The sequence below is a fragment of the Fistularia commersonii genome, chromosome 18 (assembly GCF_037954325.1).
Source record: "Fistularia commersonii isolate RoL2024-O1a breed Wild chromosome 18, RoL_Fcom_v1.0, whole genome shotgun sequence".
NCBI classification, from domain to species: Eukaryota; Metazoa; Chordata; class Actinopteri; order Syngnathiformes; family Fistulariidae; genus Fistularia; species Fistularia commersonii.
Window position 1 is genome coordinate 2,312,795 of NC_141301.1, and position 288,358 is coordinate 2,601,152.

The window sequence follows — 288,358 nt, forward strand, 5'->3', positions numbered from 1 at the left end:
TGTCTTAACTGTTAACTACAAAGATTTGAACATTCCCAGCAAGAGGTAAAGGCGGAGTTCAAAATTTGAGGTTTTTGGCGTCTCTTTCATCCTTCCGATGCGGGCTTTTGAAAATAATAAGCGAGTATTTTGTTAAAATGTATTTTATTTGAGTTTGTTCATTTTTAAAATGTCAATTTAAATTTTTGTATTTTTGTTGTTTTCTGCACACGCCAGTAAAAGAATGACGGCGCACAGAGAGAAGGCGGCATCGTGGTTTGCTGCCAATGCTTAATTTAAGTTTGTCTTTTCATAAATACAAATAGATATTGAGTATTTCGCTTAAAAGTAACCTTCAATCGAACATCTTTTTTCCGGACTTCAAAATGTTTTGTTACATGCATAAATGTAATTTTGTTGTCTCTGCTATTGTTCATTGATTCAAAAAAAAAAAACGTTATATGCCGTGTTAATTCATTTTAAATCTCAAAAGGGTCGAAAGCTACCCATACATCTGAAGACTTGGGAAAGACTTGTGGAAAAATATCACATCTACAAGCAATTTTTTAAGTTTTTAGCCTCAGCCTTGTCTCACAGTGATTTTACATCAGCTGAGATCTTGCAGGATCACTGTTTACGAGACGACAACTCAGTTCTTTCACCGATGTTCTGCCCACAGCTCGTCTTTCCGACCGATCGGGACGTCCTTCGCCGTTCCCGATCATCCACGCCGCCGACAAACACCGTCTCCGCCGCCGATGGCGCTCCGGGGATTGTTTGTCTACTGGGTTCAGTTCGAGCTCATCTATTGGTCGTTGATTGTGTTCTGTCACCGTAAAAGACTTGGGATTGTCCTAAGACTGATTTAAAACAGCTCGGATTACCGGTTTTATACCTAACATGACATGACGGGATGCGCCGCCGCGCCAGTAAGACACTTCCTCCTGGACTTGCAGTTTAAAGTCTGCAACCATGAAAATCTTCTGGTTTACGCCCAGCGTTGATGTTGCCGATGGGAATCTGGTCGGTGCGGCGGCGCGGTGGTTTGCTCTTCCGCCTCACAGCAAGAAGGTTTGATTCTCTTGGTTTCCTCCAACAATCCAAACACATGGAGGAAACACAAACCGGTGTTTTCTATGGATCGCCGAGGATCAACCCTGCAGCTTAGCTGGAATCACGGTCACACAATGAACCACACAAACCCGATCACCCTCCTTGACGGCGAGGACAAACACGCCTCACATCCACGTGAGAGGAACCGGGGACCGGGGACGCTTCCCGTCCCGGTTTTTCGAGAAAACAACCTTGCTTGACTTTCGATCGACTGAAAGCGCCGTGTGTCACGACGGTCACGGAGAATAATTCGACCAGTGATTCACTGAGGGACACAAAAGGCCGTTGTGCAGTGTTTTCTGTGCCGGCGTGTCTTCCTGTAACGTCTAAAAACAAGCATACGGCCCTCAGCCGACACAGACGTCTTTATTTCTTTTCACTATTGTTGGACATTTCGTGCCCCGTCGGCTATTTTTGAATGAACACAACCTTCAGTTTAACTTATCAGCTAATTCCTAATTCTCCTAGATTAATATCTTTTCCCGGACATGGCACTTGAACTGCTAAATTGTGCATTCCTACCCGTCTTTTCAAATAATATTTAAAGAAAAAGCACCTGGTCATTACACATCAAGTCATTGCTAAGAGTACTACTTGGTAAGTCTTGTAAATGAACAACATGCAATGCGATCTCGTGTCTTTTTACAGGTGACCCACTTAGATCTTGCATTTTAAAATGATCTGAGGCGGGTTATTATTCTGCATAAATGTCGGAGTTACCTGCACTTTGACATTTTCTCCGACTCCTGCACCCGAAGCTGCTTCGGACACCCTCAGCTTCCGGGGGCTCTTCTGACAATAACATCGCACACATGACGGCGCCGCAGCAGAAAGCGTTTTAGTCGCAGCGTGAAGCATCTTAAATACAAACCGACGCTTCCGGCGACTTTACAGCGAAAAGAACATCTAGCGACGACCGGCGTGAATGTAAATTCACACACTTATAGTTGTTTTCTATCTGGTTTAGCTTTGACTTGACTTTCACGTTGTGTCATTTTCTGTTGTTGTCACTTCCTGGTTAGGGCTTACGCCCATACGTCCGATTTGGTCACGCGGGAGAGCCGACGACCAATCAGATTACGATTCCTCGCAGAAGGTGCTTTGGTGCTCACGGGAAATGTAGTTTTCAAGTGACCGTCTTGAATATCGCACGGATTTAAACGATATTTTTTTGGTTTGATGGAAGAAACTGAAAAAGGTATCTTAAAATAAAATACTGGGGTTATTCAGCATGAAAACTGTACAAAAAATGTGCAAACTGGAAGCGAAATACAATGTAATCATTGGATGTACATTATCAACCACTGAATATATTTGTAGTACAAATAAAGACACCCTCTTCATTTGCGTATTAAGACATACCGACGTGATTTTTTGACTATTATAGTAGTTGTTTGACATGGTTTTAGTGGTAAAAATGCAGTATCTGCGCACAGTTGTGAATGCCAACTTGTATCTTTACATTTAATTGATGTTAGCGAGTTGTTTCCAGCTTTAGAGTAAAGTTCGTCCTCCTTGTTTCTGACCCAGATGCTTTGAGTTTTGCGAGATGAGATAACACTGAAGGGGCCGCTCTTTGACTGGGACTGCCAGCGACATCACAGAGAAAACCACTTTCATCCGTAAACATGGAAAACCTCCGTGTCTAAACAGGAAATGCATTTTCAACTGCTGGCGCAAGAAGTGGAATATAAATCCCCACGTCGCCCTTCTCCTGATCACCGAGGTTGCGGATTGTAATGGGTTTGTAAATCATGTCTTCACACTTGGAAATTCAAGTTCACTCCCATATGGGAGGGATACGTAATGGTGGAGAGCGGCGCGTATTAGCTGATACATGGCGTAATGAGGCGAGCACAGCAGTAATCACAACAACACGGTGATTCTCTTCAATCCCGCGTGATGTATCTGCTGTCAGTGTGAGGTCCATTTGTGCGTAAACCTCGTTAATTCAATACCCTCAATGACACCGGGTCTATTCCCACTGTTTGCCCGCCGGAGTAAATCAGATCATGCCAGCAATGTAATAAGATGCCACGGACAATTATTCACCTGGCCTCGGCTGTCAGCCGTGGAGCCCCCGGTCTGGGCCTGCCTGCAGTTGCAGAGCCTGATGTCTCCACCTCTGGCTGCTTGTGACACATTAACATTAAACCCCTGATATGATGCTTTTCTTTTTTTTTTTTTGAAAATGTCCGACGGGAATTATCCCCGGCCGCGACGGGTCGGCCGCGCTCCTCCCGCGGTGGCGTCCTAATGGAGACGGGCCGTTTTATTTGTGATTTATGGAGAGCAAATACAAAGCGTGGCGGTGGTGTTCGGGGTAGGCTTTTTTTTTTTCCCTTCCAGTTTTTCCTCTGTAAAGGGAAAATAATTTCAAAATTGTCCGAATGGAAAACGAAGGTCTGTAAATATAAGTGTTTTCTTTTGGAAAATTTATTAAAATGGAGGACGTTGACGAGTGTTTTTTTTTTTTGTTTTTTTTTTGGCTTTCTCTCTCGGTGCAGTACCCCCTCCCTCCATTGGGTAGTGCTGTAGCTCCACGAGATGACACCCAGAGGAACTCACCAACTGTAGATTTATTCATTTACCCCTGAGTTGTCTTCAATATATTATTCATTTATTGCTCCAAGGTCCACTGAAATGGAAACAAGCCGGTATTGTTGTGTTCTCTGTGCCGTTCTATCAAGAATAATACAGGGGAGCCCACTGGCTTCTGCCGACGGCTGACGGAAAGGTTCCGGTTTCATCCGGGAACTGTTTTTCCCAGCATCAACGGAGGTGCATCGAGAACCCCCGCGCGCCCCCGTTTGTGTTTACGACTTTTATTTTTTGCCGTCGTGATTCTGGGACGCACGCCCTCGGACGATAAAACGCAGGAGTCGAGCTTGAAAACGGAAGGAGACGTCCGAAATCCTCTTCCGATGGACTTAGAAAGGTGGCTAAAGGCCCCTTCGGTCTTCACAGCTGCTTTTAAATCGATGCGCGATGGCTCAGCAAAACAAATAATTTTGCAGAAAAAGAAGCCTTTGGCGTCCTCCGCTCTCGCGGGGAGGGGGCGCTTCACCTGAAACCCCGAAATATTCTGCATTCAGGGACGGAAGGGGGCATTGATTTTATGTAACATGGCTCGTTTAGTGCTGATTAGACCATTATCGTGATGTGATTTCGGGGAATGGGGTTCCGTGACTGGCGACCAAACACAAATCAAACAGAACTAACCGCCCTCGTCGGAGGAGGCTTGAAGCGACGCGTTCCTTCGGGTCCGGACGCTCAAGGTCAGGACGAACGTCGCCGAGATCTTAGCTAATCTCGGGCAGCCGAGCTATTTCTGAGGGGATCCGCTCATTTATTATTTTCTGTACTCTAAGGGTCGCAGGGGTCATTGGGCGGGAGTTGGGTTTCAATCTGGACCAATCGCAGGGCCACATACAGAGACCTACAACCATTCGCCCTTTCACTCACGTCACATTGAGACACGCGACATTCAGCCTTTCATTCACAAATGATATCAAGAGAAGCTACCATTCACTCTCTCATTCATTCCTATGCCATTTAGAGACATTCAGCCATTCATCCCCTCATTCACGTGTCACATAGTGACATGCTAGAGTTAAGAAAAAATACGCAGACCAAAAATATGCTCCAAAACAAGATACAAAACAGATGCTGTATTTTCACAACTATAAGGCGCACATAAAAGTCTAAGATTTTCTTCAAAATGTATGGCGCGCCCTATAGTGCAGTGCGCCCTATAGTGCAGTGCGCCCTGTGTGTGTGTTGTTGTAAGGTGGATGTAGTAGAGAACACCATGAGAACGTTAAAGGGGGAAGTGTGGGCGTTGATTGTATATAAAAGAACAGGTATGTGCGTTATACAGAACATCGTTGTTTTATCGACCCTGAAAACATCGCCAACAAACACATCCAGCCACATCGCTAACATGGACGAGGTGCTGCTCACTTTCGACATCCCGGTGAGTCACACTGTGCAGAAGAAGGGGACCAGCACGGTAGCGATGCGCACAACGGGGTACGAAAAGTCTTCTTTGAGACCATGGTTTCACTAAGAGTGGAAGGCAGCGCCGGGCGAGTTACGCCACAATTTGCGAATGGATCGTAGATGCTCGGGCTAACGTGTCCGCCGGCACTGTTGTTCGAGCTTTCGCAAAATCCGACATCATTTCCGAGGAGCTGCGTGGCGCAGAAAGCGACTCTGACAGTGAAGAAAGTGAACCCGGCATGTTTGATGGAGATTTAGCGCAGCTGTTCAAATCAGAAACAGAAGATGAGGACTTCGACGGGTTCGATTGATGACAATTAACGGTAAAAAATGTGAATACCAAACTCAGTTTAGCTCCCGCTCTATATTTAAATACGCACACTTGTATGCTTGTGTGTGTTGTTGTTGCAAGGCGGACGTTAGCGGACACCATGAGAACATTAAAGGGGGAAGTGTCGGCGTGGATTGTATATAAAACCCGCGCCTTATAATCAGGCGCGCCTTATGTGTGAGTTAAATACAATAATGGCACACATAACTGAGACTGCGCCTTTAAGTGCGGTGCGCCTTATGGTCGTGAAAATACTCTCTCTTGCAAGATTTTTTTCCAAACTCTCCCAAGTCGGGGCAGCAGATGTGTGTGTGTTTTTCTTGTCTAACTGACAAAGTGACGTTCAACATCCACCCGCTAAATCACTCCATCTGGAAACAAAGTCGCATTTACTCTCTCATTCACACATAATACTAGAATTGTACCATTAAGCAGTATACAACGTTCACCCTTTCATTCACACATGATATAAAGAGAGGGGAACCATTCGCCCTCTCGTTCACGTGTCTGGCCAATTGAAAGCCTCCAATGAACAACGGAAGCGCTAACCGCTGCGCCGCCGCCGCCGCCCGCTTCTTAGAAACAAAACAAACCAATTAAGTCTCGCGTTATAAACGATACGACTACACTTCGTCAGGCGCAGGCCGGTTTATACACAACGTAGATCTGAAACCGCCGGATGAACCGATGATGTAAATCGGCCTCCGTTGGTAACGACCCCCGGCTTGTCGAGCATTTGTCAAACGCCACGCGAGCGGAGCGGCGCCATTAGATATAGGCTGTTTGACTTTGTCTCCACCGGACAGACCAGAATGTACGACGCACGTCTGAGAAAAGTCAATTACGGCAAACCCTCGGGTCACAGGCGTAATTATCCCCAGATGGCACCGGACATCAGAAGATAGATGCTGCACTTGAAGGAAGGCATATGTTCAATTTTTTTATTTATATTTTACATGAAAATGAAGTTAATGTTTACATCCATCTCTGCTCTGACGATCCATCCCGGCATTAGTTCAGCAAGGATCAACGGAATACAGGCTTCTTTCATCCATTGTGTGTGTGTGTGTGTGTGTGTGTGTGTGTGTGGAGGATGAGGTTTGGTAATGCCAGCTGACACCCGGGCGGGGTGTGAGGTCAGCTGTCAATCAAATGGGCCACATACAGAGACGTCCGACCACACACTCTCATCCACACCGTCCGACAATTTGGAGCCTTCGGTGAACACACACACACACACACACACTCGAGGAGGGGGTGGAACACCTGGAGAACCTGGGAAGAAGAACACGCAGAGAACCCAGGCAGGAACACCTGCAGAGAACTCAGGTAGGGGAACGAGTCAAACCGTGGCGGGAGAACGTGGAGAACCCAAGTAGGAGAACCTATAGGGAACCCTGATAGGAGAACATGGCGAGAACTCAGGTTAGAGAACATGTAGAGAAATGAGGTAGGAGAACATGGAGAACCGAAGTAGGAGAACATGGTGTGAACCCAAACAAAGAGACCGTGGAGAATCCAGTCAGAAGACCATGTCCAACCTAGGGAGGAGAACATGTCAGACTGTGGCAGGAGAACATGGAGTGAACCGAGGCAGGGGAACAAGGAGAACCCAAGTAAGGAGAACCTATAGAGAACTCAAGTTGGAGAACATGTAAATAAATGAGGCAGGAGAACATGGAGAACCCAAGTCGGAGAACATGGAGAGAACCCAAACAAAGAGACTATGGAGAACCTGGGTAGGTAAACCTGCAGAGAACTCAAGTAGGAGAACATGGAGAGAACCGAGGCAGGGGAACAAGGAGAACCCGAGTAGGAGAACCCATAGAGAACCCAGATAGGAGAACATGTCAGACCACGGCAGGAGAACATGGAGGACCCAAGGAGGAGAACATGGAGTGAACCGAGGCAGGGGAACAAGGAAAACCCAAGTAAGGAGAACCTTTAGGTAACCCAGATTGGAGAACATGGAAAGAACTCAGGTAGGAGAACTTGTCAAACCATGGCAGGAGAACATGGAGAGAACCCAAACGAGGAGACCATGGAGAACCTGCGTAGGTAAACCTGCAGAGAACCCAAGTAGGAGAACATGGAGAGAACCAAGGCAGGGGAACAAGGAGAACCCAAGTAAGGAGAACTTATAGAGAACTCAGATTGGAGAACATGTAAATAAGTGAGGTAGAAGAACAAGGAGAACCCAAGTAGGAGAACATGGAGAGAACCCAAACAAATAGACCATGGAGAACCCAGGAAGGAGAACCTGTCCAACCCAGGGAGGAGAACATGGAAACAACCGAGGTAGGAGAACCTATAGAGAACTCAGGTAGGAGAAGATGGAGCAGCTTGAGGTTCTGATCGTCTCCCAAGGACGCTGTTGGCACGTGAACGGGAATCGAACCGCCGAGCTTCTGATCGGAGGGAAGCCCGTTCCGCCAACCGAGCCCCAGCCGCCGCCGCCGCTCCTCAGCGCCTGCCAGTTAGCTGCTAATAACAACCTAATCAGGATCCATCTATCATTCTGATAGATTAGCGCAGCGGTTAGCGCTTCCGACTCCCGGCAAGAACGTTGGATTTCCACCGAGGGCCCTCTTTGTCTGGAGTCTCCCTCAACGTAAGGTTCCTCCGGTTCCTCCTGTCCATTGGAGACCCTGAACCGACACGAATAGTTGTATGCCTCAATATGATTGGACGCTGCCTCCCGCTGGGATAGGCTACGTGCTACCTCTTGTTGCCGTCAGGAGAAAAACCTTCTCACTTGGGGGTTTCGGATCAAGAACGCAGGGCATCGCGGTGGGACTTCACTCTACGATGACCTCTCGGTGCCATATTTGTCGGAGCAGGTCGCGATTCTTTTCTTAGTACCTCCGTCTCGAGCCTTCACAGGGCTCGAACGGGAATTTTATCTGCAGGAAAAAACCTCTGCTAACTGCGAGGTTGGCCTTATCTGCAGCGGCATGCAGATAACCGGTTATTTACTCCCGGCGGGGGGAAAAAGGTCGAGGGTTTGCATCCATCCGTCGTTGGCTTCGCCTGTTTCTTATTTCCTTATCTGCGGAAAAATGAATCGTGGCTGATATCACCGACCGGACCGGAGAGTTGAACATCTGGGACTCGCGTCGGCGGCACATTTTCCCCCCTGCGATAAATATTTCCTAATCTCAACCTTCCCCCCGAGGTTTCGGACGATCTCGGCTCCTCCCCTCGAGCCGGCGGACGCGGGAGGGGATGTTTTTGTTTCCCCGATTGCCAAAACGTCACCGTAGCCAAACTGGATCTTCTCAGCCTTCAACAAACCCTGCCATGCGAGTTCCCGGGTTTTATTCTGCTTGTTTGTGCAGTCCGGCCGGAGCCTCCCGGAGTGAGTATTTTTCCGAGACATGTATATTTAATCATGGAAGTCTGGCTGCCGGAGTGACTTGTTTAACACCCCTCGAGGCGGCTCGGTGTCGCAGCCAAGGACGCACAGGGAAGGTAAACGTTCTACTCGTGTGATGCGATGCTCCTGACGGCGCCATCCTGCTTTTGAAAAGACGATTTCTTCTTGGGCTGAGCTCACATCTCGCCGTTTTCAGGGTCACAGACCAAAGACTGAAAGGAAATTTTAGGAGTCTTACTGGCTGGCTTCTGTCCACCGCTTGTTAAGTATAAGATGCTAATCTTAGCATCGGTCTCGGGTTTAGGACACGCGTCCGATTTCGTCGTCTTTCAGTGTTTACGGCGACGGAACGCAATCGACAACCGATAGGTGAGCTCGAAGTTAACCAGAAAAAGGAAACATGGTAGACAAAGGATCGCAGTATTTGTCGGCGGTACGGATGAAAGGGAACGTCGAAGGACGAAGAGGAGAAGGAAATAGCAGAGATTCTCTCCGTCTTTACCGAGAAGGAAAACAATCAACAACCAAATCGATGACGTGATGACGTGACACGCGGCGCTTTCGGTCGGTCGAAAGTCAAGCTAGTGACGGGAAGTTCCCCGGTTACACAGATATTCATTGAGGTGTGTGTGTTTGCCCTCGTCATGAAGGAGGGGATCCGGTTTGTGTGGCCGTGATTCCAGATAAGCTGCGAGGTTGAACCTCGGTAATCCTTAGAAAAGACCGGTTTGACCATCCTGTCACCTCCATGTTTTTGGACTGTCGGTAAAAACCAAAGGAGTCAAACCTCGGACCTTCTTGCCGTGAGGCGGAAGCGCAAACCACCTCGTCGCCGCGCCGACCGGATTCTCATTGACAACGTTAACGCCGGCCGTAAACCGAGATATTTCCATGGTTCAGATTAGAAACCGAAAGGCAAAAGGAAATTCTTACTGGAGTCTCATCTCGGTTGTTCGGTACGAGGTGATAATCTGATCGGTCTTTTCCGAGTCTTAGGTTTACATGTTCGATATCATCCCAAGTCTTTGGGACCCAATCAACCGCCGATAGATGAGCTGGAATTAAACAGAAACCGTAAACCTGGTAGACAAACAATCCTGAGACTAAAAACTAGTCTATTAAGTGCGATGATAGTTTCCCGCAAGCTTTTTCCAAATCTTTTCAAAGTCTTCTACTAAATGTGTAGCTTCGGACAACTCTAGAATGTGTTTTGCCGTCTGATAAAACCATCAATGCGTGGAGGCGGGGTCAGCGACCGCTCCATAGATTCAGGAATAATCATTGCAATTTCATCAGATTTATCTCTAACTCAGAGAGGCACGGCCGCGAGTCGATCGCAGATCTTCATAAAAATACAACCATTCGCTACTGGACGATTTAGTCTCCATGAACCTCCAACACGCAGATACAGGGAATCCAACCAGGGATCTTCTTGCTGTGAGGCAGCAGCTCAAACCGCCAAACAATGGATGGTTTTTTAAAATCGTGGGCTGTAAAGAGGGTGGGTGGGGTAGCATTAGCTTTTAGCGGCAAAGTTGAGATGTCATCATGCTAATTGTGCCATGATTAAAAAGCGATATGACAATTTCCTTGATTATTTGGAGTTAGTGCATCAAGGTGTTGACCGTTTGAATGTAAAAAGAAGGACATACATATTTATGGGACATTATTTTAAACACCAAGACATTGTCTACGCGTTAGTTATTCATACACTCCGCTCCCACCCGGACGCGAGAGATGAACAAGAACAGTGTTTTTTTTTTTTTTCTCAATACAAGAAAATGCTATTTATGCTAATGCTGTTCGAAATATATATTACCAAGTCGGCTCTGGGACTTCACTGCACCTGGAACATCATGACAAACAGAATTGGTTTGGCGTACGGCCCGAGCTTGTAAACATAGTTCAAAGAAGGAAAGGGCGAACAGATACTTGGACGGTTAGTATTTTATCTATGATACAGACAACCAGCACATGTCCTTTTGAGACAAACAAGTCACCGGACAAATTCGTGACTCTAGCGAGCCTCCTGCATGGTTTTCAGGGACAAAGGAAATCCATGCAGACACAGGGAGAACATGGAGCCTCCACACAGAAAGACCCCTTGTTAGAATACAACCAGGCTGGAGTGCAAACAGCCGCGCCACCCAAATGGTATTCATGGAGGATTTACTTGTAAACAAACCGCATTATGGCCCATTTGTCATCATGTACAATGAAATCTTCTTTTCATGCACTTTACTCATTAATAAGCCTCTCTTTCAAGTATTTGTGCTCATAAATTTTAGTCAGATGTCTCTTTTGTGAGCGTTCGTGTGATTTTTGTCAGTGTATCAGTAAAAAAAGGACAAATGAACTGTATCGTATCCAAGGGAAAAATGTTGGTATGGTCTGTCCCTACGCACAAGTGTTGGTTTGGTTCATCGGTATCCACCTGCAGCGTGTGGAGAGTCGAGTCAGAATTTATTTCGATGGCGCCAGATCACACTTTCCATGTAGAGTCACGCTTGAAAAAGATCTCGAGAAAATCTGACAAGTTTCCAGAGCAACAGTGGCGAAGGAAACGCTGCCTGTTACCAGGAAGAAACCTTGGACGAATCCCAGCTCAGCGGGGGCCGCCTTCTGTTTCGGCTGGTCGGGGTGGAAAGAGCGAGAGCAAAAGATCCGAGCGGGATCTATCGAGAGTGACGAGGCGAAAGCGAAAATGCAAAGAAACGACTAATCGACCTTTAACGAAGTGAAAAGGAGAATCTCTCAAGGGGGAGAGGTGGGGAAGGTCACTATACTTGGAAATGTAAACTGAGGTTCAGGCAAAAGCGATAGTTAAAGAACTTCCACATACAAAAGAAAGTTCTTCACGAGAAGGATCGGTCGACAAAATCGACTCAGGAACGAGAAGAACTAGCGCAGAAGAAAGGGAAACTCAGAGCCATGCATACATGTATGCTTGATAGGGGGCAGGCGGACACAACCGAGACCCAACCGGAATATTCACAGCTTCCAGGCTTTGGCGGGATCGCCAACCTCTCTTGTCGGACTGTTTGGAAATTAAAAGATGTAGTCCGTCGTAACGACGGCAACGCTTATAGTTTTCGCTCCCCAAAAAGCAAATATGGCGTGTGAGTCGATGTGAACGTCGGTGGGTTACCCATTTGCAGAAAGTGATTCCCTGAAGGCGATGGACACAGCAGATCAGAAAATCAGATCCTCTTTGGGCTTCGGACCCAGGACAACTGAGGGTCTCCACTTCTAGAGAGCCCTCACATCTTTAACTGGTTTACACGACAACGATGGCGCCCATGCAAGGCGCTAAGAAGGGCGATCGAACAGTCCTTAAATACCGCGAGAGACTCCTGAACCCGAGAGGTACCCATTATATTCCCCGGCTTTCTGAGTCGCCCCAAATCCAGAAATACGTCCAGAGAAGTCTGCTGCTGTATTTGTCACGTATTGATTAATGTGTCGCGCTGGCGGTTGCGCTGAAGGTCACGCGCTAAAGTGCCACTCGTGGTTACGGGACAAATGTTACACAACTGTTAAAACACATACGGCCGTGACTCGACTTCCCTCGCCGTCCCGAGTGTAGTTCCAGATCCAGGAACTGCACCTTCCCGGAGGCAAAGCCTCGGCCAGGCGGCTCGGACTGCGGTGCCACGCCGGCTAAAGAAAAGCTGCTAATTAGCATAAATTAAGAAAAAAAAAAACCCGACGGGCTTAAACTGCCGGTGGAGACGCATCAGGCCAATTCAACGGAGCATCGCCCAAAATCCATTAGGAGATGCCGAGAAGAGACAAGACGGCGCGGGGATTAGGCGTCATGCATTCATTTAACCTTCTGACACAGGGAAAGCGGGCTAATTTAAAGAATACACAACCCTTTTTACCGCGTTATATATTTTTAATGGGGCCTGCTGCTAAATACTTAGCCAAAGCGCGAGCCCATTAAAAATACATGCGCTTTGTGTCAAGTCCGACAGCGGCGCTCCCTCCGCCGAGGACCGACCGCACCTCCGCCGATTCGGTTTAAAGTTCCCGCCTCCCTCCTCCTTCTCGGACGACTTGGCGCCGTCGTGCACGGGGTGGGGGGGGGGCGCCGATTCTTTTTTTTTCTTTACGCGTCCTTCCATAACTTTGACGTCCGCTTGCTGTGCGGGCGCCAACGCTGACCGATTACGACAGGTCCTCATTACAAGGGTAAAAATAAGCGACACCTTTTTTTTTTTTTAATTTTATTTTCACTCCCACGGACTCAATGCGCGACATGACGAGCCGTCTCAAGACACCGGACGTCAGCTCGCCAGCTCGGGTCGGCCCGGAGGCTTCTGGGTAGCTTGAACCGATGCTTATCTCTACACGGGCGGATTTGACCTCGAGCATAATGAGTCTAATAAAAGCATCAGATACGCTGTCAATATGATTTGCATAATATACAAAGGCAGGTTCATTGCTGGTTTCAAGCTGCGTCAGAGACGCTTAAAAAATGCAGGAGTGACATTTCTCTGGGTTCTTTGTTCGCACCTGTCAAGAGGGATGTGATTGGGGGGACGGCGGCTGCAGCTGCGCCTTCTGTCTCCCGTGGGTCCAACCAGAGACCGGCGAGACCCTGCTGGAGTTCAGCCAACATCAACGGCGCACACTCACAGCGTGAGGCAAGAAAATATACCCTTATTTATTTATTTTCAACTCCTTTTTTTTTTTTTTTTTGATCGCCGCGTTCCTTTCTTGGAATGTGAATTCCAAGAGGTGCCAACACGGGAAAAAAAAAACAACAAGGCTAAAATTCTTTGACAGCCTTCGGGTAGAAATGTTAACTTTTTGCACAAAGGATTTTAGGTGGTGAAACCAGCGATGCAGTTTGGTGTTGAGGTTCTCAACACCTTCTCAACACCAAGATGTTGAAGTTCTATTTTGGAGTGACGAGGATGGATGGGATCAGGAGGGACTCCATCAGACGGACGGCATGTTTTGGAGATACCGAGGTGGTTTGGATACGAGTGGAGGAGGATGATCGGGTGTAGAAGAACGCTGAGGTCTGGATTGCCAGACGAGAGGAAGACCGAAGAGGAGATTTATGGATGTTGTGGAAAAAGGACGTGAAGTTAGTTAGTCGATTTGCGGTGGCGACCCCCTGAGAGGAGGAGCAAGATTAACCCTCGTGCGATCTTAACATTGTGTTTACTCCCCTTGTCCTACGGGTCAAAAATGACCCATAAGACAACCTTTGTACCCTAGTGGTGTACAGCCCACATGGAAACATAAACAAAGAAGAAGTATCACTTTTTCTAATTATGGGGTCTCTTTAGGAAAAGTCATAAAATTTCAAGTTGGAAAAAAATAGGTTAAGGTGTTTTTTCTACAGCTAAACATGGCAGTGGGTCACTTTTGACCCGCAAGACAACACAAAGGTTAAACTGTTTTTTATCCAAGTATAAGGTTTCACTCTCTGATATTCAAACTGGGTTAGTCTACAATGCTAACAGAAGGTAGCTGTGATTCCAGCAAATGCTATCATGACAAACACATGCTAACAGATCTTTGAAAAACACCACCGGGGCTGTAAATTAAGCTCACAGGCCACGAGGTGGTCTAGACGTTCAGTCCCTCAGGAATCTTATTCTTCAGTGCCGTTTTCCCTCAACTGATTCAACTGAATTTGAGTCGTTAAAATCCAAGAACCATGTTTTCTCACCGCCTGCGCAGCTAAGTTGTACAGGAGCTTACCCGTATGCTCGCATGTAAACCCCAAGTTCGCAACAGGTTGGGCGGGCGCCTGGTTCTACCGCTGCCCTCTGCATTCTGAACACCGCCTGGGGGCAGGAAGGTCCCCTGGCATTTTCGTGTCAGCACAAGAAGAAGCCAGAGGTACGTTGGGGCTTATGCCTCCCTTTTCCCTGCAACAGGAGGATCAGGAGCTGCACATGGAAGAGGAGCTGAGCGGCACGACCGAAAAAAAATCTGCAAATGGAAATTAAGCTCACGTTGACAATGTTAAGCGTCCCTGACTTTAATTACGGCATAGCTTGGACTCGGTCGGCCCGCGGGGTGAAGCTGGAGTCTCCGGCGAGATGATCCGAGCCAGCCGGCGTCAGCTGACAGCCCGGGCGACTCATAATTGGCTCGGCCGACTCCACTCCATTGGCCATGTCATTAAGGAAGCCTTATTAGGCCGCTTTAGTCCACCTCTATCTCCTCCATCGGCTGCAGAACGCCTCTCGAAGCCGTCTCCGTCCGCACTCATCCTTCACATCCAATCATGGAAAGAAAAGATAGCGGCTGCACCCCTCCGCCCCCCAATCAATGACAACTGAAGTGACAGTTCAGAGGGTTACGTGACGGACTGAGTGATTTATCACAGTAGGCACAACAAATACTGGGACTTTAGGGACGGGTTCCCGATTCGCCGAGTAAAAAAACATCCAGATCGTTTCATTTTTCACACCAACATGCAGGGTTTCTCCCGAACGGCAACGAGTCTGTTCTTCAGACAGCTTGAGAACTTTGAAAGCGTCTTTTGCTCTCCGCGCTCCTCGGTTGGATACAGAAGTGGTCGTAGGCTACCTTCTCCGGTGTCGCGAACACATTCGCAGCTTCACTCCTTAAAAGTCGGGATTTTTTCCAGCGATCCCAGATGAATGTAGATAATCGGGAGGACGCCCAAAACAAACCGTTGTATGGATACGATACGACAAGGACAACGGCTTCGCACACTCACCACGGGGGAGAAGCTGTTTTAGAGCAAAGTCCAAGTCTTGAAGTCCGGGATGGTGCGACTTCTGCCGGATGAAATACGAAAAAGTTGTCAAAAACAGTCGCTGATACAGGTGTCTGTGCGGAACGGTGACCTCGACTCGACGTACCGTCGGACGACGTGCAGCTTCTGCACCTTCAACCATTGTTTACCAACTTCGGCGTGGCTGTTGAAACCCTCACGAAGCCGATGTTCCTACCGTCCGACCGACCGAGACCTTCTCGAAAGGAGAAAGAGAAGAAAACAACACGGCATCGGTAGAACCGGGAAGAAGAATTCTCCGGCGGTCTTTTTCTGAGCTCCTCCACGAGCTCCTTCACCGTCGCCATGTTTGTTATTGTCTGAAACCAAAGCAGGAAGTGAACTCTGCGCTCTACACCGCCCTCTAGTGGACGTAAGGCGTAACAGCCATTCGTACAGAACCGGAATCAAAACACTTAATTTGGGAAATTGATTTTCATTGAAAGCAGCTCCCGCTACAGAGCCAAGTGAGGAAGAATCAAAATAAATACAAATAAAGAATAAAGAAAATAATAAAAATAAAATCAAACGAACAGTAAAGATCGAAAGAAATTAATTAAAAAAAATTAAAGGTATGTAAAAATATATGTAACATATATAGATGTGTATTTTACTAGTACATATATATGATTGTATCCATTGATTTTATGTACAAGTAGAAGTTGTTGCACAGTAAAGCATTTATTGCACAGATGGAGAATCAAATACACACATTTCCACAGATGTACAGAATATTTACAGTGTCATTTTATTTTCTCTATTATTTTTATCTTATTTTGATCTCATTTTTATTTTTATTGTACCTGCATCTTATATATTTATTTTATTTCTATCCTATATGTTGATGGATCTCGGAGGAAGATCTCGCCCGAGGATGCTATGCTACCGCGCGTGCCCTCCGATTGCTCCTCGGGGACAAATAAAGTTCCTCTGATTCTGATTCCGATAACAACCATGGTGGAAGGGGACCACCCAAGGGGGGAGGATGTGGGAGGTGACGTTTGACAGCGCTTTAAACGGACGCATATATTTATGTAGGTAATGTTGGCATAAATTAGCCCTTAGAAATAGGCGGTGACAGAACACGTCCTCTGGGAATGAGCCGAGCCAACTGGAAAAGACCGCCGTCACAGGAATGTTGCGTTTATCCTTCCGCGTTTTGCTTTTTCCATATTAGCATGGAGCGCACCGAAGGCGACGGAGTGACCTTGATTATCCGAACACCGAGGCGGGGTCAAAAATGTCGGCGTATGTTTCTCGATCACGGCGAGCCAGAAGGTACCTCTCGCTGAGGTGAAGACTCCAGAGGCTCGTTTAAACAAATATATAACCCTCCCTGTATTACCAGCATCCTTTACGATGCTGCTGGTATCGCGCGCTTTTCATCCCCTCCGCCCGACCGCCGGTCGCAGCGAGGAAACCATGACCTTCGGGCGACCCGGAGAAAAATGGCGTTCGTTTCCCGAAAGCCCCGCGCCCCCTCTGAGTTATTTCGTCGCCGCCTCGTTCCGTCATCCCGGCGGCCGTCCAAACGAGACCGGGACCTCTGGGACACTCTGCATCATTCTTTACAGCCAATTGGTTGACCGACCCTCGCGCCATTAGCTTTTATTACCGGGGCCATCATTTGCATAACCGGTAGACGGTGGAATGTGGCCCGGCATGATTAAACCTGAATTTGTCCCGCTCTGTTCAGGAGCGAGGTTTACCAGGGCGCAGCAGATGTGCACCATCCTACCCATCGGTTATCTTCGGGCTACTGGGAAAAGTTGTGCAAGTGTTTCCACCTTCGCTGACGGTGGTTTTAATAACCGAGCGGTTCGTTTTCGCCGCTCCACGAGGAAACGAGATCTTCCAACAAGTGCGGAGTTATAGTGGCTGAGACTGACAGACGGCGAGATAAAAAGCACCAGGTGCGTCATTTTAGCAATTATTTCTTGGATTACATACAAGATTCATACTACTAATGGGTGGTCGGAGCAAAGCAAGAAACAACCCTCTTACAGATCTTACCTGCAGACGTCTTCGCCAGTGTTTATCTAGATCTCGGAGCCGTTGTTTAAATTACCAGCGAAAGGAAACAGATGGAGTGTGAAAGCTTCGTGCAGATTGTATCAGACTCAGCACAGGTAATAGGAAATAGTACTTGCCACCCTTGGCCGGCCGTGGCGGCAAAAACGAGCGAGATTCCTTTTTCGGAAAAGGGAAAATCTGAATGTATCCGCGCAAGAGATGAGATCATCCAGCGTACATACCTGCGGCCTGAGGTCCCGGACGTCCGGGATCCAGTATTCGTTCTGTTTAACGATACACGCGGCCTTAATTTCCATTGATTTCAGTAAATACACGCTGGGATTTGTTGCGGTGCGATAAATTGCGTTGATGATCTATTGCTCTAATAACCTCGAATTGGCGATCGATAACAATTCCGTCCCCTCATCGGCCAATAAAGTTGATCGGTGTTGTTTATTCGGACACGAGAGAGAGATTTGCTTTTAAGACTTTCTGGCGGGGATTGAGCGGGTTTATGTGCTAACGCGCGCCAATCTGGTGTGGATATCAGGGGTAGATGAGAGGTTGCATGTTTCTATGACAACAGGATGAACGAGTGAATGGTTGCATGTCTCTCGTCTCTCGGCCAATGACGTCTGGAAAGTGGTACATATCTGAATAAATGAGCCGTGGTTGTTTCCATAACTCCACAAAACATCTCTTACTGTCACAAAAGTGACCGATCGGTGGGAGTCCTTTGACTACCGGTAAAACAAACTCAACATTTGGGTTGTCAGGGGTCGTCACAGCAAATCAACCTTCTTCATCTAACCCTATTCTCTGTATCCTCCTCTCTCACATCAACTAACTTCATATCCTCTCTCACTATGTCCATAAATCTTCTCTTTGGTCTTCCTCTAGACCTCCTGCCTGGCAGCTCCACCTTCTACGCAGATCTTCACCAGGGTTTGGACATGAACAAAGGAGTGTTCATGTCCAAGCCATCTCAGTCATCACTTTGTCTCGGCCATACATGTCCTGCACCCCTGTGACATAGTTCTCCTTTTCCTTTGGTGGTCTTTTCCCTTCAGGGGTCGCCACAGCGAATCAACCCTCTCCATCTAACCCTATTCTCCTTATCCTCCTCTCTCACATCAACTAACTTCATATCTTCTCTCACTATGTCCCTAAATCTTCTCTTTGGTCTTCCTCGAGACCTCCTGCCTGGCAGCTCCACCTTCAGGAACCTTCTACCCTGATCTTCACCAGGGTTTGGACATGAGCAAAGGAGTGTTCATGTCCAAACCATCTCAGTCATCACTTTGTCTCGGCCATACATGTCTTGCACCCCTGTGACAAATTCTCCTTTTCCTTTGGTGCGCTTTACCCTTCAGGGGTCGCCACAGCGAATCAACCTTCTCCATCTAACCCCATTCTCTGTATCCTCCTCTCTCATACCAACTAACTTCATATCCTCTCTCACTATGTCCATAAATCTTCTCTTTTGTCTTCCTCTAGACCTCCAAGTCCAGCATCCGTTTACCTATATATTCACTATCCCTCCTTGGTGCATGACCGGACCATCTCTCCAAAACATCTAACATGTGCCGTCCCTCCGATGGACTCATTCCTGATCCTATCTATCCTCGTCACTCCCGAAGAGAACCTCAACATTTTCTCAACATCTGCAACCTCCAGCTCTGTCTTTTCGTCATTGTCACTGTTTCTAGGCCATACAGCATGGCTGCTTTCACCCCTGTCTTGTCCACCTTTCCCTCATTCTGGCTGATTTACTTCTATCGCATCGTACCCCTGACACAACCTGAAGGTTTGGGCTGTCACTGTTCCTGCAAAATACCTCATGATAAAGACTCCTGCGCATGCATTAATATCACAGATGCAAATATCTAACTTGGCGATCTCCCGAGGCGCCGGCATTGCCGACAAGTTGTTTATGAATAATTGCGGTTGTTCTGCGGAAAAGGAAAAAAAAAAACACAAAAAAACAAAGTCCGCCGCGATTTAATCGTCGTGCTCCGAGCGCAGGCACTTGAGGGGAGGTGACAGTCGTCGTAACCACGGCGGCCCCTTAACTCCAATCAGATGGGCTATTCATCATCAAGTGAGCCACGGCTGGCTGCTCGTTCTCCCCCGGCTATTTGCGCTGCTCGTAGCCGGAGGCGATGGCCTTGTGTCCCTCCGATGATTCAGCCCTTCTGGCTTTTGCCAGCACCGCCAGACGGTCAGTCTCAGCCTGACCTCTATTGTCACCAATTAAACTCAGAAAATACACCAAACTCCCGCGCTGAATCCCTAATTCTACAGAACACTTTGGTAAGATGTATAAGAAATAGATTTTCTTTTTCTGGCGTTGACAGAGCCGCAGCGTAGCGGCCTCCTCCGTTAGCGGGAGCTAAGATGGCGTCGTCTTGGTTCTTGCAGAGCACCGCAGGACCTCACAACGAGCACTTCCTCACGCAACAAATGTCCTTCCTCAAAAGAGCGCTTGGTCGAAATCACAACCGCAAATGTCGGAACTCACCCGTCTTCGAGTCCGCTCCGTTGCGATCGGGTCTGAAATTCTCCCACGGCCTGCGGCGAGCGGGTGTTTCACCTCCCCCGCCGCCTCCGCCGTCGCCCCGCGCCGGCGGCTAACTCCCCAGGCTGCTAACAGGATTAGCCCCCTCGGCTCCCGCTTTTTTTCAGCGCAGCTTTCAAGTTAAAAAAAGGATCGTCGCTACGTCTGAAGATGTAGGCTCTGACAGCTTCATTAACAGCTCCTGTCTGCACGGCACCCTCCAGGCTCGCTTGTCTTATGGCCGCTACATACAGTTAATGTATTTAATGTATGCTCTTGCTACATGCTTAGCATCTAATTCCCTCTAGGTCGCTAACAGGTGGTAGCACATGTTTGGCCAAATAAAGGCACTTGGTGCTACAACACATTAGCATCAAATTAGCATCACGGTCTTCAATGAGTCACCGGCGAGGAGTGGGATTCTAGTAGGAGGTTCTTCTGCTTGGAGTCTGCATGTTTTCTGTCCAAAAACGCGCAGGAGACCCTTATTGGAGACCCTAAATTGCCCAGATAGGTGAATGAATGTGAATTATTGTGTCTCCAGCAGACTGTTAAAGCTCCACCGTCGAACGGAAAGACTTTCCAACCTCGTGCCGTAATGCTAACACCATAATGCTAATGAGGTAGCGCGCTACTTCACATTGCCGCTTTGCTCTTTATTTATTCCTGTGTGCTGGTAAATGTGGAGAGAAATTTTCTAATGGATCATATTTACACTTCAGATTTAATTTTATTTAATTTATTATTACATTTTTTTTTCCACTTGTAATTTTAGCTAGCTTGTCTTTGCATATCTCGCTGCGGCTGCTAAACAATTTCCCAAGCATGGGCTCATCTCATCTGATTATCTACATGATTTCAAATGGGAGTGAATGGTTGCACGGTCTCAATATATATTTTATCCAAATTATGCTTATTATTGCTACGTTAACGGACCTTTTTCAAAAACTGTGTACATTGTACATTTGGTGAATGACGTGTGAATGACTTGTACATCTCTAAATGAAATGCGAATTATCGTGTGAATGAATCCGGCGTCATCACGACGCCGAGCGTAGCAGAAGATGGATGGATAATGAATGAATGAACCCACAGTGACGGTCGATGGCGGATTTGAGATAAATAGATATAAGCCGAAAATAATAAACACAAAATATTCCCTTTATTATTATTTTTTTTTCTACCTTAAGACTACACAGGGTCACCGATGTAGCTCTAAGAGGTATCTACATTTGCATTTTTATTTACAGCTTTACTCCACATCTTCGTATTTACACGGTCAAAGAGAAGCACTTTTAAACACAGTGTTGAGAACAAAACAAAAAGAAAAAAAATATCAAAATGAGCCAGAAACCTTAGAAAAAAAAGAAAGATGCAGTCTTTTATGACGCAACAGTTCCCAGTGCAAGATTCCACAATGCAAATATGCTTCATTCATATTATGTTGGACATACATTTACTTTTTTTTTTTCTTCTTTCTTTTTTGTTTTTTTTTTGGAACAGAATCACCCGACAGGGGATGACAGTGTGTTTTTCCAGACTGTCCCTGCACAGACATAAAAAAAAAAAAAAAAAAAAAAAAAGAAGAAAAATAAAAAAAATAAAACCAAGCGGAGTTAAAGGAGAGCGGAGGAGTTGCGCGGCAGCCTGGCACAGTTCATAAAGTATCATAAATCAACTCCGTGACACCATTTCCAAAATAGTCCCGACTCCTCTTGAGTTTTCACATAATGACATTTTTCTAAGCGGCGGAGTCAAATTATCCTTCGCCGGACGCTCGGAGGTGGGAGGAGGGAGCTGGAACGCGTCTGCGCGGGTTATTTTCCCCCCCAAGGTCGGCGCGTGGGGACGACCTTTAGTCTGTAAACGGAAAAAAGTGGCACACCTGTGGGTCAGGTGAACTTTGACCCCGGTCGGGGGGGGGGACTGGGGCGAAAGGGTTCGGCAGGGGGTGAAAGCACTTTCTACATTGACCTGCTGAAGGCGAAGGCATCTCCGATCTCTCATCCCCGCCGAAAAGCACGATTCCCCGCCGATCCTATTACGTCTTTAAGAAAAATAAGATAAAATAAAAACCTTCCACCTCATTGGACGACACGGCGAGGGACACGGATTGGGATACAAACACTGTCTTCGCGGCCGACGGGGAAGCCGGTCCAATGAAAAGACACCGATTTTAAAAAAATGAACCACCTCTTTGTAGTTTATTCCATGTTTTGAAACACCCTTAAGTATTGTTCAAGTACAACAATTAACAATAAAAGGGACAACAGTTCACATTTTCTTTTTTTTTTTCTTTGTTTTTTTTTTTTTTTTAATTTCAAGTTTGTTATACTGGTAGTTCATCATATAGCTATTTATAAAAACAAAACCGAAATGGGATTAAAAAAGAAAAAAAAAAAAAAAAAATCCTGTAAAATACCCTTTTCGTTGTTTAATACGGACCTCGATCCCCCCGGTCTTTGCCGCCCTTGTGGTTTCACCCAAGAGCAGTTTGACCAGCAATGTTTTCATTTTCCCGTTAAAAGAAAACAAATAGAACAAGTTTCGGAAATGAGGCTAACGCAAGAGATGAAGCGGCCTCGTATCCCCTTCGCCGGCTAAAGCCTCGATGGAGCGCTCGCGATGATCGTACGCGAGGAGGCGCGACTCCACGGATGAGTATCGGGGCCCCCTTCCTCTTAAAAAAAAAAAAAAAAAATTAAAATTACAAGACATCACACGGATGAAGGTGCTTTGACGAGTTCAGCCGGGGATTTTTCGATGAAGGGGGGGGGGGAGGGGGCCTCCGCCGCCGCCGACGGCAAAAAAAAAAAAAAAAAAAAAATCTCTCTCATCACTTCTGGATGACCGGGGCTACGAGGGTTTCGAGTATAAAAAAAAAAAAAAAAAGGAAAAAAAAGAAGTGATTAAAAGAGAGAAGGAATCTCCTTGGCTGAGGTGCAGAAAAAGGCAGAATGGAGAGCGAAAGTTGCGGTTTTAACAATCTTGCTTGTCTGGCGGCGAGGCGAAGCGAGGCGAGGCGAGGCGGCGCCGCGGACGCCCCCCCTCCCGCACGAAACAGAATCGCCAACATGGGGAGGGGAAACGGGAAGCCGCCGAAAAAAAAAAAACGGACGTCGTGAAGGTTCATCCCGTCGCAGTTTGAGACTCTTGAAAGAAGGAGGGCACTCTTCTATTAATACGGCGCAACCAATTGCAACCATGTTTTTTTTTTTTTTTTTTTTTTACAGTATATCAAAAACCATGTCGAGTACAGTCAAAGGAAAAAAAAAAAAAAAAAGGGAAAGAAAAGCGGGTTGTACCTAACTGTCTTTGGCAAGAAGTCCAGCGTCCGTCGTCTGAGTCTGTCGCTCGGGCCCATGTTCATGTCACCTCTTGCCCATTTCGCTCTGTCTCATGAAATGGATGTTGTTGACACTGTCCGCCAGCTCGGGGTACTGGTCGACGGAAACGACGTAGAACCCGTCGTAGCCCTGCACCTTCCCCGACCCCAGCAGCTGCTGCTTCTCTCCCTCGGTCCAGGTCCGCGAGCCCTCCTCGCCGTCCCTCAATCTCTGGCGCTCGCGGGCCCAGGCCTGGGTGACGGCCCTCTGGCGAGCCAGCTCCAACACCCGCGCCTTCTCCTCGTCCACGCTGCCGCCGTAGCGCGTGTTCAGGCACAGCGCGCCGTGCTGCAGCTGGATGTCGGTGATGCGCCTAGTCCTGCCGTTGAGGACGGTGTTGATCTGGGTAACGGTGACGTTGACGCCGGTCTCCAACGTGCGGCGGCCGACCGTCATGCCGATGAGCGCCAGGTCCCCCTCCACCGAGCCCAGCTTGACGAAATAGTGGGTGTCCTCTCCGCCGATGGTGAAGTGAAGGTCTCCCAGGTAGACGGCGTCGTTCAGAACCGCCGCCATCCGTCGCCCGTCCTCGTTGGCCAGGCTGATGATGTCGGTGTGGATGCGTCCGTCGCGGATGGCGAATTTCACCCCCTTTCCGAAGACGGAGCCCACGGAGGCGAAGACGTTCTTGTCCCGGTTCTGCGGGCAGCCGGCGCTCCTGGCGCGGTAGATCTGCCCGAAACGCTCCAGCTTCACGAAGGCCTTCAGCTGCCTCTGGACTTCACACTGGACGCCGAGTAAAGACTGCAAAACAAAAACACGCGTTTCCCGGTTAGTCAGGAAGTCAGTCCTTCCAGAGCGACGCATCCTCACTCCCAAGGCGGCAACCGCCTGACGAAACGTCGCCGTAGCGTCACATGCTAAGCGTCCACTTTCTGTTGTAAAATCAACACAAGATTTCTCACAGTGATCCGCAATCGAAGCTCGACATCTCCGTAAAAATAAACCCTCGGCCGTACGTTTTCTTCAGTAGCGCAACGCGTACACTATCGATGTCGGACGATGTCGGGGGCATCGCGTGCATTCAAGGTAGAGGCAGAGGTGTTTGGCAGCAAACGCGCGTCCCTTCTGATCCTCCGCGACAGCCATGATATTTCAAAAAAAAGGGTGAAATTACCGCCTTCTGACAGCCGCGCCGGGGCAAATACGAAACGGGGAATCTGCTGATAACCCGCGCATGCATCTCGCTCCCGGAGGGGATCGGGGCCCACAGATACCGAGTTCCCCCTTCGGCCAAAATTAATACCCTGTCCTAATTTCTCTTGACAAGAAGGGACTGCGAGGGAAGAGGGAGACACGTGAAAACGGCGGAGCGCTAATAAATGCTGTCTGGCCGGCGTGCGGGGAGAGACCGTCGCCCGAGCTGGTTTGAGCGGCGACACGAAAGGCTCGCCAACATTCTGGCTTCTCGCCGCGGCTCCGGTTGAGGCCGCGAGCGAACCGCCGTCGCCGATGGCCGCCCGCGGGGTCGGGACGTTCGTTCCGAAGCCTTCCTGACAGCTTCTATTTCCGTCGCCGAACCCCGGGCTGGGGAAGCGACCGGCGGAGGACGCTGCACGCGGAAAGGGAAGACGTGGCGGCGAGCTGAAAGCGAGTGCGATGACGCCATAAGACTCCCTCCGACGGGGGCGAAACGGGGGCTCGGTTGAAAGAAGACGTCGAAACGATATAAAAAGAAATACCTTCCCGCCTCCGTTAAAATGGGACGGCAGGTACGGCGGCGTGTACAACATACAGTTTTACGGCCGCGTTTATGCTTCAAAGAATCCTCCGTTTTAATTAGGCCGGTCTGGCCATCTGCAGCGGCGCAGACCAGCCCAGTGCACCATTTTCAAAGCAGAAAATTCTAGGAGAAAAAATAAATATTTAAAGAAAAAAAAAAAAAAAAAAAAATCCTCATACAAGGAGTTAAGGCTAATTATCTCAACCTTTCTCTGCATATCGTTTACATTAATTATTCCAGAGGTGTTCTCTTAAAGGGGGAGGATAGGAGCCCGGGTTCTGGGGCGCTCGGGCTTTTTAAACCCTTACAGTTGCATTATTTCTTGGAAATGTTAAAACTTTGTTTAAGCTGGTTTAAAGAAAAAAAAAAACAAAAAAAAAAAGAGTGGTTAGTCCTTCTGCCTCACAGCTAAAAGGTCCCTACTCTGTTTCTTTTTTTTTTCTTTTTTCTTTTCTTGCAGGTCATGTTCCTCTCGTCTCCGCGTGGGGTTCCTTCGGGTTTTCTGATTTCCACAAGCAATCCAAAAACATGCAGGAGGTTCGAACGCCGAACTGTGAATGAACGTGTGAACGAATGGTTGTATGTTCGCTAATAACATCATGAGATCTCATCTCACTGGCCAACTGGCTGTTTTCACAGGTAACTATGGCAACCACCATATTTTATTATCTTTATTTATCTATTTCTGTTCATCTTATTGTGTTTAATTTGTGTTCGGATCCTCGAGAGTGCTGATAATACTCTTGCTGGTCGATAAAGGTTCGATAACCAGTAGCTTTACGCCGTGGGAGTCGAAGTGAGCCACGAGGGATTGTATCTGAAAAGAAATAAAAACAAATCAATAAAGAAATGGAGAAAACTTGCATGGTCCCTGGATCCCCTGTTGTCTGAATACACCGAGAAAAGCTCTTCTTCCTGAAGTGGAGTGTTAAAGCACAGATTGAGCTGAAATGTGTCGGTAGGTTCTGTCCAGTAAGCCAAACATGCAAGCTGTTAGCATGTAACTGCTAGCAAAGGGAAGCCCAGTACATCGATCTAGCGCTTGATCGCAAAGGTAGCATTTGTCAATCGCATGGTATTAAAAAAATAGACCAGCTGATCACTAAATTTGTCACAGCCAGTCTGACATCTGACCTTTTCTGACACATGGGTGACCGCGCATGCGCTTACAACGGTGCTAAGTGCTATAAAACTCTAGCAAGCTACTCTAGTAGCTACTGTCTATACCTCCTTGGCTGAGTCACGGCAAAAAATGTAGTATTGTGCGATATGGGTTCATGGGTACATATAAAGAATTCTCAAAATAATTAAACATAAATATAGGTTTTGCTTTGTGTTTTTAGCTCGCACGGTGAAAAGGTGTGTGCACCCCTGTGCTAGCGCTACTGCTATGATTAGCGACAACCGACCGTTGTTCAAATGACGGCGGCGCAAAAAGGGGTAGTGGCCCCGCAGGCGTTCAGCATGGTCCCAGCAGTATTATTGTAACATGCTAGCTATTAGCATGTAACTGCTAGCGCTACTGTTATTATTAGCACGAGATCATTTGTAGCCGTCTCTCCCAGACATTGATATCACTCTCTTGCCATCTAGGATAATATAAGATAACACTTTATTGATCCCCATAGGGGAAATTCGCTTGTCACAGCAGCGCAACAACAATAAATATGAATATACATATAAATAGAAGAGAAAATTAAAAGGACGAAGACAATAACAAGGATAAAAATAAGCAGGATGAGAAGGAAATTATTAAAAAAGTAGATAACAGAATGACAACAACATGTTTCTTGGTTGAAACAGAAGGCCTTCCACACTGAGCCCTGATCCCTTCCAAAGCTTCCAGGTGATAAATTCCCTGCGCTTGTGGGAATGTACGGGTTCTGCGGATCATTTGAAAAAGCCTGGTCCGGACCTGCTCTCCGTGGAAAACGCCATCAGACAGACACGTTGTGATTCGGCGGCGTATAAATAAAGCATGACTTGACACTTTGTTCAGGGATTCGGCGCGCGGTAGAAAACGTAAGTCGGACGCGGGAGTCGGTCCCGCGAGGCGGAGCTGACGGTACAAAAGGACACGGCTGGGAATTCCACTCCTATTTGTTTTGCACTTCGGACGACGGCGAACCGACAACGTATTTTTACGCTTCCCGGCTCTTGTTTCCGGCGCGATATCCACGGCGAAATATCTTTGAAAAAACCTCGCTTGGGAGCGCAGCGGGAGAGGGCAACCACGGGCCGGGGACTCCTTCGTAAGCATACCGATCGCGCGTTTAGAAATAAATGAGGTAACACGGCGAAATAAGCCGAGGATGTGCGTGCTATCAGCTTAAATTTTGCATATTCGAGCAGGAAAGCATCATCTGCTTTTGACTGAACGGCCGGCTTAACGTGCAAGCTTCAATAACGGCCGCGGATCAGATCATAGCTTCCAATTTTAGTCGACCCCCATATGGGATCGTCACCCTTGCTTTCAGGCTACGAAGAGCAGACGCATCTTTTGACAGCGGCAAACAGCGAGGGCGGGTTCAGGTGGCGGCCGGGGTGTCACTTAACACCAACCCGAAGCCTCTCGATGGGTGGCATTCACTTGTCCGGCTGTAACCGAAGCCCCCCGAAAACAACGGTGGCCTCTTCAATAATTCAGGTGAGTTCAGGCGAGGTTGAAAGGGGTTGATAAATGCGGGAATCAGAGCATGTCTGCTAATTCTCAGACCTTGGCCGAGGGTGTAAGGCTGAGATGAAATCAATGTGCCGGCGGTGGAGGGAAGGGAGAGTGAATTTCCCTAATGGCAGGACAATTACAAGGGCTGTTTAGTCTGACCCCGTTCCCCGAGATGAGAACCAGGGGGTTGGGACCTTCCTCGCCCCGCCGTGTTTTGGCCTGATAGAAGCAGCTCCTGCGGGATCGTGGCTACGCAGAGCATGTCTTTTTGCTACCCACGTAAGCGGCAGGGTCGGGAGAGCGCCGTCCCGACGGGCGAGGGCGTCGGCTTTACCGTACCTTGGTGCTGTCCCACTCCTGCGTCTTGATCTGGGTGCGGACCAGCTCGTAGGAGGGCTCCATGGTGTCGGTGTTGGGCTTGCGGTAGCCGGGGATGACGTTGTACAGCTGGAATCCAAAGGTCACCAACCAGCTATTCACATCTGCGGAGAGCGAACCCACAGACAACGGTGAGGCGAACGCGCGACAACGGGCGCGAACACTCCCGGCAGCCGTTTGAAATTAATATTAATAGTTTGACATTCAGTCGTCGAGTGGCTGTCTCCTTGAAATACTCTTCACTTGGCCCCGAAGACCCGATTCGCGCGTGAAAGAGGACGAGTCGCAATAAACACTCGAGATGCCGGCGATGACTCATGTCTGCAGGTGCCGTATAATGTCACCCAGCTGGGGTCCCGAGGAACGGCGGGCGACATCTGAGGTGGTCTGCGGCGCCTTGGATAATTACGCGCCATCGCGAAGAAGCCGAGACTCAGGCTCAAGGTATTTTGAACACTCAGCAGGTTTTCTTTTTTTTTTTTCTCTGTGGCAATATTTCCTTTTCTAATGAGATGCTGGGAAAAAAAAAAAAAAAAAAAACGGAGGAAGGCGATGCGTCTGCAACGGCATGATAATGCGGCTCATTGTACGACGGCGAGGCGCCGCTATAGCTGCTAACGCCGTCCCTTGTGATACGTTGTCATTAATTCGGAATATCACAGAGCAGGCTGAGGACTTCAAGCAAAGCCGGCATTGCTTGAGTCATTTGTTTATTGGTTCATCGATGTGTGTGTGTGTGTGTGTGTGCTGAATCACTGCTCCCAACACATGGGGGGCAAGTTTGTCACGGATTGGCGGTGGCACATTCCGGCGCCTGACAATGCTCTTCTTAAATAAGAATTTTGTTAAAGGACAATGAAAGGACCTCGGTAATTTAGTGAAAGGAATGGAAATGTCAGCGCTATCAATCACCGCGGAGGCAGTATATCTAAAAGTCTACTTAGCATTCAAATGCCAGTTGGCTCCAAAACGGCGGCCTGTGAAGCTGAACAGCTCCTTTGTTTGGCAGTTTAATGGCTTTGTTGAACAGAAAGAAAATACAAGCTTTGATTTCACCCGAACACAAATATGAATTAAACAATTTGTGAATGAAACGCGCCTGATGCCGATTGTTTCTTTTTTTTTTTTTATTTATGAAGAGAAAGACGTCGTCGGCGCCGAGTTTTTGCTAGCCGCTACATGCGTCTCCTCGGCTCAACTCCCCTCGCCGGGGATGTTTTTTTTTTTTCCCCGCCATTTACCTGCCACACATTTCTGGAAAGGGATGTGAGAGAACGCCCCAAAGCTCAAAGCCTCCGCTGAAATTATACCCCTTTGTGGCGGTAATGGCTATTTGTTGATTATTATTATCGGGCATGCTTTAGCTCAGGGTGTGCTTTCTATGCTAGACGGAGGCAAATTTAGAAAAGGGGGGGTTGCGAGGGAAGGGGGGGGGCAAAACAGTCATGGGCAGATAATTTGCGGCTCGCGGGGAATTCTCAAAAGCGTCTCGGGACCCGGCCGCGTCTTTCCCCGATTATTTCCGAGGCGACCTCGGTCTGAACGGTCACATCTGAATTCAGGTGGGGTTTTCATCACTCACGCTGACATTTCTGTGCCGGCGAGACTCGCTCCTCGGTGAATACAAATGGTGGATGGATGGATTCGGCGGGCGGGGAGGGGGAAGGCGAATGCGGCGTCGGAAGCGGGACTCGTAAATCTGACCTCTGTGACTTCCGCTGCTTTGCTAAGGCTAAAGGGCGAGCAGACGAAAGACACCCGGCAGCTCCGTTTCGCCTTTCCAACTTCACGACACCAAACCGACGCCGATAATCTTTTTCAGGTGATCCCGCGCGAAGCCGACGGGCCGGGATTGCGATTTGGCTCGCCATTCCCGCGCGAGTTGTTTAGATCTCATAAGTTTTCCGAGGGGCGAACAAACGTCCGACCGCCGATGCGGTTTAACGTGGGCGCGGGGGCGTCGAGGAAAAGTGAAAGGTTCTTTAAAAAAAAAAAAAAAACCCGGAAAGTCAGAGACGTCGGAGACTCAAAGCTAACAGAACGGTAATTGTCGGATGATCTGCCAGATCTTCCATGGATCCCGGCCGTGTCCTGCTGGATAAACCCCGCTGTCAGCTGTTAGCGCTACCTCACGGCTCTGCCAACGCCGGCTCTATTTCTGCTCCTCCTTATCATCGTCTGCTCACCGTTTCAGCGGCGCCTATTGCACACTGACGCGCCGAGCACCGAACGCTATCACCTCTTATTGTTCTCCGGCAGATTTACGGCAATTCGAGGACAGTGAGTAGCTCAAGCTGAAACGTATATGTCAACCGCGGCGGCGGCGTGAATACGAATATATTAACGTGTTTGATGTGCTACAGCTAAGCGGCTAATAGCTCCCAAGAAGTGCGCGGTACCCTTTTTTTTTTTTAACGGCTGACAAAAAAAAAAAAAAATCCGAAAACAGCGAGATTTGCTGCACTGCGAGCAGCGGCGCTTTTCGCACGGGAGTACGAACCCTCTCCTCCCGCTTGACGTGTAATTTCAGCACCATAAAAAGAAACATTTATTATTGATGCCTCTGGTGGGACCGGGTTGAACATCTGTCCACAGGCCCATACTGAAAACATATAAGTTTCGATTATTTTGAAGGTTCTTGTGATGCATATTTATATACGCGCGGCGGATAAATATTTCACGCGGAATGATTCATTTCATTTTCTATTTAAGACTCCCCGCTCCAAAAGCTTGAAGCTTAAATAACCTGGATTTGCCATCAGAGAGACATGAGGAAGTATGTCTTCGGAACAAACGCGGGCGTGTAGAACATTTAGAAAAACGGAGGTCGCTTCCGTTAGCTTACCTGTCATGTAGCATCTTATCTCCTCGTTGTTGCTCAGGGGGTTGTTGCTCTTGAACATGTACAAGTTGAACGGCACGATGTGGTTGCTGTTGAGGCGTTTCCAGATGTCGTGGTCCGGAGTTGTCCAGCGGCCCGCCAGGACGTCGTAGTCCCTTCGGCCCATGTGGACCAGTCGGCTCAGGGGCTCGTAGAGGCCTCCTTGGTAGCCAATGACGAGCTGGAAAGAGGGGTTGGTGTCCAGATAAACCTCCCCGAACGCGGTGTGGAGCACCTGCTTGATCATGTGGCCCGACCCGCTGAACACCGCCAGAGGGGTGCCGATGTTATCGCAGGCCACGTAAAACTCGTCCCCGCTGCTCAGCTCCATGGCGAACAGGTGCCCCTGCAGGTCGTAGTACAGCGAGGTGATCTCCGAGCTGGAGTGGTTGTACATGTGGGTGACCCGAGTGGGGCTGGACAAGTCGGCGTAGAAGAACTGCAGATGGTGGCCGGCGCTGTTCCTGCTGGAGACCCTCCTGCCGAGGCCGTCGTAGCGATACCGAATGGTCCAGCCGCTCACTTTGTTGTACACTTTGACCAGCAGGCCCGCCGAGTTGTACTCGAAGTGGTCGTTTCCGCGCTGCTTGAGAAACCCGTCCTCGTCCATCCGGTACTGGACGTCGCCCAGGCGGGTGATGCGGTCCCTGATGTCGTAACGCAACGGCGTCAAGCGCGCGCTGTTGCCGGGGCTGAGCAGGTGGAGGTTGCCGTTCAGGTCGTAGCTGTATCTCCACAGAGCTTTGTCGTTGATGGAGACCACCTGGAGCTGCCCGTCGGAGTCGTACTCGTAGCTGTAGCGCGTGGTGTTGGCGTAAGGGCCCACTTTCAGCTCCTTGGCCACCACGCGCCCCATGTTGTCGTACTGCACCATCATCCAGTACATGAGCGAGCGAAAGATCTCGTACTGGACCTCCTTTACCCGGCCGTAAGCGTCGAAGTGCTTGGTGTGGGTCATGACCGCCGTGGTGATGATCTGATTGATGTCGTAGTAGATGACGCCGAATTTGCCGAACTGCTCCGTCTTGCCGGACACGTCGTCGTAGCGGTACAGGTCGATCGGCAGCGGCGTCTCGTTGATGACGGCCTGCATGCTGGTGACGCGGAAACTGTTGTCGTAGACGTAATCGAACCTGGCGTTCACCATGCCCTCCTCGCTGAATCTGAAAATCTGCCTGTCGATCAGGGGGCCGATCTGGCGGTAGCGGATGGTGCAGGTGAAGCCCTCGCTCTGCAGGTTCACCGTCTTGAGCATACCGGCCACCTCGTCGTAGGAGAAGCCGATGCGCGTGGTGTCGTAGAGGATCTCCAGCAGCTTGGACAGCTTGCCGTATTTGTAGATGACCCTGCGGCCCGTGCCCAGGTAGGTGGTCTGCAGGAGTTGGCCTTCCTCGCTGTAGTCCTGGAGTACCGACGCGTTGCCCTCAGGAGGCCGATAGGTGTTTCTGTAGTAGCCGACGGAAAGGGACGTCTCAAGGGTCTGCCGTGCCACGTTGGGCATGGTGACCGAGTGGAGTCGATCGTTTTTGTCGAATTCAAATATATACTGCCTCTGGCTGTAGAGCAGCAGCACCATGGACTGCAAAGAAAGAGAGGAGGGATACCATTGGAGGGATTTTTCCAGACGTTAATTATTTAGGCATAAATCAACCGCGACTGTTAGAGTTCTGCTCTGCGCATGAACGTTCATAGAGTCCTAAAAATAATATTAAATAACACAAGGATTATTAAAAATCTGACTCCTTTCATGTCTAAAAAAGGCCATTAAAACAGAATTACAGCTCACACATACGAGTGTTTGGTCATATTCCATTTCATGCCCGTGAATTTCAAGCGAAGTAAAACCTCTGACAAAAACAAATGAAATTTTACTTCCCGCTGTTGACGCTACTCATATTCTTCTCCCGATATCGGGATTCGCAAGCCTTTCAACCCACGGGGAAGCGACTTCGGCTGAGATCTCCGGAACTTATCGGTGAACCGTCGACGTCGGAGCGGCGCGCTGACTGTCTGGCATTATCTCATCACGCGTCGCGCTGGAGAATCGCCGCGCCTCAACTTCACCCCATCAAGTCTGCCCCGCAATTAGCGCTGGGGAACGTGACATTTCACTGTTGCTCTCCTCGGAGCCATGTCGAGGCTGAACTTTGCCAGCTGACTTTTGGTAGCACCGCCGCGCCGCAGCGACAGCTTTTAATTACATTTCTGATGGTATCGAAGCCGGAGACCGATAAGGCGGCGCGGGAAAAAATGCCGGTGGAAAGCAAGATAAATCCAGCCTTAAGGGTTCTCGCGCCGGTGCGTTCACGTCCCGGCAGCTTTTTGGCGCTAGCTAACTTTGAGGTGAGGCGGTTAGCGCCGCTGCCTCACCTCAAGAGGGTTCCTGGTTCGGTTTTGACAGGAGTCTCCACGTTCTCCCCGTCTGAGCGAGTTCCTCGGGTTCCTCCCGAAATACAAAAATACGCGAGAGCTTCGCTGGAGACCCTACGTGTGAATGAATGACTCAACTGTGTGTCGCTATATGACGTCTGAATGAGAGGGTGAATGGTTGTACCGTAATTTCTGGACTATAAGACGCTACTTTTTTTCAAACGCTTTGAACACGTAATCATTAGAAAATGGATGGATGGATGGACATTTCCTTGTGTTATTTATTATTCATCTTTTTCATCGGCCATGTTACAGGCACTGTTTGGAAAAAAGAGCATTTCCAGTTTGTATTTGTGGATGCTACCGGTATGTATCTAATTAATAGTAAAAAAGAAAATGTTTCTGTTTAAATATCTCATGTAACAAGAGTGCGGGCTATTTATGTACACATATATTTATCTAGTTATTTTTAGGTGGTGTGGCTTATATTGAGGTTTGCTCAAAAGATGGGTGAACCCCATCTTTCAACCAATGACAACTGGGATAGGCCCCATAATGAATGAATGAATGACCTTAAATTAGAACAATAAATACACTGCTCAAAAAAATAAAGGGAACACTTAAAAAACACATCCTAGATCTAAATGAATGAAATATTCTTATGAAATACTTTGCTCTTTACACAGTTGAATGTGCTGACAACGAAATCACACAAAAATGATCAATGGAAATCAATTGTATCAACCCATGGAGGTCTGGATTAGGAATCACACTCAAAATTAAAGTGTAAAAACAAACTCCAGGCTGATCCAACTTTGATGTAATGTCCTTAAAACAAGTCAAAATGAATCTGTGTTGCTTCCTGAGTGGACACTATGATTTCACACAAGTGTGATTGACTTGGAGTTACAGTGTGTTGTTCAAGTGTTCCCTTTATTTTTTTGAGCAGTATATTTATTATTATTATTATTGTTATTCTAATTATTATTATTATTATTATTACTATTTAAATTATTTAAATTATTTCAACGATTATTATTATTATTATTATTTTTTTTTAATTATTGATCTAATTATTACTATCATTTCAATTACTTATCATTATAATTATTATTATTATTATTATTATTATTATTTAGTCACAATCTGTTATGCATACAGCACAACATCTTGAACTTTGACCTCTGTATTTCCATCAAGGAGGGGTTCAGGGTCTTGCTCAACAACACCCGGAGGAGCTTGTGAATCGAACCAGGAGTGTCGGGTCCTGATCTGAGTAGCGCTGCTTGGTTTGTCGGAGCTTTTAATGTTATCTATTATTGTACTTTCATCCCGTGATGAAACGCTCACATCCGTACCTTCTCCAGGTAGGTGTAGCTCCAGGATTTACCATCGGCGAATATTTGGGACGAGAGCCTGCCGTTCTGGTCGTACTCCATGCGCACGGACATGGTGCCTCTTTGGATGCCCGCCACGTGCCCCCCGGGCGAGTAGGTCACGTTGACCCCGTTCAGACGGCTGCTCGGCGCCCAAAGCGTGGGCCGCCCGGCGTGGTCGTAGTGGATCCGCAGCGTGAACTTCCTGTGGTCGTCGTAGACCTTCTCCGTCCTGGTGATCCGGTCGAAGTCCAGCGAGAGCAGGTTCCTGTTGTGAACCTGCCGGACAGAGAGATGAATCAGTCGGGAAGAAACGCGAGGCCAAATATGGGCATAAACAGACTTGTATGTTTTAATAACCAAGAAGAATCGCTCCACTGTTGTTCTGAAGTGGGACCTTCAGGGAAAGAGAAACTATAATCACAGGGTGATTAGATCATATTCTCTCTTTTAATTACAATAAATTAGCTGTATCTCAGGGCCACCGACGGAAGAATTCATTCATAACCGCATGTATTTATGTGGAATTCAACAAGGCATTAATGTAAAATCTGGCCCGCTCACGCAAAGAGCATTGGATACTTTAAAAACATTTGATTTCCGCAAAATCCACCGCCAACCGTTGTTCAAATGAGCAGAAAGACACCGAGGACTGTTCTACCTCTGGCCTATTTATATATTAATGCATAATATTGGCTCATACTAGCTATTAGCATGTAGCTGCTAGTGCTACTGTTATCACGAGCATGAAATCTTGTTCCCGTCTTTCCCAAACACTCATAACTCACTCCGTCTCCGTGGCAACCTTGCCTTCCGTCTCCCCGTCCTTCTCTTGGTCTCTCGGTCGAGGCGGAAGGACGACATTCGGCGCAAACGTAAAAGTTCGACTTGACTCGTCTGATGTTAGCAAAGACCAAAACGTAGCCAGGTTTTGTCCAACAACCGCGATGACAACTGCTCTTTGAAATGTGCGTCAAAGCTAAAACTGTTGGAGCTTTTTAACAGTATCTGAATGATTTGTCTTTTCCCCGTTACTTTATGTTGCCGTAAATTCCGGCATATAAGCCGCTACTTTTTTCACACTCTTTGAGACTTTTACAACGACGCGGCTAATTTACCGTAATTTCCGGACGATAAGCCGCGACTTTTTTCACGTAAACAACGCTGCGGCTAATATATGGACTTTTTTTTTGGGGTGGCTGACGAGCTTCACGCCGCTAAAACATTTCTCCTCGTCACATCGGACCGATGAAATGACCGGGAAATTCTGAGACCGTTCAACTCCGACACCGAAGACGACGACTTTGACGGTTTTAGTGCGCAGGAGGAAGCCCGAGATAGCGATCGGCTAGCCGGTGCGGCTTATATTGAGGTGCGCTCAATAGTCCGGTAATTACGGTATGTATTTTTCTAGGGTAATTACGGTAGCTTCCAACACCGTCAAAGTGGACAAATGAAACTGTTTCTTCGATAATTCTTCAGATCCGCCCATTTTGCGCTAATTGGACCTGAAAAAGACACGCAGAAATGAATTTTGATGCGGCATCTGTTCTGACAAAAAAAAATCTTCCCGGTAACACCCTGGTGTGTTAATATCTCATGTTTCAACGGGGACACCTGCGGCTTATAGACAACTTATTTCTTTATACGCTCTATAGTTTACGATACATAAAGCCGCTTCTGTTTTGGCAGCATTGGGGGGTTCAGCAAGGAGCGTCGCCTTTTTCAATCTCACGGTGAGAGAACCACTCTTGGGTCCTCGGGACAATTACATCGTGGGCAATTAACGTCACCGATACCCGACTGCAGGGGTTACTTTACGCTAAAAGCAACAGATTCGCGAAAAAGGCTTCGGAGGCAATCTGACCCCGATGCCAGAGGCAGTAACAATAAGAAAAGGTGAGCGATCTTATCCGCTATTTATACTTCCTGCGTGGAGCCGCGGTGACACGAGTGAAATTACTGGCGAATGTGAAATTACTATTATAGCTCTTAGGCGGCCATCTGTTAAAGTAAATAGCTTCGGCGCTGTGATATTCTTCTTGGGTGAAAGAGCATTGGACATCGGATTCGGTGTTTTTCGTGCTCTTTCACAGGAAGTCTGAATGGAGATTTGCTCTCAAAAAAGGAATCTGCCCACATTGATGGGAATTAAAAGCCGGCCAATTAAAAAAAATCCAATATTCGTGATAGAAACTGTCCGGCGCAACGGCGACATCCGATCTAATGAGATTCTCCTGCCACGTTTCGGGATTTCGTCTTCGTCGGTTTCCCGCGTAACAAGGCGATAAAACTTCATTTCTAATTTCGAGGATCCACCACGGCAGGCAAACCGGTCGATCCGAGAGGCGGGACGTGTTTCCATGGAGAGACGGTCGCGCCTTCCCCCTTCCCCTCCCCCCCCGCGGCCATAAATCACGAACATACCCCTGCGGAGGCGGGGCGAGGTGGAACGCCACGCGCTTCCCGAAGACAAGGTAAACCGTCGGCCTCATGAACCCGACGGCGATCCGAGCGCCGGGCGACAAAGTCGGACTGTGACGGATGATCTTTACTCGGCGAAGATCCATGAATATAGAGCCTCCTCCGCCGCCTGTCCGCCTTGTCCCTTCCCTCATGCATCAGCGGCCTCTTGTTCAAGATTCCTCCCCCGCGTTGCCACACACTCACCCAGCCACCCACATAATATCACTTGACATGCCACTCAAGGTCGCTCAATGATTCCAGCCCTGTTCATCCCCCCCTGTTCTTGCCATTAGGCTGCTCCCATTTCCCATCTCGCCCTCGGGGCCGTTGTCTGTAACATACATTAGAAGCTTTCACTCCCGAAGGGACAGCGGGGGCCATTAAATGAACATCCAATGACAGACAAAGTGGCACCTCCCCATTAGCTTTGCCGGAGAACGCGGACAACTTAACAAAAGCTGTTGTTTGCCTTTTCCGAGCCAAGGCAAACAAAACCGGACGATCTCAACGGATGTCTTTTAATTGGCGCCCCATTGAATACCTGTTAGGGTCGGGTCGTTTATCCCGGACCAATGATCCGTGCGGGTTTAGTTAGCGGGTAACCGCTCACATCTGGGTTCTCCACCCCCTCCGTGATGTGATTTTTAGACCCGGGTCACACGTGAACACGTGCGACCATTCATTGCCTCGCTAACGTTTCATATCGCGACATAAAACTTGTTCACAAATCCAGACAATTTTGCCTCCTGTGTGTTAGTTTTTTTTGTTTTTTGGACCCCCAAATCTGAGAGCTTCTCGCTGTGAGGCAGCGCAAGTCAAATTCAACCTCATGCAAAAAATAAAAAAAATCATCAATAATCTCCATTGTAATTGCAATTTCCATTGTTTTCTCATCGACATTGTCATTCCAGATAGGTTTCTATTCAGACCCAATGCGTGTTTAAGAAAAAGCACGAGGTCTCCATAATTGAGATACAGCTGCCAGAGGGCCTGATAAAAAAATAGGAAGTATAATAGTCCATTTTTGACCAGGAGGAAAAAAAAAACAAAAAAAAAAAACAGCTTTTAACAGAACGGAGGGAAATTCTGATTTCGCTTGAAATTTAGGCGTTTCTTTTTCTCACGTTATCTCGCAAAGGCCGCGGCGCAAGAAAGAGACTGGACGGAAGAGCGCGGAAGAGGTTGAACGTCCGGCTATCTGAAACCCTCGTGGGTTTGGGATTCGGTAAAAAAAAAAAAAAAAAAAAAAAAAAAAAAAAAAAGAGCTGCGTTTAAATGCATTTTTTTTTTTTTTTTTTAAAGAGATCGCAAGTTTCCCTGGATCAGCAGTCACCTTGCCTTTTTTTTTTTTTTTTTTTTTCATTTATTTAAAAAACCCAAGGACACTTATTTCCACGGCTTACCCTGAGCCGGCGTCCGTACACGGTGACCTGGCCGCGAGCTTGCTCCTTCCTCTGCCTCCACTCCACCAGGTTGAGGCCGTTGTCCAAGGCCAGGGTGATGTTCCTCTTGCTGACGGTGGGGTTGACGGTGCCGGCCAGCAGGTGGGGCTCCGTCTGCAGGGACACCTCCATGCCGTTGGCCAGCACGAGACGCAGGGAACCATCCAGCCCGATGAAATAGCTGTTCCGCACTTGATCTGAGCGAGGTAGAGGGGAAACAGAAGGCGAGAGACAATTAAAAAAAAAAAAAAAAAAAAGGTGTAATTCGCGGACTCGGGCTAATATTCTCACTGGAATCGCAAACGTGACCCAAAAAAAAAAATGCGCGCCCTGGAAAAGAAAAGCCTCTCGCAGCAGTATTTACCTGATGGTGTGCAATAACTTTGGGTGTGTGACAACAAAGATAAATAGTGAGGGGGGTTTCAATGCGCCAGTAAAGTTCTTACAGTCGCTGCTGCGGCAGCCTGGCGGATACCGGGGGTGTGTTGGGGATGAGCGGTAGCGGTGGTGGAGGGGTGAAACTATCAAAGCAACTTGCCTGGGGTCACTGAGGAGGCAGCCCAAAACACACACACACACACACACATACACACAAATACTGCCAAGACGTTCCCATCAAAGAGTCATGCGATGATGGTTGAAGCGGGGAAGATAACGCTAGCTGCCTCTGAAGCTTTTTTTTTTTTTTGCACGATTTTTTTTAGATGTATATATTCTGCCCGGAAAAATAAAGGGAAGACTTTAACAAAACACTGTAACTCCGAGTCAATCACACTTCTGTCCACTTAAGAAGCAACGCGGATTCATTTTGACTCGTTTTGACTTAAATGTGTTTTCCCACTTTCATTTTGAGCGTGACTCCAAATCCACACCTCCATTGGTTCATACATTCATTTCCCGTTGATCATTTTTGTGTCATTTTGTTTTCAACGCATTCAACTATCCACAGAAAAAAGTATTTAATAAGAATATTTCATTCATTCAGATCTAGGATGTGTTATTTTAGCGTTCTTTTTATTTATACACTCTTACTCTTACTTCAGCATTGTTGTTGAAATGAATATTTGCATCGTCTCTTTTTGCAGAGCGCAGGTATCAATTCTGGCTTCAAGAGGTTTTTCTCCCGCTTTTCACGCGTTTGTCTGAAAATGCGGCGCCGTCGGGAATTTCCGCGCTCGCCGCGCTTCGGCTCCGACTCGGAAAGAAATTCAAAAAAAATCGGAACGGGTGAAATCTACGGGCGGAGAAGCAGAAACTGTGTAACCGTGACCATTAAGCTGCCTTTTTTTTTTTTTAACTTGGCAACTGTGAATTGACTTTTCTGACGTTTCCATGGCAACAAAAGACTTCTGGGACAATAGCTATATACACGAGTTAGCGCGTAGGTACGGATCAGAACAGGTTACGGGTTTTCCGGCTTCGTGAACGGTTGTTTGTCTCCGTACGCGGCTCCGCGATGGACTGGCGAGGGCGAACCCGGCCTCTCGCACCAGAGCTGTCGGAAAACTACATCATCATCATCACACACACACACACACACACACACACACACACACAGAATAAATCTGTAATTTTCTCGGTGACAGCTTGCTTTCCAGATCCAGACCAGTGACTAATGTTTGCGCCGAGATTCTCATCGCGGATGAAAACGATTTTTCGCCGAGACCGGTGAAAATTAAAGGCTTGTAAAAACTGATCCGTCTACGCCGATAAACTACGAGGAAGAAAATAATACCAGTACAGTGACATTTATTTTCACTGACAGGGTTCAGTTTAAGTGAGCTTTATTTGAGAAGTAAAACCCTATAATAGAGCTGATTTGACACACACACACACTCTGTGAATACGTTCCGTTGAATGAAAACCAACGGTCCCGGCGTGTGTTTGCGCTAAACGCCGACACGCCGACGTCGACGTCGGGGGCTCAAAAACCCCAATCTTGACGTCTTTTGTTTCGTAAGAGGCCGCAGGAGGAGTGGATGGAGGAGGAGGAAGGACGCTCTCAGGTGGAGCGGCGCAGGTGCTACAGCGGCGGCTCGGTAATTGGAACGTAACCCGTTCCTCGGCTTCTCCCCGACGCCATAAAAGTGTCCTTGAACGGGAGAGAGGACCCTTTTTAATTGCCGCCGCTTGAAATGTGTTCGTGAAGACTTCACGCCACGTGGAGCGGCACCAGGCCGGCGCTGCGTGAACATGTGAGAGGGGGTGAACGGGATACGGCGGCGACGCGGATTTTGATTGGTCGTCAGGCCGGAAAACCCGAGGAATTGCCAGCCGTTTGACGCTTTTAATCGATGGTGAGAGTTGCCAAGGCAACGACTAAGGAGGTCATGGGCTGGGTGTAATATTTGTATTTATGCAGACGATGCACTGATGTATGTGTGCATCAATTAAAACACACACATACACACACACATAAATTATTAAAGGATAAAGTCAAAACTTATGAATTAAGGTTCCACTTGACACTTGGCGTTGTTCTAAGTTGCCAAGGCAACAAAGGAGGAGCTAATTCAAACCTAAAGCGCTAGCTGTTATATTTGTGTTTAAGCAGAATATGCACCGGTGTAGGCATTCATCAATTAAAGCTCTTCCATTGCACACACACACACACACACACACACACACACACACGAAAAGACATAATTAAAAGATACAATTAAAAATAAGGTTCCATTTGACACTTATTGTCGTTGCTTTTCCATCAGACACACACACAGCACGGAAACACACACACACACATACACACACACACACACACACACACACACACACACACACGTGCACGCGCAGAAATAAATAAATAATAAGCTAGTTGCCAAGCTAACAAACGAGGTGCTAATTCAAACCTTAAGTGTCAGGTGTAATATTTGCATTTATGCAGACGATGCACTGATGTATGTATGCATCAATTAAAACACGCACACACACACACACACACACACACAACCACACACACACAAACACACATAAAGTCTGAACATATAAATTAAGGATCCACTTGACACCTGTTGTCGTTGTTCGCAGTTGCCAAGGCAACAAAGGAGGAGCTAATTCAAACATAAAGCGCTGGCTGTTATATTTGTGTTTAAGCAGGATATGCACCGCTGTAGGCATGCATCAATTAAAGCTCTTCCATTGCACACACACACACACACACACACACACACACACACACACACACACACACACGAAAAGACATAATTAAAAGATACAATTAAAAATAAGGTTCCATTTGACACTTATTGTTGTTGCTTTTTCATCAGACACACATACACCACGGAAACACACACACACACACACACACACACACACACACACGCAGGCTCAGAAATAAATAAATAATGAAAAGATAAAATCAAAATTAAGGTTCCATTTACACTTGATGCTATTGTTTCAAGTTGCCAAGCTAACAAACGAGGTGCTAATTCAAACCTGAACTGTCAGGTGAAATATTAGCATTTATGCAGACGATACACTGCTGTAGGTACACATCAATTCGAGCTGTTCCATCACACACACACACACACACACACACATATAATCAAAGGATAAAGTAAAAAAAATAAGCTTCCATTTGACACTTGTTGTTGGAAGATACCAAGGAAACAGAACAGGAAGGAAACTCAAACCAGAAGTGACGAGTGTAATATTTGCTTTTATGCAGATGATGCACTGCTGCAGGAAAACAAAATTAAATTCTTCCATCACACACACACACACACAAACAGAAAACAGCCATTAATTGTCAGATTTGCAACAGTGATCATATTTCCAACGAATTAAACATTAGCAATCATCGTCTTAGCAAAGCGACCGATTTCGACTGGAAGAGTGAAGGAGCCATCGTGACGCCCCGTGACATCATTATAGGTTCATAAAACTCAAGGATCAGGAGCGCCGATTTATCATGCAGTCAATCGTTACAGAGTAGATGAATCATCACCGCGTTTTCCGGCCAGAAACAGACGAAGCATACCGCTACCTCTCGGGATGATCTCGAGTAAATCCATTAAATGTTCTCCCCCTCAACAGAAACGCTGTAAATTAAATGTCCAACATGGCAAAACCCCGAATTGTCTTTGACACGGAGGTATAATCTCACTTACTTCCTGTGTCTTCAAGAATGGAAAATTAATTACCATTTGAAGATTGGTACCAGTGCGATATAGGGAGCGGACGATAACTTGGATATCGCCTATTAAAATCCCGTCGCTTTTACGAGAAGAAATTAAAAAAGAAGACGAGCCCAGAGCGGCCGGATCAAAAATGATGGAAAATGACTTCGGCGCGTTCCGTTTCTCAGATCTTTGTTAAATTCTGCCTTCCTGACCCGTGTCAGCAGGAGCACCTTCGCGGTTCAAAAGCAATGCTCGGCTGCAGGTCGGCCCTCAGAGCAGGTATTACCGAAGCCGATATGTGCAAAATGGGAGTCCCGATACACGCTGCATGCTAAACGCCCGGGATAATTATCACCAATCCACCCGGGTCTACCCTCGGAGGATTTCAACATTTCAGGCGTCTCCACCCCACCGCCTCAGAGGTCTGGCAACAAAATCCGGGCGCTGATTGCCGTGACCGCGGCTGAGAAAAATCGAATCGTTCCTTGGGAAAACAAAAACCCAAAACAAACAAACATTTAATGACGGGCGGCGGTTCAACATCTTGGTTTTATAAACATCCACGGAAGGAATTCCAGTAACGGAGCCCCGGGGCCTTTTCATTATCTCATTAGACCCGTCACTTAACTCCAGCAGCTCCACTTGACGCACTGCATTTGAAATGGAGAAGGTAAAGAAAGCGCGTCCGAGAGGGACCCCGCCATCGACAGGCAACGAAAGCAGACCCGAACAAATTTAAGACGGGTATCTTTGACCCAGTTCTTGTGTCCGGGCCGCTGCCACTTTCTTTCATGAAACAATGAATTAGCAAACTAGATAACAAAGGCAAATTTGGGACGCTGGAACTTTTTATTGTTCTGAAAAGCCGACTTTTTCTCCACGGACCTCAGGAACCATCTTAGCTTCTACTCTGCGGCAGGATCTTTTTACAGTTCCATAGGAACTCATGCGACTTACGTGATTGGTGGAACTCACAAGCCAGGCCCATGATCAGATACTTCTTGCGGACTGCGAAGCGTCACCTTTAAAAACTATCTTGCAACAAAATGTGCAGAAGCAGCAAGAACTGAAGCGACGGAGGTTGCTTCCAGCTCTTCTGGCTAGCTATGCTATGTAGGAGTTTCCGAGGATCGTAAAGGAACATTTTTGTCCAAAATAAGTCCGAAGTTAGCTAAGGGCTGGTGCTGGGAGAGAACACTTCTGTAGTTATTATTCCCACAATGTGCTCGGCTCTCCATGTTGTCCTCTTCTTCTTCCTTGTTTTGCGCCGCTTAGAGTCACCCATACATCCAAAGAATAGAAAGATTTGGATATAAACTGACTAAAGATGAGTTTATAGAGTTCCAGTCCAGTCTGAGACACCATGCAGTGTTTTTCAGAGTATCTGCAGAGCCTCCGCTACTTCACTGCATCGCTTCGACGCAGTCCAAGCCTGGCCGTTCTGCCCACGGCTCCTCTTTCTGGACGCTACGCACCGATCGGGACATCATTCGGCGTTCCCGTTCATGAACACCGTCTCTGCCGCCGACGCCGCGGTCTGTGGCGTAAAGGGGGCGGCGTGGCGCCGGAGGTAGACCAATTGTCTTTGGGACTGAACGTTCCTGGTTTGACTCCCGGCTCCTCCTAGTGTGTCCAAGTGTTGTCCGGCAAGACACTGAACCCCAAACTGTTCCCCTGGCGCTGACGGAACGGATGGTTCATCCATGATGGGTGAATTGCAGAGAATAATTTCCCAAAGCGGGATTCATTATTGGTTGTTGATTGTGTTTTTTTGTCGTAAAGACCGAAAGACACGTTTGATATCGTCGTAAACCCAAGACTAGGGAAAGACTGATGTAATGCTAATGCTAACAGCTAAGATTACCACCTTACACTTACTGACCAGATGACGAGGGCGCGCCACGACTCTAGTAAAACACCCACATGCAGATGCTTGGGTCACACCGGTCCCTTGCGTGGTCCCTCAACTCCTTCAAGAATGCAAAACTACAAGGTTCGCCTGGAGGAGGTTAGCTGGACCGTTCTCAGGACGGGGTTCTGAGAGCTTTTCTCTGCTAAAGCGGCTAAATACCACGTGCCTCAGTGCACCCCAAACAGATAGCGCAGCTTCTATTTACTTAGATTAGGAGATATCTGCCTCTGGAGCGGTGAAGCTGGTGGGGGGGGGGGGGGGGGGGGGGGGGAAGAAAAGGAAGTGCTTTCGCGCACTCCGGCGGACAAACAATTCACCGGGACGCTCTGAATAATCCACAGATGTCACAGCTCAGGTTGTCACCGGAGCTGAACCGCTTTTGATTTGAGACCGCTGGTTAGCCGGTACAGTCAGGAGTCTGGTGGAGGTGGAGGTGGAGGTGGAGGTGGAGGTGGGGGTTGCAGTCTTGTCTATTGTCCCTGTCAGTGTCGTGACCAAAGAAAAGTAAAAGGTTTTCGGCTCTACACACACACACACACACACACACACACACACATTTGCGCGGAAAAAAAAAAAAACTTTAAAAAACCACCCGCTCGTCTGTGATCCACTCACCCTGCATGAGCGTGTAGAAGGTGCCAGAGGCTGACAGGTTGGTGGTGACGGTGATGTCCTCTTTGTTGGAGCCTTCTGTCCGGACGCGAACCGAGCTGTCAGTGTCGGCGCGGTAGCTGCTCACCCGGCCCGTGGGGTAAGTGACGTTAGTCAGACGTCCGTAACTGTCATACCTGCAAAGGAAACAAGCTGATGTGAACCAAAGGAGAGCCACCGTGTGTGTGTGTGCGTGTGTGCGTGTGTGTGAAGGGTTGCGACAAAAACTCCCGCTGAGCGCTCGGATCGTAAACACGGGTGAGTTACGGCCGGGGATGGTATTCGCCTCCCGCACATAAACACGACTGACGCCGCCATCTTTGATTCACATGCCAGCCGGAGCGCCCGTCCAGGATTAACGGTTCCGCTCGGTAATTGGAGTTGAGATTTTATTTTATTTTTTCTGGATATTTCCCTGTTGGTGTAATAAACCGAGGGAGAGTGTCAACGCGGGCAGGAAATTCATCTTGGATGGCGGCTGGATGTAATGAACCCCCTCCCCCACCATCACCAACACCTCCAGCACCAACACCGCCGCCCGCCGCCGTTTTAATTACATCCGACAACGCCGGATGTGATGTGATTTGATATTTATAAATACGACCTGCGCGCACGGGCGGGTTAAAGCGGCGACGGGATTACGGCGCCCTGCAAATTATAGACACAACTATTCAATTACGATAACGTTCATGATCAAACCGCCACCGTTTAGCACCGCGAGCCCGAGAGACGGCACCTTAGCACGGCCAGAACCCGCGTGTGATGATTAGCGTTAGCGTGATAGCGTCGCTTTAAGTCGTTGTGATGCTAGGGCCCGCGAGCGAACGGCAACATAGCGACGGCTTTTATCTGCACGCCGAGCGCAGATTGAAAAGGCCTCCTCGCTCCCGCCGCCTGCCACAATAAACCCTCTAATAAATGAGACGGCGGGAGACGGTTTACGGATATTTCCTGCGCGCCGCCTTCTCAGATATCCAATATGGAAAAGAGAGTGGGAGAGGAATCATCTCCCGGAGATAAACGTTATCTGATCTCGATCGTGCCGGAGAGCAGAATGCATTTCGACTTCCACGACAGGAAATGCCAAAATAGTACAGTAATTCCGGGCCTCACGGCGAGAAGGTCCGTCCTTTGGTTCGATTCTGAACCGATACCTTTATCTTTGGAGTCTCCCTGTTTCTCCATGGAGACTCCATGGGTTCCTCAACCATGACCAAAACATGCAGGTTCATTGGAGAGCCTGAACTGCCCCCGTGTTGATGAACAAGTGAAGGTCAACACAGTATGTTTCTACACGACGTATGACTGAGAGGGTGAACGGCTGTATGTCTTCTCGTGGAAATATTTTACGTAACTTCACTGTTCTGTGAGAGACTATACTTATTATCTAAACTCATGTTTCCATAAGGAAGGAGACCATCAACAATTGAAGGAGGTGTCTGTCCTCCAGACAAGGTGCCCTTCTGTGTCTCATACGTAAGACCAAAAAGACACATCTCCTCACTGAAGGGATGTGGATGGGATGGCACCTCCTCTCCTACGTGGAACCAGACGCATCTCCTGACGGCGCCCTGCAAGATGGTGCCTCCTCTCTCCGTGCAGAAAAACCCAGCCCCGTTCTTTGTACTCTGTGGTCTGCATGACTTGTATGCTTTTTGCGGCCTCAAAAAGACCATTCCGACCGTTCTGTGTTAATCACCGACTTTTTTAAAGACGCCTCCAAAACTTCCCACGACAGTCTCTACATGTGGCCCGATGATCACCTAGCAGGGCGAACGGCTCCATTAGCGGCACAGATAATGTGGCTATCATTCGGCAATGTTTAGCTTCCTTTTCCTGTTTCGGCATACAACTCTAGCTCTTCCATTTGCACTGTTGTCATTGGTTTGACAAGGACGGGGGCCATCTTTACTTGAAATGTACACGAGATGGAGCCTGACGTCCCCCTTCCCTCCCTACTCCGTCCGAATCAGTGGCTCCGGCCGAAGCCGTCCCTCCGGCCCTAATGGCGCTGGCCTGATTTGACTCCGCCGCCCATTAGCCTGCGTTCTCTGGACATAAGGGGACATTCGGGGACGAGGCCCGGGGAAGGCGGGCAGGCGGGGGGGGATGGTGTTTTCCCCTCGGATAGCCACAAGTCCAGTCGGATTGCATCACATCTGTGTCACACGCTAGCTCCGTGACCTTTCACGCTGGGGCCGCATAATAGGCCGGACAATACTTATCCTCCTCCCTCCGGCGCGCCTTGACCCCCCCTGCCCTCCCCCTCGCCCTCCCAACCCGGAGTCTCGCACGTGAAAACGTCAGGGCGGATAACGCCGGCGGTAACGGTAACCCCGGCGTCCGGCGAACATGTGACCGCCTCAGCTTCGCTAAGCGCGTCGTTTAATGACAATTCAGGGACGACGGCTCCGGCCCACTGGCTCAGGCACATCGGTGGGCAAATTGGAGCGTTTGTTAATTGGATGCTTAGAGAACAATTAGGGCGCTACATCATCTAATAGATTTTACAGTAACCCTTAAGCATAGGCGCTTATGATCACAATGAAAACATTAGTGCATCGGCGAGGGATTTTAAACACACACACACATTAAAAAAAAATTATTAGAGGAGAAGAATACGGCGCTGTTTCCAACGCTTTGTCCTCCCAAGTTCTTCCAAAAATAATTAGCATCCCACGCGCCAAAGGATGTGAGTTGGAAATACTAGCATGGGTCAAGGACGCAAAGAGAGCAAAACCAAAAAAAGAGATTTTTAATTATACATCGCGGAGGCCCGGGGTGGTGACGTGTCCATCAGAGGAAATTATTCAAGGCAAAACAAACAGGCTTTAGTTGGTTTCGATTTGAATAATGAGTTCAGTTGTTGGAAAATGTTACGACTTTTTGCAAAGAACATTTAGAGCTGTACGGTAAAAACACCCATTATGCCTAAAATGTATGATTATTAATATCAATGACACACAGTCAAACAACAAAATCATTGATTTGGATGATAATAATAACAACAACAACAACAACAACAATAATAATAATGATAATAATGATTATCATTATTATTATTACTGTTGTTATTATTATTAGTATTGATGACAGTTATACTATTAATGGGTGGAAATTAGTAGTGTAATTACAAGAAACATAAAATAAAATATAAATGGCAAAAATTTATATAAACACAACATAAATTTTAATGCAATAGCCCGATTTTAGATAACTGCACAGATATCTTATTATAAATATTATTTTTATTATTATCATTATTATATAAATTGAATAATTTATTTTTGGATGATATTATTGATGGAAAAGGATTAGCAGAATGATGATAATGAAGATAAAATTAAAAATAAAATTAAATTATGATTTAAATGTTGAAACAGCATTTGCTGTTATTATTATTATCATTATGATTATTATCATTTCAATTTGGTCTTGAACCATCAGCGTATGTCAAAGTCACTGTATGAGTAAAGATACATACAAGTGGCTTCGCTGAAACAACCGATCAACACAAGGTTTAGCGTACCAAAATCTTGATAACAGTTATTACCAAGTGTTTCCTTGGCTTTTCCAAACACTGTTGTTTCTTCTATGATTCCCTTTTCTTGTTTGTCTAATACTGAAAATCAACATGTGTGCAGAAGCCGTGTGATGTTCCTCAATAGAGATGAAATGGGGTGAAAAAAAAAAACGCAGGATCATCTCGAACGCGCCACAGTTTCACCTGCCGCCACGAAGATACCGAGAAAAATCAAACACACGCGGACGCTAATTTGCCACCGTTTGCTCACCGAGCGGTTTATTTTTTTTCCCGTTTAATGAAACGGGCACCTCAAACCTGTTCGTAACAGCTGCCATTTATCGGAGAGTAATAATTCTAAATTCCAACCGCCCACTAAATTTGCAGAAGCCCCGGGCAATTAACCCTACCTTGAGAAAATCCCCGCGCATGGCTGCGTGCCATTTTCCTGGCAATCCCCCCACATTTTTCAATGTAACGGTCTCAGTCGTAACCAAATCAGACGCAGGTGATGAATGTCGGCCCGCTTTATACAGACACGCCTGATTATGTATCCGAGTTTCACAAACCTCCGGCGAGGCGGAACAGGTGTCCGGTCAGCCAATCGTCTTGATCGTGCTCTACCGGTTAGCGTAGCATCCCCCGGCGCGTCAGAAATCAAACGCTACCGCGCCGATTTGCTGCAGCCAGCGGTCTGTGTTTTGAAAGGTTTGGACTTGAACTATCGTTTTCTCCAGCTCCCCGATTCATGCCCATATTATGACCACCGATTGACATCGAATTCATGCAACGGAAGTAAACAAAAGGCGAGGGTCTAAAGGTTGTCACTGCAGGCACGGGCGCAGATGACTTACACATCATCCGCTAATCCTATTTATACGATAACGGCGAAATAGGATTACGGCGGTTTTCTCCCAGGTCTTGTGTCGTGACCGTCGTGGACAGTCTGGGCATTAGGAGGTGGATCATGCGACAGGAAGTCAAATGAGCAATTCAAAAATCTGCCGGGAGTTGAAAAACGTTCCCGCGCAGGGTTGCCTTGTTGAGCCGCATTTTGTAATAACGGTGCATTTTGTAATGAACGTCCAAAATGTAATAACTCTTTCATTTCATTTTGAAATAAAGTCGCATTTTGTAATAAACTGCCGCATTTTGTAATAAACATGTTAAATGTAATAACATGGAATTTATAGAACATTCTCTGTTAATGCAACCTTTGAATAGTGTACTGATAGTAATTGCTAAGTACTGCTACTAGGCTAATACAGTGATACTGATAATAGGCCTAGCTTTTACAAATACTTTAAAGTAAAAATAAAATACAATTAACAAACTTATGCTTTAGAATTGTTATTACATAATGCACCATGCTATTACATTTCCTAGAAAATAAAAAAGTTGCAAGTGCATTTTGTAATAATCTTCTCAAAATGTCATAACTTATTACAAAATGCGGCAGTTTATTACAAAATGCGGCTTTATTACAAAATGAAATGAAAAAGTTATTACATTTTGGACGTTTATTACAAAATGCACTGTTATTACAAAATGCAGCTCAACATGCCTTCGCACGCGGCGCCTTCCCAAATACATCGCTTCATGTTCCCCTAACGCCCCGAAAAAGATGCGTGTAATCTGCGTGATTTAACACGTTGCCTTATTTGCGCTTCGAGCGAAGCCGTAATCTGTAATCTACTTAACTGGGGCGGAAGGTAAAAAGGAATCACGGGAGTTTCTGCGAGTCCACGTGAGCGGGCATACCGATCGGCCGCAAAGATTCGGTCGCTGAGGAACAAACAAATTGTCTTCAGAAACTCTAGAAAGTGAAAACCAGAGGAGGGATAGTGAAGATTTAGGTAGAAGGACGCTGAAGTTGGAGTTGCCCGGAGGTCTAGAGGAAGACCAGAGAGGAGGTTATAGATGGAGCGAGAGTAGACAGGAAGGAGGAAGAGAATAGGCTCAGATGGTAGCGGGTGATTGGCTGTGGTGACCCCTGGAGGGAGCGGCTGAAAGTCGAAGAGGAAGAAGGTGAAAGACCTTCAAGTGCGTTGTATCTTAATGGCGCAGGAGGAACGGAGTGCGATAAGGTGCTACTTATCTCTGCTTCTGACTCCCGACACGAGGGTGCATTAGCAGCCGCTATCCATTAGCGGGGCTGTTGACGGCCAAATGGCGATGCGGGCAGCGCGAGCGCCTGGTTTCGACAGATATAAAAAACCTGACGGGTTCAAAGCGCGCGAGGCTTTATCGGCGAACTGCGGTATGACTTACTCGAAAAACGTGGTCCATCCGTTTTCGTTGGTCTTGGTTGCGAGGAGACCCGAGCTCCCGTGGTAGGTCATGACCGCCAGCTCCTGACCCTGCGCGGCGACGCTCTTGAGGGCGTTGTTGGTGCCGACGGTGAACCAAAACGTCTGTCCGTCGGGAACCGTCAGCCACAGAGGCATACCGGTGGTGTCCCGTCGGATGGTCACCCTGTTCCTGTTCTTATCGATAATGCTGCTCAGGTCTCCCGTTCCCGTGTAGGTCAGATTGTAGAGGTGATCTCCCGTCGTCAGGCTTTGGGTGTAAATGTGGCTGCCGTTGGCGTCGAAGAGGTAGAGCTCGTCGTTAATCGGCGAGGACACTTCGTACATGTTGAGGGGATTCAGGTAGGGCTTGTTCTTGCGCACGTAGCGGATGCGGATGTTGCCCAGATCGGCGATGTAGAGATCCCCGTCCGGGCACACGGCCAAAGAGGAGGGCGTGCTCAGCTTAGCATCCTTAGCGTAGCCTTCGTCTCCAGAGTAGCAATCGCAGTTTGCGTCGTTCTTGCAGTCGCAGCCGCTCGGCGCCCCGGCCACCAGGGAGATCTCCCCGCTGGTGGACACCTGCCGCACCCGGTTGATTTTCTTCTCGTCCGACTCGGCGATGTACAGGACGCCGTTGTGCGACACGGCCAGGCTGTTGGCGGACTCCAGCGTGGCGTGGACGGCCACCTTGCTCATGAGGAAGTGGTCGATCCCGGGAACCTGGCAGTGCATCGGCCTGCCGGCCACGATGCGCACCTGGTGGTTTTCCGAGATCTGCAGGACCACGTTGTTGTCCAGGACAAAAAGGGAGTTATCCATCGGGCTCACCGCCAGGTCCGTAGGCCACTCGAGACGGACCTGGGGGCGGAAAGAGGGTGGGGGTCGGGGGAAAGAGACAAGGCTTTTATTGATCCGTACAGTTTTCCTTTCTCCGAAGGATAACAAGGGACGAATCTTTGAAATCGGCCTCGACAAAGGGACAACACCCAAAAAAAAACACCTTCTGAAGCGGCTCATCATCTGATAAGGAGGGGAAGGAGCAGCTGGCGTATTGTTAAGAGGGGAAACAAACAAACAAAAAAAAAAAGACGCGCGTTTTTAAAGATTAAAGATAATATCGATAGCGGCGGCGGGGGGGGAGGAGGACGGAGCAGCGGGGAGATAATTCAAATTATCAGATAAGAGGGGAAAAAGGCGCGGTGCCATTGATCAGCGCCGGACACCTAAGGGCCGCCTCGCCCGCCTCCCGCGAATTACTGTTTTCCTCGCTTCGGGTTATTAATTTTCTAATGACAAGAGACGGCGTGAGTCCTTGAGAAGAAAGCGGCGCGCACTTACCAGAATGAAAGCCCGGCCTGCCTCCGGCCTCCTCAATCATGACTTATTGTTCTGCTAACAATGAATCGGGCTTTTTACAAATTGAAACGATTGGATTCATCCGATTCACCAGTCTCGACCCCCCCCCCCCCGACTAATGATCCCGGGGGTGAGCGTCTCAGAAACATAATATTAAGTGCCGCGTTTTCGGCGGGAGCCTCTGAGTGCCGACGTGAGCGGAAAGGGAAGAGGCTCTTTGGCCTTGAAGGGGGCCTTGCTTCTCAAAAGTATCGGATTGGCAAAATCTAAATGTTGAATTCCATCGTGTTTTGGGGTGTTTTCCGTTTGGAGCAGCACAGCGGTGCAGTGGTTAGCGCTTCCGGCTCACAGCAAGGTCACAAGTTGAATTTTCGACAGAGGGCCTTTCCGTGCAGTCCCTGTGTTCTCCCCTTGTCTGTGCAGGTTTGCGCCGGGTTCTTTGGGTTCCTCCCAGTCTCCAAATGAGAGGGGTGAATACCTGTATGTCTCGATATGATGTTTGAATGAGAGGGTGGATACTTGTATGTCAGTCTCTACATGATATTTAAATGAAAGGGGGAAGACTTGTATGCATCTATAGTGTTTGAATGAGAGGGTGAATACTTGTATGTCTCTAGTCTAGATGATGCTAGAATGAGAGGGTGGATACCAGTATGTCTCGATATGATGTTTGAATGAGAGTGTTAATACTTGTATGTCTTTATATGATGTTTAAATGAAAGAGGGAAGACTTGTATGCCTGTATATAGTGTTGAATTAGAGGGGGAATACTTATATGTCTCTAGATGATGCTTGAATGAGAGGGTGAATACCTGCAGGTCTCTGTATGATGTTAAAATGAAAGGGGGAAGACTTGTATGCCTGTATATAGTGTTGAATGAGCGAGTGAATACTTGTATGTCTCTATATGACGTTTAAATGAAAGAGGGGAGACTTGTATGCCTGTATATAGTGTTGAATGAGAGGGTGAATACTTGTATGTCTCTAGTCTAGATGATGCTAGAATGAGAGGGTGGATACCTGTATGTCTCGATATGATGGTTGAATGAGAGGGTGAATACTTGTATGTCTCTATATGATGTTTAAATGAAAGGGGGAAGACTTGTATGCCTATATATATTGTTGAATGAGAGGGTGAATACTTGTATGTTTCTATTTGATGTTTAAATGAAAGGGGGGAGGCTTGTATGTTTCTATACAGTGTTTGAATGAGAGTGTAACTACTTGTATGTCTCTGCACGTGGGCCTGGAATCGAGGGCCACCTGGTCCAGGGTGAACCCCGCCTCTCACCTGATGACAGCTGCGGTAGGCTCCCCCCACGACCCTTGGTTCAGGATGAGTGGTTTAGACAGTAATGAATGAATGTTTCCATTTGTAGTTGTGAGGATTTTTCTATTTCTTACATCCTGTCGTCCCCAAATGAATGACAATCAGTCAGACCTCCATTCAAGACACCGCACACAAGGGATGCATGTCCCAAACAAGGGGCATCACCAACAGATCCTAATGCGATCCCCACTGGGGACCCTTCGCCCCTGCTAGCCTGTCGATGGCGGTTCTGCTGAACCGCTAGGGTTCGGCTGCTTCTTCCCCATCATCACACTGCTGCTTCTCTAAATGAAACACACTGCGGATACTAGATTATCAACATCACGACCCAACAGCACTCTTACATACCGTTTCAATTACTTTCCATTTATACAACCACCTCTTTCACTTCTGCTAACCTCAAAGGCCACTTACGCTATTGTACTTGATAAAACTCCACTGCTACACAGAAATATTGTTTGAAAAGTTCGATATACTGTATATTTAACTTTATGTCGAGCCACCCTCGCCGATATTTCGCTCTGTGTACACCGGCTGTATACAAATACACTCAATGACAACAGAGTCTGTCTGAGTCGAGGTCCAAGGCTAAAAATACAGCATGAGACACGGCTCCAGTATCTGCAGTCGGTACACGCCGTACGTAAACGTAGCTCTTGGGAGATGATTAGCTTGAATGTTGCCCGCCTTTTAGCAATAGCCCCATTTTGCACGAATCCCATTTTTTTGTCTTTTCTTTTTTTCCAGTCGCAGGTGGACGAGTGCTCTACTTAAAATAAAAAAAAAAAATCCAAAAAAAAATCTGAGTATCACATCACACACCGGTGTCTCTTAACCCCCCCCGAAAACCAGAGGTTCATATAACGGGGCGTATCTTCGGTCGCATACAACAATCAGGGGAGCGGCGGTGGATACATGTCATCTTTAGAAGCAGAAAATGCATTTACTTTTTGAAATGACGATGGGGGTACTGGGAGCGGTGGGGGCTTTCAATTTCTTAAAACCTATTTCTTGTCAACACTGGCGGTTAAATATTTCATGAGCCGGAGTGTGCGGCGGCACGAGGGAGCGGCCTGTAAGGAGGTTTTCACGCCACTTTGACTGATTACGGGGTATTTCTCAATCTGCCGTCCCATATGCTGTAACCCGATCGCCCCGACCCAACCCCCTCCTACCCAATTCGGCGGGACAGCTGTCAGCCTGACGCGTCCGCCACCCACGAGAATCCTCCCCCCCGCCGCCGCCAAAAAAAAAAAAAAAAAAATCGTCGACGTTTTGGAAAGCGCCATCGAAACGGCGCGTTGTGTATTCGTTAGCGGGCACACAAATGCTCACGGCGGCGTGACGCCCGTCTGAAGTCGGAGTCCTGATGAGGCGTTCGGGGACACGCTTAGAATACGGCTTTGTGATGGATATGTTTTTTTTTGTTTTTTTTTTTTTTGGGTTTCACACGATTCCCGTGTGGTTGGCGCTTCTGGCTCACAGCAGGGAGGTCCCTGTTACGATTTCGAAAATTGCCCAGACATGTGGATGAGAGGGTGAATACGTCTCTATCACGTGCAAACGGTTGAATATCTTTACGTGACCAATGAATGAGAGAGTGTTTGGCCGGTATCGCTCTACATGACCAGGTTTTAAGTCTCTATAAAACGTCCGAATGGTTTTACGCCTCTATATTTGGTCACATGATCAGCCGACCAGTCCAGATTCAAACCCCGCCTCTTAGGTGATGACAGCAGCGATAGGCTCCGCCCCCTCCCTCGACCCGCAGGGATAAGAGCTGTAGAAAATAAATGAATTAACAACACACCACACAAAACTCTAATTTTTTTTTCTCCATTCTGTTGTCTATTCTCGTTCATGGTCTTTTGATACCTTTTAATTGTCTCTATTTATATTTATACCCATATTAATTGATAGTGTAACTGTTACACTGCTCTGACAAAACAATTTCCCCTATGGGGATCAATAAAGTATAACTTATCTTATTCACACGGCATGTCTTCATTCCTATTTTTTTTGTTCCTGTTGTCCTTGTTACACTCCATTCTCATCCTGCTTATCCAATTTCCCTTTTTTTTTTCACTCTGTTATCTATTCTTATCCCTGCTGTTGTTGTTGTCACCAATTTTTTCTATGCATATCTGTCTTCTATTCTATGTTTATATTCATATTTATTGATACGGTTATTATTGCGCTGCTGCGACAACAAATTTCCACAATGGGGATCAATAAAGTACTATCTTATCTCATCTTATTTTATCTTATCTTATCTTATAATAACTTATCTTATCTTATAATAGCTTATCTTAATTCCTCCTCTCTTTTACGTCCGATGCTTGCAACCGAGCATGTAGCGAAAAACGCTAAAAGTCAAAGTGCTGGCGCGATTATCAAAAATAAGTAAATAAATAAAAAAGGCAAATAGAAAGAAAGGTTGCCGGACGTCCGAGCGAGAGAATCTCCCCGCCGCGCTCTCCGTGCACAGATGGCACGGGGAGATATCGGTGACCTCATCAGAAGACAGGGAGAAAATTGCCTTTCTATTTTTTTTTTTTTTTTTTTGTCTTCCGTGGGCCGAAGCAGGTGAGATACACCGAACGTAATGACGACCGTGATAAGCTTCCTCCAGAGGAGCTCCGGCGCTAAGTGAGGGGCCGGGGAGTGTTTGAAGTAGGAAGCTATGGGCCCCCGATGAATTTTTAATGGATGCTTTTTACCGTCTGAGCGTCTCTGGCAGCGCTAGCGCGATTTGTCATCGTTGTGGAGCTGCAATCCGTCTGCCTGCAGGATGTCGAGCATCTATAGGTACTGCTGTTTATGCGCGTGCGTGCCTGCCTGTGTGTGTGTGTGTGTGTGTGTGTGTGAGTGCTGGCGGAGGCAGTAAGTAGGGGTCATAAGGGTGATGGAGTCGCCCCGCAGGAATGGGAACGGGCAGCTGGAAACTATGTTCTCTGCTGAAAACATCATCATCACACGCACACACACACACACACACACACACACATGCATGCACACACACCCCTTCAGGACCTGTTTGTTAGTCATTTTCTTATCAGTCATGTTTTATCATAAAAACCCAGAAATATCCTTTTGTTGTCGGATGAGAAACTTAACAGAAACACACATATACACACACACCAACACACACACACACAAATATTTTCACATCCTAGATAAAAGAAGCTATTTAATTACTTTTATTTGCCTTACTCCCTGTGATAAATATTAGCGAGCGGCAGTTAGGAAAACACACGCTTGGTCAACGCAGAGAAAATAAAAATAAAAAACCAGGGCGCGGACGTGACCCTCGAGGGCCGCGTCCTTGCCAGCGGGTGTGTGTGTGTGTGTGTGTGTGTGTGTGTGTGATGTGGCGAGCTTGTACATATGTGTGCGAGCACCCGTGAACGTGTGTGAGAGAATTGAGAGCTGGAGGGGGGGGGGGGTTGTAGGTCGTCCTCTTCCTCCCCCCCTGCAGCTATAGGTCGGCGGCCCGGCGCTCCCGCCCGGACAGGGAGGGTCGCCGGACGCCGTCGTGTTCGCCGGAGCTATTTTAGGTCGGGTTCCCCGAAACTTCCGCCGAGGAAAAGCCGTTCGCGTTCGTTTCTGTGAAAAACAAGTTCAGACGGCAGATCGTCGCCCTTGTCATGGGAACGGCAACCCGGAATCCAGTTGCGTTTCGTTACTTTTTTTTTTTTTCCTCGCTTTCCATCTTTACTGTTTTTTTTTTTAAATCTATTTTTATGATTCACTGTTTTATTCTTTATTTTTATAGAGAGTTCTATTTTGATTCTTCCTCACTTTATATTGTAAAGCAGGAGCTGCTTTTAACAAAAAGCAACTTTCCCCCGGGGGATTGATAAAATATTCTGATTCTGACTCTGATCAGTAAATCCTCATTAATGTACAAATATATAACGACGTGCAAACATTCACTCATTCATTCACACACACGATATAGACATATAACGTCGTTCAATCATGTTTGTTTGGTTTACGTTCTGCCGTTCATTGACGTCATTCACACATTCATTTGGAGACGTAACCATTTATTCATTCACATTATACAGACACATACAACCATTCATTCATTCATTCACATTATATAGACCTACAAACATTCATTTATTCATTCACATTATGTAGACATACAACCATTCACTCATTCATCCACATTATACATACATACAACTATTCATTCATTCATTCATATTATGTAGACCTATAAACATTCATTTATTCATTCACATTATACATACTTTCATGCAACCATTCATTCGTTCATGCATTCATTCATTCACACTAAATAGAGACATACAACCATTTATTCATTCATTCATTTATTCATTCATTCACATTATTGAGCCCTACAAACATTTATTCATTCACATTATGTAGGCATACAACCATTCATTCATTCATTCATTCACTCACATTATATAGACCTACAAACATACAACCATTCATTCACATTATGTAGACATACAACCATTCACTCATTCATTCACATTATACAGACATACAACCATTCATTCATTCATGCATTCATTCATCCAAACTATATAGAGACAGTCAACCATTCATTCATTCACATTATATAGACAAACAACCATTCATTCATTCATTCATTCACATTATATAAACAGACAACAATTCATACATCCATTCACATTATATAGACCTACAAACATTCATTCACATTATGTAGAAATACATCCATTCATTCACCCATACACATTATATAGACGTATGAGCATTCATTCATTCACTCACATATAGATACATAAAACCATCCATTCATTCATTCATATTATATTGACATACAAACATTTATTCGTTCATCGTTCATTCACATTACATAGAGACAAAAAACAATTCACTCATTCATTCACACACGTGAATAAGACTTACAAAGTTGTTCACTCATTCATTTGCACGCCATTTGGAGACATACAACCATTTATTCACATCATATAGAGACACACAACTATTCACCCTCTCATTTACACACACACACGTAATATAGTTATCGTTCGCTTACGTCATATAAAGACATGAAACCATTCACTCATTCATTCACGCTCCCTGTAGAGACAAGCATCATTCATCCTCTCATCCACGTCATACGGGGACAGAAACTTTCCATCCTCTCGTTCGCAGGTGCGCGCACGTCTCCGGTGGACCTCGTGCACGGAGGAACCAAACCCAAACCAAGTACGGTGCTGCCGTGCTGTTTGCAGATTTGGAATCGCTGTTTGACTTTCCTTTGTTTCTCATGATTTAAATCCAGTTTTCTACCACTTTCATCATTTCTGACTTTTTGGGTCGACATCAAACGCTATTGGTTTTTTTCTTAATTCTTATAGTTTTGTTAAAAGTTGGTTTATTCGCACGTAGGCGTTTATGTATTTTAAATCCCGCTTCTCGACTCCCGTTTGTTTTCTTTTCGACCCAACAAGTAATTCGTCGATGGGCTTCAGGCATTCGTCGCGCATCTCGGGCTGGAACGCCGAACGCTCGGATCCCGACAGGGCGCGCGACGCCCTTGGGTTCAAATCATATTTTCTCCCTCCGTATCTGCATAAATAGCTGGTCAGGCCAACGAAAAGCCGCCGCCGCCGATGACGCTAACGCCCGAGCGGCGGTATCTCCGATGGAGGTCCCACCTGAGAGATGTCCATCACGGCGTCACAGCTGAGAGGCCGGGCGGAGGTCAGGTCGTTGAAGCCCAGGACGGTGGAGATGATGCCGTTCTGATCAATCCTGCGAATCATGGTGCCGTCCACAAAGAAGATTATGCCGCGCTTATCCACGGTAATGCCTGGAGATAAAAAAAGCAAACCCCCCACCAGCAGACAGAAGAACGAAACATCCATTAGTTATTGCCCTGAGAGGATTTAATGAGATTGGAGGGCATCTCTGAAGGACAATTTGAAGGGAAAGAAATGAAAGAGGGGGACTTAGCGCGACAAAGGGAATCCCCGCGCGAGGGGGATACTAGCGTACGGCTCGTCGCCTCTTCTTTACGCTTGTGGCTTTTCGGGCCGGCGCAGCGCGTCCCCCCGCGCAGGAGTACCAAGCAGATTCTTTTGGAACTGGACTTCGCCGCGTCACCAACATCACGATGAACATCCGCGCGATCGGTGACTCACGCGTGGTCCAAATATAGCGGGGAACGCGAGAAGGTACACTTGGTAAATAACGGCGCGCTTTAGCGATGACGTTAATGCTAACGGTAGTCGGGTAGCTTTGTCACATCCATCCGGTCCACTAGTAACATCTGATTCTGAAGGAGGCGCACAAGGGGGTTGATACAGTTCACGGTACGGTCGGCGCCTTCGTCACCTCTGGGGTTGGTGAGCGTGGCCTCCACCGCCTTCCCGCCGTCGCCGCAACGGGCGTCGTCGTACGGCAGGCACTGGTCGCCGGTGCCCGCCACCACCTCCAGGTTCTTGGCCATGTCCTTCACCACGTTCAGGGACTTCACCCTGAAGACCTTCCTGCTGCCGGTGTCCGAGAGGTACACGGCGCCGTTTACCGGGCTGGTGGCCAGGTAGTACTTGTGCGCGGGGCTGTTGCTGTGGAGAGGAGGCGGAGATAGAGAAGAAGCTCGAGTCAATGAAGCTGGAAGGGCGGCGGCGGTTTTGAAAAGGAACAATATGTAATACGATTAAAATTGATTGAAAAGCCACTTAGACAGACAATTCCAGTTTAAACCGAGGACGAGGAAACAACAAGAAAAAAAAAAGCAGAGATTAAACACGGCAAAGCAGAATGAGATTAAAAAAAACGACACAACGGCGGAGCTCAGAAGTCGCACCACAATGCAGTCAAGCTGAGGGAGAAACCCTGCGATGTCAGGAGTCGGCAGAAGCTGCGGCGGTGGCGAGACGGGCGAAGGGATACGGATCTCCGAGGCGCCCAAAGGTCCCAGACTTCTTTAAAAGTAGACTAACTAAGGCGCCTCCTGCAGCTCACACTGCAAACATTTGGGGTTCTGCTGAACCTCTGGTGGTTCTCTCGCAGGGGAACCCAAACCCAGTCTTCTTCTACCTTCTCCTTCGGTCGGGAATCACCCGCCTCCTACAAACTTCCTGCCCTCCGTCCGTCCAACCGTGAACCCCTTCTTTGCTCTTTCCTCCAGACCTCCTGCTTGACGGCTTCAACCTTCTACCCGGACCTTCAAAACCCCTTCTCTGTCCTTGTCCAAAACCATGTGCTGTCCCTCTGATGGCTTCACATCCAAAGAGAACCTTCACGTCTTCAGCTCTGCCTCCTGTCTTTACCAAGGTGTCTCAACACCTTTCTCCACCAACCTTCTCGGACTTGTACCTCTCCGTTGCTCTGGACCAGGAGTCGGCAACCTTTAACACCCAACGGGCCATTTGGACCCGGTTTCCACGGAAAAGAAACACTGGGAGCCGCAATTACTTTATGACGTCTAAAATAAAGGTACCGCTGTATATATTGCTTTTTGTTACCTTTACACTTTGCACAAACAAGTGTGTAGCTTATGAAATTCACGAAGTGCTATAGAGGAAATTAAATTTTATTTATGTAATGAACACATTTTGAACATTTTGAGCTTTGGGCTTTCAGAGCGTGAAGCGGAGCCTTGAACTGAATTTTAAAAATAAATCGGGTGAAAAGAAATCGCTGTGTCATTTAAGAATAAAAAATAAATATTTGCAAAATATCTTCATAAATATCTATTTTACCTGGTTTATGGGACTTCTGCTCCTGAACTTCTGCGCACAGCATCTGCAAATCGGGATTTTACCGGCTGGCGGGTGACGTTTATTTTGAGCGTCGAAAAATAACAAATATAATTTTATTTTAATATTTCAGGATCACCGTAATTTTCCAATTTAGAACTAGCATTAAAAAAAAGGAACTAACACATATAAAATACACTTCAATCAAATACGACGTTTATTTTGAGTGTCGAAAAATAATAAATATAATTTTATTCTAATATTTCAGGATCACCGTAATTTTCCAATTTAGAACTAGCATTAAAAAAAAGGAACTAACACATATAAAATACACTTCAATCAAATACGACGTTTATTTTGAGTGTCGAAAAATAATAAATATAATTTTATTCTAATATTTCAGGATCACCGTAATTTTCCAATTTAGAACTAGCATTAAAAAAAAGGAACTAACACAAATAAAATACACTTCAATTAAATACTTATAATTTATTTTCCCAAGCCATTCGGAGCCGCGGGTTGCCGACCCCTGGTCTAGACCATCCACCCAAAGAACTTAAAATCCTCCACCTTCTTCATCTCCCTGTAGCTTTTAACGCTCCATGAGGTCCACGTCCTGTTTGCATTGCACCTCCGATCAAACTAACCTTCCCTCACTGCCCGACGGTGTTTTTACTACGCCGTCGGGACGATATTGGAATCCATCCCACGATAATCGGGGCGGGCGTGATTTGAAATGGCGGTTGCTCAGCGAAGTGTGCGGAGCGCCAATCGAAAAAAACAATTTCAGCTGATATTAAACGGGGCCGAGCTCTCGGAGGATATCGCGGTATGTACGTGAAATACGTTATAATACTACATTACATTAACCCCATACTCTCTGTATCGTCCAGAAGACATAAAAACAAATAGCGGAGGAATTTTTTAAATCAGAAGTCGGGATGCAGAAAAGCACGTCCGTCCTCTGCCTTTGCTGATCCTGCGTCGCTCCTCCTCCCTCCCGAAGTCTTCACATCTCAACAGCTTCTCAGTTCCTGGCTCCTTATCGCTCCTCATCCTCGCTTCTTATTTTTTCGCGGGGATGCGGCGGCCGGCGAGACGACCGGCGGGACAAAATTCTGCCGCGTGACCCGACGGGGGGGGGGGGGGGGGGAGGCTTATGTCGGCGTGACGGCGGCGGAGCGAATATTTTTGGAAAAGGGAGAAGGGAGCGGGTATGCGGCGTCGTCAGCGCCCCGCGCGTGATTTCAAATGACATTCGACCTTCGCTCAATCACCGATGACAAGGGTTAGCGCGTCGTAGCGGCCGCAAACCCGATCAACGTGTTTCCAGGTGCGAGTTGGACCGATGGCGTCGGGTTCGGCTTTGGATTTGCTAACAAGTGATATCTTATCAGCTTCCGGTTGCATGTAGAACAGCGCCGTTCCCCGCTTCCCCTTCGCCGCGCCCGGGAACTACGACGCGCCTGACCTTGAGCTGCGGCCACATGCGCCATCTATATTCACTGACAACATCTAGTTTGTAGAAGATAATTGGATTTTTGCTGCATGCTGGTGCAGAAATGGGCGAGGGGAGGGGGGTCAGAGTGGACGGGGGGGGGATCCTTAGCGGGGGGTCAATGAACAATGCGGCGTGATCAACCCCCCTCCCCGTCCTATCAGTAGCTCGCGCACGAACAGGAGGCGGCCACCCATTCCGACACACAGACACATGCTGTGTTTTCCAGGGCAAATCTCCTTTTTTATATGTAAATGCCTTTTGAGCGTCGTCCAAAGGGACGGAGCTTTGACATTCCTGCTTTTTTTTTTTTTTTTTCTTACGTGTGTGTGTGTGTGAAAGGATATGCGCTCCGGTGTAACGCTGCGGGGTTTTTGTGACGTGGAAGCCGGGTGGCGGCGCGCCGAAAAAAGCAACAGCTATCTCTTGTTGTTGATGCTATTTAAACACGGGCCAGTGAGCAGCCGGGCCCGGCTTTTCATCCTCGGCTTGACTGCGTGTTCTCCGACCCGGGCCGCGACCCCGCCGTGCAAAAATCAATCTGCAACCCCCCCCCCCCCCCCCCCGTCACGTCGCCCCGGGACACGGCATCGAAAGACGGCACGCGAAGATCCTCCGCCTCCCATTTCCCCGCCGCCGCCTGAAAACAAAGGGATCTTCGCTAGCATCTCGGACGGATCAGGATTTTTTTCGGCGTCCGTTTACTGACTTACGACGAAGGCGTGTGTTTTTCAACGCGCGGCAGCGAATTAAAAGCACAGACTCCTACGAGATGCGGGATAAACAGTAATAAAAGCGGAACGCTAACTCTGGGATTGATGGATATACATGTAGCTGAATGCTACTTCACACGCATTCGGGTCTGACCCGGATCAATTTTTCAATAGCCGACTAAAGTACTTCGATCGATCGTATTGACTCCTGCGGCATCTATATCTTTCTTTCATTTGCAGTGCGGGTCGGAAAAAAAGGGTGATGCAGAAGAGGGTGGGATTCATGCTCAGGCGTTTTTTTCTCCAAAAAGAAAAACATCCAAACAAAGCGCACGGACCGAACCGTTGTGTTGAGCCTCACCCGTGCAAAACACAGAGTCTTACCTATGCCTGAAGTCTTTATTTCTGTCAGTGGAGAGCCAGAGACAACACAGGAGAGGAGAGGTTAGTCATTGAAGAAATAAAAAATATTTAAATAATAATAAAATCATTTGTTAGTGGGCAGAATTAATCTGGGAATGAACTACGACAGAAAGAAAATTTTTTTTTTTTTTTTTTTTGGATCCGTTAAAAGGAAAATTAATCTTTTTCTCCGGTGTCTCCGGTGATGGAGCGATTACTTGCGCTCCGGCCACTAATAAGGCCGACGTCCAGCTGATACAGGTGAGCGAGAGAGGCTGGCCATCAATCCTGGGTCTTTAGGGCATTTCCTAGCTGTCTACCTCCACCTCTGCGGTTCACGACCCTCGGGCCGGGCCATCTGGACTCGCGGACGCCTCACCTGAGCTCCAGGACACTGGTTACGTTCCCCGTGATGAAGATCCTCCTCACGTAGTTGAAGTCGCCCACGTAGAGGCTGCCGTCCGAGCCGCAGGCCAGCGCCACGGGGGCCAGCAGCTTGTTCCCGTCGGCCAGGCCGTTGCAGCTCGGGCAGGAGATGCTGCGCCGCCGTCCGTTCCCCATCACGCTGACGATGACGGGAGGCTGCTGCGAGATGAAGACGTTCTCTCCGTCGCCCATGTGAAGGATACCTGGTCGGTGCGCACAGGAAAGACGGGAGTCGCGACCAAAATCCAAGATGCGAGACCATCTGCCTTCAGGATAAACTTGGAATGATAGCGGTTCAACCTTTTCTTTCGGGCGTGGCCGATCCTCTTTCTCCTTCTAACCCTCTCCAGAATCTAACATGTGCCGTCCCTCCGATGGACCCATTCCCGATGCTATCCATCTTCAGCTCTACCTGCCGTCACTTCCTCGGCGTCTCGAAACGTGGCGTCTTCTACACCTTCTAGCACATCTAGAGGCTCATTTACGCTTCACCTTATGAATGGATATCCGACCTCTGCCTTCATTTCCTGCGTACTCCTACATGTTACGGAGAGCTAGGAGCTAGCATACCGCTGGAGGCGGTGTGGGGAGGGTGTTGTGCGGTATGCTCAAGAACCAGAACAACACAACATGGCATGGGCGTAACCAGTGAGAAGAATTCTACGTCCACCTACCGCTTTTCACCGCCGGTACATTATGACCCCCTGCTCGTCCGCCGTCACCGTGTTTTGTTATTGTCTAAAACCAAACTCAAAACTTGCATGCACTCTTAACTCTGCAGTGCGGTGCAACCTCTATGCGGGGGGTCGATGAAGTCGAACTATCTGTATTTTCTTCTAAATGCAGAGTCTCTGGCCGGCGCTCTGAGACTTTTCCCGCATCTCGTTGTTGACACTGTCTCCCTTTTACACATAAACTCTCCATTGACATTTATTTGCGGGCCACTTACGCGAAGGTCGGATCGCCAACTTACTCGCCGAAAAACCCTTTGACCGAAGTGCAGGAGTGAGGCGCAGGCAGAAGTGGCAATTTTTTAAAATGAAATACCCGGGAGACAGATTTCTTTCTTGGCGGTACAAAATGGTTGAGGGCCCAGTACGGGTCCGCAACCCAGCGGTTGGAGACCTCAGCTCCGGCGGGAGGGATTGCTGAACAACCATGACGATACAAAACGATGGTGGTGGTGATGTTTGAAATGGATTTACCTGAGAGAAATAATCCGATCCAACTCAAGCCTACTTTTGACTTAATGCAAAAGATTGATTGGATGCTAACAGCTGTATCTGTGCTGCTTATTCTTGACCAAATCTTCTTGTCTCGGCAACCGGACTTGAGTTTCTTCACTTGAAGACGTTTCAACCTTCGTCCTAATGAGATGAGGGGAGTTTCCTAATATAACTATCAAGTTTTTGGGCGGATCAAGATTATGGTGGCTTGTTACGCAAGTGGAAGAGTCCATCTGCGGAAAGTAGGTCCTAAGTACCTTGTAAGTACCTTACAAGGAAAGTAGGTCCTAAGTACCATCTTGGTACTGATCCCGGTATTGTGTTGTACGTTTGTGAAAGGTCGTGTCTGAGGCCCCTCCTCTGGTCAGAGAAGTTTTTTCCGTTTTGACAAAGACGGCTTCTTTGACTCTCTCGAACCATCTGTCTTCTCTGGCCAGAATACGGTATGTCTTCAAAACGAATGTCCCTTGTCCATCAGAGGGAGGTGGACCAAGAAATCCTGTCCTGAAGTGGTGGCTCTCAATCCGTTTGTGCAGCGTACGACTGATCTTGTCCTCGGGGTGCACCGGTTTTGGTCTCAGGGTGTTGTGGGGTTTGAAATGTACCGGTAGAAGGTGTTTGTTTAACACCTTTCGGAGTTTACGACGATGTTCTTTCTTTCTTTCCTCTTCTTCCTGATCTACGTTCCTGCACCCGGTGGATCCCGCACTCGAGCGTATCGGAACTGTGATTGGACGAAAGGCGGGGTTCGCCCCGGGCCGCTCGCCAATCAAACACCGTATCATCCAACTGAGGGTCTCCGACGGACGTCTTGTACAGGAATCCAACCAGGGACTTTTTTTTGTTGAGATGCAGAAGCGCTAGGCACTGCGCCGCCCACATCGTCATCAAACCACCCAAAAATGAATACGTCTAGTTTTCTCCTTCGTTAGAGCGCGGCGAACCTGAATACCCTCGGTTTTCAAACCGTCGGCAAGCTTCTCATCGTCAAACTGTCCACGAAAACTGTGAATGTGACTCCGGTGTGCAAATAGAAAGCGAAGGAGGGAAGGGAGGGGGGTCTTTATCCTCTGCGAGGAGATGTAAAAGCGCATTTGCACGTGGCGAGAAAACTGATTGGAGCTGGATCGGCGGGTCGCCGCGCTCCTCGTTGAAGTAAATGATGCAAAAGTCAACATGCAGATAAGAGGCTGATGTGACGCGAACCTCCGCCAGCTGAGTAAATGACAAACGCCCTCTGAGCCTGTTCTGTCGCAGCCAGAGGGCGGGTGGAAATGCGCGCCCAATTTCATGCAAATGGCGGCCAAATTAAAAAAAAAAAAAAAAAAAAGAAAAACAAGTGGAATCTCATTGGATAAAATCACCGAGATCAAAAACTCAACTCTGACGTTCACTTTAGCTAACTTTTTCTGAGCAACAGTTGGCCGGCATTCAATCCTCAAATCCACCCCCCCCCCCCCCCCCCCCACACACACACACACACACACACACTCAAGTACATCTCCATACGTCCTGCCAATGGACTCCTGGATGATTTCCAAATATGTAAATGCAAAGATGTTCTCTCAGCCCTAATCAGAGTAATGATATTTGAAATCCCGGCATCGGCAGGCCTGCCGCGGCGCCCCTGCGCCCGCAGCCGCCGCCGCCGCCGTGCGCGCTGACCCGCGCGCTCGCCGTGCCACGACGCTCGGCCCATCGGAAAGGATCAGCCCTTTCTCGGGACGTGATTTAATCTTGGGGAGTGCTGCAGCTGGGGCTAACAGACTGACGGCAATTAAATTAAGGATGAGTCCGGAAAGAAAAAAAACAAAAACGCGGTGCTTGGGGAAAGTGTTGGGGGGGGGATCCGAACCCGGCGGAGGAGGCGGAGCGGTAGGCGTACACCTCTTCTGGATGGCGGCGGCGGCGGCGGCGGCGGGGGTTCGCCGTGACAGATCAAAGTGCCACTTTCCCGAGCACTTTTCGCGTAAGTACGCCTCGTCTCTCCTGATAAACCCTTCCCGACACAAACGGACCGTCTTGCCTGGCGTCTGACAGGTGCTGCCAAGTTTTGCCCCTTCATCCCCTTCCTGCCTTTCAGGAGTAATTTGCAGGCAATAAGAAAATTGACTCCCCTCATCTGAAAACAGACAATGGTAATAAAGAATGTCAAAATCGGCCGCGACCGTGACAATGCGTTATTGAAAAAGCCTCAAAAAAGCTACCCGGCATTGGACTGAAAAGCTAATCTAAAGCGCCGGGCGGAGACGGCGCTACTCGTCCGGCGCCCGCGAGGCGCAATCAGCATCGTATTGACTCTTAGCGCCCCGAAAAAAATGAATAAACAATGATATCTCTTCATCGGAAAAGTGGAAAAACGCCATCGAGCTGCTTCTTCTGGATGGAAACGAAGACGGGAGGCCGCGCCGAGCCGCCGCCGCCGCCGCCGCCGCACTCTGCCCCCTGAACGTGGAGCGCGCCCATTCTGGACAATTACCCGAGGCCGTATTTTGGAGTCTGAGCGCGGGCGCTTTCACCGGCGGCGCCGGCGGCTCCGGCGTGCAGCTGCTCCGGCCAGCTGTGCGTTTCCAGCAGTATTCAGAAGAGATCCAAAGTAATTTACTTCCTCCTGCTCTTTACCTCTTGGAAAGATTTTTCACGGGTATTACAGGCTGTTCCGCGCGGCCATTCGGGGTTTTCGCGGCGGCGTCACGGAAACGAGATCCGCGGCGTAAAAAAAAAAAAAACAGTATTGCCTCTCACACACGCTATCATTTTCGCCTCCGGGAGGCCAAGAACAATGGTTTACGTCGTGTCGTAACCGTAGGAGAACACATAAGATGTGCTCATAAGCGCTAACTCGGCGGGGAGCTCGCTACTGAACAGACGTGATTGTAAAATGCCCGGAAATAGTGCTAGGTACTCGTACCTGACCCTCAGCTTCATGTGTCAGCGTGATACAGTAATTGAAAGGACGCCGTGAGTGGGTACGGGTCTGCAAGAGGCTCGGAATAGAACATCTCCAGAGGGATTACGCGCTGACTCACCGCTCTGTATGTTCAAGGCGTGGTGTTTGTCCACGGTCCACCCCCCCAGCTTGGAGGCGGTGGTTTCGTAGCCCTGCAGGACGGCGGTCCTCTTCTCCCACAGAATCAGGTCCGGACAGGACTCGTACTCGAAGCCCACCGACACTGGAACCAGAAGCGATTTGGGAGGTAGCCTTAGTGATACTTGCGTTTCCGAGACACCCCGAAAAATAATGTTTTCATGGCTTACCGAAGGCTTCGGACAAGCCATAGACCTTCTGGCTGTAGACGTCGGTCTTGTCCCAGACAAAGTCGTACAAAAGGTTGGCGGCGGCGGGGAACCATTTTCTGAAGAGCCTGCCCTCGACGGCCACCATGAGGTGAACCTTCATCAGGTTGAAGGGGATGGTGGAGTGGGTGAGCGTCACTCTCAGGATCGACTTGTAACCCGGAGTCCTGCTGCTTAAATATCCCAGTTTGATGTCCGTCCCCGGTATCGGCACTTCCTCCTGCAGGGACTACGAAGGGAAAAAAAAAAAAAGTGTGACATAACAACCAAAGTACAGTCCGGACAAAGTGAAACTCGGAAGACCCTTCATGATGGAAAACTACGATGGACCTCGCACAGACGTGGTTCATGGGGACCCACCTCTGGAGGTAGGCCTAATGTTGGGGCTTGCTGACCAGTACCTTACGGCTGGGTCCTGAAGCTGCGAGGCTCGGCAAGAGAGGACAACGGGAAGGGGGGCAACAGGGGCCCCCCCTTGGTCAGGTGCAGTGGGCCCCGGGGTACAAGCCGAAGTTGGGGACCTCATGGGTTCGATCTACAGAAGCCGCTAGAGGAGGCTGACGGGCTGGTCGGTACAGCGTCAGCACGGGTGAGGAGCTTGCAATGGAGGGATCTCGAGGTCCCGAGGTTGATCTGCGTTCCCAACCTTTACGTCTGGGCTCGAGCTGAGGGCGGCGATCAAGAGGACCAGATCGTGGGGGAGCAGCTCGGCCGTCCAGGAGGAGCTCAGAGTAGAGCAGCTGCCAGAAGAGCCAGATGAGGCTCCATCTGGTCAGGATGGACACCTCCTGGAAAAGCTCCTTGGCCAGACGCTCTTGCCCGAGGGAGATCCAGGACACGCTGGAGGGACGATGCCTCTCGGACGGATGGACAAACACTTGAATCCCAAAATTTCTCTCATGACGGACGTGAACATAAAATCCAATCAAATCATTTTCTTGTTCGGGTCGTGGTGAAATATTGTCCAAACCTTCTCGTTTTGGCAACTGGACGTTTCACCCCTCATCCAAGGAACTGAAGAAGCCTCTCGGAAAGAAACTCAAGTCCAGTTGCCGAGACAAGAGGATTTCGGCAAGAATTTCTTTGTTTGCTCGTTTCTCCATATTTAGTTGCAAATGGCGACGCGCGACCAATCAGCTCGTGATTACAAACGAATCGGCGTTTCGGTCCCGGGTACAATTCCGGCTAAACAGCGAGAACCGAGACGCATCGATACAATGACGATTACGGTTCAGCGCTCCGATGAGGGATTTCTTCATTATGTAACGCGATGAATGTTTTTTTTTTTTTTTTTTTTTTAGAATCGATTTAGCAACAGCAGGTTCATTAAGACGGCGGTCTTCGCCGCCATCCACGCGACTGTTCCATCATCGGAGCCCCCCTGGGCCGAGGGCTTACATAGCACAATAATACACCGAGTGATAAAAGCTGGTTTCCTATTAGGAAACGCCGCGGCTTTAGGAAATGCCGGCGGAGGTCAGGGCGGCACAGATGTTGCACGGAGCACAGATTTAGAATCCGGGCTCGGCGGCACGGACTTAGCGCGCCGACTTCACTTTGGTGTAATTGTGTCACCTCTCGTGCCCTTTTTTTCATCAGCGCGGGACAAGATTTGGCGCAACCGTTTAAAAAGCATCCGCGCTTTCGTTTTAAATCCTCGCCGTGGCTGCGCGCGCGTCGGAGAGGTTGCGACTCCTCTTGTGAAGACTTGGAATAGAAAAAAAATTGGACGATCTCCACGTTGAGGTGCTCCCGCAGCTCGAGGAACACCAAAGGCCGGACTCTTATAAATAGACTTGGCTTCAGACTAAATGCGCCGATATGCCATAAATCTTGCGGGTTGCAGCGGGAGGCGAAGTAATTAGACACGAGAGCGGAGGGAAGCCCGCTCGCGCCGACACGACCGGCTGTACGCCTGTTTGACGGAAGCCAAGGCGCACCAGAAAAAAAGTGAATCTTAATCTTTGGCTCTTCGGAGTTCCGATCCAGGAGACGACGGCGCGGGAGGAACCGGCGCGACCGGAGGTGTTTTGCGCGCGTGAGGCGATCATCATCACTCTGCGGCGGCGATGCGCGCCGTAAATCACCCGGCGCGCCGCGGAGCAATTACACCGGAGAGATAAAATCACGGCTCTGCCACGAGCCGGAGTTACTATTACACTTGTTCTTGATAAACGGCGCCCCCCGAGCCGCGGCGTGAGGGATGAACCAATTTCGGGGGCGGCGGGTCACCTGGATCTCAGGTACGACGGTGCCCCGTTCCGAGCAGGAACCCGCGAAGGCGGTCAGCGGCGCCGGCGACACCACGGGGCTGGGTCTGGTGAAGCTGCTCAGGTCGCAGCTGGGGATGTCGTTCTCCTCGTGGCGCATGACGACGGTATCCATGACGAAGAAGCGTCCCCATGGTAACCACAGAGTGTGCTCCTGGGTGATGAACGGGGCGCGCTCGAAGTGCAGGGCGATGGCGATGCCGCCGTTGGTCACCAGGTCGAAACTGGAACGGAGACGTTAGTGGACCGTCAGTCATCCGGACGAACGGCGCGCTTCCTTAACCGAATCGTCTGCAAATGGCCATTAATAAAACATTTAATCTGGTCCGCGTTAATGATTGGACGATTAGGTAATTAAAAATGTATACGGCGATGAAAACGCCTCGACTTAGTCATTTCATTACCGATCAATCGGGAATAAAATGAACGGCAAGGCTTTATTTGGCACATTTAAGCCCATCGGAGCCGAACGCAAACCAGACGATTAAGCCGTTCGTTCGCAGAATCCATACGTCAGAACGTCTTAATCGATGTTACGGGCTGCCGATTTCATTTGAAATATAGTTCGACGGCTTCAGACGTGATCCCGGTATGTGTATGTGCCGCCGTGCTAACATTTCTATATGCCGGGGAGAGATTTGTGCCGCGGATTGAGGCGGCCGCCGATTCTCTATCGATCTTTCGGATGAAGGCTGTCCACCCTGACATCGCTCTCAAAGCCCCCGCGATGCAATCCCATCTAAAGCTGCATTAAAACCACCTCTGCCTCTGCTCTTATTTTAGCGGGTGGCTTAGCGGCGGTGCCGTTTTTCTAGCGGCTGGAAAACGACAACGCCGCCGTGCTCGCACTCGCGCTCGCGAGCGCGAGGGCGGCTTTCCGCGGCGCTTGTCACTTCCACCTAAGAGCCAATTAGCACCCGGTCACCCGCGAGCTGCAGGGACGGGGCCTCGTCTCCGCAGGGGCCATTTTTTTTTTCCTTTCAACTCAACGCCGGTAAAGAAAGGAGTCCAAACAATAGCATATAAATGAGGTAACCTTCCTCCTGGTTGCGGGTGGCTATATTTAAAGAATCTGCTTAGCCTGGCGTCTCTTGAGAGCAAACACCGGCTTGGCTGTGAGAGTAAACAAAGGTTTACGTCGCCCTTGGTGGTACGCCCTTGCCCGGAGGCTACGCGGAGCTCGCCCGAAAGGACGCGGTTCCTCTTTTGCGAAACCGGCGGCGCCGAGCCGCGCGGCCGGAATCCGGTCAGTCAGTCCGACACCTGCAGGGTTTGATCAGCGCGCCCTCAAACTACTTCTGGACAGATACCCGAGGGCAGTCGGGCCAATCAATGGAGGAATTGACTGGCTGTTATCAACCGTGACAGCAGCCTTAAGGCATGTGGAAAAACTTATTAAGTTACCAACAAAAGACCGGCTAGCCGGTTCCCCCTCGAGGGAAGGGGAGGGGGCGCATCGGGCGTAAGGAGTGATAAACACGATCGCCAATAACATATCCGAGGATGTATATTTTTGCCGGGGCGTTATTGCGAGAACAAATTACAACACGAGCGCGAGGTGAGAGTTGTTCGATGCACCGGCGTCCCGAAGTAAACTTGATGAAAACACGCGAGGACGACTTTATAACCAATTAGGACCTCTTGTATCGGCGCTGATTCGCTCCTCGGCGGTAACGTGGGAAACGACGACTGGGGAGAAGGGGCGACGACGACGGCGACAAAAGGAAAAAAAAAAAAAAAAAAAAAGCAAAGCAGTTTTAATTACCATCGATTCACTTAAAAGTTTTCTGCGAGATCAGGCCGGTATCGATCCGGCGACGGATGCAAATCGGGTCGGATATGCCCGACGGTCGAACCGAGCTAAATAATCAGTCATTAAAACCGGTGGCTGTAATTAAGATGTCTGCATTCGGGCTGCGCTGCGGGTATATTTCGGAGAAAAGCGAGAAAAAAAAAAAAAGCTGAGTCGCTAATGTCGAGAGCTGCCAGGAAGCACAGCGGTGGATTCCTCCAATCAGGCGCCGGGTGGAATATTTTAAAATGGCTGCCTTCGTCACTTTTCGATGGGTCTGTCAGTAACGGCGCCATTATTTACAAGACAAGACAAGTCTGAAGTACATCTTGCTGGTGGCGGATTCAGCGGGACGTATTAATGCTACCGTGAAATTTCCCCATGAAAAGCTAAATAACAACGTCAGTGGTCTCGAGAAATCAAACGGAGCGTTTATTTCGCGGGGAGGTCCGGGCGCTCGGAGGGAAACTCTCGCCAACGTGACGCATAATTGATGAATAATTCTGATTATAAAGAGATGAAAGCGAATAAAAAAAAAAAAAAAAGAATTAAAAGTGACACATTCATCTGCTCGGAGAATCTCCATGAGATCATTCCGCATCCGCGCTCTCCGCTTTCTATTCGACTTCTATTTCTATTCTGGATTATAGAGCGCGCCTTTATATAAGCCGCACCGACAAATTGTTAAAAGAAATTGTACATAAATAAGCCGCGCTTGTCTATAAGCCGCAGGTTTCCCTGTTTAAATATGAGATATTAGCACAGCAAGATGTGACAGGAATTTTTTTTTTTTAAAACTTTTAATCAAATGCCTTTTTTGAGACGCCAAACTTTCGCGCGGCGGCTCTATTTCCTTCTTCGACGGCCAGATTGATCGCTTTCAACGCCAAAGCAGCATCAAATACATTTTTGCGCATCTTTTTCATGACGGTGGTGTGTGCTAAAAGCGCAAAACGGCTGATCTGAAGAATTATCACAATTGCGAGTGTGTTTGCCGAAATAGTTTCATTCGTCCACTGTGACGGAAGGAAGCTACCGTAATTAGCGTTACCGTAATAAGCTTGTACATGTTTACGCATGTAACTTACATGGCTACCTAGAACGTTAAAGGTCTGAAAAAAACCCGCACACTAAGAGTGCTCCAAAATTATAGGAGCTTTCACATAGAGCACAGGAAATGTATTATTATATGACGTTTCAAGCTAAAATACACTTAGCTCAACATATTTCGGTAGCATCTCGGGAAGAGCGTAGCTTTGCTGGAAACGTCATGCTATAATTAACTTTCTGTACTCTATGTATTTACTTTTAGAGCTTTATTCAGTGGATACTTTGGATCCAACACCCATCCCTGGCTGGGCAGCGGATGTTTTTTCTTTTTTCTCCATGTACATAACGTTAGCATCGATTAGCGATAATGGGTAAAGATGGCCGACCGCTGTGGGCGACGCATCGGATCCACGGGAGAAGCGGCAGCTGACTTGCGTACTACCATTTCAAAACCCGAAGTAATCCCGATCGGATCTCAGTTCCGTTAAACTCGACAACAACAAAGCGGAGAAAGTCCGTTGAAGAAATGGGCGGCTTTTTAAGGAAGTACTCCAGAGCTGACGGAATTTAAACCGCGTTTAATGGCTCTCCGATGAGGTTCAACCGACGATATCTCCTGTTGCTCCCGCCGTTTTACCGGTTATTGGAGTCGCCTGGAAGGGAACTCGGCCCGTCTCAATGCTCAGCCAGTCAGAAAATGACTACACGGCTGCAGAGGAGCAAAAGCTAACCCCCTTTTGTTTGGGTCCGGTGAAGATTTTTTTTTTTATTTTGATTTTTTTTAAGGAGGTGGAAAAGGTAATTTAAAAAACCAAGCCCTTGGATAATAAAGAACACGTCATAAAAATGAGTCCGGACAGCTTTCCCATTTCTAAGTGGCTGAACAGGTGCATTTCTGATTTCACGCTGCGCTGAGCCTGTTTACAGTGATTGCAGGGAAGTTGCAGGAGGCCGGGCGTGTTTACAGGGGAACCTGGGAGATGGAGAGGTGTTTACACGTATTCTGGAATGCGGGGGAAAGTGAAGGAATTTGCGAAAAAAAAAAAAGGCGAAGAAAATGGACGGCTGGGAGATGAGAGAAGCCGGCGTTGTGGAAAAGCCACGGATTCAAGGAAAATCACAGGAAATTGGTGGTGGAGACAGTGGCGAGGGAGAGGAGGAAGGAGGCGGCTGAAAGGCGGCTGGAGATTAGCGGAAGAAAAGGAGATAGAAAGGCCACGACGAGGTCGAGACGGATTGTTTGTTTTTTTTTTGGGGGGGGGGGTTTCTTTTCGGTAAAACCGGGTGAGGACGGAAGAGTGACAAGAAGATGGAAGGATCGAGTAAAAGCCGGGATGACGGAGATCAAAACGGCGGCGGCGACGTGGGACTCTGGCGTCGTTGACTGATAAAAGTGTCAGGAGGAAGAGGAGCCGCTGATGGAGGAGCTCCGTAATGCTGACAGCTAGCGGAGATAAACAAGAGGGCCCACGATCGCAAGGGTGTTTTACAGCGCTGAGAAGGAAGAGGAGGAGGAGGAGTCGCCTCGGCAGCCGAGGGCGCGGTGAAGAGTTCAACACCGCTCCCAAATCGGGGGGAAAAGGTTGAAGAAGAGTTCAAGTGAAGCCTCCCTGCGGCGCTCTGCCCGGATAAGTCCATGTCCGTGTGAACTATCGGGTCCACGTTAGTCGTCTCTGAACCCCAGATGCCTTTAAGACTCATTCATGCTAACGCTACGCACGGAAAACATGTTTCAAACGTGGTCAAACGTCACTGCCAGTATTCTTTCCATGCCCCTTTCACGTCATCTTCATGGATTCTTTATGAAATAATTCTTCCGCCTGGTTTTACCCACCCAGTGTTGTCCTCTTCCAGAGCATACCGCTACTCCGCCCCTGTACTCTGCAAGCTTCTCCAAAATATACGGAACTACTCGAGAAATGAACGCAGAGGACGGACACGAGGTCCAACATACGCAAATTCAACGATAAGCCCGAATTAGCATTTTGCCGGTTAGCCAAATGCTACCCAAATGCTAGCCAAATACGTTTGGCCGGTTGGCTACCCAAGCAATGCCCGGTTGACGCAATGCCCGGTACTGGTTGTCGATTATAAACCAACAACCAACGATTCAGCGACAGGCAAGAGGCTATCTGACCAAAAGCTACCGCCCCGTTCGTGCACACGCAGCCCACGCTGAAGAAAAAAATGCAGAACTGCCGTTTCTTTGCTAGCTGAATGGAGTTCACGCGCGCTAACGGGACGAGCGCTCGACGCCGCTGAACCCGCGAGAGGTTCCCTTATGGACAGTTGAGCGTGTGACTCCAGGGGAAACATAAAAGAGAAAATATGCAAAGCGAATCACTGGCAGGTCTGTGGCCGAAAATTAAATATACTCCCTTAATTCTCGAAATCTTCTATTGTCAAATAAATAATGTCCATTTGGGCCATGTTTCACGGCCCCCGCGAGCTGCTTTGAATTGGCATATTTTATTCTTTGCCGTGCACGCCGCTACTGAAGCATAACTTATTAGTGTACGAGGAGGGCTTTGTTTGATTTCCCTGGGAATTCGGCCAAGAACTGCAAAATTGGACCAGATTATAACGCGGGGCGGATCAATGGCGGCACACTTTTGCTGTGGCAACTGTGTTTTTTGGCCGTGGCTTGAATTTTAAAATGAACAGATAGAAATACCACCGTCGCGCGGATGTACAGGATATTAAAGCAGATATCACCTCGCCGTCGAGCGTGCAGAAATAAAGTAGGCGGCTCTTACCTCCCGTCCTGCCGGGTGATTGTGTAACCGTATGATGGGTTGTTGATGAAGCTGATGTTGACCCCGACCAGCGGCGTTCCATCGGAGGTCACCACTTGTCCACGGATGACACAAGCATGGCTGCGTGGGAGAGCGAGAGAGAAATTACTACGTGCGAGAACCTCTCTGACCAAATGTACTTTATCGGAGAAACACGACACACAATGAAACACAATGAAAACCCCACTGTAATGCACCCGGCGCGTTAATACTGCAAAAATAAGAATCGTCGCACGCGCGTTTCAGGGATGAAACATCGCCCGGTTCCGCAAATAACAAAAATCACCAAAGCGATGCGTCAACTCGCGGTCACAAACGCTCAGTAAGCTCTTGAGCTTCTAGAAACCGCTGGTGACTCGGAGAGCGGTATCTTCAGGGGTTATAGGAAACACCGTAAGAAGTGAAAAGGGGTTTACCTAGATAAGACTGAGCTGCTCTTTCTGCCGGGGAAAGGTTATCCGCAAAGATGCCTGGCCATGACCGTCCACAACAAGGTGGTAAGGGCGACCACAACTGCGAGGAACATGGGTGCGGTCCGAGACAACCAACCGTCGTTCTCAACGAACGTTCCTGCAGATTCCTCCTCTACGACATCAGGAAGATTTGCAGATTCCTCACGAAGGATACGGCGCAAGGATACAACTCTCATTTGGACGACCGCAACTCCCTCCTTGCCGGTGCCCCAGCGGTGACCATCAGGAGCTTATTCAGGAAGCGGAAGCTCGCCTGGTGTTCAATCGTCCCAAATTCTCCCGCACAACTCCTCTTCTTATGACTCTACACCGGCTCCCGGTAGCCGCCCGCATCAAGTTCAAGTCCCTGGTGCTCGCCTACCGGGCGGTGAATGGTACAATCCCGTCTTATCTCCAGGTTAAGGTCAAGCTACATGTCCTGACCCGTCCCCCTCCGATCTGCCACCTCTCGGAGACCGTCCATCCCGTCACTCGGAGCCCCCGGTTGCCAATTGAACCGGTGTCGGCTCTTCTCGGCTCCTCTGTGGTGGAATGAACTCCCGAAAAAGGTCAGAACAACGGGGTCGCTGCCCGTCTTTCACCGTGAGCTGAAAAGATACCTCTTCAACAAGCACTACCCTACTAATCGCACTTAGCCCCCAACATCCCCTCAAAAAGAAAGCGAAAAAACATTAACGAATGTATGTATGTTCATGGTTCTGAGATGGCTATTTGGTTGAGTGGTCACTTCTGACTTCCGACTCCTGGTACTTCGGATCTTCGGTGACTGAATTGCACTTTTTGTAAGCGTCTCCCAAATGACTGCAATGCAATGTAATGGGTGTTATGACGCGTAAATTCTGCGCCGAAATACACCCGCAGCGAATCTTTGGCAAGCCGTGGAAACGGGACGTGACATGTCTGCAGAATCTCTTTTTCTTATTTCCTAAATCCTTAATTGCAGGATAACGAGAAAAGGAAGGTTCACGGTGGACCGGTGCATCCGCCACACACAGATACCGTACTTCCATTCATCGACAACCAGTCATCCTCTTATTCAAAGGTTTGGACAATGTCGGGTCTCCAGTGAAGCTCCTGCATCTTCTAGCTACGAAGAAGGCGGACACGCTAACCACCGCACCTCTGCTTCTGAATAAAAATGGCGGATTTGTGTTTTTCATTACAAAATGCCAGGAAGGGTCGCCGAAAGCCACCCGAATCGAGTCTGACGGTCGTTTCCAGCCTAGTCGATGGCGGGAAGTCGTCCAGATTCCGCGGCTGATCCGGGCGGGGTGACGGGTCTCGGCTATCGCGTCCCCCGATCGGTAAGTTCTGCTCTCGCGGGCCGTTTGTGCGAAAAAAAGAAAATGTTCCCATAACTAATACCTTCCTGCCGCTTCTGCACTCCACCATGTCTATTTTTAATACATCTGGGTCTTAAACACTGCCATGTACTGGAAACAATTAACACCGGCGTGTTAGTAGCTGACCTCAACATGTCCTTACCAGAGGCAAGATCATTCACCCCACATGATCCCGGTCCCTGGAAACCCAGTTTTATGTTAATTAGGCCGGGTCTCCTTCAGAGAACCTTGGCCGTCCACTGCTGCCTGGTAAACAAGCGAAGAGATACCGCCCCTGGATACCCCCTCCCCCGGCGCGCTCACGCCCCGAAATTCTACCCGGCTACGTTTACAACCGAATTGCCGTCGACGCTAACCTGGCGCTGGCCTGGCCGAGCGCGATTAATCATTCATGCGGGCGCTTGATTTTGGAGTCTTATTTGAAGAAGCAGTCATGCACATTTCCTTCAGATGGAACTGTGAAAGTGGAACTATCTCCTCGCCGCCTCGGCGCGCCGCACGGGGCGGGATGATTTCTCCGCCGTCAAGACAAATGATTTAAATATTGACATCAAATACGGCACGGAGAGGGAGCGGCAAAGGAAGCGTGAAGCAGACGGTTGCCGGGAACGTCCCCTCTGCGTGGGATTTCATTGGTCCAGAACAATTTCAGAAGTCAAAAGGGACTTCTCAATCCTTTTTCCAAAGCAAGATTTTTTTTTTTTTTTTTTTTTTTTTTTTATTTTACTAAAGCATCATCCACAGAGAGCTGAAGTGTAGACATATTGTGAATAATAAAAAAAAAAAAGATAATAATAAAATAAACTTTTGAAGTCCCAACACTCGGCAGAGAAAATCATCCCTACGTCTTAAATTCTTCAAAAAAAAAAAAAAAAAAAAAGAAGTATACACAAGCTATTAACAGCGTCCCTCAGCCTTTGTTCGAGCTCACACACTAATAGAACAAGAACATCCTGTTCCGGCAGACAAAGATTTGTTCCCTTTTACTTTTCTTTTTTTTTTTTCTCAGAGAGAAGTCTCCCAGAAACTCAAAAACTTTCTGCCCGAAAAACCCACAACAAACAAGGAAAAACGGTAGCAGCGTGTCACACACCGGTTTATATCATCATCATATCAACGCGCCGGGGGTTTTCAGTGAAGAGACCTAGCGTAGCTTCTTATCGGCGGAATTTTTTTTTTGCTACCCCTTCGAAAGAGCGGGATATAGGCTAAAACTGGCTAAAAATAGCCTCGCCGCTGGAGTTTTCCCCGCCAGCTTGCAGAAAAAACATACAATTATGACATATCAGTGCCAAATGTTGAGTCCCAAAAATGACCGACAACTTCTGACGCTAATGGCCTGATGCTAATAAAAAACGTGTAAATAAAGTGATAAAAAGCACCGGGCGCTACATGGAGTGCTGGAAATTAGCTGTCAGTCTTTCACCGGAGTCCACAGCGGACAAAGTCCCTGTTTACTATTCCGGTCAGGATCCGGCGCCGGGCTTCGGCGTGTATTGCGCGTCACGCCGCGGAGTCGGCGGGTCGTTTAATGCGGCGTTTTATCCCACGACACCTCCGTAGCTTTTTTTTTTTTGTGGCGGGAAACGTCGGGAATGCGAAGCTTCGGCCGGCGGATCGATGAAAACACGATCGGGTGACCGCGGCGAAAGGCGCATCAGGAAGACGGCGAGACTGCGTCGGCGAGGCTCCTCTGAAGCCCCGGGCCCTCCTGTCATAACCGTTCATATCTGTCAGTGGGTGGGGAATGAATACCGGCCATGAATAATAGATGATCACTGATATTTTTAGGTGAGCCGAGGCATCCAATCTCGCAGTTCATCCCCGGATTCTCGATTTTACTTATTTATGTCCGCATCTTCCTCGCAGGGAGACGGGAGTATAGCTCAACCCTCCGCGGCGCTTGGTATGTCCGTCGGAGGACGACATATGTCGAGTGTTTGCCGAGAGCCGGGAGAGACGTCGTCGAGTGAAAATGTCACAAAGCGCGGGTTGTTTCTTTTTTTTTTTCACACGTCTCGGCCGCCGCCGACACCAGAACAGGCGGAGTTTGACGACATGGAGTTCAGGGAGACGCGGCTCCGCCGGCAGAACCATGACGACCGATGACTGCGGCGTGAAGATGGAAGTATATTTACCTCCGATGCTGAGCAACGCTGAAGGATTAAGGTCAGAAACCGCTGCGTCTGCAAAATCGCACAACCTCAAATGATCAGACTCCATCCACCGCCTCCTTGAACGCAAACTAGGGGTCATCAGAACTTTTGGACACCGTTCCGACAACCCCCAGAGGAAGGAAAAGCAGGGGTTCAGCATGTCGAGAAAGCTCTAAAATCATGAAGCTACCCTATGGTGGGATTTCAGTCTAAAACATAAACCGCTAGAACTCGACCGGAGGTTAGAAAAAAAAAGCGACGGCGGTGTAATACCATGTGTTTCCAGCAAACACCAAACAAGAGTACATCTTAAATCCCAGAACCCCCAAAGCTGTGGACCAGCGCACCCCGAGGGCAGAACGCCCGGACACAAAATCGAGAATGTGGTGTCTCCTGTTAAGCGCAATGAGGACTGTGATGATCTCTATACCGCAGAGAAAAAATGACTTCTGCAAAAACGAATGGCCCGAGACAGGGGACCTCCTCTTCTGGGCAAGACTCCGCAGTCCACTTACACTTGAAGGACGAGGGCCACTCCGTCGAAGGAAGGCGGAGAAGACAGCTGGTTTGAGAGAGGAGCCGAAGAAGCTATCTTTGCCAAACCGGAGAGACCGTCACTGAACGGAGGAGGGTAGTCTCGCTTTCACCTACCCTTGTGCCGAGATCCATCAGAAGGTCCATCTGAACCCCGGACGGGTCGACAACCCAAACCGGACCCCTGCGACTACCGCCCAAGTCTCAGCCCAAGTGGACTAAAGGGCTTCTTTGTTTTAAGCAGTCTACTACACATTAGCACGGGAATTACCTTCAAACTCGAGTGAGTCCCTAAGTGAGGTACAAGACTCGTACCTTTGTTCCATAGATGTGGCACACATTTCCATAGCAACCCCATTCAAGCTAGTTGTAGTTGTGACACAACTCATGCTCAAAGTCTGTGGAGGTTCTAAGTCTTCCGGGTCATGGTGACTTCTTGTATGAATCATCTTGTTGCAGCAGGTGGGCTTGAATTTCTTCACTCGAAGATATTTCACCCCACGTCCGAGAGACTTCTTCAGCTGCCTCTGAAGAGCTGAACTGAAGGAGCCTCTCGGATGAGGGGTGACACTTCATAAAGTGAGGAAATTCAAGGCCGGTCGCCACGACGAGAAGATTTCGACAAGAATTCACTCAACTTGCATCAGGGCTCGTCCCCTGACCCCGGCGAGCAAGAACCAGAAACTCCTCACCGTCTGTCAGAACTGAAGATGAGAGAAGGAACGACTTGAAGAGAAAAGTCCAGTTGCCATGGCAAGAGTTGCCGCAGATCGACGGCTCAGCGTAAAAATAGAAATACCAGTAACCGTAACCTATTACTTTAGAAAGAAGTTAAATAGCAGGAATTACAAAGGTGTACAAGTCAGTAGGGAAACCAGCGCTGCTGTATGTTTGGCACTGAAGAGAAGACTCGGAGGCAGCAGGGATGAAGATGTTGAGGTTCTCTTTGGAAAGGAGGAGGACGGACGGGATCGGGAACGAGTCCGTCAGCGGGACAAAGTCAGATAAAGTCAGAATTTGATCGTTTGGACGTGTACGGGGGAGGGACGGCGAAGAACTGGGTTGAAGGATGCCGAGTTGGAGCCGGCGGGCAGGAGGTCCAGAGGAGATTTATGGATGGAGTGAAAGAGGACGTGAAGTTAGTTGGTGTGAGAGAAGAGGATACAGAAAATAGGGTTAGAAGGAGGAAGTTTATTTGCTATGGCGAGCCCTGAAGGGAGCTGCCAAAAGAAGAAGAAGAAGAAGACGCTAGCCGGAATTAACAAGCCGACGCGGCGGCTCGTTTGATTCCGAGCCGACTTTGACACCATTCTGCCGAAGGAAGAAACGACCGGGAGCGAAAAATATAGGAATTTTTATTTTCTCCACTTCCGCCTGTTGTCTGTTTGCATCACAAAAAAAGTTGGTCGGGCGGAGACGAGAGAAGAGCGAGAGACTCGCAAGCCGAGCGAGATGCAAATGTGGTGACACAGACGCACGGCCGATTAAAGATGAAAAGGAGGAGAGACAAAGGCAAAGTGAGGCGGAGGGAAAGTCTTACGGGACCTCGACAGCCATCCGGTCTGATTTGAAAGCATCCCGGATCCCGAGGCTCGGGGTGTCGCGAGTTCTGCCTCTGGGAGCTGGTCTCAGATGGATTACAGTAAAAGTAATCACAATACATGAATATGAGATGCCTCCGGCGTCGGCGGATGCTCATCCCCCTTTTTTTTTTTTTTTTTTGTTTTCGCCACGTTCAATGTTCGTCCATCATCATCTGTCCATCATACTTCTGGCACCGAGCGCCACCTCCGCCTCCCCATTTTAGGCTCCATTGCCTCTCCGTCTGACATTTTCGGTCTGCGGCGGCTACACCGGGAAAAAAAAAAAAAAAAAAAAAAGATGCATTTTACATCTGGTTACCACCCATCCCTCCCTCCCTTCGCTCATTCTCCTCCTCACTCGATTCATCAATCTGTATTAGAAAACACGCTGGTGATGCGGATTGAATCTTTGCATAAAATAATGGAAAAGCTAAAACCAATCATCCCCTTTTTCATTAGCAATACCGTTGAGGAGACACATGTGTTACGCACGTGTTCACGGCAGCCGCGACTTTTTGACATTACCAAAAATTTTGACGTCGCTTCCTGTATCTAAGACGAAGACACAACCTTTGTTGTCACGTAGAGTTCTAGATGGAGCACAACGTCGGTGAAATTTGACCACGTCATGGATGAACCATGAGCAGAAGGCAGCTAAGGACCGGCTCAGTTCCTCGAAGCAGCTCCTGCTTCGAGGTAGCGTCTTTTTACGGATCCGTCGGAACTCCTGCGACGGAGGTCCTTGGCGGTACTCGCAAGCAAAGGCCATTGCCGGATACTTCTCTTACATTTTTAAAAGCTATCCCGGTCGCCGCTCGGCTGTTTTCTTGAACAAAAAGGACAGAAGCGGTGGCAACTGGAGTGACCAAGAGGTCCGAGCTCTTTTGACCTTCAAGCCCAAAGAGTGCTCGCAGAGGAACAGCAACATTTTGGCCCGAGTGAGTCCAATGTTAGCTAACGGTTAACCCAAGTTAGCTAAGTTAGCCTCTTCTTCATGGCATCTGCTTATTTTTTAGCGCCGCGCTAAAGGTGTACGTCGCGGATGCTCGCTACCGTGGTCCCCGAAAACTAAAAGGTTCCCCGGGAGTCGGGAAGTTCCCGGAACAAAATTTGATCCGGACAGTTCTTAGAACTGAGTTCTCGGGACTTTTCTGTCTGAAAGCGGCTCACACCAACGCGGGCACATATTGTCTCGGACAAATCCTTCTTTCTCCGTTCACCCGGCCGGCTACATTTCTCACAACCTAAAGATAGCTCGCTCTGCTAGTAAGCTTCCTTGCGGTTTTCACCGGTGAATTTCACCCTGACAGTCCTTTGCCGATGGCTAATCCACGGCGCGTGAATTTCTCCTCCTCCCGGGGAAAGCTGTGTGATGAATAACCCGGCTGAAGAAATAAAAAAAAAAAAACGAGGACCCAAGATGTCTGCAGAGCCCTCCTGACCACGGGGGTGGGAAGAGGGGATTCACATTTTGCTAAATTCAAGCGACAAAGACCCCGCGAATGGGCCTGCGGAAGAACTCGGAAGCCAGGAAGAAGGTTAATCTGTCATCGCCATGCAAGGCCTGGGGGTGGTGCCGGTGGCGAGGGATAGAAGGGAGAAGCTGTTTCCCTCCTAATTTCATAACGACGGTGGTTAAACTCATTTTTGTTCCCCAGTTACCGTCTCTTGATAGACTCCGCGCTAAGGAACCCCATCCACTAATTCTGCCCCAGGGGTTGCGTGGGGTTTACCCCACGGTTAGGCGTGCCAAATCAATTCAGGTTTGAAATGTTAAAGAATGGTGATTTCTCCGGTGACGGTGCCTAAATATGTTAAAAAAAAAAAAAAAAAAATCAAAATGCCACCATGCTGCCAAGAACTGTCAGTGCTGGAGATTTTTTTTTTGGTCCCCAAATTTGACGGACATGTATTTTCGTATCATCACCTTCTTCAAATAATTCCCTGAGTCATTTTTTTTTGTCGAATTTTTCAACTCCTTATTCAACATATGGCTCGTTTTTGTTTTTTTTTGTTTTTTTTGCGACTGGGGCGTTTATTTTAAGAAGCCGACGATTTTTAATCCAGGAATACGTGACGGTTGCATTCAGGTACAGGAACAGCGCGGGGGCCGCTGACAGTCCCCGCATCTTCGGCAAATGTGTCGATGCAGCTTTAGATCGTCCCCGGGGGAAGATACATCCGCGTACGACCGGGTTCTGGCTACGTGCTCCAAAGAGCAGCTGGCGCTAGCGCTGATATGCAAGAAAAAAAAGGAAAAAAATAAAAACAATCAGGCTGTTATTGGTCGCCGGTAGCTTCCTGTCAGCAGGGTCTTCCCGTCCCAGGAGCGGGAGGGGAGGCACTGCCACGTCCGGGTTTATCACCTGAGAGGTCAAATATTTCGCCAAAGTGTCTGGGACTCCAGGGTGGAGGCACCGGTCCAGACTCCCGTCCTCCAAAAGCTCATAAACCTTTAAATGTCGCGCGGTTCAGGTGCGGTGCCAGGACCGAAACCAGCCCCCTATTTCCCAGCTATCTTCGCTAGCGGTCTTTCGGCAAGGGCGACCGGATAAACATCTGTCCTTTTCCGCAATTAAGCGAAACGCCGCCGCGACGGCGCCTAAACCCGAGGGCGAACCGGGTGTTCCGTCACGACGGCCGACCCGAGCTCGCTGACCATGCGGACGTGACATTTCTCTGAAATCAACTCCCCCGTGCTTGGAGACGGGTTCTCCAACGCTGCCTGTTGACCTCATACCGCCTCCCTGCTCCCTGCGGCGGTTCCGACGCCGTCCCTTGCGCCGAAGGGGGACTACACCGTCCCGGAGGGTAACGTAAGGGTGGGTTCGGGCGTCTCGCGCGGAGAAACCCTGCTGCTCTCAGCGCTGTTAGATCAGCTGAGGTCAGCTGATCGATGCCGACAGGGCGCTCGTCGCCCTCTGCGCGCTCACGCCGTTCAGCTGATTTCCTTTCAGTCGGCGCCCGTGATGAATGTCATTGAAAAGACGCTTCCTTGAGCCACAGCAATTTATTATGGGTGCAGCATCAACAAGCGATTTAAGGAGAAACCAGGTGTTTTTGCTTAGAGTTCTTCTATTAATTGCACATAAAATGATCACAGTAAACTGGCTCAAACCCCACAAACCCACCCTGGACCAGCGGCGTCAGAGGCTTAAGGATGTAAACTGCATGGAACGCATAACAGCAAACTTACGACTTCAGACAGACCTATATCTTGACAAATGGGCACCCATTAAAAAATATTTGGAGAATTGAAGATCTATTTGACTGAGTTAGATTTTTTTTTTTTTTTTTTTTTTAGTTTTATTTTATTTTTCGCTTGCTATTGAGGAAATAAGTGACCTATAAAGAATATTGTATGATGTGTATCTTGTTATGAGGTTTTGTAAGAATGTGTTAAGGAACCTGTTCCAATAAATGTTCATAAAAAAAAAAAAAAAGAAAAGACGCTTCCTGCTTCCGCCGCTTCACGCCTCGGAGCCGCGGAGTGTGCTCGTCCTGCCGAAGTAAAATATCGCAACCGATATATATATATATATATTTTTTTTTTAATTAATGCAGTCCAGAAGGGACTACCGTTCCCTGAAGGGGAGCAGAAAGGCAGAAGGTGGGGCCGCCGTTTGCCCCCCGATTATCGAGCCGAAGCGGGTGTTAGCGGAGGGGCTTGTGGGCGGGGCAACGCTCGCACATGTGCCAAGACGTGAATAGAGGGAAGCTGTGCCGTGAATTCAGATGAAGCGTTTAAAGCGCTAATCATTGGACGAGTCCGTGAAAGAAGCGCGGCCTCTTCAAAAAGTGACAATCTAGTAGAAAAGGGTGTTTGACTTCACGAGGTGGCTCACCTCCCGTCGAAAGGGTTAGCTCCCAAGACGACGTGGGTGCTCTCCCTGCCCACCAGGAAGCGGACCCGGTCGTAGAAGGTCTGCAGGTTGCTCTGCACGGAGGACATCTGGGTCTCCTGGATGATGTCCAGGGGGTCCGGAGAGCCCACGCACAGAGAGGTGGTGTGACAGGTCGCCTGCAGACAGCAGTCCGGATCCATGCAGTCCACCAGGCCATCTGACAAGGTCAAACAAGTGACACGCTCGCTTTATTTCCAAGACGCAACCGTTCCCGCACAGCTGGTAATATCAGCCGAGTGTTTAAATCAATCTTGACTTCTAGAGCGCGCGCGGTCACGGGATACGCATCTCGCCCCAGAAAATATTATTATTATCATTTTTTTAGATGACACAGTGGAAGACAATCTGCTTCTCTTTTGAATTCACTTTACTTTGCTGAAGTAGGTCACCGGACTTCCTACCCTTTGCTTTCAGGGACCTATCTGGCCAGATGGGTGATAAAAATAAATCCCGCTGTCAGTCAAATCCCTAGCAGCGCCGCGTCTTTGCCACTGAGAGCCTTTCGGTCCCTGCACAGTGATGGGGAGACAAACAGCCTCTGCATAAATAAGGGATGCTAACAGATAGCCGGAGCCCAGAATGAGGTCTGGTGGAAAGGAAGTCACGTCTCGCTCTTGGCCTCCAGAGCGGCGCAGCCCCTTGGCCGGCGCTGTGTATGTGCCTGGCTTTGCTCGGGGCTAGTTAGAGGGAAGAGCGGGCACTTCCTCCCCGGGCCAGTGCATGCTTCGGGCTTCGGGCGTATCGCTCGGCTTTTTTAAAAAAAGAACCTGTTGTCCGAGCCACTGAGCGGACGCCGTCGGCCCCTGCACACCTGCGCGAGTACAACAGATGTACGACGGAGGCCGACAAGGTTAGAGTGAATACATCTTCAAATGTATAGACGCGTCACTTCTTGTTAAAGGTCACCGTTTCACCTGCGCCAGAAGGCGACAATGTGCATCTTTTGTGTTGTTGGTTCCCCCCCCCCCCCAACCCACCCCCCATCCGCAACGCATTATTTTCTTTCTTTTACCTCCATCGTTGTCCTTGACGTCACCGCAGGCGGTTTCCATTGAGGTGTCGCAGCCGGTGCCCCTCCAGCCCAGTTGGCACACACAGTACCAGCCATTGTTACCGAGCGTGCACCTACCATTCCCATTACACAAACCGGGGCAGCCCTCTGTGCGACAGAAAGGGACAAAGGACACCAAATAAACAAGATTCTGAAGGTTGCACTTACATAGAGGCATATAGTCTGAAAAGAGACATCCCGGATAAAAGATGGCGATGTTGATGACGAATGTTTTCGAGACGTAACTGGATGGTGCGATTTTCAATAAAGGGTAAACAGAATGACCCTTTGCTGAGTTCGGTTCATTTGATACACCTTTTGTGTCATATCCACGTGCCGTACAATCAGATACCGAGGATCTTCAAAAATCAATATTCAATCATTACTGCGGCAGATCAGGCCTCGCTGCTTCTGCGCTAGCGGCGAACGTCCGGGGGGAAGAAGAGCGGCGGAGTACGTTCCGGTATTCCCGTGCGTAATTGGATCCATCTTGGTCCAATTTTCAAGCTTCGACCTCCCTGATTACCGTGCGGCGGCGGCAAAAATCGTCCGGGGATACCATTCCGAAAGCGGACGGGGCCTCGCTTACTCGACAAATCGATGTGAAAACGACGTTTGTGGCGCCCGAAATCGGAAACAGAAAAAAGGCTCCAGAGTGGGAAAATATGAAAATACCTTGGAGACGGGCATACGGGCATACGGGTATACGGGCAGTCCATCGGCACGCACGGGTGGGCAGACCATACCGACAACGGCCGCCTCCAGAGTTCCGCTCGTGCTCCTCAGTCGATTCAACGGGCGCAACGATAGCGGCGCCAGAGTACTCCGGAGTTCTTCGGCTGCCGTGACGCTTAGGCTACATCCTTGCCCTTGTCTTTTGGTGCCACTCCAAATTACAACTCCACCTCAATTCCGGTTGTTCAAATACTAGATGTGCACGTACCCATGTTTGTTCTTGCGCCCGAGACAGGAAGTGACGTTTTAGCACTTCACATTTGAAAGCGGCGCAATCAACGGCACGTTGTTGTGTAAACGAGTCCCTGAGAGGACCTGCGGGCCGGAGGTCTTCGAGGGCGTCCTATCGTGGAGCCAAAAAGCAAACCGCAGAAGGTGGCGGCCAGGAAAAAAACCAAAAAGATTGGATACGCCTGTTTCTTTAAGAATCCTCCTGGGAGTGGGGGAATATTTGCCGTTTATCTGGCGCATATGATCTTTATCTCGGCGCTGAGGCAAAGACAGGAGGTATGTGTCTACGATATCAAACACACAAACTCTGTCACAGTCGCGTAGTTAGCAATGTGCCTTGATAATGAGAAATCCCGAGCTGACCCATTTTATCAACTCCGTCGTGCCGAGTCGGATTTCTCTCGGCGTTTTTTTTTTTTTTTTTTGAAGCCGTGGCCGATAGGAGTGCGAGAGCGATAGCCGCAGAAGAAGGGAGACGAGAGCGATGAACGGCAGCCGTAAAAAAGACAAACAGACAAACATCAGTGGAAAGAAGAAGCAGCGATGTGGAGGAGTGTTTGGGGATAGAAATGTCGGCGCGATCACGTGGTTCGGCCCGGGAGGAACGCCAGCGTTTACATCCGGAAGCGAATTTCTCTCGCCGAGGCCGAGGACAAAGTAGTTGGACCGATCGAGTCGGACGATTAGCGAGCTCTGAATGTTTATTGCGCCGGGATAAATAAGGATCCGCGCTCCGCTGGCGCCGGTTCAATTTAATTGGCAGGCCTTTCACGGAGGGGCCTCCCGCCGAGCTCGGCGCGGGCCGGCCTGAAACGGCTCCAAGCAGGAGGCGGCGGGCGTTTTCGAAACGGACCCTCCTGGCAGCCGCTCTCGCGCCAGGTGGTCCTTTACCGAGGACACGGCGAGGGGGGAAAAGGGAGCCGGGGAGGAGCGCTACGACGCCGACGCTCCGGACCATGAACTCTTTTAATTAGAAAGGGCGCGCCATCAGTACCTATCTGGGCATCTGCATGTTCATCCATAATGCATTGCGCGCTTTGCATAGACCAATCCCCGATATCGCCTTACTTAAGGGTGCGAGGTCCGCAGGAACAGGGAGTGGCCGCGGCGGGAGGCGCGAAGGTAGCGGGCGGGAAAAGGGGAGCCGTGGAGGAGCGCTAGGGCGGGAAAAAGGGAGCCGGGGAGGAGCGCTACGACGCCGACGCTCCGGACCATGAACTCTTTTAATTAGAAAGGGCGCGCCATCAGCACCTATCTGGGCATCTGCAAGTTCATCCGTAATGCATTGCGCGCTTTGCATAGACCAATCCCCGATATCGCCTTATTTAAGGGTGCGAGGCCCGCAGGAACAGGGAGTGGCCGCGGCGGGAGGCGCGAAGGTGGCGGGCGGAGGCGTCCAACCCGTCCTGTGACAGCATGACAAAAAAAAAAAAAAAAAATGATGGGGAGGCGAGGGTCTCGACATGAGTGGCGTGGTCGTGATTTGTTATTGCTGCCTGGAGACTCGATGGAAGGAGGGCAAAGAGGAAAGAAAGGAAGGAAGGAAGGAATGCCATACCTTTCACTACCTTATCCAGATAGTGAGCTTGGGAGATAAAAGACAGGACATGTAAGGGAGGTCTGGACGGTGCCACTTCCATGACAAGACAGCAAGGCAAGGTGTTAGTTTTACGTTACAGGAATGTAAATAGAAACAAAAAGACCAAAGAATAAACAACAGAGAAGCGCAGTCGTGAAGCAGAACCATGCCTTACGAGCGACACGACGGATACGATCCAACACGGGGGGGGGGGGGAGGAAAGAAAAAAAAGGGGGGGGGGGAGGCGGCGGTGGAGGGGGGCGGAGACGAGAAGAAGAAAGAGGGGGGCGGTGACGGAGAAAAAAAAAAAAAATAGTGATACGCTCAGAGAGGACGTTTTGTCATCTGAGGATCTCGGGGGTGATTGATCGACGCGCAGGTTACAACCTTTACATTCGTGAAGCTCAAATCCGAAAACGTTGACAGACGTGGGGTTTGTCGGAGCGTCCCCCCCCCCACCCGGCGGTGCTCCCGATAATGAAAATTGATTTAAATCGAGATCTTTGGCTCCTTAATGGACGCCGCCGAGGAATATTCTTGTAGAAGGAGCGCAGATCTCAATATGGCACTTATAAAAGGCCCATCAATAATGTACGAGCAGCGTATAAAACATTCACACGCTGAGTCGAGGCTCTGAAGTCAGCTAGCGCCGCTCCCAGACACAAAATACCGCCAGAACTCACCTATTTGAATATGGAATAAAGCTTTCCACCCAAAAAAAATTTTTTTTTAAATAAAATCAGATTCCGGACTTCTCTCCGTTAATTCAATTGTGTGGAACTTTTTTCGCCCGCCCCCCCCCCTCGCCGCTGTGGAGCCACGGCGGCGAGGGGGGGGGGGAAGGTATTGTGTTTGCGCTTCCTCCGCGCCGCTTGAGCGGTCGGACGGTGGAATGACAATGAGCGCCGTGGTGTCAGGTGGCGGGAAGGAAGGAGCTCGCCGTTTCTTTCATCGGAGATCAAAAACGGTTTTCTTACGCAACGGTTCAGAAGGCTTTTTTTTTAAAGGCTCCTCGGCGGAGCTAAAAGTTAGCGTCCATCGAACGATATATGCGCGTTTAGCTTGGAAGCGCAGGAATATGAAAGGCGGCCTTTTGGGTTTTTCTAAGTTCGTGTATATGCAGATGACATGGTGGTTATGAGAGCAAAAAGGAATAAATTAAAAAAAAAGAGACCGACACCGTTTAAGATGGGATGTAACAGGTTAGCATAGCATCGCAGGCTGCTTCATAAAAAAGGACTCATTTGGATCGGAGTTGTTTGAAGACGTCTTTGCGAAATATGCACGTCATGTGTACGTTTATTAGGGCTGTCAAAAAGGAGGAATTTGCATAAATAATCTGATTATGATTGCTAACGCGCGATTTGCAAATAGTTCCACAATTCCGCGAGCAAATTCTTTCCTGGCTCAACCGAGTCGGATGACCTGTTACTGCACGTCAACCCCTGGACGGATGTCTGAGGAAAAAAATACAACCAAGACGGGGCAATCGAGCGACAGGAAGTAGTTGTCGCTCTCTGCAGGAAGTAGTTCTCCTTTCCCCAAAAAGCACTTCCAGATCCGCACCGCATCAACGCCAAGCGGACATGAATCTGGGGCGCCTCCGTCAGGACTTCAGTGACCAACACGCCGACTCAAGCCAAACCCTAACATCATGTTGGGGGCCTCGGATAAAATAAACAAATCTGGAACAGCAGTTACAGATTGGCCAACTAGTGAAACAGCAGCTGGATGAACGACTGCCATATCCATATGGAGAGTTATTTGAAAGCAAAATTGCTGGGGTTATTTAATTTAATTTAATTTAATCTAATTTAATTTAATTTAATTTAATTTAATTGTATTTTATTTTATTTTATTTTATTTTATTTTATTTTATTTTATTTTATTTTATTTTATTTTATTTCATTTAATTTTCCAATTTGGACATATATCTGTTCTCTATATTTATATGTATTCTCTTGCATCATGAGTCAAGTTCTTTTTGCTCGGGACTTTTTCCTTTTTGTACTTGTGAGTCTTCTTTTATTTTTCTTGTGTGTAAACTTAGTTTTAAAGTGTACATGGTGTGTATATATGGAAAGTGTGTTTATACAGTTTGTGTTTTTGCAGTTGGGGAACGTACAAAAGCGAAGAATGTCATTACATTTGATCGGAGTTTTGTTTTAAAATAACATCTTGAATCTTGAACCATAGCGACCCTGGTTGACAGCCCTAATATATGTATACATATATTTATACGTATCTATATATATTTTAAAATAAACCCATTCTATGTTGAAGGCGTTCGTCTTGTCACGGCGGAACGAAATAAAGAGCGCAACCGACTGCATCATAAAAACATCCCCTTCCACAAAGCCGCTTTCTGTCGCCGAGATGTCGGGGGGGTCCCAGACGGATCTTGACATCGAGTTCTCAAACAAAATAAAACTTTGCTGAGAAAAACTGTTATGGGGGGGGGGGGAAACAAAAAAATAAAAAATAATTAAATAAAACGCGAGAACGGGGGCGGAGGGGAGGGTGCAAGAGTCGCGAGATAAAAACACAAAAAAAAAAAAAAAAAAAAAAAAAAAACGCTCGTCAAAGCGCTTGAAATTAAGAGTCAATGAAATGGATGCAAAAAAAAAAAAAAAGAGAGAGAGCGATGGAAAAAAGGATGAGTGAAATCAAAGGACACCTTAGCACATTCCCACATTAAAATGCATGAAGGCAAGCCTCAGATCCTTGAGTAAACCTGTTCATGCTTTACTGAGTTGCACAAATTCAATTACGCATGCTTTCCCCTCTCTTCTCTCTAACCGGACCCTTCCCCTCACACACACCCCACACACAACCCACCCCTTTGTTGGACTCCCAAGACCCCCTGACAAACACACACACACACACGATCAGATACGGACCCCCCCCCCCCCCCCTCCGAACTTCTTCCCGTCCTACCAATGGTGCAGTGTTCTCCGTTCCAGCCGGGGCTGCACTCGCATTTCCCGTCCTTGCAAGTGCCGTGCTCGTTGCAGCGAGGGTGACACGCCCTCTGGTCACACCCGCCGCCCGTCCAGCCGTCGTCGCAGCGGCAGGTGCCCGACACGCAAACGCCGTGGCCGCCACAGTCCGCCGCACAAATCTCTGTGGGAGACAAGGGACATCATGGAGGGAGACAATAACAGAAGGTGGATGTGTGTGTGGGGGGGTTGAAGTGAGATGGAAAGGGGAGACAAGGCGGTGATGGGACGAGGCAACAAGGGTGGAAAAAAAAAAAAAAAAAAAGACAAATGCAGGAGTTATTGTCCAGGAAAGGCGGCTACGCTTCACTACCTTGTCTGATGGCGGCTGAAAAGAAATTCCTGCACCTCATAAGGGTCAATCCTCTTTGACAATACAAATCTAATAAATCCATTACAAAGACAAGACACGGATTGTGACGGCCTTGGCAGTTTCTTCTTCTTCTTCTTCTTCTTCTTCTTGGCTCGTCTTCTTTTTGTGAAAGTCACCTCCCGCCATTCGGGTGAAACCGTACGTGTCGTTTCCCTTTGTTTCCACGCACGGGTTTTCACGGCGCCGTCAAATTTAGTTTATTTTTAGACTAAATAAAGAGTAAGCGCCACGTTCGGAGGAGCCGAGACCCGCCGATGCTCGACTTTTTTTTTTTTTTGCGGTTCTTTTCAGGAAGGAGGATGTTTCTCGGCGCGTTCAGACAGGAAAGCGACCGGGGATCTCGGTTTCTAGGAACCATTTTAGAGGTTGAACTCGCGCTCAGATACTTCTTGCGTACGGCGCGGTGCCATTTTTAAAAACTATGGTCTTTATGGACTATGTATTTGCAAGTGTTATGTGCAGTGCTTATGTCCTCTGTTGTAAGTCGCTTTGGATAAAAGCGTCTGCCAAATGTAAATTCAATGTAAAATGAAGACGCGGTGAGATCAACGAAGAGGTCCGAGTTCTTCACAGAGGAGTTCCCAGGGCTCGCCGAGGAACGTCAACATTTGGTCCAAAATAAGTTCAGGAGTAGCTAACACTTGGGTTCTTCACGCGGATCGTCCGCGGTTACTTTTCCGTGTCTTCCTCTTCTTCTTTGGTGGACGCTTAAATCGTCCCCGGCTGAACTCGTACCCGGACAAGAACTTAAAATGTTCCGTCCTACGGCTTCCATTGGGCGCCGATCGTCCCGTTACCTTTTGTTCTCTGGAACTCCAGGAGAAAGGCCTGAAGAGGTCTCAAGGAAAATTAAACGTCGGCGGATGACTCATGAATCACAATGAAAAACCTTTTTGTTAGCTACCGTGTAATAAATGGGACTCGGCGGCGGAGGCCGGCGAGGAAACGGGCGGCCGTATTTCACTGGATGGCTCGTCGAGTCGATCGGAAAACGTGACCGGATTAGGGCCGCGGGGCAGGCCGAGTCTCCTGCGAGGTAAATTAGCGGCTTTTGCTGAAGCTGTGTCGCCATGGCGACAAATTAAATCGGGTGTTTCCAGCCGAACAAGACGCGACGGGTCTAAAAATGTTTTTACTAAAAGAAAAAGAGTAGTAATATAACGAAAAGGCTCTTTTCTGATTCCGCCGGTTCGCCATTATGCAAATTCTAATTTCAGTCCTGACATTTGCTTTAGGAGCGCGGCGCGCGGAGTCGGTGCCCTTTAAGCCGGCGAAGGCACGCCGATGCACGCCGAGGAGCTGCAAAAATCACTAAACGCCCCAAAAAAAAAGGTCAAAAATGGATTCCGGAACGATCCGCTAATAAATAAAATTTGCCGCCGCAGTGTGTGCGGCGCGTCAACATGTTATTCATAATCACGATAAATGGCGTGTTTGCGAGCAGAGGCTACGTCCCGAGCATCAACTCGTTAGCAAACAACATTCGCGCATTCATTATTTACGCCGCTTATCCTGTACACGGGAAAGCCAACGCCGGCTGTCATTGGACGAAAGGTTCGCCCTCGACCGGCCGCCGGTCTATCAAACAATTATTGACCCACGTCTGGATAATTTAGTGTTTCCGATGAACGTCACTCGGAAAGCGATCGGACTCGAACTGGCAACCCGGCGCACCGCCTTGGAAAATAAAAAATAGGAAAGGGGCGATAAGACAAATATTGAAGTGAATCGGGGGGAGGAAAAAAAAAAAAAAAAAAAAAAACGCTTTCTGAAGGTCCAATTACGAGGCAGTGAGGCAAACCTGTGTTATCTGTGGCCGAGGCTCTGCGGCGGGGAACGAGTTACAATCTCCCACTAAAGGGCCGTGTAAACAAACTTTCCTCCGGGTGTGAAAATGGCATTAAACACACACATTCAGAGCACATAAAAGCCCCAGGCGTTGTTTTTTTTATGGCTCGGCCGCCGCCGCCGGTGTCGGTGCACGCCCGGGTCGAACCGTCGGCAAAGCCACCCGAGGAAAAAAAAAAAAAAAAAAAAAAAAAAACAAGTTTGTGTCTTAAAAGTACATCCGAGGCAGGGAAAGGGGAGGGGATTAGGGAATCCTGCAAGATTTATTGAAAGCCCCCCATGCTTCCCCTTTGGTTTCCGCGGCGTTCCGGGCGGCTCCTTCGCTCCTCCGCCGCCGAGCTTAGCGCTGCATTAGAGCGGCGGACTCTTCACAATGAGCGGGATGAAGGAGGATAAGGAGTCGACTCATCATCATTTACAGAGCTCTGCTTGTGTGCGAGGCAAACTCAAACTAACTGCCCGTTTCCTTCAAAATCCCCGGGATTACCTAATAGGTCATCCCGTCTGCGCGGAATACGGAGGGGTTTTTGGGGTGCGGGAGGCGTCCGGGAAAGTGTTGTTGCCTTCGCTGAGGCGGTTGTACAAGTCTCCAAGATGTACCGGTTCTGGACCCATCAGGAGGTACCCTTGAAGTTCTGATCTATCGCAGAGGCGGCATCGGGCACGAGTCGATCGTCCTGCGAGCCGTTTCTCAAATGTTTCGAAGGGAACGGTGCAGCTCGCCGATTTTAACGCAAATATATCTGCTAGCTCGGATAACAAATCGCAGTTGTCTTGTCCATCCACCCATCTGCCGGATCCAGCAGGACAATTGACTCGTGCCCGATGTCGCTTCTCTGGCGGGGAGGTCCAGGTTTTCCTCTTTCCGGGAAATACTGAGGGGTTCCCAGGCCAGCTTCTGGACAGAAAGGTGCCAGGAACTAACTGGCGTGAACTCCGTTCCAGGAAGTAGCCTCCTGCTGGGAACCTTCTAGTTCTGGATTCCCAGTCCCACGCTTAAAAATGAAGAAGAGGAAGAAGAAACGGACAACAAGCTGCCACAGGGTTCATGTTCTGCAAGGCGGGAACAACAAGCGCGGTCTATCAGGCGGGTTAAAGTGTTCTGGCTCTTGTCGAAGTCTTCTCGTCGTGGCAACTGGACTTCTTCACTTGAAAGCGTTTCCGCCCACAGCGAGAGACTTCTTCTGATTCTAGTTGTAGTTCCAGTGACCAATGTGGAGTTTCTGAATTTAACTGCAAGGGTTTTGGGCGGGTCTACGTTATGGTGGCTTCTCGTGTTGTGTTGTGAGTTGATCCGCTCTGACAGATGACCATCTGCACCCTCCGAGCAACCAGGAAAGACCGACCACCAGAACCGTCCCCCCCCCGGTAACGTCCACATGAGCCTCAGTTCATGTGATCCACCAGGTTGCACTCCTTTGTTTAGCTTTACCTTTTCACATGCCAATCCAGGTAATCCCTCAGAGTTGCTCTTTTGTTCCAACCGACGACACCCCCATTAGCATAACAACCGCCCTTAGACCGAGTTTCTGCAACTCTTCCATTTACACAACAAGCCACAATAACCTAGAACCGCCCAAAACGCTGGCATTTATATCCGTAAACTCCCCACAGGTCATTGGAACGAGAACTAGAATTAGAAGTAGCCTCTCAGTTGAGAGTCCAGTAGCCAAGACAAGAAGACTTCAACGAGAATTCACCACGACATGGACGACTGAGAACCTCCACAGACAATGTTCTGATCTTCTCCCTGCGCTGCTTCGCCGCGGGAAGGAAACCCAAAATATTGATGTTCTTCTGTGAACCCTGGAAACCCCTCTGTGGCGAAGCGGTCCAGAAGAACTTGGACCTCTCGGATGCTCACTTTCTTGGCGAGCAGTGACCGCGATAGGTTTTAAAACGGGATTTCTGCGGTGGCTTAGGAGTTCCACCGAGCACCTACGTCACGTCATTCCTACGGAACCTCAAAAATACCCTGGATCGGAGAAGGAGTTGAAGTGGTTTTAGAAACCGAGATCCTGCTTCCTGGTTCTTCTGCTGCTCGAGTGCATAAAGAAACGTCCTGGTGCCAGGAAATGTTTTTGGAAGAAAAAGTTCCTACAGCGCGAAAGCAGCTGGTTCCCCTCCAGCCTGTCAGGGTCTTCCCTGAGGCCTCCTCCCCCCGGAGGGACGTTCCTGGAACACCTCACCAGGGAGGCTTCCAGGAGGCATCCCGACCAGATGCCCTGAGGGGACTATTCTCCGCCACCACGGGGGGGGGAGTTGAACACGATGGGAGCGAGCGGACGGCGCCACCGCCGGCGGATTTCATCCTCACGCCATTGTGAGGAAACCCAGAACTCGGTTCGGAGATCACGTTACGTCATCGCCGGTGACAACAGCTCTGCTCTGTCCCGGCTTTACGGGAACACGATACTCGGAAAACCCGAAAATGTTTCATGTCACGCTAATGCCGCGCGTTTCCTCCATGTCTGGGAAATTAAATCACGCCATATTTCTTGGATGAGGATAATTGAATGTATCTGTTTCGGGTTTGGCGGCGCAGAGGGTAGCGCTTCCGCCTCACAGCAAGAAGGTCCCAAAAACATTCAGGAGGTTCTCTGGAGACACCAAATCGCCCGTAAGTGGCGACCGGTTGTATGTCTCTTTATGTTACCCTCGTCGCCGGGTCAAAGGTGAACCCGCCTGTCGCCCAATGAGAGCAGAGAAAGGCTCCGGCCCGCTAGGGGTACAGCCGTAATCGCCTTTTTTATCTAGATCCGTCCTTTCTGAAAACAAGGATTCCGATCAAAGCGTTTGAAGTGTTTTGGCTGCGCTGCAATCGCCCTTCTTCCCCGCTCAAGGCCTTTTTACAAACCGCGCCGCTCCTCGTTCTCGACACAAACAAAAGCCGACACGTGGTACATTTGAAAGTCCGCCGGCGTTCGCGCTCGTCCGCCGCGACCACTCACCTGTGCCGCAGTCGTGGCCGGTCCAGTTGGGGTCGCAGCTGCAGGTGCCCGTGTCCGCCAGGAAGGCGCCGTGTCCGGAGCACTGGTCCATGCAGGAGGCCCGGGGGCCCTCGCAGCCCGGGCCGCCCCAGCCCACGAAGCAGTGGCACTCGCCCTGGACGCACACTCCTCTGCCCGAGCAGGTCGGGTCCAGGCAGTCCACTAGAGGGGTTCCAAAGAGTGACTCTTAGACAAAGAGGTACCCCGCGCGCTCGATTAGCGCCGGCGCCCGGCTTTACGTCTGCGCCGCGAGTGAACGGAGGAGCACGTAAAACCGAACTGAACGGAGCTCTACTTCCATCCGAACCGGAGAGAAGTTTGAGGAATATTAGAAACAAACGGCAGCTGGCGCGGCCCACGCTTCTGCTTCACATAAGCCTCGGCCGGCGAGAGGCCTCTCGACAAAAGAAGGTCCTTCAACGGCGAGGTGAATCTGAAAGGAAAGTCGTGATCACAACGGCCCGAGAGCCGAATATGACAGAAAAACAGAAGCGGTCGGGATTGGTTTAAAAAACGGCGGCGACGTCCGCGCAGATGTGAGACGACGATACGTATTTTTGGACGTACGTTGCACGCAGATGGCCAGCGGGGGGCCGGACGGTGGCGCGGCGGCCCCTCTTTACCGCGACATAAACGGTTGTAAAGGCCGTCGGAGTGAGACGAACAGGATCCCTCGACTCCGAGCAGATGGTTTGGGCGCAAAGCGCAAAGATCAGAGGCCAACTGACAAGAAACTCTCTCCTGGCAATTAATCATCGCGGCTGAAGGTCGCGCCGAAGAAAGGTAAAAATGGTAAAAGGGCTCTCATCCGCATTCCCCTCCAGTCCTTATGGCCAACACTCCACCCAAAATAGGATGGGGGCCTATGGATGTCACACACCCCCATTTATCAAACTCCCGGGGCCCATTTTTCATCTTGAAATGAGAGCCTTCAACAGCTGACAAACACAATGGCTCCCTCAATCTTATCTGCCGGGGCCTTATCCGCCGAGCGGGGGCTCCCGGCGGACCCGCGTCAGACGTTTCCCCAGAATTCCAGACAATGAAACCGCCATTTTTATTAATGCGTCGCCTTATATCAGAGACTCGCGGCGTATAAGTCACTCGGGTTGGATATTGCCAGGGGTTACGACTATGCTCTTCACGGCGGACGCCCTTTATTTCTGCCGGACGGGCGGTTTAAAAATAAGCCGCGCTAGCTTAACGGCCGTCGTCGGAACGTTACCCGTTAACAAACCAAAATGGCGATTAAAGCAATGGCGTGTCACGGGGTTTCACGGGGCGACCGATCAAAACAGTCACCTTCTTCGCAGTTCTCTCCTTTGTAGCCCGGGTTGCAGATGCAGGTCCCCACGATGCACGTCCCGTGGTTGCTGCACGTGACGTCCACGCACTGGTTGGTGGGGACGTCGCACTCGGAACCCTTCCAGCCGCTGTGACACATGCAGCGACCTTTCAGGTATTGACCGTTCCCGCTGCAGAGCACCGGACAGGCAGCTTTGAAAAGAGCACACACAGCGCAGAGACTTTGTTGAATGGACGTCCGGACGATCGGGCCGAACGCGGGATCGAGTCCGCGCCTGACAACCGGGCCGCGCGGCGAGAAAGAAAACGGCAAACTCTTGACCTTTTGTCTTGAAGGGCAACCGTTGCAAAGACGGTACGACAAAAATCCGCTTTATCGCTATTATCCAAAGACTTCTCCGACAATCAAAAGGTCGCCGTGTCGATCTGCGTCTGCTGCTTTCCGAACGAGGCCCGTCTTATTTGACGGGAGAACGGTGATGTTAAGGTACCTGAAGGTCCAGCAACCAGTTTGAATGTGGATAAGATAATGATTGGTATGTATGTCTTTATTTGCCGCCTTCCGATTGGCTGGCGACTCACCCAATGGAGACGAGGCGGTACGGCGGATTTGATTTTAATTTCACGAGACAATTGGCAAACTTTGGCGTCTCCAAAAAACGGCACCTCGCATTGTTTTCCCGTCGTCGTCGTGTATCCGACTGTTTGTCTCCGATAAGACATCTTTTTAGATTTCAGACTATTTGCTTGTGTTCTTTGGAGTCGGCTGTCGTCGCCCACGGACGAATTACACGGCAAATAGCCGGAGTTCGCTTTTAAGCAATCGCTTATTTTTTTTCCGTTGACGAAAACTAGGCTTTTAGAAGCGTTATTTGCCGCGAGTGACTCACCTCGCCCGCAGTCGGGTCCTTTGAATCCTAAGAAGCAGTGGCAGGTTCCGGCCACGCAGTCGCCGTTCCCGAAGCAGTTACTGGGGCAGTCGTCGATGGAATCTGCAAGGGGAGCCATCGGGATTATTATTATTAATAATATTATCGTGAGGAGGCGCGCCCCGGTAAAAAAATGCGCCGATGCGATCCTTCGAGCGGGTCGATTCCGAGCGCCGGCGGCCCGGCGGCGTTCATTTACTCCTGTCCGTGGCTAATGTTACTGTATCATATTTGGCCCCAGAGGTTTTTCTACTTTGTGCGCCACCCGGACCCGATAAATACGCCGGGGAGATCGCTCCCGCTCCGTCTATCCATCACGATGCCGCGAGCTGCATTACCCACGGCGCGCTCATTAATATTTCCTTCGCTGTGATTATGTGCGAAGGCGCCGGAGCATCTCGTCCGCCCGGGGCGGAAACTAATCAAAATCGGACGTTTAAAAAAAGAAACACAAACGACAAAGGGGTGTCTTGGCGGTTTAATGCGAATCCGTTCCTGCCGAAATGATGGCTTTAAGTTTACCGCGTCTGTAAATCGGCGAAATCGGAGCGGTGCCTTCAGGAAGAGGCGCAGCTCCGAGAGAAGCTAGCGCGGTGAACGACCGGATCGCGCAGAGAATAAGACGAGCAAGCGGTTAGCGAGCTAGCGGTTAGCGAGCAAGCGGTTAGCGTTGTCGCTCTGAGTCGAGAGCGAGATCTTTCCGAAGGGTTCTTCGGAGCGCTGGAACTTTGCCTCTCTCGTCTCGATAATCCCCGAAACGAGGAGGAAAAAAAAAATCTTGTCCGATACCTTCGGGCGCCAGAAGCTCCGAGGCAAAACTTACGGAACAAAAGAATGTCTTGTGCTCGACAAAGCGCTAGAAATGCGAGCCGCGGATTCTTTTTTTTTTTTTTTTTTTCTACTCGGGAGAGTCAATCATCGGCGAGGATGGAAGGGGAAGACAAAGAGAGAGGCAGAAGCAGACCGGAGATACGACGGAGGGGGTGAAGGGAAGGCGGCGCGTGGAAACCCGCTGTTGATGTGGCTCTTTGTGCCGCGGGCTCGCTAGTGCCACGTTGGGTTAGCGAAGGGATGCGCGGGGAGGTCGGCGGTCCTCCGGCATCCTGGAGGCAAACAGACTATTTGTTTCGCGAGGTTTTGATGGATTCCGAGAGGAGCGACCGCGGGTGGCGGGCACGCCCGGGCCTTTTTCTTCGCTCGGAGCGAACGCAGCTTTGCGCGGGCGATGCGCCGGGTGAAGGTTGGACTGTCCGGAAAAAACAAAAAAAAGCAAACCAAAAAGCCGCGGGTGCAATTACGCGCCGTCTCGGGTTTCTCCTTTCGCTCGTTTAAGGGAAAAACTAATCGAGCCAGTTTGTAATTTGGTGTTAATCAGACACTTTATATCTAATTTAAGGTGCCGAGCGTCAGACGGGGAAGGTTTTCCACATTAATACGCCTCGGATTCAAGTCATCTTGGATACATCCATCACCGGCATTTCTGCGGGGAGCCAGAAACGGTCGCGTTTAATTGACTGATCATAAACCGCTGCCTGTCGCTGCCGCTCAGAACGCTGACGCAGTTCAGAACCCTCCTCGCGTCTCCTCGGAGAGCCGGGGAAAGGGGAGGCCGTGAATATCTCTTAGCCACGCACTCGACATAGACCGACGCATAAATCACGGATTCAAGCAGGGCTTCATTGAAATTCATTACCCTTCATATCGGGGGAGCTGACTATTGTGTGAGTGTCCGGTCATCCGGGGGCGGGGGATCGGCGCGCAGGTTTAATCAGCGCCTCTTCGCTCGCCGCTTTTTGAATGACGGGCTACATCGCCGCGCGACGGGGGCTACGGGATGCGGAGAAAGACATCGGCGACGGCTCTCCGGCTCTCCGGCGGCGGGAACAAATGGCTTCATGCTCCAAGAGGCCGTGATGCAAAACATTGAGTAGGACAAATCTGACTCCGCTTCGGAGCCACGGGCCGAGTAATGAGGAGGCGATCGGAGACGGGAGCGCCTTCATCCCGCGCTCGCAGATGGATGACGCCGCGCCGCGAGAAGGGGGCGGAGCCTCGGCGACAACGCGGCGACCGCTCCTCCGATCGGAAACCCCCCCGAGGTCGACAGGCACTTGAGCACTTGTGACCCATTTGTTTTTTTTTTTTTTTTAGAAACACCACCCACCCGGCAGATCGGCTCCGATACCGACGAACGGCGCTTAAATCTAGCTTCGGCTCGAGGCCAATTTGTCGCGTCGAAATCCTGCCGGCTGCGTTGTTTGCGCCGCAAACCGCGGGGTGGAGGCTTTCTCGCGCGACCCGTCGAGAAGAAATAAACTAAAGTAAACACCTGCCCCCTCCTTTCCACCCCCGTGTTATATCATATCGCATATTAAATATTGAATTACAGCTGTTGTCGGCGCAGCAGGGGCGTCTGTCTGCTGTCACGTGTTGCGCCGGCGTAGCGGACGCTTCCTCATCGACCCCCCCCTTCCCGCCCCCGTCGCAGATGGGACCCCCGGCCCCGGGAGCTTTTTAATTAAAGAGCACGCGAGGAACGGCTCCCAGCTGCCGTCCGGTCCCCCCCACCCCCCCAACCCTGCGAAAGCCGACACCTCGGGGGGGGGGGGGGGGGGGGGGCTTTCGCACCTTCGCTTGATAACGCGAGCGCTAATCAGAGTTAGCTTTCGGGGCAGCGGGGAAGGGAGGGAGGGGGCGACAAAAGAGGAACAAAATGAATTCACCTCCGCCGTGGAGGACACACGCCGCCGCCGCCGCCGCTGCGCCACGAGGAGCGGGAAATATTATACCCACTTTGATATCTGGAGAGTGGATGGAAATTGGAGCAAATCATAGTAAAAAAAAAAAAAAAAAGAAAAACGGCACTCGCAGGAGGGGTACAATCACGCTTTCAATTGTATGCAAATGGATCCCAGAAGCCGGACCCCTGATTCGCTCACAAGACACTCAGACTAATGAGGGTATTATGATCCCTCAATGCCCTCCTCGGGGGCCTGGCAGGATAGCGTTGATGTCCTGATTCTTTTTTGTGTGATATTCAACTTCACCTTGATTAACCCGCGCTTTCTTTGGCTATTCCGACGGCCCTCCCCGAAAAAATAGAGGAGTTGCAGAAGCGCTCACCTATGGCGGTGGTGAGGAAGGACACGGTTTCCGTTTCCTTCCCGTCGTTGTAGATCGCCAGGTGCCAGATGCCCGAGTCCATGTACTGGATGAAGCCCGTGTCGCGGGCGGCGACCGGCGCCAGGCTGCGCTGCATCGCCGCCGCCGCCGCCTCCAAGCCGTGGGCGTCCTGGCCGAGCAGCCGCCTCCCGTCCAGCAGCTCCACGAAATCAAACTGCAGGGGGAAGCGAAAAGAAATAAGCCAACCGTCATTCGGTCCGCGTGAATAGCTCACGCGGTATTAGCATCGGACGGGTAATTTCATCGCCCGCCTATCTCGCATGAAAGCCTTGTTCAAAACTATTAAAGTGAAAAATAGGGAGGGTTCTTGAGGAAGCGGGAAATAAATAATAATCAAAATTAAAAGTCGGTGTTTACCGAATAGCAACTACAAGGGCTCGCTCCGTGTCGGCGGCGCCCGGGTGAATACCGATGAGACGGCGTTTCATTTCCATCTCCGTGAGGAAAGGGATCTCGACTCATCTGCCACTCCGTGTGTAATCAGTAGAAAGCTGGAGAAACTCCACTGTAAATTACTCTCTTTGAAGTAAAAATAGAGGCGCGGGAAAAACACGATATTTTGACTGCGAAATGAATCACGCTGGGTATTCATTTACACCACCGAGAGAGGGGAAAAAAAAAAAAAAAAATTGGAAATAAAACAGTGCTTTTGAAAAATTCCTTTAACCTCGGCTACATGCGCAACACGGTGGCTGAACCGCGCCGGCCTTTCAGCCGGAGAGCTTTTACGAACGCGGAGCGTCTCGTCGGCGCGGATGGAAAAAAAGGAATTAAATGAATGATATGGGAGGAAAAAAAAGGTTTCCGGTGCGATTCTGGCGGCGGGCCTTTCTGCGTGGAGTTTCATCTTCCTCCCACTGTGAAAAAACGTGCAGGAGACACTTTTTTTTTTCAAACAGTTATTTTCATTGTTTCTTTTAAATATGTTTTTGTATTTGTCTGAATGGAAACGTTGAGTGGTAAAACACCGTAAAAAAATTATTCTTCTTATTATTATTATTGTCATCTACGTTATTAATGTGATAACTATTTTTATTTTATCACAAGATTATTCTTCTTCTTATTATTATAATAATGATTGCTATCGCTGTTGTTGATATGATTATTATTTTTATTTTTATTATTATCACTAGATGATGATGATTATTATTATATTATGTTATTATTATGAAGATAAGATAATCTTTATTGACCTGTACATGGGAAAGTATTTTCAGCATAACATTTATAGTGTCAATAAATATAAATATAAATATAAATATAAATATAAATATAAATATAAATATATGTTGAGAGACAATTAGAAGACAATTAGAAAATAGTAAAAGACATATTAACAAATAAATACACAGCAGAGAGAACAATACATCAAGGATAAAAACGGACAACAGAATGGAAAGTATAATAATAATATTTACAATATTATCATATAATATTATGTTATGATATTATATCATGTATAAATATATAATTTATAAATATAATACAATATGATATCATATATATTTTTATCATTGTCATTATACCTATTATTGAAACATTATATATGACACAAATGATCTTTATTGCTGTTGTTCTTAATCATATTAATATTAACATTATCATTACAATTATTATTATTATATTGCTATTAAATTGCTATTGCTCAGACAACGAATGGACGGTCTTGCGTCTCATTGCGGCGCTGTGATTGGTCCAAGGTGAACCCGCCTCTCGCCCAATGACGTCCAGCGATCCCGGCTGCAGGACGAGCGGCATTTCTAATTTATGAATGCAGGGACGAACAAAGAAAACCATCCGGCTCCGAAGCCCCGAGGTGTGTTTTCCCACCTGTGTGTGTGACGGCGGGAGTCCCCTCCTTCCATAAATTCCCACTAAGGCGTCTTTGCCGAGGGACACGTTGAACTTCAGGTACATGGGGTGATCGACGAAGACCTGGGACCTCCAGAAGATCCCTGGTGGGATCTGCTGCGCCACCTTGCGTCCCACGTCGATCTCCCCCATATCTATGTAGCTGTCGTCCGGGAACAAGCCGTCCAATTTACCTGCGATGCACACAAAGCGGAACGGTCGGCGAGACGGCGCCATCAATCCGAGAGGGGAATCGCAGACGTTCAATCACATCCGTGACAACCAGAGAGAAAAATATAACCAATGACCCCCCCTGCCACACACACACACACACACACACACAGTATTCCAGTTGGGGGTGGGAGACAAAAAGTAAAAAAAAAAAAAAAAAAAAATTGAACAGGACGGAAAAGAGGTTTTTGCCCCTCGACAGAATTCTCCTCGTGTCCTGAAGTGCGGCGATTGCTACGAAACAGCGGAATAAAAGAAATCCCGCTCGGAAAGTGAAATGATGAAATACAATTCAACACCGCGTCGCTTTGATTATTTCAAAGCGCCGGCATTCTGTCATTAAACCGCGGATCAAACTGTGCAAATTTTATTGAAGTTTCATCCCCGCGCTGATTTTTACCATTTTTTTTTTCCCTTTTTTTTTTTTTTTTTTGTTCTTTTGACTTCTATTTAAATGCGTTCCCGTTTTTTTTTTTTTTTTTTTTTTTTCCATCCAAACCGTGATGGGATGTCAAGCCATGATTAAAAGACTCGGACATACGGTGCACGAACGGTACCGACGACGCCGGAAAAAAAAAAAAAAAAAAAAAAAAAAGACAATCCCTTCCAAAACCGCGTGGATAATAATTGAATTAAAAAGCGATTTAAATATAAAGTGTCTTTGAGACGGGTGTCAGGACGTCGACGGCGCATCCGGCGCCAGAATCTCCCCGCGTTATACCCTTATATTGGACTCTGCGGATACGGCTACATCTGTTAGCCCGTGTAGCTAATTGCGGTCTCCGTGTCCGACGCCATATGAAGCGGCCCCCAGGACCCGCTGCCAGAAATGACTTCAGGTGGCGGGCGCTCGCGGCAGATGGCGCCTTCCTCAGAAGCCCATCAGCGGTAATGGCTCGAACAGGGGCCGCGCTCCCCGCCTGCCAGATCTTGGCTTAACGCGGAGTAACTAAAACTACTTTTTTTTTTTCTGTGCGTGCATGTGTTTACCCGGCGCATTAATGGCGCAATCATCAGGCTGTTTAAATAAATCATAAGTCCAGGCCGGTGATAATGGGCCTCGTGCTTAAATAAATGGCTGTTGTTGCGCGGGGTAATTGCACTTTGATGGAAAGGAAGACGGGACTTTGAAGGAGGCCACGCCGATGCGGCGCAAATCCGCATCCCCTCCGCCGGAGACTCGTTATTTTATTTTATTTTTTTCTCCCCGGCTGCGGCTCGGCAGCACCGGACTCTCGTTCAGAAAAGAAAAAAAAAAAAAAGAAAGAATCCGCGGCTATGGATTTCCCATCCGCCCCAGCTGTGCGGCTCCGCTTGCTGTTAGCTAAACGCGCCCTCCGCCGTCTGTTAAAACGAAAAGACAACTGCCGGATTCATCTATATGGTAATGGTCCCGTCCGCCCGTTGTCCGCCCGCGGAAAATCACATGGCAACATTTTGCCGGGGAGCGGAGAAAAAGTTTTCTCCTCGAGTCGAGCGGGCCGGTACCGCGGGGCGAACGCGAGCTTTCTTTGGCTGCCAGGAAAGGCGGCCCGGACCGAGGAGATGAAAGGATCGCATCGGTCCTGAAGGGAAGAGAGCGGCTAATCCCCCCTCCGGCCCCTGGATACTCATTCCCTTAAGCTGTTCCCATTTTCTCCCTCCAGGAACAAATAGCACTTCCCCACTTACAACAACTTTCACAGGATTACAATGCAGATCTCCGAGCATACCGCGGAGAAGGCGAGTGACCGCGGCGCGATACCGCCAGACAAAAGTCGAAACCAGCCCGCGCCGCCTTCGGAAATGTCATCCGTAAACTTTCAGATTTGAAAAAGCGAACTTTTCCGAGTCGATAACGAGCCGCAGTAGACCCGGGATATTAGTCGAGAGCCGGACTTACTGTCATCCTTACCCCGGCGGTCCGGAATCTCCAAGCCCGTGTTGCCCAACGGCGGCAGGCTCAGGTCGGTGGGGAAGGGTAAGCCACTTGTGTTGTCCTCAGACAGCTGGTACATCTGCCTCTGCATGGGCTTCAGGTGCCAGTTTAATCCGAAAAGATGCATGGCTGAAAAGATTCGACACAAATATGCGGTTATGCCGTGTTTTCGCTTGGGTTTGCGTTTGTGCGTACAGTTTGTGTTGGAAATTGAAAAGAATGTTAAAAAAAATTAAAAAGTTCTAAAGCATACAAGTCAAACTCGGGGGCCAAATGCGGTCCGCCACGTCATATTTCCGATTGTCTTAACCCTTGTGTTGTCTTGGGGGTCAAAAGTGACCCACTACCATGTTGAGCTGAACCTATTTTTTTTCCCAACTTGAAATTTTATGGCTCTTCCTAAAGAGACCCCATAATTAGAAAAAGTGATACTTCTTTTTTGTTTATGTTTCCATGTGGGCTGTAAACCACTAGGGTACAAAGATTGTCTTATGGGTCATTTTGACCTGTAGGACAAGTGGAGTAAACACAATGTTAAGATCGCACGAGGGTTAAAATAAATAAGTCAAAATCGTGCATTGACAAGAAACTACATTTCCCACGATTCGTGCCGCTCATGTTACCCTCAAAAAGACGGCGTCCCTCCATTAGATCGCGGTGTATCCACATTAATGTCGTGTCCGACAAGTGGATTTGAGAGAAACAAAAAGTCCCTAAATGTCCAGGAAGAGAAAAGTTGATGCGGATGGAAGGCTTTTTCAAGAAAGACGGGAGGGCGAATCATGTTTGTGCTTCAAGGAGAAAAACTGGGGTGTCTTTTGCGTTATGAGGCAGCGTCGTCGTCGTGGAGCTCAATCTACGTCAACATTGTGTCACCAAATACGAAGCTAAGTATGCTAGCTTTCCAGAAAAACAACATGTTCAAGAATCAAAACCCAAAATGTTGTCGAATGAGAAATAAATTCAGAGTTATTTAACATTAAGTTAGATTTATTTTACATTACATTTGGTTACATTTAGTTACATTCATGATGTTAGCGTTCCATGTGGCCCATGTGTTGAGCCGCATTTTGTAATAACAGTGCATTTTGTAATAAACGTCCAAAATGTAGTAACTTTTTCATTTCATTTTGTAATAAAGCTGCATTTTGTAGTAAACTGCCCCAACACATTTTGTAATCAATTTTGCCGCATTATGTAAATAAGTTATTACATATTGAGAAGATTATTACAAAATGCACTTGCAACTTTTTTATCCTTTTATTCTTTTATAGGAAATGTAATAACATGGTGCATTACGTAATAACAATTCTAAAGCATAGTTTATTTGTTTGTTAATTTTATTTTACTTTAAGGTATTTGTAAAAGCTAGGCCTATTACTAGTGTCACTGTATTAGCCTAGTAGCAGTACTTAGCAATTACTATCAGTACACTATTCAAAGGTTGCATTAACAGAGAATATTCTATAAATTCCATGTTATTACATTTCCTAGAGAATAAAAAACACGTTTGACGGCCCCAGAAGACAAAAATGAGGGGAATTTCAAAACAATGTTGGCGAACGGCGAAGGAGTGAGCGCGCCGTAGAAGCTAACAACGCGCTAACAACGCTAACAAACCGTGGCTCTGGTAGACACATGTGTCTTGCTTCGTGACCAATCGTGTGTTGCGCTATCCTCATAAAGAAATCCGCTAAAAGCGTCGTGTCAGTGTGAACTCGGCGGGTCGGCGTGAACTCTTTTCAACATCGGTTACCATGGTAACCGTCGTGTCGTCCGCGTCCCCGGCTTAACTAGAAGCCACAGCATGAAAAAGCAACAGAGGGCTTGATCCTGAGGCCAGCTTTTTGCCAAGCGGTTACATCAGGTGAGTAGAAGGTGATAGGACGGCATCTGTCTCCACGGCAACCCCCCCCCCCCCCCCCCCCCAGGTGCCCTGTCACTTCCACAACCTCATATCTTTACCATTACCCTAGAAAACTTCAGGACAAAGGGAAGGGACGACAGAGCGGGAATATTTCATCGCGCACTCCCGAGGATGAGGCGCGTTGATATTTTACAAGGTCAACAAAAGAAACGTCCTTTGGAACAATGGCAGGGCTGAGGTGGAAGAGGAGGAGGAGGAGGAGGAGGAGGAGGGCCGAGTGTGACAGATCACCAATACCAGAATGGACGAGACGAGCTTAGCAAGGCAAAAGCAACCTTGGAGTTTAACAGTCAGCAGAAAAAAACGGCCCCAGAAAGCCAAAAAACGTCGTTTTTATTTGCCGGTCGCCTTCGGCCTCGCGAGTAAACAACAAGCCCGTTCTTTTTATGACGAAAGAAATGATTCGAGCGTCTCTAAAAGTGGGCACGTCGGGGGAAGCGGGGCATTCGCGGTTCTTTCGGCGCGCCGCTTTGCGCGTTCCCGCTTTAGTCCTTGTACGACGACGGGGATCATCAATACGGATGAAAAGCTGTTTTGACAGAATTCGAAACGACGCGAAGATACAAAAAGAAAGATCCCACGACTGACAACTTACAACAGCCTAATGTACAGCTCCTTTTTCTTCCGCCCCGTTTTGCAAAGCTAACAAACGCGAAATCGGAAAGCGGCGCCTTTGAGGGAGTCGGCTTGTTAACTGCTCATCTGACGGAATGACGGGACGCGGCGGAACGTGGGCTTTTCATGGCTAAGAACAAACCTGACAGCTTTAAATCTTGTTGTAATTATCTGCGCCGCAAGATGCTGTGACATTCCAAAAAAAATAAAATGAACAATAGGCGATTTTTTTGACAAAATTGGGAACTTCCATAACCTGAGTCACTTACTCAATCTAAAACGCTGTATGTTATGATTATGATGGTTATAATCATATTGCTAATTTCATGTCACTGTGTAGGATTGTGTGAAATTTCTTCCAAATTCCACAGTTTGTCCAGAACATGCGGAGAAATTGACAATAAAGCTGACTTTGAATTTTGAATTGAATATATCATTCGATACACAGAACTGGGGAGAAAACAACAAAAATGAAAGTTGATCAAAATGCAAAATGCAATGCTCGACCCTTTCTCCAAAAAAAACAAAAAAAACAATAGGCGATTTTTTTGACAAAATTGGGAACTTCCATAACCTGAGTCACTTACTCAATCTAAAACGCCGTATGTTATGATTATGATGGTTATAATCATATTGCTAATTTCATGTCACTGTGTAGGATTGTGAGAAATTTCTTCCCAATATCACTGTTTGTCCGGAACATGCGGAGAAATTGACAATAAAGCCGACTTTGAATTTTGAATTAAATATATCATTCAATAAACAGAACTGGGTAGAAAACAACAAAAAAATGACAAAAATGAAAGTTGATCAAAATGCAAAATGCAATGCTCGACCCTTTCTCCCAAAAAAAACAAAAAAAACAAAAGGCGATTTTTTTGACAAAATTGGGAACTTCCATAACCTGAGTCACTTACTCAATCTAAAACGCCGTATGTTATGATTATGATGGTTATAATCATATTGCTAATTTCATGTCACCGTGTAGGATTGTGAGAAATTTCTTCCCAATATCACTGTTTGTCCGGAACATGCGGAGAAATTGACATTAAAGCTGACTTTGAATTTTGAATTGAATATATCATTCGATAAACAGAACTGGGGAGAAAACAACAAAAAAATGACAAAAATGAAAGTTGATCAAAATGCAAAATGCAATGCTCGACCCTTTCTCCCAAAAAAAACAAAAAAAACAATAGGCGATTTTTTTGACAAAATTGGGAACTTCCATAACCTGAGTCACTTACTCAATCTAAAACGCCGTATGTTATGATTATGATGGTTATAATCATATTGCTAATTTCATGTCACTGTGTAGGATTGTGAGAAATTTCTTCCAAATTCCACAGTTTGTCCAGAACATGCGGAGAAATTGACAATAAAGCCGACTTTGAATTTTGAATTGAATATATCATTCGATACACAGAACTGGGGAGAAAACAACAAAAATGAAAGTTGATCAAAATGCAAAATGCAATGCTCAACCCTTTCTCCAAAAAAAAACAAAAAAAACAATAGGCAATTTTTTTTGACAAAATTGGGAACTTCCATAACCTAAGTCACTTACTCAATCTAAAACGCCGTATGTTATGATTATGATGGTTATAATCATATTGCTAATTTCATGTCACTGTGTAGGATTGTGAGAAATTTCTTCCCAATATCACTGTTTGTCCGGAACATGCGGAGAAATTGACAATAAAGCCGACTTTGAATTTTGAATTAAATATATCATTCAATAAACAGAACTGGGTAGAAAACAACACAAAAATGACAAAAATGAAAGTTGATCAAAATGCAAAATGGAATGCTCGACCCTTTCTCCCCCCAAAAAAAAACAGCGCATGACGGCGTATTCTTCTGTTCGAATTTTACCGTCGCCCGGCTTCAAGGTGAAATGCGTCGCTAAGAAAAACCTATCGGATTACCGCCGTAAAGTCGAAATGCCGCGAGTCGAGCACGACGTCGGTCGAGGCCCCCCGTTTTTTCCGCTTTTTGAAAATAAAATTCAACAACAGCACTTTCCCATCCATCATTTAACTTCACGTATGGAGTTCACGGCTTCAGCTCGGGCCAGGAACTCATACATGAATGAAACGGAGCGGAGCTCTTTGAGCGGTTGCTAAGAGACGAATCCTTCCAGAAGTTGGTCCAACAGTAATAATCTGTTGATAAACCCCAGAGATGCATATTCAGAGAGCGCTACTACGAGCGAGTACGGCTTGGAGTAGAATTTCAGCGCTTTTAGTTGATGTTTTCTTCACTAAATAACTGCTGGGACAGTCCGAACCTCTCTGGGCGCTCTAGAAGAGGGCGGGTTTCATCGCTTACAAAGATATAAAGAAAGGAAAGCGGCCAAATCAAAAACGGCTTGCTGGATCACCGATGCTATTTACCGTAGATCCACTAGCATCGACGATAATTTGGAAGAGTTTGTCACGGTCAGCAAAAGGATATTCGGTTAGCATATTCTGGAGTCCTGGCAAATATACTGGAGTTGGAAGTACAACACAACTGGAGCTTTGGGAAAAATGATTAAAAGGAAGACGGATGTTTCGGCGCAGAGAGAAGCTAACGGCAACTTTCCCTCCGTGTGAATGGAAAAGGCAGCGCCAGCGAGGATGTGCGGTGATCCCTCGCTATAACGCGGTTTACTTTTCACGGTTTCGCTACTTCACGGATTTGCATCGTGCATTGCGTTCTGCATTCTGATTGGCTAAAAAGTCACTCCGCTTCTTCTCTACCTGTGCGTCAATAACGTCGCGGTTTAATATGTACACGTACGTAAAACAGCTTGCCGAATTTACATGACGTACGTGCAAATTCTCTCGCAATTTCGAGTTTCTCTAAAACCCATAATGTTGACAAAACGCTCTGGAGCGACAAAAGGGGCCAAAAGGCAGCGGAAGATGCTATCTATCGCAGATAAAGTTAAACTTCTGGACATGCTAAGGGAAAGTAAAAGCTATGCGGCTGTAGGTCGGCATTACGGAATGAATGAATCTTCCATTCGTTCAGTAAAGAAGGAAGAAAAAAACATAAGGACGACAGCGGCGATAAGTTTTAATAAGGATGCAAAAAGGGTTGCCGCAACAAGACCATGGTAAGGATGGAGTCTGCATTCGCTCTGTGGCTTAATGACTGCAGGAAAAAAAACATTACGTTGGAAACGAACGTTATCTGTACAAAAGCGAGAATACTGGATCAAAACTTTGCTGACAGTGACAGGGAAGAGGAGGAACAAGCGCATTTAATGCTAGCAAGGGCTGGTTTGAAAACTTTAAGAAACACTATTTGTCCGACTGTACTTTGTATTTTTTTCATAATCATTTTTAATTTACTCCCGTTTAATCCAATTACTCGGGTCGCGGTGGGCGGTGCTGATCTCTGCAATTTGAAGCCTTCTGTTCACATTGACGATTAAAATTATTATTTGATAGTACAGTACAGTACTTATTTGTTGAAAAAAAACATTTCTAAAGTACAGCACTTTTATTTGTGAAACAAATGATTGAGCCTGTAAAATGATTTGTTCTTTCGTTTCAATGCATAATCGAGTATTTAATTGTATGATAATTGTAAAAAAAAAAATAAAGGTTTCTAAAAATAAAGGATTTTGCCTATCACCGGTTCTTTTTGGAACGTAACCCCCGCGAAAAACAAGGGTATACCGTACGTCGTGTCGCGTATCCACGATAAACCGGCCGACGCTTCTGATTCGTCGTCGCCGAGCTTCGCGGCGTCCTTTTCCTCAGTGTCTACGTTTTTTTTTTTTTTTCGGACTACGCCGTCACGGCGCAATGACACTCTCCAGGACTCCTCCGATTGGCTGTGAAAGTGCGGACAGGCTGCGGGAATAACAAGGTGCTTCTAATGAGGCGGCCGCTGGCAGAGACAGGCTGTGTTTGTGTTCCGCCGACGTTACCGACCTGTCAAGAGCGCTGAACTTCGCATAGCCCATTTTGTCCCGAGCACATGTTGTGCCCTCCTTTCGCTTATCTCTTGGCAGGAAGTTGGGTCACACCATGTGCCAATTAGGGAACAGAGGTACCGCGGCAGAAGACTCCTCGGCCAATCCGAGGAGCTCGGCGCTTGTTGCCGCCGGTCGTCTCTTCAAGGGGAGCCGGAGGAAGCGTTTTCCCCCCAAATCCACGGTCAAAATCATCAAATGCCACCCGGATCCGGAAAAAAGGGACGAATGAAATCTCACGACCGCGTTCCCGTATTCATATATTTATGATTCTCTTGCGGTTACAGGTTGACAAACACGGATGCTTTATTTCTTCGGCGGAGACCGAACAAACAAACAACTGCGGCTCTGACTGGGATTCATACATACTTATGTGCGGAATTGAAATGTAGGAAAATACCCCTCTGGTGGGATAAGATTTTATATTACAGGGCTTTTTCTTCTTTTTTTTTTTTTTTTAAATCAATTTACTTTGCTCACAGGTGGGATAGAATGTAATGTTCACTTCCAGACGAATCTATTCTTGACATTACAATTTTCTTTCCAAACATTTAAAGGCAACACCGAGGTACTCTTGCACTGTGTCTTTGTATTTTTATCTTTACTGCTGCCGCGGTGGGACACGTTTTTTTTTTTTTTTTTTTTTTTTAAACCAGAAACCGCGCCGCATTTGCACGCCAGCTCGGTGTTTTTTTTTTCACTTTTTTTTTTTCTCTTTTTCACGAGGGGACTCGACAGACGATAAGCCGCAACTTTTTTCACTTGAACAACGATGCGGCTAATATATGGATTTTTTCGGGGGGGGGGAGCTAACAAGCTTCAAGTCGCTAAAACATTTATCCTCGTCACATCGGACCGATGAAATGACCCGGAAATCTTATGTCCGTTCAACTCCGACACCGAAGAAGACGACTGACGGTTTTAGTGCGAAGGAGGAAGCCCGAGATTGCGATCGGCTAGTCCAGGGGTCGGCAACCCTTAACACCCAAAAAGCCATTTGGACCCGGTTTCCTCGGAAAAGAAAACACCGGGAGCCGCAATTACTTTTTGACGTCTAAAATAAAGGTACCACTGTATATATTGCTTTTTATTACCTTTACACTTTGCAAAAACAAGTGTGAAGTTTGTTGCTTCTGAAATTCACAAAGTAGTACGGAGAAAATTTAATTCTATTTATGTTATGAACTCATTTTGGGCTTTCAGAGCGTGTAGCGGAGCCTTGACCTGAATTTTAAAAATAAATCGGGAAAAAAATCACTGTGTCAGTTAACAATAAAAAATAAATATTTGCAAAATATCTTCATAAACATTTATTTCACCTGGTTTATGGGACTTCTGCTCCTGAACTTCAGCGCACAGCATCTGCAAATCGGGACTTTAGCGGCCGGCGGGTATACCGGCTTCCCCGAGTGTGACGTTATTTTGAGCGGCAAAAAATACTGAATATAATTTTATTTAATCTTTCAAGATGACAATAATCTTCCAACTTAGAACTAAAAGTTAAAAAAAGGAATTAACACAAATGAAATCAATTAAATATTTATCATTTATTTTCCTAAGCCACTCGGAGCCGCAGTGTAAAGATGAAAGCGCCGCGGCTAGCCGACCCCTGGGCTAGCAGGTGCGGCTTATATTGAGGCGTGCTCACTAGTCCGGAAATTTTGGTATATTTCATCCCCGCACTTTATGACGCGTTGAATTTATAATCTTGGCCATCACCAAAGTCGGAATTGGACGGCGCCCCGAGGGTGCAGGGCGCCTCCCGGGAACGGCGCGTCCGCCTTTCGTTGTGATTCTACCAAATGACCTGCGGGCAACAGCGCGCCGCCGAAATAGATACCGACATGGTCGTGAATAATGTCTGCCGGCGATAGGAGAACTGAAATAAAACAAATAAACCGTCTCTTAGTGCGTCGTGGTGCAACACAAGGACGCTAAATAAGGAGAGGCTTTAACTTCTGCGCTTCCACAAGCAGGAAGCAACCAGTGCGATGCAGGTGTTTGCGACGCGCACCTTGAGCCTGACACTCCAAATAAGACTTGCAGAAGAAGAGGAGGAGGAGGAGGATGACACAGCATTCTTGTTCTGCATGTCGGGAATAATAACCGCGGACTGTCAGACGGGTCGACTTGTTTTTATCTCTCTCCGCGCCGCTTCGCTTAGCTACCTCGCGACCGGTTTCGGACGATATGTCCACGTTCCTCCGCGAGCCTCGGACCTTTTCGTGGATCCATTTCATGCCGCTTCTGTCCGTTCTGAAGAGCAGCGGGTTTGAAAAACGCCGCTCTGACGTTCACAAGAAATATCCGGTAACGGACGTGACTTATGAGCTCCACCAATCATCAGGCTACCTACATCCTACGAGTTTCCATGTAATTGTAAATAGACTGTCGCCTTGGAGTTCCAGGAACCGAAGTTTCCGGTTCCTCTGCTGTCCGAACGCACGGTCCAGTTCTTGAAAAGGTTCTTGGAACTGCAGAAATGCCCAGAAATATGAAAACATCTCGCAGGGAATCTCCATTAAACCATAAAAGGGACGCCTCTGTTTCTGAATTGCGCTGACAGATCAATAGATTTAAAAAAAACAACATCTCGGTCTGCAAATGGATGAATTTTCAGGACCGATTTCAGACCCAATGAGGTGTAAAGAGCATCCCGGAGGTCGGCGAGTAAACTGGCGGGTAAACTAGCCGGTAAACTGACCCCGACTGGCCTGGCGTCGCCCGATATCCCCGCGACGATCCTTTATTTACGCTACAAAGTCGCCGCCACAAAAAAAAAAAACAGGCGGGAGCGCAAAGTTTTGACAGGCCTCGTTAACCACCTCACCCCGATTTCCCAATTACCAGCCCCCGACAATTAATTGCACTTGAAATTAAACGTATTTTCCCGTCAGCCTTTAATTAAATCCTGCCCCCCTCGCCCTTCTGATTGTGCCTCGGATGGCGGGGTGAAGGTTTCGGTCCCCCGGCGTGTTTGCTCGCGTCAACGGAGACGGCCCGGACTTTTCGGGGTGTAATTACGGAGTCTGATTAAGCACAATCAAGATGACGGCGGCGGCGGCGGCGGCGGAGGGGGGGGGGTTTGGATTTTGGCCGAGCCGAAGCGCCGTTTTGCTTCTACTTCTAAAAAAAAAAAAAAAAAAAAAAAACGGAAATCTCTTCGCTGATGACGCCCAAGAGACGGATACGAGTGTTTAATTGTTCTAAAACGGCCGCGTTGTTAGCAAAGACAAAAAAAGGGCAATTAGCCGGCGGAAAAAAAAAAAAAAATTGGGGATTTCGCTTAAAGAAATAAGTAAATAAAGGAGGATTTTAGCGTCGTGTCAAAGTCGGAGAGGATCATGACTGCTCCGCCACAACACTCCTAACACAGTCTTTAATGGACGATTCATTTATCTCGGCGGCGGAGGGCCGCGCCGAGAGATACGCCGGATCTTTCATTGACTTCATGCAAATGAGCCGCTCCCGTTCTCGCCGCGCCCGCAATTTCCTCCTCCTTCGGCGCGAGATTGAATTCAACCTTCTCGCCATTTATATGTTAAACAGCTCATTCGCGGCCAATCAAAGGTGTATTATGTGATAAAATATGGGGAATACAGCCGAACATCACTCCCCTGTTTTAATCAGTAACTACAAGGTGGGACAAAGTTTTCTTCACTTGAATCCAAAAAAAAACTGGTATCACTGACTTTTACTTCTCAAAAAAAAAAAAAAAAATCAGAATTTCCTTCGGGATTAATAAAGTTTTATTCCAGTTTGGATTGTGAACCAACGAAGTGTTGCCGTTCTCCCGGACTCTCGTTGTGGATACAGGTTTTCCACAAACAACATGAACGACGATAATCCGTCGCGGCCAATTTTTGGACAGGAGAACCAGGAGGAACCTGGCGTAGGACGCAATGAAGCCCACGCAGAAAGGGGAATCCAACTATTACATCTAGAAGACACGAGTCCTTGGAGATCCATCCAGCTTTTGCCACCGGTTTGGGAAAAAGGCTAAAAAAAAGAGACCGAAAAACAGTTTTTACCGCAGATCGCACTGAATTCGGCATAACCCCGGACACTTGAACTTTAAATACGGCACAGAACAATAAACCCTTTTTTTTTTCTCCATTTTTCACTTTTTTACATTTTTCGTATTGATCAATTTATTCTTCTAGATGTTTTTTTTTTTTTAATTTTCATTATTACATATTTTATTTATTATTTTCATTATTATATATTTTATTTATTATTTTCATTATTATATATTTCATTTATTATTTTTTATATATTTTTTGGGCTCCTATTTTACTGTTTTTTATCTCTAACCCAGAGATCTTGCTAATGTTGTTTTGTTGTCCTGCCTTTTAAGGTTGTTTGTGTTTGTGTTTTTGATTTCACAGAACCTGAGAGCTGCTGTCTCTGAATTTTGTTGTATTCTGTCTGATGACAATAAAAGTTTTGAATCTTGAAAACCAGGATCCTTCATGCTGCAGGACGGAAGCACTAACCACCTCTACAACAATGTAATCCAGCATATATTATATATGTGTGTGTGTGTGTGTGTGTGTGTGTGTGTGTGTGTGTGTGTATTGCTCAAAAAAAATAAAGGGAACAGTTAAACATCACAATATAACACCGAGTCAGTCACACACTGGGTTCATACATTCGATTTCCATTGGTCATTTTTGTGTGATTTTGTTGTCAGCACATTCAACTATGTAAAAAAACAAAGTATCTAAAAAGAATATTTCACTCATTCAGATCTAGGATGTGTAATTTTAGTGTTCCCTTTATTTTTTGTGCAGTATACCGTATATATATACTGCTCAAAAAAATAAAGGGAACACTTGAACAACACAATGTAACTCCAAGTCAATCCCACTTGTGTGAAATCATAGTGTCCACTCAGGAAGCAACACAGATTCATTTTGACTTGTTTTAAGGACATTACATCAAAGTTGGATCAGCCTGGAGTTTGTTTTTACACTTTAATTTGGAGTGTGATTCCTAATCCAGACCTCCATGGGTTTTGATACAATTGATTTCCATTGATCATTTTTGTGTGATTTTGTTGTCAGCACATTCAACTGTGTAAAGAGCAAAGTATTTCATAAGAATATTTCATTCATTTAGATCTAGGATGTGTTTTTTAAGTGTTCCCTTTATTTTTTTTAACAGTGTATTTATCGTGCATTGAGGCTTGGGATCAATCCCAGCTGTCACCAGGCAAGAAGGTTCAACCTGGACGGCTGCAACTATTCATTCTCTCGTTCACGTCTGAGCCTGCTGCACGTTTTTGGACTGAGAAAACCCGACACACACACACACACACACACACACACGTCAACATGGCCTACCACGGGAACAAAAAAACTGGATAGCTAAGAAACTCTTAATTTTGGCCTTTGACGCTGCCACCATGTTGTGTTTACAAAGTGCTTTGCTGCTCGAGCTCTGCCGGCCTTGGTGGCGGTGGCGGCGGCGGCGGCTAAGTCCCGCCCCTCCCGAGATGACTGACTGCTATTGGCCCACGTCCCGCCCCCCCCCCCCCCCCACCCGGACTCAGAACACACATGGCAGGGCGGTTCGGACACTCGCTGCCAAGCGCTGCTGAGACGTTCCTGGCACCCATTTTTTTTTTTTTTTTTTTTGAAGGAGTAGAAAGAATAATGCCTGGAATGAACACATGGTTTAAAAAAAAAAAAAAAAAAAAAAAAGAAAAAGAGAGCTGACATCGGGACGGCGAGTCTTGGAAATATGAAATTAACATCTAAAGTGAATGCAGCTTCTCAAAGCGGACCTTGCAGGTGCTGCCGTCAGACCGGGAAACAAGGTACTTTGTGACAAGCATGAAAATAAAAGCAAAGCGGTCGCCGTCAGAAGGAGCCCGATCGATTTCCCAGCGGACGCCGCGGCGCCGATATCCCGGGCGACAGCCTCGGACCTGCCGGTTCAGAAATCCTCAATCAAATCCGGAATATTTTATAACCGAGAAGTGCGGAGCCGCTATCAAGCGACGGCCGATGGCTTTTCTAATCCGATCCATCGAGGGGAGCCACCGGGGGTATCGCAGATCTCCGCGGGCGTTAACGTTAATCTGGCGAAAAAGGAGTCGATCTGCGCTGAGAGAAACGACAGCGAGGTCTCGGGGTACGACGGACTCACCGATGAAGTAGGCCAAGAGGAAGAGCAGCGTAACCGAGATGAGGATGGCGCTCAGGGCGGCGCATTTCCAGTTGCAGTGCTTGTAGGGCTTCTTCAGGCTGAAGGCGGGCCGGGAGAAGGTGTTTCGGGGAAGGGGGCGCGGAGGCGGCGAGTACACCGTGCTGGAGGTCAGGGGATACCCCGGCGAGGTTGTGCAATACATCGGTGACGTTCCACCCGGCTTGAACAAGAAGTGCCTGCAAGGAACACAATCTCCCGTCGGTCGATCTTCTTAAAAAGATCGACCGACGGGATGTTAAAGCCTCGTCCCTTCCGCTAGTTGTCGATTCTGTTTGGAAGCGCATTCAGTGTTGTGTTGACTCCAAAATAAAAACGCGAGTCGATATGAGATGTAATTGACGGGTAATTTCCGATCATTTCCCGCGGCGTGCGGCGTTTCGGGCTAGCTTTCGGGCTAGCGTTTCGGGCTAGCTTTAACATCCCGTCGGTCGATCTTCTTAAAAAGATCGACCGACGGGATGTTAAAGCCTCGTCCCTTCCGCTAGTTGTCGATTCTGTTTGGAAGCGCATTCAGTGTTGTGTTGACTCCAAAATAAAAACGCAAGTCGATACGAGATGTAATTGACGAGTAATTTCCGATCATTTCCCGCGGCGTGCGGCGTTTCGGGCTAGCTTTTGGGCTCGCGTTTCCAGCTAGCGTTTCGGGCTAGCTTTAACATCCTGTCGGTCGATCTTCTTAAAAAGATCGACCGACGGGATGTAATTGACGGGTAATTTCCGATCATTTCCCGCGGCGTGCGGCGTTTCGGGCTAGCCGGGCTAGCGGCGTCCCCTCGCCGCTACGACCGGGTTCCCCCCATCGGCGAGACCCTTCTTATTCTTTTCAAGAGCCTCCCGTTTGACGACGTGATCGAAAGCCGTGTCACGGCACAGGATTTGGAAAGTCACCGGGAACGTAATTAAAATTTCCCCCCCAAAAAACAACAAAAAACAGGATGGATTCCTGGCAGTCGGAGATAACGCGGACGACGACGACGATTTGTTTTGGACGTTAATCAAACGCGGCGCCAACACCCGAAGCCCGGCTCGATACGAAGCGTTCGTCGCGCCAAAGGCTAGAAGAGACAGATACGTCAAATATTTTAAGAGACACACACTGATGATTGACTGCACTCCAAACGGAGGGAGGGAGGGGTTGATGGTAAAACACAGCAGGCATTGCGGTATTTCTTTCATTTCCTTTCATGGCAAAGCAGATACTTCTGAGCCAGATAGCAAAACATGCAACATACCCATCGCCGTACGCGGCATCGTGACGAGCCGACGCCAGAATGTCCATCTCAATGAGGTTGTCCTGCAAAGTCTCAAGGAATGTCTGCTTTGCTATGTTTCTACACACAGGTGGAAAGATGGATATGGAGCTGGCGTGAGACGAGCGTGCGAAGGAACAAACACAAAACAAAAAAAAAAACACAGAACCGCTAAAACACAAGCACGTGGCCGACCACGAATGGACACCCAGACGAGAACGGGACGCGAGCACGCCGAGGCGACCGGGAGAAAACGATGCATCGCTAAGAACCAGAACCTCATCGCCGCGAGCGCTTGTTTCAAAACGCGGCGCCGATACCGATGAAAAGGACGAGGTCGCGCGGTTGTGTTTTTTCCCGAACTAGTTTTGTCGTGACGTAACGGCGGAAAAAGCCAAATACTCGCGAGCCGGCGCGATAAAGTCGCCATCTGCAGGGTACGTCGGCAAAATGGATTTTCGCGGAAGCGCCTCCGTGTGGTTGCTAGCGTTGACATGGAGTTTTCCTCGAAGTCGAGGTCACTCGCCGTCGTGTCATGGTTACGTCCGAGCCGACGCGTGGAAACGTGGAAACGCGACTTACGCGCGATTAAATCCTCACATTATCCAGATGTAGCGTTTTAATCCCCGGCGACGACTTCACTCCTGGCCTCGGACGCATCGAAAATCATCTCACGGTTTGCCGAGGAGAATCAATAAGGCAATCACATCAAGACGACGCGCCTGATTTTTTTTCCCCGGTTAAAAACGAGGAGCAAAGCTTGACGCCGAAACGGGACGAAGCTGATCCTCAGAGAAACAAACAAAAAAAAAACAACACAACTTTGCAAACGGAGATCGGCCCATTTTTTTGAAATCGGCTAGAAAATAGCGGGTCGGTTTCGAAGACGCCTCGGAAGCGAACCGACCGACGACCGACCCCTCCTCCTCCCCGCCGCCCCGGCAGCCGTTCCACGAGGACTGCAGCGATGCGATGGAGAAATGGATCTGTCCGCATGCGATGGGAAAGCTGAACATGTTTCGGCCGCTACGAGAGAAAACCTCTGTTTTTGACGTCTCCGCCGAAGGCTCCCCGCTTCTTTGGCTCGCTCTCCCGGGGGAAGGATGCCGATTTTAATGAGACGCGAGAGGCCCCGGCGGCGTCTCTCCGACGGAAGACCCGGTATCCGACCCGCCGCCGTGCGATTTATCTCCACCGTTTATTTCCAGCGGGGTGACAGGAGAGGGCGGTAAAGGTACTATTTGAAACGTCCGATGTTTTCGCACGGACGGTAATGATTCCCGTGTCGTTATCGGAAGGTGAGCGGCCGATGCGACGTGCGCCGTCGCGTTCCTTCTTCCCGCCTGTTGCCGATCCGCTCGCGCCGCCATCTGTTCCCCCCACCAACGCCGCGCCGGGGGGAATACCTGCGCCGAGTTAACATCAGCGCTATCGTTAATTACGCCGCTAACTGTCCGTCTTCCACCAATCAGGAACTGACGCTTGTTTTCCTGTTGACTGGACCGTCTGGCTTGGAAATAGTAAACACTGGTTTTCGGACGCCTCGGATTAACCGTTCGTCCTTTGACCCCCTCCTGCCTCGTATTCCGGACGACGGCGCGCAAAAGTGGCGGCGGATTAGCTCGGAGAAAACATAATTAAATCTGCGTTCATCGCGAAAATCTTCCACGGTAATTATAATAAAACCTACACTTTATGTGTTAATTAGAAAACTCCCGGTAGAGCTACAATTCAAGTGTTTTTTTTTTTTTTTTTTTTTGGGTAAATATATGTGAACACCTTTTCCCGCCGCCGCGCCGATAATAATGTGATTATCAGGGGTTGTGAGGTTTTATACAATTTCGCGACATGACAAGAAGCGGCATTAGCGGGTGACGTTTCCCCGCCGCGAGGCAACAACACTTGACGGATCCACTTCACACGAGGGGCCTCCCGATCGAGGAGCGTTCTTGAGAAATGATTGATACGGAATAAATCAAACATGCGAGCTGAAGTGGCGTCGCGACCGAGCCGGATTGTTAGCTCACCGACGTGATTTGCAATCGCGATTCCGCCGGAACGTCAAAAAAAACAGCGTTTTTCTCTCGCCGTCCGCGAAATCATGTGGGTCGGGAAAGGGCAAGGCCTCGGCGCCACGCGGTTCCCATTTTTTATTTTTTTTTGGGGGGGTTAATTCCTGCGCTCCTTAGCTTAGCACGGCGGGTATTGTTAGCGTGAAGCGCCGTCCGCTTCCGTGACGCGGTACCTCGTCTCCAGCGGGATGTTGCTGTTGAGGAGCCAGTTGTCCTGGGCGCCGCCGCCGGAGTCGGGGCCGCAGCCGGGGCCGTCGGGCGGCGCCGAGCTGTCGGTCGGCGCCGGGCTGGGGTTGCTGTGCGGCGTGTAGTTACCCCTGTTCAAGGAGTTGATGGAGGCCGCATGGTGCTGGTGGTTGGGCGAGTGGGAGTGGGCGAGCGGCAGCGGCGGCGTCCGCAGGCGGGAGTGGTTTTGAAAAACTCCGTCTGCGAGAAGAAGACGACACGCGCGAGGTGAATCGGGACGCTTTTACATATAGATGATATTATTACAATGTTATTACCATTTAATTACACATTTTGCCGCTCGGCACTCTAAAATAAAAATCATTTCACAACCCGACTGCTCCATTATGAATGCGACTTCAATATTTCAGCCGTTACCAGAAAACATGCGGCGCTTCGGTTATTTTTGATATTCAAAACCGGCCGTGATTGGCTGATATTTTTGAAAATCGGTCGCTATAATCGTCATTCACGGACCGACAAATATCTGCTTCTATCACAGAGAAACATTTCTTTCTTTTACCCCCAAACTGTGCGCGCCACGGCGCCCGGAAACATCGCGCACGCTTCATTACGGCGGGTTTTAGGGGGGGTTTAAAAAGAGATAACAGCCGTCCGCCCCGCCGGTAATCTGTAATCCTCAACCGCGTGTAATTATCAGATTTGCGCGGGTTAGTTAGAAGAGGCTCGCCCGTTCCGGACCCCCTTCCAACCCCCGGCGCCGGACGCACGCCTCCCCTTTCGCCACGCGTCGCTTCCTGTTCATCGATTCCACTGCATTTTGTGGCGATACTTCGACCCCCCCACCCTTCACACACACACACACACACACACACACACACACAACAGATTATTAGATCATTTGAACGCTATCACGCATCGCCAGATTAACACCACGGACAACGGAAGGCTGAAACATTTTGAATTCACCTTGCATCATCACAGATTAACGGCAGGTTTGCCAGATTGTAAAGTAATTTATACATATTTATAGCTCTCTATATATGTTTCTCTTTTTTCTCTGTTTTTTCTTTTACTTTTTTTATTTTATTCTCGATGTTCACACGCTCACACTTTGATGCTGCTGATTCTGAGATTAGCACGGTGGATACTGTGAACGCACTGCAATTTTAGCTAATTGCTAAATAAACACCAATATTTAGAATGCTACATAATATCGCCAGATTAACGCAGGACCGACTTTGAACGCACAATCTAGCTAGATTAACAGCGTAGATGCGTTTAGGGCTCCCCTGCACATCTTCAGGTGGAAGCTTCAAACGCAGCACTGCAAATCGCTAAATTAACACCAGGGATTAGAATGCTAACCAATATCACCAGATTAGCACTGGATATACTTTGAACACACCGCCTTGCGATCACCAGATTAACATCGTAGGTTTGTAGAACGTTCCCCCGAAAGTCACCAGATTAACGGCAGGTATACTTTTAACCCAAATTTCGCATCGCAGAACGGCGAGTTTAACGCCGTAGATACTGTGCACACACGGCTAAATTAACACCAACACGCGGAACGCTACCCAAAATCACCAGATTAACGCAGAGCAGACTTTGAACGTACCAGATTAACACTGCAGATGTGTTGAAGGCTCCCCTGCACATCGCAGGGTGAAAGCTTTAAACGCACCGCCGCACATTGCTAAATTAACACGAGGGATTAGCTAACCAATATCACCAGATTAGCACGGGATATACTTTGAACGCACCGCCTTGCACATCGCCAGATTAATGTAGGAGATACTTTGAACGCACCGCTTCTCAATCGACGTAAAAATGTCGTAGATTAGTCGAACGTTCCCTCGCACGTCTACAGATTAACGGCAGGTATGCCTTTAACGCATCGTCGCGTCGCACAAACGGCGAGTTTAACGGCGTAGATACTCTGCACGCACCGTGACACATTGCTAAATTAACACCGATACGCTACCCGATATCACCGGATTAACGCAGGACGGACTTTGAACGCGCATCGCCAGATTACTGGAGGAGATACTTTGAATGCACCACCTCGCTACCGCTACATTAACGCCGTAGATTTGTTGAACGCTCCCCTGCTCACGGCGAGACGAACGGCAGACATACTTTGAATGCACCGCCGCACATCAGCGGGTTAACGCCGTAGACGCTTTGAACGCCATCCCTCACACATCACCGGATTATCCGCCGAGCTACTTTGCCCGCTCCCTTGCACATCCCCGAAATTAATATCGTAAATGCTTTCAACGCATCACCGGATTTAGGCCGGAGCCTAACTTTGCACAAAGTTATCTTCACATCTGCGAGCGGCTCGTAAATGAAAAAGATAAATGAATAAGTCATTAAAAAATGCTCCGAGTTGCACTCAGACTGTATTTACAGCAGCTCTATTTCACATCTGCGGCTCCAAATTGCCAATTTATCGCCCAAATTGGAGGATTTACATGCAGCCGCATTCATTCGTCCGCGGTTAGATACCTTACGACCGCCATTTTAAAAAACACCGGCGGGGTTTTCCGGGGTCGGAGCCGATTGGACGCGGAGCCGACGGCGCCCGGCGAGGCCGCCGCTGTGTTAGCGACGTTAGCTCCCGCCGAAAAACTCCCGTCTCCGTTAATACGTTTATGCTAATTCTACGCGGGGAGGACGCGGCGGAAAACACCTCAAGGACAAATCCATCACCGCTCCGTAAACAAACGCGCCGCTTCCTGCGACGATCCAATAAATGCGGGGCAACAAGTAAATTACTATTATTATTATTGTTATTTCCAGGGGCCATGTTTGTAGTACTTTCAGGAGCCCGTAAATGCCTCGCGGGGGACGAAGCTCGGAAGACTCGCGGAAAGAGAAGCCGTCTGTTCTCCGATGTCTCAGCATTTGACGATAATGAAGCGTTAATTGACGCTCCTCGATTCAATACGTGCGATTTAATGAGTTAATGACATGTTCCTGATAGTGTAATAACAATTCATTCACGCGCGCAAGGAAGAAATGATCAAATACGTTTTCGTAAAAGTCAACGAATCGTCCGATAAGGCCTTGTTTTTAAATTCAAACTGTTTACTTATCGAGCCCTCGGGAGTTGAGAGACGTCCCACAATCGAAATCAAAACGTGTCCTCGCCGCAAAAGTAGGAAAAATAGTAGTTAATGCTTATTACCGTGTAATAACCGGTGTTATAAGCGATTAATTGTACTATTTCGTTCCGACAAAGCCCGCATTGCCTCCAGTCCGCCGACTGCGGGCGCATTCGCCCTCCCCCGACCCAACACCTCCGACAGCACAAAATAAAAAATCACTTTATGAGACAAAGCCCGGGCGGCGGCGGCGGCGGCGGCGGCGGGGGGGGGGAGCGAGGGGGCGCGACACCCCCGCAGATGTGGCGATTCAGCAATAATTATTCACCTCCATCCAAAAGGAGGGAAAAAGAAAAATGGATAGTTTTCTATTGACCCGCTTTACACGACGAGGACGACAATAAGAGGCCGATTCATTTGTCGCCGTGGACGCGGGAGGCGGGAGGAGGGGGGGGCTCAGGCGTCCGCTCGCTCTGACAATGCGTGATTTTTTTCCATTTCTCAAACGGACGTGAAGGGCCTCCCGAAGCTATTCCAGACAAGTAATTAAAGGCAAATCCACTTCATTAGCCGGGACTTCAACACCCCCTCCCTCTTCGAGTCCCACCTCCCCCTCCGCCCCGCTAGATAACAGGGTTGAGATGTTGTAATTGCTATCCGACGCTCATCGGCGGATTTTTTTTTTTTTTTTTTTGCAAAAATCCAAACTGACTGCCGGGAGGCCGGGCGATGGCTTTTTCCCGAAAACACCTGGAAGTTAGCGCCGCGGATTAGCCTAGCCGCCGCGCATCAGGATGTGACCCCCCCCCCTCCCCCCTTCCCCCGAATCAGGAAACACCATCTCCATCTCCGGTACGTTACGAGCTTCATCGGGAAAAAAAAAAAAAGGGGTGATAAAACACAAAATGAATTTACCTCGTAAAATATTATAAATATGATAATTAAGGATTGTTCCGGCGCCGGCGCCAACTGCAAAGTCAGCTGTCTTCTTGTTTTTCGGACCATACCGCGTTAATTGTGTCGGAGAGGAAGGGGGAGAAAGTTTCCACGAGACGACCGAACTATTTATCCTCCCGCGGCTCTTGGTGAATTATTCATCCCGGGGTCAAACGGCCGCCGCTGACTCACTTCCTGCACGAATTACGGACGTCCGCCGCTTTTTTGCGGCGGGTTCGGTTGCGGAAATTCTCTGGGAAGTGTCAGGCGTTCAGCGGTGGCGTGTTGCGTTCAGGTTCGGGTTCCTGTTAGCATGCTAAATCTAGTACTTCTTTACAGGGACGCTTTCCTGACCAATGAGACGCACGGCCAATAATTCAGTCAGAATTCCGACTTTCTGTTTGGAGTCTCCATGTTCTCCTTGTGCCTGCGTGGGGTTCCTCAGGGTTCTCCGGGTTCCTCCCACAGTCCAAAAAACATTTGTGAATGACAGACTGAATGGTTGTATGTAAATCTCTCAATATTTTTATCCTTTAATTCGTCCTATTTAATGTCCTTTTATCTACTGTCCCTGTCCTTTTAATGATACCTGTCCTCTTTCTCTGGGCTGCTGTGGCACTCTAATTTCCCCATTGGGGACCAATTAAGTATTATCTTATATTGCGTGCGAATGAGAGGGTGAAACAATTTACGTCACTATGACATGGGAATGAGGGAGCGAGAGTTGTATGCCATTATATAGTGAGTAAAGGAGGGAGCAAGAGTTGTATGTCCAGTATGTGAAGGAGGGAGCAAGAGTTGTAAGTCCATATGTAACCCATGAGTGTAGGCATGACTTGTATGCCTCTCTATGACGTGACTGAATAGTTGTATGTCTGTGCACGTGGCCCTGAGTAAACCCCGCCTCTGGCAGCTGGGATCATCTCCACATCCCGCCCCCCCGTATGTATAGGTGGTAGAATGAGATAGACAGATAGATAGTAAATGAATGAATGGATTTTTGTTGAAGCGCAGAAGACATCAGGTCATGCAAGGAGGAGGGATTCGACATCTGGCGGTGCTAATTAAGCATCGAAGGGAAAGGAGTGATAGGAATACCGCGGGGAATATCCGATTGGGTCGTAGTAACGTACAAGTTACTACAACAGCAGCGGTACTTCTGCAGAGGACAAGGGAAGTTTGGCTCGGCGGCCCATCTCCATGCGACGACAGCTGATTTTAGAACCCTCAGCATTAATGCTAATACCTGATGAGATAACGTGTAACGACGCGCCCCGGTCAGCCCGATGGAGGCGGTGGCGTGTGAGACACTCGATACGGAATTAATCAAAAGCCGTCCGGCGCCTGAATAAATCATTAAATCCTGCTGCTGCAGCCCCTATGGCAACCATGGGAGTGAGCTTTCCAGTTGAGTAGCGCTTGTCTATAAAAACAAAAATGGAATTTGTCATGTGGACAGGGAGGACGCGCTTCCCCTCCGGCCTCCACGCCGCAGAGGAGGAGGCGGAGGAAGAGCCGGGGAATACACGCCGTCCGTCCCGGGCGGGTTCCAGAGGTAGCAGGTACCGCTACCAAGCACCGCACGGCGGGGGTGCTAGCATCCGGCGCTGCATCACGGGAGGGAGGAGCCGTCTGGAATCCGATACGAAGGAGGCAGTGTCACGTAAGCTACGACAGGTCCTTGGAGTTTCCTAGCACCTTTCCAGGAACTATATTGCTTCCCGGTGCTTTCGCAGGGAAATTGGATCTCAATTGGATACATCTCGCAGAGCGCCATTTTTAAACACTATCAGGGTCACCTCTCTGCTGTTTTCTTGCACCAAGATGGGAAAAAAGTAGCTAAAAAGTGATGAAGAGGTCTGTGCTTTACGGGTATGCTACGCCTCTGAGGGACTTCCAGGGATGGCAGAGGAGTATTAACATTTTGGCAAGAATAAGTCCGGAGTTAGCTAATGGCTAACTTCAACCCATCTTATGCTCCATGGTTATTATTCCCGCCATGCAGAACGTGAAGCTTCCATCTCCATGTTGTGCTATTCATCTCCCTCTTCTTCGGTGGTTGGTTTTGGAGTGTGGAGCTTAAGGTACATTTCACAGACACTTACGCTACGCCGGTCCCTCCAGTGGTCACTTCCTGCCCCGGGAATACAAAACTCAAAAGACAACCCCTGAAGGAGGCCAGTTCCCGGAACAAAACCGAAGCCATAGTCAGCTCATATCTCCATATCACCAACAAACCCGACCGGTTACAACTCAAAGGGAGCGGCCAGTCGGTCCAGATTTCCTGTCATGCCTTGAGTTGAAGTTGAGCATCAGTGAAAAGGGGACATGTAGTTACGTGGAAAGTGACGTACAGACGGTCAGCTGGATCCACCTCATTGGCGGCTGAAGATCAAGCGGATTCTGTTAGATTCCCCGAAAGCGGGTCTCACATGGCCGGAAAAAGTGAGGGCGTGCGCGTACGAGCCAATAAATCATTATTTTAGCCGTTTGACCTCTTTTAAGCACGGCTCTCCGGCCCTTGTTGGCGCGGGGGTGATTAGGCAGCTCCAGTGTAGGCTTATTTATATTCTGGCGCGACCGCGTCTCGCGCTCAGAATTCCTGCTTCGTCAGCTGCGAGGTGGCGACGGGGTCGGCCCTTTCACCTGGGGAGCGAGGCAGCTGCGCCGAGAGCCGACACTAGCCAAAAACCCCATGCTGTTTTTGCATTAAGAGATGCTAATACCGGCTCAGATCCCCGAGCCCAGCGTGGCGGCGAGCTCCCGCTGGCAGCCTCCCCGAGACGCAGGCCCCTCTGGGAAAGCCGGCCGCCGCGCTGAAACGCACGCCGCACAAAAGGCCGGCGAGCTTGAGCGACCTCACAGATGAAGGGGGGGAGCGGAGGTACGTCGCGGAATTGCCTCATCCGGGAATATCTCCAGCACCGAGTGACCACACCTGGTCGTTTTCACACTGACATCTGTAAAGACACCCGCCGGTGCAAGGGATTACGCCACTCCCTTTAGGAAAACAAACGAAACCTTCCCAAGACCAGAAATGGAAGGATTAGGGTAAAACCTGGCCTCATGGTGTGAATTCATATTTACTCAACCACCCTCCGGAAGGGACGGTTGACAGAAAAAAAAACAAAAAAAAAAAAACACTTGCAAGTCATGCAGACTTAAATAAAACAGACTTAAAAAAAAAAAAAAAAAAAACCTGATGTTGCATGGCTTGCAAGTGTTTTTTTTTTTTTATTTTTTTTTGTTTTTTTTATGTGACCTGGAAGCTACGAGTCCGACAAACTAGGCGGCCTCTTTCTAATATTTCTCGTCAAAAAAAAAAAAAAAAAGGGTGCAACACGGCATCTTGGAAAAACTTGGGAATGCACACGTCCTCTTTCAAAGAAGGGCTTCCACCCAAAAGAAACGCCGAAACCTCGCAAAACAGCCCCATTGTTGGGGGGGGCGAACACCCCCGTCCCCTCAAGGCACCATCCGGTCACTCCTCGGGTGAGCGGCGTGTCGCCGCAGTGGAATTAGGGGAGGCGCTCGGCAACGGGATTAATGACTTATTTCTGAGCCGGCCGCCCGGTGGGAGGGCAGGGCCGCGGAGATTGATGAAATTCAAGCCTCCGGTTGGCTGCTTGTTTTGTCTTTGCTGGAAACTAGCACGGACACGTCCTCAGCTGCTAGCATGCTCATAAAACCCCGTCACCGGCAATAACTATAAAAGTGTGTTTGAGCGGCCATTTTAAGCTACACACCCCCGACAGCGGCGGTCGCCAATGGACGTTGGATGACGAGCTCCCAAACAGGAAGCGAGGCCTTTGTTGACGTTTCGGTTTTAAGCTACTTTGGCTAACGCGGCGTTGCTATCTGTGGATGCACGTTGAAGTGAGGAATAAAATAAAAACAACTTTCTCCTTCCGCTAGCGTTCATCGCTTCCACAGAAAGAGAAAACCTGTGACGAACACCGACTCAAGCGCCGCTCCGAGAGACACGTTGAACTCTGCGCGCTTCGGCTCGGAGTCTTTTTCTTTCTAAAATGCGTTTCCCCGGGCGACGTTATCGACTCGGAGGTCGCCTTCTGGTTCGAGGCGCCCTCGGAAAGAAAAAGTAAATAAATAAATAACAGAAAAGGGACGCGTTCTAGCCCGCGGACGTCCGCGGGACCTTTTACCCGCCGCGGCGGAGGAAGAGGAGGCTAACCTCTGGAAAGCAACAGTAGTTGGTAAAAACAAACTCACCGTCGGCAGCTGCGGTGGCGGGAGCGTACAGGTTCCCTGAGCCAGTTTTAACTAAGAATGAATCGGGACCAAACTCATCCTCAGAGTCAGAGTCCTGGGCTGGCTGAGCCGCACAGTTACCTAGCAACCCTCCCTGGCTCTGATTGGCTGCAATGGAAGGGGGAGGGTATGGGAGCTGCTCGACAGGGGAGGAGGAGGCGGATGAACAAAGCAGCGTAGGACCTGTGGACCACAAACAGAGACAGCACATGGGGAGGGGGGGGGGGGGGGGGGGTGAAACACACCCAAAACATCACATAGGAGCTGAACACACACACACTTCAAAAAAAAAAAGAAACTAACAGGAACACATCTGCCTTTGTCTCTGCCACCTCACTCCAGCTGGGAGGGAGAATACAAACAAATGAAATGACTCGCAGTGCGAGGAAGAACAGAAAAATGAGTGAAATAGCATGAGAGGCTCGGCCGGTGGCGGGGGAAATAGACAAAAAAAAAAACAACACTTTTTGGGATGTTAAAAAAAAAAAAAAAAAAAAAAAAAGTCGGGTTAAAGGAGGTGTGACACGTACACACAGTAGCAGGAGTGAGGGCTCATTTATGCTAATGTTAAATACGCCGTTCGCTGACTTCCTGCTTTTTTTGGGCGCCAAACCGAAGTTGTGGACTTTAAGTGGGAACCAAGAAGAGGACAACATGGCGTCGGTTTGACCGGAAGCCGCCGTCATCGTCTGTTTCTTTCTGAGAATGATCACCGGCTCGTCCACGAACGTGATGTTTTGTTAGCGCGCGAACTAGCGATGCCAACTCTGCACCGCTCTATAGTGTCAACAGCCGCGGTGACGTAAAGCTAACATGTGAGCGTTCACTTTCGAAACTGACGCACGTCACGTTTGCATAAATGAGACGGTCAGAATGGCCGATCGAAGCGAAAACCAAAATGCCGCAATTTTAATTCCAAACGCCGGCAGCGAAACGGCGCCGTTTTGCCAGTTTTCCTCCAGCTTCAGTTGACGACGGCTAGCCCTCCCTGGACGAAACACGAGCGGCCCCTGTTGTTTATCCGTCTTTTTCAAAACATCACGCTTCTAAGGCTCCATCCTGCTGATTTCTCGCCTTCCTGGCATATTTGCTGCGTCTTTCCCCGACGTGCACGGAGAGGACTATCCAAACATTTTCCCTCTCTCTCGCCGCAGATGGGTTCGGATCCCCATATCGTCACGCGCTGTTAAATCTCTGCGGAGCTCCTATTAATGCGCGATTAAATTTTGATGCGGCGCCGCGTCCGCACTGAAAATGGAGTGCTTAAGTAACGCCACCGCGGCGAACAAAACCAATCGCACCGGCGCGACTCCCGACCCTCCATCAGTTTGAAAGCCTCCGACGCTGGGATTCCTGCTGACTTGGCCGCCATCCGTCAGGGGAAGACGCCTTTCCTCTACCTCGGTAATGATCCCCGGGGCGTATTAAAATACGACTCATTGACTTGCATCTAATTAGGAAACAATTAGTGATATTAACATATCAGCCTCGGCCCCCGTGCAAGCAAACGCTTCTTCAACCCTCTGCCGCCGGTGAAGTAATTCACAGGTGCAGAGAGGAACGGTTGTGATATCACGACCGGACTGACATCACCGTATGTGGCACGGTCTTTGAAAGGTGGACGGTACAAGCTGCAAGGTCTTACCAAGTGAGCGAGGCCAAAAGTGAAAGCGGGAGGCATACAAGTCAGGAGCCTACCAGATCAGAGCTATGAAGATACAGGAAAAGTTAGGGACCAAGGCAAGCAAGGCCAAAAGTGAAATCGGGAGGCATACAAGTCAGGGGCGTACCAGATCAAAGCTATGAAGATAATGGAAGAGTTAGGGACCAAGGCAAGCAAGGCCAAAAGTGAAAGCGGGAGGCATACAAGTCAGGGGCATACCAGATAACAACTATGAGGATACTGGAAAAGTCAGGGACAAGGAGCGTCGACAGCAAAAGAGAGTCTGGTGTCTTCATGCCTGTCCTGATTGCCGGTGATCAAGCTCAGGTGAGCCCAATCAGGTGATTGAAAGGAGGTGTTTAGAGTGAACAAGGCTATGAAGGCCCCGTTTACCCGACGACATTCTGTTTAGTTTCCGTTTAAATAGTTCAACGTGCAGAATGATCTCTGTGCAAGTCAGACTTTAGGAAGCACCTACAATGCTGTGGTAAACCACCAGACCACAAGTTGGCGCTGTGATATTATGATGGACTAAAACACGGTACGTGCATGAAGAAACTTTTCGTCTGTGCTACGACATGTATTTGTTGCTTGGAAGGACCCGAAACGACAAGACGGAGCAGTAAATCCAAACTTTGCTGAAGAAGCATTGAACTTTGGAGTCGGCCATTGCTTTGACGGCGCACCCCGCCTCTCGCCCAATAGCGGCGGGTATCGACTCCAGTGTGACACTGACTGCGGGTTAAGTGTTATGGATGAATTAATGAATATATTTAGTCTCGTTCAGTCGCAAAAGGAGATGTTCCTACTTTGCAGGTTGAATAAGGGCGCTGGAAAAATGAACGACGGCGGCAAATCCTCCCCCACCTCTGAATACTGTCTCTGCACCCTTTCTCAAAACAAGACCCGTGTTTGTTCGTGGACCTTTAATGAAGAAAGTTGTGGAAAGAAGAGAAGAAAAGGTGGAATCAAGCGTTGTCTCAGGAATGACAGTTTATTTTGGGGAGAAGAAAAGGCTTAAGCCGGAGTAACTGAGGCGGGGGGATGTTTTGTCCCAGGAGAAACGGCCCCGAGGCTGCGGGGCGAAAAAAAAGAAGCGTCGAAGTTGATCCCGAGGCAGAAGAATGAGCCATCGGGAGGAGCAGAAGTCCACGGTTGGAGGTCAAGGGTCAACCGACACCCTCGGCAGAAAAAAACAATAGGTCCTCTACTGCCCACCTGCTAATTTCCGCTTGTTTTCATGCGAGTTATCAGTAAATTGACAAATACCGCTATTAGTTTTTGAAATGGCAGCGCTGACGGCTGAACCCCCGCCCGCGTCTCCGATCGTCTCGGGTCGCGTTCGACGCCGATTCGTTTATCCGTTTGTTTACGCAACGGTGACAAATGAGGTTTTCATTTTTAATTTGATAGAAACGCATTACGCCGAATTAAACGCCGCTGTCTTTGCCTTGTTGTGCACTTGACTGAGAAGTGTGTTTGTGTGTGTGTGTGTGTGTGTGTGTGTGTGTGTGCACGCATGTGCGCATTTGTAATTCACAAACGGTTCCACTTTGGCACGCAAATTACAAACCAATTCAAATGAGACGAAGAAGAAGAGAGTTTTTAGCGGATCGCGGTGGACGCTTGTTAGCTTCAAGCTTAATGCCCCTCCTAGCTTGAGAAGCTAAAGAAGACCAGGGATCTCCATGGAGTTTTATCGCTCGCTGCCTGGTTCTGCATCGGTTCCCCGACGCTTGTCCGGGCTGGGCGGACCCTTGCCAACAGCGTCCCTGCTTTTAATAGACCCATTAGCAAACTAATTAAGACAGCGGATGTATAAATTGGTGATTGCTAATGATATTGTAGCATTCACCGTGACGCGGCCTCCCAGGAGACAAACACCAAGCTCTTCTAATTAAATGTTCAAACGGAACCGAGACGAGAGATTTAACGCTACAGGTGAAGGATTCTGGTGGTGCGATTAAAAAAAAAAAAAGAAATCGAGACACAAACCGAGGAGCGGGACGAGCGCCTGACCGTAAGGAACGGAAAAATAGAGTTTAGTAAACACAGGACTGCTAGCAGGTCGTACCGGCCGGAGAGGAGGAGCGGCGTAGCAGGAGATGCTAACAAGTAGCAGTTCTGCGCCATGTTGCTCTATAGCAAGGGACGATTCCACCGCGGACGTACAGTGTTGCATCTTTTGGGAGAAGATGTTGGAAAGTAGAGAATCACTAAGTCAGGCCATCCATCCATCCGTCCATCCATCCATTTATCCACCTATCTATCAATCAATCAATCCATCCATCCATCCATCCATCTATAGATCCATTCATCCATCATCAATCAATCAAAACTTTGATCAATCCATTAAAAATTGCATCGATCCATCATCAATCCATCCATCAATTTTTATATCCATCCATCCATCCATCCATCCATCCATCCATCCATCCATCCATCTATTAATCAATCGAAACTTCGATCGATCCATTAAAAATTGCATTGATCCATCATCAGTCCATCCATCAATTTTCATATCCATCCATCCATCCATCCATCCATCCATCCATCCATCCATCCATCCATTTATCCACTTATCTATCAATCAATCCATCCATCCAGCCATCAATCAAAACATCCATCCATCCATCCATCCATCCATCCATCCATCCATCCATCCATCCATCTATTAATCAATCGAAACTTCGATCAATCCATTAAAAATTGCATTGATCCATCATCAGTCCATCCATCAATTTTCATATCCATCCATCCATCCATCCATCCATCCATCCATCCATTTATCCACTTATCTATCAATCAATCCATCCATCCAGCCATCAATCAAAACATCCATCCATCCATCCATCCATCCATCCATCCATCCATCCATCCATCCATCCATCAATCAAAACATCTATCCATCCATCCATCTATCATCAATCAATCAAAACTTCGATCAATCCATTAAAAATTGCATCCATCCATCATCAATCCATCCATAATTTTTATATCCATCCATCCATCCATCCATCCATTCATCCATTTATCCACCTATCTATCAATCAATCCATCCATCCCTCCATCAAGTTACTTTTAATTAAACCAATAAATGAGCTACTTCTACCACAGTTTAATATTATTGGTCCACTGGGTTCTTCCTGCGTTCTCTCCATCTCCTCCAGGTTCCTCCCATGATCGTCTGCATGCTCTCCTGCTGGGCTTCTTTCCAGGTTCTGACTTTCCTCCCACAGTCCACTGGAGACTTTATTATCCGTAGGTGTGAATGAGCGAGCGCGAAATATTTGGACGCGTCTAATTGTGGCGCCGTAACTGACAGCTGATCGGCGCAGCTGAGACCGCCTCTCACGCAATGCCGCGCTGTGATTGGCTGCGGCTCTCCTCCCCCGACCTGCGAGCCCGTGAGCAGGATAAACACCATGGATAATGAATGAATACGTGATTAATTTAAATGTTTGAAGACCTTCTCCGTATTAAATGTGCATATACATGTCTGCGGGTCGTGTGCACACACACACACTCACACACACCACCATCTCCGTGTAATTTGGGGAAATGCAGCTGTCATTTAACATTTATTAGCTGAGGCTCAGGTGTGTTACAACGTGTTCCTGATGCTCTTCAGGGTTACACGGCGATACCTGACAGCGAGGAGACTTCGACGCCACCCAAAGTTTCAGGCGGGGAGGGGGGGGGGTGCGAACGGCCTTCACGCCGCCATCGATCAACGGCGACTCCATATCTGAGGCGGATATTCTCACCGGAGAGATAATTCATGCAAAACTGATGATTTGGACAACTACCGTTGACCCCGTGTCAATACGGCAAGGACGGTATAGAGGTGCTTTTGCTCGAGGTGCGGCGGCGTGGAATACGGGCCGGCGCCGAAAGGAATCACATCAGAAGAGTCAACATCGGCGAATCTGAATGATTAATATTCTTCGGGTCTCCGCGGAATTCACTCGTTGTGAAGTACCCGAAGAACTTCGACTGAAGTAACTGACTTCCTACGACACATGAACGCGGCGGATAATAACAGTGAGCGCCATATTTCAATCGCGACGCCGACAGCGGCCGGGCAGATGTGCGACGCGGCGCTGACAACGGGAATTGTCTGTTTGCTCAAGGACTTCAGCTGCCGCAGCAGCAGCATTCATAAAAGATTCAGGCTATTTGTAGATAAACAGCAAAAAAAAAAAAAAAAGAAAACAAATAAATAGACAAAAAAAAAAAAACTTTTGGGCAGTCGATGCGACGTGTCCGGCGGTGCGCAGAAGACGATGGGAAGGAGATAAAAGGTCTCCGTAGCGACTGGATATCGTCAATAAATCAATAAATAATAAAAAGTACACAGTGTTGAGACAGCATCTTGTTTATTCAGTGCTAATCTAGAATTCATGGAAAGACCAGAGGAGCAAAAACGGACGGAGCTCGATTGAGCGACGCCAGCGGGAGTCGGCGGCCGCCCGCGGCACGATCCAATCCACCCTACTGGTCACCATAGCAGCGAGAAATACTCCACTGCAGGGGGAAATACGGCGCTCTTTTTGGGCATGAGTACGCCACGGCTGCACCTCCAAAGCGAGCGTTACCATGGCGACTTAACCGGAAACACAAGGTCATTACCGGTTTTCTCAAACCAAATATTGGGAATGTACCCAGTTCCGCTCCTCTGGAATCATCTTCCAATCTCCAGCCTCTCCTTGTTTTAGAAGAGGATTAAAACATTTAGTTTTGAGAAAGTTAGCGCTATGCTAGCCCCTAGCGATGCAGCCCTTGGCTTACTCTGCTAAAGGATATCCAATGATACACCTCTTTTCTGCAGCCAGGCGTCCACCGCTATTATTTCTTCTATCGACATTCAACAAGAATCACTGTATCTTCTTAGCTATTAGCATGTAACTGTTAGCGCTTCTGTTATTATTACAAAGAGAACATTGGACCTGTCCGTCCCAACCCTCATTCTCCAGAACGGGTCAAGGCAGAAGTAAGTTTTCTCACCGCCGTCATAGAGTGCACGCTCATATGGGGGGGATGTAGGATCATCTGGAAGAGTTTTGTCCAGACCTGCTCAACTTGAAAAGTGCCATCAGACAACCGAGTTGACACTTTTTCTGCGCCAAGGAAAATGTTTTCCACTTATCTGGCACCATCGCACCCCGCTGTTTCAAAGCACTTTACGTGCAATAGCATTGGATAGCAATGGCGGCAGAGCTAGCTTAGATATAGCAACAAATAGCAACAAACGATTCAGTGTCTTGGCCAAGGACACTTTCATCTGAGCTGAGAATCAAACCGCTATCTTTCTCATTGAAGGGACACCACTTTGTACCGATGCACTGCGGTACCTTAATTGGGTACCTTACGATCTTCGGCGACCCAATCTTTGAACCCTGATGTAGCGTAGTCGCTAGGCTACATCTGCATGCTGCCGTGTTGGCAGGTCGGGATCAAGTTGTCCCCGGAAAAATGTCGGCGCTACAAAAGGCAACGGAGTTGTCAAACCCATGAAAGGCGGTTTGATGCCCTTTAAGATTTTTTAACAAACGGACTGGCAGCGTTTGAGCTCCGCCGCCACTGATTAAATGTGCCCTCTCACCGGCGACGCCGCCGCTCCTGGTCTGGATTGAACTTTGTAAAGGCTGGGAAGGCGGCAGCGACAACGGCGATCGTGCCTTCATGTCGCCGGCAATCTCGGGATTCCAACATCTCTCCGCTTTTGCCGTAGAGCAGACAATAAAAAGAGAGAGAGCGGCTAATCTCCAAGGTACCCGGGATTTCAGCACAGATAGTTTAATAAAGGTATCATTTCCATCTGCAGACCTTGGTTTACAAGATATTTAGCGGCTCACACACACACACACGCTCGGAGAAAAAGACCACTTTTCAATCCATACATGCACTTATCAAATCCCAGCAGAGAGGAAGTAGAGGATGAATTCAATTTAATAAATTCATTCATTCATTATCTATACAGCTTATCCCGCCTCAGGGTCGCGGGGGGTTAGAGAGTCTATCCCAGCTGTAATTGGACAAGAAGTGGGGTTCATCCCAGACCAGTTGCTAGTCAATCATACGAGCATACAACTATTGATCCCCTCAGCCATACGCCCGATAGACATACAACCATTCACTCATTCATTCACTTGTTAGGATCTACGTTTTTGGACTGTGGGATGAGATCAGAGAACCCAGAAGAAATCCATGCCGAGTCCACCGAATCCAAGCAGGGACCTTCTCGGTTTGAAGAAGAAGCACTAAGATCTGCGCCCTCTGAGACGAACCCGGATAGCCGAGTTATAATCTAATCCAGGGACACCTGGATTACATTCAATGAGTGCCAGATGTTTCATCTCTCTGTCGTCTCCTATGTCGGTGGACATAAATGCCTTGGGGAAGCGCAGGAGACCCGGAGAGGGAGCGAGTACCTGGCTTTGGAAAAGCAATAATGCAACGTATCCCTCACATCTGGGCTCGCCTTCCCGGAATCAATAAGAAAACAACGAGGGGTCAATAACACATATGATAAAGTCGAACGCAAAGTGTAAACAGCAATAAAGTATCTTTTTATAGTCGGCCCCGGGCCATTACTGGGAAAATGGAAATTATATTTGGGTGTAACAGAAGAGCATCACCGCAGATGGGACACTTCCATTTGTGTCCGTTTCCCTCAGCACTTTAAAAACGCAACGTCCATTATGAATGACGGCGGCCCCGCTCTCAGGGAAAACGATGAGTGCGGAATTACAAATGCGTGGCGAGAGTAAGTGTGAGTATTGAGAGCTGCGCTACGGTGTCGACGAGGCAGCTGGAACACTAGAAAAATAAATCAATTAATGATCCGGCTTGAAGTGTTCACATTTGGAAAGACAGTAACTGACAACGTCATGAGCATACAAGTCTGGGCCATGTAGGAGGACTAGCTTCTTTTGCACTTTTTGCAGTTCCTGGAATCTTTTCAGGAACCAGGTCGTTTCTTGCTGCATTCGGACGGCAGAAGAACCAGGGATAACGGAACTCAGTCCCTGGTACTATCGTAGCTCCTACCCCGAGGCAGGGGTTTTGCGTTTCCTTAGTAATTTATACTCCTGAGGTGCTTGATGATTGGTAAGACTCGCTCGCCATGCCCATTAGCAGATACTTCTTGTTGGCCCGTGTAGCGACAATTTTTGAAAACTACTGCTCTCACTGCTCAGCTGTTTTCTTGGACAGAACCGGCGAGAAATGAAGCGACAAAGAGCGGAGGAACGTCAGCATTTCGGGCCGAATAAGTCCAGAGTAAGCTAACGGCGGGGTTCTTCACACAGCGAAGCAGCACGGGGAGAAGATAAAAAGACTTCAACCCATCTGACAGTCCACAGTTATTATTCCCACCAAGCGCTTCGCTTTCCATGTCATCCGTGTGGATTCCCTCACCTTCTTCGATTGTTTATTTTTTGAGCGTGGCCTTTCAGATGCAGGTCGCAGCCCTACCGTGGTCTCTTACTGCCTGTGGGAACGCAAAAGTTAAAGGTTGCCCTGAGGGACGGTAGTTCCTGAAACCAAATTCGACCTGAAAGCGGAAAAAAAGGCAAAGATGCATACTCATACATGGGGTGAGGGGGGTGCTGGCCCATGAGCTAGACTCCTCAGAATATCACCTTGGCAGATGAAAAAGCAGGCCACCCTGGCCGGGACATTTCATCACCGGGCCGGCCGATAATAGGACGAGACTCTTTCCCCCAGTTATCCTCTACCTACATTCCCGCCTGGCCTGCGTCACTCCCATCCACCCGGTGCCCACTCTTTGTCTCTCGGCAATGACGAGACCGGAAAATCCTCATAAAGCTGCCGGGCGAGAAGGCCCCGGCGCCGCCGCCGCTGCCGCCCCGCTCCCAGAACGCTCCGGGAGCAGCACCTTTAAAAAGGGGTTGCTAATGACAAAGTGTTCACGGCGAGCATACAACGCCTTTATCCCTTTTACACCAGCGGCCTTCATTTTTGGTCTCAAACTCTTTAACAAGATATGAAGTTGTTAAATCTCCCCATTCAGCACCTCGGGGCATCCCCGGGGGGTCCCTTTGTCCGAGGATGAAAAAAAAAAAAAGGAGTTGTCTCCACGGTTACGCCAATAGAAGGCGTCTCCCGCCCGTGGCTACCTGCTTCCAATATGGCCGTTCCCGCGCCTCCGTCATCCCTCATCCGACGCAAATGGCCGAAAAAACAAAACCCATAAAACCAAACGCCGTTGGTGGATAGTTATCTCCACTGGCTGCTCTGTTCCCTCTCCCATCAAGCGGGTGGGGGGGAGGTGAGGGGGTGAATAAACACAATGACATGAATAAATAATGACCCACAATCCTCTTAGGGTCCCCCGACAGCGAGGGAAGGGAGAAGAAACAAGAAAGGAAAAAAGAGAAAAGTTTACTTTCCATGTTTGAGAGAGCAAGCAGAGCCTGAATTTGTAAGCGAGTCATCAGGGCCCCGTTTACACGGCAACGCTCCCCGTCGTCTTTATTCAGTCGCCCGTTCCGTGCGCAGACGGCGACACTTTGAAAACGATCTCTGTGCACACTAGACCCTAGGAAACACCAGAAATGCTGTAGTACACATGCCAAGCCAGTAGTTGCCGTTGTGATGAAGTGATGAACTTCCTGTAACGACTTCCTGTCTCGGTGCAATAAAAGACACACTCGCCGGACCTGGTATCTGCATGGGCCGACTGGCTGGGAGTCACGCCAGAGGAAATGCTCTGGAGTACTCTGGGGTCGGCCATTGTCGTCACGGTCGATTCGCCCGCGCATGCGTTGAGCCACTTCCTGTTCGGTCGAGTGTACAACACAAGCAGTGCTCTGGAGCCGCCATTGTTATTGTGGTCGACCCACCTGTCCAAGCATGGAGCCGCTTCCTGTTTAATTGAGTGAGGAGCCCAAGCAGGACTCTGGAGTCCTTGTATGCTCGATCTACCCGCCTACACCTAGAGACACTTCCTGTTTACTCAGCTGAGGACCATCAGCCGTTGTCTGGATGGAGCCACAATTGCTGTTATGGTCGAACCACCTGTCCATGCGCAAGCCACTTCCTGTTCAATTGAGTGAGGAGCCCAAGCAGGACTCAAGAGTCGGCCATTACTTGTATGCTCGATCTACCCGCCAAAACCTAGGGACACTTCCTGTTTACTCAGTTGAGGACCATGAGCCAGTGTGTGGATGGAGCCTCCATTGCTCTAACGGTCGACCAACGTGTCCAAGCGTAAGCCACTTCCTGTTTAAATGAGTAAGGAGCCCAAGCAGTACTCTGGAGTCGGCCATTACTTGTATGCTCGATCTACTCCCCAAAACCTAGAGACACTACCTGTATACTCGATTGAGGACCATGAGCCAGTGTCTGGATGGAGTCACCATTGGTGTTATGGTCGACCCACCTGTCCATGCGCAAGCCACTTCCTGTTTAAAAGAGTGGGGAGCCGAAGCAGTAATCCGGGGTCGACCATCGCTGTTATGGTCACCCCGAGACACTTCCTGTTTACTCAGTGGAGGAGCATGAGTGATACATTGCTGTTCTGGTCGACCCACCAGCGCATGTGTAGAGCCACTTCCTCTTTAATTGAGTGAGCAGCTCTTCCAGTACTCTGGTATCAGCCATTGCTGTTATGATCAATCCAACCGCGCATGAGTAGAGCCACTTCCTGTTTAATCAAGTGTCTCTAAATGTAATTAAACCTCTAAATTTTGTTGCGCTCTGTGTAACGATAATAAAAGTCTTGAATCTTGAGCCTTGAATCTTAATTGCAGAACACAAGCAATGCTCTGGAGTCGCCCGCCGATGTTACGGTCAACCCACCCGCCAAAGCCTAGACGCACTTCCTGTTGACCTAATTGAATAGCACGAGTCGGACTCTGGATGGAGCCGCCATTGTTGTTATGGTCGACCCATCAGCGCATGCGTAGAGCCACTTCCTGTTTAATCAAGTGTAGAGTACATGCAGTACTCTGGAGCCGCCATTGTTATTATATGCTGCGAACCTGTCCATGCAAAGAGACACTTCCTGTTTACTTAAGAGTAGCCTGAGCCATACTGTGGAAGGAGCCACCATTGCTGTTATGGTCAATACACCCATGCATGAGTAGAGCCACTTCCTGTTTAATCAAGTGTAGAGCACAAGCAGTACTCTGGAGCCGCCATTGCCGTTATGGTCGATTCACCCTTGCGTGGCAATCGACTGACAAACTTAGCGCGAACCCCGTTTTCGTGTTGTTCCATTTTCAAGCATTGCAAAACGGCGTCGTCATGTAGGCGGCCGGAAGACAACAGGAGTCTCGCGTTTTCACCCGAAAACAAAAAGTCGTGTAAACAGGACCGAGGGCTGCTTGCAGAACAAGACCAAGACGGCTTCGTTGGTGCAGAACCGCCGCTAAACACGTTACGCCGTCAGAACTTTGGTCCTCCCTTTCAGGGAGCCCTACAGATAGCTTACATAAAAGCCCGCCATTTTATTTCATCTTATTTTTTCTTCCAGTTCAGTCGCTTCGCCTGCGTTTAAGAGTCTGTGGTGATCCTCGGAGCTCCTGCTGAGAACCCCACGGTTCAAAAAGCGATCTAAAACGCAGTGCTTACCTAATCTACGCCGTGGAAAAGAAAAAAAAAAGAAATAAAAGAAGGTAATGAGAAACGTGATCGATAAAACAATTCCATAACAACCGGGGATCTTTATCCTGGAGATATTAAAAAAAAAAAAAAACAAGTTTGACACAGGTGTCACTGGGGTAAGAGGCGGGGTTTGATCCGGACCTGTCAATCATAGTGCCGTAACAGCCAATCACCAATCATCTAGTTGGATTTATCTATATTTAACACCTAGAGTTGACTGTGGTACCACCGTGGAAAATGATGAGGTCGAAGACTGGAGCCAATCAGAGCAAAGGATGGGTGTAGGGGCGGGGCTTAACCAGGAAGAGTCACCTGTCAATCACACATGGAGACAAGAAGTCTTTCACCCTGTCGATCGGATGGACAGATAATTTCAAGAGAGCTTCAGAACTTTGGATGGAAGGTGGAGAACCTGGAGAGAACCCAGTCAGGAGAACGTGGAGAACCCGCGTTTAGCTTCTTTAGCCTAGCGACGGCCCCGGTCTGTCTACATGACTGTGGTGGTCTCCGTGGCAACAGCCAGGGCAGGCAGTCAACTATTAAATATTGACATTTCTAATCCCTGCACCGTTAATCCAGTGGCCATAAAGGAACGTTGTTTTCCAGTTCCCCACCGCTAAATACTGCAAGTACCGCCTCTTTAAACACCCGGTTGTAGAACCCGGCCCTGTTTTTTAGGGTGGCGTCGCCAGAGAAGCGTGCCGGTCGATGGCGCCTCCCCGGGGAGGCTGTAAGCTGATCAGCCGGATCAGCCATTGGGTTTTAATTGATTAACGGCAACAATGAAAGCTAATCCATTTTGAATTAGAAGGTCACTCCGGAGAGCCGATGGAGGATATCGGGGCGTTTTTTTTTTTTTTGTTTGTTTTTTCAACGTTAAATAGATCAACAAGACGCGGTTGAGGGTTCTATTCCTGTTTTTTTTTTTTTTTTTTTTTTTTGTATAAACAATGTGTTTTGAACAAAAAAAAAAAAAACTTTCATACAGCTATCACTTTTTTTTTTTTTTTTTGTAGCCGCACCTTTGCATTCCCATCACTTTATAAACCAAACCCTACAATATCTATCTATTAACTTGTCGTACTTGGTTGTTCTCTGTGACAAATTATTTATAATTTTTTGTATTTTTTGCACCGTTGGTCTCAGAGTAACGCTATTTTAATGCTACGTATGTGTGAACATATGGCGTTGTTGACAATAAAGTTGACTTTGACTTGGCTTTCGTCGATTGTGACCCCCTCCGACCCTCCGTGCAGCACAAACCATGTGGAAAATGAATGAATGAATGAATTTCGGAAACTTTCCACCCTCGGTTCTTGCCTCATCCCCATATAACTGTTCATAATGTTACTTTTACTTAGTCCTGGTTATTTTTCCACCTTCCTATCCTGACCCTCATGTGTCCTCGATACCGTCAACAACCCCCCCGCCCCGCCTCCCGCCGCGCTAATAAAGTTCCGCACGATGCGTGAACAATTACCGGCGTGGCGGTTTCACCTTGACCCTGAATCAAATTAACTTTCACAAACGCGCAACTTTCTCGGCTTTCTCGTTTTCAGCGCCGTGACCCGCGACCGACCGAGGCTGCCTCATGTGCGCGAGCGGGTAGAAGGCCCTTTATCTTCGTCGTTTTCGCCTTCCACTCTAATAATGTGCAGTTTTGTACAACAACGACTCTAGCGGAAAATTCCAAGGATTTAAGTTTTTTTTTTTTCAATTTGCAGTTAAAATTTACAAACTTGGTCATAAATAATTATACAGAGCTTTTATCAGTTGCTGGGGCTAGCTAGCGGATGCTAGCGCTCGTTTTACACAGGACGGAGCATCACACTGGAGACAGTAGGGTGGCTAGTTGGGGCCAGTGGGAGTGGCTAGTTGTAGTGAGTACTTGTGGCTAGTTGGGGCCAGAGGGCATGGCTAGTAGCAGGACCACAATGCAGACAGTGGCTTGGCTAGTTGGGACCAGGGGAAGTGGCTAGTTGCGGGGAGTGGGTGTGGTCAGTTGGGGACAGTGGGTTTGGCAAGTTGGGACAAGTGGGCATGGCTTGTTGCGACCAGTTGGTGTGGCTAGTTGGCGACAGTGGTTGTGCCTAGATGGAGATGTGGGTGTGGCAAGTTGGGGTCAGTGGGCATGGCTAGTAGCGGAACCCCACTGCAGACAGTGACTTGGCTAGTTGGGGACAGTGGGTGTGCCTCGATGGGGACAGTGGGTGTGGCAAGTTGGGGATAGTGGGCGTTGCAAGTTGGGATCAGTGGGCATGGCTAGTTGCTGCAAGTGGTTGTGGCTAGTTAGGGACAGTGAGTCTGGCTAGATGGGGACAGTGGACGAGGCAAGTTGGAGTGGGTGTGGCTTGTTGCGCCCCTTGGTGTGGCTAGTTGGGAACAGTGGGTATGGATGTAGCTAGTTGCGGCCAGTAGGTTTGGCTAGTGTTGGGCAGTAGGTGTGGCTTGTTGGGGCTAGTGGGTATGGCTCCTTGGGGCCAGTTGGTGTGCCTAGTTGGGGGCAGGGGGTGTGGATGTAGCTAGTTGGGGCCAGTAGGTTTGGCTAGTGTTGGGCAGTAGTTGTGACTTGTTGGGGCCAGTTGGTTTGGCTAGTTGGGGGCAGTGGGTGCGGCTAGTCAGCACATAAACCTGTGCGTGTGCGAGGGTAACAATCCTGAACCAAACTCAGTCGCTGCCAATCAAACACAATGGATTCTTTGGGCGTGTGCTGCAACATGGGCCGCCGGCAGCCAATGAGAAAGAGGAAGGAACGAAGAATTGCGAGGGCCGACGAAGCCAAACTGGACTACAATAATGGGGGATTCACGCAGCATGGCCGCACTAGCAGAGGCAGCCATGTTTGTTTACGCTAAAAAACGTGGCTCGCTCTCGTGATGCGTTCGTTTGACCCCAGTTGGTTCGACCAATCATCAGTGAAGAAACCTGCTTTGATCGGAGGGTCGGCGTGACCTCCGAGTCTGGCCGACATCCGCAACCACGGCAACGGTCGAGGACGAGGAAGGGAAGGGGTTTGTTGACGCAGCTCCGGTGTGACCTGCTTTTAAAAAGCCGGCAATTAGCCGGGCCGAGATAAAGACTCCTGATTCGAAGAGCGGCGGACAAACCTTCGGGAGGCTGCCGGAAAAAAAAATGAAAACTCCAAATCTCGCGTCCCGAGTCGCTTTCCAGTTTTTTCACCACAATTAGCCACGTGCCGTCCCAGAGTTTAGCGCTGTAGGTGGGCGGGGAAGGGAAGGGGGGGGGGGTTCACTCAATTCATGCAAATCCAAAACAAGTCAGGACGCCGTGAATAATTAACGCCGTGACGCGGCTGCGTTTTTTTTTTTTCCTGTTTTTCCAACGGATTAGCTTTTACTCCTCCGCAGAAGAGCAGCCGAGGTGGTGAGACGGCTGCTGCCTGTATCCAGGATTTTCCCGCCGATTCCGTGCACGTGCACGCGCGCCGTGCGTCACGCAGACGCCGGAATATCCACGGCACCTGGACTTAATCCGCGGGAGTTTTTAATTATTTCCTGTCTCGAGCGGTTCGACGACGCACTCTGACCTTTTTCGCCCCCCCCGCCCTCCATTCCAGATGCTAATTGCTTTGACGAGAGCGAAAATGGCGGTCGGGAGCGTTACATAATTACGTCCAGATAAGGGGAGAAAGAGAGACACTCTGCTCCACTCAATTACTGGGATTAGTTCTTCTTCGGTGTAAAGAGTCGTATGACCACTGGTTTCCACCTGCTCAGCACTTCCGGGTGAAATGAGAAAGCGTCTGCCGTGGAGAGGCGGGAGATCCCACGTTCGCAGAGGACCTTGAACGCATCACCGTACAATTTGACATAAGTTAATTGAGGTTTTTATGCGATTCGCTGTTTTTTTTTTTTTTTTTTTTTTTTTTTTTTTTAAAGAATGATAATCATCTCGTTGATGAAATGTCAAGGTAATTTACTGACAAATATTATGGTGGCACTTCTGCATTTCCGCTGATTCAATAATAATAATAATAATAATAATAATAATAATAATAATAATAATAACTGACTGTTTTATCAATAACTCAACCAAAAAAAAAAAAACGCATCACCGTACAATTTGACATAAGTTAATTGAGGTTTTTATGCGATTTGCTGTTTTGTTTTTTTTTGTTTGTTTTTTTTTAAAGAATGATAATCATCTCATTGATGAAATGTCAAGGTAATTTACTGACAAATATGATGGTGGCACTTCTGCATTTCCGCTGATTCAAGAATAATAATAAAAATAATAATAATAATAATAATAATAACTGACTGTTTTATCAATAACTCAACCAAAAAAAAAAAACGCATCACCGTACAATTTGACATAAGTTATTTGAGGTTTTTATGTGATTCGCTGTTTTGTTTTTTTTTTTGTTTTTTTTTAAAGAATAATAATCATCTTGTTGATGAAATGTCAAGGTAATTTACTGACAAGTATTATGGTGGCGCTTCTGCATTTCCGCTGATTCAAGAATAATAATAATAATAATAATAAAAATAATAATAACTGACTGTTTTATCAATAACTCAACCAAAAAAAAAACCCATCACCGTACAATTTGACATAAGTTAATTGAGGTTTTTATGCGATTCGCTGTTTTTTTGTTTTTTTTTAAAGAATAATAACCATCTCGTTGATGAAATGTCAAGGTAATTTACTGACAAATATTATGGTGGCACTTCTGCATTTCCGCTGATTCAAGAATAATAACAATAATAATAATAATAATAACTGACTGTTTTATCAATAACTCAACCAAAAAAAAAAAAAAAATGATGAATGAAAAAAAAAATTGGAAAACATGCAATTCAAGGCATAAACTTGATCGGAGCAGCCAGAAATAGAACGCAAGAAGTAGAAATAAAACTGAAGGTGACCCTCTCTCACACACACACACACACACACACACACACACACTAAATCTCCTCTCCAATGAACTCATCTTCCTGTATTGACAAATTCTTCGCAACTTCAAACTTTACATTTCCTTCCCGTTGCATTTTAAACCCCACATGTGGGGAAATATCCGAGGTGTGTGTTTTAGTGTGTGGGGGTATTTCCGAGGTGTGTGTGTGTGTGTGTGTGTGTGTGTGTTTTTGTGTGTGTGTGTGGGGGAGGGGGGGTTCTGAGACCGGCTTTTCAATGAAACCTCCCCGCTCAGGCGAAGGGGGGCCTCATTTTGAGCCATTTCAGGATTTGAGCTGCGCCGCCCCTGAGCCGCGGCGTTAAGTCGGGCCCCCGACGAGCGCTGGAGTCGGGGGGTGTTTGGGTTTTGGGGGGGTCGCTGGCAGGAAGAGGGCATGCGGCGCCGCTGATAACGGCCCAAAACTGTCCGCCAGGGCCGCCAAACCCTCCAAATTAGCCCGCAAATGAGCCAGAGGATATCGCCGCTAATCCTCGATCTGACTCTGCCAGAAAGTAACAAAACAAACAAATAAAAAAAAAAACAACAACAAATAAACAACCTCCGGAGAAGAGCGGGGAGGAGACGGCCGGCGAGCCGCGGAAGAGCGGAGGCGTCAGACATGACCGCGATACTTACTGAGAGCAGAAGGTCAGGAAAGAACGATCGCCGTCATGACGGGAAACAACAACAACAACAACAACGGTTTCCCAAAAAGCCATTAGACGGTTCTCTTCTGCCTCTTTTCCAGCACGACGCGTCACCTGAGCTGCGACGCGCAAAACAAAACAAATACAAAGCTAAACTTTGGCTCCGACTGTTTGATATCGTTTGGTTCGGAGCGTTTCGAGCGTCAGTTTCATTTCATTTATTGGTTTATTAGGACGGCGTACGACTACATTAAGCACAGAGGCAGAGATGTTTGTACCAGATTGTAGCTCATAGCTAATTTCCATCTGTGGTTCATCTGTGGTTATACAAATGTAAAACTGTACAAATAGACAATATATACAAAATATACCAATAGACAATAAAATAACTATACAATATACAAACAGGCAATAAAATAAGTATTTTGCAAGTTGAAAGTGCAATCTATAATGTGATGTAATATAGTGTTCATCTTTGCAGATCGGTGGTTGATATATTTTTTTTTGGTATAGATGTATTTTTTCAGGGTTCTGTAGAAAAAAATAAGCAAATGAAAAAAATATGTTAAGGTATTAATACATGAATAAATTCCAAAAAATAACATCATTCTATTTTTGCCTCATTGTTTCGTGGCAAAAAAGGAAAAAATTCCAGCAGAAGAAAAAAAGAAAAAAAGCAAACAGGAAGTGTATGTTTACATTTACATGCAGCTGCTTGAACAATACTTAAACTGTAGTTAGAACCAAGAAATGTTTTCATTTATTTATATTTTTCTTTTATTTTCAATGTATATTTACTCATTTTTTTCATCTTTTTTTTTTTTTTAGTTTAGCTTCAAACTACATCCATACAGATTCGCCCCGTCATTTCGCCTGAAGACACCGGACAGGAGTCCGTCGCTCGTCGTCACGAACAAAACCTAAAATGACTAGCATTTTAAATTATTTTTTTCTGTTGCGAACTTCACATTTTACATAGAAAAGATGTAAAAATGGCGCAATTTAAACTCTTTCGTCATCGGTTTGGGGCGTCTGAAAAAAAACGCCCGCTGCACGCACAGGTGTGGGCTGGTAAAGGAATGAAAGGGTGTGTGTGTGTGTGTGTGTGTGTGTGTGTGTGCGCACACAGCCCCCAGCTCTGCAAGTGCAAAGGAAATGTGACTTGAGCCAAAAATAACAACAGAGGATAAACGTGAACAAAGGTGTTCTTTCTTCTTTTTCCCTTTTTTTTTTTTAAATTCCACGACGCTTGACTATCACCGCCGCTCGCACCGCCCGCCCTCCTCCATCGCCGCCGCCGCCGCCGCATCAGGTTCAAACCGGCGAATGAGTCTCCTCCTTTCAAGGCCGCTCCGCCTTGAGGAGCCGTGACATTTTCCGCGGGGAACACCTGTCCCCGGCAGACAGTCGTCACCATGGCGTCGTGTTCAAAGACGCCGTAACAGAGCGCCACCCCGGAGCGCTTAACCTCAATCTTTCAACGGTTCAAAGTTTCCCCCGATCTTAAGCCTCGCCGACGAGCGTCTGATCCGGGCGGCGGCGGCGGGAGGAAAGGGGAGGAGGGGTTCCTGTTCTGGTTCTCCGCCATACGGTCGAGCGACCGCGCCGCTTCCCGCCGCTGGTTAGTTCAAGTTAGCGACAAAGCGAGCGAAGACGGAGGTCACACGGAGTACGAGTGTGCGCGGTACTCGCTAACTGCTGGTTAAGAAGTACCTTGACAGATGTAAGTACTGAGCGGCGCACCTGGCGAGGGTTTTGTTCTCTTTTATTTACATTTTTTTTATCCATCTGTTATCTATTGCCCTCTCAAATGTAGAAACATTCAGCCTCTCATTTGAACGTCACATGATGTAATCCAACCAATCAGCTTATTGCGTCATTCAGAGACGCACAACCATTCGTCCGTCTTCTGCCGCTTATCCTCCAAGCTTTTCTTATTTTTATCTTTGTATAATTATATATATATTTGGCGTTGTATAAAAAGCAATTCTTATACCTATATTTTATCATCGTATCATATTATGTATTATTGTGATGGGAAGAGGTGATCTGCACTTTATGCAGCTGTATGAATAAAGCCTTTATAAAAAGAATAATAATACTACTAATAATGATTTTTATTATTTTTATTATCAATGTTGCTGTTGTAATAATTCGTACTAATAGTAGCAGTAGTAATAGTAACAATAGTGGTGCTAATAGTGGTATTAGTGCCGTGATTTGTACTTTGTACTTGCCATTTTGCCTTGTTTTTACTTTATTTTCACTTTATTTTAAGCGCATTACATGTTTAGCAATGTCAACCCAAGCAAATTCCTTATAGCTATAAAATTACTCGATGAATAAAACAATTCCGGACTATAAGCCACTGTTTTTTTTCCACGCGCTTTGAACTCTGGGGCTTAAACAACAATGCGGCTAATTTATGGATTTTTGATTTTTTTTTTTTTTTAGCCAAACATTTAGCCTCGTCTCCTCGGACCCATGAAATTCTGAGGCCGATCAGCTGGAGGAGGATGGACTTTTCCTGATGTTTATTATTCATCTTTTTCATCAGCCATGTTGCAGTCAATGTTTGGAAAAAAAAAAAAAGCCTTTCCAGTACATATTTGTGGATGTTACCAGTATGTATTTAATTAAATGTTTCTATGAAAGTAGCTCATGTTGCACCCCCGACTCATACACAAGCCTATAAATGCACACGTAGATTTATTTATTTTTTGGCCGGTGCGGCTTATATTCAGGTGCGCCTAATAGTAAAGAAATGACAGTAGTATTGGCTGCTTCTTGGATATTTCTATTAAAAATTAGCCTGCGGGGCTTTGACTAATTCCTGTCTGATTTATTCATTCAATTTGTTTTCTCTGCAGACAGCATTACATAACTTTCATCCATATGTCTATAAGTATACACTGTTTAATAAACCAAATCAGGCTAGAATAACAACACTGACCCTCAAAACGATGAAACGAATAAAACTCCATCCCTTCTAGGTTTCCATTTCCAAGTTTATATATATATGTGTGTGTGTGTGTGAGTGTAAACAACAAGCCGTGATGGTACATAGCAGAGGACGAGACGCGTAACACACTTTCTGCCAAAGCCTCATAAATTATTTCACACTGCAGGGGTTACGACGAGCACTTCTCTCTTTTTTTGGCGATGAGGTCTTGTTGTAATAACTGTCTAATTACAGCGCCGCAACAAACTGAGGGTCCTATTTTGCCGATTTCAAATTCCAGAAACCAATCAAATCCCACACAGCTTTACTTTACAGAAAAAAAAAATACAATGAAATTTGCTTCATCATGGCCTCGGTGCTTGGCAGTTCTACCTGTTTGAAGTTTCCGCTTAAAAACTCCACCACTTATTTTGTGTCGAGGGGGTTTGGCTGTGATTTGAATTTATCATTTATTTAATCTGTTTTTTTTTCATTTATTCATTTTTTCAGCCGTCATGTTTACCCTGGACCAAAGCAGATCTTATTGACACATACAAACCCACTCATTCATATGTTAAATAAAGATTTATAATCATTCACCCTCTCCATTCTCATTATATATGGATACATATAGAATGATCCATATGTTAAATCGATATCTATATATATAATCATCCATATGTAATATAAATATATATGATCATTCACCCACCCATATGTGTGATATAGAGATGTATTATCATTCACACATTATATATAGATATATATAGAATGATCCATGTGTTATATTGATATCTATATATATATACAATTATCCATATGTTGTAAAGAGATATATAATCATTCACCCTCTCATTCATACATTATATAGATATATATAATTGTACATATGTTATATAGATATATAATTCACTCTCTCATTCACACATCATATGTAGATATATAATTATTCATGTGGCATATGTAGCTATATAATCATTCACGTGTTAAATACAGATATATAATCGTTCATCCTCTCATTCACAAGTTATGTATGGATTTATAATTATTCACCTGATACATATACATTTATAATAATCTAGCTGTCATGATCTTATGCTATGTAGGGATATATATATCATCCACACGCTCATTCATACATTATATATAGATATATACTGTATATTCATCCATATTATATAGAGATATATAATAATTCAGTCTCTCATTCATATATAGATTTATAATCATTCATCTTCTCATTCATACATTATGTATATATATATATACAATCCTCCATATGTTATATAAAGATATATAACTTACCGTTTCATTCACACATAATATATAGATTTATAATAATTCAGTCGTCATTATCTCATTATTTATAGATATATAATCATTCATATGATGTATACAGATAAATAATCATTTATCCTCTCGTACACGTGTTATACATAGATTTATAATCATTCCCAAGTTACACAGCAATATATAATCATTCTGCCATCATGTTCAGGTGTTATATAATCATCGACACGTCATATCCAGACGTGCAACCATTCACCCACGTTCATCGTTCGTCCCCTTAAAGAAAAAATCCCAAACCGCCGCCACCGACGCGCTCCAGCCGACGAGGCTGTTCTTGGATTTACAAGCGTAATGAGCGTCGGCCGCTCGCCGCCGGCGTTCGGCGCCTGATGTCGGTTTTAGTCTTAATAACAAATCCGGCGGCTTGGAGTCAAGGACGTTTCCAAGGATTACAGGCTTTTTTCCTTTTTTCGGAGTTTACAAGCAAACAGCGCATTGTTGTTGTTGTTTATTTAATGTTTTTTTTTTTTTAGATGAGAAAGCGTCCCCTAGAGCGCTGCCTGATAGCTAATGCTATCCCCGCCTGGTTTACGCATAATTGCAAAGATGCTTAAGGATAATAATGAAGGGATTAATGCTTGGCTAGTTTTGTTGTTAAACACCAAAATATGGTTCCGGTTAATTGAATCATAATTAAACGAAAATATAGTCGGGAAAAAAAAAAGATTAAAAAATCCAAATGTCACTTTCTCTTGTGGATTTTTAATAATAATAGTTTTATAGGGGTTCAAAAAAAGTCATTTAAACACAGAGATAAAGGTCGGGGTTGATTTGCACACAGCGAAAAAATTATTTTAGCCTTACTCTTGATATAAGCTATCAAATAAGGCAAGTTATTCATATTAACAGTATATTGTGTTATTGTTATTGTTACAAAATTAAACTCGGCGTGGAAGGGGAGGCTGTAAGCAGACTTGCATCTACTTGCTGGATGTATTTTCTTGTGAAATCGTCCAAAAGTCCTTAGCAACCGTCCCTCTCCATCCTGCTGCATCTCCTTACCAACAAGAGGCTGCAGAGACGCCTTCGATTATGTGCTGAAAATTAACGGCCGTGCAGAATTATGAACCGCCAGCTAACCTCTGCGTTGCACAAAAATCCCCGAGTGTGTGTGTATGTGTGTGTGTGTGTGTGTGTGTTTGCGTGAAAACAGTAGGAGTCTGATTGTCTGTCTGGGTGATGCTTCATTCTGCTTTTCATGCTAAAAAAGAAAGATACCTGCTAATCAATTTAGCCGGCTAACGCCTGCTGCACCTACTGCTGCGACTAAAGCGACACTTGTTTGTTTTTTTTGTTTTTTGTTTTTTTTTTTGGTCCAAAGAACCGCATCACAGATTCGCTGCGCCGGCGTGCACGCTAATCATTCCCGCCCGCCTCTTTGTCCGCTGCATAATGAGACCCGGTAATGTTTACTGAATTAAGCGTGTTTTCAAAGTGCGGGGATGTTTTGGGCCCGGCGGCGATGCAATAATAACGGCGGCGGCTCCTTTTGTTTCCAGACCTTTAAGAATATGAAACAAAATCATGTTATGCCGTTTGTCTGGATCTTTCAAAATAAGTGCATTTGCTTTCAGCAGATCTGAGCTTTGAGAATTATTAATCCAAAGTCTATTAAAAATCATATCTAGATATAAGAACAGAAAACAAATGTAATATAATGATACGCTGTGTGTATTGCAAAACACACACACACTGCTTGATTTCTATTCTTATAATTCCTTAGGTTTAAAATTATCTCAGTGGAATAAAAAACAACAAGGTTAATTTGAAATTTCTTCTTTGATACATATATATATGTATATGCAACATTCATACACACACACACACACAATTTAATTTCTTTCTTTAAAGATTTGAAATTTATGTTTTAAAGTCAGTTCTCTAGAAAACATGTTAGATCTGCCTCCTGTCTTTCCGTCAATGTCACTGTTTACATAAACATATATATATATATATACATATACACATTTACCCGTATCTATATAAATGAATGTGAGTGTGTTTATATATTTGTGTGTGTATATATATATATATATATATATGTGTGTATTTATATATAACTTGTTTGAAATGTTTTCCACTGGATCTAAATCTAAAGGTATATTATATAGACTTTAATATTTATATCTATAGAATAAATATATCATATATGTGTGTATAAACACATCATTTCGTTTCTATATTTGTATTTTGTTGAAATACAGAGTTGTTGAAAACTTGTTATAGTATTTTATTCTGAAAAACCTTACATATCTATATGTATGTACATATATGTATATATGTGTGTGTATATATATATATGCATACACACACACACACACACACACACATATACATATATATGATGTGTGTAAATATATATATAAACATATTTTCGCTATGTTTATACAATTTTCTACAATTATTTATTATTGTTATATTTTTCTTGTAACTCTGGCACAACAAATTCCTTCAGCATAAATAAAGTTATTTTTATTCTTATTCTTATGTTCTATAGATGCATATATATATATATATATACATACATACACTTATTCTTTCTGACCTACTTCATTGCCTATAAGCAAAATCATTGCTGTTTAGCGATTCATTTCACATCTCATATTTCCTCGCAATCACGTGGTTGAATCGGGCTTCCGGTTCCGTCGCCCGGGAAACGACCATGACGACAACAGCCGTGAAAGACTTCAACGACGGTCGGATAAATGTAAATAATTCCGACGAGAGGATCGCGAACCCCCGATGAAGCCGTCATGATTGCCGATGCAGACGGCGTGATTCTCCCCGCGTCCTTTCCACTCTTTCGAAACACGAATCCCGATCTGCGAATCCACGGGCCGACTGAAGCCCAGCTCCTGAGGCGGATTCGCCCTGAAGCGGCGCCGCCGGGAACCGGGATCCGACTCCAGCGATATTTAAATATACCCCCGAAATCCTTTGCTTTTCCGCGATGCGTCCCCGCTGCAGTTTTAGAATGATAATATTTGAAAGTGAGCCTTGCAAAAGGGACGCTCTTCTGCGGCGGCGCCGGATCCAGGCTCGGCTCCACCGCCGGATCAATATGGACTACAACTCCCAGGGGGACGGAGTCAGGGGGAAAAGCAAAATCGGTACATGGATGTCCACCCACTGGAACTAATTTCGTCCACGGGAAAAAAAAAACAAAACAAAACAAAACACCCCCTACTATCACGTGGCGGATATTCAATCTCGGCCGCCTCCAACGCCATGGTAACGGAGGGAGCCGCCATTGCGGCGCGTATCTGGATGATCTGAAAGCGGGTCGCCGGCCCGCGGTGACTCAGCAGTCCTGTGCTGCTAGGAGGGGGGGGGGTGTTTCTGTAACACACACACACACACACACACACACACACGTCCTTGCATAGAGGAGTGCATCATAACAGCACACACATACACACACAGCTAGTGACCGTGCATGAACGATACACGCCATTCAGTCACAACAACACACCGCTTGTCTTCCTCGCCATCGCCGCCGCCGTCTTTTTCCCCACCGCGCGAAACCCCGGAGTTTCAGACAGAAGAGCGAGGAGGTTTAATTAAAGAGGTGGCGGAGCGTCTGAAGGGATAAATAACTAAAACCGCTTCGCTAAGAATCGTCTCTCGCTGCAGCGGAGGTGGCGGGAGGAGATGCTAACACAAATTAAACGGCAGCTAGCCACTGCAACCGACCATTAGCAGTTAGCTGCTAGCATGTCTGAGCAGCCTCGGCTCTCAAATTTGGATTTCCTGCCGTCAACCGACCCTGTGAAGAGTACTTGCGTAATTCCCGTCGACATGGCAACGGCATCTCGGAGCAGTCGTTGCTAACGTGGAGGACACGCTAGAAGTAATAGACAAAAGAGCAGGTAGCTGCGCTAACAGCCAGCCGTTTGTCCTCCATGTTTGTTTACCCTGTGAACCGCCGCTCTCGTGATGCGTTCAGGTGTCTTCAGTTAATTCCGCGATCGTGTCTTGTGTGATTCCTCGTCAGGGGTTAAACGTCTGACCCGCGCTCTTTCAATCCTAATAAAGAAACCTGCTGAAGCCAGCAGGTCAGCGTGAACTCTGGGGCTTTTCAACATGGGTAACCACGGCAACAGCTGCGTAATGTGACCTCATCCTCGGGAAGAAAAACTAAAAACTCACATATGAGTTAAAGCAGAAAAGACATTCAATAATTTGACGATACTGATATATCTATATATTTTCCTTTATTTTTGACAGTTTGTCTGAATATGATTGTCTCATTAATTTTGTTGTCTGATTTTATATTATTATCATTCTATCATGTATCATTCTTTAATATTATTCTAGAAATTTTAACTGATTTAACGGAAACGTCAACAAAAAATCAAATTAAAATTTGAAAAATGGAATGAAAATAAAAGCAAAAATAAAAACAATGATTGGCTCAATAATTTTATTGTCTGGTTTCATATTATTATCATTTTATCATGTATTATTATTTAATATTATTCTAGAAAATTTAACTTATTTAACGGAAACGTCAACAAAAAATCGAATTAAAATGTGAAAAATTGAATGAAATGGAAGCAAAAATAAAAATAAAAATAAAAATAAAAATAAAAATAAAAATAAAAATAAAAATAAAAATAAAAATAAAGGATAAAAAGTAATCATTGTAGTATGTGACTGCATTTTCAGCACCTTTCTCGTTGTGCAGGTTGAAGAGAATCCCCGGCGGGTTCTTTTGTTGTTTTTTTTTTTGTTTGGAAGCGGATTCTTTATCACACCTGAAATATGATTCAAAAACTGCCGTTGCTTATTTGCATGCATTAAGTCCAGGGTCAGGCGAGTCACACGTGAGGAGGGGAAGGAACTGCCCGGCGGGTTGAATACATTAAGGCAGAGTAAATGGTTTGTTGATTTAAAGAGATCCGAGCGGGCGTGCACACACACACCAGCGCGCCCGTTCCGCGGATTTTAATTAACTTGCCATATATAAATTGCATGTTATCGGGCATTACTGAATTAAACGCCGAATACAAGAAGCACTCTCTGCTCGAGTGAGCGGAATAAAAAGCCGCCCGGAATCTCGACCGGGTCTCGCAGATGTGGCGTGATGTGAGGACGCGGTGGCGTTACCGCCGTTCAAGGAGAACGTCTTTAATTATGCAGGATACGGCCGGTTTCCGCGTCCTCCAGAGGGCCGTCCCGTGCCATCACCCCGCCCCCGTCATCCTGAGCGTACGGATCGCCCTGCCAAGAATCATCCCGTGCAATAAGACGGCTTCGACTTATACTAGCTTAGCCGGAAAACGGTCACGACTGCGAAAGATAACGCCGCGCTGGACTTGTGTCCATTTTGGATTCAACCCGAAGCCTAAGCCGGGACCTCCGCCGCGCAAAGGTGTCGGCCTGGTAATGAAGAAAAGCATATTTTGTCCGACGGTGGCCTGCAAAGCAAGATAATCCGCCGATGGACGCCGCTGCTGCTTTTGGTTCCTTCTTGGTTTCGGACCTTCTGAGCGGGGCGCTCCTTCCAGAGCCAGAGAGCGAAACGGCGCCCAAAAAAAAAAAGAAAATTTGAATGCGCCAAAGAGGGAATTGTAAGAGATTTAAAAACCCTAATAAGTCTGTAAACCTCGGTGGCCCGCGGATTAGAACGTGCACAATCCAATTCTGGGACTCCTCCAGCTCGGAGAGGCCAAACAAACCGCAAAGACCTCGACAAATAAACGCGCGGTGAAAACACCGCCGACGTCCGATCCCGATTGAAATCGAAAACCGACGGGATCCTACCGTTTTCCGTGTTCTCGTGCTCGGTGTCGGTGAGGGTCAGGTTGGAGTTGGCCCGGCTGGAGAGGCAAGAGCTGCGTCCCGATTTGGTGTTCGCGCGGCCCCACAGCCGGACGGCGTGCTCCGGGGACACCACGCCGTCCGTCTCCGTGTCGGCGTCCGAGCCCACGCTGACGGAGTAGTCGCGATGCGGCATCCCCAGGTCCGACCGATACGTGGCGATGTGGGCGGGCAGGGCTTCGCCGAAGCCGAGGTCGCGCAGGGAGAAGTCCGCCCCTGCGTCCGAGCGACACAAACACACTCATCAGGGCGGCGATATCCTGGCTTCGAGGTCGCATAACCGACTTTTAACATCGGATATATACAAACAGCAAGTACACGGATGCTATTGCTAACGCTAACCTTGCCGGCCGAACTCGTCGGCCTCGTGGTGGACCATGTCCTTGACGCGGCCGCCGTAGGTCATCCTGGACTCGTGGTCGAAGGCCTTCAGCGTCTCGGTGGAGCTGTAGGACTTGGGGTTGGGTTTGCCGTCCTCGCTGTCGGCCGAGGAGCTGGTGTAGCGGCGCTCGGCGTCCTGCCGGGCGGTGAGCGAGCGGTAGGGCCTGCGCTCCTTCACCTCCATGGCCGCCTCCGCGCTCTGATTTCGAGGGCTACCTTGCCGGGTTACTCTGGGATTCTGTTGAGGAGAGGGGGGGGAAAAAGTGAAAAACGACTCCGACTTTTATTTGCTTTTAATTTTTCTTGCTGTTTTTTAATGGCGTTAGAAGCGTCTGGTGACGGGAACTGGTGCCGCGACCAGCGGGAGCGAGCGTTGCCTCAGCGGGAGCGAGTCACGCCTGCAAATGCAAATTCAACCGCGCGGCGCCTTCGTGCCTTAAGTTCTTTGGAAAGTAAAACTTAATTCGAGATGAGATTTCCCGGGGGCGGCAAACGCTTCCGCCTCGCAGCGAGGAGGTTCACCGCTCCATCCTGTATGGAGGCTCCATGCCCTCCCTGCGTGGGCGCCATGGTTCCTCACGCACCCCAAAAACATGCAGGAGGTTCATTGGAGACCATGCATTGCACAGAAGAGTGAATGGTTGTTCGCCTCTGCATGATGTTGGCATGACAGGGTGAATGGTTGCATGCAGGAAGTAGCTTATTATTATGTCTTCAACGCCGTCCTGTGATTGACCGGTCCGGGATGTAGATTTTGCCCTCCCGATCTTAAGTGCAGAGTATAGAGAATGAATGAATGAATGAATGAATGAATGAAGCGTGACGGCAGCGTGGTGGTTAGTGCTCAACCTCACAGCACCAAGGACCCTAGTTTGTTTCTGTATGTTTGTATTTTCCCCCCTTGTCTGAGTGGGTTTCCTCCAGTGGTGTGCCGTTAGGGGCTGCAAGGCCTTCTCTGCTGGCCTAAAAAAAAATCTGAATCGCAGACTGATTTTAATTACAATTGAATCTTAATTATATTTTGAATCTCGGATCTGTTTAAATAATTCCAAATGGTCCGTCTGCTTCCTTTCATAGCTTTTTCCTTGACTGTGCTGCTTCCAGACGTGTATTTTCATTGAACAAACAGCATTTAACCAATCAAATTTCAGCTGTTATTTGTTGCCAGGCAGGGTCAAAGTCAAAGAAATCTGCCTGGAGTCCAGCAGAATCCCATCAACAGGTGCTCTGGCAAAAAGTAAATGTCGATGATAATGTTGCTTCAACCAATTAGATTTTAAGTTGTGACACCAAAGCCTTCTAGAAGGCTACGCTAACGTCAGTGTGCCGCACGCCTTTTGACTGGATCGTCAGAGAGCGTACTAGCCAGGCTACATCTGTAGCAAGCTGCATGAACACAATTATAGTTTGTGCAAAACTTTCCAGGAGGGAAACCGGAGTGGATCTAGAAGCTCGTGAGCAAGTGCGCAGGAAAACACAGCTGCACAACGAAAAGGTGAAGAAAAATAGGGAAATCTTCAAAAGACTGACAGTTTTATAGCCATATAGCAGTTATTAAGGAAACAAAGCAAATGGCGAAAGTTAGAGGACAAACTCGAACAGCTGGTTGTTGAACGGAGAGCGGCAAGTAGAGGCGTCTCGACAGTCACTATTCGAGTGAAGGCGACAGCGCTAGCTAGCAACATGAACATCAATGAATTTAGAGGCGGTCCTTCTTGGTGCTTTCGCTTTATGAAACCTTTTGAACTGTGACAAACGGAGTTGGAAATAAATTGTTTTCAACGAAGGCGGCGCAAATACCGGTAAGAGCTACTTGTACATTAGGTACCGTATTGTGAAAGAACTAACTTGTTTTGGGAGTGAACAGAGTTGTCAGAACGTCAGTTTGTGTTCTATTAATAAAGTTTGACTTACTTATCTGACTGTTTTGTTGACGTTCCCTTTATTGCAGCTCCATTTAGTGGATGCATAACGCAACCTCAGCCAATACTGTAGTTTCTATTCTATCCTCCTTGTAATTTGGTGCGCCTTATATATGATTTTTTCTTTAAAATAGGCCATTCATTGAAGGTGCGCCTTATAATCCAGTGCGCCTTATAGTGCGGAAAATGCGGTAGTTAATAATAATAATAATTCTATGCAAAACTTCACATATCGGGTCGTAGCCTGGGGCGCACGGGGGGCCGGAAATCCCATCGCCGCGGAAACGGTGTAAAACAATCACAACGATTATCAGCCTTTAACTTCCGCCGATGAGAAAGTCTCACACCGCCGATCGATGATGGGGATATTAAAAGCGGCATCAATCTCTCTCTTTCACACACACACACACACACATTTGAATAAGCGACTTGGAAAATAAATAAATCCAAAAAAAAAAAAAAAAAAAAAAAAAAGGAAGCACATCGGTGACTGCACACAAAATACCAGGAAAGGATTTAATAAAAGCGCCGCAGCAAATCTCGCACCTATAAAGTTTACAGTGCGAGTCGCCCACAAATATTCGGCTTTACGCGTCGCGGCGGAGGCGGCCCGCGGCGCCCGGCGGCGTGGCAGGTGTCCTCCCGTGAGTTGTGGTGTTTATAAGTTGCAAATCATCGTCGGTCTGCGGGAGGGGAGGAAAATAAATAAATAAAAAGCGTAGGGCGGGCAAACAAATCCGAGGGAGCCGCTCGCCCGGAGATGATTAAACTCCGAAATGTTAAACCGCGGCGGCGGGGAGTCAACAGACGGCGGTTACGGCGGCGTGACCCCGGATGGCGGGAGGGACACGAGAACGCGCTTTGCAGATCCGTCGCTTTGCAGAGGCGACATTTGACGCATCACGGAGGGGGGCGGGAGGGGGGCGACAAGGCGAGGCCACGCCGTTTCAAAGATATCGAGCGGGATTAGCAAAATGTCAATGCGGCTGCAAACTTGATTAAAGGCTCGCCGGATGTTTACCTTCGGCTTAATTTGGGGGAACGCGGAGAGTTAGCCGGACGCATATCGCAGCGGGTTTAAAAACAAATTTTTACGAGTCGGCGGGTAACAAGAGCCACGGAACAGTCAAGAATTATTCCCATTCAGCCATATTTGCACCCGCCCCCCTGGAGGAGGAGGAGGAGGGGCTTTATTTGAACACCAATGTTTGGTCCGGGAGGAGGAGGAGGCTTTTTGTTTGTATTGACAGCTGAAAAGATCCTGGTGATTAATGACTCGGGGGGCTCAATACCAGGACCCCCCCCCCACTCCCACCCCGCCGTTCGGCCATGAGAGCCCTTCAACTGCCCCCTTCCACCCACGCAACTCCTCGCTAATTCTTATTTATCTTTGTTTTTTCAGGACGCCGCGCCGACGCAAACAACGTCCATCTGCGTCTCAATGTGAGTGGATAAAATGCATGGAAAAGTCAGTAAATTGCATTGTATTATATACTATATACTGACTTTTTCATGCATTTTCATCCACTTTATTTTCTCACCTGCAAGCATCGACTCTCTCCGTTCAAACAACATATACACTGCTCAAAAAAATAAAGGGAACACTTAAAAAACACATCCTAGATCTAAATGAATGAAATATTCTTATGAAATACTTTGCTCTTTACACAGTTGAATGTGCTGACAACAAAATCACACAAAAATGATCAATGGAAATCAATTGTATCAACCCATGGAGGTCTGGATTAGAAATCACACTCAAAATTAAAGTGTAAAAACAAACTCCAGGCTGATCCAACTTTGATGTAATGTCCTTAAAACAAGTCAAAATGAATCTGTGTTGCTTCCTGAGTGGACACTATGATTTCACACAAGTGTGATTGACTTGGAGTTACATTGTGTTGTTCAAGTGTTCCCTTTATTTTTTTGAGCAGTATATTTATGCATTTGTTATAATGTTATGTTATATTGTTTTGCACCTCAATACCAGTAGATTATATCTGCATGAACTTTACAGTCAAACCCAAATGTTTCCCTCTACGTCATTCCACGCTTCCTTAAAAGGTCCGATTGTCTTATAATAAATAAATCAAACGCGTGCATGGACCATAAACTACATTTCCCACAATTCATGCCGTTCATGTTACCCGCAAAGTGACGGCATCCTGCCATTAGATCGCAAGTAAATCCACATTAATGCCATTTTCAACAAGTGGAATTGAGAACTAAAAATTATTCGTAAATGTCCAGGACGTTAAAATAAACTTTTTTGATCCCCATTGGTCCCAGCAGCGTAACAGTTATGTCAAAAATGAGAAAAAAATAAAATAAATATGAATATAAATATAAATAGAGAGAAGAAGATGGTTCTGAACAAAGTAAATGTCATAACTAGTGCTGGATGAGATTCTTCTTTATTCATTTAGTTTGATTTATGTTGTAAAAATATGTTTTTTACATCTATGCAAATGCACATGTAACATTTCGAGTTTGAATGGGTAATAAATTCAGAATTATATAATATAAAGGAGTTGTTGCATTTATTTTACATTACGTTTGTTACATTTGAAGCTGATGTTTGACACATCGACGCTACAGTTTCATGTTTATGTGCATTTTATCATTTTCATTATTTGTACATAACATGTGAGAAACGGAAACTTTTTTTTAAACTTTTTTGGGTGAATGGTTGACTTTTATTTTAAGACGCTTGGTAATGACGGAGCGAACGGTTGCACGTCTCTGTGACGTGCATGAGTGAATGGTTTTAAGACTTCAAAACGGCGATTATTATTCCCGTTGGATTTATTATATAATATTTATTTTGAAAAATCTATTATTTTGAAAAATGACCGGAAAGTCTCGGTTTACATCTCGAAACCCACGAGTTGGCAAAATGATTAAAAAAACAAACATCAGACGGAAAGTTTCTTTTCGAAGGGGAAAAGGTGGATCCACACTTTGGATTCACATTTATTATCAGAGTCGCAATATACAATAAATGATTGTGGATCTTGCATAACTGCAGAACCCTTATGGCACATTACAACAGAGAACTTTTAGGGTAAACTTTTTATGAACGGTCTGAAAATACCGCTCTGGCAGACCGGCAGATGATGCCAACGCACTTTGAAAATGACATAATAAAAAACAAGGGTCTACCTCCCGTTCTGTACGGAAGTGATACGTTTTAGTCTTTTTACTCGGTCCAGATCCCCCACTAATTTTTATGCCCCTAAGTTAAGAAAACATAAATTGGAGGCCAACTCGCTAGCTTGCTGGAACGCGCCTTGCTTGCTAGAACATGCCTAGCTTGCTGGAACGTGCCTAGCTTGCTAGAACGCGCCCGGCTTGCTAGAACATGCCTAGCTTGCAAGAGCGTGCCTAGCTTGCTAGAACATACCTAGCTTGCTAGAACATACCTAGCTTGCTAGAACGCGTCCAGCTAGCTAGACCGCGTCCAGCTTGCTAGAACGCGCCTAGCTTGCTAGAACGCGCCCAGCTTGCTAGAACATGCCTAGCTTGCGAGAACGCGCCCTGCTTGCTAGAACGCGCCTAGCTTGCTAGAATGCACCTGGCTTGCTAGAACGCGCCTAGCTTGCTAGAACATGCCTAGCTTGCTAGAACGCACCTAGCTTGCTAGAATGCACCTAGCTTGCTAGAACATACCTAGCTTGCTAGAACGCGTCCAGCTAGCTAGACCGCCTCCAGCTTGCTAGAACATGCCTAGCTTGCAAGAATGTGCCTAGCTTGCTAGAACATACCTAGCTTGCTAGAACGCATCCAGCTAGCTAGACCGCGTCCATCTTGCTAGAACGTGCCCAGCTTGCTAGAACATGCCTAGCTTGCTAGAACGCGCCCAGCTTGCTAGAACGTGCCTAGGGAGCCCCGCTTTCATTGAGTTTTATCGTTTGCTACCGACGTATCGCGGGGCGTCTCCAGCGGATCCACTGTTAGCCTCCACTGATTGCGACAGTAATCTATGCATATATATATGTATATATATATACACGTATATATTTTTAATCGGTAGCCGTGGCGATGCCGCCCGGGAGGAAGGATTAACGCGTGACTGCGAGCGAGAAGGTTAACGAAGGTTAATGACTTTCGCATTCGCCGGGATTCAGACAAAAAGTTTGTTGAGAAATGAAAGATCCCAATCTATGAAACGGAGATCACAATCGTGCGCTTTCACGTCCGGGGACAAAGTTCCCCGCGGAGGCCCCGGGGCCGCCGACAGGAGCTCGCCGCATATCTTTGCAACGATCCTAAATTGATTGAGGTCTTTCCAGAAAAGAAAAACAAAAGAAATGATGGATGGCCTCTTTTTTTTTTCTTTCTTTCTTCCTTTTTTTTCTTTCATTGCCTCTTAAAAGCATTTGCAGACACTACATTTTTCAATAGCATTGTGTGCGTCTGGCAAAGGATGAGTCAGGTTTGTAAAGCAGCTGTTAGCAAGTTGCAAACACACACACACACACACACACACACACACACTGCTGTTGATCTAAATTGTTGCAGGGGATTCTTCAGGTACACGTTAGATGTCGAGGATTCAGCTTGTGTGTCCAAGTGTGTGTGTGTGTGTGTGTTAACGAAAACAGTTACATGAACGTTTAAAAATATTGACATACTTACAAATGGAGCGAAATATTTCACAGCTTGATGAAAAAAAATGTTTGTTTTTTTTGTTTTGTTTTTTTTTTTCTAAATCTTTCAAAATAACAGCCAAAGGCTGGAATTTTCTTTTTTCGTTAAATGTTGGGAATTTTTTACTCAGGTGGTTTGTCTCACTTCAGTTTGTTTTAGGGACAAATCCTGAAACCAGGAAGTGGCCGATGGTTTTCAAGTTCGGGGCCTCGTCTGATTGGCCGATGTCACGGACGCCGTGCATGGTGGGATTTTCAAAATGGAGCTTTTGCACTGACAAACAGCAAGACTGCAAAATAAAAGAAGAAAATGTCGCCGCGGATTGAACTCCCGGGAAAGACAAATGGTGAGTTCCCTTTGTTTTATCTCGCAAAGCCTTTTGGTAACTTTTGTTTTGCCGCCGTTTCGTGGAGGTTCAAAAACTTGCTTGGCCTTCGGCCGGCAGACGTGTTTGTTGGGTCTCCATGTGCAGTGAAAAGTAAATGTTTGGATGTCAAAGTGAGGTTTGTCTCTAAATGTCATGTGAATGAGCAGGCGAATGCTGCATGTGTTTATATCAGGGATTTGCAATTATTTTGACCGGCGGGTTGCATTTCTTATTTCATTTCTATGCACGGGCCAACTGGGTGAACAAAATGAAAATTGCAATTTAAATATTTCAAATTTTTTAACATTTTTTGACTTGACGTGACGTGTGTAATCCAACTATCATTTTACAAAACTTTGCAGAAACATTTGCGAGAACACATTTACATGCAAACACTAAAGCTTGTCCTCTCTCATCGTCCATTTGACCGCTCACTCTATGTTTTGTATTCTATTATATTTGTATATTTGTGTTGCTGTTGTGTCTAACAACGTATGTCTTTGTTCATTTTATTGCCATTTTGACATCATGGCTGGACGACTGCAGATGAAAAATAGCTTTTTTGGCTAATTCTGGCTTTTTTACTCATGTTTTATTCATGTGTTTTATGAAATTGCATTGTTTCCTTTTGAAATAAACACATTTGATTTATTAGTTAATTATTTCAATTTTAATATAAATGCACCAACCGACATTATCATTGAAAAAAATGTAAGGAAAAAATTAAAAAGAAAAAAAAAATTGCTATATTAGATATTGATTGAAAATACTTGTTAAAATATTCAAAGAAAATAGTTCGGCCAGCCGGATAAAAATGCAATACTGCATTTGTCTATGGGAGGAATGAATGACAAGGTGAATTGCTGGATATCTACATGAGGTGTGGACGTCTCTTTATGTTATGCAAATAAGTGGGTGAATGTTTGTCTCCATATGACCAGTGAATGACAGGGTAAATGTCTGAATATCTCTAGAAATATGAATTATACTGACTATCGTATGTCTCTATAGGTTGTGTGAATGAGAGGGAGAACGTATTAAATCTTTGTACTTTTTAAGAACTTAAAACACTTTATAGCCTTGACTTTGACACTTTATGGTTTTATTTGTATTTCTTAATCTCCCTCCTTTTTTTTTTTTTTTTTTTTACTGTTTATACAATTTCCTACTATTATTTATTATTGTTATGTTTTACTTGAAAATCTGGCACAACAATTTCCTTCAGTATAGATAGTTATTCTAATTCTTATTCTTATATAGTGCGTGCATAAGTTTGCACTTTAAGCCCTTTATTTTTTTTATTTTTTTTTACATTTCTTGGCCGCTATACTCTATTTTCAACGTTTGCATTCTGCCGTGTTCATAGATGGTCACTTTTATCACCCGTGTCGAGCCGCGAATCCCCGTAAAGTTTTGTCATCCTTGCATCGCGACAAAAAAAAATGTTTTATCTTGTGATGGAGCTTCTTTTGTCCCCTTTTGGACGCATTACTTCCTGGGGTTTAAAAAGACAAAGCGACAAACGGGTTTCAGTTCCTTGATTATCGCCGGATCGCAATCAGCGGCGAATTATTATTAAATCTCTGAAAGGTTTTGTTTGGATAATTTAGCGAACGGCTGCGTCCGTCATGGATCCCTTAGAACGCCGCTTCGGTAGCCAACATTGGGGGGTCTAATGGAGGCGGCGGCTTCTTCCTGTCACATATATTCACCGTCTGCTCGAGAAACAGTCCAACCGGCTTAAAGATCAAAAATGGTTTTTGCTGCTGCAGATTGAGGGGAAAAAAAAAAAAAAAAAAAAAAAAAACGTAGGCGCCGCCGGAGGCAGGAGGAAGAGCCGAGCGCTTCCTTCATCCACCGAACCACTTTATTCCTCACCGGCTGTTAAAACTGCTGGTGATTTCTCAAGGTTTTCGCTTTTTTCGCCCCGGCTCTTAAATGCACGTAGCGTTCGAAGTACTCGCCGACGTGTCGCGAGGCCGTAAAAGCCCCGGGACGCCGCCGTGACCCGCCTGCCCTCCTCCGGGGGGAAGCGCCAGGGAAGGCCAACATCACCGCGGTGTCAGTTGTTCGTTAAATACGGCGTGTAAATAGGTGGAGCGGTGTTCGGGGTACAATATAAATGCAAATGCGACCCAACAGTCCGTCTGACGATTAGCGGCGTGGCGGCGCCGCTATTCAACGCCGCCGCCGCCGATAAATCTCAACGCCTGTTTGCCGGGTGAATTTGCGGCGTCATAGAAAGTCCATGCCGAGCGCGTGAGTTAGCTTTCTCTCCCCGAAAAATGCATAATCTTTATCGTTTCACAGAGTATTCATGAATACTCATTTATATATATATCTTACTATTATATTTATATTATCTGAAATATATTATATTTATTACCTTTTTTATTTTTTTTATTTTATATACATATATATATATTATTTTTGTTGTTGTTACTTGTATATTAGTTGTAGTAATAGTAAATAAATAACTAAAACTTAATCAACATTTCATGTATGTTTTTATTACTCAATATTAATTTATGAAATATCTTTTGGTAACAAACCACGCTGTCTATTTTTTTTGTTTTATTTAAGTGATAGAATTATTAAATAATAAGAAAAACAATTATAATATATGGCTATAATTGTTTTTACACATCTAAAAATGAAGGAATGGATGAATGACTGAATAAAATAATACAAACGTTAACGGTGAAATGGGCTGGAGTTGCCGTTTACTTTTTTTGTACTTATTTAAATGATAGACTAATCAAATAATAAGAAAAAAAAAGAAAAAATTATAATAAGTGGCTTTTTTGTTTTTACACATCTAAAAATGAAGAAATGGATGAATGACTGAATAAAATAATACAAATGTTAGCAGTGAAATGGGCTGGAGGCGCCACTGACGGTGGCTGTCCTTGTCAGCAGGGAAAAAAAATGCATAAAAAAAGCATAATAAAGCGACGTGGAAGAGTATTCGTGAATAGTCCTATATTGTTAAAAGTATTTTTTCTTTTTATCACTATTAGTTGCAGAAATGGTTCTTTATCAATGCATAGGAATGTAATAACTGAAAATGAATCACTACTTTATGTTTGTTTTTATTCATTACCGCAGTTATTTATAAAACATTTATTGGTAACAAACCCGCTCTGATTTTAAATTTCTTAAAACATGTTTGGAAATATAGCCAGCGTCTCCCCCCCCACCCTCCCCCCCCATACAAAAACAAAAGAAATGGACGAACGAGTGAATAAAATGAGGATAATTAAAATAAATAAAGTGAACCAGGGAGGCACAAAGAGACACACAGTATGTATGTATGTATGTGTGTCAATATGTATATATGTGTGTATGTGTGAATGTGTGCATTTTTGTATGTATGTATGTATGTATGGAAGATTTCGTGTATATATGTGTGTATATTTGTATGTATGCATGTATATATGTATGTGTTTTATATATGTGTATGTATGTATGTATGTGTGTCAATATGTTTATATGTCTGCATGTATGTGTGAATGTGTGCATGTTTTTATGTATGTATGTATGTATATATGTATGTATGCATGTGTTTTTTATATGTGCATGTATGTATGTATGAATATATGAATGTATATAGGTATATATATGTGTGCATGTATGTATGTATGAATATATGAATGTATATAGGTATATATATGTGTGCATGTATGTATGAATATGTGCATGTATTTATGTATATATGTATGTATGTATGTATGTATGTATGTATGTGTCTGTATATGTGTGCATTTTTTTATGTATGTATGTAAATACGTATGTATGCATGTATGTATGTATATATGAAGGTATGTATGTATATATAAAGGTATGTATGTATGTATGTTTGTATGTATTTGTGTAAATAAACACATATGTGTGCATGTAAAGTGAAAAGCGGCGCTCGGAAAGGTGAGTCCTCAATGGAGAGGGAGGATAAAAAGGAAGTCGTGGGGCCGAACGGCTCGCCGGACAGATTGTAATTCAGCGGAGGCCATGCTGTGGAGGGGGGGGGGGGGTCTCAGCGGGGGGGTTCGGGGGACCTGGAGTCGGGAGGGGGGTCATGTCAGTAGCCACCTCCTTCCAGGATCAAAAGCTAAACCCCACCGGAGCATGAAATAGAATGCGGACAAGCTTTAAAATAAACAAAAGAACCCCCCCGTACATAACGCCGTGCGCCCCCCCCCTCCTCCTCCCGCCGCCACGGCGGACCATTAAACCTGGCTTTCTCTCAACTGTTTATACCAGCCCGTCGGCCGGTTTGTGACGCCATGCGTGAATGAAAATATGAAGTAGAATAAACATCAACAAACAACGGAAGGCAGGGTCGTCGTCTGACATTTCACATCCCCTCCTCCCCCCCGTCCTTTCGCAGCGCCTTCGGGGGGGAAAATACTAGTAAGAAGCATTAAACCCACTGACATATTTTGCTAGCGAGTACTACGACTCCTGCCGTGGATGTAGTCCCGCCTCGGGGGGGTTGTCGGAATACCACAATTCTGCATTTAGAAATGATACCAGACAAATACAAGTGTTGATTCTTCTCCGGTCCAGTATTTGGGAGGTGGCGCGCCTCAATATGCGGCCCCTGTGATTGACAGGTGCACGGACAATAAAGTTTGAAAATCTGATAGTGACGTGTAACTTAAAGAGTATGAGCGCCTCGTTTGAGGGTTAATGTCGCTTTCTAAAGGATCCGTACCGAAACGCCGCGTCTGCGACCGATGGGTCGACGGTTCGCGGCCGGATTTTCAAAACGCGAGACGACAAGTAGAACGTTGATGTTTTCTGCTGACAATCGACTCCAAACCTGCATCTCGCGGCAGCTTGTCGGTTTCCATTTACGCATCCTTTGCGTCGGTTTGTCAGGTGACCCGTAACCAAGGCAACCGATGGCTGACGAAAATCCATCGAAGGTTATTGCCCGCTTTGGAGCGTAGCTGCTAGCAAAGCACTCGGCGCTAGCCCTTTTTTTCTAGATGACAGGGATTACAGGGAGTGGCCTCTGCTTTCCAAGAAACGCTAAAATCTCTGTCTCGGAGACGGATTCGCTTCCCGATCTCCAAGTACCGTCGACGTTTGTTTTGAAGGAGCCGGTAAACCGCGATGAGACGCTGGTGATACGTGGCGGAGCTAGCAACGAAGCGAACCATGTAGCGTAGCAGGGGTTTTGAGAGCATACCGAGGGAGGGGGGGGTGATGGACGACAACCATCACGCTCCAGCATGTCGTTAAAGACTATAAAATCGGCGGCTGTTCAATAAAAACAGTAAAAATAGAATTGAAAAAAAAACAGCAAACGCAGCAAAGCAGCACGGCGGAATCCTAGCGCGCTAATGATCTTACTCTAAGTGCCGGACTGAGTCATCTCCGCCAGCCTCTGCTCCGACAACCCCCCGCCCCGCCGCTAGGCTCTGGGAGGGGCTAATCGCTCCGTAGCTTCATCATCAATTAGACGACGGCGGGTCCGGTAGGCGTGGCTGCTGCGGCGGCAGAACTGCGCGGGGATAAATAAAAACGGTGATAAAAACCAAGCCTGGTGGAACTTGCCGCCGCCGCCGCTGTTGCCGGCAAGGGGGGTCGGTACGCTAACTTCCCCCGAAATGATCATGACATGAAAACGCCTGACGGGTAGCTTAGCAGCGCTTTGTTGACCCGCACAATCCCCTTCCTGTGCCTGGAAGCGAACTCCCCCCTCCCGGATCCCGGTGGCTGCACATTACGCAGTGCTGAGGCTTGCAAAGAAAAACCTCCCGCGCGCACGCTTGCGCTTACTTCCTTCCTTCCGGCCGGCCGGCCGATCCGCCAATCCCGACACGCCAAGGGGCGGTGATGCTTCTTGCCGTGCAGGAAAACAAAAACAAAAAAACCTGTCGTTTTCACCTGTCGCCGTGAGAATCGGGGGATAAACCGGGAAGGCGGGTGTACCGGCAGCGTCGCCCCCCCTTTGGATAGGAGCGTACTTCTACCAAGTAAATTGGGATTGATCACTTTAGCTGGAGGCCACAATCAGTATCCGTGATCTAATCAGGTCCCGGCCCGAGACAGAAAAGGATACTTCCATAAATATAAACCATATGAGAGCCGGCAAGTGCCCATAACACCGGGGGAAATTTGATTACCCCCCTCTCTCTCTGCAGGTGTGCTTTTAGCCTCCTACCCTCAAAGGCTGCGGGTGTGATATAACGCCACGCTTTGTTTTGTTTTGTTTTTTCCCCCTGCCAAGGTTTGTTTTGTTTTTTTGTTTTCTTTTTTTCTCACATCGTACTTGAATCAGCGGACGCGAGCGCGACGGGGTCCCGGCCGGCGGAAGCTTGGCTGAAGGGGCCGATCCCGGGGAGACGGGATCTGTCAGGAGCTCGGTGCCCGCCGCCGCCGCCGCCGCCGCCCGGGGTAATAAATTATCCAGAATTAACACGTCATCCTGTGCGCGGCGCAGCGGCCGCGATCAACTCAGCCCGCGCTGCTTAATGGATCTATTAACCAAATGGATGGCAGGGACTGCAGCGTTTCTGCTAAGTATACGGCGACCACACGGACTCGGAGTACTTCTGTACATCCCCGCGTTATTTTTGAAACGCACAGCACGAAAGTACCTCATGCTACCGCGCGACACCTTGCATTTCCCTTTTTTATAAGGGCGCCCATCCACTCGGGGGAAAAATACCCAAATTATATAAATAACGCCCATTACCTTGTAAGATGTGGACGAACTGCCGAGTCGTGACTTTACCGGCGGGATAACCGGTACACAGGTAGTCGGAGTGCGACCGCAGGTACGGCATGCTACCGACAGAGAGGGTCCAGGTGCATAATGAGGCATTCAGCTCAAACAGTTGGATTCATTCTTGTCCGGAAACAGGTGGAGCAGATTAAACCGGGCTGAACTGGCCGGCGTCACGTGTCGCCTCCTTCGTCGGATCCACTTTGCCCCTCGCGTGTCCGCGGCGCCCGCCGCTATTGTTGGAAATTCCAACTTGCTTAGCGGCCGCTGAGGGTGAAATTCTCAATTTACAGGCTAATTTACATTCTAACTGTCATCTGTAGTCGCAGGCTTAGCGGCCGGGAGAGCAAAATCGCAAATGAGTTTCTTCCGTCGGGCGTCTGGTCCACCGCTCTGCTACAGCCCCCTCCGATCCCCTCCCCCCCCCCGGCGCCGAAGAAAAACCGCCGGCTGCCGCGCAGGGATTCGGTTCAGGTGCGGACCGCAGGTGCGGCCGAGGCGGCTTCACGGTTCACCGCAGCCTCTTGAAGGAAGTTCCTTGATGGGACAATGCAAGCTGTTACTAGCTTGTTTTCAAGTTTGTTTACTTAAATTCAGCACATTTCTAATGGGATACGGTCACTAATTCCAGCCGGACTCGACTGCTTCGGGTCGGTGCCAGCTCCTGAACGTGGGCCGCGTCCACGTAGCGACGAGGTGCCAACTGTTGCTTTCAACGCGACAGTAAACACATCGACAGGAGGCGACGGTGGACCCGCTACTCCGTCTCTGGCCTCTTGTCGCACAAAGCAAGAGAAAAACCGGAGGAGGCTACATGCTGGCAGCCGTGCAAACATGTAGCGCTCGTGCGGGTTCTTACTAAAAATGTGGGGTTTGATTCTTGTGTGGAGCTCAGTGATGATATTCTCAGTGGCCGCCGGTCCGTTGATGTTGCCTTTTGATAGTAGCGGCCCACTTGGAACCTCTCCAGAGTATGTGCTTGAAAAGAAGACGGGACCAGGTACTTTCCCTGGTGGATGCCCAAAAAAAACTGACTCGAGCTGAGTCGTGCTGAGTCGTGCTGAGTCCTGGAAAAGCACCATAACAGGGGAACGCTCTTACCTTGAGGGAGCATAAAACGCCAAGCTTGCCTTTTAAGATTCAAGTACACCGGGGAAATAGTCCGGAGAGGCTTGTTTCTGGGGGGGCCCGACTCCATTCCCAGAATCGGCCCACCTTGTTTACGCTAGCTTTTTTAGAATTCATCTTTTAAAATTTGTTTCAAAATTCCATCCCTGCAGAACTGCTTCACCGCCCCACCAAAGTAAGAGCCCAAGGTTTAATATGCAAGGCTCTTACTCTGAAAGGTATTTGGATATTTCCTCTTCCAAGCAGTTGAGTTTCTAAAAATTGGACATGGATTAAACTTTTAAATCCAAAGGGTGAAATCTTGTGGGAAAATAAAGATGATGAGGGAGGAGAATCACAGAGGCAACAGCAAGCGAAGCACATCCTTCAACGCCTTTTTGTGGTTGGTTTACATTTCTAACGAAAGTACATGTTCTGCCCGGATACCAAAGGAAGACTGACCCCCTGATAGGATGAATCATTTTAGAATAATTTACAAAACTTAAACCAGATTAAAATAGGATTAAAACTACAGAAGTGAGGAGATTTACCTGCTACTGGCGGCGGTTGTTTCGGAACGCAGTTGATGGTACACTAGCAACTCGATGGTACGCTAGCAACTCAGGGGTACGCTAGCAACCCGATTGTACACTAGCAACCCGATGGTACGCCAGAAACTCGATGGTACGCCAGCAACTCGGTGGTATGCCGGCAACCCGATGGTACGCCAGCAACCCGATGGTACGCCAGCAACCCGACGGTACGCTAGCAACTCGAGCTCTGAAGTCAGTTCCCTCATTCTTTGGGAAGGTGACTTAGCCGTCCTGGTCGCAAAATCGCGGCGGGCGACTCAAAAAAAGATAAATTGGAGCGCGGGATGAAAGAGGCGACTTGCCGATGTCATCATGAGCAAGTGATGACATCATGTCGGCACTGTTGGGTCATGTGTTCCTGCTGGGTGTCCGTCTGCAGGCCTGTGGATTCACACGGTGCTAATGTTTAAGGGTTAGGGGGTTTTCTTGTGTCAAGTCCAGCACTTTCATCCGTCCACCGCGGCCGAGGTTGATTCAAGCCGGCCCCAAAGCCGCAATCCACCTCTGATCTCAGGCGTCTGATGGGAACCCTCCAAAACTGGTCAGGACGGGAGGGGAAAGTAGCGAGAATGTCGCGCCAGCTAGGCATCAGGAGGGTTTCCAACCACCCCCCTTCCCTTGTATGGCCAGAGAAAGCGTGGGGGTGCACAGAGGTCTGAGGGGGGGTCTGGAAGGGGAGGGTACCTGCTGAAGTGGGCTTATTGTCTCCCTTTTAAGTGAGGTCAAGAATGACGGTGTCGAGTCGCCTCACCAGAAAACATCCACTCTTAGCCGTGGTATACCAAGTAGGACCCGACCCCCCCTCGGCACAAAGACCAGCTTTATTCCCCCCGAACCCCCTCTGCACTTGAGGTGCTCTTGCCTGAAACCTCAATAAGGTGGACCACAGGGAAGCTCATGTAGACTAGAGGAGCTGGTAATAAAACCTGAGCTGTAATCACGGGAACTTGCAGAGCGTCGAGCCGTGCGTTTCTGCAGGAGCCACGAAAAAAAAAAAAGGAAGCGCTTGGAAGCGAGAGAAGACATGAAGACAAAAAAAAAAAAAAAAAAAAAAAAAACATGAGCAAATGACACTTAATTGAGGTCAGTGTGATTGAGCGCCACGAGGCCCGGATGGCTTCGGCACAGGTTCCAGATGGCGGGCTGTTATTTCACCGTGCCCCCGCTAACACTGCGGGACGGGCTAACGGTAACCCGAGCGTCCCCCACCGGACCCTCCAGACCCCCTGTCCGACCCCTCCCGGCTCTGAACCGGAATCAGGGCCAAGCTCTTGCCGCCACCCCTGCTGCTGCTGCTGCTGCTGCTGCACGTTTACTCAACTTCAAAAAAAAAACAAAGGTGGAGGGGGTTTTGATATGCTGGTTGTGGAGGAGGTGTGTGTGTGTGTGTGTGTGTGTGGAGAGGTGGGGGTTGGAGCAAAGCGCGTTAACGCCGTCTTTGTGTTTTACAAGTTTTGAGACGAGCGGGGGGGGGTTTCCTTCAAATGTGCATCGGAGGGCGTTTTCGCCTCTTCTCGGCGCCGACGAGGAATCCCGCAGTTTTGCTTTTAATGGCTCGTCTTTCTTTCCCCGCCACGTTCTCACGTTCAACCGACGCAAACGCGATCATCTGAGATTCAAGGCGAGAGGAACAACCTCGCACATCAGTTAGGCATCGTGGAAAAAAAAAAAAAGGATTTGGACCATTTACGTTTTCTTCTTGACTTGTGGTTCCTTTGCTGAGGGTTTCAGAACGATGGTTTCGTCCAGAAATCTTTTTAAAAAGTAATCGGCAGAAATCGCCAGGGAGGAAAAACAACAGAAATAGATATGTGGCTTTTTACTTTGACTGGTTACGACTTCCTCTCCCCCTTCGGGTAAACAGGTGATTTTTTTTTTTTTTTTTTCTTTCTTGTCCTCACGGATTGAGATGGACGACATCAAGTCCGGCACGCCATCGCTCAACCCGGACGGATGGATGGGCCTCTTTGCGTCCACATCAACGCCGAAGCCGCCGCCTGGAAATAAAGACGGACGCGTCCGACGACCTGGGGGAGATGAATTATTCAAAATGGATAGTGCCGGCGAAGCTCAGAGCGGGATGGATTGACACACATCGGAGGGCGCGGGGGGATGGACGGGGTTCTATCTAAGCTTTAAAAAATTCTGTCACTTCTTTTCTGTCTTATTCAGAAGAAACTTGTTTGGACCCATGACATGGACAACTTTGAGGTGCTAGAAGGGGCCCAACATGGAGCTGTCACAGGGCCCAACATGGAAACACCAGGTCCAACATGGAAACATAGGGCTCAACTAGGCAGCATGGGGCCCAACATGGTGCAGAACAAGTGGCCCAACATGTGACCCGACATGTGGCCCGACATGATGCCCGACATGTGACTCAACATTTGGCCCAGCATGGTGCCCAACATGTGGCACGACATAGTCCCCAACATGTGGCCCAACATGTGGCACAACATAGTACCCAACTTGTGGCGCAATATGGTGCCCGACATGGTGCAAAACATGTGGCTCAACATGGTGCAACATGTGGCAAGACATAGTGCCCAACATGTGGCTCAACATGTGGCCCAACATGTGGCACGACTTAGTACCCAACACGTGGAACAATATGTGGCACAACATAGTGCCCAACATGTGGCCCAACATGCGGCACAACATAGTACCCAACTTGTGGCGCAATATGGTGCCCGACATGGTGCAAAATATGTGGCTCAACATGGTGCCCAACATGTGGCAATACATAGTGCCCAACATGTGGCACGACTTAGTACCCAACATGTGGAACAATATGTGGCACGACATAGTGCCCAACATGTGGCCCAACATGTGGCACGACTTAGTACCCAACATGTGGAACAATATGGTGCCCAACATGTGGCAACACATGGTGCCCAAAATGTGGCACGACATAGTGCCCAACATGTGGCCCAACATGTGGCACGACTTAGTACCCAACATGAGGAACAATATGGTGCCCGACATGGTGACTCAACATGTGGCCCGACATGTGGCCCAACATAGCAACATGGGGCTCAAAATGGAGCCCGATATGGCACCATGGGGCAATATGGCAATATAGGACCCACATGGGGCCCAACATGGCGCTCAACATAGAGTCCAACATTATTATGTAAGGCTAAACATGTAGGCCAAGTCAGAGCCCAAAATGACATGGGTCCCAAAATGGGGCTCAATTTGTAGCCCAAATTGGGGCCCATCACAGGTCCCAACATGGCAACATAGGGCTAGACACGGGGCCCAATATAGGACCCGACATGGCAATGCGGGGCCCGACATGGGATCATGGGGTTCAACATGGAGCCCAACATGGGGCCAAACATGTAGCTCTATATATGGCCAAAAATGGCAACGTGGGGCGCAACACAAGAAAATGGGGCCAGACATGGGGCTAAGCACGGGGCCAGACACGGGGCCACAGGTCACACCCAAGTCTCGCTAAGCTAGCTGTTTTTAAGCACTGGAAGCACTTCTGAGGATTTACAAGGTGTAATATGGAGCCGTGAAGAAACAGATGAGGCGACTCCCAGATTATTGATTAGATTTTATAAAGCGGGGCTTTTATAGGGCCCCTGCTTATGAAAGCAAGTTCTTTTATAAGCAGGGGCTCCTGTAAAGAGCAGATCCAATTCTGCTTGCCTGGCGCTTTTTTATTACCTGTTTTATTGATTTATTTATTTATTTCCATTCTCACTCTTTTTTTTTTTTTTTTTTTCCAGTTGGGTAATTAGTATCCATAACCATGTTACCATTCCGTGAGCGTGAGTTTGAGATATCAAATGAAATCAATTACTTTTTATTCATGCTTTTAATGAAAAAAATCTGAATATTAAATTGAAAATAATATCGAAGTCAAATTATGAATAAGTGTCTGGCAGCATCTTTCGAGATATTACATAACAAGTGCGAGCTGATATGGAAAAATTACAAGTCGCCCCGCTCAGGCATGCATCCTTCTTAAACTAATAAAACAAAAAAAGCCCGATACATCATTTTTATTCCTTTGTTTTCAGCTTCGTTAGCAGTGAATTCGGCCTAAATCATCATCGGGAAAACAGAGCGGCCCCGAGTCCTTGAACCCGCAGCGGCAATAAAAATAAATCTGTAAAAACAGGAGCTGTGAACTTTTTTTTTTTTTTTTTTTTTTTTTTTTTTCTCGGGCTGACAGCGATAAATAATCCCCCCGCTGCGGGTCAAGCTGTGCACTGCGGCGCTGCAGTTTCCGGATATTCCTCAAGCTCAGCAACGCGCAGCCCCGGCCGTCGTGATCTAAATCACCCGGTCCCTCTGTGTTTTTCTTCACCCCCTTTTGGGGACGGGCAAAAAATATTTTGAGTGCCGGAGCGCCCCGGGCGGGTGGCGGTTAGCCTACGTGTAACCAATGATTTATAACGCCGCACATCTTTGACCCTTCGCTCCCCGCCGTCTCGTGGCGCCTTATTCTTCGCATGCCGCGTCCGAAGGGATTCATCGGGGAATTTTCACATTCGTGACCGAAATCCAGCGATTCCTTTTTAATATGGTGCAGCTTGACACATAAATTAGATGTAAAAAGCGCATGATTTCTGAACGATTGGCATACGTCGTCCATAGGCGGGACAGTTTTGGATAAATATGTCGTTCACGGCGCGGCCAGTTTACAACCCGAGTTTTCGTCTCCGAGGCGGGAACCTCCCACATGGAATCGCTGTTCCCATTGGTTTGATGGAACCCCCTGCAAATGCTCTTTGTAGCACATTCCCAGTTGCCACTGTGCACTCCAGAATCGCTGTTCTCCATTGTGAAATCCCTTTTAAAGACTCCCCAAAAGCACCCGGAGCCCGGGAAGTAGCCTCCTCCAGAGGAACTCTTTTGGTTTTGCGTTCCGACAGGCAGTGAGGGACCCCGGTAGAGAACGGTGTGACGCAAGCGTTAGCGACGTGCTAATCAATCACCGCGCCGAAAAACAAGCCGCAGCACAGAAGAGGTAGATGACACGGACGGCGAGGAGAGCCCAGTGCTGGAATAATAACCACGGACTATCGGAGGGGTTGATGCGTTCTTATCTTCTCCCTGCACTGCTTCGCCGTGTGGAGAACTCCCACTGTTAGCTAACTGCAGACTTATTTTGGCGAGTATATTGATGTTCCTCTGCAGGTCCCTGAAACGCCTCTGTGGTGTAACAGGCAAGAGGTGCCTTTTCTCGCCGGTTCTGTTTATTTTGTTGCAAGAAAACAGCTGTGCGGTGAACACCATAGGGTTTGAAAAGGCGCTACGCGGTCCACTAGCCAGTACAGTATCTCGTTTCGGAAGTATCCCTAAAAACATACCCTGCCTCGGGGAAAGAGCTGATATGGTTCTGGGAACTGATGTCCTTAGTTCGCGGCTCCTCTGCTGTCTGAATGCGCCAAGAAACCATCTAGCTTCTTAAAAGGCTCTAGGAACTGCAAGAGGCTCCTAGAATGTGAAATCGGCTAAAAACATCCCGGCATTGATGGGAGAAACAGTGTTGATTAAGAACCCCTGGCGAGGTGACATGGATTGGGTTCACGCAATTTCACATTCTTTAAGGAAATCGATTATTCCTACTCCCAGAAGTATCTCCTGCCGTCTCTTTCTGCATTTTCAGTTGTCACGCTGGCTGAGCCGAGGTGCAGCGGCGGCAACCGCAATGTTTTTTTTTGGGTGTGGCTCGCGGCAAGCATTCCCCCGCCATCCTAGGATTGGCGCCATGTTGGCATCCCTGGTTCACCTAGCATTTGATTCAACCGTCATCCAGACAGCTGCCGGCTTCGACCGGACCCCACCTCCAGCGAGGGCCCCGTGCTTGTTTTTGATTATGGGATGACGAGACCCTCCCTTGGTTATCACACACCGTTTGGCGTATCGCCTCAACGGCGCTACATCTGCATCTTTATCCATCACCTCCTGACCTCTTCTTCGACAGCGGGGCGGAGCGAGAAGAAAAACATGAAAATCCCCGTCTGAAACGGGGGCTTGAGAATCTCGGATAGAGCTGAAGTTGTTTGTTTTCCACAACAGGGCGTTCAACAATGTGTGTGTAAGTGTGTGTGTGTGGGGGCGGCGCAGTGGGCAGGAGGGAACAACACGGACGTGCCAAGGCTCCTCGCCTCCTGATTAAAAAAGATGTGGTTTTCTTGCGTTCAGAAATTGAGAGAGACAAGCGAGGACACGCTCGCGAGCTTCCCTGACCTCCAGAGCCGCAGTCTCCGAGTTGCCGCCGAAGCTAACGGCTAATGTTGACATGCCGACCCACGATGTGTTACTCGTACGCGCGCTCAGGAGAGCTCGGACCCATCGGACCCATCGGAATTCATTTTAGATCCGCGGTAAAAAGATCCCAAGCCGACAGATTTGACGTAGAAGCGTTTCGGCGGAGCAGCGGAGTGGACTAAGGGTTAGCATCACCCCAGTGTTGCTGGGGTGATGGGGTTTCCAGCCCAATCGCGACTTAAAACACGTTGAAGAGAGGAAGAAAAAACAATTTTAAACTGAATGGAAATCACATCAGTAGCTTGCGATTTTTTTTTTTAAATTAAATAAGAATAATGAACAATACAATTAAAAGTAAAAAAATAAAATTTCTCGATAAATCAAGGCAAAGTCCAATTAATGCACTCAAAATATTGAAAAAACAAATCTTACACCAGACAGATAACTCAATCGTTACCCTACAAAGATTTTATTTTTAAAAATTAAATAAGGATAATATACATTTCAATTAAAAGCCGCAAGAAAATAATTTCAAAAATAAAATTACTCGGTAAGTCAATTCAAATTTTAATAAACAAATCATTTCAAACTGCAATTCATGCTCCCAAAATATTGAAAAGCAATAGAGATAACTGATCAAATGTGCAAAACATGTAGAGCTTTAGCTTAACACTGACCAGATTGGACAGAACTCCCGTCAATCGAATCTTTATTTTAACCGCTTGTTAGTAAAATTGGAAACCCAACCAATCTGGCAAGACAATATCTCACGTTTTACCACGATCCAAACGCGTAGCTTAGCATGCGTCCGGTTGTGCATTACCTTTCACATAAACCAGACAAAAATCATCCGACGCCGCTGCCGAATACCATCTGGATGTCACGTAACGTTGTAGTCGGAGTATTTTTCTCGTTAAGGGTTCGCTCCACCTCTATTTCCCAAAGTAACAGCGCAGGGTTCGTGGATACGGTCGGACGTAACGAACCCCAACTGGAGAAGTTCATTCCCTCGCCTTTCGTCAGTTGGCGTTCCGTAAAGCAGCGAGGGTCGCCTGTCATCCAGAGCGCGTGATGTTTATATATTTTTACCCGAATCTCACTTCCGCAGCACGAGTATTTGCATCCTACTACGTTCAACATATGGCAATAATCGTTTCACACCCAACGGCGTGCCATTTTCAACAAGGAAGTAGCTTAGATTCATTTAAAGAAATGATTCGTCATTGATGCTTGACACCAATTTCGGAACCAAGCGGGTGGTTTTGATTGACAGATGAGTCGCCGCTTAGTTAAGTCCCGCCTCTCGGGAGAGCAAGATGGTCGGGCGCCGTTTACACTCACGAACAACAAACATAAACATTTTCCAGCACGCTAATTTGCGATGTAGCATGTGCGACTTGTTGACCGCTTCTTCTAACCGATCATAGAGAAACTACTAAACTAAGATAAGATACTTTATTGATCTCCTTCTTTTGTAACAGCGCGACGAAAGTATCAATAAAAATTGGTTAAATATAAATAGAGAGACAATTAAAAGATAGCGACGACATTTTAAGGTTTAACATGAACTGTCCACCCGACAGACCCGTTAGCGGCGAGCTAGCTCAGCGGCTAATTGTTTTGGTTTCTGTCTGCGAGACCGACATTTACCTTCCAAAATCATATCGCTGCTCACAAAGCAGCAGAGACTTCTGGGACGAGGTTGAATTAAGCGGCGAAGCCTAAACCGGCTCCCCGGATCTGGCTCTGACGCCATCTGTCTATTACCGCGGCGGCCGACGCCAAATCCGTCCAATCCGGTGAGCCCCTGTGGTTGCACTACTCCGGCAGAGCTTTTTAAAATAAGACGCGTAGACACCCGATGGTTTTATCGGGTCTGGCTATTGACGCGGCTAGTTGTCTCCGCGCCGAGCAGGAATTTACATCGAACAAAACACTTGATTGATGGGTCGGACCAGAAACGCCCCCGCGGCGCCGAAAACGGAATCCAGAACCCGATCCAGCGGCGTATTGGCAGAATAAACACTCGAGTTCGCCAGAGGCAGAGCGGAGCAAAACGAGCGACATCGCAGCCGGTTTATTGTTTGGACGAACCAACCAGCCATCGGGGAGCTAACGGTTAGCCGCCCGCCTGAGCGTCTCACGCCTCGCAGTCGGTCAGATACTATTACATCAGCGCCGCGCGGCTCAAGATGTCCGACGCCGACGCCCGGATTCGCCGTCCCCGGGCGGCGAGTAGCATTTACAGCGCGCCCTTTGATGTGGAGGATCGGACGGCCGAATTCCAGCCGGCAGATTATTTATACGATGCTCTGGGACTGGGGGGGGGGGGGGAAATACTGCGAGAGGCACTCGGGAGAGTCAGCGGGTTTTTGAAGTGCATGGAGCATCTCTGCTGATCTGTTAACGCGTGCGCGCTGCGGCAACCCCATTACTTATTTAACAGTGCACATGTACAACATAGGGGGAGGAAAAAAAAAATGGCAGCCAAAGAGAGCGGGGAAATCCTCAGAACGCGTCCCGAAACTGGAGAAAGGAAAATTAAGAATATGTTCCCTGATCCAAGAACACGCGGCGTTCTTCTTTTTAAAAGGTCACACACACACCGGCGCGACAACAGCCGCGCTCAGTAGTTCCCATCAGCAGCAAATATATATATTTATTTATATTCTGCCAAAAGGTCATTTAATTAATCAAGCCATTCAAAATTTTGCTTTTGAAACATACATCACGCCGCGTTGAATCCCGGTTCCTGTCTCAACCAGGAATTTTTTTATTTTTTTTTTGCAGCGAGGTACTCACAGGCGTTGGCGTGCAGTGGCGGCGCTGCTGCGGTCATTCCCTGCGCGACGCGGGCGGCGAACGGATCCTTCGGACGCTCGGTTCCAACGCGGCCCGGTTCGTTTTCTGCGGAAAAGGAGAGATAAAACACATCCCAGGACTGAGACGGCGGCGGACACCAAGAGTCCCCGGGCTCGTGCCGGTGCGGGATCCCGTAACGGCTTTTCTGAGCGGGTGACAAATATCTTTCTCGGCGCGGCGGCTATTTTCATCTGTCTGTGGACGCCGGGAACCTTTTAATCTGCGAGACGGGGCGGGAGGAGAGTTCCGGACAGTTTCTCCCTCCCAATCCTCAGGATAGTGTAGCTTTCAAAAAGTACAGCTTAATATTTTAGAGGATACTTCTTTCCCCAATCTTGTCGGGAGGCGGGCGCCGACGACGTTTGTGGGTTGAAAGCCGGGTCAACAATGACGGGTCGGCGTTTTTGAAAAGCGCCTCAGGGCCGAAAGATTTGTCTCGCAAGGACGTGAAACCGCCGTCACTTCCGAACTGTAAGCCGCTACTTTTTTCGCACCCTTTGAACGCTGCGGCTAATTTATGGAAATTTGGGGTGGGGCTGACTAGCTTCACGCCGCCGAAACATTTAAAATAAAAATAAAGACCAAGATGGCGATCAGCTGGAGTAGGACAAAGCGGGGATAGAAAATGGATGGATGGACTTTTCCTTGTGTTATTTATTATTCATCTTTTTCAGTTAAAGGCACTGTTTGTTGGAGGGAAGCATTTCCAGCATGTATTTATGGATGTTACCTGTATGTGTTTAAATAATCCAAAAAACGTTTCTTATGTTACAACGTGGACACTTTATAGACAAGCGCGGCCTCTATATGTACACCTATTTATTTCTTTTTAGCAAGTGTGGCTTACATTCAGGCGCGCTCAATAGTCCAAAAACAACAGTGCATCTTCAGTAAATGATATGTGCTGCAGATTCTTAACTGTCCGGTTTGTGAACGAGTGAATAAATGTTTCTATATCACAGAATGACTGGTTGCACGTCTCCATATCGCGTGTCAAATGTGACCCACCGTGTCGTTTTATGTGTTTTAAAACCTCCAATTGTCTCAAAATAAATAAATCCAACGCGTGCATCGACTATAAACTACATTTCCAACAAGTGACGCCGATCATGTTACCCGCAAAGTGACGGCATCCCGCCGTTAGATCGCAGTGTATCCGCATTAATGCCATTTTCAACAAGTGGATTTAAAAAATAAAAATGATCCCGAAATGTCCAGGAACAGAAAAGTTGATGCAGATGGAAGGCTGTTTCCAGATAGATGGGAATGCATAAGTAATATTTTGCATATGAATTCTGGTTACATCTTATTTCATCTATACTTTTACATGTTTCAACCAAGATGCTGATTTGGCCGTCGAAAATGAGTTTTACACCCCTTCTCTTTATTACTTGTTAATGAGAGATTCTTTTTTTAATTAAATGCGAGCCACAGAACAATCAACACAATACGATTAAGAGCTGAAAATTAATAATATTACTCAAAAATTGAAAGAAAGAAATCAATTCACATTCCAATTACTGCACCCACTTTTTTGAAAAGCGACGTAGGTAATTTATCAAACGCGCCATTTCAAGCTCTCTCTTATCAACGATCTCATTGGACAGAATTCCTGTCACTCAAATATTTGTTTATTTTAACAATAGCGCTTGTAGGGAATGACAGAATGAATGGTTGCATGCCTCTATATGATAGCCTATAAAAATATTTTAAAATTTAATACTAGCCGTAGAATGATAAGCAATATGATATAAGAGCCACAAATAAAAATAAAGAATAATAAATCAATACAAACTCCAATTAATGCAGCATAAACATTGAAAAACCATGTAGGTAATTGATCAAATGTGCAAACGCGTCATTTCAAGCTTTCGCTTATCACCGAATCTCATTGGCCAGAACTCCTGTCACTCAAATCTTTGTTTATTTTAACCGCAGCGTTTTCTGTGAATGAAAAAGTAAATGTTGTATATGAGTATTTGTGCGTCTCAGAATGAGTGCAACTGGCTTTACGTCTCTTTGTGACTCTGCTAGCGTACAGATAATGATTGAATGAATGCTAGCGCCGCGTGACTTGTCAAAGCGACTCGTTTAAAATGCATTCAGCGGAAACACACACACACACACACACACACGCACGAACAGTCAGTAACAAGTGTCTTTATTCGCTTTCACTAAATAAAAAATGCAGGCTGAGACCCTCCGGCCCCTTGGAATTGCCTCTCGCTCTGGCTCTGTCAGGCCCGAGTCAAGACACCCAGGTACAAATTAGATACAGACGGTTTATAAGCTTCTGCCTCGCTCTGCTCATTGCTTATTTTTTACTCACACACACACACACACACACACACATGCGCGCTAGCAGCCATGTCGACGAGCGCACCTCACGCCGGCAGGCTATTACTACGTCGTTTCTTGTCACGCGGACAGAAAGCGCCGCTGCAGAAATAATCCTGCCCATCACGCCGGCCCGCGCACGCTTTCACGCGGATTCCCGGCGGATAATTTCACACCAGAGTCCATTCCGGTGATCCGCAGCGTGGGGTTGCGGAGGTCCCGGCGTCCGCCGTTTGACGTTTACCAGTTCGAATAACAGCTCTGAGGGTTATTTGTGTTCTTTTTTTTTTTTTGATGATTTCCCTTTATGGCGGCTGAAGGACGTGGCACATCACATTTAGCAGCCCGGTTTGGATCGACAAACCCATCGGATTCATATATACCGTATTTTCCAGACTATTGAGCGCACCTGAATATAAGCCGCACCTGAATATAAGCCGCACCGGCTAAAAAAAAAAAATATATATATATATATATATATATATGTGTGTGTGTGTGTGCATATATAAGCAGCAATTGTCTATAAGCTGCAGGTGTCCACTTATTTTTTTAACTTTTAATTAAATACATACTGGTAGACATTCACAAATAAATGCTCTTTCCCGAACACTGCCTGTAACATGGCTGATGAAAAAGATTAGGTATGAATAATACAAAGTCCATCTATTTTCTATCCCCGCTTTGTCCGATCGCTAGTTTCGTCTTCCCTCTGAGCACTAAAACCATTAAAGTCGTCTTCTTGAGTGTCGGAATTGAACAGGTGGAATGACGTCGCCCGGTCGCTCTCTGCAAGACCGATTTCAAACTCGGACCATCTGTGTTTTTTTTTTTTTTTACCTCTGAAAGCTTTTGTCGCCTTTTTTGCACCGAGTCGTTTTTTTCACGCCGCCGTCGAATCATTGACACCAAGCTTACGCGCAGCAGCTCTATTTCCGTCTTTGACAACCAGGTCAACCGCCTTTAACATAAAAGCTGCATCATTTGCGGCCCTCCAAAAAAATCCATAAATTAGGCGAATCATTGTTTAAGCCCAAAGCGTGAGGGAGGAAAAAAGTTGCGTCTTACAGTCGGGAAACTACGGTAAATGCCTCTGGCCGCCGTCCACCTGACCTTGGGAGTCTTAACCAGCTAAACGTCACGAGGAATATGGCGTTTGTTGTTTGTTTCCGAGACGCCGTTCGGAAACCGCGTTGTACCGGATCACAGATACCCAAGTTTTGATTTCCTGCAATCTGCCACCGCCATCAACAGCGCCCGTGAAATACCCTGGAAATCTCAACCCTTCGAAATAATAGCTTTCTGAAAAGGACGCTTTTACTGTGAAGAGCCTGTAGCGGCTGTATCCGAGTTCTGGTTTCCTGTTTTGTCGGAGGTATGTACTTTTTACGGGCATTCCCGGGGAATCATATGACTTCGATTATTGACACTCCTCCGATGACTCGCTTCCCCGGACGTCTGTTTATCGATAACACGCGAGGAGGTAGACAAAACATCTGCCGGAGGTGAAACTGAGTCATCCGGGGCGCGTAGAGGTGCTGCACGCTAGATGTGGATTCATAGCGTTAGCGGTTGCTGGCATGCTAACAAACGTAACAGTGGAGAATAAGGGGGTGCAAGGTTTTGTGCAGAACCTCTGGGAGGTCGCATGGTTGTGTGAATTCACATCGGGGAAACAAGGGACAACCGGCGTCGCCTTCGAAGTGCTCGGTGTTGTTTTCTTGAAGACTTTTTACCCCGGAAGTTGGACCAGCCTGAAAAAGGCAACTTCTGAGTTGAACAGAGGCGTTCCGGTGACCCCGCTAGGCCCCGCTAGCCCGACTGAGCAGTTCGAAGAATTCCAGGAACTAGCTTCCTGCAAGGCAGTAAGGGACCACGGCAGGGACCGGTGGGACGCAAGCATCCATCAAAAACAAACCAGCTCGAAGAAGAAGAGGGAGAGGATGCGGACAAGGTGGAGAGCAAAGCTGCCACGGCGTCCATGTTTTACACGACGGAAAATGTGAACCCCGGCGTTAGCTAATTTCGGGCTTATTTGGCCAAAACATTTGTGTTCCTTCCTGGCCCAGCAGGCCAGAAGACCCTGGTCCTCTTGGTCGCTCCATTTCTCGCTGCTTAGAGCGAAAACATCTGGCCAGTGATCGCGATTTTATAAAATGGCGCTCCGCAGTCCTCAAATCGTATTTGGAAATGCCCACAGCTTATGAGTTCAACCAATCGCCGAGCACCCACGAGTTCCTACGGCATCGTAAAAAGACCTTCCTCGGAGTAGGAGCTGAAATGGTTCTGGGAGCTGAAGTCCAAGGTTCCCGGTTCCTCCGCTGTCTGAATGCACAAAGAAACTTCTCCTGAAAGGGTTGCATGAACTGCAAAAAGGCTCCTACAGCGAAAGCAGCTGTCCAAGGACCTTCATCCAAACAGGTGTCTGGATTTCGTTATAGTCGCGGCTCACGCAGAGGCTAGCCTGGATGCTGATTTAGCAGCGACTGCATCAGAACCGTGTTTTTCTAATGACGGGAGAACAAAGAACCGCACTTGAGTTTTTTCCATTTTTTTTTTTGTTTGTTTTTTTTTTGCCTCTCGCTACAGACGTCCTTTTGTCTCCTCCCCTGACCGGCCCCGGCGCTCCCGCAAAGCACATTTTCAAAGCACATCTTGTTTTTCGTGTTCTCGCAAACCCTCTAAATACTTTTTTTACAAGCTCGACCAGATGGTTCTGTTTGACAATCAGACGCTGTTATTGATATTACACAATTATTGAACACGGTTTGGGAAAAAGAAGCAGCTTGCACGCACAACATTTCTTCAGTCTGGTCGCAATTGGGATCAGGACGTTTTTTTTTTTCTTTTTGGTTTGTTTACGGACTCATTTATGCTAACGCTACGTACGTAAACAGCTACATTCGTGTCAAACGTCACCCCCACGCACACTTCGAGACTCGAGGTTTTATCGTCTTTATGCGAGGATAACTAAATTTTGTAAAGACATCGGCACCGTTGCTAAGCAACACATCCACGAGGAGCTGGTGATAATGTTGATCATGAGTCGCTCTTTGCCAGACTCTACCACTGCAATCCATAACTAAGTCCTAGCCGGCGGCTACGCTAATGCTACATTGCATTACTTGTTTACGCATTGATAGTCGGGTCGACCTCACCGACCGTAATTAGCCTGAAGGTTGAAACATCGATCACACTTATTTCAAATATCCTGATAGCGCCGTGGCGATACATACGGCATCATAGCATCGACATTCGCAGGATCATTAGCTGGGTCATTAGCAGGGTCATTAGCTTGAGACAGGATGTCAGAATCAGAATGCTTTTTATTGTCATCGAAACACTGATGTTTCAACAAAATTGTGAGTGCCGCTGCCGAGGTACGACACATCATACATACGTAAAATGTCAACAAAAAAAAAAGACAATAAACGACATGAAAAGATTTTAAAAAATGTGTTAGCATATTCCTCTGAGAAATAGTGTGGTGTTTGTGTTGCATTTGAAAGTGAAAGTGAAAGTGAAAGGTGGTGAGATACAGGTCACATGACAAATGCATAGAATGGATAAAGGTAAATAAGAACAGTCCAGGAGGTAGAATACCAGGAGAGAAAGAGGGTTGGAGAAATTAATCCTTATTAGCGCCGGCATGTGTGTGAGTGTGTGTGTGAGGACAAAAGTCACACCTCTGGAAAGTGACTGACACTGATAAAAAAATAGCGATTTGTTCCTCCGAGTTGCGAAAATGTCATGACGTGGACGTGTATTTCTTTGCCTTTTTGAAAAAAAAAAAAAAAAGCGTAAAACTTTGCAGATTAATCCCCCGGAGTGCGTCGCTCGCAAAGGGAGGACGTGAACGCGTTGCATTCGGGGACTAAAAATGGGAAAACGTCCGTTTTGATTTGTTTTCCCTGCTGGACTGGAATCAGAGCCGCGGTGTTTACGAACAACATTGGGGATTATTTTCCCTCCGTAATATTCCTCCATTCCCATCCACCCCCCGGCGTGTCCTCCATCAAGGTCACTATTCCCAGAGCTCTGCGCACATGTGTGTGTGTGTGTGTGAGTGTGTGTGTGAGTGTTTACTTTCAAGCCTTTAAAGGATTTGTTTTGACACGCTGGAAAAAAGGGGCCGCGGACGGCCAGAGTGTCGTCGGACGAAAACTCCACCCGGGATTTGAACGGGTATAAAAAACGAAGATGCTAAACATTAATCCTCCTCGGGGCGACACATGGACGACAAGATCCTGGAGAGACTTTACAACTATTCTCCAACTGTGGCGGCCATGTTGTTTGTTTTGCTAACGCTAACGGGATGTGAAAATGTCATCTTTTCACCCGGTTTTGACGTTATCTGCACGATAAAAACGCGGCCGCATCATCTCATCGCCGGGGACGGCATTAACGAGATGGCTTCAGGAGACGCCGCCGATTCGCCGCGCGTGTCTTGACTTTTAGCGAGCGTGCCGCTAGCTAGCGCGCCGTTAGCATCTGCGCCGCCGCCTTCGGAAGGCCATTGGGTCTAAAGTGTAACGGCGTCGGGTAACACGAACAGGGAGCTGACCTGATGGAAAGCCCTGACTCATCGGGGGAGGTCTCGGTGTGTGTCACGTGGAATCTGCATGTGTGTGTGTGTGTGTGTGTGTGTGTGTGTGTGTCCTCTGCAGAGGGCTTCTCTATTCAAGTCCAAGAGGCGGCGAATGTGAGATGATGTATGTTAGCGGCAAAAGCATTGAATAGCTTTTGCCGGAACATTCTTCTCTTCGCCGCCCATTCATCTCAACGACGCCGCCGGCGATTTCAACATCATGTTAGACATATTTATTGATCAGGGCGGCGGGCGGGGAGGGGGCGGGGACAGCCCCAAATCACTGGAACAAGTTTCCTGGTTCCATTCTGAGGGGGATACAGATGTCTTCTCCATCTTCCTCCCACAATCTGTAAACAGTCTTTGGGTTCATTATTGCAGACTTGGTTGTCCGTCAGTGTGACTGGGTTTCACGTCTCTGTGTGCGCCGCCTGTGATTGACAGGCGAGCGGCTCCAGGTTAAGCCCCGCCTCTTCGCCCGCTGTCAATCAACTCGCTCTTCGTCGCTTCGCGTCCCTACGCTCACCGAGGAGAGGCCGGAATATGATTTGCATACGTTCGGGTTCTTATTAAATCGCCTCTTCGAAAGGACGGTGACGACTTTGCTTGAGCTAACAGGCTACAAGCTAACAGGCTACAAGCTAGCAGGCTACAAGCTAACAGGATGCTTCCTGCCAAGATCTTGGTTTTAAAGGGAGAACCTGTTTGCGCACAATGATGGAGACGGTCTCATCACTTTTCAGTGGCTTCAATTTATTTTTGTTTTTAATTTGTTAATTTAATTTACCGCACATACACATACATACATCATTGTTATTGTCACTCATTGTCACTCATTTATATTGTGGTTTAGTTCTGGTTGTGTATTTTTCAACCTTACCGGTCCTTTATGTTGTCCATTATTATCCTGTGTTGTTGTTGCTTTCTATCTATTCGTGGATGTCTTGCTATCGTCTGTCTTCTAACTGTCTATATATTATATTCATATTTATTTTGTTTTTCCATTTTTGACATTATAACTGTTACGCTGCTATGAGTTTCCCCTAAGGCAGAGGTCTCAGACTTGCGGCCCTCAAAACAATATTTTGTGACCCCCTGCCTGAATTTAAATCTTTATGTTAGTGCGGCCCGTGCTGGGGGTTTTATACAGTGGGTTTAAAAAAAAAAAAAACGTTAAGGAAAAAAATGAAACTTTGCAATGTATTTTTTGCTTCAAAATTTGAAAAGAAAATCATTTTTTTTTGATGATTTAATGTCCAGTGACATTGTTAAAATGATCTTTTCTTTTCATATTTGTATAAAAAAACGCAAAAACAATAGCAAAGAAAATTAGCAAAATTAGAAAGATTTAATGACCAGAATAGCCACCATTAGCCTTTTAAACATGATACCTCCTCTTATACATGCTAGCAATAGATTTTCTAATAAATTCTAGTTGCAAATTTTCCCACAGTGACAAGATTTTCTCTTTTACACCCTAAACAATATCTTTAGGGTGTAATTTCATCAATTCTTTTTTGAATATTCATTTTTAATTTTTATTCCTCATGTATTTTCTAGAGGAACAGTTCATTACATATAAAGATTTACACCTTTACACTAACACAAAAAAAAAAAATTGGACTTAGCGTCAATTCTAGGTACTGATTTTATGTCAAATTGGGCGTATGTGAGTTTGTCTGTGAGTTTGACACCCCTGCCCTAAGGGGATTAATAAAGTTTATCTTATCTTATACGCCACATTCAGGATTTTGTCGGTGTTTCAGCCAATTCCGGATGACTTTGGCCAAGAGGCGGGGTTTAACTCAGACCGGTCGGCTGTCAATCATATGCAGCCATTTGATCGCATTCACATCTACGTGGAGTTTGGTCTTTTCTGACTGCTTTTGAATCGTGGAAGGAAAACGGAGAACACGGCGAGAACACGGAGGACCCGGGTAGAAATAAAGAGTTAGCGAAGAGACCCGTGTGACTGTTCGCCGTGGCGTGAATTAGCAAAAATACACTTCAAAAAAAAACAAAACAAAAATGGAGGCACAGTTTTGCTCAAAAGGCAGATTTTGGCAGCCGATGAAAGGGGACCTCAGTCCGGGCAGTGTGGGGGTGGTGTGTGTGTGTGTGTGTGTGTGTGTGTGTGTGTGTGTTGGGGGGGGGGGGGTAGTTAGGCACTGTTTGCATGTTCAGCCCACATTGTAATGAGAGAAAGTGTTTGCAAGTTGGACCTTTGCCAGTCAAACTGACAGTGAATCTGGAGGAGGAGAAGAAGAAGAAGAAGAAGAAGAAGATCCCACGAGCATAGAAGTGATTTAATTCGCAGAGAGTTCCCGCACTTGAGTTTCATTATTTAGGCAACGTTTAATTCCCGACATTTTCCGAGCCGGCTAATACGCGGCACGTAAAACCGACAAGCTGGAATATGGGAGACCGAAATAGAGGCCGTGTTGCAACTCCAAATAAAGAATTTAAAAGTGGTGCAGCTTTTCTGACTCGGAAGAAGAAAATCAAAAAGAGCCGCTGACGATTTTGTAAAAGTAAAATAAGTGCCGCTCCTTTTGTTTCGTACTCGTTCCTGTGACTTGATGCAAAAATGAAAATGTTCTAAATGAAAACCTCCAAACCTCTTCTCCGTACGTTTAATAATCATCTCTCTTTGAATTTTAGCCTTGAGTCAGAGCGCTCAATGATCTCCTTCCTCTCTTCCTTCAGTGGTCACCACAGCCAATCATCTCCCTCCACCTGAGCGCGCTCTTCTCTCACATCATCTAACTTCCTGTCCTCTTTCCCCTCCATCCATAAACTTCCTCTCTGCAGTTCCACCCTTCCCAGATCTCCACCATCCCTCCTCGGTCCACGTCCAAACCATCTCGGTCTGATTTTGGACTCACTCACCCCCAAAAGAGAACCTCCATATCTTCATCTCTGCTCCCTCCGGCTCGTCCTCCTGTCTTCTCCACAGTAAACAAGACAACATCTTTTCTCTCACCTTCATCTTCTCTGACTACAACTCGCATTTTTAGTTTGGCACAAGTTCAACGTCGGTTGCCCTTCATTGGACCTGCGCGAGGAGAACATTGGCTCGTGTCCCTTCGGAGCTACATCGGGCCCGTTGGGTTTACTTAGTAGCGGTAGAGATACTAGAAGGATGCTGAGGTTGGACCTACCGGGTCGGAGGCCTGGAGGAACACCAGACAGGAGATTTATGGACAGAGTGGAAGAAGACATGAAGTCAGTCGGTGTGAGAGAAGAGGATACAGGGAATAATGTTAGAAGGAGTAGGTTGATTTACTGTGGCGACTCCCGAGGGGAGCGGCTCGAAGAACAAGAAGAAATAGAGGTCAAAAGTTTCTTGTCGTGGCAACTGGACCTGAATGTCTTCACTTGAAGACGTCGCGGCCGTCGTCCGAGAGGCTTCTGCACCGCTAACGACCCGTGGGGAGTTTCCCCGATACAACTGCCAGGGTTTTGGGCGTGTCTGGGTTATGGTACAGGACAAGAATTCACCATGACATGTATGACTGAGAACCTCCCAAGACAGGAAATAGAGGTGAAGTGTAACTTGTTTGTTGTACAGATGTAGCCTAAGTAGCGGCTAGTTCAACCCTGAGGACGTGTGGGCTCTTCATTCCAAGTGACCTTAGCGGCAACTAATCTGCTCCGGAAGGCAACTTCGCTCGAGAAAAACCTCCCGAACAAGCGGCAACGCTGATAAAAAATTAGCGTAGGAGCGGAAAACAAGCAGGCAACAATATTAAAAAGAAAATCCACATCACAACGCCCGCAGGGACAACAAACGCCGACACACAAAGTACAGAGTTCCCGGCGCAACAAAAGGTTTAAGAGATTAGCGGGCCGAGAGGGAGTCGTAATCGAAAAATAAATAATGAAGAGCCCAAAAATAAAACCCATTGAAGGTGTTGTTTGCCGTGTTTCGGGGGGCAGAGGTCGGATCGCGCAGCTTCTGTTTTCGGTGATGGCATTTCATATTTGATGAATGAGGCCTGTCACTAAATGTCATCTTAGCGCCTCCGTCTCTCTCATCTCATCACTCTTTTCACTACTTGTCACGCCGAAGCCGGTCTGTGACACGGGCAAACTGTTAGCTTCCTCCCAGGCAAGATAGCAGGCTTTATTAATATTTATAGAATAACAGCTTAAGGTCAGCTCCCGCGAGAGCCACCGCTTCACTTTGCTGCCTAACACTTGCAAAATATATTGACAATCGCGCTCCCGCCCCCGAGACGGAGAGGGAGGAACTCGGCGCAGGTACGCGACCGACTAGCTCCGTCTGAGAAGTAACGTGGAAAAAAAAACTTATAAATACGGCCGTCCGTTAGGCCAGAACGTCGAAATAGCCGTTTTTGGCTAACCGTTCTGCGAACTCATTCCCGAGGACTTGAATTCGGTTCCAGGAACTGCCCTCCACGAAAGGACGACGAAGACGTCGACGTTGAAGACGATGAGGGCAACACGCTGCAGGTATGCTAACCACGGACATGACGTAAGGATACAGGGAATAAAGTTAGATGGAGGATTCACTGTGGTGACCCGTGAAGGGAGCAAGAAGATGAAAGAGTGGATGAAAACATCCTGAGTTTTGGTCGAGTTTGGTCCGCAAGAATACACCATGATCCGGATGACGGAGAACCTCCGCAGGCAAGAAACAGAAGTGAAGTCCAACTTGTTTGGCGTGCAGGTGGAGCCAGAAGTTGCTTCTAGTTCAACCCTGAGGACGTCACCCATGTGGGTGAACTTAGCGGCGACTAATTTGCTCCTGCTCGGCTAGCTAACGCCGAACTTGTTGATGTTCCTCTGCTCTTTGTCGCACCATTTCTCGCTGGTTCTGTCCAAAAAAAACAGCTGAGCGGTGACGAGAAGTGTCTGCTAATCGGCGTGGCTAACAAGTTTTAGGGCGTATGAATGGCTAAGGAAGTCTAAAAAGGCACTGCCTCGGAGCTAAGGAGCAGAGTTCCGTGGTCCCTGGTTCCTCTGCTGTCCGAACACCCCAAGAAACGTGCCGGATCCCGAAAAGATTCTAGGAACTGCAAAAAGTTCCCTAAGCGTCACGCTTATAAACAAACCACACAGAAGAAGACGTCACGGATAGCATGGAAAGCCCAGCGCACGGTGGGACTTATACCCAAGGACCATCAGACGGGTTGAAGTTATTTTATCTTCTCCCTGAAGAACCCCAAAGTTAGCTAACTCCGCACTTATTTTGGCCAAAATATTGATGGTCCTCTGGCAGCCCTGGAAACCCTCTGTGCTGTCGCAGGCCAGAAGAGCTTGGACCGCGTCATCACTCTATCTTGTCACAAGAAAACAGCAGAGATTATGATACTTTCAAAAATGATGAGCCCCCAAATCACCAATGACTTCCGTCCCATAGAACCGTTAAAGAGACCCTGACAAAATGGAGGAGGAGCCGAAATGTTCCTCTGCTGTCTTTTATGCACAAAGAATCCGCCTCCTGCAGAAAGTTCCTACGGCGAGAAATAATCCGCTAACCCTGGGAGCGCTAATCTCCTCACCTCGCGCCCGCTACGTAGCGGAGGCCTCGCGAGGAAAACAGTCAAAGTCAATTTTATCGTCAATACTACCCTGCAATTCCACATACGGAGCAGCGAGTCACGCTGGAAGTGACGCTGCTGACGAGAAGGACGGGAGGCCCCGTCGGCGGGACTCCGATATCTGGCCGCCCCGGGGCCTCCTGTCATACGTAGCTTCATTCTAACAGCGGGGGGTCGCAAAAATCCTGCGGCACGCACTTGGAACGCCATCAAACGCTGAAGGTTTTCGACCCCCAAGACGATTCGCCGATTCGAGCGAGGCAGCGGAACGAACCGCAAAATTTCTTTACCCCCCCCCCCCCTTGAATAAACGCTTCCAGAAGCAACCTGAGGAACGGGTCGACTGCGCCGACCCGTAAGCGCCCGATCCGGAGATTTCCGTGTAGCGACGCTACGGGACGTGCCGTCGCGCAAAGATCCAGTAAAAATGCCGACTCCGGTCCGAAAAACGATAAGCCCGTAAATGTCCGACTTAAACGCTTCCCTAATTTGCGCGGCGGCCGGAGGAACGGCGATACAGGAAATGGCATATTTTGGCTCGGGGGCGGCCGGCGAGGACCAGATCTGACGGGAATCGGACCGCTTTGAAGTTGGACCTTACATTAGCTCGGGCCACGTCTCCAATTTAAATCAAACCCAAAACATGGAGCCCTTAACAGAGGAGTCACAATCCCGTGCATCGAGTATTACTGCATTTCTGTGATAAACAAAGTCACTTATCCAGTATTTTTTATGTAGTATTATTTGCTATAATTACATTTTACTGCTCTTAATGATTTGTTTTCATGAGATTAGCGCCAACGTTGCACAAAGTGAAGAGATTATGTTTTTTTTTTTTCCCCTTCTACACTCAACAAAAGAGCAAAAAAAAAAAATTCATGCTCGCCGAGAAGTTGCGCCGCATTGTGAATAAGTTTTGTGCCACAGAGGATTGATTATTTTCTGTTTTGGTTCGTGAGCGGAGGTAGGGTTTGTCGATACCTACGGAAGTTCATTTATTCACTATTCGTCTGTTAATCCCGGGCTCGGGGCCGCAGTGGATTCAGCCAATCCCAGCTGACTCTGCTTCCGAAAGGGGCGGGGTTTAATCCAGTCACCTGTCAATCATATTGAGACGTCCAACTATTCACCCGAAAGTAGCATGAGGGCTTCAGTCAAGCTGCAGTGGGTGGATGGAGAACCCACAAGGATAGAAAACAAACAAGTTTCAGTTCCTATTGTTAAAACTTAAAATGTGAAAAATTCACTCTGTCATTTATGTCCTCGCGGAGAGGATTTTTTTTTTTTTTTCCATCTGAATGTTTAATTCCCATGGAAACGCCATTTCTGGCACCCAAATACACTCAATTTGGAAAAAGGATCTCAGAGGGACAAGATTTGCTCGCCCCTTGTGTTTCCCCGGTAACGTCAGATGACGTTATTCCCAAACAATAAGTACCGGGCTCAACAATAAATATGTTTACGGACCGAGCCTCCTGTCCGTCCATGTACACGAATCGAAGCAAACGTAGCAGTGCTAACGGAAGTCGTGGGGAAGAGGATAACTTGGCGCAGGAATAACCAGGGAGATGAATTCTCCGTTGTGTTTCGCCATCTTCCTTAGAGGCCTCTTCTACAAGTCGCCATGTACACTCTTCACTTCATGTCCGTGGAGGTTCTCAGTCATACAAGTCATGGGGAATTCTTGTCCAAATCTTCTTGTCTTGGCTAATGGACTTGAATTTCTTCACTTGAAGATGTTTCAGCCCTCATCCAAGAGGCTTCTTCAGTTCTTCTGGGGAGTGTCTGAATGTAACCGCCAGGGTTTGGGGCGGGTCTAGTTTAGGTAGACTAAGAGCCTCTTTGTGGATCTGGATTGGAATGTGAATGGGTAAAGCCAAGCAATGGAGGGACACCTGTTGGATCATGTGGACGTTACCGGGTGCCGGTTCTGGTGTTGGGTCTTTCCTGGTTGTTTGAAGGGTGCAGAAGGCCTTGTCCTAAAGTGGTGGCTCATCTGTCTTGGGCCATCATTTGTCCGATGTTGACGCCATCACAATCCCAAGTGCAAGAGACAGCGTACGCTACATTCTCTATCTTGCTTTGTCCTTGGGGTGCACCGGTTTTTGCCTCAGGGTTTTGCGGGGTTTGAAATGTACCGGTACATGGTGTTTGTTGAAGTGAAGACAAGACCAGAAGATTTGGACAAGAATTCACCATGACCTGGACAACCTCCGCAGTCATGTGGCCAGTAATGTTTGGCTATGTGTCAAACGGACCATACTTCTTTACGTACCTAATGTTAGCACATTTGAGCTCTAAACTCCGACTAGCATCGCTTATCACAGCTAGGGGGCGTAGCCTGACACCGATACGGAAGATTTCGCCATCCTACTGTTTGTTTCCGGCCCTCTTGTTCCCCCGTGATCTTTTTCGCAGTTTCTGACAAGGACTTTGTGAATGTTAAACACGGTTTGAAGCGTCAAGTCTTGAAGGAGAAAGTTAACATCAGACTTTCCATTCACGTCTTGCGCCCGAAGATGTCACTTCTGAGCTTCGTAGCGATTTCATACTTTCAGGCGGTTAACGGTTGGGTGGAAAGTGTCAACGCCGTCATGGCGACGGAAAAAGCACGTCCGTTCTGGCAGGTCAATCTGCCTCCCAGAGACATGAAGACAAAACCCGCCGAGGTTGCTTGTCTACTTATGACAGGAATGTAAGAGTGAATGATTGTACATCTCTATATGTGGCCCTGTGATTGGCTGGCCCCGAGTGAACCCTGCCTGTGGTTGGGATACAACCCTGAGTGCAGAATAAGTGGGATAGACAATTAATTGATGAGGGAATTAATTTTTTTGCTAATTTTTAACGTAGCTTTCCTCTCCTCACCAAGCCTTTTTTTTTCTACCTATGCTAACCTTCTCGCCCAGTCGGGGTCCCCTCTATGGCTGCCCTTGGAATTTCTCAATTCTTGTACTCCAGCCTCTGCAATGCCCAGAAAAGACATATCTTGCGGACCATAAGGCGCACTTCATTATAAGGCGCATGCTAAAACATAGGGTATATCCAGCGAAACAAAACAGTTAAGTCAAACTTTATTCAACTCATTGGCTCGTTCAATAACCAACTTGTCAATTTTGTCCTCTAACTGCGGCCATCTTGCTTTGCTCCCTCGGAAACTTTATTTTGTCTTCTTTACAGTTCATCTGCTTGCTTCCTTCACTTCCGTACCATTGATTCATTAATGCTGAATTATTTCACGGCTGCTCTATTCCCATCAGCTACTGCCTGACTGATAGCCTTGAGTTAGAATTCTGCTTCGTAAGCATGTCTCACAATAAGTGCCATTTTTTGGGGTCCTCATACATGCAAATGTACACTAATAATCTGTTAAAGTGCAGTACGTACCGGTATTACAAAAAGTTACATACTGTTCTCTGATTGGCTTATCGTTGCCATAGTGGACACCTGAAGTCAGTTTGAGGTTGGAACAATATTGTAGTCCGGCACTATATAATTAGTTATCTAACATTATCTGGCGTTGCAACCCGTATTCAACCGAGGGCCGACTTTGGTCCGACAATCAATCGAGCGGAGCGGCTTCGTCGCTTACCAAAGTCACCCTAAAGCATTTTGACAGATGTTTGAGCGCAGTGTACCGCATAAAATTGGTTCAAAGTCAGTAAGCACAAGACTTCATACATAAGGCCTACTGAGAAAATTGACAGACTTTAAGTGCGCTTTATAGCATGAAAACTACAGTTGTTTGTAATTTTATTGATTTGAAACTACTGATTAGCTCTTTTCATGTCACCTGTTGCTAGATTACAAGAAAACGCCCTTTAATGACCCTGCAACAAGTCCCAACAGCGCCTCCCTGCTAGAAACGTTCGCGAAACCTCAGAGCCGCTCGATCGGGGAAACGGGAAGAAGGCCGACGCCGCTCCTCATCATCCGTTCCGACGCGACAGTTTCGCTTAACCTTCCAGCGCAGAGCCGCCCGGCCGTACAGTCGACGGTGCTTTTCCCACTGTAAGTCACTGGGGCTTAATTACCTGCAAATGAACGGTCGTTTCAGTGTCTTGCATAAGATTATCCCGGCCATGATGAAATGTCACCGGGGGTGCAGGGGTGGGAGACGCAGGGATCGCGCCGCCTTGTTAGTGCGATGGCCGCGGGGAGCGTGACGCCTGTCAGCCAAATCGTCCCCATAATGTGACCTTCAAACACCGTGAGGACATCATTTTAACCCCCCCATCTACCCACCCTACCCACATCCTCTCCCCAGATCAGCAGGCAGCGAAGCCCGGTCATTAAAATAGAGCCTTATTAGAGCTGCCGCGCCCGGAGTGCACGCAACGCGAGTGAGACTATTTGCTGGAGTGCATTTATTTATCCGCCGATGTGAGCCGCGCCGAGCTGACAGCCGGGAACGGTCGGCCTTCCAGCTGTAAGATCTAAATAGGCAGCTTCTACGCCGCGACGTGGGTTTTTTCGCCCCGTGACGCCGAATAAGACATTAAGGCTTGCAGAAGAATGTAAAGTGTTTGCTGCCTCTCAGCAAGAAGGTCCCTGGTTCGATTCCGCAGGGAGGGCCTCTCTGTGTGGAGTATCCATGTTCTCGGCGTTCCTCTTATAGCCCAAAAACATGCAGGAGGTCCATGGGCGACCAGTGAATTCATGTGAATTAATGTGAATATGAAGGTTTGGTGGCCCCTGTTCACCTTTACCGGCCTCACTGTTTTGCAGTTTTTTTTATTGTTTTTTTTTTTTTATTCAATTTTAAATCACAATTTGTCGCTAAACCACAGATTTTTCCAATATGAATGTACCTTTATGTATTTATTATTTCAATTATTTTGAAAATAAGCCAAAATAAGCTGTTTCTCGGGATTTCCTAAATCGGGCATTCCCCAGACTTGTATGCTTCTCTACGTCATGTGAATGAGAGGGTGAATAGTTGTACATCTGTGACTTGTCAATCAGAGTAAATAGTTGTACGTTTACAAGAGTGGCCCTGTGATCGACCGACGACCGGCGTCGTGATGATCCCGCCTCTCGCCCAATCACAGTTGGGATAGGCTCCCCGACCCCGAATGCAGGACGAGCTGTATAGATAATTCATGAATGAATTCCAATGCACCTCATTTTCGTAATAACTTTCCTCACAAGGCTTTCCTTTCTTATGCTAATCTCTTCACCAAGCAGGGGTCCCCATTTCTTTCTTTTTTTTTTTTTTTTTGTTTGCGCATTTGTCGATAACTCCTCCACACCAGAAAAGGGGCTCATTAGCAGAATACTGTGATTACACTCCACACGCACTTATTGATTTTTGATTTACGGTTCTATTACCGCGCGATGATGGAGGACAGAGACAGCGGTGAGCGGGCCACCAGACATGCGGCGGCGGGGTTAATGCGGGCTGATTAGCCCTCCCGTCGGGCCCCGGGGCCCGGCAGAAAAACCATTAGGAGGAAAGTTCAGGCGGAAAGAAACGACCTGAGTCTGACGGTGTCGGATCGGGAGAATCGGCAGACGAAGCGTGACAATGACCGACGACTTTCACGACCGCGACGCTCGAAAAATGTGGCCTCAGCGCCGTCCAGTTTGAATCCCCGAGTCAGCTGAGTTCTCTTCATGTCGGTCTTATGGACTTTGCGGCGGTCGCCAACCGAGTAAGAGTCTGAATGACGTGTTATTTTGAAAAAAGACCAAATTCTCTTTATTACATTCACCGATGACGCATGTCAAGATGCTTATCTCGTGATACGTAAACGCTAATAAGAAACCCACAAGCTGGCAAAATGAGAGAAAATCAGACGTCTTTGGAAAGAGGGGAAAAGCCCAGCGAGGAGACAGTCGAAGAGCCTATGACCACTAAGAGAAAGAAAGCTGCATTTAACAAACAATACCAGGAGGCCTGCTTAAAATGTGGATTTGTCGCAACAGGTGATGCCAACGCACCGAGCCCGAGCCGCATAATACGCGGCGAGCGGCTCTCCAAGGAGGCAATGAAGCCTTCAAGACCGCTTTGCCACTTGGAGACCAAGCACCCTGCATTGAAAAACAAGCCTTTGGAGTATTTTGAAAGAAAAAAAAAGCAGGAACACGAAGGACGGATATCTGTGTGAAGCGGAGTTTTCTGCAGTCACAGCAACCAAAACAAAATGACGTAGTAGACTGGACTTAAGCAATGTACTTATGTTGCACCCCTTGTTGGGACTGTCTAGTTGCAGAAAAACAAGCTCAAGGCTTTCATTGATTCAGCGTTTAGAGTTGTATTTTTCATATACTATATATTTCTTTTGTGCCGTATCTTATTTTGAAGGCATGTTTCAGCGTTACCATAACGACCAGAGAGCGTCCAGGGGCAGAAAGGACGTTACTCTTGTCATGTTGTTGACGCATGTCTTGAAGACGCCGCTTTTAAAGTTTCATCCAAGTACACAGTGAATTCGTATTTATTATTATGTTTACAAAATACCACAGTTTTTGTGTTGGTCGTTTCATTTTATTTTGTTGTGTTTATCCGCCGCACCATGAAAATATTGTCAGATATGAAACCAGTCACAAAGAAAAGGTTAAGCTAACAGGGTGTCGTTTGTTGGAACAAAAGAGCAACTTTTGCTTTCCGGTATTCGCCCATACACACACACACACACACACACACACACACGGCTGCATAGCTTCCATGCTAGGCGCTAACAACGAGCAACTTGGGGTTCAGCTTCTTGCTCAAGGGCATTTCGGAGTTTTTAAATTATAAGGGACGCCGTGCTCTACCAACTAAGCCACAGTTATCAGGAAGCTGCTCTCCTAGCTCTCTGTCCGCCTCCAAAATCCAAACTCTAAGTAAGAAGGTTCGAATCTGGTTCTCACTGCCTTCTTCCAACTTCTCAATCTTTCCCCCGCAGTCCAAAACCAGTCAGTAGGTTCCTCGAAGGCTGTAAATTGTCCGTCGTCGGGTGAATGTTTGTCTCAAGACGTGATCGAAAGGTGACCCTTGTCGGTTGAACCCAGCATTGAACGCAAACCCGCTGACCTTCTACGCAAGCTAACCTTTGTAGACAATGAATCTTAAGATCCCGGTATTTTCTGCTGCTGTACCTCTTGTTACCACTTTGGCATTTTTGTCTGGCGACAAACTTCCAGGTTCTACCGATCCGGATAAACGATAACACTGTTTTCTTTCGGCGGTCTTAAACAGACGAGGCGCTGGGCCTTAAACACTCGGCTGCGGGGGACTTTGATTTAATTGAGGGGGCGAATCCAAAGTCGAGACCGGAGCTGTTTTGTCGCCTCTGAATTGCGGGGGATTTCCCGAATCCTCCTGTGTTTTCATCAGCGGCATTTTTTCTTTTTCCTTTTTTATTTGCCTTCGGCCCCGAAGAACAGCCCCGTGCAGAGAGGAAGGAAAACAAAACGCCGTCCCCCCCTTCAATATCCTCCGCCGTTTGAAGACGACTTCAGAGCGGCTTCGGGGCGCCGTTGCCGAGATGACCGGCGACACTGGCGGTTTTACGAAGCGCGAGAAGGAAAATGAAACCGGCACAGAGCCGCGGAGTCACAAGCAGGTAGGCACCGATACTCTGATCTCGATTCCTTCGCTAGATAAATACTTTGTGTGGTTCCGGGTGACAAAATGCACATTTAGCGCGCGGTGCGCAGGCGTGCTAACGCGGTGTGTATTATTGATGCAAACCAGGATTTATGCATGAGGTGTAGCCATGTTGACGCGTGTAGCTTCGTGAAATATTCAGAAATCCGTCTGATATCATACGCCGCAGGCGGCTGATCTATTAGCTCTGCAAAAGCGAATGCAAAGATGGCGCCAGCCGGAAACTCCTGCACACCTGCAACCGGGTGTGAAGACTGAGACGGACGCCGCTCGCTGCTGTTCGTCTCGGCTAAAAAGGCGCGACCAGGAAGCGTATGTACGAGGAAAACCAGTGTTTTCTTTGTTTTTTTTTTTTCTTTGCTAGCCTGTCTAAGCGCAAACCTTATTAATGCTCGGACAAAGGCACTCCATCTTTCCCGTGTAATTGTTTTTCAAAAGCATTATAGCTTTAATTGGACGCTGACTGACGCTGTCTGCAGCCTGGTAATTAAGAAATAATCAGCTTTTTCCTTTTGGCTCGGTACATAATAAGAGAGACGGTTATTACTTTGTGCTAGCATATGGATTTTCTGGTGCCCCGATCGATGACATTTTATCCTCATTATGGCGACTTGGTTAATTTTTCCACCTACCCGGTACATAATCCTTCAAATGAAGCCTAAAAGGCTCACTTATGCTTAACGTTAAATACGTGACGGAGCCTTTTGTGCATTTCCTGCGAAACGGTATGTTTTCATGGAGATGGCGGACGCATAGCCAAATGCAGTGAACGGAGAAGAATACAATATGGCGTTGGTGTCACCAGGGAAAATTCTCCATCCACATGTAGAATGGGCATCCGTCCAATCAGAAGGTTAGCGGTCCCTGCTCCTCCTGTCCACACGCTGAGATGTCAGTTGCCTGGTTAGTGCCTTTTACGGCCACTTCCCGAAGCGGAGATCGGAAGTGAACTATTACGTAACGACTACGGCAACGTAAATCACGCAGGGGGCGAAACGTTTGAAACGGAAGTACCCGTTTACCGATGTGCCGTTAGCATGAACGAAAGAATAAGCGCACCAATCCTCTTCATGCACCAAGAAGGGGTTTGGGCCCGTGCCCCCAAAAATATACCAAAAAACAAAGTAGACTACAGTGTCGGAGTGAAGAAACCTCTCGGGCGGGAGGTGCAATGTCTCCAAAGGAGGAAAAATCAAGCCCAGTTGCTATGAGAAGAAGATTTGACAAGAATTTACTGTGACCTGGACAACTGAGAACCTCCCCAGACTAGGCAACAGTGTGTTTGGAGTTTCACCCCTGGAAAAATCCCACAGGACTCTTCGGTAATAATTTACCATTTGAAGTCGGGGGTGGCGCTGTCACCCAGTGAGCGGCATGAGAGTTATTACCCCGTCTGGGGAGGGGGCTCCGGGCTCGGGGGCATAAATCCAACCCCGACCCAGCTTCCCCGGCTAGATTCTGTGATCCGGATTTCCTGATCAGCAGTCGGGCGGCCTCGGCTGCGTTATAAACGGGTCCGTAGGTTTTACAGGAAGTCGGAGAAATACTGCAGCGTCCCCGTGGGGAAGGAGGAGGCGGAGGGTGGGAGGGGGGCGACACATCTCACATTTCCACCGGTGGGGATTTGATCACGGCGTCTATTAATGAGGCTAGAGATGCTACCGGTGCAAGTACACATCCGACTCATAGTATTTCTACTTAGATAATGACTGCTGCTTTCCTCTGGGTATCTTTTTTTTTTTGTTGTTCTTGTTGATGTCAATTTTATAATTATTGGACAAACAATAATATGCTTGGATGTGACGTCTGCCAAGTGCACCGTGATGCGTGCTTTGCTTTTGAAATCCCCAGTGGCTTTTCTATTTCATGGCATAAGGACCACAATTTCACTTTATTTCTTCATCACACCTCAGCTACTTTCTCACTCTAACAATGCAAATAACAACAATAATAATATAATGATGATAATAATAATAATTCTATTATTATTAGCGTTATTATTATTATTCCATTGTGAAGATTTATTGATGTAACGAAAGAGCAGACAAAAGATTATAGGAATTACCATTTAGGACTTGCTATTACGAGATAATTTACCATTTTGCTCTAAATAATTGATAAAATAAAGCAATCTCTATTCATCCCATTTTGCTTCACTTGTAACGTCTGTTCTCATCAAATAAGACAGAAAATATTTAATTACGGCCAAAATATTCCTGTTATTATAATCTATTTATAAATTATTCTAGGTTTTGGTTTGATTTGATACACTGCAGTTCCCAATATCTTTATTGTCCTAAGGGCTTGGACATGGACTTTAGACTTTATATATAGTTATAAAAAATGTGTTGACTTACATTTTTTTTTATGTTTCATACATTAATAACTTTTCATTTTATTTTTTTTCAGCAACTAGTTCATGACACCTTTCAGTATGATGATAGCTAGCATGGCGGCGCGTTGGTTAGCGCCGCCGCCTCACAGCTTGGACAAAGTCAGCGAGCTTTAACTTTGTGATTCTGCCTTTGTTATTTCGTGGTCTCGCGTCGACACGACGTGCATGCAAAGACGTGCATGCAAAGCACGTGCTCGCTGTCGAGCTGTCAGCGGCTCAGGCGGCGGCGCAACCGAATAAATCAGTGCGAGGAGGTCAAGAGCGGAGCACAATTTGTTCGGGGTCGAGAAATACCAGACGGGCCCGTGTTGTGTTCGGGGAAAGTCGACTCGGCCGCCTCGAAATGTCCTCCTCAGCCCAACGAGGAAGCAGCACCACGTTAGCGGCTAATATTTAGCAAACGTAACCTCGCCGTCGGCCTGATTCTAAGTGAAGCGGGAAAAAATGGACCGCGGCTCCGCCCTCGAATCACTTCCTCTGGATTATTTGTACAGTTCATGTTTCCTTTTTTCACAGAATAGCTTTTCTTTAATTCTTTTTTTTTTTTTTTTTTTTGCTTGAGTGGCAGCAGCTCAGGAGGCAAGGTTGTAATTTAACCCGACGGCTCCGGGTTTAATAATAGCGTGTATTTATTTTGATTCTTTTTTTATTTATTTTTTCTTTTTCTTTATTTTGATCCCCCCCCCCCCGCCCCTCTCGACAAGACGACTTCAAGTGGAGGTAAACGCTTCTGCTTTAGTCGCAAACGCCGGGAGGAAAACTTCCTCGAGGAACAGGAGCGAGGAAAAAAAATGGGAAAAAAAACATATCGGAAACAATTGCGCGGAAACGTGTAATCTAGAGTTCGACCTCCTTTTGGAAACGTGCGTCTCCGCCGCCTCGGTTTGTTCGAAAGGTAGCAATTGGGAAACAACATTGCGGTTTATTTGTATTTGTAAACAAAGGCCTTCGACACGAGAATCACCGAGTTTCACTGAACATCTAAAACCGCCATGGGGTTAAAATGTACCCGCTAACAGAAGCATTGATTTTAAAGGTTAGACGCTTGTTTACTTATCAATCTTCTACTTATATCACAGACTCGGTCCGAATGTCCGAGATCGTTTTTTCCAGCGTTGACTTTTCCCGACCTCCTGACCTGGTGATGCTCTTTGGCGCATTCTAAAGTTTTGTTTTCGCTAGATATGCGTCCCGACGGAGCCTTCTGTCCGTCCTCTGCATTCAATTTGTGCGGGATTCTGCAGGTTTACGGGGAGCTCGCGGGTTTGTAGCAGAACCAGGGTTAGTCGTGGAAGGCGGTATCGCGCGGTATGCTCAAATGTTGCCAACGAAGGGAACAAAGGGACAAAATGGCAGCGGTATAAACGGGACGAAGGATCGCCGTCGTCTTCCGAGCCGCCTCGTTTTATGTCATTACGTCCGAAACGAGGGACAGAACTCGGAATTCGGAGGCGACCTCTGCACTGCCCTCTAGTGGAAGCACCCCTTTGTCTGGCTTTACCTTTGCGCATACAAATCCAGCTAAATCCCCAAGGGTTGCTCTTTATCCCAACCAACGACACCCCCATTAGCATAGCAACCCCCTTAGACTAGTTTCTGCCGATCATATCTCCCATTTACATAAACAGCCACCATAACCTCGACCCGCCCAAAACCCTCAAACTCCCCACAGGCCATTAGAAGTGAAGAGGCCTCTGGGATGAGGGCCGAAACGTCTTCAAGTGAAGAAATACAAGTCCGTCTGCAACGGATGCGGGCAGTGACGTTAACGATGTTTGAAACGGACCGTTTACAGCAGAGGAAGGGACGACCTTAGACGTATCTATTTCAAAAATCTTTACTTATAAATAATTTTTATTTTATTATCCAGAAGCCAAGTATTGTTCGTGGACCTTTCCCGATTAGCATGGACATTGTTTCTTTTTTTTTTTTTTTTTTAAATCAATTATACTTTTACACTTAGTTTATTTATTTTATACTATTTTACTTTATTTTACCTTATTTTACTTTTTTACTTTATTTTGCCATTTTTTTCTTTTTTTTTTTTTAATATTTACTTTTTAGCTAGCTTGTCACTGCCAGCTTGTCCTTGTATGTCTTGCTGCTGCTGCTGCTAAACAATTTTCCAAGCACGGGATCATGAAAGCGCGTCTCATCTCATGTTAGCTAGTTCTCGTATCTGCCCGTTGTGATGATCACGCGACTAAAACGAAGGCGAGGTCTGGAGGTGGATCTCCAGATGGAGGTCAGGACGTCGTCCCTCTCCAAGGAGGCTCTGGATCTCCTCCGCATGACTCGGGACGTGAATCACACGTCGTTCCTTCATTGAGGATCGATGGCTTCCATCCCCGCAATCGCAACGTTTATGACACACAGTAGTCGTGAAAGTGTGTTGCCGTAGCAACGCATGGTTGATTCTCTAGAATGAGTGTATTCTCTATGTGGGTTCATTTTTTTAAGTGTTAAACGTACGGTAAATTTTCTCCACACTGAAGTTACTTTTACTTTGTGGAACAAGTAATGGCCAGCTCACTTTTGGCTCGATGAATTGAAATTTTGAGAATATTTCACTGGCTTTCACTCAAAACTGTAGAAACTGCAGAAAACCTTCGTGTTTTTTTTTTTTTTCCCCTTTTCATTAAACACAAACAGATGAATTTAGTCGAGTCGCGTTTTAACAGGACGGTAACAAATGATCAAGTCGGCCCGGGCCGGACCCGGGAGCCAAGAATGATGAAGATGCCATGACAGGAGACGAGCTCCGGGCTTTTGGAGGAGACAGTGACACACACACACACACACACACACACACACACTGGGTCAAGCCTTCTGTTCCAAGGGGGCGTCCTAATTTGAGCTCTATCGCAAAAGTCATACGTTTAAGAGGACAACTATTTCACGGCATCTGTTAATGACGACCCTGCAAAATTGTGTGTGTGTGTGTGTGTGTGTGTGTGTTCACGGCGCCACATCTGACAGGTTCAAAGGTCACAAGTTGTTTGGCCACGAAACGCCTCTCGTCGCCGCAAATGTCGCTCCTTCTGTCGGCTCCCCGTCCGCTCGGTCCCAGAGCGACATAAAAAAAAAAAAACGACGACGCGGCGACCTTTGACCTTGCCGTTCCGCTCTCAGAACGCGTCTCGTACCACCGAACCCCCCCCCCCCTTCCGAGCCGTTCAATTTTTCCGCCGGGCTTCACGACACACTTATAGAACCAGACGACGTCCAACCGCCACGTCCGTGAGGTCCTCCAATGAAAAACGTGGATTTTTACAGGTAGAAGAACCCCGACTATCACCTGGCTACGTCAGCTTCGGCCTAAACCTCCAACAGTAAGTCCACTATTCGTAGTCGTGGCATTTGCAGCGTGTTAAGAACTGCAAAAAGGAGATGGAGGAGAAGAAACTGATTTTTTTTTTTCCTCTAAATGTGCAGTGGCTCCTCAGAACGCTCACCTGGATCGGGTTTTGTTATTTTTCCGATGTTTTTCTTAAAGGCCGGATCTCGTTCCCGCAAAGCAGGGACAAAAAGAAGGCGCATTCGGGTCGGAGACGACCGTGTGTGTGTGTGTATGTGTGTGTGTGTGTGTGGGTGTGCGTTGGGTAAAAGGGAAGCCAGAAGCAACGGGTTGGACAAAAAAAATAAAATAAAAATAACCGCATCGGGATTTTAGCCGATGTTCCCAAACGCAGCGCCGGACTGTGGAAGTATTTTCTGTTTTGGACGTCAGTACTCGAAGTATTTGACCGGATTACTTCGAAATCTGCTCTCTGGCTGCCGGCCTGAGTCTGCCACCACATGAGCACTCCAACAGTACTACCTCAGAGGTGTGTGTGTGTGTGTGTGTGTGTGTGTGTGTGTGTGTGTGGGCAGGCTGGCTGGCTGTGTGTCTCACTGTGTGCTGATCTTATGACCAATCAGAGTGCTGAGCTGGTCTGGGCAGCTGTGTGTGAGTGTGCATGTGTGTGTCTGTGTGTGTGTGTGTGTGTGTGTGTGTGTGGTGGGGGGGGGGGGGGGGGGGGGGGCAACGACTCTCAGGGGTCCCACTCATGCTTTCACTCCTCCAACTTCACGTTTGGAGAACTTCAGAACACTCACACGGAGAACCTTTGTTCGCTTGGATCTGAGCGCTGATTGGTCCGGACGTTTCAACCAGAGACTTTGCACATTATACACACACACACACACACACACACACACACACACACACACACACACACACAGATTGCATGTTTGGATTAGGGCTGGAAGCTGAAGAGAATGAGCTCGTACTCAGGAGGGTGTTTTCAATGGATGTTATTATAATTATTATTATTATTATTATTATTATTATGTTTAATAATAAGGTTGTGGTGCGTTCAGGTGTTTTGAGAAAAAATCGGAAATTGCGATTCATCGCCTGAAAAATAAGTTCCTAACCTTTCGAAAAACAAAATAAAAAATTAAAATTTAAAAAGAAATAAACGGGACGCGGTCCGGGTTCCGCCCGGCTCCGAGCCTAACGTGCATTATCCGGTACCGGACGTCCACGCACGCCACGCCACGCCACGCACACGCGGGACACCTTCACCTGCCGACTCCAGCTCGGTTATTTACGTGCCCGTCCGCGTCGACGGGGACGCGCCGCACCCCCCCCCCCTCCCGCACCACCACCACCCCTAACGCCGAACCGGACTCCCACGGACGCGCACGGTGCACGCACGGATGAACGATAATCATGCGGGGCGGGAGGGAGGGGGAGGGGGGTAAACACGCACATATGTACATGAAGGTGGGGGGGGGTAATCCACGGATGCAGGTGGAAGCCGCCGCGACACCACACACACACACACACACACACCACTGCCCCACACCCACCCGTGTCCGTCCGCTAACTTGCAGATTCACGGACACGGACCCCCCCCCCCCCCTTCCCCCCCTTTCTCCTCAATACATTCGTGCACGTCTGCAACCGTGCACGAATGCAACGAGGAGGGGACGAGGCGGGTCAAGTTCTCCGCCGCTGCGGTTGCGTGACGCGCCGTCCGGCCGTCCACGGCTCCCCCTGCAGAGCTTCCACGGCGGGAAGGAGACACGGAGGATCTCACCATTCTGGAGGCGCGTCCCCGTCCTGGACCCTCCAGGAGAACCTCCTCCTTCTCCTCCTCCTCTTCTTCTTCTTCTTCTTCTTCTTCTTCTGGTTCCTCCGAAACAACAACAGAGGAAGAAGCAGAAATCCTCAGCGCTCCTCCGCTCGTCCTCCTTCCTCCTCCTGCCGTGTGATAGTAAAACCGGAGCGGCGTGCGCGTGGAGCCGTGCACGACACGACACGGCAAAAAAAGAGGAGGAGGAGGAGGAGGTGTGGAAAGGGGGGGGGGTGAGATAGAAAAAAAAAAAAAGGAGAAGAAATCCTCCTCCCCTTCGTTGGCTGCTGCTCCAATCCAACGCTGCTTTCGCGGGGAGACACGCACGGACGTGCACGCTGACACGCACGGCTCCGGTGGGTGTCCTGCGTGGAGGGGAAGGTGCACGGGTGTGGAGGAGGGGGGAGGCGGTCTGCGCGGCGGGAGATGACAGGCTGCGTGATCCCACCCCCCACCCACCCCCCCCCACGCACACACACACACACACACACACACACACACACACACACACACACTACCTTCACGAGTCGGGAGCTGCGTGTGAGTGTGCGTGGACGCCCCCTTCCCGTGCGTTGCGAGATCGCCCCTGCAAATGTCTGCTCCTCTTCCTCCTCTTCCTCCCTCTGCTGCAGGAAGCGGCCGCTCGCTGCCATCCCATATTTTCTCCGTTACCCGGGTGACCGTGACCGACTGTCAATCATCAAATTTAAAAAAAAAAAAAGAAAAAAAAAAAAAAATCGATCGATCGATGATGAACTAAAAGCTTTGTGGAATTGGATCAAAAGTTTGTTTGATAGTCAGTTATTAAAACAACATTTTCTAATTACATATTTTGCAAATACGTCATAAATTCGTTCCCAACTAATTCCCGTTATAATTCTCTTTTTTTAATATTTTAATATTGGGGTAAAATGTCGACTTTTTAAATTATGTTTATATTATTGTTATATATAAATATGATTATTTAATCGACATTTAGCTGATGGAGTCATCAGGGGGCGGGGCCAAGTTGACACCTAGGCAGGGGGCGGGGCTTAACCTGGACAGGTGACCTGTCAATCACATACAGGGAACCACCCTTGCTTTCACGCCTTCGGACCATTGAGGGAGCTGCAGGAGGAACCCTGGAGAACCTACAGAGGGGAACCAGACAGGCAGAAGGAGAACCTGGAGGGAACCCATGCAGGAGAACATGGAGAACCAACAGAGGGAGAACATGGAGAACCAACAGAGGGAGAACATGGAGGGAACCCATGCAGGAGAACCTGGAGAGCCAACAGAAGATAGTCCGACAGGCAGATGGAGAACATGGAGGGAACCCAGACAGGAGAACATGGAGAACCAACAGATGGAGAACATGGAGGGAACCCATGCAGGAGAACCTGGAGAACCTGGAGAACCAACAGAAGATAGTCCGACAGGCAGATGGAGAACATGGAGGGAACCCAGACAGGAGAACATGGAGAACCAACAGAAGGAGAACCTGGAGGGAAACCATCCAGGAGAACCTGGAGAGCCAACAGAAGATAGTCCGACAGGCAGATGGAGAACATGGAGGGAACCCATGCAGGAGAACATGGAGAACCAACAGATGGAGAACAAGGAGGGAACCCATCCAGGAGAACCTGGAGAGCCAACAGAAGATAGTCCGACAGGCAGATGGAGAACGTGGAGGGAACCCATGCAGGAGAACCTGGAGAACCTGGAGAACCAACAGAAGATAGTCCGACAGGCAGATGGAGAACATGGAGGGAACCCAGACAGGAGAACATGGAGAACCAATAGAGGGAGAACATGGAGAGAACCCATGCAGGAGAACCTGGAGAACCTGGAGAACCAACAGAAGATAGTCCGACAGGCAGATGGAGAACATGGAGGGAACCCAGACAGGAGAACATGGAGAACCAACAGAAGGAGAACCTGGAGGGAAACCATCCAGGAGAACCTGGAGAGCCAACAGAAGATAGTCCGACAGGCAGATGGAGAACGTGGAGGGAACCCATGCAGGAGAACCTAGAGAACCAACAGAAGATAGTCCGACAGGGGACAGGGGATAGCCCAGACAGGAGAACATGGAGAACCAACAGTGGGAGAACATGGAGGGAACCCATCCAGGAGAACCTGGAGAGCCAACAGAAGATAGTCCGACAGGCAGATGGAGAACATGGAGGGAACCCAGACAGGAGAACATGGAGAACCAATAGAGGGAGAACATGGAGAGAACCCATGCAGGAGAACCTGGAGCACCTGGAGAACCAACAGAAGATAGTCCGACAGGCAGATGGAGAACGTGGAGGGAACCCATGCAGGAGAACCTGGAGAACCAACAGAAGATAGTCCGACAGGGGACAGGGGATAGCCCAGACAGGAGAACATGGAGAACCAACAGTGGGAGAACATGGAGGGAACCCATCCAGGAGAACCTGGAGAGCCAACAGAAGATAGTCCGACAGGCAGATGGAGAACATGGAGGGAACCAAGACAGGAGAACCTGAAGAACCAACAGAAGATAGTCCGACAGGCAGATGGAGAACATGGCAGGAACCCAGACAGGTGAACATGGAGAACCAACAGAAGGAGAACCTGGAGGGAACCCATCCAGGGTGAACATGGAGAACCAACAGAAGGAGAACATGGAGGAAACCCATGCAGGAGAAAATGGAGAACCAACAGTGGGAGAACCTGGAGGGAAACCATCCGGGGTGAACATGGAGCAACCCCATGCTGGAGTGAACCAGGGAGGAAACCACGGGCCTCCTAGAGAACATGGAGAATCCAGGAGAACCTGGAGTTCACCCAAAATGAAGAGTACCCAATTGGAATCGAACCCGAAACCTCGAGCCTCGGACCTCCCGGCTCTTTCGGCTTCTGGGTGAATTAAAACAAGAGCCGCGGGAAGCGTCTCCTTATCGTAATCACGGAGCCGCGTCTCGTCCAAATGTCACCTGAGTGTTTATCTGTCAGCGATATGCTAATGCGCTTTGTTAAAGCGAGCGACCTCCAAGTCCGTAATTACGTTTTGGGGAGTTGAACCTATAATCAACTGGAGTGCCTGAGAAGGAGCGGCGACAGAAGTTCTGCTCTTCCCCCGGCTTCCTTTCGGACCTCCGGCTTCCGGGGTTTGTCGTGTCGAAGGGGCCGAACGGCCGCCTCTTTTGGGGTCTTTTGTTCGGCTCTGGGTTTTCAAATCCGAGTCTCTCTTCTCCCGGGGGTCGGTCAAGAGCTCCCGGCCCCGGGAGCGTGTTTGGTCACCAGGTGGTGACAAAAGAAGGGGGCCTTCAATTCAACGCATTGTCCGGGAGAAGCTAATCCGCCCGGCGGGCCCCGCGGCCCGGCGCCGCTCGGGGCTCGGCGGACGAAGGAGTTTAACTTCCTTTCAGATGTAAAAGGGGTAGGAATGTAAGATTTAACTCGATTCTGGCTCGCAGGTGTCGGGGTTTCTTGTATCCGCCTTCTTCGGCTGGTCCTTTGGGGTCACCGTAGCCCATCAGCTAACCCTCTCCTCCTACATGCTAACTTCCGGTCCTCTTTGCCTCCGTAAAGCTCCTCTCTGGTCCTCCTCCAGGTCCTGGCATCCTTCTAGCAAGATCTTCACCATCCCTCCTCTGTACAAACCATCTCAGAACTTTTTCTTTCATGCTCTTCCATCACCCTGTACACTCTCCTCCACCTCTTCTCCACCATCGCCCCAGACCGTTGACCCATCCAAAATTCTCCGCCTTCTTCATCTCTGCTCCCGGTAGCCTCACTTGGATTCCGAGTTCTCATCCATGGAGGTAGTCCACCTTGTGGAGGAGAAGTGTTGATCGGGTCAAGTTGAGAGTGATGGAAAATCTGGAACAGATATTTGCTGACCAGACAGCAAATGTCATACCGGAAAGTGGGGTAATGGTCACAGGAAGAGCAAATAGGGAAGCTAAAAGGCTGGGGGCACGTGGAGTGGATCACCAGATGAAGATAACATGCTGACTACAGATGTGAGTCAACTGGTGAGGGGTGGTTCTGACGGGAGGAGACCATCAGGAACCCCAACGGAGTAAAGGATGAAGAAGGGGCCGCAGAAAGGACGACAGCAAGGAGGCCCGGAGAGGTTATATGGAGGTGAAGAACTGTCGATCTTGCTGGGTCAAGGACCGAAGATTTAGCTAACCGCTAAGCCAGGCGTGACCAAAGTCCGGCCCGCGGGCCGAATGCGGCCCGTGTTGAAATTAACACCGGCCCGCAACTTCTGTCATAAAATCAATAATATGTAGCCGCCAGGACTGCTGACCACAGAAGATGGCAGTAGACCCGTGGCCGCATTCTCGCCACTAAAAGGGTGATTCTGATAAGAACCTTAAATTTGTGTTCTGTGTTAAAACATGAAATGTAGGCCAGTTGCAATAAAATAATCATGAAAAAGTTCATTCGCATTTAATGTTAACGATTCAAAGAATGCCAGGCTGAGTGGTCGGCCCTGGTACGTTTATACCTCACCAAATATGGCCCTCTTTGCAAAAAGTTTGGACATACTGAATATCGTTTGCTGTGTTTTGCTCGACGTTTAGCAAGGAAAAACTAGGAAATGCATCCGCCCAGGTCGTCTCCAGAGGACCGGGTGAAGGATACCAGACTCCGACAACCTTCATCCCTCTCCTCTCCAGAGCATACCCCTCTAGATGTTCCCCCTAGCGCTCCCTTGCTCTCGATGTAGATCCCAATGTCATCTGCAAACATTGTAGCCGTGGAGTTTCCCGTCGGCCCGTCCGCGACCCCGGCGAACAGTAAACCGCCAGTAAAACCAGAATAAAACTCGGGAAAAAGTTTCTTCGCCTCAAGGTTTCATCAGTACCTTTTTTTTGTTTGGCTTCCAGCTAAAAGTTTCACGGCGGCAACTTCTTTCACAGCTCGATCCAAACCGCCGAGGCTCGGCACCCGCGGGTCATTCCACCGGCGGGGCCGTCTGGCGGTAACGGCGCTCGAGCGTGAAAAACCTCCTTTCATCATCCTGCCACTCTGACTCTTCCCGCCTCTTGCGTGGCCGGCGGCGCCGGGATCCTGTGATAGGATTATTTGAAATCAATCCGCCCCCGCCGGAGTCGGAACTCTCTCTTTTTTATTTTATTTTTTTAAACTTTGGCTCTTCCTCGTGCGTTCCCGGACGTAATTCCCCGGTTTGTCGAAGAACGCCTCGTTTTGGTTTGTTGGTGCTCGTTGGTTTGGCACATTTGGACTTTCTCTCCACGTACCCCTCCCATGTTTATTACCTCTCTCTCTCTGGCTTGCAAGTCCAGTGGGGAGCACTCCTACCTTTTGGCAAGAAGGTACCTTCTTCCATTCCGGTGTCAAACTGGCTTATCGGGTTGAGACCTCCGGGTTCTCCACCGTCATGGTTCAGAAGTTGACTAACCCGGGTGCCAAAATCCCAGTTAGGAACAGGCGGTTAGGCAGAAGGCACTGGCGTACACCGACGACAGAAGCCCGATAGGGTCAAAGGGAGGCCAGGGGAAGGGCGATGACATGCACCCACTCTTTTAAAGTCAGATTTCCAAATATCGGAGATGAATTAAACAGAGTAGCATAGATTCTCCATTGCACTACTGGTTGTGTCTTATATCCCTTATCACATACTGGTAAGGTACATATTTGATTTAAATGTTGTTGTGGTCTTACGTCTACTTAGAAGTGAAATCCATTCGCCTTTCCAAACATCTCCATGACTTTGGTGCAAAAGTCCTCTTTATCTTTTTTTTTTAGTTTTAAAAGTCTCTTTGTCTCAATGGAGATTATTGCTATGGAGGTTAGTCTGATTCACAAAAGACACAAATTCGGCGATATCGACACAAAAAAATCACTGGGATGATCGAAATCGTACAATAATAACATTTCTATCACAGATCAGCGGACAAATATATTTTCTATCATTATTTGGTTGTTTTTTTTTTTTTGTTTTTTTTTTTATGATGCCGCCGACAAGAGGAAGGAAATGGAGTGAATGGTGAGGGATGAGGCGGGAGACAAAAAAAAGGAGGAACGAGAGCAAACGGCGTCGGCAGGAAACCGACGTCTCCAGCTCCGGAGAGGATGAATCAGGGACGAAGAGCTGAACTTCACCTTTTCTGTCGACATCTCCTGTTTTTCCGTTCTCCGGCTGCCGCCAGAAACTCCGATACCTGGCGCGATACTAGCGGTAATGCCGGTATCAGTCGGAGTAGAAGGACTCGATGTAGAAGCGGGTTTTACCTCGTTTGCTTTTCATTGCCGGGGATTTATGTGTATTTTAAAGTGGGAATCCACCAATCCGTTAAGACGTAAAATCTTCTTCTTTGGGCTGTTCCCTTCAGGGAACTCCTCAGTCTGCTTCCATCTAACCCTCTCCTTTTACACCAACTGACTCAATGCCGTCTCTCTTTGTATCTCCTCTTGGTGGTCCCGCCAAGGTCTCCTTCCTCCCTGATCTTCATCAGGTCCTCCTCCAGGTCCAAGTCACGATCATCCAGGAGATCTAACTTGTCCAGGACTCTTTCCCTCCTCGCTACCGACTTGAACTTCCTCGTCGTCTCTGCTTCCCAACTTCTCCTCGGTGTCTCTACCTGGATGGTCTCACCTCCGTCTTCTGCGCCCCCTGTTGTTATTTCGCTAAAATCTGAAGACAAAAACAGCAGAGTACTGTAAGAAGCGCTCGAAGGGAGCAAAGCTCCGCCAACACCGAACTCGGGATTGATTACCCGACCGTCCCCGAGGTCCTGGAATTAAGCCTTTCCTCAACGGTTTCGCTGTAAGTCAATCGTCATGCCGTACGCCCGAGTCCGACGCCAACCTGTACCCGGAGTTCAGAGTGAAAAAAGAAAAAAACGCAACTCCCGGGCAGGAAAAATCCGCGGAACAGAGGCGAACGCAAGTGGAAGCGACGTCTGGGAGTCAAAAACCAGATCAAAAAAGGGTGGGAGAGGAAGAGGCACTCCGCGAAATTTTCTGGATTCAATAAAAGCGAGAACAAGGGGCCTCGACTTCAAATGCGGTGGTTGTCGCGGCGGCGCAGCTGTTTTCCCCTCATCAGAACACCAGATGATAAATAAGATTCCATACCTGTTCGTCGGGAAACGACAGGTACGTGAGGCGGACGTAAGCGGCGCTACCGCTGATCCCGCCGCCGCCCCTGTGATAATTAGCTCGACGTATAGCCGCGGCGCGGGGAAAGTCGCAAACCCAGACCTCCGACGCTCGTCTTTAGTTTTAGGAGGCTTTTCTCGGATCGGCGCTGTCGGGAGGCCTGTTTGATCCGTCCGAATATTAAGATTAATCAAGCAGGAACATAAGAGGAAGTGCAGTTTTCAACCGGTTTTGAATAATTCACCCCGTCACTGGGAACTTTTTTCAGTCAGCGGCGCCGTATTCTTTATCGGAGGAAATGATTTAAAAAAGTAAAACATCTTTGCTTTTTGAGTCAAGGCTCAGCGCAGTGATTCAAATGATATGCCCCATAAAACTCCTAATTAGAGAACGTCGGTCTTTGCCGCACTCCCACTCCCCTGCCTCCTCCTTCCCCTTCCTTCTCCGCCGCTAATGAACGGCTAATAATGACAGGCGCGGGCGCGGCGTGTTTTAGCGCGTGGGGTCCGCGCACGCGCTTTGACGCCGATATCCGGGAAAGCTAACGCGCGGAGGGATATAATAAACACAGGTTTTCGCGATGAAGCTCTCCTGATGTTACGTAAACCTCAAACAAGTGCAGACCCACATTCTCGCTTCTATTTGAAAACTTACATATACTCTTTGAATATTTCATGTCTATATATTTTTCAAGGCCTACTTTAAAGCTAGCCAAATGTCTAGCCGCCCGCGGGTCGTGACGTTCGGTAACCTCCCGGGCCATGCGGGAAAGTCGGGATTAATCTCGAATTAAAACCCACAGCGGTTGATTGATGTGTTGTTTTTTTTCGGGGGGCATCGCCGCGGGAAATGACCGCGGGCGCGGCTTTGTGGTCGAAAATGCTAATAGCGACGCCGCGCTTTGCAGCTCCCGTACCGCGGTTATGGGAGCCGGCGCGTCCGTAAATGTTTCAGAAGTCGCGCGTTGCATAATCTATTTTAAGTGGTGCCAATATGAATATTTAAAGCGCCGTGTCAGTTTAAATACAACAGCACGGGATGAGATGGCACTAAAACAAACAGAGGGGCCTTAAGTACACATAGGAAGTACTGCACGGGGGGGAAGTACTGTGTTCCCCTCTAGCTGTTTTGCTAAAAACTCCGATTTGATGTCCCTCCGCTCCGTCGTTCATCAACACCTTTATTCATATTTTTCGCTCCGTGACATAATTCAAGATTTTACTTTTGTGGTGGAATGATGACTTTGTGCCCTTGGGATGGAAGAATACGGTGCGCCGAGTGTGAAAAATCCGCAGGCTAATTCGTAGACTGACAGTTAGCATCACCAACTCCGGCTCCAAAATCTGTCACGGCAATTTTTTAAATTTAATTTAAAGAGAAGTAGAACGTATCTCCCGTGTCGATCGGGACGACGCAAACTAATGTTTACCACCGTTATGTACCAGCTTATGTGCACAAGTGGCTACGTTAGCATCTCGGTCACCCGGGCGCTATCGGATCTCCAGCCGTGTCGGCTTTGTTTGCGTCGTTTCCGTTGAAGTCGGGTCAAGCGTGGCCCGACTGGAGCGAGCGCTTTTTTTGCATCAATCAGCGAAAAGTACCTGGTACCCTGTACTTTTTTAGTAGCTGCTGTGGTCAGGGTCCAGAGGAACAGTCAATACTAGATAAGTCTTTATTAGTCCCACCGTGGGGAAATTCAGGATGAACAGCATCTCGGACAGTAAGCACACAGAAACACACATTGTTGGCCAGAATATGGACTGATATGAGATGAGATGAGAACAACTTTATTTATCCCGAAGGAAATTGTTGTGCCATATTTATATATACATGTATGTGTACACATACAGGACTGTCTCAGAAAATTAGAATATCGTGATAAAGTTCTTTATCTTCTGTCATGCAATTACAAAAACAAAAATGTCATACATTCGAGATTCATTACAAGTCAACTGAAATATTGCAAGACTTTTATTATTCTAATATTGCTGATTATGGTTTACATCCTAAGAAAACTCAAAAAACCTATCTCAAAATATTAGAATATCATGAAAAGTTTTTTTTATTTTTTTATTTGCGTTGCAGAAGATAAAGACCTTTATCACAGTTTTCTAATTTTCTGAAACAGTCCTATATACACATACCTATATGTGTGTGTGTGTGTGTATATATATCTATATATATATATATATATAGATATATATATATATACTGCTCAACAAAATAAAGGGAACACTTGAACAACACAATGTAACTCCAAGTCAATCACACTTGTGTGAAATCATAGTGTCCACTCAGGAAGCAACACAGATTCATTTTGACTTGTTTTAAGGACATTACATCAAAGTTGGATCAGCCTGGATTTTGTTTTTACACTTTAATTTTGAGTGTGATTCCTAATCCAGACCTCCATGGGTTTTGATACAATTGATTTCCATTGATCATTTTTGTGTGATTTTGTTGTCAGCACATTCAACTGTGTAAAGAGCAAAGTATTTCATAAGAATATTTCATTCATTTAGATCTAGGATGTGTTTTTTAAGTGTTCCCTTTATTTTTTTTGAGCAGTATATATATATATATATATGTTTGTGTGTGTGTGTGTGTGTGTGTGTGTGTGTATAAATGAATGTGATATACGTGTGTGTGTGTATATATACATTACATACATATATACGTATATATGTATATACATATATATATATACCTATGTGTATGTATATATATATATGTGTGTGTGTGTGTGCGCATATACATACACATCTATGTGTAAATGTATATATATACATATACCTATATATGTAAATATATGCTGATGTGTATGTATATATATATATATATGTGTGTGTGTGCATCTAAGTATGTGTATTCATATATAAATATACATATATACATACATACGTCTGTTTATATATTTAAACTCCCAGACCGCTAAGCTACACAGTAGCTTCCAGGGCTCGAGGAAGAACATAAATGCTGGTAATGTTGGTTACCAATGTGGGCTATAATAAGACGGGAGTTGGCTACCAGCAGGGCTACCAGCGGGGGCGAAGCAGCGCAGGGAGAAGATAGAACCGCTTCAATCCATCTGGTTGTCCATGTTTTTTTTCTTTTCCTCACAATGCACTCGGCTCTCCGTATTGTCTTGTCGTCTTCCTCTTCTACTTCACGGTGGTTTGAGGCTTAGAACCGAGTTCCTCGAAGTTTTCAGTCCGAAAGCGTCCGTTATTATTGACCGCGTTGAGGAACAACCCAGATGTTTCAGTCTGTAGCTGAAGGAGCCGCCAAGTTCCGTGACGTCGTCCTGCAATGTGTGGGACGTCAGAAATGACAGCTTTGAGTATCATTCTGGGATCGTCCCAGGACGATCAGTCTGTCCAGCCTCTTCTTGTCCGCAGCTAACATGCTACTGGGCCACTGAAGAACAGGCGGCTAACGCTAACCCCGGCGTCGAAGGTCTTGAGGAGAGCCGTTTGGCCGAAGAATGAGCATGTTATCAGATGCATTATTTGGAAATAAGCGCTGCATGTTAGCATGGCTTGCTGCATTTCTCCCACTCTAGCTAACAGGCTACAAGCTGTCAGGATACAAGCTAGCGGGATACAAGCGACAAGCTAACAGGATTAAATCTGTCAGGATACAAGCTATCAGGATATAAGCTAAGAGGATACAAGCTAATAGAATACAAGCTAACAGGATGCTTCCGGCCAAGATCTTGGTTTTAAAGTGAGAACTTGTTTGCACATAATAACGGAAACGGTCTCTTCACTTGTCGGTGGCCTCAATTTATTTTGTTTTGAATTTGTTAATTTAATTTACCGCACACATTCGTACACATACATACATCATTGCTATTGTCACTCTGTTTATATTGTCATTTAGTTGTGTATTTTTCACCCCCACTGTTCCGTTATGTTGTCCATTACTATCCCTAACGTTGTTGTTGTTGTTGCTGTCTATCTATTTGTGGATGTCTTACTATCTTCTCTATTTACATTTAGACTCATTTAAATTTACTTTTTTTTATTTTTTTGATGATATAGCTGCGGTGATAAAGGAATTTCCCCAATGGGGATCAATAAAGTTTATCTCATCTTTCTCTGTGTAGCAAGAAGCTAATCGTGTTTAGCATCACATCGAAAACCAGCGGTCCGGATGCACCGCGTGGTTGCGCTTTAAAAACCCAGACTTCTACGGAGCCAAAGGAGGGAACGCATCCGGCACGCTAACGTTTATCCCGTCGGGCTGAGAATGCGCGAATATATTGACGCCGACGGTTGCAAATGCATGCCAAGTCCAACCAGCTGCACGTCACAAGTTAAATGCTAACATCTCGCCGCCGCCCCGCCCAAGCCTGTCAATTCCAAGCTTTTGCCCTCAGTGGGTAACAGGATCTGGGCCTCGAGCTGCATCCACATGATTGATGAAAGATTAAAAGGATTGTTGAGATTGAAGGCACATTTAGCTCCGCGCCGAGGTCCAATTTCTTGTCCCCGTGCCGGCGGCGGGGGTGCCGTCATGCAGATTACGCGATCGCCGCGGCGACTGACAATAACACGAAACGGTTGTGAGGGAAAGACACGGCGACATGGCAACGGGAAGGAGGTCGGCGGCCTCTCTGAATCAGACCAATCTCTTTCTGCGGTGTCAGATATCACGGGAGCGAGAGAGGCGTTAGCGGAAAGAAAAACTGAATTTGTGTAATAAAGGTGTTGTTACCGGGTACTTACTGAACACCTTGGTGATAAATCCTCACGATAGCATGTTATGGTATCAAATAAACCCATCGGTTTATTCACCTTGAGGCTGTGCGAAGAATAATCCCGTGCACCTTCCGTCACGGCCGCGGCGAGCACTCCGCTGAGCTTTCTTCGCTTTTACCTCTGAAAATCCCAAAAAAGTCATTTCATTCGCAGCCGAAGTTGCGCATCAGGGATTCGGACGCCGGGTATCGACGTCGGGATCACGGACACCACGTGCTTCCCCCGCCCGCTGCAAATGTGCATTTTTTTCTGTACTAGAATAAAGTATAATTGTGCATCCGTAGGTTAGCAGGGTATTAGCTTTATGGTGTGTAATTTTATTTTTTTTTGTTTGTTTTTTTTTTTTTTTTTGCAGCGTGCATGCGCGGACACAACACACAGCAGGAAATATGAAGTGCAGCGAACAAACCCTCAAGAGACAACGCCGAAAATTATTCAACAGGGATGATAAGAACGGCGATAAGAGATAATGAGATAAACGAAAGTCGCCCGAAAGCTAAGACGGGGAAATATGACGAAGCGTACGTAGCGCTTAGCTTCACCGTGACGACGAGGAAAGACCGATGTGTTTACTGACGGCCGAGAGTTGCAGTATCACGCTTCAAACGGCGCTCGGAAAAGCCGTGCACTGCAAAACGTGCACATTGCAGCCATTAATCCTGACTTCATCAAAAACAGCTCAAGTTGTTTTATTTATTTTCGTTTTGTAGGTTAAAGTGTTTTCTATATTGTGCCCCTGAGTTAATGTTGCTGATCAATTTGAATTTATTATCATTTATTTATTTTATTTTTCAGGATCAAAATCATTCAGTCGGTCAAAAATGTTTATAGTTTAAATAAGGATTTTATTTTTTGAAATTCCCAGCAAAACTGATGCGCTTCAAGTCTTTTCTGTTACTCACTCAAAATATGAATGTTTTTACATATTTATATTATTAAAATATTAATAAATATCAACCATGTTAAGATTAATAAATAGTAATAAACTATCAATATTTATATATATTAATAAATTATTAATGTATCATTCTGTATTAATAATATCAATATAATTATTCTGTGTTGCAAGATGATCAATATTTCTTTCTTTTTCATTTCTTTAACGTTAATAAGGATACAACATCACGCAGAGGCCTACGTATAACAATTTTATTGACAAATTATACTGTTTTTTTTGTTTTTTTTTCCCCCCTGGTTTACAAAGCGACGCTATTCGGTTGTTGATGCACTTCCTCCTCACCGCCAGAAGGTCTCCGGTTGGATTCCAACTGGATCTACGTGGGGTTCCTCAATCTTCTCCGGTTTCCTCCTCCAGTCCAAAAACATTAGAATATTCAATTCCGCGAGAGCCCGGCTGGACCGGAGGGGGGAAAAACCAGCCAGCTGGAAAATGCCTGCAAAGGCGGCGGCTGCGTCGACTCGCTTATATATTTATTTTAGTCTAAATGCAAACTTTAAAGCTTCAATTAAAACCGGCATCTCGATTTGACGCCGGCCCCTTTCAGTGCATCCAGACATCAGTCGGGGCCGGCAGATTAACTCCAACGCAACTCCCTCCGCCGGCAGCCTCTCAGCTGCCGGTGGAGAAGCAGCCGCAACACTTCTTCTATTTTTTTTTTTTTTTTTTTTTTTTGCTTGATCCTCGAATGCGAGAAAGACGAAGCAATGTTCGACTTCTCCCTCCATTTCAGGGACGGCGGAGCCAAACGCAAGAGGAGGAGGTGGATGAGGAAGACCGGCCAGCGATGACATGTGTGCCAGATAAACATCCTGTAAAATGATCAGAGAGGAGGCTAACGGATCTGCGCCACTGTGAGTAACCGGTTCTGTTTTCCCTCTCCGACACACACACACACACTCACACACACACCTCTCTGTTTGTGCCTTGTCTCTGGACGAGGCGGGCGGATTAGACGGCGGTCAGATTCACTGATTAAAGCAAATAAAAGCCGGGGCTTTTAATTGAACTTTTGTTTTTTTTTTTATCCGGTTTTAATGCGACTGCTGATAGTGTCAACGTGGACGCCACACACACACACACACACACACACACATGCAGGCCACTTTGGATATGAAGATAAATAAAAGAAAATGCAGCATCGGGAGTGTTTTGCGCCGGGTTTCGGGTTCCGGGTCGCCGCCGGACTTCCATTTCCGGGATTTTCACCGGGATTATTCTAGAAAACTTGTCTCCTTAATCCACCCTTGCCATGTTCTGCCGGCGTCACGTTGAGAAAGGAGGCGACAAAAGCAGCGGATGAACGAACGGCACGACTAGCACCGGTTGCGTAATCTGAGATCAGCGATTAAATGACCCGCAATGGCTTGTTTCTTAGATTTTACTTAGCTGACGGCTAACCGCTAACAAGAGGGATTGAGATTACCAAGTGTTTTGCCAGCGTCCTGGAGATGTAAACTCTAACATCCAACCGTTGCAAATCCATTCGAGATCTCCGCGGACGTCCAGAAGCGTGAATGAGCGAGTGAATGGTCGCGTCTCCAAAGGTAGACTGGAGATAAAACAGTCGTCGTTTTTGGTCTCCAAGAGAAAATAATCCTCCGCAGGATGAGAAGAAGCCGCCAAACTCCCGGCCGTCTTCATCACCTTCTGCAGGAAACGTAGAGAACATCAGGGTCGGCTACATTTCTTTATATGAATATTCATTGTATTCACATTCGTTTGTGTTTTATCAGTTCAAAGAGGCCGATTCCACCTGATACCAGCTGCTATTTTTTATACAATATATATATATATATATATACGCTGCTCAAAAAAATAGCAGGAACAGTAAAATAACACATCCTAGATTTGGACGAATGAAATATTCTCTTTAAATACTTTGTTCTTTACATAGTTGAATGTGCCGATGACAAAATCACACAAAAATGATGAATAGAAATCAAATGTCTGAACCCATGGAGGTCACACTCCAAATGATAGTGGAAAAACACACGATAGCTTGATCCAATTTGACGTAATATCCTAAAAACAAGTCAAAATAAATCAGTGTTGCTTCCTAAGTGAATAAACCTGTGATTGACTTGGAGTTACATTGTGTTGTTAAAATGTTCCCTTTATTTTTTGGAGCAGTAAAATTTTATGTGAATATATGGATGTACATCTATGTTTCTTTGTTTTTTGTTCAACCCCTTTTTGTAATTTGTGTGTATATATATATATGTATATATGTACATATATATATATATATATATATATCTGTCCTTTAGCTTTTAATAGGCATAAAAGTATTTTTCTTCTTATTATTATTATTATTTAGTTATACAGAAGATTGATTTGCTGTGGCGACCCCTGAAGGGAAAAGTAAAATAAGTATTTTGTTATACGCACATGTGTGTGACATTGTTGTAATTTTTATGATCCTTAAATATGTGTATATATGTATACAGATGTATATGTGTCATGTATGTTTTGTATATATTGTGATACTGAAATGTGTGTATTGTATATGTATATAGACGTGTGTGTACATTTGTATTTATGTATTGTATAAATGCATGCAGGTAGTATATGAATTTATGTATATGCGTACATATATGAGCCCTTTCTGTCTGTTTTAGACGATAATAATGTTTTTTTTTAATCCGAATCTTGAATTTTTGGGTCGTGCAAATGAGAGTGTGAATGGTGGCGTGTCTGTATCGACAGGAGAACCTCGGTTTACGAATTTAATTCATTTTTTGACTCCGGATGAATTTTTCCCAGAGAAATCAGTGTAAATCCCGTTGATCCATTGACCCAATAACATATTGTACTCTACTGAAACTTTTTTATACAGAAAGGAAATAAGATAACCTTAATTATAACTGCGGTTTCTGGTGTTCTTTCTCTTCTTGTCATCACTTGTACTCGGCATTTCCTTCGTTAAATCAGCAAAAGTAAAGCCTTCTGGCCTACGAGACCCTCGCTAACGCTATCTCCAGCTAGCTGTCTGTCATTAATTCAAACTTACAATAACTTTTCCACTTCTTCTAAGTCTTGAGACCTTTGCTTCATTAGCATAACCTGCCCTTTAGCCACATCGGCCGCCTTTAGCTCCTCTGTGTCCTTTGGCTTGACTTAGCCGCGTCGTAGTAACACCAACACCGCTCTCGTGTTTAGCTACTATTTCTTTTGTCAGATCGGTTGTCATTCTTGGCTTCTTGTTAGCACCGCTAGCACTCTTGACTTTTTTGGGGGGCTAGCTTACTGAAAACAAACGTTATAACAGGAAGACACAACAATGTCCAATGTAAACAATAATGAGTAGCATTTTTTTTGCACGACTGCTGCTGCTCACAACGCCATGACACGGAAAGCCCATGAGTTTGTTTGCTTGCTTGGTTGTTTATTACATGCAACATGGGCAGCTAGCCGGGGTCCGGCGGCGCAAATGAAAGAGAACCCTCGGCCGAAAGAAACGCCAAGCGTCAAAATCGCTAACTCGCTTCGTTTTAATCATCGTCATCGTCATCGCCATCTTTGCGGCGGCGCTCCTGTCCATTAGCAGCGTGTCACGCAGCTAGCCGCCAGCTCCTCTCTGGCATAATCACCTGTTTGTCTCGTTAGCAGCGGCGCTAACGACGGGACGGCTGAAGCCGCTCCCGCTGAGAGGACGTTAATGAGCAGAAACATACAATGCCACAATCTTCTTTCCCCAGCTCTGGATTTCAGAAACACGCTGACGTTGATTTCCTCCCTTTATTTTTGGTTTGTTTAAATAAAGAAGCAGCTGCGTCGGGGCTCAAGATCCCGGCGTGTCGTCTGCGGTCGGAAAATGTGCGTAGAGAACCGGCTTTTTAATTGTCTTTGCTCATTTATGCTAACGCTACGTTTGTAAATAAGTCCGTTTCAAACCTCGTCAAACGTCCCGTGTGTTAAACTTTACGTCGCCATCGCAGTGAGGAATTGCATCCACCAGAGGGCGCTGCAGAGTTCACCAAACATGGCGACGGCAAATCATGTACTTTCTGAGAACGACGTAGTTAAATACTTAAGGCCTTAAATACATCTTCTTTTTCATACTGGAAGCTAGCTCCGCTCTCCGACAAGTTCTCGCGCAAATCTTTTTCTTACCGTCCTAAACAGCGTTCGTCGGAATAGTAGATTTCCGATAATAATGACTTTCTTCATGTATTTATGGTCGATGGCAACGTAGCCATGAAACGCCGTTGGTCGAGGACGTCATAAACCAAGGAGTGTTTGTGTTTCACCTTCTGGTAATGCTGTCCCACCGGTTGCATTTGGCTACTCATCTGTTAGCTCCCCAAAAATGTGCAAAATACACAGAAAATAAACTGGCTTAACTTTTTGCCTATATGAGCATGACTGCTAAGATAAAAGAATAAGATAATACTTTATTGATCCCCATTGGGGAAATTCGTTTGTCACAGCAACGCAACAATAACATCAATAGATATGAATATAAATAGAAGAGACATAAATAGATGAGACAAGGGACAACAACAACAACAGCAACCGCTTTGTCCTTCACTCTCCACATCACCACCGATTCAAGATTGTCCAAGTTCCTGTTCCGGGCATCTGTCTGTGTGACCGGTCGGTGTATGCTAGCTTAGCATGTGCTCACAATGCTAGTGCTAGCATGGGCATTAGCACTGATTTACCTGAAAACATATCAGTGCAGAAGTCAAGCGTGGTCCCCTGCTGACGGACTATATGGGAGGGAGAGTATCTAAATTCGATTTTACTTCCTCGTCTGTACATCATTTTATAAACATAGCAAGATGCATAAGTGAGCGGCTGAATTAAAAATCCCTCCACTTCTTCCTGGAACAGGTTGGACATTCAGCTCTGGCTTCTATTTATGAGTAATAGCCCTTTAATTACGCTCCATATGCTCATCGATGGAGTATTACGGTATAATGTCCATTGAGTGCCTTCAAATGTCATCCAGTTATTCACTATCTGGTGCATTAATTACATCAAATCCTGCATTTCAGGCTTTTCAAACACACACACGTGCACGTACACACCTCTCACACACACACACACACCTCTCTTAATCTCAAAAGGAGCGCTGGCTGAGCTTTGCCCTTGAAATTCTGTCATCCTGACCCGAGACCATTACTCTCCGGAGATGTATGATTGGTGGCGACTGGCGGAGATAACAACTGCATGTCCATCAAAATCAAGTCGCGGCTCTCCGGTCGCGACCGTCTCAACGCCGGCTGAAGCGCGGCGTCGGGGTTCCGGGGTCGACTCGGCCGTTCGGCGGAACCGCGGCCGGCGCTCGCGACAAAAACGTGGACCCAGGAAATAGCTGTAAGATGTCAGCGCAGACGGGCGGCCGGAGATGTAGCGGCGGCCGTGCAGCGACGCATGCAAATACGTGGCGCTACTTAGAGCGTTTGCATTCCGAGAGCGGCGTCGCTCGTAGAGAGAGAGGGAGAGGGAAGGAGCGGGGAGGGCGATAATCGTTTCTGCAGCATCATAAAGTGTTTGCCGCCGCAACAACAACAACAATAACAGAATCCTCCGTTCATCCGATGTCTTCCTCCGCGGCGGAGGGAGGGCCGGATCCCGGTTGAGTCATCGGCGATCGATCAATCCGACCGAGAGACGGCGTCGCCTGGTTTCTGCCCCTCCGCCGGGTCAGGAATATAAATGTAATCAGGATTTCTTTTTTTTTTTTCCCCCTTTTTCATTCTTGCTTGTGCATCGCCCTCAAGACCACTCAGCCATTATCAGCCTCTGAGCACAGTGTCGCCGCTCTTCCCCCTCAAAACGCCGCGCCGCCTCTCGTATAAATGGCTGAGTTACGGCCGGCGCCGACGCGAGACGAGCCGCCGGCTTGTAAATGAGCAGCGTGGACGGCATTCCGAGTCACGGCTCTCCGTGACGGCTCGCCGTTTCCTTTTTACTGGCTGGCGATTTGTCAGTCGCTGCCAAACACTCGGACTGGCAGGTACAAAAAAATTCTTAGTAAGGGTCGGTATTTGTCGCCGGAGCATTGATTTCCAGGCGGCGGCGGGAAAAATCAAGAATACCGAGGGGGAATCAAAAACATTTGCACATTATTTGGTAAACCACAGAAACGTGGCATCGAAACGTTTTCAGGCTGAGGATGTTATTTCGTACAGGAAACAGAAACGGTGAAGGTTACCGGGCTGATGCCGCCAGGTCTCATTGGCGGTGTCTGGGCGGCTTGAAATGAAATGAAAACCCAGGGGTTTACTTCTGTCTGGTTGGTGTGATGCTCAAATGAACCCTGCCGCTCTTTGAGATGGTCCAGAATGGTAAGGCTGGTGTGAAGCCTCGAGTGAACCCTTGTGCCTTCCGGTATGGTCCAGTAAGTTCAGGCTGTGGTGAATGCTCTAAAGAACCCCCCTGCCTTCTTTGATGGTCCGGAAACCCCAAGCTGGTGTGAAGGCTCAAGCGAACCCTGATGCCTTCTTGGATGCGCCGGTCCAGTAAGGTTTGTGCGAACACTCTGCTCAAACCTGGTGCCTCCTGGGATGGTCTGGTCCAGTCGGGCAGGTTTTTGGATTGTCAAATCAACCCTGGTGCCTTCTGGGGTGGTCCAAAAGGGTCAGACTGATGTCAAGGCTCAAGCGAACATTGGGCCTTCTGGGATGCTCCTGTTGGACAAGCTTATATGCTCAAATGAACCCTAGTACCCCCTGGGATGATCCGGTCTGGTTGGGCCACTTACTTGTTCTGTCTGGTAGACTGATAGTGCTCGTCTACATCGTCCCCTTCCCTAGTGTTTATTAATAATCCAGCTGGAAGACGCCGGCCAGTGCATGATATTGCGGGGATGGTTTGGTCAGCAAAGTGCAGCGTGAAAGCAAACCAGACAGGGGGAATGTCCTGGACTGTGAGGTGTGAAAACGACCTCTGGCTTTTCCTGTCGGCCTGTCAGTCCGCCACTGACTTGTTGCTTGGCAACTCCAGCGCATAAATTGAAAGGGCCACATCAATGGTTGTGAAAAGAAATATCTAAAAAGATGAATAAAGCCGGGCAGCGGCGGCGGTGCAGTCGATAGCGCTTCTCGGCAAGGAGGTTCCTGGTTGGAATCCAACAGGAGGCCTTTCTGTATGGAGTCATCATGTTCTTCCAGTATCTGCGCGGGGTTTCTCTGGGTCCGAAGTCCAAAAACATACAGGAGGTTCACTGGAGACCCCTAAGTGTCCTGATGTAGGAACGATAGGGTCGATAGTTGTATGCTTGTATACGTGGGGCTGCAATTGACTGGCGCTGGGTCCAGGGTGAACCCCGACTCTTGTCCAATGCTGATTGGATAGCATCTCGCATACCCGCGGCCATTAGGGCAGGATTAGCGGTCTAGATAATGAATAAATGAATGAATTAATGAATAAATCAAGAGTTTGTTTTATCAAAACTTTCGTGTCATTTCCACCGATTTGAAATCGTTATTAACAGGTGAATGTTTCTGACACGCGCCTGGTCTCACCCGGTTGAGACCAACTTAGCCGGATCCCACCGGTAATTATTACGCCTCCATTTCCGTCACCTGGACTCCTCAGACCGACGGACGCGTATTGATGTAATCAAACCTGAAAATGAGGTACTTCAAATTCCAGCCGCTCATACGACCCATCGCTATCTGTTGTTTTGTTTTTTTTCTTAAACAAACATTTAGAAGTCGGACTATTAAACTTTAAATCTAACTCTGTAAAAGCGCATTTCTTTTTAGTTGTTTCTGTGCGGTTGAAGGTATTTTCGAGGTGAAGGCTTCTTCCAGGAGTCTCACCTCTCACCAGAGGTGGGACGCGAAGGTCTAACTCTGTCCCTCGTTCTGGATCGACCCCGAAAGAAGTGGATAACAACGCGGAGAAAGTCCGAAACGTTTCAGACTCCCTTTGTACTCGTCGGTGAGCGGGAGGCAGCAGAGATGAAGATGTTGAGGTTCTCTTTGGGAGTGAGGAGGATGGATGGAGTCACGAATGAATCTTGTCAAAATCTTCTTGTTGGGGTAACTGGACTTGACTGGGAGGGTTTGGACACGTACAGAGGAGGTGAAGGACACTGCCAGGCGGAAGGTCTGGAGGAGGACCAGAGAGGAGATGAAGGTGGTTGTTGTGAGATGGAGGATGAAGATGGAGGACGAAGCGGTGCAAGGCGGTGGAGGCCGGTCCGGAAAGTTCTGGCGTTGGAGCGCAACGGCCTCATTGATGTGCGATTACCTTTCCGATAGTAACCGTCATTTGAGCCTCGCTGCCGGTTTCTCCTTTTCACGGACGATTCTGGTTTAGCCCAGACTTGAACCCTCCTCAGGCCCGAGACCTCGTTGTTTTCGGGTGAAAACACAAAACTACAGTTGCGTTCCGGTCGCGCGTCCGTGCAAGAACGGCATTTGCGGCGTCGGAGTGGAAAGATTTTAAATTTCTCCGATCTCCGTGGAGACGGGGAGGACTTTGAAAACAAGCAAGGGTTTTGGCTTAGCATAACAACAATGGCCGACTCCAGAGTACTGCTCATGCTCCTCACTCAATTAAACAGGAAGTGTCTCTATGCATGGGCGGGCGGGTCGACTACAACAACAATGGCCGACTCCAGAACTCCGCTTGTGCTCCTCACTCGATTAAACAGCGAGTGTCTCCACAGATGGACGTCTGGGACGACCATAACAACAATGGCCGACTCCAGAGTTCTGTTCTTTCTCCTCGCTCGATTAGACGGGAAGTATCTCGAAACACGTTTGACCAAAACAACAACGGCCGACACCAGAGAACTCCGGAGTGTTTCTGCTTGCGTGTCTCCCGGGCTACTATCTCTTGGCTTCCAACACAACTCTCGCCATTATTGATTGTGACGGAACGGACGAGGAGACCCCACTGGGAGTTGGTGGATTGGACCAAAAATGCAGATAAACAAGAGATAAATCCATACATAATGCTTTATTTTCAGATCTCAAGCTGTGAAACATCCACCAAACATACATATTGTTTTCCTTTTCTCTTGTTTATCTACAAAAACAAATGGCTTTTAGAAAATAAAAGAAACGTACAAATCCAACGTGATCAAAACGTGTCGCAATAACACTCGCTTGGGTGTTTCTGGTGGATATCCGAGAATAACGCGCAGCGAGGGCGCGTTCGCCACCGGAGGAAAACGCCATCCTGCCGTGCCATACGATTCGACCGAGGGTCGGCAACTTTTACCACTCAAAGGATTCGAGACTTTTCTTGTCATTACACAGAGTACGATGATATTTAGAGGTAAAGCAGCTCTCAGGTTCGGTGGAATCAAAACAGACAAAAACACCCTTAAAAAGCAGGACGTAATACAATAATGCAACAATAAGAGCACCTTTGGATAAGAGACATGAAACAGAAGGACCAAAAAAATGAAGATAAAAAGATAAAAAATATATATCTATATATAAACATAAAAAATATTGTAGAAAGAAAAAAGTAAAGAGACAAAAATATATATATATGTATGTATATATACACACACACATATATACATATATGTATATGTATATGTATATATAAAATACAACAACTAGGAGAATAAATAGATAAACATGTATAAAAAAAAGGTAAAAGTCCAAAAAAACCCTATATATATATATATATATAATTTTTAGTTCTTTCTCTCTACATATTTATTCTTCTTCTTTATTCTATTTATTCATCTAGTTGTTTATTCTAGAAGAATAAATAGAATAAAGAAGAAGAATAAATATGTAGAGAGAAAAAACTAAAAAGTGACAGGCCATAAAAATTATATATACATATATATATATATACATAAAATACAAGAACGAGAAGAAAAAATAGGTAAATATATAGAAAGAAAAAAAGTAAAAAGACCAAAAATATATATAAATATAAAAAAATATAACAACTAGAAGAATAAATAGATAAACATGTAGAAAGAAAAAGTAAAAAAGTAAAAAAAAGTAGAATAAAAAGGGGGTTATTGTTGCACTGTGCTGTATGCGAGATTTAAGTGTTCAGGGTTGTGCTGAAAATAGTGTGATGACTGTTCTTAGATAAAAATTACTTTCCAATTTAGTTGTTTTCGCCTTGATTGTCCCAAACCGCCTCCTTGATGGCAACAGTTGGAGTAGATGGTTGGAGGGATGGGACGGATCTGAGGCGGCGAGTCTTCTAGATCTCCTGAAGTGATGGGACAGGATGACCACTCATTTTTTGGGAGGTGTTCATAATCCATGATTCATGGATTATGAGATTGCTTGGATTATCAGATTGCTTTTGCAAAAATACTATACATGCTATTATGCTATATATAAACAATATATGTGTTGCATTTTTTTTTTTTGTCATATTAATGAGTAACTGAAATGACATTTTTCCATCCAACAAAACATTTTAAACTCGTTGGTTACTTGAAAGGTTACTTTTAAGCAAAATACTGAATGTCAATCTATTTTAGCCCTTCTTGTATTCATGAAAAAAAAGCCAAACTTTAATTATACAGCGGTAGCATTCCGAAAATACCGTCCTTTTCTTTGCCGCGGGCAGAGAGAGCGACAAAAATGTTTTAACACATTTTATGTCTGCGTTACAAGATCGCCCTAATCCTCAAATTTAAAATTACATTTTAAAAATGAAAGCACTAAAATAAAATACGTTTGAAACAAATACATTTTCTTTTTCTCAAAAGCCACGGGGAGCACATAAGAACCGACAAACACAAAAGAAAACGACATAACAAGCTATGAAGGACGTTTGATAACGCTTTAACAGCCGCCTGCCACCAAGGATATTAAAATGTATTAAAACACATCACAACGTTGCATAAAGGGACGTACAACAAGTCAGACATGCCCAATTAAAGCCTGAAAACAATAAATGCTCCCTTTTTCCTTGACAGCACCTAAACAGGTGAGCGGTCCTCTCCGGGAATGTGGTAGTTAAAGAACACCAGGTAAACACGTGTTCCCTTCCAGATGGATTTATTACTTGCGGCTGGAATAGCGATGCAACAGAACCATCAGTATAATCCTTTACAGTAAACACCTTCCTTACAGTAATAAAGGACGGTATTTCACTCAACAATGACATTTTATGAATCGTATAACAAACAAATCCTTCACAAGGGGCTCATGAACAGCATGTGGTCTGCTGATTAGCTTAGCACAACGGTATAGCTATTGTTAGTACAAGTTAATGCAATGTTAGCGTTCAACTTTGACATTGAACATAATTAAACTCACCTTCTGTCATTCACACACAGAAATCTTCTTTTCCTTTGGGCTTTTCAACCTTCTTCATCAAACTATTGTCTGTATCCTCCTCTCTCACTCCAAATACCTTCATATCATGAATCTTCTCTTTGGTTCTTCTCTAGACCTCTAATTTCAGCATCCGTCTACCAATAGATTCATTATCCCTCCTCTGTGCACGACCTTCTGTCCAAAACATCTAGCATGTGTTGTCCCACTGATGGACTCATTCCTGATCCTCTCCATCCTGGTCACTCCCAGAAAGAACCTCAACATCTTCATCTCTGGGACCTCCAGCTCTGCCTCCTGTCTTTTGGTCATTGTCAGTGTTTGCAGACCATCTCACCACTGTCTTGTACACCTTTCCTTTCCTTCTGGCTGATAGTCTTCTATCTCTTTGTACCCCTGACCCTTTTCTCCACCCATTCCAATCTACTAGAACCCGTCTCTTCACCTCTTTTTCACGTTGCTCCGTTGCTCTTGACTGTTGACCCCAAGTATCTGAAATCCTCCAAAGTTTTGATCTCCACTCCCTGTAGCCTCAATGTTCCACCTGAGTTCCTGTCATTCACTCACATATACACTGTCTTGCTGCAGCTAACTTTCATTCCTCTCCTTTCCGGCACACCTCCACCTCTCCAGATTTTTCCTCTACCTGTTCTCTGCTCTCACGACACAATGTTATCTACAAACATCATGGTCCATGGAGATTCCTGTCTAACCTCATCTGTCAGCCTGTCCATCACCACTGCAAACAAGAAGGGACTCAGAGCTGATCCCTGATGGAGTCTCACCTCCACCTTGAATTTCTCTGTTACCCCTAACCACTGTCTCACAGCGAGCATACATGTCCCGCACCAGTGTAACACACTTCTCGGCCACTCCAGGTTTCCTGATACAATACCGGAGTTCCTGTCTTGGCACCCTGTCACATGCTTTTTCTGGGTCTACAAAAACACAATGCAGCTCCCTCTGGCCTTCTCTGTACTTCTCTGTAAGCATTCTCAAAGCAAATACTGCATCTGTACTACTCGCCGTTCCACCCGGGTTCCCTCTCATACATAAACCTAGGAAATCTGGGAAAAGCAGGTGAACATGAAGAAAGGTGAAAACACAGGGAAAAAAAATAGCTTCTACCGGATGGCACACAGGTGTGATGCGTTGGAATAACTGCGATGCATTCAGGAGTACAGGATCTATGGATTCAAGACTGTCATGAATCCTTGCGATGAAATCTAGAGATAGCAGCTAAAAATCAGGACACAACACAACAATAGTAGCATCTCTGGGTTAGAGATATAGAACAGAAAAATAGGAGACAAATAATATAAATCTAGAAGAATAAATAGATAAATATGAAGAAGGAAGGAAGGAAGGAAGGAAGAAAGAAAAAGTGAAAAGTAAAAGTGGTTTATGGTATTATTTCAACATCAGTTAAAAAACTAACATACGCACATCTCTGGTAAATATCTGAGGACGAGCAACTGTTTGCTCGAAACCTCATGCAAGAATACGCTTTTTTTGTGCTACATTAAGATTAAATTATCTTTATTTTTGGAGCCCTTTTGGTGTTTTTTTTTCCAACCTCTATTCAGTTCGATTTTTTTGGATCCGGCACCTATCCATACCTGGGTGCTTTTTTTTCCTTTTTCGAACAGTTAAATAAACAGAAATAAACTGGGCTTTTTTCACATCATCTTTTTGCCTCTGGAGGGACCCGTCATCGGCAAGGAACCCTCCAAAAAGTTTCGCCCCTTTACCCCGTTTCCCTGGAAAGGCAATAAAAACACATGCGATCCGTCCACGAGTGTCACACACACGTTTACATTTTGCCGTAAAGATTGTTCTTGCGTTCGAACAGGAAGCGTCTCGACACGAAGGGCTGTTTTTAGTCCGTCGCAAAATCTAGGCCTTCCGACGTTTCCTGCGGTCCGTCGTGCACGGAGATCCTTTTGGAAGCGTCGCCGTCCGCTTGGAAACGGTCGACGGAAAACGAAACGGTACGTTGCCGTGGAAACGGTGTCTGAAATTGTCAATGTGGCTTTTTCTTTCTCCTAATCCATCCAATGTGGAGCGACACCATATTTCAGATTCATCCGCACTTGGCATACAAACAAGAGGGAAAAAAAAAACAAAAAAACACACAAGCGCCCACACTTTCACGCCAAAACACAAACACACACACACACACACACACACAAATAAACCTCCATAAGAATTAAGCTCACGTCCCTCCGGGCACCAGGGGTCGAATCCCAGATTCCATCGCCGTGCCGTCCTGCATCGATAACCTCGGCAAATGATCCGATGAAGTTTTAATTACCTGAGAACCGCTACGATGCAGTTTGAAAAATCCCAAGTTCTTGTTCCTTTAAGACTGCTGAGTTTCAGTTTCTGACTTCTTCTCCGGACTCTCCAAGTGTCTGTCACGGACTCCTGAGCTCCTCGCGTTCTTTTGTATTCCCTCCTGCTCTGCACCCTTTAGCTATCTCCTCCTAGTTCCTGGGCTCCATTGTTACCTTCTTATGTCCTCACTTGGGGCGAACCGGCAGATTACTTTCTCTTGGCTCCGCCCCTTTTCTCTATTGGCTCTTTTCAGAAGGCGCGACTGCTTCAGCACGCCATCCATACCCGTGTTGTATTTTAGACCAACGGTCCCCAACCGGTACCGGTCCGCAAGGAAAATCTTTCTTGGTACAAATTAGACCTTCCGGATGTTATTTCGCCTTATTTTCGCCTTACTGCCGCTCTTAACTCTGTTGCGCCGTTTCACACATCAGCTACCGCGAGCTAGCCCTTGAAAAAAACGAGCCGGAAACTGGAGCTTTTTTCGGGAGGAAATGAGCAAAGGATGAGACAGCAGAGGCGTCACAGACTGCCTGCAAAAAGAAAGCTGCATTTAAAGGAAAATAAAGAGTCCTACCTAAGTTACGGGTTCGTGGCAACAGGTGATTCACAAGCTAGAACGCTATGCATTATTTGATTTTCATCTTTGAGACGCCTTCAAATCTCTGCATTCTGTGTTAAAGTCAAACCAGAATATCTTGCCGATGCCGCAGAAGCCCTGAAAGCCCTTCTTCCGTTTCCAACCACCTGTCATGATCTGCGAGGGTGTACCTGACCCAAACACAAGGAGACTCAGGAGGGGAGGCGTTTTAAGGGGTTTTATTGACAAAGGAGATGAATGGAGGGTTGTGCCGGGTCTGGGTTGTTTCTGGGGTCGCGTCGTGGGCGTCTCAGGAACTAGGAACTTGCGAGGAAAGTCACACATAGAATTGTGGACTTGGAAGAAGCCCAGTTGGGGAGGGGCAGCTAGCATACACCGACATGGGAAGAAGCCCGGTCAGGGATCGGTAGCTAGCATAAACCGACGTGGGAGAGGCCCAGTCGGGGAAGAGTGGCTAGCATACAAAGACTTGGGAAGAAACACGATTGGGAACGGGCGGCTAGCATTGACCAACGCAGGAAGAAGCCTTGTTGGGGACAGTCGGCTAGCATGCAACGACACGAGAAGAAACACAGTCGGGTAAGGGTGGCTAGAATACATTGTCACAGGAAGAAACCTGGTTAGGAACAGGCGGCTAGCATACACCGACTCAGGAAGAAGCCCAGTCTGGGAAGGGCGGCTAGCATACACCGACATGGGAAGAAGCCCCGTCGGAGACAGGTAGCTAACATAAACCAACGTGGGAAAAAGCCCAGTAGGGGAAGGGCGGCTGGCATAAACTGAAACAGGAAGAAGCCCGCCCGGGGAGAGTCGGCTAGCATGCAACGACGTGGGAAGAAACCAGGTCGGTGAAGGTGTTGCTAGCATAAACCAACATGGGAAGAACCCCGGTCAGGAACAACATCTAGCATAAACCAACGAAGGAAGAAGCCCAGTCTGGGAAGGGCGGCTAGCATACACAGACGTCGGAAGAGCCCTGGTTGGTAACGGGCAGCTAGCATACACCAACGTGAGAAAAAGCCCAGTCGGGGAAGAGCAGCTAGCATACATGGACACAAGAAGAAACCCGGTTGGTGGATCGGGTGGCTGGCATACACCGATGCGGGAAGAAACCCAATCAGGGAAGGGTGGCTAGCATACACCGATGTGGGAAGACGCCCAATCGGGATGTTAAATTCTGAACTCAGGAATGAAACAGAAATATTGGATCTTACTTTGGAGATTAAGACCCAACAGGAAGGGATGCTTTGGATCCCCCCAGATGGGACCATCTAGTAGTAACAAGTAATTGATATAAAATGTAATTGTTGTGTTCAGATTAAATACTGCGAACTGACGGACGTTTTTATGATTCCCCGGAAACATTTTCATGCATAAAGCTGATCCCTGGTGCAAAAAAACCGCTATTTTAGACCTTAAATCCCAGTTTAGCCTCACCTGCTTTCCCGCTCGCTCACTAAAGCTTCACGGCGCGCAGGTCATCGCCGGCCCCGTCCGGCCACTTGGCCTCGCCGACGTGGCCGTCGGATTTTCCCTCAGCCGGCAGCGACGGCGCCCGCGCACAGTACGCAAACAATTCCAAAAAAATGACGTCTATTATTCATTTCGACCTATAAAGATGGGGAAGATGGGTCCAGGTTAAAAGTTCCAGGATCATAAATTATGCATAGGACAGATCCAGTGACACACACACACACACACACACACACACACACACACACACACACAGGTTTAATCCTCCACCTCGCCGAAGGTGCCTCCCGGCGACATGTCCCTTATCTTTGCTATCTAAATGAGTTAGCCTCTGCGCGCAGTAAAGCGCGCCGCAGCATTAATATTAATATCAGCGCAACGCGGCGCCGGATTTGTCTGAACCGAATCGGGCGGATGAACCGGGCTAGCTGGAACTTGTTGATATCGCGCCGAAAATTACACGTCCAAAACGAGTCCAAAATTTTATGAAACGCGCATGGGATAAAAATGGAATCGAATACAGTATACCCTTGTTTTTCACAGGGGTTACGTTCCAAAAAGAACCCGTGATAGGCAAAATCCGTGAAGTAGAAACCTTTATTTTTTTTTACGATTATTATACAATTAAATACTCTATTGTACATCGCTGCTGTCGTCCTTATGTTTTTTTCTTCCTTCTTTATGGAACGAATGGAAGATTCATCAATTTCGTAATGCCGACCTACAGCCGCATAGCTTTTAGCTTCCCTTAGCATGTCCAGAAGTTTAACTTTATCTGCGATAGATAGCATCTTCCGCTGCCTTTTGGGCCCTTTTGTCGGTCCAGAGCGTTTTTTCATCATTATGGGTTTTAGAGAAACTCGAAATCGCAAGAGAATTTGCACGTACGTCATGTAAATTTGGCGAGCTGTTTTACGTACGTGTACATATTAAACTGCAACGTTATTGACGCACAGGTAGAGAAGAAGCGGTGTGACTTTTTAGCCAATCAGAATGCAGAACGCAATGCACGATGCGAATCCGTGAAGTAGCGAAACCGTGACAAGTAAACCGCGTTATAGCGAGGGATCGCTGTATGATACAATAAACGACCCTTCTTTTTCTCATTTTCTTTTTTTTTTTTTTTTTGAAACGTCTCTATTAAGCGAGGGGTCATTAAATAATAACCCAGCAACCGATTAAGGAGCTCCGGCCTCGCCGTCGATTCTCCGAGTGGCTCATTATCGGCGGAGATTAACGAGCAGTTTGACATTATTAGATGACGGAGGAATTACAAGATTTCTATTGATGTCTTTGCTGACGACGGTGACGGTGGAGTTGGGTGGTCGTGGTGGAGGAGGAGGAAGGGATTCCCAGAACATTTTAATAACGTTCCTCACAATCCGCTAATTGTTTTATAATTGGCGTGTCCGACGGGCGAGGATGTTTTGACGGGCGATACGAATACCTGAGCGGAGAGAAGGTCCCGGGTCAAATTAGCATCCTGGTGCTAAACGTGCTAAAAGCCAGAACATGTGACGGGCGTCGCGGCTGTTTCAAGCTTATTTTCTCAATTTGAATCACAAAAGCAATTACCGTGTTCTGCCGTGTGTGTGTGAGAATGTGTGAGTGTGTTTGGCCAAATTTTAAGATGCTAACTATCCGCCAAGCTGTATTGCACGCTGCGACAGCTGGGATTATTCTGCAGGCAATAACAGTGTTTGTATAACACTCAAGCACTCTATTGTCTTTTTCCATATTTGGAAATTCATTCCTTCATCACCCAAAGCACATTACGCTGCAGCCGAGTCATTTGGAGACACACAAGAGGTCCCTTGTTTATCACGGGGGGTTTACGTTCCAGAACCATCTGTGATAAAATGAAAAAAATAGCAACCATATTTTTATTTTATCATTTATTTATATTTCTAAGCTTTACGACCCTCCCCACACTCTTATAACCTTTTTCCACGCTCAAATAAACACTTTTATACTCGTAAACACATAGAAACACTAGGCGTAGCGATCGCTAGCGGATGATGCTACAGCCGCTGAGCAAATCAGAGGCCAGGATATAGAGCGCCATGCTAAGGTTGTCCACCACCCTGGAAAATGCTTATTTTAACATCAAAGTAATTGAAGAAAAAAGCAACTATATAATTCTTTTATCATTTACTCATATTTTTAAGCTTTACGATCCTCCCCACACTCTTATAACCTTTTTCCATGCTCTACTAAACACTTCCTATACTCGTAAACACATAGAAACACTAGGCGTAGCGATTGCTAGCGGATGATGCTACAGCCGCTGAGCGAATCAGTGGCCAGGATACAGAACCCTATGCTAAGGTTGTCCACCGCCCTGGGAAATGCTTATTTTAACATCAAAATAATTGAAAAAAATGGCAACTATATTTTTCTTTTATCATTTACTTATATTTTTAAGCTTTACAATCCTCCCCACACTCTAATAAACACTTCCTATTCTCTTAAACAGGAAAACACTACATGTAGCGACGGCTAGCCGATAATGCTACCGTCACTCAGCGAATCAGAAGCCAGGATATAGAAAACGTTGCCCACCCTGGAAAATGCTTATTTTAACGTCACAATAATTTAATAAGAAATATTTAAAAATACATCTGCGTAGCTAAAACCTGTGATATGATGAAAAAATCTGCGATATAAGATTAGATTGAAAAATCAAAAATCCATGCTATAAAAGAAGATAAAAATGTTGAAAATCCATGATATTAAATTACATCGAATGTTAAAATTCCGCATTATAAAATTAGATACGAAAGTTAAAAATCTGCCATGTGAAATTAGATTGAAGAAATTAAAAATCTGCAATATAAAATGAGATGAAAATGTTAAAAATCTGTGCTATGAAATTAGATACAAAAGCTAAAAATCCATTATATAAATTATATTAAAAAATAAAAAAGCTAGAATCTAAAATTCTTTGAAAAAAAATCAGCAACATAAATTTAGATAAAAATATAAAAATCTGCACGACAAAATTAGACAAAAATGTTAAAAATCCACGCGTAAAAGTAATTAAATAAAAAAGGAAAAAAATCTGCATTATATAATTAGATTAAAACAATGAAAACAGTTCAATGTTGAAGGGTGAATTGCAACATGGCGAGGGATTGCTGCGCATCCATTCACTCTCATTCGCACATCCAAATGAGATATACAGCTTTAGCCGCTTGACGAATACAGAATTATACATTAGCGTCACATACCGATGCATTAAAACCCTTTTCTCTGCATTTTTCGACAAACCGTGGAGCATCATGTGATGCGTCCATCAACATTGGTATCTGCGTCGAAATCCAATCAATGTAAAAGCAGAGTTTTTTTTCAAGATCTTCCTGTTGATAAATGAGGATAGACAGGTTCAACAAAAAACAATCTTCCCGGCGCTTCGAGAAAGGGATGTCCGATGCATCGGTATGTGACGCCGGCTCGGGAGTAAGAACGTGGAGACACATCATATGTAGACATTTAAATATACTGCTCAAAAAAATAAAGTTCTGTGAAATCACAGTGTCCACTCAGGAAGCAACACAGATTCATTTTGACTTGTTTTAAGGACATTACATCAAAGTTGGATCAGCCTGGAGTTTGTTTTTACACTTTAATTTTGAGTGGGATTCCTAATCCAGACCTCCATGGGTTGATACAATTGATTTCCATTGATCATTTTTGTGTGATTTTGTTGTCAGCACATTCAACTGTGTAAAGAGCAAAGTATTTCATAAGAATATTTCATTCATTTAGATCTAGGGTGTGTTTTTTAAGTGTTCCCTTTATTTTTTTGAGCAGTGTATAACAAAGAGAAAAACGAAAATTCACTCTCTCATCTGAACATCCGGGCAGTTTGGGGTCTCCTGCATGTGTTTTGGATTTTTTTGAGAATCCTTGAAATCCCACAGGAACCCCCCCGGCAGACAGGAAGGAGAACATGGTGACTCCCAAAACAAAGGGGGATCGAACCAGAGACCATCTTTCCGTGACCTCATTTTTGGTCGTCGTTTGTCAAATCCCAGCTCCTGGAGTCAAACGCTCGCCGTTGCTTCATCCCTCTGTCAAGAACCGTCCGTCATCCGCCACATCGAGGTTATTATGCGCGAGGCGACTCGTCTCCCTCCCCCAATCCTCGCCTGAGCCACCTGTCTCCAGTCACCGTGAAAGTAATTTCGGCCGCCTCACCTGTCAGTCTAATAGAGAGACTTGGAAGCCGCGGGCCGGCGTATCTGGAGAACCCCGGCGCCTTGTCGGGTCCTGTGACGGAGAAGTTTCCGGGTAGCCGCGGCGAAAACACAATATGCTAATGCGCCCCGCGCGGCTTAGCCTTAAATTACCCGGTGGCAGGTTCGACCATCCTCGCCGCAGCACGGCGTCTGCACTGTGGTCCGGTGCCCGATCGATAAGGCGGCTGGTAAAAATAGAAAGCTGTTCTCTGCCTCCTCCTCGGCTTGTGTCTTTAAATTGCGCTGGACGGCATTGATCCGGAGCGTCATGTGGCCGCCAATGATAGGGGACGTCAGGGGGTCGTCGGGGGTCGTCGGCGGGCCGGACTGTCTTTTACACCTCGGTCACTCCCAAAACAACAAGTCAACACGGTAAAAAAAGCGTTAAAAGGCAATTAACCGAAAGCCGTTTCCTGTTTAATGACCACAGTTGAACAGCTTACAGGTTTAATTTGTTCTTTTTTTTCATGTTTCCCGTTAAAATCAACGTAGATCCCATCGATCCAGCCCTGAAAACATTCTGTGCTCTGATGAAACTTTTTATTCTTGGCAAAGATACAGAAAGGAATAAAAGATAACCTTATTTATTGTTCTGTCTGGTGTTCTTTCTATTCTTGCCAGCACTAGTGCTCGCCGTTTCCTTTGTTAAATCAGCAAAAGTAAAGCTAATGCTACCTCCAGCTAGCTTCCTGTTATTAATCCGAACTATAAATAACTTTTCTACTTCTTCTATGTCTTGGGGCCTTTGGTTTGTTAGCATAGTCACTCCTTTAGCCACATCAGCCGTCTTTAGCGCATCTTTGGTCTTCAGGATGGTAGTAACACCGACAGCGCGCTCATGTTTAGCTATTATTTCCTTCAGATCGTCTGTGATTCTTAGCTTCTTCCTTAACACCGCTCTCGCTAGCACTCTTTGGGAGGGCTAGCTTACTGGAAAAAAAATAACAGTCGAACAGAACGATGACAGATGTAAACAACCCGGCGTCCGACGTCTGACTGCGGCTACTTTCCAACAGTTTGTTTGTTTGTGCGTTCGTGCACAGAGGTTCGCTCAAAATTTGATCGAAAAACTCATAGGATGTTCCGTTGGTGATTCGCAAGCCGAGGTTCTGCCGTATTGTGTTTTCCCGATACGGAGTTATTTAAGCTTCTTCCCTTTTCGTCGCCGAGACGGCCTTTGTGTCGCCGGCCAGCCAGACAGCGTCCGACTCTAATTTCCCCCCTCCATTCGGCGCAGCGTCTTTGTCATTTCCTAAATTAGCAGCCGTGCAGAAGAGCAGGGCTCTGCTCGGGCATTGACCCGCGTCGCCTCCGGCGGCGATCAGGTGTGCTGACCCGGCATGTCACGTGACCCCCCCGGTCTCGAGGCAGGTGCCGCCCGATAAACGAGCCCACGGTGACGGACGCTTGATGAAGGGGGCCGGGAAAGGTCGCGAGGAAAGGGGCGGGGAGGGCAAGGGGGGGGGGGGGGGGCTCATTTCAATCTGGACCGGCAGCGGCTGCTGCTAACGCCTGATAGCCTCAGTCAAAGGTCGGTCAGGTGGAACGCGCGTACGTTATTCGCCTCAGACGCCGCCGTTTCCATTATCCTGGTTGATTGGGAAAGGAGTTGAAATGGAACTTGTTGGTCGCGGCAACAGTTCAAGAAGGAAAAAAAAAAAAAGGAGGAGGATTTAAATTAGTGAGCTGAGTCGTCGCCAAATTGGATTGCACGCTGCCTGCACTCAGGTGTGGGTACCGACTAACAAGTCCCCACAGGCCGGGGAGGCGTGATGGATGCCGAGGCGCACCAAGCTCCCACCAACGTCACATCGATAACGCGGGATTGGGGGGAGGGGGGGGTCCCCACTCCAAATGTATCTCATAAAACGAAATCGTTTAAGTTGGCGCAGATGAGTTCTGCAAGAAGGTCCCCGGGGTTCAATTCCGACAGGGGGGCCCCTTCGGCGCCGCAGACCGAAAACAGGAAGCAGGTTAAATGGAAACCCTAAATTGTCCAGACCGAATGTTTATAAGACACGTGAATGACGAGATGAACGGTCGCTTGTGTGTAATTGTGATTGAGAGGGTGATTGGTTTGTTTCTATCAGACGGATCAATGCGCAAATCAATGATTGTTTGAGATATGAATAAAAGGGGCGAATGGTTCTCTATCTAACGCAGGAATGTCGAATTCATTTTCACCGAGGCCACGGCAATGTTTGCCCTCAAAGGGCCACATGTAACTCCAGCAGTATAAATGTAACCAAATGTAATGTAAAATAAATGCAACTACTCCTTAATGTTAACTAACTCCAATCTATTACTATTTATTACTAAAATGTGACATATGCATCTGCATAGATGTAAAAAAAAATATGTTTACTAGTCACTCTGATCCTTTTCAGGTTAAGAAAACCACATTACTCCATCAATTGATAATCAAATGATCCAAGTGAATAAAGAAAAATATCATTTTACATCATTATCAATTTATTGTTTTTCCGGAAGGCTAACTTTAGCATACTTAGCTTCGTGTTTGGTGTCAAAACAAGATTGTACTCTTTGACAACCGCCGCCCCCTCATAACTCCCGTAAACACAAACATGTATTGGCCTTCCCATCTTTCTTGAAACAGCCTTCCATCTGCATCGACTTTTCTCTTCCTGGACATTTAGGGATCATTTGTATTTCTCACTTCCACTTGTTGATGTGGCTACACAGCAATTTTTAAGGCGGGATGCCGTGACTTTGCATCATCAATTGTGGGAAATGCAGTTTATGCTCAATGCACACATTTGACTTATTTACTTTTAGACAATCTTTGCAAAGGTGTTTGCTCGCTCCGCAAAATGCACTGCAGACTGCAAAGTATGAATTTTAATGTACGGCAAAACAAGTTTCCACACTGTACATCTTACAATAAACACTTTGAATCTTGAATAAGATAAGATAAATTTTATTGATCCCCATAAGAAAAATTTGTTTGTCACAGCACCGTAACAGGTATATCAAAAAAAATAAAAATAAAATAAATATAAATAAATAGGACAAAAGATAGCAAAGAATCCACACAGTAAGGGTGAAAAATACACAACTGGAACTAAACAACAATATAAATAGAGCGACAATAGGGATGAATAAAATAAAGAAACACAAATAGGCAGGATGTGCGTGGGCTGGGATAAATAAGGATAAGAAAGACAGCAGAGTTCGGGCCGCATAAAATGACGTGGCGTACCACTTTTGGCCCGCGAGCCTCGAGTTTGACGCACAAATCAATGATTGTACGACGTACGAACGAACGTACGAACGGCTTCGTGTCTTCATGACACGTCAACGAGAGAGCGGATGGGTTTTTGTTGGATGAATATCTGACAAATGAGGCGGTTAATCTGGTTAAAATGTCTCCCAGTCCTCCGGTTATACCACGCTTTCAATGTCGTTTCCAAAGCGCTGGATCACATTCACCCTTTAACACCCGCCCTCGCACGCAGATGGTTGCAGAGCTGCCGCGCAAGGCGCTAACCGGGCCATCGGGTGGCGACCGGAGGCGGGGTGCCGGTTCGGTGTCTCGCCCGAAGACACTTGGATATGCGGGCGGGAGGAGCTGAGGATCCGACCGCCAACTTTTGGATCGGAAGGTCCCCCCTTTCTACCGACCACAAAAAGATCCGGAAATCAGAGCCTGGAGGTACCTGGATCTACGTTGACGCCTCCTGCATCGGTCACTTCCCGGTTACACCCAAGAGGATGCTCTACAATGATAGATTAAAAATCCTCTTGCGTAACGGCGCCCCGCAGGGCGGGATCAGTGCCGACCAGCTCTTGCGAACATCTGATCGGTTACCATCGACAACAGCCGGCGGCACGTTCGTCTGTTTTGGCAGGATCTTTGTTTGCTTCTTTCAACGCTCACCCCTGCACTGGATGGCAGTTTTGTCGCCCGGCGGTGCCAAAACCGCGGCGTTCATGACGCCGACCCCATCGGTACGGCGGTGAAGACGCGAGGTACGATTGACCCGCGCTGTCCGCAATCACCCGTGATCGTAAGCGCAGACGCCACGGATAAAATGTCATCCGTCCGACGGTCTGGCGGCGAGCGATGGCCCCCGGCGGTAACCCCCGCCCCCTCCGGAGGGCGGGCGCCGTCCGCTTTGAAAGCAACGCCCTAATCCAAAATATTTGCATCACGGGTAAAATGTCACCGGTCACTCGAGTCAAATAATTCCGGGAAAAAGAAAGCGTAGGACATCCGGTGGCGTTGATAGAAAATGTAATGGGATGGCCTCTTGTCCCCGGGAAAAGAAAGAGCGGGAAAAACTCATTTGCTTCGGCGGGTCAGAAAAAAAGGCCGATCCATCCATGGAAATTAACCGCCACCCGGGGAAACCATATCTAAATAAGCAGGGATAAAATTATTTATTGTTTGTTTTGTTTCTTCTCTGTGCGGAGCGACAGTGCGGTTTTGTCTGTTTTAAAAAAAAAAAAAAAAACAACTTAGGGCCGGTGGGGCATTCATTCGAAGGATTGACCAAAAAAAAAAAAAAAAAAAGCTATACTCGATAGCGGCGCTAGACAAAGAGCGTCTTACAACAGGCTATTGAATTCAGCTCAAGTTCAGAACGTCCGGGTCGTCAGGGATCCCCGCGTGTGGCTGGACGCGCATTCCTAAGCTAGCTGGGTCCCATTGTTTGCCGCCTCGCTTTACTTCATTAATGCACATGAATTTGCTGGCGGGCACCCGGTCAATGCTAATGAGCACATTAGTCTGCTCCGAGGCCGGGCTACTGTCTTTTGATCAAGTTAATGCCAGTCGAAGACGACGGGGAAAAGAACCAAAAGGGCAAATGGGAAGGGAAGACGTTGCATCCTTGGACGCTTTGACTCAAAGGCTTTCTTCTTTGCTTTCGCGCCGCGTTTCCCGATGATGTCAGGTAGATTAAAAAAAAAAACATGGTTTTCTCTCTGATCCACGGCGAGATATGGGTAATTTTCCTCCCCCCTGCTAAAGAAGCGGACAAAAAAAAAAAAAAAAGGTCTTCTCCGCTTGCCAGATGAGTGATTGGGTTTCTGTTTTAATGGAGCTACGATTCATTGGCGCGTGATTGGGTTTTAATGCGTGGTATCCAAACGTCGTGCCTTAAGGCGACGACGCGCCGCATTGGAACGTGTCTCCTGACCGGGAAACCCCCGTTTGAACCCCGGAATGACGGGCCGGCGCCGCGAGACGCTCGCCTTCCGAGCAGCTCAGCGGAGCTGCAGCCGGGGATTAACTGTGTGTGCGTGGGAGGGTGGACGGTACATAGACGTGTTTGACAAAAAATATTAGTTTGTGAGATTCCGATCAAATGCTCTGATGTAGAGATTCGGGAGGATTTGTTCGCTGGAGCTCGGTCGAGGAGGCGTCTCCACGGCGCTTTGATTCGGTCGGGCTGGGCGGCGAGAACGGCGACGTGGCGGACGGAGAGGATTTCCAAATGCTCGGCGGAGTGTTTAGAGCTTCAGCCGTACAAAAATAACGTCTCTGGTTCGATTCCCTTTTGTGTGGAGGCTCCATTTTCGCCATTTTTGTTTGGGGTTTCAGCTCACAGTCCATCGGAGACCCTGAATTGCTCAGACGTGTGAGTGAAAGCTCATACTCATTAAAAAAACAAAAATCACTTTTTCATGATATTCTTGTATTTTGAGATAGGATTTTTGAGTTTTCTTAAGATGTAAGCCATAATCAGCAATATTAAAATAATAAAAGGCTTGCACTATTTCAGGTGATTTGTAATGAATCCAGAATGTATGAGATTTTTTTTTTTTGTAATTGCATTACAGAAGATAAAGAACTTTATCACAATGTTCTAATTTTCTAAGACAGTCCTGTATATCTCCATATGACGACCCAATGAGCGAGTGTCAGCCTGTTCATCACCGCTGCAAACAAGAAGGGGCTGAGAGCTGAACCCTGATGAAGCCCCACCTCCACCTTCAACTTCTCTTGTTACACCTACAGCACACTGCACACCGCAGCACTGTCTCACAGCGAGCATACATGTCCTGCACCAGTCTAACAGACTTCTCTGCAACTCCAGACTTCCTCATACAATACCAGACCTCCTCTTTCGGCACCCCGTCATATGCTTTTTCTAGGTCTACAAAAGTGCAATGCAGCTCCCTCTCACCTTCTCTGTACGTCTCTACCAGCATTCTCGAAGTAAATACTGCAACTGCAGTACTCTTGTTTTTATAAATTGATGTTGGATTTTTAGCGGTACAGGAGTAGAAGACACTGGCACACAAGGCTTGAGCGCACTTTTGCTGTCGATGTGAAAATAACGAACATGTGAAATCATATAGTTTAATATATAAGTCGCACCTGAGTATAAGTCACAGGACCAGCGAAAACATAAAAACAGTTCGACTTAGAGTCTGCAAAATACGGTATATGATATCTGAATGAGTGACAAAATCTGAACTGGGCATTTTACGTCCCGCAGGCCACATCCGGTCCGTTTTGCTTTTTTATCCGGCCTGCCAAACTATTTTCAATCAATATCGAATTTAGAAACTCCTTATTGTTTCCTTTTGTTTAATTTTTTTACGAATGATTACATACAAAATAATGTCAGTACATTCAAATGACCATTCATGATTTTAAAGTTGATATAAAATGGCAAAAAAATTCAATATTCAAATTGCAATTTTCATTTCGTTCAATTTATATGATACCTAGTTGGCCCGCGCATAAAAATTAAATAAGAAATGTGCCCAGCCAACAAAAATAATTGCCCATCCCTGGACTAAATGGTGGTATGTCTCCCTAAGCGGCCTTGCAATCGACTGGTCGCAACCCTGGATAATCCGAGAATGAATAAATGCTTCTAAATCAATCACCCAATAGAGTTATTCGATTCCGAATTCGAAGCGCATCCTGGAAACACACAAACTCTGATGGATTTGGAAAAACGTCATTGGAACAGGAAGTAACAACCCACCCATCACCTGATATTGAAAGCAGGCTAACAAAGAAGCTAATTTAACAAAAGCCTTCTTTGCTATTCGATTTTATGGCTACGGGGCCGCGGTTCGGAGAGGGGGAAGAACCGCGACGTGCGCTCGTTTTTTTTTTTTTTTAAATAACCAACAGCCTCGGGTTTCTGTAATTGGAGAGGCGAGGCGGACGACGGATGCACGCGGCGTTCGGTTCAACCGGGCTGAACGTCCTTCCTCTAATCCGTCGGTGGCTTCCGGCCAGTGACTCGGAGGGCCAAACGGCCCCGGTAGCCAAAAACGAACAGCTGCGGAGGAGGAGGAGGACGGGAGGCTGGAGGAGACGGGATGCAGAGAAGCTCTTCTCCAAGGTGGACCGAGTGGTTCGTCAACCACCAGAAGATGATTGGTCCGTCTCGTCCGCGAGAGCCCCGGGTTGGACGCGCCATCGGCGCCGCCTGTCGGTCCAGCTGTCGGCCCCCCCCCGGATAAAATATCACTTCAAGTTAGTTTTTGATTTGGATGCAAATTCACTCGTGCGTCATTCATGCATTCATTCGTTCATCTTGTAAAGAGGCGGAGCTTAACCGGGATGGATCATCTGTCAATCACAATCGGCAGGGGTGGGCGATTATTTTGGCCGGCGGGCTACATTTCTTATTTGATTTTTATGCGCGGGTCAACTTGGTATCATGTCAATTGAACGAAATGAAAATTGCAATTTGAATATTAATTTTTTTTTTGTTTTATTGATTATATAAATGTACACACATTATCTTGTATGTAATCATCCATACATAAATAAATAAAAAGGAAAAAATAAGGAGTTTTTTTAGATTCAAAATTAATTGAAAATACTTAAAATATTCAAAGAGAATAGTTTGTGGCCTATGCGAAGGAACCCAATGGAGAACCTTGTTGTCGTCTACGGAAACGGCCAATCAGACGACGGCGATGTCGCCCAAGTATCGGATTACAATCTCCATCTCGGCGAAAAACGGATCAACTACTTCTTGTTAGTAAAAGCGAAAAACAGAAAGAAGAGCGATCGCTTGCGCGGCGGCCGATTCATTTTTCACACCCACTCACCTTCACAGTCGTGCACCCCTGCACACACACACACTCACACACACATACGTGTGCACACCTTGCACTCCGCCGCGGCCATGACCACAAATCAAAACGCAGTGCCTGCTGCCGGGGGGAGTTCAGAGCACGCCGGGTTTATCTTGCGGCTGCTCTTCCAGATTGGAAAGATCTGTCTCCCACACACTCACACACACACACACACACACACACACACGTAGAAATACAGCGCTGCATAATCCGGCGCGAAAATAACAAAACGACGACAAAAAAACACCTACAGTGTTAAAATGTCTTGTTGGCATCAATACAGGGGAGCCGAATTTTGCGTGAGGTCGGTGTGAATAAGCAAACGGGAGAGATTTACATCCCATAATGAGAAGGCATTCGTTCGGCGCCGGAAAACGGCGTGGCGATCAAAGCCTGACCGGAGAGTCGACAGCGGACCGGAAGATCCCCCGCAGGAACGTCTTAATCCGTCTGCTTTCTGGCGCCGGCGCGCGGCCTCGTCGGGATTATCTACGCGGCGCGTCGTCGCTCCCCTCGAGACGGCGCAAAATGGTTCGTCCCGATCCTTCCGGCACCTGTCGGGAACGTACCATGTTGAGCCGCGGGGGTGGTTGGGGCGTCGGATGATTGATATCGCTTGGAGAGGAGAATGCATCTGGCCTGGATGGCCTGCATCCATCCTAACCTGTCAGGGGAGGGACTGATTTACGGGGCGTTGGGGGGGGACGTACCTGCAGACACACACACACACACACACACATCGTCTCGCTCCGACCCCTATTCGGTATTTCACTCGTTCATCCCGTTGTTTTTCTCCGCACGCCCCGCTTACATTCACAGCCTCGCCTCGCCGTCCGCCGATCGAACTATTGATTCTCCGGTCGTAATCTGACTTGTCTGACCTTTAGCTCCTCCTCGCAACACCAACAACACCAGCAGCAGCTCCACAATTTGTGAATATTTCCAGCGATCACCTGCGTCCTCCAGGGAGAGCTCTCCAGACCGCAGCACCGCGAGGGGATTGTGACGCGGATTCGTCGATGATTCGATGAAATATCGGTGAATTTTTCACTTTTTACCGGATTTCGTTGTTTAATTCCACGCTTTCTTGACTCTGACCTTCTGACCTCCCCTTCGCACACATCCAAGTCTCCAAGACTGTTTTCACGCCTTATTATGTTGCTTATGTGCTAAATTTTTGTTTTTTTTTCCTAGTTTTGGGAGTTTCTCTCCTTCCCCTTTTATCCTCCTTTTTCCTCTCTTCTCTTCTACAACTTGGAGCCGCACAGCGATCATGAAAATTGAAAACAATCGTTTCATCGTACGGGACGACGAAGCTTTTCTTGAATCCTCCAATTTGTGTTTTGTCACTTTTCCGGAGATCCAGAAAATCCGGTCCGGCTGAGGGACGATTGCCGCTTTCAGACGGAAAAAGGTCTCAGTTCTAAGAACTATCAAACCCGAGTCCGGTTCCAGGAACCAGCTTCCCCAAGGGGGAACTTTTTAGCTTTTTAGCTTTTTAGCTTTTTAGCACGGTCGTCTACGACGTGCAACTCGAGCGCAACAAAACCACGGCGAGGAAGACGAAGACGGACAACATGGAGAGCGTCAGATGGATCGAAGCGTTTTCATCTTCTCCCCCACCGTTCGCTAACGCCGTGATTATTTTGACAAAAAGCTCGACGTTCTGCTGCGAGCGCAGCAGGCCAGAAGGGCTCCGACCTCTTAGTCGCTCCATTTCTCTTTGTTTCTGTCCGTTTTGGCCCAGAAAACAACCGAAAACAGGGACCGGGATCGTTTTTAAAAATGTTTCTCCGCTGTCTGCGAGAAGTACAGTAAACCCTTGTTTTTCACGGGGGTTATGTTCCAAAAAGAACCCGTGATAGGCAAAAGAAACCTTTATTTTTTTTACATTACATTACATTACATTGCATTTGGCAGACACTTTTATCCAAAGCGACTTACAATGGAGGACATAGGGACTGCAAATACACTTGCAAATACTACATAATTTACAATTATTAAACAATTAAATACTCTATTATACATTGAAAAGAAAGAACAAACCATTTTACAGGCTCATTTGTTTCACAAATAAAAGTACTGTACTTTAGAAAACGTTTTTTTTTTCAACAAATAACTTCTGTTTACAGTCAAATAATAATTTTAATCATCAATGTGAACAGAAGGCTTCAAATTGCGGAGATCAGCACCGCCCACCGCGACCCGAGTAATTGGATTAAACGGGAGAAAATTAAAAATGATTATGAAAAAAAATTGCGGACAGTTGCAACCCTTTTTGCATCCTTATTAAGACTTATTGCCGCTGTCGTCCTTATGTTTTTTTCTTCCTTTTTCATGGAACGAAGGGAAGATTCATTCATTCCGTAATGCCGACCAACAGCCGCATAGCTTTTACCTTCCCTTAGCATGTCCGGAAGTTTAACTTTATCTGTAATAGATCGCATCTTCCTGCCGCAGGTGCTTTTGTCGCTCCAGAGCGTTTTGTCAACATTATGGGTTTCAGAGAAACTCAAAATTTGCACGTATGTCATGTAAATTCGGCGAGCTGTTTTACGTACGTGTACATATTTAACTGCAACGTTATTGACGCACAGGTAGAGAAGAAGCGGAGTGACTTTTTAGCCAATCAGAAAGCAGAACACAATGCGCGATGCAAATCCGTGAAGTAGCGAAACCGTGAAAAGTAAACCGCGTTATAGCGAGGGATCGCTGTATCTGGAAACGGGCGTATGAGCTCCGACGATCACTTAGCATGACTTCCAGCGGAACCGTAAAAAAACCTTGCTAGCAGATGGTTCTAGAAGTCGAGGTTCACGGCCCCTGGTTCCTCTTTTGTGCAAAAACACAGAGAAATGTTGCTGAAAATGTTCACGGCACGGCGCTTCTCGTGTCCGAGACCCTCCGAAAAGAACCAAAAAGGAATCACTCCTGTTGCTCGTTTTCTCACACGGTCCTATTTGTATCCGCTAGCTTCACACTTCTTTTAATTTCTTTTGTTCGGTAACTTTATCTGAGCTGCTTTCCTCTCCGATAATGCTGGTGGAGAGAGTTCTGTTCTACTCGATTTTCGGGAATTTGCTTTTTTAAGCAATATCCCCCAAGGGGATCAATAAAGGATTCTGATTTTCTCAGACATTCGTATCCACGATCCAGTTCTTCTGCTTCTTTTACTCTTCTACTTTTATTTCCCAAATGCATCTTTTCCTAGGAAAGCATCTTAACCTGCTGTCACCATAACCGTAGTGACGTCGAGCATCTAAGAAAAATGTCCAACCTCCGCCACGTCAACAACGGGAGAAGAAATCCGGTTTGAGCCCAAATCTGCGAAATGAGAGCGAGGTTGTCAGCGTGTATCGATCCTAATGAGACGCCAGATAATCCGGGGGTTGGTTCTTCACACCAGATGGATCCGAGCACGGGATTACGTGTCGCGTCGGCCCGCAAACCGGCTTCCCGCGGAAATAGCAATGAAGGAGAATGGAAGGAAACAGAATCCCGGTTCCGGGCTTGTTTTTGCCGGAGAAGCGGTCGCTTTCGGCCTCCGGCTCCTTCGAACGCGAACGAATCGGTACAATTCGGCGAGGTTTCTCTACGGCGATGAAGCTCGGGTCGGAAGCGGAGGGGGGGGGGGCGGCTCGGGCGCCGCGGAAACCCCGGAGAGAACCAGCCGATCGGTATCGATGTTCGTCTGACATCATCAACCCGACCCGAGAAACGATTCTGTGGCGCCGTCAGTTGAGGAGTAAACAAACCCTGCGTGCATGTGTGTGTGTGTGTGTGTGTTGGTGCAAAAACAGGATGTATTTGAAGCAGGACTCCTGATATTATCTTTTAAATGCAGGTTTTTTATTTTGCCAGCGTGAGGCAGGGCCTTCATCCGTGTCCTCAGTTCCCCTTCTGCAAAGAATCTCCAGGGAAACGTCTTTGTTTGTCTGTTTGTTTTTATTTTAATCTCTAATTAGCATCTTGTGGGCTTGATGACCCGGTGAAATTGATGAGTTATTTATTGGTTGAACCTTCGGGAGGGTCTGCGTTTGGTCCGGGAAATTATTCTATCGCTGATCCTGCGAGGCGCGATCGGGGAAAACAAAAGCGAGAAACCTTTTTCTTTTCACACTTTCTGCTCGGTATAAATCAGGGTAATTACATTTCCGCATGCAATTTTGAACTCTTAAAAAAAAAAGAGACGTCGGGTCAAAGGTTGCTTTTAAGCAAAATACTCGATGTCTATTTGAATCCTTGTGTTTATGATAAAAAAAAATAAAAAGGTGAACTTAAATTATCCACCGGCAGCCGTCCTCTCTCTGCGCTGTCTTCCTTTTCCCGGCGCTTGCAGAAAGAGCGACAAAAATATTTGATGACGTTTTATTCAGATGTTACAAGATCGCCATAATCTTCAAGTCTAAAATTGAAGATTCTATTGAATATTTTATTGATTATATTTTATTGGAGATTTTTATTTTATTGGAGATTTTTATTTTATTGGAGATTATATTTTATTAGAGATTTTATTTTATTTTATTTTATTTTATTTTATATTTCATTTTAAAAATGAATAACCAACTAAAATTAAATACATTTTAATTAAATACTCGTTCATTATTTTCAAAAGGCGCATAGGGAGTCGCATTAGAGGGGTGAAAAAGATGTGTGCCTGGTTTTACACATGACAGAATGTTTGGAAGGCAGATAGTTGGTTAAGCAACCGACATGTTGTTCATCAAGTACATTCTACGATTTTGACTCATCGGTTCAGGAATGAAGGTTAGTCACAGCAAGGTAGAACATACATTGCTCAAAAAAACAAGGGAAACACTCAAATAACACTTTGTAGATGTGAATGAATGAAATATTCTCAGTAAATACTTTGCTCTGTATATAGTTGAATGTGCTGGTAACAAAATCAAACAAAAATTATCAATGGAAATCAAATGTATGAACCCATGAAAGTCTGGATTTGGAGTCACACTCAAAATTGAAGTGGGAAAACAAACCACAGGCCGATCCAACTTTGACGTAATGTCCTTAAAACAAGTCAAAATGAATCAGTGTTGCTTCCCAAGTGGACAGTTTGATTTCACACAATCGACTTGGAGTTACATTGTGTTGTTTAAGTGTTACCTTTATTTTTTTGGAGCAGCACATGTGTGTGAATGAGAGGAACCCGGGTGGAACGGTGAGGCTACAAGGAGTGGAGAACAAGTTGGAGGATTTTAGGTCCTCGGGGTCAACGGTTCAGAGCAACGGAGAGTGTGGAAAAGAGGTGAAGAGACGGGTTCGAGCGGGTTGGAAAGGGTGGAGAAAAGTGTCAGAGGTACTAGGAGAAAGAAGATTATCAGGCAGAATGAAAGGAAAGGTGTACAAGACAGTGGTGAGACAAGCGATGCTGTGTGGACTAGAAACAGTTACAATGACCAAGACAGAAGGCAGAGATGATGATGTTGAGGTTCTCTTTGGGAGTGACCAGAATGGAGAGAATCGGAGGACGGACTGAGGTGGTTTGGTCATGTACAGAGAAAGGATAGTGAACATATTGGTAGACTAGAGGAAGGAAGACCTCTTTGGAGGAAGACCAAAGAGAAGATTCATGGACGTAGTGAGAGAGGTAATGAAGGTAGTTGATGTGAAAGAGGAGGATCCAGAGAATGGGGTTAGATGGAGAGGGTTGATTCACTGTGGCGACCCCTGAAGGGAAAAGCCCACCAAAGGAAAAGAAGAATTTGTCATTGCAGGGTAGCAGGACATGTATGTCCGAAACAAAGAGATGACTGAGATGGGGCCCCCATTACTAACTTCACGCACTCAGCAGTTCTCCACTGAGATATTTCTAAAATACTTTCAACATGAGGCATGCAGTGAGAAGTGCAATCAAAATATTCATTCATTCATTCATTCATTCATTCATTATCTGCACAGCTCATCCTGCATCCCAGCTGTGATTGCACAACTGGCAGGGCTCACCCTGGAAAGGTTGTAAGTTCATTGCAAGACCAAATATAGAGACCTACAACCATTCACCCTCTCATCTGGACAATTCTGGGTCTCCTACGAACCTCCTGCAAACTCTGGATTAGATTCTATTCAGCGCATATCATCAGTGCTGAAGGCTGGAGGAACCGGAGAAGGTGCGAAGATCTTCGTCTTCTTCTTTTTCTCCTCCTCCTTTAACTCCTCCAGCTGCAGCTGCTACTCGCATCGACAACAGGAAATCACCGCCGATAACTCTGGACGGTGTTTGTCCTGAGACGCCCCTCCTGCTGAGGGCCGAACTCTAAGGAAAGCAAAACATCCCGAGAAGGAGCTCAGCTTAAGCAGTTCCCTCGTGTGGATGCACGTGTGTGTGTGTGTGTGTGTGTGTGTGTGTGTGTGTATGTGTGTGTGTGTGTGTGTGTTTGGAGGGGGCGTCCTCCTGGCTTCTTGCGCTCGGTTTGCTGAGGTTCTGCGCGGCGGAGGGAGCAGCTGAGAAAACATCTCCGAGACCCCAAACTACCGTCTTCTTTCCAGCTGGAATAATAAATAATCTGATTTAAGACGGGGGTTAAGTCCACCTCGGCGGGGGGGCGTCGTGATCTCACCGAACGGTCATGTGACACCGGAGGCGGGTTAACGTCGGCTGTAGAAGATCCGTTTTGTAAATAAAAAAAAAAAACTTTCTCCAGCTTTCACCATGGTACTTGTACTGCAGTACTTCATGTTTCTAGTACTATCTGAAGTTTCACAGGGTGAGTTGTTTTCCATGCTGCAGCTTCACGCGCAGTCTAATATGTTTTTTAAAATGGTCATACAGTCTTAAAAGCAGAGGTCACGCTGCCCAACCGTTACCGTGGTTACCTAACCGATGATGAATAGCAGTTCTCGACAGAGAGACTGCGGGTCAAAAGCGTTTGACCCCCGGTGAGGGAACGACGTGATTGGCCGAGCCAACTGAAGACACCAAAACGTGTTAAGAGCAACCGAACGTGGAGGACAAACGTCTGGCTGATGTTGTTAGCTCAGCTATCTGCTGTCTCGTCCATGATGGTAGTCCAGTTTGGCTGTCAGCCTCTCCGTCACCAGTGATGGAGTCGCCATCGTCCGCTGTTAGCAACCTATATTAGCATTGAGGTCTGTTCCCTTCCCTTTAACTAGTCAGCCCACCAGTTCCACTCTTCCCAGCTAGCCACGCCTTCCATCCTCAACTAGCCATGTGCCCATAGTCCCCCAAATAGCCACATCTTCAATCGCCAACTGGCTATACCCGAAGTCCCCAACTAGCAAAGCTTTCAACCCCCAACTAGCTATGTGCCCTTATTCCCCAATTAGCCACTCTAAATCCCCAGCTAGCCATGTCCAGAGTCCCAAACAGGTCACATCTTCAATTCCCAACAAGACATGCACCCTCAGTCCCTAACTAGCCACTCTTTCAATCCCTAACTAGCCATACTTTATGTCCCCAACTAACCACAACTTCAATCCCCAACTAGGCATGTGCCCATATTCTCCAACAAGCATTCTTTCAATCCCCAACAAGCCATGTGCCCTCAGTCCCTAACTAGCCACTTCTTTCAATCCCCAGCTAGCAATGCTCGCTGCCCCTAGCTAGCCACACCATCAATCCCCAACTTCCCATGCCAGTTGTGCCCAACTAGCCATGCCCACAGTCCCCAAATAGCCACACCTTAAATCCCCAACTTCCCATGCCAGCTGTGCCCAACTGGCCAAACTTTCAATCACCAACTAGCCATACCCACAGTCCCCAACTAGCCACACCTTCAATCCTAAATGAGCCATGTGCCCTCCGTCCCTAACTAGCCACTCTTTCAATCCCCAGCTAGTAATGCCCATTGTCCCTTACCAGCCACACCTTTAACCCCCAGCTCACCAGGTCAGCTGTGCCAAACTAGCCACACCTTCAGTCCTCAACCAGCAACACTCACTGTCCCGAACTGGTGCTGCTCCTCAAACTCCATCGTCGCTTTGCACGGAAACAGGCCACAAGGCCTTTTTAGCCGCTCTGTGGAAACGACGAACGCAACGCCGGGACCGAGCGTTCGGTCCAAGGAGGTAAAAGTCAAACTTGGTCCGAACAAAGGCACCCTCTAATGAAAAGAAGGAGGAGGATGAGGACGGGGAGGGGGGGGGGACCCCATAATAAATGATTAATTTGAATGCAAAATAGAGAATCTGGGATAAATTCTGCGCGGCGTGTTCTTGTAGGTCACGGCGAGTCAATGGTTTATTAAAATGACCAAACAGACCTCAGCGGAGCAGAGAGGGAGAAATAAATAGAAGGAGAGGAGAGCAAAAATGTAATTAAGAGGCTGAAAATGGATTTTTCAACCTCTGTCTTGATGACCCGCAGTTTGTCCATATTTAAGGATTTGTCCGGGAGAGGGGTGGGTGGGGGGCCGAAGCCAGGGGTCCGCGAGAAAGACAAGACCCACTTTAAAAGTGGATTCTTTAAAAATGTCCAACAAGAATTTCTCTTGTAACACGGCGGGGTGGGAGGGTTGATTGACGCGCCAGTTCGGTGCTAATTTAGCCGTCGGGTAAAGGATAGCATTAGCGCGCGGTAAACAAGCATGGCCTTGGAAGCTGCCGCAGCCACTAGGCTGGCTTTCCTCAACCATTGCGGATCACAAGAGGAGCAGAAGCAGGGACAAAAGATGGCTGCGGTGAAGTTATTGTTATTATTATTATTATTATTATTATTATATGATTATTATTTCCCTGATTGTTTTGTTACTTTTCTGGTTCCTCCTGTCCGCACACCATGAGCATGGCGCTAGACATCAAGTTGCTAGCAGCCGATCGGTACTTGTTTGTGTGTGTGTATGTGTGTGTGTGTGTGTGTGTGTGTGTGTGTGTGTGAACAGGTGAACGGAATCCAGTGATAACCGCCTCGATGCTCCTTGACCTTTCAGTGGAGGCAATCTAAGTCGTCGGCGGCTAACGCCCGGCGCCTGTCGACAGCTGCAGTTCCTCCTCCCGCCACCGGGGCGAAGACGCGGGTCGGTATTTGTCCGTGGAAACACACGGACGGCGAAAAAAAACAAACGGCGAAAAACGCAACGCCCCGTCAACGTTGGTCGATGAATCCGGACGGTGTTATTATTAGCGTGTCAGCGCCGCGCCGACCAATCAGGACCTCAGGGATTGTCCAGTGGAGACAGGCTGACCTTCTCCGCCTCGCCGGCGTGGAGGCGGCGGAGAAGAGAGAAAGGAAAGGAAAGAGAGAAAAGAAAAAGACAGGATTTACCTGCAAACTGCCCTGCTGGGAAACAGTATGAGTGTGTGACTGTGTGTGTGTGTGTGTGACTGTGTGTGTGTGTGTCACACTTTGAGCGTCTTTCTGCTTCAATGGCACACTCCTGGGTTTGATACGAGATGAATTCGTCTAAAAAAAGGATTTTTATAACAGGTCTGTGGTCCTCACAGCTAGAAGGTTCCTGGTATGATCTGAACGTGCAGGTTCTCCATGCTTTGATTCTTGCTGGTTCTTGCTGTGTTGGTTCTCCATGCTTGGGTTCTCCGTGTGTTTGTCCTCTGCGTGTAGGTTCTCGGTGTTTGGTCTTCCATGTGTTGGTTCTCCATATGTTGGTTTTCCATGTTCTCCTGCTTGGGTCCTTCTCCAGGTTGTCCTTCTCCAGTCCAAAAATGGTCTCCAGGTTCATTGGAGACTCCAAGGTTTCTGTAGGTGTGAATGAGAAGGTGAACGGTCATGGCTCTGCCTGAGGCCCTGTGATTGACAGCTGTTTTTTGTGATTGACAGCTGCTTCCTGTGATTGACAGCTGCATCCTGTGATTGACAGTTGGTTCCCGTGATTGACAGCTGGTTCCTGTGATTGACGGTTGGCCTATGTGATTGACAGCTGGCATCTGTGATTGACAGCTGGCCTTGTGATTGACGGTCAGCCTCTGTGATTGACAGTTTGTCTATGTGATTGACAGCTGGTCCTGTGATTGACAGGTGACCCAAAGTTCCTTCATCACTGAATTCGCCCTCTGCAACCACAGTGGAGTTGAACTATTTGCTGCTGGGGGGCAAAGATTCAGTTTGTGGTGTTTACACAATGTCACTGTGTCTCAAACACACACACACACACACACACACACACACACACACACACACACAAGCTAGTTTTTGCTAGTGCTATGCAGTAGAATCAGCAAAGAGGAGAGAACTCTCTATTTCGACGCATTATTGTTTGACAAAGTAATTTAAAGTCTGCTGGAGAAAAAAAAAAGGATTTAAATATATATGGAGAAATAAATATATTTGATTTTCTTTTTTTTTTTTTTTTTTTTTTGCTAATTTCATTAAGCAAATCTAATCAGCCGCCGGTGAAATCCAATCAGAGGCCGCCGTTCCTTTATGAATTTCCCGACCGCCGCAATCAAATCCTCCGTTTAAGACGCGACCTTTTCTGTTTGGGTTCTCGTCGACGTTTAAATGAGAGCCTCCAAATGAGCTCCCCGCTGCGCTCGGGGAGGCTGCCGTCTCCCAGGGAAAGCCAACGCAAGGCAGAATTAAAGAAGATAAGCTGGAACAGCGAGCGCCGAGCTGGATTTTCGTCCCTGCTCTGCAGCGGAGGGACTTCGAGAAGAGCAGGTTCCTCCTCCGTTCTTCAACCTCCGTCTGATATTCCTGCTTTTTCTTTTCAGTGGAACTATTTCCTGCAGCCAGCGACCCCTAAAACACACACACACACACACACACACACACAATACCCTTAGTGCTCATCACGTATCAATATCTTGGCCATGGCGTGCTTGGGATGTCACAAAAGATGACAAATATATAAAAAGAGACCACGTCAGTGTTTCATTGCCACGGCAACGAGAAAATAGTCACACAAAAATGATCAATCGTCCTCTTTTTCTTATGAATGGGCTGCAGACGGTGTCGGTTTCCGTGTAAAAAGCGTGCAGCGGGCGATCTGAGCTGACCTGTCCGTGATGGAGCGACTTGAGATTTCCAAAAAACATGCAGGAGGTTCATTGGAGACACTGAAATGTCCGAGATGTGAATGTCTGCATGTCTGTATGTGATGTTTGAGAGCAGCGTAAAAGATGAATGAATGAACACAGCAGTCCCTCGCCATATCGCAGATTATTTCAATCTAATCATAAATTGCTCATTTTTCGCCATATCACGGGTTTTTGCAGTATATTTATTGTTATATATTCATTATTTCAGTTATTTTGAAAATAAAACAAGCATTTGCTTTTTTGTTTTTTTTTAACTCAATTTTTATTTCGTTTTTCTCTGCAACAATTTGACAGGTACATGCACCACATATAATGAGATGACATGATAATGGATAAATAAGTAGGAAATAGTAACAGAGTGGGGAAAAATGGAAAAAATCAATCCACATAGGTAATCTAACAGGACATGATGCTTCTGTCCAGTGCCACTTCAAAACTCCAAAATAGGCTTCGAAAGAATGTCATTTGCTGTGTTTGGTAAATGTCCCATACTTTTTGGATCCATATATTATATGTAAGGGGGGTGCGTTTTTAATCCCCGTCCCCTGGAATCAAATCTTTACGTTATTGCAGGCCACGCATTTTTTCCTCACATGCATCTGGGGCTTTTATACACTGGGTTTAAAAAAAAAAAAAAACGGTAAGGAAAAAGGAACTTTGCGATGCATTTTTTGCTTCAAATTTGAAAACAAAATGGTTTTTTGATGAAAAAAAAAGTCTAGTGACATTGTTAGAACGATCTTTTCTTTTCATATTTCCATAAAAATCACAAAAACAATAGCAAAAACAAAAAAACAAAAAAAATTAGTAAAAAAATTAGATAGGTGAATTTAATAACCAGAATAGCCATTGCTAGCCTTGTAAACATGATACCTCCTCTTATACATGCTAACAATTCAATTCAATTCAATTTTCTAATAAATTCTAGTGGCAAATTTTCCCACAACAAGATTTCATCTTTTAACTCAACAATATTTTGTGGGTGTAATTTCATCAATTCTTTTTTTAACATTCATTTTTAATATGAATTTGTCATGTATTTTTTGAAGGAACAGTTCATTACATATAAAGATTTACACCTTTACACTAAAAAAAAGGAAAAATTTGGACTTAGTGTTACTTCTAGGTAATGACTTTACTGATCCGGCCCCCTTGACATCCAATCAGGCCGTAATTGAGTTTGGACCAAAATGACTTGACACCCCAGTCTGAAAAGAACTGATTGTCCTAAAATAAATAAGTCAAACGTAGGCATTCAGAAAAAACTACATTTCCCAAAATTCATGCCGACGGCCATCAGATCGCAGTGTAGCCACATAAATGCCATTTTCAACAAGTGGAATTGAGAAAAATTATCCCTAAATGTCCAAGAAGAGAAAAGTTGATGCAGATGGAAGGCTGTTTCAAGAAAGATGGGAAGGCGAATACATGTTTGTGCTTCGAGGAGAGAAAAAAAACGTCTTTTGAGTTATAAGGCGGTGTCAGTTGTCAAAGCGTACAATCAACATCGGTATTTTGACACCAAACACGAAGCTAAGAAGCCAAAGTTCCGGCCAAGTGCCTTCCAGAAAAACAAAAAATTGTCAAAAAAATGAAAAGCCCAACTACGACGGCAGCGGTGAAAGTCGGGTTTATTGTGGCAGAAGAAATCGCACCAGCCATCTTGTACAGATGGTGCCTTTTTGAAACAGCGAATGCTGAAGGTGTTTCCCGACCAGATGTGCACTTTTAAAAATGTCAGTTTAGCAAGAAACACCGTCGTGGGCCGAGTCACGGAACTAGCAGGAAACCTGGCAACACAGCTGGCCGAAGAGACGCAGCTACATTATTTTACATGACATTTGGTTACATTCATACTTTTGAGGGAAACCATGACCCTAACGTGGCGTTCGGTGAAAATGAGTGACATCCAAGCGGCAGAGGGAGATGCTAGCCGGGTTAATCGGAGTATAGGGAGGGTCATAATGCCTTAAAATATATATAAAAAATAAAATAAAAATACAGTAGCGACTTTGCGAATTTCCATTTATCTCTGGTAACCACGGCGGTCAACGGAAGGATTTGTAAATGTGATGTTGCCCTCCCAGGAAAGTAAATTTAGCGGTTAAATATGGCAGCAGCACTGCTAACACGTAGCGTAACACGTAAAAATAAAATTGCTAACAATACTAACATGTAGCATTGCTAAAAATTGCAGGATTAATTCTTGTGTCAAGCGTGTTTTCTAGATGACATTCTCCTGCAAACCGTTAGCCGTTAGTCTGTTGACGTTTAAAGTAGCGGCTAGCCGGTGCTGTCGCTAACGGAGAGACAGGAAAAACCCAGCGGTGCAGGAAAAGCGTTGCAAGCGCGTTTCCTCGGATGTTGTTTCCGCTCTGGGTTTAATGCGAAGGCGTCGTGCCGTCAATCGGAGTCGGCGTGCCGCATGGCGACAACAAAGCTAACACCTAGCGCTATTGAAAACTCTTGAAAAAATAAAATCACAGGGTTGATTCTCGTGTCCAGCTGTTTTCAGTGATGATATTCTCGACTGGCCGGCCGTCTGTTGACGTTCAAAGTAGCGGCTAGCAGGTGCCGTCGCTAACGGAAAGACAGAAAAATCGGAGGAAAAATTCCTCGGATGTTGTTTCCGCTCTGGGTTTAATGCGAAGGCGTCGTGCCGAAGCCGTGTCAATCGGAATCGGCAGCTACGCTAACACCTAGCACTATTGAAAGTTCTTAATCGCAGGGTTGATTCTCGTGTCCAGCGTGTTTTCAGTGATGATATTCTCGGGCCGGTCGATCGGTTGGCAGTTCGTTGACGTTCAAAGTAGCGGCTAGCGGGTGCCGTCGCTAACGGAAAGACGGGAAAAATTCCTCGGATGTTGTTTCCGCTCTGGGTTTGCGTGTCGAAACCGCATTAACGGAAGCCGGCGTGCCGCTCGGCCTTGAACGCAACTCACCCGCCCACCGATAAAACAGCTAAATGTTCCCCGCAAAGGTTAGCTTCAGAAATAGACGCGTTACGGTGTTAATTATTAAAATGGGATGCGGCGTTAAACCCCAGGTAACGCCGCCGTCTCGCATTCACACTCGGCAGATGTGTCACCACGGAAACTGTGCGCTTCAGTTTCGGTTTGTTTTGCCCGCGCCTGTGTGCAGTTAGGATTCTTTTTGACGCCCAAACTGCTTTTTTTTTTTTTTTTTCAAATTATATACATATTTACCTCCTGTTTGCAGCTAAACTGACAGGAAGTGATCGCCGGCGATGAGTTTTATTACAGCGTGGTTACGTAAGCTCACCTCTCTTCTGACAACGGGTATCGTTTTGAATCTCTAATCGATGCTCCCGGCCGACGAGCCCGTCTGGAAGTGTTTATTCATAGATTCTCATGTTGCTCCGGGAAGCGCTGATAACTTCAAGACGAATCGCTCTGCGGCGGCGGTGTGCACGCGGGCCTATTAGCAGTCCGTGCACGTGACCCACCGGAGGGTTCCACCGGGGCCGGCGCTGGAACATAAACCAGAGGAGTAGTTTTTCATGTTTCCGCCTTGGGTCTGCCTGCGAGCGACGATTATTCGTGTAATTCCTCCCGCGCACGCAAAAACGCCGACAGAAAACTTTATGCAGCAGATTATTTCACTTTTTTTTTTTTCCTACTTTGTCTCAGCTTGAAAAGTAAAATAAAAAAATAAAGTCCGATTTTCTTCAAAGGGCTCAGGAAACCGACGCGACTCCTGATTTCTTCATCCTCGCCGCCATTGATTTTGGGTTCGTGTATTTTGAAGCGGCTCGTCGCCAAGTTGGGAATTCGGACGATGTCGAATCACGGCGCCGAAACCACCGTCTCTTGAGGCGACCCTTTCTCACTGCAGGAGCTTTTTGCCGTTCCTGGAACCTCTGCAGGAACCAGGGCGTCTCCTGGTGCTGGAACCGTCTTAGCTCCGTCTTCTAGGCAGGAACTCATCGATATTTGTTGACTTGTTGTCACTGTTTTGGACAAGAAATGGACAGTCGTGGTGAGAAATGGAGGTCCAAAGTGTTCTGTCCTGCTACGAGGGGTTTCTGGGGCTCGTAGAAGAACATTTTAGTTGTTGAAATCTTCTTGTCGTGGAAACTGGACTTGAATTTTGTCACTGCTGTGTTTTTGTGAATGATCCAAGAACGTTTTTTTCTTTAATTTATTACAACCCCCGCTGTGACGCCCGAGCGCTCTGCACCTCCGAAACGTCTTAAAAAAATCTGATTGTCTTAAGATAAGCGCATCAAACGCGTGCATTGACCAGAAACTACATTTCCCACAAGTCATGGCGATCACGCGACCCACAAAGTGACGACGTCCCGCCATCAGATCGCAGTGAATCCACATTAATGCCGTTTTTAACAACACAAATGATCCCTAAATGTCCAGGAAGAGAAAAGTTGATGCAGATGGAAGGCTGTTTCCAGAAAGATGGGAATGCATATGTAACATTTTCAATTTAAATGAGTAATAAATTTAACATTAAGAAGTAGTTATATTCATATTTTGCATTACATTTAGTTGTGTTTATACCGTTACATGTGGCCTTTTGAGGGCAACCATGATGCTGATGTGTGAACAAAATGAATATTGTAATTTAAATATTTCAATTTCTTTGACATTTAATTTCAACTTTAAAATCATTAATGATCACATAAACGTACCGACATTATTTTGCATGTTATCATCCATAGAAAATTAAACAAAATGAAAAAATAACAAGTTTCTCAATTCGGTATTAATTGAAAATACTTAAATTGAAAATAAAAAAAAAAAAAAAACCTAAACGGGCCGGATACAAAAGCGAAACTGAAAATGCCCAGGTCTGCCTTAATATGTATATAAAACAAAAAAATAGGGTCACTACTTTGCGGATCTCTGTTTGTTGTTTATTCTGGAAAGTAACCATGGTGATCAAGGAAGAACTTGTAAACGTGATGCTGCCTTTCCGGGACACATTTCTATTACTTTGTAAGTAAATTTGGAGGCGAGATGTGGGACGAACAATGCTAACATGTAGCTTAGCTAAAAATTGTTGCATGGGCAACCATGATGCTGATGTGGCCCTCGGTGAAAGTGAGTTTGACACCCAAGTGGCAGAGGTTAATAAGGTTAATAAGAATGTAGGGAGGGTAATAACGCCTTAAAATACATATAAAAAATAAAATAAAAATCTGGTCGCTACTTTGCGGATTTCCGTTTATCGCGGCTGGTTCACACTTCTATACTTTCTAAGTAAATTTGGCGGTGAAATGCGGTAGCGGCAATGCTAACCCTTAGCGCTATTGCAAGCTCTTGAAGAAATGCTATCGCGTGTCGTCAGTGATGACATTCAGTCATTGGTCGGCAGGTCTGTTGATGTTGAAAGTAGCGGCTAACAGGCGCCGTCGCTAACGGAAAGACAGGAAAATCACAGCGGTGCAGGAAAAGACCCGCAAGAGCGCCCACCGATAAAACACCTAGCTAGCTTGATAAATATGGTTGCAATTTGGTTTTCGGTGAAAAAATATAAAGAAAAATAAATTGAAATAGGGATGATTCGAATCCTCGTCCCCCCGTGATTGACGGCCGACCCGTCCGAGTTAAGCCCCGCCCCCCCGCGGGCCCAAAAAACAACCCGGATCTGATTTCAGCAAGAATCCACCACGACCTAGATCACCGAGAACCTCCAAAGACAAGCAACATTTTAGCCAAAATAAGTACGGCGTCAGCTAACGGCGTGTTTCTTCAGGGAGAAGATAAAAACACTTCAACTCGTCCGAAAGTCCAGGGTTATTATTCCCGCCGTGCACCGAGCTCTCCATGTTGTGTCTTCTCCGCTGTGGTTTGTTTTTCGAACGCGGCGCTGAAGGCGCACATCAGCCGTGGTCCGTCGCCGCCTTGCGGGAATGCAAAACTAACAAGGTGTCCCCGGAGGAGCCTCGTTCCTGGAATGAAATGCGATCCGGGCGGCTCTCAGACCCGGGTTCTTGGAACTTTTCCCGTCCGAAAGCGTCCGAGGAACGCCGTCAGTCCTCCCGTCTAATGGTTTCTTTTATTTCCAAACACGTGAAGGGGAGGGAAAAGAAAAGACATTCGATTAGATCCGTGACCTGCACCCTCCACCTTCTTCTTCCTCCCGTTCTCCTCCAACACGCATGAGGCCGTGAAGCTCCCTCAGCGTCGACGCACGTGATCGCCGGTAATTTAATTTCTTCCATTAGGCCGCGCTTTTATGCGGCGGCGTACCGCTGACGTGACGCCGCCGCCGCCGTCGGGCGTCTGCCATGCCATTTTGTTTCACTCCGTCATTTGTTTTCTTTTTCTTTCCTTCTTTCTTTTTTTCATCTCCGAGGAGTCTTATCTCACCCGTGCACAAACGTGACGCTCCTCGGCCGCCCCGCTGATGTCATTTTGATCTTTCATTATTTACATAGACACGAGCCGATGCCTTCCGTATTGTTTTTTATTGTATATTTTTCCGCATTATCTGTCGTTCCGTTCATAGAACCCCCCGGGATTTCACACCGTTGATTTAACAACAGCGTCTGAGGCTATTCACAAGATTTTAAAAAGATTATTAGCTTCTGTTATCTTTGCAAAAATGAAAAAAAAAAAAGTTAAAAACGCTACACAGGCTCACAATAGTCACTTATTCACTGTCTCGTTCACAACTGATTATTTAACAGGAAGTGAGACTCCGGGAAAAGGAGTCTTACGTCGAAATCAAATCCGATACGAGCCGAGGCGCCTCCGGTTCCCCTCGGCTCTGTTCGGGGCGGCCAGGATTTGTCCATCGGTGAGGAGGGTCTCGGCTTTTTCTCGGACGCTAATCCACAATCCGCCGCTTCCTCCCGGCCAGACGGCAGGTCCGAACTGTGACCGATTTCCAGATGTAGCGAAACGGCAGAGAAAACACAATTGTTCAACCTCGGCGAGCCCCCCGAGTGAAATCCTCTTGTAGATGGAATATGTTTGATTTATTTTCCTTTTTAAAGAAAAATAACTCTCAGGTGGTGAAAGCTGCCACCAGGGGGCGCCACTGGGGCTTGTTCTCCAACACAATTTGTCGTCAGCAACCCAGCTATGAAAAGTTTTATTCTCCCTTTCCTTTTCCTTTCTGTGGCTTCTCCCCCCTGGGTTCTCTTCAGGTTTTTACTTCCTGGCTTCTCCGTCCAAGAACAGGTTCTTTGGAGACCCCAAAATTTCTGTAGGTGTGAATGAGAGGGTGAATAGTTGGATTTCTTCATATAAAGCCCAACTTAAACCCCGCCTCTCACCCATTGTGATTGGTTCCTGCTGCTAGGAGAGATGATCGGTGATTGGCTATGAGTGGCTCTGTGATTGACAGGTAGCCGGGCCTCCTCTGGACCAATGGCGGCAGGGATGGGCTCCAGCAGATAACGGAGGAATGAATAACGCACCGCGAGTGTATAAACACCTGATTCCTGTCAGACGTTTGTTCAGAGAATCAAATCTCCTCGCCCACAGAACGCCTCCTTCCTCTGCTGGCGCCGGTCGGGATATCGATATTGTCGTCTGCGTCGATGCAGATCAATCACATCCCCAAAGTTCCCCGATGGCCGCCGGGTGGGAAAGCCAATCGGGTTCGAGAAAGCGTCAGCCGGCCGGCGTGCAGAAGTGACTCCGGCGTACCGACGCTTTCACCGAGACGTTATCTGAGATCGCAGGACTCGATTGTTGTCGCGCACGAAGTGGCGGCGAAATGAAATTCCGCGTCCGTCACAAGGGAGCGGGCGGGTTCTCGTCGAGATGTTTCATCTGGAAGGTTCCACCTGGAGGTCGACGGAGGTCTGAGGCGCCGTTCGGCCGCCTTTATATGTGGCCTTTTGATTGACAGGCCACGGGTCCGGGTTTAACCCCACCAATGTCAGCTGAGATTGGCTTCAGCTCCGCACTCCCCCCCTTCCTCTCTCCACGACACACACACACACACACACACACACACTCGCTGAGACACTTTGTGCAGACTAAGCGGTGTAGATAATGAAGCAATGAATGAGAAGTCTGTATTTAGCTCGCCGATCGCTGCTCTCTCCACGCCTGACGGTTAAATACAGACTTGTCTTCAAACAGGAAGCGTCTGCAGCAGCAAGCTGTTACAAAATAAAACATCATTAAGATTCAAATCATCCCTTTTTTTTTTTTTTCATATTATTTAGTAGCGCCCATATTTTTATTTTATTTTTTATTTACATTTAAAGGCAGACCTGGGTATTTTCAGTTTTGCTTTCTTGTCCGAGCCCGTCAAACTGTTTTGTTTTTTTGTTTTTTTTCAATTTAAGTATTTTCAATTAACACTGAATTTAGAAACTCCTTATTTTTTCATTTTGTTTAATTTTCTATGGATGATTACATTTAAAATAATGTCGGTACATTTATGTGATCATTAATGATTTTAATGTTGAAATAAAATACCAACAAATTGAAATATTTAGATTGCAATTTTCATTTTGTTCACACATCAGCATCATGGTTGCCCTCAAAAGGCCACATGTATAAGTACAACTAAATGTAATGCAAAATAAATATAACCACTCCTTAATGTTAAATAACTCTGAATTTATTACTTATTCAAATCCAAAACTCCTTTGAGACAACTCTCCATCTGCATCAACTTTTCTCTTCCTGGACATTTAGGGATCATTTGTGTTTTTGTAAACAGCATTAATGTGGATACACTGCAATCTAATGGCTGTATGTCGTCACTTTGCGGGTGACGTCATCGGCGTGAATTGTGGGAAATGTAGTTTCTGGTCAACGCATGTTTGACTTATTCATTTTAAGACAATCAGACCTTCTGAGACGTTCTCGTGGGCCACATAAAACCACATGACGGGCCACAATTGGCCCGCGGGCCGTGGGTTTGACACGAGTTTTACAGGAGCAACTAAATAATGACAGTAAATGACATTCGATCATTCATTTGGTGCCACGAAAGTGGAGGTTTAGAACCACTGCGGTCCGCAGTTCACTTTTAATTTTAATTTCCTCCTGATTGCACTGCACTCCTGCCATGTTTGCAAACCTGCGGTCCCTTTTTTTTTTTTTTTTTTTTTTGTGATTTTCTTCTTTCGTTGGAGCAGCTGCCTCGCGCGGCCTGGTGTTAAAACTAGAAACATGCTGGAAAGTAGGAGGCGTTTCAGTTTGATTTGCAAAGCAACTGCGGCGGTGATGAAAGAGTATAATGTGCAAAGACATTAAGAAACCAAACATCACACCCAGACGTCCTACACTGGTGCTGAGCCAGAGCAGAAAGTAAAGCAAATGCCAGCTATCCTGCAGGGTCAGCGACGGTGTTTTATCTGCGCTGGAAAAAAAATGTAGGAAAAACACTACAATAACCAGCTATGAGGTCACGCAACTCATCGCACGAAGCGGCGTGAGCCTTTCTCACATGGAGACTTCATAAAAAGGTGCCTCATTAAATTCGAGAAAATAATAATCACATGCCGTACAGTGCAATAAACCCTTTTTTTTTCCACTTTTTTACTTTTTTACTTTTTTTTTCCCACATAATTATCAATTCTTGTCGATCATATAAAATCCCTTTTTTTTCCACTTTTTTCTTCTTTACTTTTTTTTTTAACATAATTATCTATTCTTCTAGATCATATAAAATCACTTTTTTTTCCACTTTTTTATTTCTTTATTTTTTTTTCCACATAATCATCTATTCTTCTAGATGTACCTTTATATATGTTTTTTTTTTTTTCTAAATTTCTGGTTTTATATTTTTAAATTTGGTTTTATATTTTATATTTTTTCTGTTTTATATCTCTAACCCAGAGGTGCTCTTATCATTGTATTGTTGTGTCGTATTCTGCTTTTTAAAGTTGTTTGTGTCTGAGAGCTGCTCTCGCTAAATTTCGTTGCGCTCTTTTATAATGACGATAAAAGTCTTGAATCCACAGTTGTGCGCTGCATCGACGAATATCAATAATGCATAACATCAATTCTGTCACTATATTTTTGCATACCGCTTTCTTATTCTCTCAACTGACATTTGTTTTTGGATTTTTTTGCGCTCGCGGCATCGGATCAAGCGCCTCGACCGATTTAAATACCCAGCCTAGTAACTTAAACAACAAGCTTGAAATGCGCTCCTCTCATTTTCCCCTTTTCTTTCTTTCTCTGTGCTATAAAGAAATCCAAGCTCTCAACCCCTTTTCTGAATCAATCACGAAAAAATCAATTTTCCCCAATGGTTTAGGAAGCCGTCGTTGGGTTTAACTGAGAAAAGTAGACGTAAGCTGTTTGTGGTGATCTAACGTTGTCTGCAACCATTGCCGTTTTTTATCCTTCTTGTTGTCACTTCATTACCATCCTGTTTATTTTTGTCATCGTATTTTTGTCACTGTTTCTGTTTCTTCTCCTTGTTGTCGTTTGGTTGTCTATTCTCACCCTTCCTGTTGCTGTTTTTTGTTGTTTTTTTTTTTTTGTCTATTTCCATCCTTGTTCATTTTTTGTGGATGTCTCTTGTTATCTTTTGATTGTCCCTATTACTTACATTTATACTAACATTTATTATTATTGTCATAGACAAAATACTTTCCTCTATGGCAGAGGTGGGCAATTATTTTGGCCGGCTGGCCACATTTTTACGCGTGGACCAACTAGGTATGATATAAATTGACCAAAATGAAAATTGCAATTTAAATATTTCACTTTTTTGGCATTGTATTTCAACTTTAAAAGGATTCATGATCGTACACATTTTTTTTGATGTAATCAGCCGCAGAAAATGAAACAAAAACAAAAAAAATAAGGAGTTTTTTAAATTCAATATGGATTGAAAATACTTAGAAAAAAAGAATTTATAAATAGTTAGCGGCAGTCGTGTGTGCTGCTCTGCTTTGTTTACATTGTTCATCATTGTGTTTTCTCAGAAAGTTAGCCTTCATTTTGGCTCCCAAAACAATTCAAAGTGCCCATGCTAATGGTTTTAAGAAGAAGAGGCTACGAATAATAAGAAGGAAATAATAGCTAAACATGAGAGCGCGGTTCGTGTTACCGCGACACAGCTAAGTCGACCATCTGCGCAATCCTGAAGAGCAAAGAGGCGCTAAAGACGTTTGCTGTGGCTAAAGGGCTGGCTACGTCGAAGAAGCAAAGTTCTCAATTCTTCGAAGAAGTCGAAAAGTTATCGCTTGTTCGGATTATTGAGAGACAGCTAGCGGGAGATAGCATTAGCGAGAGTCTAATTGCTGATTTAGTGGAGGAAACGCAGAATACAAGTGCTGGCAAGAAGAGAAAGAACCCCAGAAACAGTAATAATTAAGATTATCTTTAATTCCTTTCTGTATTTTGGCAAGAAATGAACCCATAAAAAGTTTAAATAGAGAACGAATCAATGGGGTTGACATTGATTTCAATGGGAAACATCGTGAATCAAAGAAAATTTAATTCAATTTGTAAGCTGAGGTTTTACCGTCCAAACATTCGCCCTCTCAGTTCCGGCAAGAAGAGAAAGAACATCGGAAACAATAATAATTAAGGTTGTTTTTAAGTACTTTCTGTATTGTTTCGGGGGCTGAAGAACGGATCAATTGGGTGACGGGATATATTGATTTTGGTTGGACACGACCGACCCAGAAGAACCCCACGCAGATACGAAGAATCCACGCAGAAAGTCCCTTAATCCAACCGTGGACTTCGTCGCCGCGAGGCCGAAGCGCTAACCGCTCCGCCGGCGCGCCGCATGTTTATGTTTTAAAGTGTAATAGTCGTGTGTTACGAACGTGTATCAACACTTCATGGAGTCCTCCCTTCCAACAGCTCTCCTCAGATGGTCAGGTCTGTTTTAATTTCCTCCTTGTGAAAACAAATAACCCTCCAAAGGCGGAGAATGAAGCGATTCGAAGCCAGAGCAGACCGACGGCGGGAATCCTTGCCAGGAAGCGAAAAAAAAACGCTCCGGTACCCACTTTCCTCCGTCCCATATGTTGTTAGAGCCTGTTTTCACAAACATCTTCGCGCCACCGCCTCCGCTGCCAGATTCTCAAGCTCACCGCTTCTGGAGGAAAGGTTAGCTTTCCTTTCCCCGCAGCACAAAACACAAACAGTCGCGGCCTTTTTCTTTTCCACAATGCTGGGTTTAGAACCGCTTTTATCCAGTCGAGACGGAAAATACCCAAAATAAGAAAGGAAGGCGGATCAATATTTACACTTCGTCTGGACGGTGATGGTGACGAGCAGGCGCCGTAACAAACACGCTTTTAAACATTTAGAAGAAATGATGGAACTGCACGGAACTCCTGAGATATCACGGACGTATTATCACCCTTTTCTTTTACCGGAAACGACAAGGAGATCGATGTTAACGCCGTCTTCCTTCGCGCCGAATCACGGGCTTGGATTGTTATCGGGGGCTGTGGGGGCGGGGCTTAACACGGGCGGCTCAACTGTCAATCACAAGGAGACGTCCAACCGTCGCACAGAGACTTCTTGTCGTGGCTTCTTCACTTCTGATGATCTGTTGGGGGTTTTGGATTCAACCGCCAGGGTTGTGGGCGAGTCGAGGTTTTGATGCTCATTCTGCAAATGTAAGAGTTCATCGGTCTTAGGGTGTTGTTATGCTAATGGCGGGGTTTGTATGTTGGGGACAAAGGTACAACTTTTGGGGGATTTATCAGGATTTGACTCTGAACAGGTGAAACCAAATTTCGCAAAATGTGAAACAAACCTATTGGATCCCATGGAGTGAGCCTCAGGTGGAAGTTACCAGGAGCTGCTTCTTGAAGACAAATAGCTTCAACTGTCTGGCTTTACCTTTTTCGGTATCCCAATTAGCATAACAACCCCCTTAGCTCCGGTTCCTGAAGTCCTACTGGGATCGATCGCAAGATGGATTTGCACGCATGGACCAGGCCCATCTGCACGCTCCAAACAACCTGGAAGTTTGTTTGACATTTTGATGGGTTTGGCTTCACCCGTTCAGAGTCAAATCCAAGTAAATCCCCCAAAGTTTTACCTTCATCCCCAACATACAACCCTGCCATTAGCATAACAACCCTCTTAGACCGATGGACTCCTCCATTTACAGGATGAACCACCATAATCTCGACCCGCCCACAACCTTGGTGGTTAAATCCAAAACTTCCTACAGGTGGATAGAAGTGAAGAAGCCTCTGGGACGAGGGCTGAAATGTCTTCACGTGAAGAAATTCAAGTCCAGTTGCCCCGACAAGAAGATTTGGACAAGAACTCACCAGGGCCTGGATGATTGAGAACCTCCCCAGAACATGTCAAACAGAGACTGCGGACAATTTTGCATTCTAATCATTTGATAGCTTGGTCTGCATTGCCTTATTGTGTGTGTGTGTGTGTGTGTGTGTGTGTGTGTGTGTGTCGGGGAGGGCGGGGAGGAGTGGGTGTGCGTCACTGAAGCCAATCTCAGCTGACATTGGCGGTTTGAACCTGGACCGGCCGCCTGTCAATCAAATGGCCACATATAGAGGCAGCCGACTACCCGAGTCAATCTCTAGAACCCAACGTGGAACCTTCTGGAACACATATCTTAGCGAGAACCTTCCCGCACGCAAAAATAACCATCCTCCAATCTGCACGCTAGCCGGCGGCCATCGGGGAACTTTTGGGATGTGATTGATCTGCATCGACGAAGACGACAATATCGATATCCCGACCGGCGCCAACGGATGAGGAGGCGTTCTGTGGGCGAGGAGATTTGAACGTCTGACAGGAATCAGGTGTTTATACACTCGTTGGGTCTTTTTATTCATTCGTTATCTGCTCTGAGCCAATCCCTGCTGCCATTGGTCCAGAGGACGCCAGCTACCTGTCAATCAAACGGCCCCCTGTGATTTTATAAGGTATTTAGCAAGTGAAAAGGCAGAAAAACAAAAGAGGAAACTTTGTTTTTCCATTTTTAACGAACCTAGTCAAATATTCTAACATTCATTCATTCGTAGAAATTTCCCCAGCTGTGATTGGCTGAGAGGCGGGGTTTTAACCTGGACCGGGCGCCGCCGACAAAATCGGAGCATGATCAGCTGATTTCTCACTTTCTGCATTCCCTGGAATTTTTTCAGGAAATAAACCGTTTCTTGGTGCGTTCGGAGGATGCAGTCGTACGATGAAGATGCTCAGCGATTGGTGGAAGTCCTGAACCAATACCAGATACTTCTTGCGGACCGCAGAGTACCGTTTTTAAAAAGCATTGCGTTCTCTGGTCGGCCGTGATCTTGCGACAAAATGGACAGAAGCGGCGAGAAATGAACCGACGAACGGGTCCGAGGTCTTCTGGCCTGCTGCATCTCAGAGGGGTTTCCAGGACCTACAGAGGAGCGTCAACATTTTAGCCAAAATAAGGACGGAGTTAGCTAACGGCGGGGTTCGACCCATCTGATAGTCCATGGTTGTTATTCCCATGTTATTCTCCGCGTTGTTCTTGTCATCTTCCTCTTCTTCTTTGTGTTGTTTTGTGGAACTTCAGGTGCACGTTGTGGATGCTAGCGGTCCCTACCGTAATGCTAAGCTAACAGACTCCTCCGGAGAAGGCTAGTTCCTGGAACCAAATTGGAGCCGGACAGTTCTTAAAATGTTCTTCTTCGGACTTTTCGGTCCGAAAGTTGCTTTTGTCTTCAACAATGTCCTCCAAGCTTCCGCACCGAGTATGAGCTTCGTAACGCCGGCTAATAGAAGAGCCTTCCAAACATCAGGACAAATTGTCAGGAATTACATCACGATGTTTTTGTTGAGGTTCTGCTCCAGATTTATTTAAAGAAATAAATAAAACGGAAGCACAAAGAGAGCCTTTCAACGGCTTTATTTTATGAGGTTTGAACGTTCAGACGTGACCGAGAGCTTTTGCCGGGGAGCCGCTGCCAGCGCACGTGGGCGCGAATGAGACGGCTAAGCGCGACCGGATTAAACGGTGTCAATCATCTGATGCACTTGAGCAAACTGGCTGCACACGCGGCGATAACTCCGGCGGCGTGCGCAGCTATCTCCGTGCCGCAGGTCCTATTTCATGACAATGGCAATAAATTTAAGCAAGCGCCGTTAAACGACGAATCCTCCGATTGGGATTGCGTGAAAACACATGGTCGATAGCGAAACATCAGGGGATGGACGTGATGGAAACTCAGTGGCGGATTTGGTCAAGCCGCTTCTTGCTAGCTTTTCAACGGCCCTTCAGGTTCGGCTAACTTGTTCAGAAGGAGGGGATCATCCGGGGACGGGCTGGGGTTGAAAATTCGGCATGACGGGAGCGTCAAGCACTCAAGATTCGTTTATTCATTAGTGGTACCCAAACTCAGGGTCGTGGGAGGAGTTTATCAGCGCTGTCATTGGGCGAGAGTTCACCCTGGACCAATCAGATCATAGGGCCATACATGGAGGCATATAAAACTATTCACTTGCCCATTCTTAGTCTTATAGAAGCAGTGATGTGCAGTCAGGGGAGGCAGGAGAGGACGTGCCTCACCTTTCAATCTTGGAAAGAAAAAAATGGAAAAAAGAATTTAGTGGTTAAATTTATCAGTGATTTGCACCATGACTGTATTTTTCATTTAACTTCAGCAGTTTTCAGATTTTCTTTTATTCCAAAAGGCTGGATTTTCACATTTACCGTTCAAATACCGAGACGAGACGTGCGGTGAGGCAGCGGACTGTGGAGCCTCAATGTAGATGGCGCAATGACGGACCACAGCTGGCATGTTCTGCATTAAGACCGTATCGCTGTCTCTCTCTGACACTATTAAAATGTTTCATCACGTTCGCTACATGAACTACATTTCCAATGTTTGTCAACAATGTATGCGTGTTACTAGTTTCATGTGCCGAGTGATCAGAAAACGGCTGCCAAGAGCCACTAAGTGAGGCACACAGTTCTCCTGCCTCATGGTCGGGGACCCTCGTAATCCCAGGGATTCTTCTTGTGACTCCACAGCTGCAGAATACCATGACAACAAGCTAGATTTAGCAAGTACAAGTGCAGCCATGTAGGGTTCCTATGTTTGTAAATCTGATTTTGATAAAGTCAGTGCCTCACCAGTCATGAACCTCAAAGCACGTCACTGTATAGAAGCATACAAATATTCACGTCAGGTCCCAAAGACATAAAACATTCACTCACTCATTGAGACATAATTTAAAGACATTCATTCACAGATCATAAAGAGACATACAACCATCCACTTCTTCATTCTGCGAAATTCGGGGTCTCTGATGAACTTCCTGCATGTTTGGCGAGGATGTTCCTGTGACGGCCTTCTAGTGTTTTCTGCTAGGATTACGTTGGCGTCAGGCTTTCTGGATAACAAGCGGCGGTGACTTCAGGGTCCGCGTGGAAACAATTATGGCGGCACCCGAACCGAAGGGAGCTAATTCGCAATCAAACACAGCTAAAGCTCGTCGCGAAGTGAAGAAAAGTAGCTAAAGCCTGTTTAATGACAAAACTACAAGATGGAAATTTACCGTCAGCAGAACCGAATCTTGGATAATCCTTTCCTAAACGCGTCTGTCGTTCGGATAAGTTTCTACATCCCGTTTCAGAGGAGCTTTATGACAATAAAAGGGCCTTTATCGGAGGAAAAACAAAATCGGTTCAGTGACTCCGTCCGGGAGAGTAAAACCCTTCCCACGTCAACGTTTGTATTTTTTGTGCGTGAAGTCGCTCGAGTACGCCGGGCGCCGATATCCCAGCTAGCGGTTTTCCTTGTCGATCCGCGCGTCGACAAAAATTGTCCGAAGATGCACCCGTCCTCGAATGCGGTCGGGATGTTCGGGAGAGCCGTAGCTCGGGGAAACGGCCGTTCGGCGTATCGATCTTTTTTTTACGGAATGCAGCGCGGCTCATCTATGTGACGAAACCCTCGGACGCAGCACAGCTGTTCCGAATCGTGATCTCGCCAACGTCAGTGGAGCCCGTGAAGGCAGCACGGCTGTTCCGCGCTATTATCGTCAACATAGCAGGAGCGCGTCTGTTCTTCGTAATGATCTCGCCGATATCGGAGAATCACTCGAACGCAGCGCGGCTTTTCTGCATTATGGTCTTGCAAACGTTGGAGGAGCACTTGAACGCGGCCGTTCTGTTTGATGATCTTGTCGACATCAGCGCAGAACTTGAATGCAGCGCGGCTGTTCTGCATTATTATCTTACCGACATCCGTGGAGGGCGTGAAAACGGCGCAGTCGTTCCGCATTATGATCTTTCTAGAATCAGAGGAGCGCTCGAATGCGACAGGTCATCCGGGTCTCGAACCCTGCAACAATAGCTGTTTCTCTGCCGGCGGTTAATTCATTAATACACGGGTTTATTATTCATCATGTCTCGGCTTCGGTGCGAAAACTGACGACGAGCGGCTTAATTCGTCTTGACGGACCGGAGGTTCGGCTTCATTTTAAACTTCTGATTTGAAACATTAGATATCTTCGATTTGTTTCGCCACGCCGAGTTAATGCACAAATCCAGATGTTTTCAGAAAAGCCGGGCGGCTGCATTTACATTTTCTGAATGCGGCGTGGCTGCCGACGACTAGTCTGGAGTGCACCGGGGTCAGCCAAAACAGCTTCATTATTAAAACCGTGTATAAATAAATGAAAACCCGCTGAGCGTCCATTAAAACCACACACACACACACACACGGATATACTTCCATCTTCTCGGTTTCATTTCCATCGATTTGCCGTTATTGATTCGATTCGGACGAATGCGACTTCTGCAAAAGGCGCTCCTCCATGGCGTTTCTGGGAAAGTAATCGGGTATTTAAGGCGAGTCGGATTTTATTTATACGGCGCCAAAGAGTTGTCTGGTGACACTCTTCACGTGGAGCAGGTCTGGACCGCAATCTTGACGATCTGCAGAAACCCAACGTTGACCGGTTAGCAAGCTCTCAGCAGGGAAACCTGCTTTTTACCGCCTTCTGCAGTAAAAAAGTTGGGGTACAAAAAAGTGAAATAGAAACGATAAGGAGGGTCAAGAGGGACAGGCAGAAATGATACCATGCTAATAACAACAGTAGCGATAACATTCGACCGTTCACGCTAACCGTTGCGCCTCCAGTAGCGTTAGCAGTTACGTGCTAGTAGCTGAAATGATGCAATGATGGCTTAATATTCCTAAAAGAAATAAGACGCTGCAGTAGATGACACGCATGTCCTTGGAACCTGCAGGATGAGAAGGCGTAGCGAGGTTTCAGCACGCCGCTAAGATGCATTCAAAGCTGATGAGTCTTTGTCTCCGCATGAGCCGGCGGATAACGCACGAGCGTCGGTGATTTTCACCTGCACAAGACGGTAATTTCGGTAATTCCTGCATGATTTCAGGCCGGTCGGGGGGCGTGATGTTTTATCTCAGACGTGACGGAGTGACACTATGAGCTTTAGCTTTAGCTTTAGCTTTAGCTTGGCCGTCAGTCCACAAATTGATTTCGATCTTTTCGATTCTCGCCCGAGGAGAGCCGAGCACGGCACGGAGAACACGTGTTCCCTCGAATGGGACGGCAGGCCTGCAGCTCGGAGGGGGATTTGGATGAAAGGTGATTACATATTGTGATTTAATGGTCATTATTAGTGAAAATGGCGGAGGCGACCACCCTCCACGACTCATATTTTTCACCTCGAATGTTTGTGCGGATAAAGAACTGCGGTCTTTTTGCGCAGGGGGGCTCCCGGGGGCCGGTAAACAAGCGAACAAGAAGTCATTTTCCATAGAGCAACTTTAATTAACTTAATTTCTCTCATTTATTCTTGAAGGCCGCGGAACCACTCCAAAGATTTTTTTTGTATTATTTTTTTTTATTCTACCCCGTTTGTTTTGTTTGTTTACCCGGTAAAGACGGGCAGCATGTGGGAAGGCAGTGCGTGTGTGTGTGTGTGTGTGTGTGTGTGTGTGTGTGTGTGTGTAGCACGGTGGACTGTCGGGACAGAATATTTAATGTAAATAAATCTGCCAACAACTTAATCCCAAGAGGGGGATATGAAAAGTGACTCAGCCGCTGCCTAGAGGGAATGTGTGTGTGTGTTTTTATGGTTCTGTGTGTTTTTGTGTGTGTGTGTGTGTGTGTGTGTGTGTGTGTGTGGTCCTTGAAGTTGTGACTGTGCATGATTATCAAGTGGGAATTTACGGTTGGCGTGTAAACTTCGCTTGTAAAAAAAAAAAAAAAAAAAAAAAAAAAGACAGGTGTCGCGGGCGGAGGGTTCACTCACACCTTAACGCCGACAGCGGCGGCGGCGGGGAATCGAAGGTGTGTTTACGATGAACGCATACAAACACACGCACACATATAAAGATAAAAATGTAATTAAAATGGTATTTGAGGTTGGAAAGAATGGCGTGCAAATTAGCCTCGTATTCAAAGTGACCTCTAACCTTTTGCTGTTGGTTTTTATTATAGCCAGTGGTCAGATGCTGCTGACGCCTGAATGATCTCCATGGCGACGGCGGACAGGGGCACACATTCGCCGCACTTATTAGTCATCCAGTATTCGATGCGGTGCTAAGCAGCTAAACCACGGTCACACACACACACACACACACACACATACACGCAAGCAAGCATGGGTTTGACCTGCTGGTGCCTAGCTTCCTGTGCTAGCAACCCTTGCGCCGGCGAGTCATGTGCGCAGGACAGGGTTCTGGATGGCGCCGCCGCGCGAAAATCCCGTCAGCGCACGTGAGCAGCCGTTCCTCCTCCCGGTTGCACGGGCACGTGAGAGCACGGCGGAAACTAGGGTCGTTGTTCTCGCAAGCTCGAATCCCCGCATCTGCAACGGCGAACGTTGCTAATGAGGACGCGGAAGGTGCCATTGCTGCTCAGCCTGACGGATGAGCTGCTGGCTGGAATGTGAAAACCTCCTCCTCCTCCTCCTCGGCTCCCGAAAGTGCTATTTCTCTCTCGGGGGGGGGCGAGACACGACGTGATTGAAGCATTTACGACTCGACAGAAATGCGACGGCGCCCCCAGAACGCGGGTGACAGTGACGCCGGGTTTGGGTGGATGACGGCGTTCGGGCGGCGGCGCTGCCCTCTGAATGCCGATGTCTGTGTTTTAGCGCGCAGGCGGGGGGTTAAAGAGGCCGCAACCCTCCACCCTCCGCCCGCCCCTGCTCCCCGTTCTGATAGAGCCGTCCCTCAGAACAAAGGCCGTGTCAGCAAAAGACAGAAGAACAACGCCGCCGCCGCCCCCCTGCCCCAGCACGCCGCGGTGGCGGAACTCAAAATGCACCGTGACAGACAGAAAGCATGCAGAGAGAGAGCGAGGGAAAGATCTGGATGCCTTCCAGTGCGTGTTAACCATGTCTGCTTCAAAGAGCCCGTTATTTCACGCGGACGCCGAAAGCCTCGGCGTTATCGTGACGCCGGCTGACGCGCGATGACTACGTGATCGTCCGTCACATGTGGCGGCGGACGGGAAAACTCTGGCGTCCGTTTTTTTGTTTTTCCACCTGCCCTCTGCAGGTCTGCACAGCCGTGACTTGACTCGCGAGCTCGTGGCTAAATGTGCTCATGAATCAAATGAAATTCCCCCTTTGAAATGAATTACAACGCGATTAATCCGTTTCAGCCGCCGGGTTTTATGTGTTTTTAAATAAGGACGATGCACTTCATAAATAACAAATAATGTATAAAAAAAAAAAATAGGATGTATGTAAATGTATAATGTATGTGTGTAATGTAATATAATGTATAATACAAATGTATAACGTAAAATGATGTGTAAATTATAAAATTATCATTTTTTTATTCAATTAATGAATTTGATTAAAATCTTATCAATGGATATCTTCTTTTGCTATCTTTTAATGGTCAATTTATTCATATTTATACGCATATTTATCAATACAGTTATTGTTGCGTTGCTGTGACAAGAATTTCCCCTATGGGGATCAAGAACGTATATCTTATCTTATCTTGTTTGTCTTATCTTAATACATAAAAAAATACAATGTAAAGATCTAAATTGGTTTTATACAGTGTATTTAATGTGAAATTTTTTTTTTTATTTGGTTCTCTATTGTCTAACTTAGCATACTGGCTACACACTTGTGTTACAGTGTGTTGCTAAATGTGACGTGCTCACTTTGCTAAACTTCATTTAGCAACGGAGTGAAGCCGCTCCTCTTTTTTAAAACCAACAAACCGTCGCCGTCCTTTTGAACAACTTTGTCCGTCTATCTTCAATATCTCTGCTCAGATCGCAAAAGCAAAAATATCGATTTAGCGACGTCTCGGATCTCGGAAAAAACCCATAACTGCGTCTCAAAGAAACATTTAATCCTCTAATTGTCCACAGTATTGACAGTAAAGCTGACTTCGACTTCTTCTTCAAGTTGACGCGCTTGTAAGTCAAAGTTCCGCTCCCTATACTACATTTGACAAGTGGTCAGGTGAGGCAGGGGAGGCGGTGCCTCTGCAAATGTCATCATAAAAAACAAACAATGGTAAAAATAAATATTTCCCCTCTGATCTGTTAGAGATCCACGTACTATTTCAATCATTCCAATGGTTTTTGTCCTCAACATCACTGAATTTGTGTATTTTCCTGTTCAATTACGGTGGAAAGATACTAAGTGAGGCAGCGACAAGCTAATTCAACGCAATTCCTCACAAACTGGGTTTAGCTAGTCATTTTTTTAATCACATTGAGCACATGCAATAGATGTCTCTGTAATATATGTCCTCACATCCCATATAATAGATCATTTATTTCACGTACGTGTATAACATATCAGTCTTTCTCATCTGACAAAACACTGCGCTGAAAAAACAGGAGGGGAGGCAGCCAGTACCTCTGCCTCATGGAAGGGGACGCTACAAAAAAAGGATTGTGTGTAACATGCTAGCGAGAAAAACAGTAAAGTAAAAGTTAAAAACCTCTCAAAAGTGGACTTTCAATCAAAAAAAGGGATAAATAGCAGACGGCTGTCGTGGAACCGAATGATTTGCTTCAAACGCGCTCTTTTCAAACAGAGCGGTACATATTTAGCCAATATTCGACTGACCAACAGCGGCTTTCCTCCCTTGCCAAGACTTTTGAAATTAAAAGAGTATAAAGAAGACATTTACTCCAAAGTCATAGAGATGTTTTACCAGAAGGATAGGCCAATAGATTTCAACAACATTTAAATTAAACCTTCGACTTTGGCCAAATGTGTACCTTATCTATGTGTGATAAGGGATATACAACATAAGATAAGATAAGATAAACTTTATTGATCCCCATAAGGGAAATTCCTTTGTCACAGCAGCGTATCAGTTCTAATGCCAAAAAAAAAAGAAAAGAAATATGAATATAATATAAAAAGAAAGGCAGAAGATAGCAAGAAAAAAAAACATAGATAATGTGCAAGCAGAACACCGTAAATTCCGGCATATAAGCCGCTACTTTTTTCACAGAACTGCGGCTTTTACAACAATGTGGCTAATTTATGGATTTTTAAAGAGTCATTACGGTAGCTTCCCTCCGCCAACGGCGTCACGATGGACAAATTAAACCGTCTCGGCAAACACATTCTCATTTACAATTCTTCAAATCTGACGTTTTGCGCTTTTTTGCACACATCCTGTAATGAAAAAGACGCATTTGATGCGGCTTTTAGTATCTCAATGTTTCAACAGAGACACCTGCAGTTTATAGACAAGTGTGGCTTATTTATGTACAATTTCTTTTTTCTTTTAAAAATCAGTAGATGCGGCCTATATAAAGGCGCGCTCTATAGTCAGAAATTTTCAATATTTGTAAATCTGACTTTGAAAGAGTCAGTGCCGTATATTTACCGTATATCTGGTTGGATTCCGACAGGGTCTTTTCTGCTGGGAGTCTCCAAGTTCTCGCCGTGTTTTTTCTGGTTCCTCCGGGTTCCTCCGGGTTCCTCCCACCGCGGGACTGAGGTGGCAGGAAATGGAAAACTGGAAAGTGCGAATGATGCTAATTGATATGCTAGTGGCGGGTTTGGGGAAGCTGGAAAAACGGCGAGCGCTCGTTCCAAACTCGCTCCCAACGCCAGAATACGGAATCATTGACAAAATCCGTAGTTGATGAACACAAGGCCGTGGAAAAATGGATTACAAACTGACATTTACACACACACACACACACACACACAATTATGTTTGTCAAGCCTGCAACCTGTTGAGTTGGACGGGAACCAGCTCTCCACTTTGTCCGCTTTTACAAAGGATGATCACACACACTGGGAAATGGGAACCAGGGACACCATGTTCGGAGGTGTGTGTGTGTGTG

At 46.9% G+C, this 288,358-nt stretch overlaps 2 protein-coding genes across 5 annotated transcripts in view; both read right to left on the minus strand.

The window, feature by feature from the left end:
• The window catches only part of nars2 (asparaginyl-tRNA synthetase 2, mitochondrial), a 5,903-nt gene extending 3,790 nt beyond the window's left edge, over positions 1-2,113 (minus strand). For 2 of the 4 annotated variants that reach the window (XR_015107473.1, XR_015107472.1), the window contains exon 1: positions 1,813-2,112. Coding sequence is in view for 2 of the 4 variants with exons in the window: in XM_086164651.1 (XP_086020777.1) it covers positions 1,813-1,950 (138 nt within the window). In the remaining 2 variants the exon portion in view is untranslated. Of the gene's footprint in view, positions 1-1,812 lie in introns of all 4 variants that reach the window. The other 2 variants (XM_086164651.1, XM_086164650.1) reach the window with 1 other exon arrangement.
• Positions 2,114-22,421: 20,308 nt separating this feature from the next.
• On the minus strand, positions 22,422-213,664 carry tenm4 (teneurin transmembrane protein 4). The gene is made up of 32 exons (XM_086164949.1): positions 213,361-213,664; positions 185,733-185,837; positions 161,283-161,559; positions 160,884-161,156; positions 124,626-124,885; positions 122,370-122,749; positions 121,078-121,313; positions 108,377-108,541; positions 106,243-106,457; positions 104,353-104,566; positions 101,191-101,292; positions 100,298-100,492; positions 98,957-99,157; positions 93,723-93,908; positions 90,765-90,791; positions 88,202-88,348; positions 87,130-87,346; positions 77,157-77,276; positions 71,521-71,782; positions 69,250-69,517; positions 69,021-69,164; positions 64,719-64,968; positions 64,322-64,342; positions 60,357-60,589; positions 59,678-59,832; positions 51,306-52,183; positions 45,476-45,648; positions 38,789-39,024; positions 34,902-35,198; positions 31,138-32,752; positions 28,254-28,396; positions 22,422-24,270 (listed from the first exon to the last, which is right to left on the minus strand). Exons 3-32 carry the CDS (start codon positions 161,503-161,505, stop codon positions 23,512-23,514), a joined length of 8,595 nt encoding a protein of 2,864 aa, XP_086021075.1. The 5' UTR covers positions 161,506-161,559; positions 185,733-185,837; positions 213,361-213,664; the 3' UTR covers positions 22,422-23,511.
• Positions 213,665-288,358: the final 74,694 nt, after the last annotated feature.

What these genes read in the sequence shown, in the direction of transcription:
- tenm4 (XM_086164949.1), bottom strand. Translation starts at nt 161,505, where the DNA reads ATGGAGGTGAAGGAGCGCAGGCCCTACCGCTCGCTCACCGCCCGGCAG. An exon ending in CGTCAAGGACAACGATGGAG is followed by an intron (nt 87,347 to 88,201) that starts GTAAAAGAAAGA and finishes TGACCTTGTCAG; the next exon opens with ATGGCCTGGTGGACTGCATG. An exon ending in GGATGGACCACGTTTTTCGA is followed by an intron (nt 45,649 to 51,305) that starts GTAAGTCATACC and finishes TTTCCTTTGCAG; the next exon opens with GTATGACAGTTACGGACGTC.